The sequence below is a fragment of the Chiloscyllium plagiosum genome, unplaced genomic scaffold (genome assembly GCF_037043375.1).
Source record: "Chiloscyllium plagiosum isolate Xiang-an unplaced genomic scaffold, Cpla_swu_hap1 HiC_scaffold_14, whole genome shotgun sequence".
In the NCBI taxonomy this organism is placed as follows: Eukaryota; Metazoa; Chordata; class Chondrichthyes; order Orectolobiformes; family Hemiscylliidae; genus Chiloscyllium; species Chiloscyllium plagiosum.
Window position 1 is genome coordinate 84,995,896 of NW_028270152.1, and position 288,358 is coordinate 85,284,253.

Below are 288,358 nucleotides of genomic sequence, written 5' to 3' on the forward strand. Positions count from 1 at the left end.
GGACGAGAGAAAGAGAGAGAGGGCGAGAGAAGGAGAGAGAGGGCGAGAGAGGGAGAGAGAGGCAGAGAGGGCGAGTGGGCGAGTGGGCGAGAGGGGGAGAGGGTGAGAGGGGGAGACAGGGAGAGAGGGAGAGAGAGGGAGACAGGAAGAGAGATGGAGAGAGGGCGATAGAAGAGAGGGAGACAGAGGGAGAGAGTGGGCGAGAGAGGGTGAGAGAGGGTGAGCGGAGGAGAGGACGAGAGGGCGAAAGTGGGAGCGAGGGCGAGAGAGATAGAGAGGGAGAGAGAAGGAGAGAGGTCGAAAGCGGGAGAGAGGGCGCGAGAGAGAGAGCGGGAGAGTGAGGATGAGCGGGCGAGAGACGGAGAGTGGGCGAGAGAGAGAGTGGGCGAGAGAGGGCGAGAGATGGGGAGAGGGCGAGAGGGCGATAGTGGGAGTGAGGGCGAGAGTGCGAGAAAGAGAGAGAGATGGCAAGAGAAGGAGCGCGGCCGAGAAACGGAGAGAGTGCGAGAGAGGGAGCGAGGGATAGAGGGCAAGAGAGAGAGGGCGAGAGAGGGTGAGTGAGGACGAGATAGTGAGAGAGGGCGAGAGAGGGAGAGAGGGAGAGAGAGGGCGAGAGAGGGCGAGAGAGGATGAGAGTGCGAGCTAGGGAGAGAATGCGAGAGAGGGATTGAGGGCGAGAGAGTGTGAGAGGGTAAGAGGGAGAGAGGACGAGAGAAGGAGAAGGAGAGTGAGAAGGCGAGAGAGGGCATGAGGTCGAGGGAGAGAAAGGGTGGGGGAGGGTGAGACAGCGAGAGAGGCAGAGAGAGGGCGAGACGGACAGAGTGCGAGAGAGCAAGAGAGGGAGAGCGGGCGGGAGAGGGAGAGAGGGCGAGATGGCGGCAGGGCGGAGATATTGTGGGCGAGAGGGCGAGAGAGAGAGGGAATGAGGGCGTGAGAGAGGGAGAGTGAGTTGGATAGTGCAAGAGAGGTCGAGAGAGGCAGCAACGGCGAGAGAGGGAGAGAGAGGGAGAGAGGGAGAGCAGGCGAGAGGGCGAGAGAGGGTGAGAGAGCAAGAGAGGGGGCGTGGGCGAGAGAGGGAGAGAAGGCAAGAGGGCGAGAGAGGGTGAGAGAGGGAGTGAGGGGGAGAGAGAGAGAGAGGGCGAGAGAAAGGGGTTGGGCGAGAGAGGGCGAGAGTGAGAGCGAGCTAGTGGGGAAGGGCCAGAGAGGGAGCGAGGGTGAGAGAGGGAGAGAGGGCAAAAGAGGGAGAGAGGGCGAGAGAGGGATAGATGCCGAGAGGGGGAGAGAGCGGGAAAGAGGGCGAGAGCGGGAGAGAGGGAATGAGAGGGAGAGTGAGTGTGAAAGGGCGAGAAAGGGTGAGAGGGTGAGAGGAGAGAGGGGGCGAGAGATGGAGAGAGTGCGAGGGTGGTGGAGACGGCGAGAGAGTCAGAGAGAGGGCGAGAGTGCGAGAGAATGCGAGGGAGGGAGAGTGGTCAAAAGGACAAGACAGGGCGAGAGAGAGAGAGAGTTAAAGTAGGGGGGAGAGAGAGAGAGGGCGAGAGAGGGAGAGTTGGCAAGAAAACGAGAGAGGCCAAGAGTTTGAGCGAGGGAGAGAGGACCAGAGAGGAGGCGTTGGAGAGATAGGTAGAGAGGGGGAGAGAGGGTGTGAGAGGGTGAGAGGGAGAGCGGGGGAGAGAGGGCGAAAGGGGGGGAGAGGGCGAAAGAGGCAGAGAGTGTGAGAGAGGGCGAGAGGGCGAGAGAGTCTGAGAAAGAGCAAGAGGGAGAGAGGGCGAGAGAGCAAGAGAGGGTGAGAGAGAGAGAAAGTGGGGGAGAGAGAGAAAGGGAGAGAGAGGCAGAGGGGAGCAAGAGAGGGAGAGAGTGCGAAAGGGCGAGAGAGAGCGAGAGAAAGTGCTGGAGAGAGACAGGGCGTGAGAGGGAGAAGGACCAACAGAGGGAGAGACGGTGAGAGGGTGAGAGAGGGACAGAGGGCGAGGGAGGGGGCATGGGCGACAGAGGGAGGGGACGAGAGAAAGGGGTTGGGTGAGAGAGGGAGAGAGTGAGAGCGAGAAAGTGGGTATTGGTCAGAGAGGCAGAGAGGGTGATCGAGGGAGAGAGGGCGAGATAGAGCGAGATAGGGATAGAGGGAGAGTGGACGAGAGAGAGAGAGGGTGAGAGAGGGAGAGAGAGGGCGAGAGAGGGAGAGAGAGGCAGAGAGGGCGAGAGGGCGAGAGGGGGAGACAGGGAGAGAGGGAGAGAGAGAGACAGGAAGAGAGAGGGAGAGAGGGCAATAGAAGAGAAGGAGATAGAGGGAGAGAGTTGGCGAGAGAGGGTGAGAGCGGGGGAGAGGGAGAGAGAGAGAGAGGGCGAGAGGGAAGAGGGCGGGAGAGGGAGAGAGGACTAGATGGTGAGAGGGCGAGAGAGAGGGTGTGAGGGCGAGGGACTGAGGGAGTGAGGACTAGAGAGGGAGAGTGAGTGCGATCGGGCGAGAAAGGGTAAGAAGGTGAGAGGGGAGAGAGGGCGAGAGACGGAGAGAGTGCGGGAAGGAGATAGGACGCGTGAGAGTTAAAAAGGGCGAGAGATAGCGAGAGGGCGAGGGTGGTTGAGACGGCGAGAGAGTCAGAGAGAGGCGAGAGTGCGAGACAGGGCGAGAGAGGGAGAGTGGGCAAAAGGGCGAGACAGGGCGAGAGAGAGAGAGAGTTAAAGTGGGTGGGGGAGACAGAGACGGCGAGAGTGGGAGAGGGGCGAGAAAAGGAGAGAGGCCAAGAGCTTGAGCGCGTGGGAGAGGGCGAGAGAGGAGGCGTGGGCGAGATAGGGAGAGATGGCGAGAGAGGCTGAGAGAGGGAGAGAGGGAGAGAGGGGGAGAGAGGGCGAGAGAGGGCGAGAGAGTCTGTGAAAGGGCGAGAGGGCGAGAGAGGGCGAGAGAGGGCGAGAGAGAGAGAAAGTGGGGGAGAGAGAGAAAGGGAGAGAGAGGCAGAGGGGGGCAAGTTAGGGAGAGAGGGCGAAAGGGTGTGACAGGGCGAGAGAGAGCGAGAGAAAGTGGTGGAGAGAGAGAGGGCGTGAGAGGGAGAAGGGCCGACAGAGGGCGAGAGGGTGACAGAGGGACACAGAGGGAGAGAGGTTGAGGGAGGGGTCGTGGGCGACAGAGGGAGAGGGGCGAGAGAAAGGGGTTGGGTGAGAGAGGGAGAGAGTGAGAGCGACAAAGTGGTGATTGGTCAAAGAGGTAGAGAGGGTGATAGAGGGAGAGAGGGCGAGACAGAGCGAGAAAGGGATAGAGGGAGAGTGGACGAGAGAAAGAGAGAGAGGGCGAGAGAGGGAGAGAGAGGGCGAGAGAGGGAGAGAGAGGGCGAGAGAGGGAGAGAGAGGCAGAGAGGGCGAGAGGGCGAGAGGGGGAGAGGGCGAGAGGGGGAGACAGGGAGAGAGGGAGAGAGAGGAAGACAGGAAGAGAGGCGGAGAGAGGGCAAAAGAAGAGAGGGAGACAGAGGGAGAGAGTGGGCGAGAGAGGGTGAGAGAGGGTGAGCGGGGGAGAGGACGAGAGGGCGAAAGTGGGATCGAGGGCGAGAGAGATAGAGAGGGAGAGAGAAGGAGAGAGGTCGAAAGAGGGAGAGAGGGCGCGAGAGAGAGAGCTGGAGAGAGAGGATGAGCGGGCGAGAGACGGAGAGTGGGCGAGAGAGAAAGAGAGTGGGCGAGAGAGGGTGAGAGAGGGTGAGAGAGGGGGAGAGGGCGAAGGGACGGTAGTGGGAGTGAGGGCGAGAGGGCGAGAAAGAGAGAGAGATGGCAAGAGAAGGAGCGCGGTCGAGAAACCGAGAGAGTGCGAGAGAGGGAGCGAGGGATAGAGGGCAAGAGAGAGAGAGGGCGAGAGAGGGTGAGAGAGGGCGAGAGGGCGAAATAGGGAGAGAGGGCAAGGGTGAGAGAGAGGGCGAGAGATGGCGAGAGAGGATGAGAGTGCGAGCTAGGGAGAGAATGCGAGAGAGGGATTGAGGGTGAGAGAGGGTGAGAGGGTAAGAGGGAGAGAGGACGAGAGAAGGAGAAGTAGAGTGAGAAGGCGAGAGAGGGCATGAGGTCGAAGGAGAGAAAGGGCGGGGGAGGGTGAGACAGCGAGAGAGGCAGAGAGAGGGCGAGAGGGACAGAGTGCGAGAGAGCGAGAGAGCGAGAGAGGGAGAGAGGGAGACAGTGCGAGAGAGGGCGAGATGGCGGCAGGGCGGAGATAGCGAGGGCGAGAGGGCGAGAGAGAGAGGGAATGAGGGCGAGAGCGAGTTCGATAGTGCGAGAGAGGTCGAGAGAGGCAGCGAGGGCGAGAGAGGGAGAGAGAGGGAGAGAGGGAGAGCAGGCGAGAGGGCGAGAGAGGGTGAGAGAGCAAGAGAGGGCGAGAGAGGGGGCGTGGGCGAGAGAGGGAGAGAAGGCAAGAGGGCGAGAGAGGGTGAGAGAGGGAGTGAGGGGGAGAGAGGGAGAAAGGGCGAGAGAAAAGGGTTGGGCGAGAGAGGGCGAGAGTGAGAGCGAGCTAGTGGGGAAGGACCAGAGAGGGAGAGAGTGTGAGAGAGGGAGAGAGAGCAAAAGAAGGAGAGAGGGCGAGAGAGGGATAGATTCCGAGAGGGGGAGAGAGCGGGAAAGAGGGCGAGAGCGGGAGAGAGGGAGAGAGAGAGGGAGAGAGGGAGAGAGGGAGAGAAGGCGAAAGAGGGCGAGAGAGGGAAAGGGTTAGAGAAGGCGAAAGAGGGAGAGTGGACGAGAGAGGGAGAGACGGCAAGAGAGAGCGAGAGAGGGAGAGAGGGCGAGAGAGGGAGAGAGTACGAAAGAGGGAGAGAATGCGAGAGAGGGAGAGAGGGCGTCAGGGGAGAGAGCGCGAAGGAGGGAGTGAGGGCGAGAGAGGGAGTGAGGGCGAGAGAGTGAGAGAGGGCAAAAGAGGGAGAGGGTCGAGAGAGGACGAGAGGGAGAGAGGGCGAGAGAGGGTGAGAGAGGGAGAGAGGGCGAAAGAGGGCGAGATGACGAAAGAGGGATAGATGGCGAGAGCGGGAGAGAGGGCGAAAGAGAGGGAGAGATGGCGAGAGAAGGAGAGAGGGCGAGAGAAGGAGAGAGGGCGAGAGAAGGAGACAGGGCGAGATAAGGCGAGAGAGAGAGAGAGGCTGAGAGAGGGCGAGAGGCCAAGAGGGCGAAGGAGTGAGAGAGGGTGACAGAAAGAGAGAGGGCAAGAGAGTGAGAGATGGCGAAAGAGGGAGAGAGAGGGCAAGAGTGGGAGAGAGGGCCAGAGAGGGCGAGAGGGAAAGGCAGGGAGAGAGGGAGAGAGAGGGAGAGAGGAAGAGAGAGGGAGAGGGGTAGAGAGGGGGAGAGAGAAGGAGAGGGCGATAGAAAAGAGGGAGAGAGAGGGAGACAGTGGGCGAGAGAGGGTGAGAGAGGGTTAGAGGGCGAGAAGGTGAAAGAGGGAGAGAGGGCGAGTAAGAGAGACAGGGCGTGAGAGCGAGAGAGGGCGAGAGATGCCGAGAGAGGGAGAGAGGTATAGAGTGCGAGAGAGGGAGAGAGGGCGAGAGAAGGTGAGGGAGGGAGAGAGGGCGAGACAGGGAGTGAGGGTGTGAGAGGGCAAGAGAGGGCGAGAGAAGTAGAGAGTGCGAGAGAGGGAGAGAGGGCGAGAAAGAAGGTGAGGGAGGGAGAGAGGGCGAGACAGGGAGTGAGGGTGTGAGAGGGCGAGAGAGGGAGTGAGGGCGAGAGAGGGAGAGAGGGTGAGAGAGGGTGAGAGAGGGAGAGAGCGAGAGAGGGGGAGAGTGGGCGAAAGAGGGAGAGAGGACGTAAGAGGCCGAGAGTGTGTGAGAGGGCGAGAGGGTGAGAGGGTCTGAGAAAGGGCGAGAGGGAGTGAGGACGAGAGAACAACAGTGGGCGAGAGGACGAGAGAGGGCGCGAGAGGGAGAGAGGGCGAGAGAGAGAGAGAAAGGGAGAGAGAGGCAGAAGGGGGCAAGAGAGGGAGAGAGGGTGAAAGGGCGAGACAGGACGAGAGAGAGCGAGAGAAAGTGGTGGAGAGAGAGAGGACGTGAGAGGGAGAAGGGCCGACAGAGGGAGAGAGGGCAAGAGGGTGAGAGAGTGAGGGGTCGAGAGAAAGGGTTGGGTGAGAGAGGAAGAGAGGGAGAGCGAGAAAGTGGGGGTTGGTCAGAGAGGTAGAGAGGGTGATAGAGGGAGAGCGGGCGAAAGTGGGAGATTGGGCGAAAGTGAGAGAGAGGGCAAGAGAGTGAGATAGGGCGAGAGAGGGCGAGGGCGAGAGAGAGGGCGAGAGATGGCGAGAGAGGATGAGAGGGCAAGCTAGGGAGAGAGGGCGAGAGAGGGATTGAGGGCGAGAGAGGGTGAGAGGGTAAGAGGGAGAGAGGGCGAGAGAAGGAGAAGGATAGTGAGAAGGCGAGAGAGGGCATGAGGGCGAGGGAGAGAGAGGGCAGGGGAGGGTGAGACAGCGAGAGAGGCAGAGAGAGGGTGAGAGGGAGACAGTGCGAGAGAGGGCGAAAGAGGGAGACAGGGCAGGAGAGGGAGCGAAGGCGAGATGGCAGCAGGGCGGAGAGAGTGAGGGCGAGAGGGCGAGAGAGAGAGGGAATGAGGGCAAGAGAGAGGGAGAGTGAGTTCGATAGTGCGAGAGAGGTCGAGAGAGGGAGCGAGGGCGAGAGTGGAAGAGCGGGCGAGAGAGAGAGGAAGAGAGGGAGAGAGGGTGAGAGAGCGGGCGTGTCCGAGAGAGGGAGAGAGAGAGAGACGGCGAGAGATAGGGGTTGGGCGAGAGAGGGAGAGAGTGAGAGCGAGAGAGTGGGGTGGGCCAGGGAGTGAGAGAGAGTGATAGAGGGAGGGAGGGCAAAAGAGGGAGAGTGAGGGAGAGGGACAGAGGGCGAGAGAGAGAGTAAGAGAGGGCGAGAGAGGGAGAGAGGGCGAGAGAGGGAGCGAGGGCGATAGAGAGAAAGTGGGGAGAGACAGAGGGCGAGGGGGCGGGAGTGGAAGAGAGGGCGAGAGAGACAGAGGGAGAGAGGGAGAGAAGGTGAGAGAGGGGGTGTGGGCGAGAGAGGGAGAGAGGGCGAGAGGAAGGGGTCGGGCGAGGGAGGGGGAGAGTGAGCGCGAGATAGTGGAGGTGGGCCAGAGAGTGACAGAGGGTGATAGAGGAAGGAAGGGCAGAAGAGGGATAGAGGGTGAGAGGGGGAGAGATGGTGAGAGAGGGAGAGAGCGAGAGCGGGAAAGAGGGCGAGAGAGGGAGAGAGGGAGAGAGGGAAAGTGAGGGAGAGAGGGCGAAAGTGGGAAAGAGGGCGAGAGAGAGGGAGAGTGGGCAAGAGAGGGAGAGAGGGCGAGAGAGAGAGAGACAGAGAGCCAGAGTGGGAGAAAGGGCGAGAGAGGGAGGGAGGGTGAAAGAGAGGGAAAGAGGATGAGAGAGAGGGCCAGAGAAGGTGAGGGAGGGAGAGAGGGAGATAGGGAGAGAGGGCGAGAGAGGGAGAGAGGGTGCAGGAGGGAGTGAGGGCGAGAGAGGGAGAGAGGGCAAAAGAGGAAGAGTGGGCGAGAGCGGGAAAGAGGGCGAGAGAGGGAGAGAGGGAGAGGGGTGAGAGAGAGTGAGAGAGGGAGAGAGGGTGACAGAGGGAGAGAGGGCGAGAGAGGGAGAAACTGTGAGAGAGAGGGAGGGAGGGAGAGAGGGGGAGAGAGGGCGAGAGAGGGAGAGAGAGTGAGAGTGGGCGAGGGCGCGAGAGAGGGAGAGTGAGGGAGAGAGGGCGAAAGTGGGAGAGAGGGCAAGAGAGAGGGAGAGCGGGTGAGAGAGGGAGAGAGGGTGATAGAGGGCGAGAGGGTGAGAGAGAGAGAGGGCCAGAGTGGGAGAGAGGGCGAGAGAGAGGGGGGGGTAAAGAGAGGGAGAAAGGGCGAGAGAGAGAGAGAGGGCCAGAGTGGGAGAGAGGGCGAGAGAGAGATAGGGGGGTAAAGAGAGGGAGAGAGGGCGAGAGAGGGAGGACGAGAGAAAGCGAGAGAGGGAGAGAGGGAGATAGGTGGAGATAGGGGAGAGAGGGTGAGAGAGGGAGAGAGTAGAAAAGGGGGGAAAGCGAGGGAGAGTGGGCGAGAGAGAGAAGGCTAGAGAGGGAGAGAGGGCGAGAGGGGGAGAGAGGGTGAAGGAGGGAGTGAGGGCGAGGGAGGGCAAGAGAGGGAGAGAGGGCGAAAGAGGGAGAGAGGGCGAGAGAGGGAGAGATGGCGAGATGGGGAGTGAGTGAGAGAGGGCAAAAGTGGGAGAGAGGGCGAGAGAGAGGAAGAGAGGGCAAGAGAAAGAGAGGGCGAAAGAAGGCGAGAGGGAGAGAGTGTGAGAGACGGCGTGAGGCTAAGAGGGCAAAAGAAGGAGAGAGGCCATGTGTAAGAGAACAGGTGGAAGTGTGAGAGAGGGTGAAAGATGGAGAAAGAGCGAGAGAGAGAGGGAGAGAGGGCGAGAGAGGAAAAGAGGGCAAAAGAGGGTGAGAGAGTGAGAGAGGATGAGAGGGTGAAAGAGGGAGAGAGGTAGAGAGAGGGAGAGAGGGCGAGAGGGCGCGAGAGAGAGAGAATGCAAGAGAGGGAAAGAAGGCAAGAGAGGGAGAGAGGGCGAAAGAGGGAGAGATGTAGAGAGAGAGAAAGTGGGCAAGAGAGGGAGTGAGGGTGAGTGAGAGATAGAGGGCGAGATAGTGAGAGGACGAGAGGGCGAGAGGTTGAGACAAGTAGAGAAGGAGGTAGAGGTAGAGAGGGCAAGAGAGGCAGAGAGAGGTAGAGAGAACGAGAGAGAGAGAAAGCGAGAGAGGAAGAGAGGGAGAGAGACGGCGAGAGACGTGGAATGAGCAAAAGAGGGGTAGAGGGAGAAAGGGAGAGAGAGAGGGAGAGGGGGTGAAGGCAGGAGTGGGAAGAGGGAAAGTGAGGGAGAGAGGGCGAGGGAGGAGAGAGGGAAAGAGAGCGAGAGAATAAGAGTGGGCAAGAGAGGGAGAGAGGGCGAGAGAGGGAGACAGGGCAAGAGAGGGTTAGAGGGAGAGAGATTGAGAAATGGCAAGAGAGCGAGAGAGGGGAAATGAGTTAGAGAGGGCGAGAGAGGGCGAGAGGGCGAGAGTGAGAGGGTGAGAGAAAGCGAGGAAGGGAGAGAGGGCGATAGAGAGAGAGGGCAAGAGAGGGAGAGAGTACGAAAGAGGGAGAGAAGGTGAGAGAGGAAGAGAGGGTGAGAGGGGGAGAGAGGGCGCAGGGAAGAGTGAGGGAGAGAGAGGGAGAGAGGGCAAGAGCGGGAATGGGGCGAGAGAGGGAGAGAGGGAGAGGGGGAGAGAGCGCGAGAAAGGGAGAGCGGGGGAAGAGAGGGAGAGAGGGCGAGAGAGAGAGGACGAGAGAAAGCAAGAGAGGGAGAGAGGGAGATAGGTGGAGATAGGGGAGAGAGGGTGAGAGAGGGAGAGAGTAGAAAAGGGGGGAAAGCGAGGGAGAGTGGGCGAGAGAGAGAAGGCTAGAGAGGGAGAGAGGGCGAGAGGGGGAGAGAGGGTGAAGGAGGGAGTGAGGGCGAGAGAGGGAGAGATGGCGAGATGGGGAGTGAGTGAGAGAGGGCAAAAGTGGGAGAGAGGGCGAGAGAGAGGAAGAGAGGGCAAGAGAAAGAGAGGGCGAAAGAAGGCGAGAGGGAGAGAGTGTGAGAGACGGCGTGAGGCTAAGAGGGCAAAAGAAGGAGAGAGTGTAAGAGAACGGGTGGAAGTGTGAGAGAGGGTGAAAGATGGAGAAAGAGCGAGAGAGAGGGAGAGAGGGTGAGAGAGGAAAAGAGGGCAAAAGAGGGTGAGAGAGCAAGAGAGAGGATGAGAGGGTGAAAGAGGGAGAGAGGTAGAGAGAGGGAGAGAGGGCGAGAGGGCGCTAGAGAGAGAGAGAATGCAAGAGAGGGAAAGAAGGCAAGAGAGGGAAAGAGGGCGAAAGAGGGAGAGATGTAGAGAGAGAAAGTGGGCGAGAGAGGGAGTGAGGGTGAGTGAGGGATAGAGGGCGAGACAGTGAGAGGACGAGAGGGCGAGAGGTTGAGACAAGTAGAGAAGGAGGTAGAGGTAGAGAGGGCGAGAGAGGCAGAGAGAGGTAGAGAGAACGAGAGAGAGAGAAAGCGAGAGAGGAAGAGAGGGAGAGAGAGGGCGAGAGACGTAGAATGAGCAAAAGAGGGGTAGAGGGAGAAAGGGAGAGAGAGAGGGAGAGGGGGTGAAGGCAGGAGTGGGAAGAGGGGAAGTGAGGGAGAGAGGGCGAGGGAGGAGAGAGGGAAAGAGAGCGAGAGAATAAGAGTGGGCAAGAGAGGGAGAGAGGGTGAGTGAGGGAGACAGGGCAAGAGAGGGTTAGAGGGAGAGAGATTGAGAAATGGCAAGAGAGCGAGAGAGGGGAAATGAGTTAGAGAGGGCGAGAGAGGGCGAGAGGGCGAGAGTGAGAGGGTGAGAGAAAGCGAGGGAGGGAGAGAGGGCGATAGAGAGAGAGGGCAAGAGAGGGAGAGAGTACGAAAGAGGGAGAGAAGGTGAGAGAGGGAGAGAGGGTGAGAGGGGGAGAGAGGGCACAGGGAAGAGTGAGGGCGAGAGAGGGAGAGAGGGCAAGAGCGGGAATGGGGCGAGAGAGGGAGAGAGGGAGAGGGGGAGAGAGCGCGAGAAAGGGAGAGCGGGGAAAGAGAAGGAGAGAGGGCGAGAGAGAGAGGGCGAGAGAGGGCAAGTGGGCGAGAGACGGTGAGAAGGCGGGGGAGTGAGGGCTTGAAAGGGAGAGAGGGCGAGAGGGAGAGAGGGTGAGATGGAGAGATGGCGAGAGATGTAGAGAGGGAGAGGGGAACGATGGTGAAAGAGAAAGAGAGGGAGAGGGGTCGAGAGTGGGAGGGAGGGTAAGAGAGGGAGAGAGGGCGAGAGAGTGAGACAGGGCTAGAGAGGGAGAGGGAGCGAGGGAGAGTGGGAGAGAGGGAGATAGGGCTAGAGAGGGAGAGGGAGTGAGGGAGAGTGGGAGAGAGGGAGAGAAGGTGACAAAGGGAGAGAGGGAGAGGGCGAGAGCGGGAAAGAGGGCGAGATAGGGAGTGAGTGCGCGTGAGGGAGAAATGGCAAAACAGGAAGAGAGGGTGAAAGAGGGAGTGATAGCGAGAGAGGGAGAGAGGGAGAGAAGGCGAGAGAGGGAGAGAGGCGAGAGACGGAGAGAGGATGAAAGAGGGAGATATGTATAGAGAGGGAGAGAGGGCGAGAGAGGGAGACAGCGCTAGAGAGGGAGAGAGGGAAGAGGGCGAGAGAGGGATAGAGGGCGAGGGAAGGAGAGAGGGAGAGAATTCGAGAGGGGGTGAGAGGGCGAGATGGGAGAGAAGGCGAGAAAGGGAGAGAGCGCGAGAAAGGGAGAGAGGGCGAGAGCGGGAAAGAGGGTGAGATAGGGAGTGAGGGCGCGTGAGGGAGAGATAGCGAAACAGGAAGAGAGGGTGAAAGAGGGAGAGAGGGCGAGAGAGGGAGAGAGTGCGAAAGAGGGAGAGAGTTATAGGGACGGAGAGAGAAAGGTAGAGAGGGCGTGACAGAGAGAGGGCGAGAGGGCGTGACAGAGAGAAGGTCAGAGAGGTAGAGAGGCGAGAGATGGAGAGGGTGAAAGTGGGAGAGATGTATAGAGAGGGAGAGAGGGCGAGGAAGACGGGGGAGATGGCGAGAGAGTGAGAGTGCGAAAGAGGGAAAGAGGTTGAGGGAGGAAGAGAGTGTGAAAGAGGGAGAGAGGTTGAGGGAGGGAGAGAGTGTGAAAGAGGGAGAGAGGGCGAGAGAGTGAGAGAGGGCAAGAGAGGGAGAGAGGGCGAGAGAGTATGAGTGGGCAAGAGAAGCAGAGAGGGAGAGAGAGGAGAAAGGGTCGGAGAGACGTAGAGAGAGGTAGTGAGTGTGAGAGAGGGAGAGAGGGCGAAAAAGAGAGAGAAGGCGAGAGAGGTAGAGAGTGCGAGAGAGGGAGAGAGGATGAAAGAGGGAGAGAAGTATAGAGAGGGCGAGAGAGAGGGGGAGTTGGCGAGAGAGGGAGAGAGGTAGAGAGGGAGAAACTGTGAGAGAGGAGAGATGTAGAGAGGGAGAGTGGGCGGGAGTGAGAGAGGGTGAGAGATGGAGAGACAGAGAGAGTGGGAGAGAGGGCGAGAGAGGGAGAGAGGGCGAGAGAGAGAGTCACGGCTAGAGAGGGAGAGAGGGAGAGAAGGAGCCGGAGGAAAAGAGAGAGAGTTCAAGAGAGGGAGAGAGGGATAGAGGGAGAGATGGCGAGAGCGGGAAAGTGGGCGAGATAGGGAGTGAGGGCGAGTGAGGGAGAGATGGCGAAAGAGGGAGAGTGGTAGAGAGAGGGAGAGAGAGCGAGAGAGGGCGATACAGAGAGAAGGTGAGAGGGCAAGAGAGGGAGAGAAGTTGAGAGAGGGAGAGAGATGGAGAGAGGGCGAGAGAAAGGGAAGATGGTGAGAGGGGGAGAAAGGGCGATAGAGGGAGAGAGGGCAAGAGAGGGAGAAAGGGCGATAGAGTAAGAGTGCGCAAGAGAGGCAGCGAGAGAGAGAGGAAGAGAGGGCGAGAGAGGGAGAGAGGGCTAGAGAAGGGAGACAGGGCGAGAGAGGTAGAGAAGGCGGGGAGAGAGAAGGCGTGAGAGGGTGAGAGGGTGAGAGACGGAGAGAGGGAGAGAGGGCGAGAGAGAGAGAGAAGGCGAGAGGGCAGGAGAGGAGGAGAAGGCGAGTGAGGGAGAGAGGGAGAGAAAGGGAGAGAAGGCAAGAGAGTGCAAAAGACCGAGAGGGAGAGAAGGCGAGAGAGGGAGAGAGGGAGAGAGAGGGAGAGAGCGAGAGAGGGTGAGAGGGGGAGAGAGGGCAAGAAAGGGAGAAAGGGGGAGATGGGGCATGGGCGAAAGAAGGAGAGACGAGAGAGACGAGAGGAAGAGGGAGTGAGGGAGGGCGAGAGAGGGAGAGAGGGAGTGAGGGCGAGAGAGGGAGAGAGGGAGAGAGAGTGAAAGTGGGAGAGATGGAGTGAGGGAGAGAGGGTGAGAGTGAGAGAGTGCGAGAGAGGGAGAGATAGAGAGAGTGGGAGAGAGTGTGAAAGAGGGAGAGATGGCGAGTGAGGGCGAGAGAGGTGGAGAGAGCAAGAGAGAGGGAGAGAGGGAGAGAGGGTGAGAGACGGCGAGAGAGGGAGGAAGAGCGAGAGAGGGAGAGGGGGCAAGAGAGCAACAGAGGGCGAGAGAGGGAGAGAGGGAGAGAGGGCGAGACAGGGCGGGAGGGAGCGAAGGAGACAGGAGAGAAGCCGAGAGAGGGAGAGAAGGTGAAAGAGGGAGAGAGGGCAAGAGAGAGACAGGGCAAGAGAGAGAGAGGGCAAAAGAGGGTGAGAGGGCGAGAGAGAGAGTGAGAGGGCGACAGCAGGAAACAGGGCGAGAGAGGGAGAGGGGTTGAGGGCGAGAGAGGGTGAGTGGGTGAGAGAGGGTGAGAGGGTGAGAGGGCGAGAGAGAGAGAGAGAGATTGAGAGAGGGCGAAGGAGGCAGAGAGTGCGAGAGAAGGAGTGAGGGGAAATGAGGGAGAGTGTGCAAAAGAGGGAGAGAGGGCGAGAGAGGGCCAGAGGGTGCGAGAGAGAAAGGGCCAGAGTGGGAAGGAGGACGAGAGAGGGAGAGAGGGTGAAAGAGGGAGAGAGGGCGCAGGATGAAATGAGGGCTAGAGAGAGAGGGGGCGAGAGAGGGCGAGAGCGGGGAAGAGGGCGAGAAAGGGAGAGAGGGAGAGAGGGAGAGGGGGAGAGGGCAAGGGAGGGTGAGAGGGTGAGAGAGGGTGAGAGGGCGAGAGAGGGAGAGAAATTGAGAGAGGGCAAAGGAGGCAGAGAGTGCAAGACGGGGCGAGAGGACGAGAGAGGGAGAGAGGGTGGGAGAGGGAGAGTGGGTGAGAGAGGGAGAGAGGGTGAGAGAGCAAGAGAGGGAGAGTGGGAGATAGGGAGAGAGGGCGAGAGCGGGAGAGAGTATGAAAGAGGGAGAGAAGGTGAGAGAGGGAGAGAGAGCTTGAGTGGGAGAGAGGACAAAGGAGGGAGGGATGGCACTAGAGGCAGAGAGGGCAATAGAGCGGGAGACGGCGAAAGAGGGAGAGGGGCGAGAGGGGGAGTGTGGGAGAGAGGGCAAAAGTGGGAGAGAGGGCGAGAGAGAGGGCGAGAGGGTGAGAGAGGGCGAGAGAGTGAGAGGGCGATAGGGAGTGAGGGAGAGAGGGCATAATTGGGAGAGAGGGTGAGACAGAGGGAGAGAGGGGGAGAGAGGGCGAGAGAGGGAGAAAGGATGAGAGAGGGAGAGGGCGAGAGAGGGAGAGACGGCAAGAGAGGGCGAGAGAGCAAGAGAGGGAGAGAGGGGGAGTGAGGGAGAGAGGGCAAAAGTGTGAGAGAAGGCGAGAGAGGGCGAGAGAGGGAGAGAGTGGGAGAGAGGGCGAGAGGGTGAGAGAGAGAGAGCTCCAGAGTAGGAGAGTGGGTGAGAGAGAGGGAGAGAGGGGGAAGAGAGGGAGAGCGCGCGCGAGAGAGAGAGGGCGAGAGAGGGAGAGAGGGTGAGAGAGGGTGAGAAGGCGGGGGAGTGAGGGCGAGAAAGGTAGCGAGGGCGTGATGGAGAGACGGCGAGATGGAGAGAGGGCGAGTGAGGTAGAGAGGGCGAGAGATGGAGAGTGGAAGAGAGGGAAAGATGGCGAAAGAGAGAGAGAGAGTGAGAGGGAGGGTGAGTGAGGGAGTGAGGGGGAGAGGGAGAGAGAGCGAGAGAGGGAGAGATGGAGTGAGGTAGAGTGGTCGAGAGAGAGAGGGTGAAAGAGGGAGGGATGGAGAGAGTGGGAGAGCGGGCGAGAGAAGGAGAGAGGGCGAGAGAGGGAGAGAGGGCCAGAGAGGGAGAGAGGGAGAGAGGGCGAGAGAAGGATAGAGGGGGAGGGAGGGGGAGAAGGAGAGAGTTTGAGAGAGGGAGAGAGGGCAGGAAAGGGAGAGATGGGGAGAGAGAGAGTGGGTGAGTGAGAGAGGGTGAGAGAGGGAGAGAGGGCGAGAGAGGAAGAAAGACTAGAGAGGGATAGAGAGAGAGAGGGCGAGAGGGGGATAGAGGGCGAGGGAGGGAGAGAGGGAAAGAGAGGGAGAGAGGGAGAGAGAGGGAGACAGGGCGAGAGAGGGAGAGACAGAGAGAGGGAGAGTGGGTGAGAGAGAGAGGGAGAGATGGAGAGAGTGGGAAAGCCGGCAAGAAAGGGAGAGAGGGCGAGAGAGGGAGACAGGTCTAGAAAGGGCGAGAGAGGGAGAGAGGGCAAGAGAGGGAAAGAGGGCGAGGGAGGGAGAGAGGGAGAGAGGGGGGAGGGAGAGAGTTTGAGAGAGTGAGAGAGGGCGAGCGAGGGAGAGAATGCGACAAAGGGAGAGAGGCCGAGAGTGGGAGTGAGGGCGAGAGCGGGAAAGAGGGCAAGATAGGGAGTGAGGGCGCGTGATGGAGAAATGGCAAAACAGGAAGAGAGGGTGAAAGAGGGAGAGAGGGCGAGAGAGGGAGAGAGGGCAAAAGAGGGATAGAGAGCAGAGAGAGGGAGAGAGGGAGAGAGAGGACGAGAGGGCGAAAGAATGCGAGAGGGCGAGACTGGGGGAGAGGGCTGGTATGAGTCCTAGTGGTCATATTTATCGGGCTGTCAGTTCAGAAATGTCCTTGATGTATGGTAACGTGGCTATTCCTTTGGGTTGTGGCATATCCTCTTTCCGTTGTCTTTCCCTGAGGATCTGTTAGGTATCCGTTTTTGGCGAATAAATTGTAGAGGTGTTCTTCTTCCTCTTCAATGCAATTCTGGTGTACTGCAGTGTGTTGTGGCCACAAAAGGGCAGCAGACCAGAACTGCAAAAAGAGGAAGAAGAAGAACACCTCTACAATGTATACGCGAAAAACGGATACCCCTGCAATTTCATCAACAAATGCCTAAGGGAAAGGCAATGGAATGAGGACATGCCAAAACCCAACGGGCTAGCCACGTTACTATCCATCAAGAACATTTCAGCTCTGACAGCCCGACTACTACGACCACTAGGACTCATAACAGCACACAAACCAACAGCCACTCTCAGACAACAACTCATCAGAACGAAGGACCCGATATCCAACATGAGCAAAACCAATATAGTGTACAAAATCCCATGCAAGTACTGCACAAAGCACTACATAGGACAAACAGGAAGACAGCTAACGATCCGCATACATGAACACCAACTAGCCACGAAACGACATGACCAGCTATCCTTAGTTGCCACACACGCGGATGATAAGCAACACGAGTTCAACTGGGAAACACTATTATTATAGGACAAGCCAAACAGAGGACAGCCAGGGAATTCCTAGAGGCATGGCACTCATCTATAGATTCTATCAACAAACACATCGATCTTAGACCCAACATACCGGCGACTGCAGCGGACAGCTGGAACTGACAACCGGAAGTGGCAGAGACAATCCACTATAAATGCCGGAGGAAACATCACAGAAGCGCTTCACATGAGGCTCCCAAGAACTGAGGATGTCACCTGGACAAGGCGCGAAACGTCTGCAACACAAATTCCCAGCTCAGCGAACAGAACCACAACAACGAGTACCCGAGCTCCAAATACTCTCACAAATGTTCTTCATGACCATGCAATTACTATACTCCGGAATATGCTGATACTAACATGTATTGAGATGACGGAATTCCTAATTATAGGCGAGTTTTCTGATAGGTTCGCCCCAGTCATCATGATAAAAATGTAATTGTGGCTGAGTACATTGTGAACACCCCTCCATTAAACTTTTTCTTGTGTTTACTCAGAGACAATGTTTAAAAATTTCCTCTATAAATGCTGTTGACTGTATTTTGCTATGATACCATGTTCCTGATCGATTTATTTTCTTTGTAATGCTGACACAAATGTCTGAATATTGATGACATTAAAAGTTGCATGGAATATGTATTGTACTTCTACAGAAGAAAAGCTGAGACAGCAAGTGCCGAACTCAGGGCTATCTGAGAATGTTGAATGAGAATACAGTTCCGATCAATAATCACTGCATATCGAATGCATTTTCCAAACCATCATGCCGGCGTTCTAATGCTCAGTTCGCCAATACTAATTATTATGTAATCAATACCAGAGCAAACTCGTTTGGAAATATTGAATCACTTAATGCGTCAGCGTTCTAAAATAGATTACCAATTGATGGTTATTCCAACAATCACACAATAATTCAATTTAGGATTTGTAACAAATAACGAAAGATTCACATTTCAAATTAAACCATTATTTCCTAGTTCCAATTTCACAAAGAAAAATGGATCTTCTATTACAAGTCAACACAACCACAAACAAAGCAATGATTCCTCATCCAGCACTCAGAGGAAATATCTGATACCTTCTCATTTGAATGTTCACAGAAATCATTGCTTTAATATTCAGCCTTATAAATGAAGATACGTCTGATTGTTTAGACTCCAATAATTAATATTCATTTTTACATATTACAATATGAGATTTCTAATTATTTTAAGTTTGCAGTGACCTGTGATAAGAATAATTGTTCCTTATATCTAACATTTAATCATTGATCAGATGCACTTTATTCAGCTTTAAGTGTGGCATTAAGTCTCAGTTACGGAAGCAAATTGCATGGTACAGTTTCTTAACAGTAGCGAATGCTGATTTTTTTTATTTTAATACGGAAATCCTGGTTAATTTGCTGTTGTGGGGATGCTCTGCCACATCTCGAACAGAAGGGTCCATGTTGGCTCTTGTCCAACAAACAAAAAGACACAACCTGCCTTAGAATTAAAACACAAGATGGTGGCGGAGAGATAAACAAGACGAACAGACTGATCCAGTCTTCATTTAAAAAGAACATTTTGTACAATCCTGCACCAAGTCCATAAGTATGCCATTCCAGACAGTTATATTCCAGACAGCGACAAGAACATGCCAGATACAGAGAAACGACCAATCCTGACCTTCATTTATGAAAGAAAAATTGTCCCAATGAATGAATAAACACCAGCTGCAGGATACAGCCCAGTTAACCCCCTAAACAGCTATCAGCGCAACAGATAGCATTCGTTTGTCAGATATAGTTACTATTTTAATGTTGCTCAGAACATTTTTTTTAAAAAGCGTCTAATTACAGATTCTTGAGAATCGTAGATAAGGCAGAGTGAGAGGCCAGAAGGAGTGCAGCAATTACCATTGTAATCTGAAGAAATAAGATACATAGAGAGATCCCAATGCCTGGAGATTATAACACCGGTTAAACACCATGAGACAATAGAAAGCTGGGGCTATCCATAACGATGTCCATCTGAGATTAGGTGTTCTACAGGATTGGGTGTCTGTATAAGGAGGGAAAGACTGTAACCATGTGGAGATTGTAATACAGAAAGTGTGTAAAAATACTGTTTTTTACTGTGCACATTACAGTGTGGCATTGACCTCCCTTCCGAGATTGGCCTGGGGGGATGATCCCTGCATTAACTGGTTGCTGCATGAGTAAGCGTCTTCCACGTGCCTGAGTTCACCCTGCCTCCTGAGTCCTCATTCCTTGTCAGCGGAAAACACTCCTACAGCTATGATGACATTTCAATTTAACACCAATATTTATTATGTGTGAAATTATTACTTTCAGAGCGACATCATTTTCCTGTTAAAATTGGTTTACTTTTTTGTGTGGAAGAAAACAATATAGGCACATCCATTTGTTCTTTAGTTCACCTAACACTGAGTTATTGAAAATACTACACTGGGGGAAAAAGAACGATCCTTCAGCTCAAATGTCACATTAAACGGCTGTTTCTTTTTTTCAAATCATATAACCGGCATTTCAATTTCATGATAAGGAAAAAAACTGCTTTGGAAATGTTGATATAGTTTATTTTTCTTCCAACATTAGTTGTCAATGAACAATTATCACACAATTATCAGTCATTTGGTACAAAATGACTTCCTGCACCAAATGTCATTAACTCGACCTTTTGTTCATAATCATACTCACTTTCCCGGCCTAATTATTTTCTTCCTAATTCTGACATAAATGTTGAGGAAACAGGATTCAGACAGAGCAGTGGAGGGATGCAGGATAGCCAGAAGGGACCTGAAGAAAGGGATTAGGAGAGCTAAGAGAGGGCATGAAAAATCGTTGGCGGATAGGATCAAGGATAACCCCAAGGCATTTTATGCGTATGTGAGAAACCTGAGAATGACGAGAACGAGGGTAGGTCCGATCAAGGACAGTAGTGGGAGACTGTGTATTGAGTCGGAAGAGATAGGAGAGGTCTTGAACAAGTACTTCTCTACAGTATTTACGAACGAGAGGGACCGTATTGTAGAACAGGAGAGTGTGAAATGGACTGGTAAGCTAGAAGAGATACCTGTTAGGAAGGAAGATGTGTTGGACATTTTGAACAACTTGAGGATAGACAAGTCCCCCGGGCCTGACGGGATATATCCTAGGATTATGTGGGAAGCAAGAGAGGAAATTGCAGTACCGTTGGCAATGATCTTCTCGTCTTCACTGGCAACGGGGGTGGTACCAGGGGACTGGAGAGTAGCGAATGTTGTGCCCCTGTTCAAAAAAGGGAATAGGGATAACCCCGGGAATTACAGGCCTGTTAGTCTTACTTCTGTGGTAGGCAAAGTAATGGAAAGGGTAATGAGGGATAGGATTTATGAGTATCTGGAAAGACACTGCTTGATTAGGGACAGCCAGCACGGATTTGCGAAGGGTAGGTCTTGCCTTACAAGTCTTATTGAATTCTTCGAGGAGGTGACCAAGCATGTGGATGAGGGTCGAGCAGTGGATGTAGTGTACATGGATTTTAGTAAGGCATTTGATAAGGTTCCCCATGGTAGGCTTATGCGGAAAGTCAGGAGGCATGGGATAGAGGGAAATTTGGCCAATTGGATAGAAAACTGGCTAACTGGTCGAAGGCAGAGAGTGGTGGTAGATGGTAAATATTCAGCCTGGAGCCCAGTTACAAGTGGAGTTCCGCAGGGATCAGTTCTGGGTCCTCTGCTGTTTGTAATTTTTACTAATGACTTAGATGAGGGAGTCGAAGTAAATTTGCAGATGATACGAAGATAGGTGGAGTTGTGGACAGTGAGGAGGGCTGTTGTCGGCTGCAGAGGGACTTAGATATGATGCAGAGCTGGGCTGAGGAGTGGCAGATGGAGTTCAACCCTGCCAAGTGTGAGGTTGTCCATTTTGGAAGAACAAATAAGAATGCGGAATACAGGGTTAATGGTAGGGTTCTTAGTCAGGTGGAGGAACAGAGGGATCTTGGGGTCTATGTACATAGATCTTTGAAGGTTGCCACTCAGGTGGATAAAGTTTGTAAGAAGGCCTATGGAGTATTATCGTTCATTAGCAGAGGGATTGAATTCAACAGTCGTGAAGTGATGTTGCAGCTGTACAGTACTTTGGTTAGGCCACAGTTGGAGTACTGTGTGCAGTTCTGGTCGCCTCACTTTAGGAAAGATGTGGAAGCTTTGGAGAGGGTGCAGAGAAGATTTACCAGGATGTTGCCTGGAATGGAGAGGAAGTCGTACGAGGATAGGTTGAGAGTTCTCGGCCTTTTCTCGTTGGAACGGCGAAGGATGAGGGGTGACTTGATAGAGGTTTATAAGATGATCAGAGGAATAGATAGAGTAGACAGTCAGAAACTTTTTCCCCGGGTACAACAGAGAGTCACAAGGGGACAGAAATTTAAGGTTAAGGGTGGAAGGTATAAGGGAGATGTCAGGGGTGGGTTCTTTACCCAGAGAGTGGTGGGGGCATGGAATGCGCTGCCCGTGGGAGTGGTAGAGTCGGAATCATTGGCGACCTTTAAGCGGCATTTGGATAGGTACATGGATGGGTACTTAACCTAGGTTAGAAGTTCGGCACAACATCGTGGGCCGAAGGGCCTGTTCTGTGCTGTATTGTTCTATGTACTATGTTCTATTTATCACGGTAAATGTAAGTTGAACTGTGTTCAATTGTTGCCGTGTTTTTAATTATTAAAGCAACTTTTTAGATTTTAATTTTCAGTTGATTAATATTAATGAATATGCAATCGACATCAGAGCAAACTGCATTAAAATATGAAGTTGTTTATCTATCAGGAATCTAAAAACAATTATCAATTAAAATAATTACACAACACTTTAACATAGACTTCGTAATAAGCACAATGTGTTTTAATATCTTCCATATTTCTTATTGTGAATGCTACAAGATAAAAGCCTGTTTGACAGACCATTACACCCACATAAATACCAGTAATTTCCCTTGCAATATCCTTTGTAAATATCTGACTTTTGCTCATTTGAAAGATCACAGTCATCTCAGCCATTGAATTTCAGAGAACACCAATAACTTTTCGCTGCACATTACTCAGTGGAATAGCAAGATGAGATACCTCATTATTCTTAAATTCACTAATATAAGTTTTAAAATTGATTTGTTGCTAATACCTAATATCGAATAATTATTCAATTCTGTAGGGGCGTAAACGTGGAATTATGGTTGCAAATAATAACTAATGCAAGGACATTGTGATGTATAATCTCTCAATCATCGTGAATATTACTTTTCATTTTAAACTTGGAAACACTTTTCAATTGATTTGATTGTAATTCACTTCAATGTTAACAATGTTTCTAATGACAATAATAGTTAAATATTTTTCATGTGCAAAATTATTTAAAATCACATGAATCTTTTTGACGTACACAAAAAAGGATTGACATCACCCTTGTTTCATTAAACAATCAAAATAAATGGTGACGTCTTAGAAATCATACATTTTCAGAAAGAATGAAGGTGCCTTCATTGACTGACCAGTTCATCATTTTGTTCCAATTTAAGTATAGAACAAAAACATTTTAATTTGCATTTCATAAATTGATAAATTTGAACATATAAAATTATTGTTTTCATTTTTTATTAATCAATATGGAGTAATCACTCAATTCTGTCAAGTTGTTGCAATATGAATTTGCTGTGGTTTACTCCCACAATCCAAAGATGTGCAGGTTAGGTGAGCTGGCCATGCTAAATTGCACATTGTGTTCAGGGATGTGTATGTTAGTCAGCAGGCAGTGTAGAGGAATATGGTCGGGAAATGTGTTTGGCTGGGTTACTCTTTGGAGGGTCATTTGTTTCGACCAAATTGCCTGTCACCACAATGTGCTAACAGGGATTCTACAATCGTTTAATTGCGTTTCTCTATACAATTCTAACTTTTTAAAAAATTGTTGACTTCAGTTAATATGTTTAATACTTGATTATCAATGTGTTCCCAAATCTTGTAAAATATCTCAATGTTTTTTGAAATCAATGCTCACACAAAACATGAGATCACAAAAAGGTCCCCGTGACCAGCTAATTACTGTTCAGTGGAATAATCAGAGTAACTATCTGATTGTTCCTGAGATCAATCCCCACTGCCACAGGAAGGATCCGTTATCATTCCCTCCAATAAATGCAGTAATTGTCCTCTGTTTTTCAGTTCAGTAATTACACACGATACTGGTTGATCAAAGCTGTGTTTTTTCTTTATTATGAATGGCCAAGGGTTCTAATGGAACAGATGTTCATATGTTTTGATGTGTTGCATAATCACAAACAATTTTCAGTCCAAATATTGCAAAAAAAAAGTTTTTAATTTGGTTTTGTGGGAAATAGGAAATGTAGTTTTCTGCAGGCGATATAGGAATGTGATTGTTGTAAGTGCTAGTGGAGTGTAATTTCTGTAGATGGGGGAGGGGTGAGACATTATACACACGGTCATGAAATTCTTGTAGCATATAGTATACTTAAGGCGAAGACTTTAATGAATATAGGGGGGCTTTTAAAGAAGTAGTTTTAAAGAAAATAGTTGTAAGCTAGAAAATAACTATGGAGTGTTTCAGCTGACCACAAAAGAAGAAGTAAGTACATTTTCACAATAAAACTTAGAGTCAGACATCCAAGGACACGGACAAGCAGGTACATAGATAAGGAAAGAGAAAAACAAGTGAAGGAATTATCTTAAGGTTAGTCACAAGTAAAGGCCAAATAAGGGAATGAAATGAAATAAATAATTACGATAGGGTAAGAATAGGGAAAGGGGATGTGAGCCTGCAACACGCAAACTATATAAAAATGATTGCATAACTGATATATTTGCCCTTTTTGCCAGGCTAGCGGGGTGCCCGGACTTGCAAGTTTGTAATAAATTGTCCTTGTTTCCATGTCTTTGTCTCTGGCTGATTTAAAGTGAATTTTGTTTCTAACAGTTTTGTTCAACTGCCGAGGCTAATGTTCAAGTCCATTACAAATATTTGGAGATCAGAGACAAGAATGTGGTGCTGGAATAGCACAGAATGCCAGGCCGCATTTGAGGAGCAGCAGAAATCACGTTTCAGGCAGAAGCCTTCATCGGGAATCTCCGGCTCCATGGATGCTGCCTGGTCTGCTGTGCTTTTCCACCACCACACTTTCGACATGAAAAAAAAATGTCTGCTTATTTTGAGCAAATACTCTCTGTTTCCTCTGTAATTTAAATGTACTGTGCTTTCTATTCACTCAACTTCTCATTTTAATAGCTCCTCGTTTTCTTCTTAATCTGATACAAATCTCAAAACTCCGGGCACAATAAAAGCGATATGAATTATAAAATTAGTATCTGGACAAGAGAACCAATGAACTGCTACATAGACCTCTTGAACAGCAAAGATATTTGAATGAAAAAGCAATGCCTTCCAAAAAAATCTCTGCACGTCAATTTTCAATTCAATAATCCTACAAATAGATTATAATTGTCAGTTGATCTATCTTAATGACTATCTAATCAATGTCATTATAAACCGCTGAAAAATATTGAAACATTTTATTTGTTAAAATGCAAAGATTCATTCTAAAATTCGTTGTTACAACAATAAGTGAACCATATTTTATCTGTCCGCTAAGGTGGTGACCTGTCGCCCATAATTGAACGTTCTAAATATTCCTACAGGGAGTATTTACAGCTACAGCTGGGAAAATCAGAGCTAAAAAGGTCAAACGAAAGGAAACAGTCGATAAAATAACCAGCTCCAGAAAGCAGTGGAAAGCTAGGTCACAAAGGTTCGGGAGATCCAGTTACAACAAGCCCGAGAGCTGTGATTTGGAGAGGTTGAAGCAGACTTCCTGGCACCTTGACTTGTCGCCAGCGCCTGAGCGTTATACACCTCGCTTGAGGATGACGACAAGTGAAGGGTGTTTGCACGAAACCCATAGAATGCTTAGAATCCAGAATTTTGGAAAAATGTTCTGAAACATTTCCCAGATCATGGAAATCAGCTCAACATTATGAAATCAAAGTACTCATAATGGTCTTAGATTTAGATTAGATTACATTACAGTGTGGAAACAGGCCCTTCGGCCCAACAAGTCCACACCGAGCCGCCGAAGCGAAACCCACCCATACCCCTACATTTACCCCTTACCTAACACTACGGGCAGTTTAGTATGGCCAATTCACCTGACCCTGCACATCCCACGCAGACATGGGGAGAACGTGCAAACTCCACACAGTCAGTCGCCTGAGGCGGGAATTGAACCCGGGTCTCTGGCGCTGTGAGGCAGCAGTGCTAACCACTGTGCCACTGTGCCGCCCACTAATTACTGGGCCACCTAATTACTGTTCAGTGAAAAACACTTTGTACGTGCCTTATTGTTCTCAGGATGAATAATCACAGCAAACATCACACTCTCACCAGATCCAAATATATGTAAGAGAAACCTTATTATAATTTACACATTACATCTTTCCCAAACCAATGATGACACCTTATTACTTCTGACTGAGGATACTACGCGTAACATTAATCGAGATGAATCAAGTCCTGAATATAGGATTTTTTTTTCTGATAGTTTTCCAATCCAACAATTATGATAAAAATGTAATTGTGGCTCATTTCATTGTCAACAGATCCCCATTAAAAGTATTTATCTGTTTATTCAGAGACAATATTGAAACAAATACCTTGATAAATGCTGTTGACTATGTTTCTGTGAAAATAAATCTTGCTTATTGACTTATTTTCTTTATAATTCTGACTCAAATGTCTAAATATTGATGAGATGAAAAATTGCATGAATTAAATACAATGCAGAATTTGTTCTTATTATATATTATATTTCTCCAGAAGAAAAACTAAGAAACCAAGTATATAAATCTTGAAGATCTGAGGATTTTGAAAGACAAACCATTTCTGATCAACGTTCACTGAATGTCTCATGTCTTTCCACATCATCATGCCAGAATTTGTATTCTCAGATGACAGATCTAATCAACATCAGAGCAAACCTGTTTGGAAATATTGAATCATTTACTTTGCCAAAGTTATAATATAATTATCAATTTATTGTCAGTAGTTCAGTTTAGGTTTTGTAACAAACATCGTCTAATTCACATTTTAATTTAATCCAGTATTTCTTAGTGTCTATATTAAAAATGAATAATAGTTCTCTCATTCCAGGTCAACACAAACACAAACTAATTAATGACTCCCCACCCAACACTCACAGGTAATATCTGTTCCTTTCTAATTTGAATGTTCACAGAAATCATTGGATTAATATTCGGCCTTACATATTAAGGGAGGTCTGTTTTTTTTGAGATTAGATTACTTACTTACCTTCGGCCCAACAAGTCCACACCGATCCGCCGAAGCGCAACCCACCCAGACACATTCCCCTACATTTACCCCTAACACTACGGGCAATTTAGCATGGTCATTTCACCCAGCCTGCACATGTTTGGACTGTGGGATGAAATCCACGCAGACACGGGGAGAATGTGCAAATTCCACACAGTCAGTCGCCTGAGGCGGGAATTGAAGCCGGGTCTCTGGTGCTGTGAGGCAGCAGTGCTAACCACTGTGCCACCGTGCCGCCCATTACACTCCAACAAATGCTGTTATTTTTACATATGACGGGCAGCTATATGAGATTTCTAATCAGCTATCGCGACAACAGAAGAGTTCGTTTGTCAGAAATAGTTATTATTTTAAAGTTACTCAGAATATTAAACAAAGGTTCCAATTACAGATTCTTGAGAATCATAGGGGTAATTTGTAACATAATTAGATACATGTAACCAATGCCTATCAAAAACATTATAGAAAAGCATTTAGACTTAGTTGTACAGTTAGCTAGTTTTAGGAATGAACTTCAAGGTATGATGTTGACTGCCCATTAATTATAAATTCCTGACAGTAAGAGTAGCTGTATAACTTTACACAATGTAACGAACTTTATAACACAAGTCATATTACTAATCTTAGAGCAAGTAAGTCAAAACTAACTGCCTTTTGTATTTCTTTGTACATATATAATTAGGACAGTGAACAATATGAGGAGTAATTGATTTTGATAAAATTAAATATAATGAATAGCAGAATTCAAAATGTCCCAACTGATAAGGCATCCTGAGAGGCCCGAGGGAGTGCAGGAATAAGTTTGAAATCTGAATTAATAAGATGTGTGGAAAGATCCCAATGTCTGGAGATTATAGTAGCTGTTAAACAACACGAGATGAAAGGAATTTAAGAATGTCCATCTGCGATTATGTGTTTGAATTGGGTGTCTGGATGAGGAGGAGAGGTTGTAACCACATTGCATGTGGCCATTGTGATGCAGAAAGTCCATAAAAATGCTAAAAATCACACAACACCAGGTTATAGTCCAACAGGTTTAATTGGAAGCACACTAGCTTTCGGAGCGACGCTCCTTCATCAGGTGATTGTGGAGGGCTCGATCGTAACACAGAATTTATAGCAAAAATTCTGGATAATTCTATATAATTCTGTATAATTGCTATAAATTCTGTGTTACGATCGAGCCCTCCACAATCACCTGATGAAGGAGCGTCGCTCCGAAAGCTAGTGTGCTTCCAATTAAACCTGTTGGACTATAACCTGGTGTTGTATGATTTTTAACTTTGTACACCCCAGTCCCAACACCGGCATCTCCAAATCATAAAAATGCTGATTTTTATTGTACATGTTACAGTGTGTCATGGATCTCCCTTCCGAGATTGGCCTCAGGGGATGATCCCTTCATTAACTGGTTGCTGCATGAGTAAATATCTTCCACGTGCCTGAACTCAGCCTACTTCCAGAGTCTTCATTCCCTGTCAGGTGAAAACACTTCTACAGCTATGATGACATTTCAATTCAATACATACATTTATTGTGTGTGAAATGATAACATTCAGAGTGATATAATTTTCATGATAAAATTGCTTAACATTTTGATTAGATTAGATTAGATTTAGATTAGATTACAGTGTGGAAACAGGCCCTTCGGCCCAACAAGTCCACACCGACCCGCCGAAGCGAAACCCACCCATACCCCTACATTTACCCCTTACCTAACATTACGGGCAATTTTAGTATGGCCAATTCACCTAACCCTGCACATCTTTGGATGGTGGGAGGAAACCGGAGCACCCGGAGGAAACCCACGCAGACACGGGGAGAACGTGCAAACTCCAGACAGTCAGTTGCCTGAGGCGGGAATTGAACCCGTGTCTCTGGCGCTGTGAGGCAGCAGTGCTAACCACTGTGCCACCGTGCCGCCCACCGTGCCATTTTTTTTTGGTGTACAAGAAAACAATTTGATTATATCCATTTGTTCTTTAGCTCAACCAACAATAAGTTTTAAATTATTGTGAAGACTACAATGGAGGAAACGGGAACTAGTCTTCAGCTCAAATGTCACATGATGTGGGGATATTGTGGGGATAACTGAGACGTGGCTTCAAGTGGACAGGGCCTGGGAAATATATATTCAAGGCTACATGTGTTATGTAAGGACAGAGCGGGTGGGGTGGCCTTGTTGGTAAGGGAGGATATTCAGTCCCTTTCGCAGGGGGGGACCTAGAGTCAGAGGATGTAGAGTCAATGTGGATAGAGCTGCGAAATACTAAGGGTAAAAATACCCTCTTGGGAGTCATCTACAGGCCCCCAAACAGTAGTCTGGATGTCGGATGGAAGTTGAATCAGGAGCTGAAATTGGCCTGTCGCAAAGATGTTACTACAGTTGTTATGGGGGATTTTAACATGCAGGTAGACTGGGAGAATCAGGATGGTATTGGGCCTCAAGAAAGAGACTTTGTGGAGTGCCTCAGAGATGGATTCTTAGAGCAGCTGGTGCTGGAGCCGACCAGGGAGAAGGCAATTCTGGATCTGGTATTGTGTAACGAACCAGAATTGGTCAGAGACCTCGAAGTGAAGGAGCCATTGGGAAGTAGTGACCATAATACACTAAGCTTCAATCTGCAATTTGAGAGGGAGAGGGTACAGTCAGAAGTGACAGTACTTCTGTTGAATAAAGGGAACTATGGAGCTATGAGGGAGGAGCTGGCCAAAGTTTAATGGTGTAATACTTTAGCAGGGATGACCATGGAGGAACAATGGCGGATATTTCTGTGTATAATGCAGAAGTTGCAGGATCAGTTCATTCCGAAAAGGAAGAAAGATCCCAGGAGGAGGCATGGGTGGCCGTGGCTGACGAGGGAAGTTAAGAAACATATAAAGTTAAAAGAGAAAAAGTATAACATCGCAAAGATAAGTGGGAAAACTGAGGACTGGGAAGCTTCAAAGAGCAACAGAGGATTACTAAGAAGGAAATACGCAGAGGAAAAATGAGATACGAAGGTAAACTGGCCAATAATATAAAGGAGGATAGTAAAAGCTTTTTTAGGTATGTGCAAGGCAAAAAAATGGTTAGGACAAAAATTGGGCCCTTGAAGACAGAAACAGGGGAATACATTACGGAGAACAAAGAAATGGCAGAAGAATTAAATGGGTACTTCAGATCTGTGTTCACTGGGGAAGACACAAGCAATCTCCCTGAGGTAACAGTGGCTGAAGGACCTGAACTTAAGGGAATTTATATTTGCCAGGATTTGGTGTTGGAGAGACTGTTAGGTCTGAAGGTTGATAAGTCTCCGGGGCCTGATGGTCTACATCCCAGGGTACTGAAGGAGGTGGCTCGGGAAATCGTGGATGCGTTGGTGATTATTTTCCAGAGTTCAATAGATTCGGGGTTGGTTCCTGAGGATTGGAGGGTGGCTAATGTTATACCACTTTAAAGAAAGGTGGGAGAGACAAAGCAGGAAAGTCTAAACCAGTTAGTCTGACCTTAGTGGTGGGAAGGATGCTGGAGTCTATTATAAAGGATGAAATTACGGCACATCTGAATAGTAGTAACAGGATAGGACAGAGTCAGCATGGATTTGTGAAGGGGAAATCATGCTTGACTAATCTTCTGGAATTTTTTGAGGATGTAACTCTGAAGATGGACGGGGGAGATCCAGTAGATGTAGTATACCTGGACTTTCAGAAAGTTTTTGATAAAGTCCCACATAGGAGGCTAGTGAGCAAAATTAGGGCGCCTGGTATTGGGGGCAAAGTACTAGATTGGATTGAAAATTGGTTGGCTGATAGGAAACAAAGGGTAGTGATAAACGACTCCATTTCGGAATGGCAGGCAGTGACCAGCGGGGTACTGCAGGGATCCGTTGTGGGAATGCAGCTTTTTACAATATTTGTTAATGATATAAAAGATGGTATCAGCAATAACATTAGCAAATTTGCTGATGATACAAAACTGGGTGGCAGGGTGAAATGTGATGAGGATGTTAGGAGATTACAGGGTGACCTGGACAAGTTAGGTGAGTGGGCAGATGCATGGCAGATGCAGTTTAATGTGGATAAATGTATGGTTATCCACTTTAGTGGCACAACAGGAAGGCAGTTTACTACCTCAATTGAATCAATTTAGGTAAAGGGGCAGTACAGAGAGATCTGGGTGTTCTTGTACACCAGTCAATGAAGGTAAGCATGCAGGTACAGCAGGTAGAGAAGAAGGCTAATAGCATGCTGGCCTTCATAACAAGAGGAATTGAGTATAGAAGCAAAGAGATGCTTCTGCAGCTGGACAGGGCCCTGGTGAGACCACACCTGGAGTACTGTATGCAGTTCTGGTCTCCAAATTTGAGGAAATACATTCTGGCTATTGAGGGAGTGCAGCGTAGGTTCACGAGGTCAATTCCTGAAATGGCGGGATTACCTTACACTGAAAGACTGAAGCGACTGGGCTTCTTTACCCTTGGGTTTAGAAGAGTGAGAGGGGATCTGATTGAGACATATAAGATTATGAAAGGATTGGACACTCTGGCAACAGGAAACATGTTTCTGCTGATGGGTGAGTGCCGAACCAGAGGACACAGTATAAAAATACGGGGTAGACCATTTAGGGCAGAGATGAGGAGAACCGTCTTCACCCAGAGAGTGGTGGCTGTGTGGAATGCCCTGCCCCAGAGGGCAGTGGAGGCCCAGTCTCTGGATTCATTTAAGAAAGAGTTGGATAGAGCTCTCAAAGATAGTGGAATCAAGGGTTATGGAGATAAGGCAGGGACAGGATACTGATTAGGAATGATCAGCCATGATCATATTGAATGGCAGTGCAGACTCGAAGGGCAGAATGGCCTACACCTGCACCTATTGTCTATTGTCTATTGATGTGATTGTTTCTTTTTTTCAAACCATGTGCCCTCCAAAATGATTTTTATTTTCATTTCATTATAAGAAAAAAATTGCTTGGAAATGTTGACAATTTTCCTTTTCCTTCCATGTTAGTTGTCAGTGAATAATAATCACACAATTATGAGAATTCCTTTCCGTACCAAATGTCATTGACGCTATTTTTTGTTCACAATAGTAGTCACTTTCATGGCCTAATTTGTTTCCTCCTAATTCTGAAATAAATATCGAGACATTTATTGTGATAAAAATTACATTAACAAAATCGACATGACTCTTCAAGAAAGCTATTGGAAGCATATAACTCTTGCATTGCCTGCATTTTTGAACAATTTTTTTCAATTGTTGCTGAATGTTTTTTTCACACCATCCAGCTTAGTGTTATGCTTTAATTTTCAGTTTCTTAATCTTAATGAATATCCAACCAACATCAGAGCAAAATGCTTTAAAAATATTAAGTCAATTTATCTGTCAGGAATATAAAGGCATTTATCAGTTACAATAATTAGACAGCAATTTAACTTAGACTTTGAAAAATGCAGTGTTTTTTAAAATTTCATTCATTATTTCTTATTGTCAATGCTACTATATTAATACCTATTTGTTCCTGCCAATCCAAGTACTTAAACTACTGGACTTGTGCCTCACAACACACTTCACATTCAACAACCAGATATACGAACAAATCAACGGAACACCCATGGGATCACCAATCTCGGGACTCATAGCAGAGGCAGTTATGCAAAGGTTAGAACAAACAGTCCTACCACAAATTCAACCCAAACTCTGGGTCAGATATGTCAATGACACATTTGTAGTCATTAAAAACACGGAAATAGAAAAAACACACCGGATCATCAACACCACACTCACAGGAATCCGATTCACGAGAGAAGAAGAAAAGGATAGCCAACTCCCATTCCTAGACGTGATGGTACAGAGAACACCAGACGGAGAATTCACTACAAGAGTATACAGGAAAGCCACACACACAGACCAAGTCCTAAACTATGAAAGTAACCACCCCAACACACACAAACGAAGCTGCATCAGGACACTATTCAAAAGGGCCACAACACACTGCAGTACACCAGGACTGCAAAAAGAAGAAGAGGAACACCTGTACAAGGTATTCGCCAAAAACGGATACCCGCGCAACTTCATCAGCAGATGCCTAAGAGAAAGACCACGGAACGAGGGCATTCCACAACCAAAAGGACTATCCACACTACCATACATCAGGAGCATCTCGGAACTGACTGCCAGACTACTGCGACCCCTAGGACTCATAACGGCACACAAACCAACAGCCACGCTCAGACAACAACTCACCAGAACGAAGGACCCGATACCCAACATGAGCAAGACGAATGTAGTGTACAAAATTCCATGCAAGGACTGCATTAAACACTATATAGGACAAACAGGAAGACAGCTAACAATCCGCATACATGAACATCAACTAACCACGAAACGACACGACCAGCTATCCTTAGTAGCCACACACGCAGACAACAAGCTACATGAATTCGACTGGGACAACACTACTATCATAGGGCAAGCCAGACAGAGAACAGCCAGGGAATTCCTAGAGGCATGGCATTCATCCACAAACTCCATCAACAAACACATCGACCTGGACCCAATATACCAACCACTACAGCGGACAGCTGAAACTGACAACCGGAAGCGGCAGCGACAGAGCACTATAAACACCGGAGGAAACATCAAAGAAGCGCTTTGCAGGAGGCTCCCAAGCACTGATGATGTCGCCTAGCCAGGGGACGAAACGTTTGCAACAAAAACTTCCAGCTCGGCGAACAGAACCACAACAACGAGCACCCGAGCGACAAATCTTCGCACAAACTTTGATCAGCAAACCTAAATTTTGAATTTGTGGAAGTCTCCATTTTTGCAAAATAGAAGTAGTCTTCAGTTTATATAACACATTAAATGACTGTTTTATTTTCAAATCATGCGCTCTACAAAATGATTATTGGTTTCATTTCATTGTAAGAAAAGAACTGCTTTGAACATGTTGATTTTTTTGCCTTTTCTATTCCAACATTATTCATCATTGTACAATAATGACACAATTATTATAATTTATTTATATACCAAATGTCAATGACTGCATCATTTGTTCACTTTCATGCTCACTTTCATTATCTATTAATTTTCTTCCAAATTCTGACACAAATGTCTGAACTCTGATCATAATATTAATCATCTAAATTAAAATAACATGTCTCTATGAAGAAACCATTTGCTGGAAATTCATATTTCTTGTGTTACCTGTATTTTTTAATAAAGAAAGGAAGATTTGTTTTATAATCACTGAATGACTCACTTTTTCTTCAATTCATAAAGCTGGTTTCTATATTTTATTCCACAATTTACCAATTTTAATAAATATTCAATCAGCATCACAGCAAAGTGTTTTTGAAATGTTAAATCATTTTAATTGCTCATATTACAACATTAATTATCAAGTCATTGTCATGATAATAATTGCGCAATTATTTAAGAAAGTGTTTTGACCAAGTAAAGTGGGATTCACATTTTAATTTAACCAATTGTTTCTGAGTACCAACACTGCAATATGAAACTTTTTTTTTCAGGTCAAGTATCCCACAATGGATCCAAGGACTTCCCATGCAACATTAATTGTAAATGTCTAATGGTTGCTTACACGAATGATCACCGTAATCACAGACTTTAAATTCACAGAACTGCAATTACTTTTCATTGCAAAAATTCCTGTTTGTTTGCACATATTCCTCAGTCACATAGCAAAACGAGATTTCTCATTATTTCTAAATTCATTGATCGAATTTTATAATTCAGTTGTTGCTCATACCTAATAATTATTCAATCCAGTATGTGCCGTAAATGTGGAATTACGGCTCTTTTCATGAATAACTAAATATATTGTAGTGTACAATCTCTCAATCATTGTTAATATTAATTCTTATTTTACCCGCAGAAACGTAGTTGAATTCATTTCAATATATTTCACTTCGATGCGAACATTTATTGTATTTATAATTTCAATAAGATTTAAGTATTTTTCATGCAACAAAATCATGTAAAATTCCTGCGTTTTGTTAAGTCAAATGAAAAAAAGAATTAACATCTCTGTATTGTTTCATTAAACAATGAAAATGCATTTTGAATTTTTCGAAGTTGAGCATTTTTGCAAAGAAGGGATGTTGTCTTCAGCTGAATAATCACATTGAATGAATAATACACAGAATCTGCTGTTTATTCACTTCGAGTTCCCAAGAAACCAAATTAACTAATTCTGCTGGTTCTAAATTCCTGGAAAGTATTTGAGAATGTTGCAGTCTTAAAGATGAAGACTTTCGTACTGATTTTTTTTATTAGAAAGATCTTAATTCAAACATTTCAGGCACATAAATCGCTATTCTGTAGTGTTACAAAGATGAAAAGCAAGTTAATTTCTTCATCAGTAAAATAAACAAATGTCACTTCCTGTTATTCATTAGTTAGCTAATTCCCAAATTTGTTGTTAAACAATGCAATTCACCTGAATATCGTTGTGTCCTTTGATCATATTAATTTTCTAATTATTATTCATTCATGATTTGTCAGGGAGTTTTATTTTTTATTTTCCATTCACCTATTTATATTGAATGTAAGATTGATATGCTTCGGCAATATCAGAGTGTTCATTTGAAATTTGACTTTGCACGTCTCTCACTTATCTCACTTCTTGCATGGAATCTGGGCGTTGAGAACAGATCAGTGGTTAGCACTCGTCTTACAGTGTTGTGCACGAAGGTTCGATTCCATCCTCGGTCACATGGCTGTGTGGAGTTTGCATGTTCTGGTTTTCTCCCACAAACCAAAGATGTGCAGGTTAGGTAAATTGGCCATGTTCTGTTCAGGGATGTGTAGGTTAGGTTTATTAGTCAGGGGTAAATGTCCAGTAATCGGAAAGCAGAGTGGTTCTGAGTGGACTATTCTTTGGAAGGTCAGTGTAGACTTGTTGGGCCAAATGGGATTCTGTAAACTTGGAATTGTGTTTCGCTAAACAAAACTGACAATTTGTTTAAAATGTTCCCTTTAAAACTTATCTTTAACAGTCAATTGTCAATCTTGTAAAATATCTCAATGTTACTGAAATCAATGTTCAAACAAAACACTGCACATAAAGCCACACAAAGATCTTCATGACCATCTAATTACTGCGCAGTGGAATAATCACAGTAAATATCTTCTTGTTCCTGAGATCAATCCCCACTATCACAGTAAGGATCTGGTTATCATTCCCTCCAATAAGTACAATCGTTGTCCTCTGGTATTTCAGTTCAGTCGTTATACACCATACTGGTTGTTCAAAGCATGGTTATTCTTTACTATGAATGGCCAAGGGGTCTAACGGCCAGAGATATTGTTCGATCTGATTTGTTGCATGTTCTCAAGCAGGTTTTCACCATGAATATTGCAAAAAAAGTGTTAATTTGGTCTTGTTCAACTGTTGATGCTGACATTTTCAGTTCATGTTCATTAAACATATTTGGAGAAAGTGAGGAAAGCTGAAGCCGAAGATCAAAGCCAAGTGTGTGGCGTTGGAAAAGGGCAGACACATCCAAAGAACAGGAGTATCGACCTTTCGGGCATTAGGCCGAAAATCAGAAAAGATTCCTGATGAAGGGCTTATGCCCAAAATATCAATTCTGCTTCTCCTCGAATGCTGCCTGACCTGCTGTGCTTTTCCAGCACGACGCTCTTGACATTAGAAATATTTGACTGAATATTCAGAGATAATACTAAAAGTTGCCTCTGTCAATTTAATTTACTGTGCGTTCTATTCCCTGAAGTGCTCATGTTATTTGCCCCCTTCTTAAATCTGATACAAATCTCAAAATACAGAACATATTAAAATTCACATGAATTATAAATTTGCATTCTCGACAAGAAAACCAATGGAAGGCGATATAGAATTCTTGAACAGCCTACACATTTGAATGAAAAAGCAATTCTTTCCAAAAAATGTTTGCACGTCTGTATCTTTCTTTCATTTCAATAATCCTGCAAATAGTTTATAATTGTCAGTTGATCTCTCTGAATGAGTACCGAACCAATGTCAATGTAAACAGCTGAAACATTAACAACAGATTGATGATTGGGTGTTAAAGATCTTATTTGAAGTCAACAAATATTTGAATTTTTCTAGAATTCCACGAGGAAACATTCTTGAATCATAATGCAAGAAATGAGATATGTGTGAGATGTGCAAACCTTATTTTTAAATGAACACACTCCAATATTGTCAAAGCATTTCAACCTTACGGTCAAAATGAACAGGTGAATGGAAAAATAAAACAATTTTCTGACTATTCATAAATTGGAGGAGAAAGTGAGGACTGCAGATGCTGGAGAAGGGCTCATGCCTGAAACGTCGATTCTCCTGCTCCTTGGATGCTGCCTGACCTGCTGCACTTTTCCAGCAACACATTTTCAACTATTCATAAATTAAACAACAATTACAAATTCACTTTGATCAAAGAACTGAGTAATATTTAGATGAATCACAACATTTAGTTACAAAGTAGGTAACGAGTTGACTGACAAGTAATAGGTGGGAGCATTTGCTAGTTTACTGAAGAAGATATCAGCTTTATTTCATATTTATAGCACGAGAGAATAATTTTTAATGTGTTTCAATTATTTGGACTTGCCCCTTTGCAACAAAAAATAGATCAATCTCATTACTTAGACATCGTAATCTTTAATTCTGCAACGTTTTCAAATATTCTCCAGGAACTTATAAGCAACAGAATTAGGTCAGGTGAATTGGCCATGCTAAATTGTCTGTAGTGTTAGGTAAGGGGTAAATGTAGGGGTATGGGTGGTTTGCGCTTCGGCGGGTCGGTGTGGACTTGTTGGACCGAAGGGCCTGTTTCCACACTGTAAAGTAATCTAATCTAATCTAGAGACACTATCCGAAAGTGAAGCATTATTATGAAACGTTTTTAATAAACTGTAAATGCGTAAATCGAAGAAGCATTAATTTATATGGGAAACACCTCCCCTTTTTTCGTAAAAGTGAAAATCCTCTTCAGATTTCTTTCAGTTAGAGAAAACAGGGATAAATGTAAGTCTTTTGTAAAAGCAAAGTGGCTAAAGCGAACTTTCCAAAAGTGGGGGATACCTGTACACATATTTCTTGGTAAGCTGTCACAAATAAGTATCAGATTTTGTGATTATTGGTATAATAGAAGCAGATCTAATGTTGAATTGAAAAGCAATTCAGTCTGTGCTTAGGTACTCTCTAATCAACATTCAGAGCGACTCTTGATATATTTCTGTTGAAGGATTTGATTTGAAACCTTCCCTCGAGTCTAGTAATGGAGACACTACCACAGCTACACAAGTTCCTTTCATAATGTTCCCACTCAGGACGGGCAGGACTGTCATATTATGTTTAATGTGGTTACTCAAATGAAAACTAATCAGTTGTTTATTGTAGTAATTTGAATGGGAATTAATTAGGTAGTTTCTGTGTGTAATGGACTGGAAATTAAACAATATTTTACAATAACAATGGAATAAAGGAATGGTGGTCTTAAATAAACAGGAATCTCATGACAATTCTTTGAAAGACAAATTGACAAAACTGCGTGATTTGATTTTAATTGATTTTAAAAATGCATCAGTCATTCAATGTGAATATTCAGCTGAAGCCAATTTCCCTCCATTTCAAGAATGTACAACTTCCACAAATACAAACTGAACAGTTATTGAAAAAGGAAGGAACAAGCAGATGTTAATTCTATTTTCTGTACATAAACGTGCAGTGAATTTTTCGTAAGTTATATATATGTAAAAAGGAAACTCTTATTGTGGTTCGAAATACAATAAATGTTAGCATGAAGTGAACTATAATCAAATCAATTCAACTGTGTTCTCTCAGTTAAAATACAGTTCAATATTCAAAGTAATCGAGTGATTGTACACTGCAATATCTTTACATTAATTCAGTGCTGAGACATAATTCCACATTTATACCCCTTTTCGTGAAGCAAATTTGTGCCAGGAGTCAGAGGAGGTAGCGGAGCTCCTTAAGTATTCCAGAGTGATTGGGACCTTGTTCCTTGTGAGGACAGCATGAAACAGGCTGATAGGGTCGAACCAGTTGATGTTAAGATGGAGAATGTGCTGATCATATTGAAAAATCATGGGGCTAGATAAGTCCCCTGGGCCAGAAAGGATATAACTTAGGTTGTTATGGGAAGGGAAGCAATGGATTACTGTGTTTTGGCGATGATCTTTGCATCCTCACTGTCCGCTGGAGTCATACCAGATGATTGGAGAGTGGCAAACGTTATTCCCTTATTCAAGAAAGGCAATCAAGATAATCCTAGGAATCATCGATGAGTCAGTCTTACATCAGTTGTGGGCAAATTATTTTAGAGGATTCGGAGAGACAGGATTTATAATTATTTGGAAAAGCATAGATTGATTAGAGATGGTCAGCATGGCTTTGTGAGCGGCAGGTTATGCCTCAGAAACCTTATTGAATTATTTGAGGATGTGACAAACACATTGGTGAGGACAGAGCAGTGGATGTGGTGTATAAGGATTTTAGCAATGTGTTTGGTAAGGTTCCCCATGGAAGGCTTATTCAGAAAATAATGAGGCACGGGATACAGGGTTATCCTGATAACATGATTCAATGTTGAGACATTTGTGTCAGAGACTGCAAGGGGGTGAGTGAGAGAGAAATAAATTTTAAAAAAGCAGAAAGGAAAAGAACTGGTGAGCAGAGGAGCTCCAACTAGTTTCTCATCTCGCCAACATCGTATTGGGTGAGCTGGAATGCAGACTAGTCAAGCAATGGCCTGACACAGTTACACACGTAGAATCATACCTTACAATGTCGCAGACACCACCATGACCATCCTTGTATATCCTATCCCACCAGCAGGACATGGATGTAATGGAAATGCTGGAACATGCAGGGCTATGGACTAAGGTCTGCAGAGTGATTTATTTGACATCTCTCCAGAATATTAAACTCCAGTCCAATTTGAAAATTTATTAACATCATCAGACTTGAACTCCAAATGTCAGAAAAAAAAATCAGAGACTTACAGCACATGTCGAGGTCACTTGGCCCATCCTGTCTGTGTTGCTTGTAATAGAACTACCCAGGCTTTACAACGTTCTGTACTCACCGATGAGAGCAACAATTTCAGACTGTGTCCTCTGCCCTCTATGTTGTTATAATTTGTTTTTATAATGTATTTCTTTGACAGCTTCATACATTGTTTCCTGGTTTCTTTCCCAGCTCTAACTCCATTCCCCATGGCTTTGCGGGACGACCATTTCTGCTGTTTAATCTCCCCTGCCTTCCCCCGTGTGACAGACTGTCTTTTTGTCATTGTCTCACCCCCACCTTGCTCACAACCTGTTACATTTCTGATGGTTCCCAGACCTCTGTGACTTCACTGCGCCCCCGGGTCAGTGGCGTGAGTTTTGAATTCTCTTTGTCCAGAAATAATTGGAAATCTTTCTGGCTGCAGTTTCCCCCAGATTTTATTTTTAAAAACAGAGCATTTGTGTCAGGAGGAGGCCATTCATCCACAATTCTGAGCATTTGGATGTAATCTGTGACCTGTCCACAGATATGCAGCTTCACTGGATTGACCATGTTAACATAGCCTGTAGTGTGCAGGTTCGGCAGGTTGGGTTAGCCATGATAAATGTGGGGTTATGGGGGTAGGTTGGGAGAGCAGTTCATTGTAGGCTCGATGGGCCAAATAACCTCTTTCTGCACCTATGGGAATCTGTGATTCTAACTAGTTGTGATTGTCGTCACGTTTTCCTCATGCCAGGTTCATTCAGCTCAGGTACACATGCTGTCTTGGTGTTTCTGTGGGTGCTCACTCACTCCTTTCCTTCAGTTTTACAGCAATTTCACATAGTACGTGAGGGTGAGAATGAATTTGTAAACACAAATACTCCAACCAGACCCCCTCACATGTCAGGAGCTGTTTCTGCTGCTAATGTCGCTTACAGGGAACAGGAAAATAAAGGTTCAGTCATACATCTTACAAGGTTACAATCAACAGGAATGGCTAAACAGCTTAAAACTCTTTTCTCAAGAAAAGAGGAAGCTGAGAGACAACCTGATACAAGCAGGAAGCTTTGTGCCTGTGTTTTCAGAGAGTTGAAGTTGAAATAATTGATTTCGAAGCATGTTTCATTGCCCCAGAACATCAAAGGTGCTATCTAAATGTGCACATTTATTTCTGTCTATCTGTCTGAGTTAACAATCAGATGGGCAGGTCAGTATCTAAGTGTCTTCCCAAATCCCCGATTGAATCTGTCTCCCCCATAAACTCAGATGCCTCACCACTCCCTGGGTCACAGAGAAACTCTGCCGTTACAATGAGAGCTTTCTTTGCTGTCACCTCTCCTCGTGCTTCTGCCTAATCCCCACTTCCCTTCATTAAATCCCAGCTGCCTCTTGTCCACCCACATGGGCATGTTGAAGAGCATGACAGGAGATTGGATTGAAACTGAGAATTCAATAGCCAGAATGAAATAGGAAGTAGGAAATAAACGGGGTTTGTGGATCTCAGGGATACAGACTCCAGGCTGAGTCCTTTGTGGGCATTCCCGCAGTAATACGAGACAGCATTCCATGATGAGAGTTAAACCCAAGTGGCAGGAGAGGGAGCCACTGAACATTAGCAGGTTTGGTTCAAACACAGGTTTGTTCAGTCAGTAACAGTGTGTTAGACATGGAGGTGAAGTAAGCAATGAAGGGAAATGTTGCCACAAGCTGCAGATGGACAACCTTCATTGGAGGCCATTCAACCCTCAACCCTCCTCTGCCATTCAATTAGATCATGGCTGATTTGTGGCCTAACTTACAATTTTCAAAACTCTTTGAACTCATCAATAAACTCTTCTGCAATAGACAAGATCAATATTGAAAAACTAAACATCTACAATTGCTGGGAAATCAGAAACAAAAGCAGACATTGCTGGAAAAAGTCAGCAGATCTTGCAGCATCTGTGGAGAGTGAAACTTTGGGTCCAGTGATCAGTCAAGTGACCACCTGCAGCTGACCATTCTGCCTTTTCAGTAACACTCTCTGGAACAGGTTCTGGTCTGAGGGGAATGAGATTGTCAATAACAACTGAGAAAACAGGAGGATGTGCTCAATCAGAACAAAATTCATTCCGGTCTTTCACTTTTAATTCAAAGGCAAACATTATTCATTATCATTTCAGAAATAATAGGCCAGAAGTCAACTCTTCATGTCATTGGGTCTTGGAAACTGCGTTAATTCTGACCTGGTCCAGCCGACATGTGAATCCAGACCCTGAATAATGGGGTTGACTCTAAACCATCTTCTAGGCAGTTGGAATGGATGACAAATGCTGCCCCAGCAAGTGATGCCGTGATCCCATGAACAAACAAAATAAATCCAATCGCTGTGGTTACTTGTGAACTCGTTGGTGTTTCATCAAGCTGGATAGCTGAGTGAATTGCTTCCCACACTCAGAGCAGGTGATTGGCCTCTCCCCAGTGTGTATTTGCTGGAGTACAGTGAGGCTGGATGGTGTCCTGAACCCAGTCCCACAGTGAGAGTACCTGAATGGTCTCTCACTGGTCTCCTGTGACCGGGGGAGATGATATTCACCTTCCCGGGGGATGGTGGGTACAGATACCTCCAAGAGGGATCCAGTGAGAGTTGATTGGGACAAACTGTTTACATTCATGAAAGAATCAATAATGATGAGGCACTGATGTAAAGGGATTGACAAAGGAAGCACATGTGACATGGGACAAAATGTTTTCATGCAGAGAAAGTTTATGGTCAGGAATACACTGCCAAAGAGTGTGGTGGAACCAGGTACAATGAAGAGAATAGAATTGAACAGTTACTGGAAGAGGACGAATGGGAAGATTTATGGGGTAAAGGTAGAAGAATGGCATTCAGTGAGGTGATCCTTTGGAGAGCTGATGAGCCAATCAGCCTCCTTTTGCATCGTAACAATTCTGTGAACATTTCATTCTGAGCCCTCTAGGGAAATATCAGGGTAATCTTTGGAAAGACGTCAGACTGAATGAGGGTCTCAATGAACAAAAGCAAGGCACAGATACAGAGAGGTTTTAGCATGGATTGAATCAAATGTTACCAATTTGCACAGCCGCCAACATTACAGCAGTTACAAATGGGAGTCAACAAGAGAGTGGAATTAGAGCAGCAAATAAATCTTAAACATTTATGCAGCTAAAGGGGATGCTGGGTAAAGATACCGCAGTTAGTGCTTATTTCATTCCAGACACACCGCCAGGGAGCACATCATCCTATATCTATCCTACTGGGCCCTTGAAGAATTTTTTTTCATTTCAAGTGTTTCATATTTCCGTCCTCCAGAGAAGGAAACTCTCCTGACAGGGCAAAGGTGCTTTTAGAATTCAAATCACTGAGGCGTGTTACTGACTGCTTCATGGACTGGAACTGGCAATTGAGACTGTAAGGTTACTGTATAAAATATCTTCAATTGTATTGCCAGATTGCTGGACACTTGCGGGGCTTTAAGAAAAAGAACTTAGCTTACAGGCATTGAGTGTCAGAGCACCTACTGTTGCGTGGGCATCCTGTTTAGATACAATCTATTGATAATTGTTAGAATTGACTTATACTGACTGCATAGACGTGGTCAGAGCATTATAACGGTCATCGAAGCTAACACATTTCCCATGGGTTAAGAGTCGCAAATGATAGCGTAGGAACAATGTTCAGCTAGTAAAGTCCAGTTATTCAAAATCATCCGAATTTACTTTCAGAAACAAGTGAGAGAAAGCCACATTATTGCATTAGTCCAAATTTAGAATTTCAGGAGAACTGCAGGGAGAGCTGGTGTTGGGAGCTGTAGTAATGAAGGAGATAAACTTGTTTTACAGAGAGTTCACAGATGGGAAACTCAGCTTTAACATCACATTTAACACACCCAATTCCGCAGGTCCTGAAAATTATACATAACATGGAAGGGGAAAGCAGCATTCCCAGCCCAGAGAAACCATTCGTGTTGTGGATGTGGTTAAGGATTTAACTGGTCATGTGATCTGGGAAGACACCATTATGACGGGACCAGGGTGAGGGTATGTAAACGTGGGGACTGTGGGAAGGAATTCACTTACCCCTCCCAGCGGGACACTCACTGACACAGTCACACTGGAGAGAGGCTGGTCACCTACACCATGTATGGGAAGGGATATACTCGTTCTTGCAATCTGCTGAGGCACCAGAGAGTGCATAAATGACTGAGATCTGCTCTGTGTGAGAGAAAGGATTCATTCAAATCTTTCTCCTGCAGAGACACCAGTGCATTCCCACAGGGGAGAGGCGATTCACCTGCTCCATATGCAGGAAAGGATTCACTCAGGTCTTCTGATCTGCTGAGACCCCAGCGAGCCCACACAGGGGAGAAGCCATTCAGATGCTCAGTGTGGGAGAAGGGATTCAGTGATTTGTCCCGCCTGCTGAGACACCAGCGGGTTCACACTGGGTAGGAGTTGTTTCCCTCTCTGTCTGACAAGGGAACACGACTGAGAGCCCAGTGAGTGCACACAGGGAAGTGGTCATCCACCTGCTCCGTTTGGGGTAGAGTTCACACATCACTGCAGGACTCTGATTCTGGAGTTACTGTTCATCAGAGTCAGGGCTGGACCTTGTTCATGATGACACTGTTGGAGTATTGATGATTTTGTTGTTAATCACATTAACTGGGCTGGTGCTGACTGAATTTATATTGCCACTTTCTGAACCTCAGGGTGTCTCTCTGGGCACAAGGGTCCACAAAAAGCAATGTTACAATGAGCAGGGATGTCTCTTTTGACTTAAATTCTGATTGTAGCACAGCTGCTTCACAGCACCAGGTACAAGGTTGGAGTCCAGCCTTGGCCAACGGCCTGTGTGGAGTTCCCACATTCTCCCCATGATAGTGTGTGTCCTCTCCAGGTTCTCTCGTTTCCTCGCACAGTCTTAAGATGTGCAGGTTAGGTGGATCAGTCATGCTAAATTGCCCACAGTGACCAGGAATGTGCAGACTAGGTAGATCAGCCATGGGAAATGCAGTATTACAGGGATGGAGTGTTCTGGGCGTGATGTTCTTCGGATGGTCGGTGGGGTTTGATGGGCCAATGCTCTCCTTCCACACTGTTGGGATTCTATTCTATGATTGAGGATAAAGGCTTCACAGTAGGGTGTCCTTGGAGAAGGATCATGTGGTGTGTATCAATGCTCTCGATGCCTTCAGATAGAGGTGGGCACCACAGGGGACACAGTGCTTTATCTCCACCGCTGCCCCCTCCTTCCCCCAACTCCACTTTGATTTAGTCCCTTCCCACTCTGCCACTTGTAATGGTTTGCTTTGCCCATAATGGACTTTGTTTATAAATATTCAATTGGTAACACAAATGGTTTACTGCTGGTGATTATAGGTTATAGGTTAACAAAAAGAAAAATGATATAACGATGATTTCGATGGTGGGAAGGTTGCTCAGCTGTGTGTGATAACACTTCTGGGTAGGAGAAATGGGGAATAAAGAAAGCTTCACAGCTCACAGAATGAGAACTGAAAAGCAGTTAAATCAAACCAAAGGTTCAGACAGGGAGGGAATATTTCCCTGGAGTTTGAGTAACTGGAAAGTGATGGTGTCTGGGAAGAGACAGGATTTTGTTCTCAAGGGTATTTGAAATTTTAAAAACTGTTATATTCAGATATTTTCAATTCTTTTACTTTTATTTATTGTGGAATAAACTTTAACACAAGGTTAGCACATTTGTTTTTTAATGTAAAAGACAAATGTTAAATAAAATCCATCAAACCAACTCTCACTGAAAACTGATGTGGACGTGCAATCTCCTGGAGAATCCCTGCCCTGCCTACTTCTTCCTACCCAGGCTCCATGGCTATATACATACCTGGGAGATAGCAGCAGGAGGCGGTCATTCGATTGTGCTCCACCATTCAATGGGAAACAGCTGACCATCCAGCTCAGTCTCCTGTTCCTGCTGTGCTCCAATCCCCTTTGATGACTTTACCTCGAAGAACTATATCGAAGTCCTCCTTTGGCTTCACTGCCTTTTGTTCCAGTGACGTTGCTGTGTTACTGTGTGGGTGTAGGCAGGGGTAATGTGATGGTGCTGCCTCCTGGAGGATGCACTCAGCACCCCTCATCATCCTGCAGTAACATCAATCGGGTTTCAGCAACTAGAGATAGAAACCATTTCTAGGATATGGGCATCACTGGCTCAGCCAGCATTTATTCCCTATCTCTAGGTACCCTTAAGAAGATGGTACTGAGCTGCTGTCTTGAACCAATTGCAGTCCATTTGCTGCAGATAGACCGACAATGCTGGGAGGTAGAGTGTTGCAGGACTTTGGCCGAGTAATTCCCCATCTTTGGTTTGTCAAATTCTGGATAACTCAATCACGATTGGCACATGATTTTGAGATTTCAGTCTGCAAATCTTCACCATTTGGCACCCTATATAAATGAATAGGTACAGATTAGAAATTCAGAACAGACAATTCTAGTTTCTCTGGAATATTTTTCCCCTTTGTTCCCCCGAAGCTGTAACCCTCGAGCCCACTTACTCACTCCCATCATTCTGACTCTGCTACCCCCTAAAGTGCACCCTCCCCATTCTCATGGAGTTGCTGATAAACAGATCCATGCCACCACTTCCCGTCCCTGGTTAGACTCTGCACCCTTTCTGGGTTCACTTCCTTTCCCTTCAGTTGCTGCAAGTCAATAATGTAACAGCAGAATGAAACAAAAGGAAACAGAAAGGGAGGTGGCAGATCCTGGACAGAAGAGGAACCTTCAGTCTGGGAGAATGGGTCAGATCCTTCCTTGTTTCCCATTGGTCAATTCCCAGTGTTATGACAAGTTTGGAATGGAACTTGGTCCCATGTGGGTGTAGTCACACTTTGACCCCCCAACAAATCAATACTACAAGCAGATGAATCCCTTCGCCAGCCAAAGTGTGAAATGCTTTCCGCTAGTTACCCCAAAGCACATGCTCCAAAACCCGCCGACATTCTGTACGTGTACAGTACTGGTTTTCCCCGCACACGTGTGGTCCCTGCCTCAAGGATTGTGGGAGTTGTAGTCCCCATGAAGCCTCTGGAGACCTGTCTCTGAAAAGTGAAAGAAAGTGTGGGCTGGAGGGTGTTGTGTATAGGATATCCATTCAGACACACAGGACATGTGGGCTGCCACTGGGTTTTACTGAGACATCCGCTTAGACAACCCGATTTCTGACGTAAGAAATACACATTCAGCCAATTGCGGGGTGGGGAGGTTAATAATGGGCAGCAGATTTTAAGCAGAAGTGGCTCAGTGGCTAGCACTGCTGCCTCACAGCGTCAGGGACCCGGGTTTGATTCCAGCCTTAGGCAACTGTGTGGAATTTACACATTCTCCCCATGTTGTATGGTTTTGTTCGGGGCTCCAGTTTCCTCCCACAGTCCAAAGATGTGCAGGTGAGGTGGATTAGTCATGCCAAATTGCCCACTGGGTCCATGCATGAGCCAGTTAGGCAATTAACAGTGGGAAATGCAGGGTTACAGGGAATGGATGGGTCAAAATGGGATGCTCATCATAGGGTGTGGACTCGATGGGTGAATACCCTGTTTCTGTATTTTAGGGACTATTCTATTCTCATGAAGAAGAATGTACCTATCTCGATGTGTTTGAACCTGTGGAATTCGCTATTCAAAATGCGATGGATGCCAGGACAATGAGCAAATTTAACGAACAGATACAGATTTTTAATTTGCAATGAGTTGAAGGGTGAGAGAGAACAGGCGGGAAATTCCAGCCGAGACCGAGGTGAGCTCAATCCTCATGGTATTAAATGGTGGAGCTGGTTCGAAGGGCTGCATTGCCTCTCCTGTGCCCAGTGCTTATCTTCTTACGGTAATAACTGGAAAGCTGAATCCAAAACTCACCACCTTCACCAAAGATTTTCGGAAAATGCAGGATAGTTAGGTGGATTAGCGTTCCAAATTTAGATTGTGAGGAAGCATGTAGGAGATAATGATTTTGCAATTTTAAACTGAGGGGAGACAGTGATTTATGGTTTTAGATGTGTAGTACATTCACAGCGTCTAGAATACTCCGTTGTGAATATCTATCCTGTTTTTTGTTACAGAGCCAAGGTCTCTGACAATGAAACCCAAAACACCCAGGAAACATCGCCTCACCTCGTAATCGGATAAAAGACTTGTGATAATTGAGAACACAGATGGAAAGCGGGAAGATTAAATCCAATCCCAAGATCCTGTGCTTAAACAAAGGAGAGTACAATAGGATGAGGCAGGAGTTGGCTAATGCAGACTGGAAGCAAAGACTTTACGGTGGGACAGTTGACAGACAGTGGAGGAATATCAAAGAATTTTTCAAAGTGCTCAGCAAAAGCACATATCAATGAAAAGGAAGGACTGTCGGAAAAGGAGTAATCTGCCATGGGTGTCTCACGAAATAAGGGAGTCTATCAAAGTGAAATAGAAGGCATACAAATTGGCAAAGACACCAAGAAAAAATTAGGAGATTAGAAAAACTTCAAATATCAACAGAAAGCTTGATGGGATTGGGGATAAAAAGCAATTAGTAGCTATCCCCAGGGCTGGAATAGCTGTTTACCCTGCTAGAGGGAAACCTATTGTTTGGGGAACATATGGCCTCTGTAATTGTTGAATCACTTAACTGTTACCACAGAGATAATCCTGATCAAGTTAAAAGTCACAGTACACTCCAAAAGCTTGTACTTTCAAATAAATCTGTTGGACTATAACCTGGTGATGTGTGGTTTTTAACTTTGTACACCCCACCCCAACCCCGGCTCCTCCACATCAGAATCCTGATAGACAGCCCCTCTGAAACTGAAGCGCCTGTCAGGTACATGAGGGAGCCACGGGGTTGTGGGGGGACAGATGTGTGGTTTAACCACAAAGAGCTGAACTGAACTCGACTTTTTAACTGCTGTGGTCATGGAGATAATCCTGAGAGACAGTCACTATTCAAAGTTACAAATCACAAAGGTAGAAGAATGGGAGCCGTACATTGGACCTGATGCTGCTGAAAGGTGTTTTGCACATAAAATATCCAGGTAACTACCATGTCTCATCAATAAAGTCTCAAAAAAGACCTCTCAGAGTTCTGTGCCTAGGTTATTCCTATCCAGCAGGGTTCAGGAATATGAGTACACAGCAGTCAGTCTTTACAGTGGAGGATACGAAAAGCAAGCCAGTAATCGATAAGGAAACTGAGGAAGGTGAGGACTTTGAAACGACCATTATCATGAAAGAGTTAGAGCTGGGCAAGTTAATGGAGCTAAAGGTACACAAGTCTCATTGCCCTGATGGAATACATTCCAGTATACCAACAGACTTAGTGGGAGAAATAGCAAAAACACTGAGAGTTGTAGAATCCTACAGCAGAGACAGGCGCTTTGGCCCAAACTGGCCCATGCCGAACAGAATGTCCATCCACGCTAACCCCATTTCCCTGCACTTGGTCCATCTGCTTCTGACCCTTTGCTATCCATGTATTTGTCCAAATACCTTTTACATGTTGTTAATGTACCCACCTCAACCACTTCCACTGGCAGCTCATTCCATATACATACCATTCTCTGTGTAAAACAGTTGCCCCTCAGCTTCCCTTTTATTCTTTCTCCTCTAACCTTAAACTGATGCCCTCCAGTCCTTGGTTCCCTGGGAAAAAGACTGAGTGCATTCACCTTACCCATGCCTGTCATGATCTTATACACTTCTGTAAAATATTCCCCCTCGGTTTCCTCTGCTCTAAACAATGGGCGGCACGGTGGCACAGTGGTTAGCACTGCTGCCTCACAGCGCCAGAGACCCGGGTTCAATTCCCGCCTCAGGCGACCGACTGTGTGGAGTTTGCACATTCTCCCCGTGTCTGTGTGGGTTTCCTCCGGGTGCTCCGGTTTCCTCCCACACTCCAAAAATGTGCAGGTTAGGTGAATTGGCCACGCGAAATTGCCTGTAGTGCTAGGTGCAGGGGTAAATGTAGGGGAATGGGTCTGGGTGGGTGCGCTTCGGCGGGTCGGTGTGGACTTGTTGGGCCGAAGGGCCTGTTTCCACACTGTAAGTAATCTAATCTAATCTAAAAAAAAAGGTCCTCGCTTGTCCAACCTCTCCTTGTAACTCAGACCCCTGAGACCTGGCATCATCCTTGTAAATTTCTTCTGCACCTTTCCAGTTTAATAACTGAAACCTACACTGCATTCAGCACATTTCCCGTGTTTCCCCACGGCACTGGAACCGAAGTGACAACGCCAATGGATTACAATCCATGATCGATAATTCACTCCATTACAACAATCCCATTTTCATAGTTTTTTCCATGATGCAGGAATCCTTTTGTCTTTCTGGTTTCATGATAAATTGCCCTCATACAAAACCAAATCTGTGGCTTAACTGTTCCTGGGAAATGTGCCATGATTTTTTAGACTTTCAAAAACCAATGAAATCTCTCTCAGTCCCCACGCTAACATGGACTTCGCTGTCTCAGTACTTTTTACCAGTCACGCTGACATTTGAAATATTCGTCCACGGGCAGAATGCACACCTTTCCATCCAGATGAAAAGGCCAATGATATCCAGATCGGCACGGATCCAGTAACATGAAGTTCAATTTGAATTTCTCAACTACAAATCCCCCCTTTCAGTACTCTACATCAGAGAAAACAAAGTGCTGGAGATCCTCAGCAGGTCTGGCAGCATCTGAAATGGTGACAGACACAGGAAACATTGCAGCCTTGAAGAAGTGTTTCGATGATCACACCAGGCATGTGTGCTTGATGACCAATATGGAGAAGATGGAGGCATTGTATTCAACAGTTTTATACCAGAGACTCTGACCCCATTTTATTCTGTATTTCTCCGATATTCCCTCTTCTCAGAAGCAGGCAGGAGTGAGAAGCAGTGGAGAATGTAAATGATGTGTGACCTTCCTAGTGAGAGGATTCGAGTGCAGGAGCAGGGATCCCTTTCTGGAAGGGCCTTGGTGAGACCACACCTGGAGTACTGTGTGTACCTTTGTTCCCCTTTCCCAAGGAGAGCTATCCAGGTTATTGAGAGAGAGAGTAAAGGTGGGTCATCAGCCTGACTTCTGGGATGTGAAGATAGTTAAGGGCTGCAGACCCTGGAAGTCAGGGTCTATACAATGTGGATCCGGAAAAGCGCAGCAGGTCAGGCAGCATCAGAGGAGCAGAAAGGTTGATGATTTGGTCAGGACCCTTTGTCAGTCTTGATGAATAGTCCTGACCCGAAACGTCAACTTTCCAACCTCATCATATTCATACTGGTTATCAAGCTCCTATTTATTGTAGTCCCACGTTCTGGCACTCAGCGTGTAACTGATATTATAGTGCTTGGTGTGACTTCTTCAAGGCTGCAGTGTTTCCTGCATCTGTCACCATTTCAGATACTGCCAGACCAGCTGAGGATCTCCAGCACGTTTTGGTTTTATTGCAGATTTCCACTATTTTGCTGAAGCACATGGAGAAAGAGAGCTGTACAACTCCATATTTTGTTGACTCTGATTCCTGGGATGTCAGGACTGATGGATGAACATGGACTCAATCTTCGTTTAATCCTCCTTTCCTTTGGCTTTCTGAGCTGCTGGCTACATCACTCATATTCTACCTCCCATTCCCTGACCTGAATCTGACCCATCTGAGCCTACACTTTAATTCCCATCCCCCTGCCAGACTAGTTACAACCTCACCAATGGGACTGGCAATAGCCCCCACCAGGGGATTTCTCCCAGCTCTGCCCAGGGGCAACCGGTCAGGCTGGTACAGGTCCCACCCAGAAACAGTCCCAGTGCTTGAAGAATCTAAGGCCTTCTTTGGTACACCATTTCCCCAGCCATATATCCAGCTGATCTGCCCTCTTATTCATGCTCTCACTAGCACATGGCACTGGGTGCAAGTCTCGCGTTAATGTATTTCAGGAGCTACATTTTAATGCATCCCTGATCTCCCTAAATCCAGCTTTCATGCCCTCATCCCTTTGTTTAGCAATGTCATTGGTATCTATGTGTTCCACAACCACTGACTTTACCCTCCAGCTCCAGAATGTCCTGCAGCCGCTCCATGATATCGCGGATCCTAGCTCCAGGAGGTAACGTACCATTCTGGATTCATGTCTGTGGCCACAGCAGTGCCCGCCCTAAACCTGACCATTGAATCCCCTGTCACTATAGCCGTGTGTCCTCTCTTTCCTCCCGCTCTATGCAGCACAACTCTCTGTGATGTCATGAACCTGGCTGTTGCTGATTTGCCGAGAAGCCACCCCACCAATTCCCGCCCTTACAGAATCCCAAGCAGTATACAGTATCTGTTTGAGAAGAGGATGACCACTGGGAACTCCTGCACTCCCTTCCTGAGCCTTTTACTTGATCTGATGGTCATTCATTCTATTTCTTCCTGTGTAACCCTCACCTGCAGTGTGACGGACTCATTAAACGTGCTGTCCATAACATTCTCAGTATCGCAGATGCTCCACAGTGAGTCCACTCACAGCTCCAACTCTGAAAAGCAGTTTCCCAGTAAATGCAGATGGGAACCCTTCCTGCACACACAGCCGTCAGGGACACTTATTTCCCACATTGTGCAAGAGGAGCACACCACGGCTCTGAGGTGTCCTGTCACAACATCTCTCTACGTTCATCTAGTTACTCCCATTAAGAGAATTTAAATGAGTGAGCAACCTTCCTTCACTTTAAACATGTCCATTATAATAACAAAAAAAATCTTTACTTAAGCTGATATGTCATACTTTAAAAACTTAAATACTCCACAGGTATCACTGACAAATTGGCTATTCCCATTGGGACTGTGAATTTCTCAAAAGCCTGAACTAAAATGGAGTTTCAGCTTCACCTTCTCCCTGTCTCACCTCACTATTTACACCCAACTCCAAAACACTCTCATTGAACCAAACAGCACTCTTAGTGCAGCCCTGCCATTTTCATTGTCTGCTCACACCTACACTTCCCTCAGCCTCCTGTACTGTTCCAATGCACCTCAATGGGAGCTCAGGACCAGCACTGCATCTTTCAATTCAGCCCTTTGTAACCCCAGAGTTAAAATGGACTTCAGCAGTTTCTGAATGAATAGACAGTTGTCAGAATCTGGAATGTTCCACCTGAAATGGTGCTGGAATTTGAGTTCACAAGGAATTTCAATGAGAAATTTGCAGAGAATTGGAAGTAGGGAGTTTACAAATTAACATTATAAAGTGGATGATTGAGACTAAATCTGACAGTTCCTGCAAAAAGACAAGGTGTAATTTGGATAAATCTGTGCTCTCTCTCAGGCCAATACCTCCTTCCACAACTGCAGGGCCAAGAATTGAACACATACCCCAAGGGTGATCCAACCATGGACTTGAACATCTTTCTGCTTTTGGCTTGACAAAAATATTGAAGATAATTTCCCACAGACAGAACAGACAAACCTTTCTCGTTCCACAGTTTAATGCCAATGATATTCAGATCCTGATGACTCCGCTAACTATAGAAACTTGTTTTTTGAGATCCCAGTCTCAATTAATATCCTATAAATGAATTCACAAAACAAAGCACACAGTCAGTGCAAGATGAATAGTGAAGGCAAACACTTCTCTTGGTATGTGTTTGATGTGTAAATGGTCCTCTTCAAATCACCCCGCCCCCACCCAGGAGGAGGACACGTGCATGCTCCTTGCGGTACCTTACCCCAAATAAAGATGGCAGCCATAACCCAGGTCCTCTCACTGCCTGAAGCCATCTTCCCCTTTGCTGCAAATGTGGGACCAAGATTTTCTAATTCAGACTAACAACCTGCACAGAGTGTAAGTAAAACCTCCCAGTCTACACTGATACATTTCATCCGGTTTCTGCTGCCACTCTCCCCTTTCCGCCTCCTGCACACACCAAGGGTCATCATGGGTCCAGTGACCCTTCCTCAGAACCGATGACAGCTGGGAAAATTAGAATCCCTTCAGGAAACAGGCCCTTCGGCACAACAATTCCACACCCACTCTCCGAAGTTAATCCCACCCAGACCCATTCCCCTATCCTATTACTCTCCATTTCCCCAGACTAATGCACATCCCTGAACACTACGGAAAATTTAGCTGGGCTAATTCACTTGACCGACACATCTTTGGACTGCAGGAGATAGGGGTTAAAGAGGAACTAATAGGTGGGGACAGAGCCCAAAGAGAGACAGGAACATTTGGAAAGACAAAGGAGTGGGAAGTTGGAAAGCTGTTAATGGAGGCGACAGGAACCTTCTAGCATCTCAGTGGTGGTGGTGGAAATGGTGGCTGATGATCTACATTGTGCCTGCAAAGTAGACCCTGAGCTTCCAGTTGCCTGCTCTTTAACATACAAGACTGTTCCCTGTCCAACATCTCTGTCTCATGCTTACTGCGGTGTTCCAGTGAAGCTTGATGCAAGCTGGAAGAACACTTCAGAACATACCAAATGGCTTTCTATTTCAAGGACTGCAATTTCCCCTCACATGTGGTCAACAATGCACTCCAGTATCTCCTCCACTTCCCACACCTCTGCCCTTGAACCCCACCCTCCAAATGCAACAAAGATGGAATCCCACCATCCTCACCTTCCACACAGATACAACGCATCATCCTCTGCTATTTCCACCATCAGATCCAACCACCTGAGATATATTTCCCTCCCCACCCCTTTCAGCATTCCACAGAGACCATACCCTCTGTGACTTCCACGTTAGATCACGCTCCCCACCAACCCATCCTCCACTCCAGGTACCTTCGCTTGCCACTACAAGAGGTGGAAGACCTGTGCCCACACCTTCCCCTCACCTCCATCCAAGGCACCACAGGATCCTCCCACATCCAGCATAGACTTCCCTGCCCACCCAAACACCTCACCTATTGTGTCCTTTGCTCTCAGGACGCCAAATTGTGGAATATTTCAGGGAACATTTCTGGGACACATGCACCAACCAACCCCATCGCCCTGTGGCCGACCACTTCAGCTACCCCCCCCCCCCCCCTCCCTCCCCCACGCTGCCAAGGACATGCAAGTCCTCCACCACAAAATCTGAGCCACCCGACACCTGGAGGAAGAACACCTTGGGAACTTTCAACCACACGGCATTAAGGTTTCCTTATCTCCCCTCCCCCACCTTATCTCAGATTCAACCCTCCAACTCGGCACAACCCTCTTGAACAGTCCCACCTGTCCATCTTCCTTTCCAATTATCCATTCCACCCTCTCACCACTACCCCCCCATCTACAACCACATATTGCCTCCCTAGCTCCCTTCCCCCAACCCCAAACACCCCTCCCTATTTATCTCTCAGTCGTATTCTACCACCCACATTTCTGATGAAGTGCTGACATGCCCAATATGTCAATTCTCCTGCTCCTTGGTTGCTGCCTGACCTGCTGTGCTTTTCCAGCGCCACACTTTAACATAAGCTGGAAGAACAACACCTCATCTCCCACTCGGGGACCCTGCAATCCTCTGGCTTTAACATCAAATTCAATAATTTTAGGTCCTGAACTCTCCCACGTCCTAGTGTCTTTGCCCCCTACCCCACATACCAGGCCTTGTTATTACGTAGCCTTCCAATTATGTAGCCTTCCATTACACATTACCTATGGTTAGCTACTACCAGTCCCCATAAACAGCTATTCACCCTCCCCCTCAGATCATTATCCACACCTTTGTCCAACTGCTCTTTGGACTCTATCCCCACCTATCATTTACTCCTTAACCCCTACCTTCTGCTTAAAACCGACATTTTTTTCTCAGTAACATCAGTTCCTGAGGAAGCGTCACTGGATCGAAAATGCGAACCGATTTCTCTTCACAGATGCTAGCAGATCTGCTGAGCTTTTCCAGTAATTCTGGTTGCTGCATGTGATTTACAGCATCCGCAGTTCTTTTGGTTCTAATTTACCCGGAGTATCTAATTCAGGTCCAGCAGACTGAAACAGTGTTTATCAACCTTCCCAGTCCACACTAACTCCATCTCTCTCCCAGTATCTGCTGTCTCTCCAACTCCTTCACATTCAGTCCCCCCTCACAGTGACACTGCGCCTGCAAAGCTGATGGTCATGTGTTGGCCTGCTGGACCCACCCCTCATTCACTCACATTGGCCGGAGGACCACGCCAACTCTCCTATTGGTCAATCAGCCAGGCCCCATTGTGACCCGAGTGGTGGGATCCTCCCAGGTGCATCAAAGGCTGAGGGGTGACCTCAGAGGTTTATAAAATCATGAGGGGCATGGGTAGGATAACTAGACAAGGTCATTTCCCTGGGGTGGGGGAGTCCAGAATGAGAGGGCATGGGTTTAAAATGAGAGGGGAAGAATTTAAAATGGATTTGAGGGGCAATTTCTTTTCCCCACTGAGGTTGGTGCGTGTATGGAATCTTCTGTCAGGAAGTGAAGGATGTTGGTACAATTATACCATTTGGCATCTGGATGGGTATATGAATAGGAAGGGTATAGAGTGATGTGTGCCAAGTGTTGGCAAATGGGTCTAGATTAGGTTGGGATATCTGGTCAGCATGGTCCAGTTTAACCAAAGGCTTTATTTTCATGCTGTACATCTCTACGGCTCTGCCCTGTGATGAGCTTCATCATTCACAGTGAATGGGTCAGTATCACAGAGCACAGGGGCTGGAGGCTATTCCGCCCATTGGGGCTGTACTCTCTCCCTCTGGAGATGGTGCCAGTCAGTCCCAACTCACCTCCCATTTGGACATAGCCCTCCAAATCCTTCCTTAAAAATGTTAAATTTCAAATTTGTTTTGACAATAACTACTGAATCTGCATCCAGCTGACTTTCAAACTGTTCCAGATGCTCAGAACTTAGTGAGTAAAATAATCTTCACATTTTTCTTTGCATTATTTGCCTGAAAATAGTTACTAAAAATAGTGACGTTAAAAACTTCTCACTCTGTCTCTCTGTAAATGAAATACCCTGGAAACAAATCAACTCCTGGTCGAAATCACTGTTTAACCTTCTCAGCTCGAAGAAGAATTGTCTGACCTTCTGCTAACTCTCCATAAAAGAGAAACCTATCTTAATTTTAATTTATTAGTGCCATAGAGATGTACAGCACAGAAACAGACCCTTCAGTCCAACTTGTCCATGCCGACCAGATATCCTAAGTTAATCTCGTCCCATATGCTAGTACTTGGCCCATAGCCTTCTAAACCTTTCCCAATCACATATCCAATGAGATGCCTTTTAAATGTTGTAACTGTACCAGCCTCCACACTTTCTCTGGCAGCTCATTCCATATACATACCACGTTCAGCTTGAAACTTTGCCCCTAATATCCCTTTTCAATCTTTTCCCTCACGCCTGTGCTTTCTAGTTTTGGACTCACCTAAACATGAATAAGACCCTGGCTGTTTACCCTATCCATGCCCCGAACGATTTTATCAACCTCTATGGTCACCCCTCAGCATCCGATTCTCCAGTGAAAACAGCCTCAGCCTATTCAGCCTCTCCCTATAGCTCAATCCTTCAACCCTGGCAACATCTTTGCATCTTTTCTGAATCCTTTCAAGTTTCACAATATCATTCCAATAGCGTGGAGACCAGGACTGAAAGCAGAATTCCAGAAGTGGCTGAATGAAAGTCCTGTACAGCCGCAAAATGACGTCACAACTCCTGTACTCAATGCACAGACCAATAAAGGCAAGTACACCAAACACTTTCTTCACTACCCTGCCTATCTTTGACTCGACTTTCAAGGAACTATGAAGCTGCACTCCAAGGTGTCTTTGTTCAGCAACACTCCCCAGGACCTTCCCTGATTTGCTTTTCCAAAATGCAGAACCTCACATTTATCTAAATTTAATTGCATCTGCCACTCCTCAGCCCATTTGATCGGAGTCTCATTGTACTCTCAGGTAACTTTGCTGTCCATTGCACCACCAATTTTGGTGTCTATTGTAAACCTACTAACCATAGCTCCTATATTCACATAGAAATCATTTATATAAATGGCAAAAAGCAGTGGACCCAGCACCCAGCCTGACAGCATATTGCTCATCACAGGCTTCCAGTCCAAAAAGCACCCTCCACTATGACACTGACTGCTCAGCAAGGTTAGAGCTCATGGAATACAGCGAGAACTAACCATTTGGATACAGAACTGGCTCAAAGGCAGAAGACAGAGGGTGGTGTTGGAAGGTTGCTTTTCAGACTGGAGGCCTATGACTAGTGCAGTGTTGCAAGGATCACTGCTGGATCCAATACCTTTCGTCATTTATATCAATGACTTGGATGTGAACATAGGAGGTATAGTTAGTGAGATGACACCAAAACTGGGGGTGTAGTGGACAGTGAAAAAGATTACCTCAGAGTACAATGGGATCTTGATCAGATGGGTGAATGGGCTGAGGAGTGGCATTTTGGGAAAGCAAATCTTAGCAGGACTTATACACTTAATGGTAAGGTCCTGAGGAGTATTACTGAACAAAGAGACCTTGGAGTGCAGGTAGATAGGATAGTGAAAGCGGCATGTGGTATGCTTTCCTTTAATCGGACAAAGTATTGAGTACAGGAGTTATGAGATCATGTTGCGGCTGTACAGGACATTGGTTAGGCCACTTTTGGAACATTGCATACAAATCTGATCTCCCTCCTATTGGAAGGATGTTGTGAAACTTGAAAGGGTTCAGAAAAGATTTACAAGAACGTTGCCAGGGTTGGAGGATTTGAGCTAGGCTGAGGGTTGAACAGACTGGGGCTATTTTCCCTGCAGCGTCAGAGGCTGAGAGGTGATCTTATCTATGTATATAAAAACATGAGGTGCATGGATAGGATAAATAGCCAATGTCTTTTCCCTGGTGTGGGGGATCCCAGCACTGGAGGGCATAGGTTTACGGTATGAGGGGAAAGACTTTAAAGAGACTTGAGAGGCAATGTTTTCACACAGAGGGTGGTACGTGTATGGAATGAGCTGCCAGAGGAAGTGGTGGAAGCCATTACGATTGCAACATTTAAAAGGCATCTTCATGTGTATATGAATAGGAAGGATATGGGCCGGGTGCTGACAGGTGGGACTAGATTGCATTGGGATATCTGATCAGCATGTACTGGTTGGACCGACGGGTCTCTGTTTCTGTGCTGTTCATCTATGACTCTTTGACCTTCCAGCCAATTCCATATCCAAACAGCGAGTTCCGCCAGAACCTGCTAACCAGTGTGTTATGTGAAACTTTGTGTCTTTCTCAAGTTCAAGTTAATGATTTCAATGCACAAAGCCATGCTGACTCTCCCTCATCATTTCTTGCCTTTCCAATGACTTGTAAATCCTGTCCGTGAGAATCCCTTCCAACAACTTCTCTGCCACTGACTTCAGGCTCACCGGTCCATAGTTCCCTGGCTTTTCCTTACCACCTTTCTCAAATAATGGCGCCCATCTTCCAGCACCTCACCTGTGGCGATCAATGATACAAATATTGCAGCGAGGGGCCCAGCAAAAGCTTCCCTAATTACCCACAAAGTTCTGGGAATACACCTGATCAGATTCCAGGGATTTATCCACCTTTATGCATTTTAAGACATCCAGTACCTCCTCCTCTGTAATATGTACACTTGCCAAGTTATCACTATTTATTTCTCCAAATTCTCTAACTTCCATCTCCCCTTTCAGTAAAAACTGACATGAAATACTTACAGAATCTCTCCCACCTCCTGCTGTTCCATAGACAGACTTGTTGATCTTTGAGGGTTGCTATTCTCTGCCTAGTTATTGTTTTGTCTTTAGTGTATTTGTAGAATCTCTTTGGATTCTCCTGAAACCTATTTCCCAAAGCTATCTCATGTCCCCTTTTTTGCCTCCTGGTTTCCCGCGAGTATACTCCTACTGCCCTTATAGTCCTCTAGGGATTCACACAGTGGTCTGTACCTGCCATATCCTTCCTTCATTTTCTTGACCAGAACCTCAATTTCACAGGTCATGCTGCATTCTCGACGTCTCCCAGCCTTGGCCTTAACAGGAACATACTGTCTGTGTACTCTCATTGTCGCAGGCCTATGGAGGCAATGGCAGATGAGGACAGAGAAACAATCATTATCAATAAAGAGGTAGTGTTGGGAAAGCTAACAACTCATCCTTATCTCTAATTCCTCTCTAGCCTCAGAACTATCACTATCTCTGCATCAAAAACATCGCAATCTCTGCAACATCCTCCAATCTCCTCCAGTCTCAACACCCTGTCTATCTTTAATCTTGTCCACCCTCACAAATCTCTGTGATGTGTCTTTCTTTAATTCGAGCCTTCAGGATAACCCATTTTTATTTCAGATTCCTGCACCTAGAGCTCCACAATGTCCCGCTTAACCTCTGTCACATTTTCCTCCAAAAAACATTAATCAACCATGTATCATCTATTCTAATATCACCTTCTCTGACCTGGTTTCTATTGTGGCTTGTCATATTCCTATTTTATGCGTCTGTAGTCTACATGGCAGAAAATGGTTTTGTGGTCCATTGGGTTTATGCTGTAAAGAAATCTCCCAGCTAACTATTTTAATCCCATTTTCCAGCACAGAGCCCATAGACCTGTCAGCCTTGGCCTTGCAAGTGTGTTCCTAAATAGATTTTAAATGCCATCAGGATTTCTGTCTCTCACTCTCTTCCAGACAGTGAGGTTTAGTGCAACTGTTGCTCTATGCTATCACCCACAGGGTTCAGAGCAGCTGGGTCTGTGCGAACCACAGATCGTGACCACATTGTGAAGGATGGCAGGGTCCCTGAGAGGGGCACAGGAGATTAACCAGGATGGTTCAAAGAATGGGGGATTGTAGCTGCAGAATTTGCGGGGCATTTTTTAACATTAATTGTTCACGTGACATGTGTGTTGCTAATACACATCAAGAATAACCATCCACAATTCATGGACTCTCCTTTTAAACCTCTCCCCCTGCCTGCGCTGTGGTAATATTCAGGTTAACCACTACCAGACATCTCTCTCTAATGAGCGAGCAGCCCTATGGTCGGGTAGGACAATGCTGACTTGATCTTTTACACAGTGATGCCACTGTGCCTCGAGGGTGGGAAGAGGGAATGCTGAAGGTGGTGGATGGGAAACCACTCAGGTACAGTGCTTTATCCTGGAGGATGTTCACTTTCTTTAATATTGTTGGGGGGGGTGCACTGATGCAGGCAAGTGGAAAATGTGTACCTTATAGAGAGCAAACAGACATTGGGTATTTCGCGGTTTGGAAAAACTGAGATTGTTCTCCTTGTAGCAAAGGAAATTTGGGGAGCTGTGACAAAGCGGTTTCCAAAAGTTACACGTTATAATAATAAACCTTACACCCATCAGCTCATTATACAAGGATTACAGGACACATGTTGAAGATTTGGGAAGATCTATTGAGAGGATGGTTTGATTCAAAGGAGAACTTTTATTCAGCAAATGGTATTGATCTGGAACACAATACTCTCACACAATATGAATATCCAGGTCCTGATGAATGGAGTAATTCTGTCAGAGTTTGGCGTTACAATGATGGAGATTACCATCTGAATATCTGCCTGCAATACAAGTTTATAAAATCAGTCACTGTCAGTTCAAGTTTGAAACTCATACAATCCCCTCCTCCTGGCCCAGGATGATTGTACACATTACCCCTGGTGGAGGTTAGCAGGCACTTCAAGGGCAAATCTATGTGAGTTTCTATGAGTTTCCACCTTGGGACTTCATGTGACTGAACATGGGACAGAATGTTCCATGGTTCAGTGAGATATGGAGAGCAGGATTTGTTTCCTTTTCTTTCCTTCTGTGCTGCCTCTATGCCTCCTCAATATGACATGGGGTGTGAAAGGCTCATGCAGCTCGATGGGCAAGATGTCTCCATTCTGACCAATGGGCAAGCTCCTCCCAGTCATGAAACAGAGTATCCCTGAAAGATAGCAACTGCGCATGCTTCCCACTGCCCAGTGCTCACAGTACATGTTTCGAATAATAAGGGGGGAAATCTCCTAGAAAAGGCATAACAGGAAAGTTCCAAAAAGATTATAAATAGTTTACAGAGAGATATTCACAGGAAACGTGGGCAACAAGTTGGCAAATAGAGTATAACTTGGGATAAACTGTAGAAAGCTGCACCACAAAGGGACTGGGGGAAAATGAGCAGGAAACACAGAAAGCTAGCACATAGTTACAACATGGAATCAGGAAGGGGAATGGAATGCTCTCCCTTATTTCAAAGAGATTGCAATATAAGAGTTTGGAGTATATAGCTTAGGGCAACTAAACAAATGGCGAGTGAGACCACATCTAGAGTAACGTGAACAGATTTGGTTGCTTTAGTTAACGAAATACAGCATTTTATTGGAGGCACTTCAGAGAAGATCCATTGGGATGATCCCTGTTTTGAAGGGATTATCCTGTAAGCAAAGGCTGAATAAGTTGGGAATCTACTCACTGGACTTTGGAAGAATGAAAGGTGATCTCTTTGAAACATACAGGATTCTGTCGAGGTTTGACAGAGTAAATATGGAGAGGATGTGTCCCATTACGGGTGAGTCTTGAACCAGATTCTGGGTCAGTCGCGGAATCTGTTTCATATTTGTCAAGTTAAAGGCAACACTGACACAGGTTAGGGTTTCAGTAGCAATGGAGCTGGGGTGAGAAGGAGACAAGCAACGTTTTAGAGATTGGAATTCCTGGTGTTTGTGATTGTGTAGATGTCTGATCAGAAGGTCACCTTGGGGTCAGATATGAAAACAATACTGCGAAGAATGTAGTTCTGTCTTAGACACTTCCCAGTGAGAGGGAGGGACACAGCAGTAAGGGAAATGAATTTGGAATAGCAACTGAAGGCAATAGGTTTAACAATTACAGTGTTTCATTGGAGTGAATTGCAGCTAATCGAAGCGTGGTATGCAGTTTGATAGTGGAATAATGGAGACGGATGATGGGGAGGGAGAGCTGGACATTATCAGTGCACATGTGAAACCTAACACAGTGCTTTTGGGCGATGTTACCTCCTGGCAGTATGTAGGTGAGAAACAGGACCGACCAAGGATAGATCCTGGAGGGACACCAAATACAATGAATTCAGAAAGGAAAGGGAGAGTGGAGATGGAGCAGGATTTTCCAATGATGGTGAGGTCAAATATTAGGTTTTAGCAGAATGGGAGAGAAGGACATAACCAGAAAATACAGACAGACAGATCATGGAACAATATCTGTGAATTGCAAGGCGGGAGGGTGGGGGGGGTGGGGAGAGCGATGACAAGCAGGAGGATGAGACAGAGATTTGCAATGTCCATGATTTAGTTACACTAGGGTAAATGGTCAAGGTGACCTCTAATAAGGCTTGACAAGAGACTCTAGGAAATGCAACTTTAGGACTAAAATGAGGAGCACCCTTGTGAGGCAGTTTGGCTCGGTGGGCTAGTGAAGAGGGCGGAAAGAAGCTGAGGGCGGAAAGAAGATCGGATTGTCTCAATGTTATTGACAGAGAAACTCCATGTGCTCCTCACTCTTGTTGTTGGAAGGGAGGATGGAGGAGACAGGATAATGGACATTTTTTTTATTTCCAAAACAATAAACAAAACCTGTGATAGTGATTCTAAAAATAAGTGAACAAACCTGTCGTATTTATCATTTATCAAGAATATTAAAATATACAACTGAAGTTCAGGTTTGAATCCCAAATCGGTAGAGGGTGGCTCTGAAGTCAAGAAAAAAATAACTGGAATGAAGAATCTACTGTTTGCCATGGAACCATTGGGGATGTTTTTTTGCCATTGACAATGTCCTTGAGGGAAAGAACCCGACAGTGGCCCATCAAGTCACTCATTGTATTAATCACTGCACAGTCTCAACAAAGGAATGAAACTGGATGGACCACATTACATCTACCAATGCACTAGCAAATACAACCACACAATCAGCCCTCTTGACCCTGCAACTTCCGCCTCACTGTGGGCCAACAACAGCAGAACTGTACTCCAGCCCAATCTGAAATCTCATGGCCTGGTATATCCCCCACTCAACCATTAACATCAAGCCAGGGGAATCAACCCTGGTTCAATGGTGAATGCAGGAAGGCATGCCAGGAGCAGTACCAGGCATACCTAAAAATGAGGTGCCAACCTGGTGCAGCTACCAAACCTGCATGCCAAACAGCACAAGCAACACCAAATAGAACTAAGTGATCTCATAACCAATAGATTCGATCTGAGTTCTGCAGTTCTGCCACACCAAGTCAAGAATAGTGATGGACAATTAAACAACTCACTGGAGGAAGCATCACAGATATCCCCTCCCTTACCGATGGAGGAGTCTCACACATTCATGCAACAGATAAGAGGACAGCATTAGCAGCGAGTTTCAGCCAGCAGTGCCAAGTGGATGAGCCTTCTCCATTGGTCCCTGACATCACAGATATGAATCGACTTGGTTGAAAACTCATTTCAAATCAGATCAAGAAATGGATAAGCAGTGTAAAGGTATGGGCCCTGCCTATATTCTGGCAATAATACTGTTGGCTGTGCTGCAGAACCTGCTGCCCACCAAGGCAAGTACTGCTCCAGCACTGGCACCTACTGACTTTGTGGAACATTGCTCAGGGATGTTCCAACACAAAAACACAGGGCAGATCCAACTCAACCAATTCCCCTCCATCAGTCGACACTTGCTCAGCAGTGAAGTGATGGAAGGTGTCATCAACAGTGCTGTCAAGCACCTCTCAGCAATAACCTGCTCAGCGATGCCTAGTTTGGGTTCTGCCAGGGCCACTCAGCTCCTGAGCTTGTTACAGACTTGATTCACAAACTGACAAACAGCTACATGAGGCGAGGATGACAGGCCAGACCCTCTCCAAGACCACTATTTTGACTTCAGTGATATCACCTGACCTTACCACAGTCTCAGCTCATTTGCTGAAACTCTCATTCATTCCTTTTGTTAACTCTAGATTTCATTATCTAAACCCACTCCTGGCCAGCATCCCACATTCACCCTCCCGATAATCTCAAGAATTTTGAAAACTCTACTGCCAAAGTGCTCACTTGTACCAAAACTTGCTGATCAATCAAAAGACTCCCATTTATAAGCAACAACTTACTTTCGCACCTTTGAATTAATTCCTGGCTGTAATCATTCCTATCTCCCTGCACCACACACCCTTTCATATCTCAATAACTCATTTTAGTTCAGACTCTCAATGATGTGTTTATTTTTGAGTTCACCTGTGTGACTGTTTCTATAAACTCCAAGGGAACATGATCCGGAATCCCCACTCTAATCCTCTAAGATCTACTTTCTTCCTTTAAGGCATTCTTGCAAAACTGCTTATTTGGCAATGATTTTGGTCACTGGACACAATATTCTCCATCTGTGGCCTTATGTCAAAAGTTCTCAATAATATTTTTCTGAAATTAAAACCATGATGATTTGTACAGATATCTTCTATTCTTCAATATCACTGAGTGAATAATCTGTAATGTCTCTTACCCAACCACGTTATGGGAGCACCTTCACCATACAAACTGCAGCTGTACAAGGAAGTCAAACATCACCCTCTCCACAGGCAACAAGGCTTTGGTATTGATCACTGGTTTCTGTGGAAGGAGAAATACACAGTTGATGTTTCAGGGAGTGCAATATGAATTACAGGGAATGAAAATGGTGCAGAATTTGACTGTCAGAAGTTGAAGGAAAATGCACTCGCTTATTGGAAAAAAGAATTCTTGAATGTCAAAGATATTGTGGAAAAAATAACCTGTTAATGGAACAACATATGGTCAGGAGCCGGGCAGCAGTGGACAATTCATTTACAGTCCTGAAGAAGGGCTTATGCCCGAAACGTTGATTCTCCTGCTCCTCGGATGCTGCCTGGCCTGCTGTGTTTTTCCAGCTCTACATTTTTCAATTCATTTACAAAACAGCTCTGAAAGTAATAGTAAAATACTATACAGAGCAAAAATACACCCATGAGAGACTGAGGAAGCTAGATAATGAACAAGTGGACATCAGAGAATCCAGAGGTGAACCAGAGCAGAGTTCACTTTTATGATCCCACAGTCAAAGATGTCTAGCACAGAAACAGACTTCTTCGGTCCAACCTATGCCAACCAGATATCCTAACTTAATCTATCTAAATTAAATCCTATCTGCCACTCCTCAGCCCATTGGCCCATCTGATCAATATCCCACTGTATTCTGAGATAACCTTCTTCATTGTCCACAATACCTCCAATTTTGGTGTCACCTGCAAACGTTCTAACTATACGGCCTCTATTCACATCCAAATCATTTAAATGAATGACGAAAGAAATCCAGAAAAAAAAATGCATTTCTCTGGGTTTGAATGTGCTCTGTGTAAATCCTGCCCTGACTCTTTTTACCAGGGAAGGCTGTACATACACCCCTTTTACTTTGCCCCCTACAAAGCTGGCGGCCGCACGTGTCCAGTGAATCATTGCCCCAAATAAAGATGGCGGCGCTCACTCGGGCCGATTACTCAACGAGGCATATTCCCGTTTACTACAAAAACGGGACTGTAAGTTTCAAACTTGTATTTTCTGATGTGTATCAAATGATTGTAAAACCTCTCAGACCATACCAACACCATTTCCCTCCCGCTTCCTGCTGTTTATTTCTTTCCTTACCGACAGCCCTCCGCGCGCACTCACAATCCAAACATTCGCGCCCAGCGCGAGGATGATCACGTGGTATAGTCTAGTTCCACCCTCATTCACTGATTGGTCGGAGGATCAACTGCCCCGCCAGGTCCTCCAGCTCCTCCCCTGCCTTTCCATTGGTCCGCCGCTGACATCAATCACTTCTTCGGTCCAACCTGTCCATGACAACCAGATATCCTAACCGAATCTATCTAAATTAAATCCTCTCTGCCAATTCTCAGCCCATTGGCCCATCTGATCAATATCCCATTGTATTCTGAGATTGTCCGCAATACCAACTGTTGGCTGGACCTTGCGCACTGCTTCGTGACTTTTGCTGCTGTTTCTCAGTTACAAGAGTGAGGGACAAAGTTAAAAATCACACAACCACCTGATGAAGGGCCAGCAAAGTAGTGCTTCCAAATAAACCTGTTGGACTATAACCTGGTGTTCTGTGAATTTTAATTTTGTCCATCCTAATCCAACACCAGCACCTCCAAGTCACGAGTGAGGGAGGAATGCATAATATAAGAACAAAAGATTTTGGAAAAGGAGAAGGCCGTCCTGCCCTTCGAGCCTGCTCTACCATTTGATAAGATCATGGCTGATCATTTCGTGGACACAGAACCATTTACCCATGTTCTCACTGTCTTCCTTAATTAATTATTTCTTTTTTTAAAAAAAAAACTAACTTAGCTTTAAAAACGTTCATTGAGCTAGCATCAACTACTTCCCTGGGCAATGCACTCCATCGAGGTCAAGACGTTCCTTCTCAATTCACTCTTAAATTTGCTGCCTCTAACCTTGTGGTGAAGCCCTCTTGTCCTAGCTTCACCTGCCAGTGGAAACATCCTCTCTACTTCTATTTTATTCTTTCCATTCATTATTTTATATTTTTCCATTCTTCTGAATTCCAATGAATATAATCCCAATCTACTTTGTCTCTGTTAAGCCAAACCCCTCACCTGCGGAATCAACATAGTTAACCTCCTCTGCACCCCGCTCTAGTGCCAGTACATCCTTGAGCACGTAAGGAGATAAAAACTACATGCAGTACTCCAGGTGTGGCCTCACCAGCACTCACTATAGCTAGAACATTAACCTCTGCTTTTAAACACAATCCCTTCAGCAATGAAGGACAAAATTCCATTTGCCTTCTGAACTGATTGTTGTACCTGGTGACCAACACTCCTGCAGAAGGATGTTCAGGTGCCTCGGCGTAGCAAATAATGCAACTTTTTAAAATTCAAGTAATAATCTTTTTATTAATGTTACTCCAACCAAAGAGTATGACTTTACATTTATGAACATAATATTCCACTTGCCAAACTATTACCCACTCACTCAATGTATCTCTGGTCCTCTGCAAAGATTCCCAGTCCTCCGGACACTTTGTCCTGCTACTCCTCTTAGTCTCATATGCAAACTTTGACACCCTACATGTGGTCCCCAACTCCAAATCATCTGCATCAATTCTAAATAATTGCAGTCCCAACACTGATCCTAGAGGCACACAATTAGTTACTGATTGCCAGCCAGAATAAGGCTTATTTAGCCCCACTCTTGGCTTCCTGTTAGTCAACCAATCTTCTATCCATGCTAATACACTATCCCATGTGTCCTTATATAATGCAACAGCCACCTGCGTGGCACCTTGTTGAAGGCCTTTTGGAAATCCAGGTACACCGCATCCACTAGGTCCCCATTGTCCACCTTGCTCGAAATGTCTTCATGGAATTCCAAACGATTTGTCAAGCATGACCTGCCCTTTATGAATCCATGCTCTGTCTGCCCAATGGGACAATTTCTATCGAGATTCCCTGCTATTTCTTCCTTGATAATAGACCCAAGCATCTTTCCAACTACAGAGAATAAACTAACTGGTGTAGAATTCCCTATCTTTTGTCCACCGCCTTTTCTTACAGTTCTTCCTTTTCACTGGAATATGCCTTTGCTGAGCACTTCCTAAAATGTCTTTGAAAATCTTTCACTGCTCATCAACTGTCCCACAAGTAGACTGGAAACAAAAATCTTTGTTTCCAGTCTACTTTATCCAGTTTATCCCTCATTCTATTTTAGTTCCCCGTGTTCAGGCACAGGACCAAAGTATTAGATTTTATCTTCACACTCTCCAAATGTATTCTAACTTCAACAGTGATCACTTCTTCCAAGAGGATCCCTAACTCTGAGATCATTAATTATTCCTGTCCCATTGCACAGGGGCCAGATTTTGGATAGCTTGCTCCTTGTCAGTTACATTTCATACTGTTCAAAAAAACTATCCTGTATACACTTAATGAACTCCTCAAGGCTACCCTGACTGAGCTGGTTCAACCAATCTACATGTAGATTAAAATCACCCATGGTAATAGACATGCCATTTTTACAGGCATTAGTTATTTCTTTGTTTATTGCCCATACCAATGTGATGCATACACACTGCGCCTATCAGTGAATTTCTTGTTAGAATTTTGAAAGCATCATTTCTGTTTCTCCTAATGTACAGCAATAACAACAACTACTTGCATTGTATGGAATCTTTCACAATGGCAAATCTCCTAAGGTGCTTCATGGATGATCAAAACATTGATTAAGGAGAATGATTTTAAAATACATCTTAAAGAAGGATAGAGAAGGTTAGGGAGGGTTTTCCACAGACTTCTTCCCTTGACAGCTCCAATTGTGGAGTGACGCAGGTGGGGTGGGTTGAAAAGGGAATGTACAAAGGGGAAATGGAGGAGCATAGGCAGTGCATAAGGTCTTAAGGATAGAGGAGGTTCAAAACTGAGTCTGTCTGTCATAGATAGTATGGCTGCCTCATGGAGTTTGAAGCACCGCAATGGGCCCATGCATGTCATGTTAGTCAAGGATAGTATAACGGTGGCTGAGAGAACATTTGATGATGACTTGTCTATTGAAATAGTATGGGCTGAGGTTAGAAACAGGAGAGGGGAGGTCACACTGCTAGGATTTTTTATAGGCCGCCACAGAGTTCCAGGGAGGGGGAAGAGAGGATTAGCAAAACTACTCTGGGTAGGAGTGAAAGTAACATGGTGGTCATTATGGGGGACTTTAACTTCCCCAACATTGACTGGAAATGCTATAACTCTAGTACGTCGGATGGATCAGTTTTTGTCCAATGTGTACAGGAGGGTTTCCTGACACAGTATGTCGAAGTGCCGACAAGAGGGGAGGCTACATTGGATTTGGTGCTTGGTCATGAACCAGACTAGGTGTTTGATTTAGTTGTAGGTGATCACTTTGGAGAGAGTGATCATAATTCAGTTATGTTTAGTTTAGCGATGAAAAGGGATAGGTACATGCCACAGGTGAAGACTTATCGGTGGGGCAGTGGCAATAATAATGCTATTCAGCAAGAATTAGGATGTATAGGATGGAGTAGCAGTGGATGCAGACAATGGAAATGTGGTGCTGGTTTAAGGAACAGATATTGCATATCCTTGATAGGTATGTCCCTGTCAGACAAGGAGGAAATGATAAGGTAAGGGAACCGTGGTTTACCACAGAAATTGCATCTCTTGTTAAGAAGAAGTAGGAGGCTTATGGGTTGATGAGACAAATGGTACAGATGAGGCGATGGAAACTTACAGATCAGCTAGGAAGGATTTAAAGAGAGTTAAGAAGAGCAAAGAGAGGACACGAGCAGTCTTTAGCGAATAGAATAAAGGAGAACCCTAAAGCTTTTTATAGGTATGTGAGGAATAAAGGATAGGGTAGGAATAGGGCCAATCAAAGACAGAAGTGGGAAGTTGAGTGTGGATACTGTGGAAATCGGAGAGGTGCTAAACGAACATTTCTCATTGGTTTTCACTCAGGAAAATTAGAATATTGTAGATAATAATGAGGTAGAAGATGTTAGATTAGAAAGGATCGAGGTTAGTTACGAAGAGGTGTTATCAATTCTAGAAGGATTGGAAGTAGACAAGTCCCCTGGGCTAGATGGGATTTATCTGTAGATTGTCTGGGAAGCTAGGGAGAAGATAGCAAAGACTTCGGCTTTGATATTGAGTTGTCATTGCCTACAAGTTCAGTACCAAGTTATGCCCTTGATCAAGAAGGGCAGTAGAGATGACCCAGGTAATTATATACCAGTGAGCCTTACTTCTGTTGTAGGAAAGGTTTTGGAAAGGATTATAAGAGACACTATTTGTAATCATCTGGCAAACAACAATATGATTTCAGATCGTCAATATGGTTTCGTCAAGGGTAGGTCGTGTCTCACAAACCTCATTGAGTTTTTTGAGATGGTGACCAAGCATATAGATGAGGGTAGGGCAGTTGACGTGGTATACATGGATTTCAGTAAAGCCTTTGATAAGGTTCCACATGGTAGGCTGTTAGAGAAAATGCAGCAACATGGAATTGAGTGTGATTTAGCAGTTTGGATTAGAAACTGGCTTTCTGAAAGGAGGCAGTGAGTGGTGGATGATGGAACATAATCAGCCTCCAGTGCAGTTATTAGTGGTGTCAAGATAATACATGGCTTGGAGAGGGTGGACGCTAGGAAATTGTTTCCGTTAGGCGAGGAGACTAGGACCCGTAGACACAGCCTTAGAATTAGAGGGGGTAAATTCAGAACAGAAATGTGGAGACATTTCTTCAGCCAGAGAGTGGTGGGCCTGTGGAATTCATTGCCAGAGAGTGCAGTGGAGGCTGGGACGCTAAATGTCTTCAAGGCAGAAATTGATAAATTCTTGATGTCACAAGGAATTAAGGGCTACGGGGAGAATGTGGTAAGTGGAGTTGAAATGCCCATCAGCCATGATTGAATGGCGGAGTGGACCCGATGGGCCGAATGGCCTTACTTCCGCTCCTATGTCTTATGGTCTTATGGTGTGCCACTGCTGTTTGTTATTTTTATAAAAGTCTTAGATGCAGACATAGGTGGATGGATTAGTAAATTTGCAGATGAAATGAAAGTCAATGGATTAGTGGACAGGTTGCAGGGGGACTTGGATAAACTGCAGAATTGGGCTGAATGGTGGCAAATGGAGTTCAATGCAGCAAAGTGTAAGGTGATGCACTTTGTGAAGAATAACAGGAAGGCAGATGGAAAGGGTCTATCGAAAGATTCTTGGGTAGTGTAGATGTGCAGAAGGATGTTGGAGGCCATGTACATAGATGCCTGAAAGTTGCCACCTAGGTGTACAGTACTGTTAAGGCGGCATACAGTGTGTTAGGTTTCATTCGTAGATGGTTTGAGTTCTGGAGCCGCAATATCATGCTGCAACAATACAAAACACTAGTGCGGCCATATTTGGAATATTGTGTGCAGTTCTGGTGCCCATATTTCTGGAAGGATGTGGAAGCATGGGAAAAGGTGCAGAGGATATTTACCAGGATGTTGTGTGGTCTGGAGCGAAGGTCTTATGAGGAAAGGTTGAGAGACTTGAACGTGTTCTCATTGGCAAGAAGGCTAAGAGAGGATTTGATAGAGACATACAAGATGATCAGAGGCTAAGATAGGGTAGGATGATGACATTAGTGTGTATGAGGGGGCATATCTACAAATTGAGGAGTGATAGATTTAAGACAGATGTCAGAGGCAGGTTAGGGCATGGAATCCACTACCTACTAATGTAGTTAACTCAGCCACATTAGGTAGATTTAAACAATCCTTTAGATAAACACATGGGTGATTTCAGGATAGGGTAGGGGGACGAGCTGAGAATAGTTCACTGGTTGGCGCAACACCAAGGATCAAACTGTATTGTTCTCTGACTATTGTGCTACAAGACATTTTTACTGTCTTAAACAGTGATGGATCTTGTATTGTAGGCTTACGAGGTGTCACTGATCTCTACCAAACATGTACGAGGTAGAGAATGCTGCCTGACCTGCTGCGCTTTTCTAGCAACACATTTTTCAGCTCTGATCTCCAGCATCTGCAGTCCTCACTTTCTCCATGTACGAGGTAGAGTCAGGGCAATAATAAGAGGCTGCAAAAGGAGGGGGACAGGTAGCTCCATACAAAACCCGACTCCTTCTCAACTGTTTTCACTACAAAAACCGAGCGCCTTCCAGAAAAGCATCACTATATCCCACCACTTTGCCCCATAATCGTGGTATCTGGCTGTGCACTAAGAGGAGTGCAACAGTCTGTACTGGGACCCTGAAACGCTTGGTAAAGAGTCAAATCATCTGAGCATTGAGAGCCCCACTACATTGCATGCATTTTCTCTTGTTTTCACTCTGTTCCTGACTTCCCTTAAAAGTTGTTATTACACACATCTGTACAAGCTGTGAATTAAACCCAGGCCTCTCGGTCCAAGATTCGGGATATTTTCACCGCGTCACAAAACATCGACTTTGTCCCTTGCCTGCTAAGTCACGCCTGAATCAACTCTGCAATTGGGAGGAAGGGGCGGAACAGGAGGACCGAGTAGTGGCCGGTCCTCTAACCAGAGTGAATGAGGAGAGGGGCCAAAGCATTCTCGGGAGTGAACGCTTCAAGATTGGTCAGAGAGCAAATTATTTTGCAGGATTGATCATTCTCATTACATAGTGGAGCATTAAACGTCTCTCATAAATCAATGTGAGACTTTAAAAAATACTGTAGTTGAAATGTAAATCTGATAACGTACATATTTCCAATCGATTTACACTTCTCGAGTAAGAAACTTCTTTTCAAACTCCCAGAACGATTGGTAATTTACATACCTGGCCGGTATGGTTGATTTGGACCAGACAATTTGCATGTTAGACAGCTCTATAACTATGACTCGACAAAGCAATTGTTAATGACTAATATTTTACCCATCAGTCTGTGCAGATATGAATATTCTCTATAAACTCACTGATAACCCAGTCGCACGCGCAGTTTGGTTTCTATGCAGAGCATGCGCAGTGTCACATTGATCAGGAGTGAGAGAAGTGGAGCTGCTTTCTCTGGCAGCGGCTGCGATCGGCTTCAGAGAGCGGCGCTCATAGCCAGTGTGTGGGAGCCTCGCTGGGAGAAAGGAGCGGAGAGAATTCACAAATCCCGGATAGAGGTATAAAAACCCGAAAAAGACCCTCCAGGCCCGGGTAAGGAGGCGGCGGTCTCTGACCAGGGAAGTGGCCCAGAGTCACGGCCGCCATTTGTTTGAGGGAAGAGGAAGCGCGGGCCTGAGGGCCGCCATCTTGAGAAGGTCAAGGTGCAGGAGGGCGGGGCTCTCGGAGTCTGTAGAACAATCAGAGGAAAGGGAAGACCCATTGTTATTGATTAATCCCACGGACACAGCGTCACTGGGCGGTCCCGCAGGAATATCCTCTCTCAGTCCTGCTGGGATGTTTCACCCAGTCAGAACCAGCAGCTCTCCTCTCTCAGCTCCCCTTCTGTCCTTCCTGCAGCATCTGTCCCCTGGAACATTGAGCTGCCTGTCCTGTCCCTCCCTCAACTGTGGTTCTGTAATACCTGTGATATTCCAGTCCCATCTTAGGTTACTTCACTAAAGCCATGAATCCACCCGATGGATTTTTCTTAACATCAGCAATTGTTTAATACTCACTTACAGGTTTTTCATTACATCGTTTTTGAAGCACTTAATTCACATTCAATCATTTGCAATGGCTGGATTTAAACCAGTCCAGAGAGCATTTGCTGAGTTTCTAGATAAATTGCCTCAAAATAATGCCACTAGGCCATCACTTCGCCTGCTCACAGGTTGCGCATCCTAGTGCAACATGCATCAAAACCCTTTCTTCCCGCACAATTATTTGATCCTGAACTCTGGTGATATCACTCAGTCTCTTTCCATGTGGGATCCCTCACTGTATGCGTCTAATTGCTGCCTCTGTCAGCGTCTCTCACTCTTGCAGCCACTCCAGGTCTTGAGCCAACATAATTCTCCGCTCCAGATACATGAGGCAGCACAGACCAGGAATGGAACTGGAATTTTCCAGATCTCTGTGGGCTCACTGCCATTCTACATGTGTAACCCTCACAGCATCAGTCTAATTTCCCATTCTGCTTATTTATGTGTCTTCTACAGGTTCTCAGGGAGTTCCTGACTCAACAGACTTGCCACCTGCTGGTTGGGAAGATGATTCGTCAGCCAGAGAGACAAAGGTCAGGGAGGTCGGGAGCCTTTAATAAATCCTGCTGCCAGGTAAGATCACTCACAGTGCACAGAGCAGAGAGCAATGAGAGGGCTCCAAACATCAGCTAACAAGACATGACAGAGACATAGAGCTGGAGGGGGAGCACAGTACAGGCACACCCCAGACTCAGTCACCACCTGTACTTTAAGTTTTGTTGTACTGAGACAGCATCGGGAGTACCCAGTTTTCAATCCAGGCGTGTGCTGTCTTGGTGAGCACCAGGACAACAGAGGGGAATGCAGGCCTCACATGAGAGAGTGGTAATGCTGCCTGGGATCTTTCTGTTCTTTATTCCCTCTTCAACATTGTATCTATGGGTCATCTTGTGGACCAGTGTCTTCAATCATTCTAACTCCTATAACAGTTCCTATCGCTGTCATCCACTCCCCTCTTACCAATTAATTGACATATTTGAAACCTCCAGCCCAGACGACCATCCATATCGCTGTAACTTGCTTCAGTCTCTACAACATGCCTTGTCTCGATAGTCTCCTCCTCCAACAACTGGAGACATCGGGTCTGTTTCTGTGCTGCATGACTCTTTGTTTGAGGTTTTCTAAATGGAATGAGTTGCATTTGCCTGTGTTTGGCCCATACCCCTTCCAATCTTCTCTCCATATACCTGCCCAAGTATCTTTTCCATGTTGTAATTGTACTTGTTTTTACCATTTCCTCTGGCAGTCCATTCTGTCTATGCACCATCCTCTGTGGAAAATGTTGCCCCTCAGCTCCCTCTTTAAATCCTTGCTCTCTCACCTCACGTTTATGTCTCTAGGTTTAGACTCACCTACCCTTGGCTTTTCACCTTACTTAGGCCCTACATGGTTTCCTAAACCTTTATAAGGTCATCCCATGGACTCCTCTGCCCAGGAGAAATAGTGACGACAATGTTACATATATCTCCAACTCATGTACTCAATGCTCTGACCAATGAAGACAAGTGTGCCAAATGCTGCTTTCCCCACCCTGTCCCCCTGTGATTCCATTGCAAAACAGTGTAACTGCAACCCTTGGTCTCTCTCTGTTCGACGACACTGTCCAGGGCCTGACCATGACCTGTGTCAGTCCTCCCTGGTTTGTCTTAACTAAATCCAACACCTGAATTAAATTCCATCTTTCATTCCTTGGCCCACTGGCCCAGTTGATTAACATCCCCTTCGATAACTATATTCCCTGCCCACTCTTCCACTAATTTTGGTATCCGCAAACATACTAACAGTGACTCCTATATTTTTACCCAGATTCTCTATATAAATGATGCACATCAGTGGCCCCAGCACCAATCCTTACAGCACACTGCTGGTCAGAGGCCTCCAGTCTGAAAAACAACCCTCAACCTCCTCCTATCAAACCCATTGTGTATCCAGTTGGCTCGCTCTCCATCCCATGTGAACTAACCTTACTAACCCATGAAGCCTGCTCAACCCTGTCAAAAGCCTTGCTGAACCCAGAAACAAGATCTATTGCATCTGTTTTATTGGTCACATCTTCAACAAACTCAGGCAAGTTTGAGAGACATGTTTTCCCGGGCACAAAGTCACTCTGTCTGTAATCAGTTCTTGTCTTTCCAAATGCATATAAATCCTACGTCTCAGAATAATCTCCAACACCTTACCCATCCTTGATTTCTGTCTCCTCAGTCTGCGGTTTCTTGGCTTCCCCTTGCAGTCTTTCTTAAATAAGGCCACAACATTATTTTCATAGTCAAACAGTCATACAGCATGGAATCTGACTGTTCCGTTGATGCCCACCATAATCTTAAACTAACCTCGTCCCTCCTGCCTGTTCCTGGATCACATCCCTTCAAACCTTTCCTATTCCTGTACTAATATTTCAAGCATTGTAATTGTACACACATTGACCCCTTCCTTGGGAATTTCATTCCACACACAAATCACACTCTGTAACAGTTTGCTCCTTATGTTTTCTGATTTTAAATCTCTCCCTTCTAACCTTAAGAAATGTAGCCCCTAGTTCTAAAATGACCTGCTGTTGGGAAAAGACAAGTCACGTTAACTCTATCTATACCCCTCATTATTTTATAGACTTCTATACGCTCACCTCTCAGCCTCCAGGCTCAAGTGAAAAATGTCCCAGACTATACAACCTTCCTTTATAACTGAAACGTTCTATACCCATCACCATCCCGGTAAATGTGATCTGAACCTTCTCAAGCTTAATATCCTTCCTATAACTGGGCAGAGTATTCCAGAACAGGCCTTACCAATGTCCTGTACACACGATTTCCCAAACTCCTAAACTCGAATGACTGAGCAATGAAGGCAGGTACCATTTATAACCATCCTGTCTCTCCTTGTGGCAAACTTCAAATAACTACGTACCTGAACCCCAAGGCGTACAACACTACTGAAGACACTACCATTAATTGTGAAAGCTCGACCCTTGTTTGTTGTAACCTAAATGCATCACCTTGCATTTCCTCGAATTGAACTTCATCTGCAGTTTTTCAGCCATTCACTCATTTCATCAAGATCCCTTTGAAATCTCAGAAAACCTCCATCACTGCCCAGAATGCCACAAATATCACTGCTCAGGCCTCTACAATTTCTTCCCCAGCTTCCCACAATGTTCTGAGGTACACTTGATCAGGTCCTGGGGATTTATCTACCTCTATGTTTTAAAACTTCCAACACCGCCTCTTCTATAATGAGGACTCATTTCAAGACATGGAGTCATCGAGATGTACAGCACAGAAACTGACCCTTTGGTCCAACTCCTCCAGGACGTTTTTCATCCCATTTGCCAGAACTTTGCCAATATCCCTCTAAAATCCTGCTATTTATATACACATCCAGATGCCTGCTAAATATATTTCTGTCAGCCTCCACCATTTCTTCTGGAAGTTTATATCATACATATACCAACCTCTGCAGGAAACAGCTGTCCCTTTGGTCCCTTCTAAATCTTTTCCTCTCACCTTAAAGCTATGCCTTGTAGGTTTGGACTCACCCCCCACCCCCCCACGACCGGAGAAAGTCCTTATCTATTGACCCTATACATGCTCATCATGATTTTAAGAAACCTTTATAAGATAACTCCTCAGTGTCCCATGTTAAAGTGAAAATAATCCCAGTCTATTCAGCTTTTCCCTGTAGCGCAAACCCTCCAACCATGGCAACATCCTTATTCATTTCTTCTGAACCTTTTCAAGTTCCACAACATCCTTCCGATGGCATTGAGACCAGAATTGCACACAATATTCCAATAGTGTTCTGGCCAAACAATGTTTAGTTCCCTGAGCACCCCAGGCCTTATCCATAGTAAGCTCCAAAGTGAAATATTTGTTTAGGATCTTGTAGTTTCACACATCGTTGGATTTGTTGATCATTAAGAATACTGGTTTTGTCCCTAGCTCTTCTTTTGCTCTTAATACACTTGTAGAATATCTTTGGATTCTCCTTAACTTTATCTGCCAAAGTTATTTCATGTCCCCTTTCTGCATTCTTGATTTCCATCCAAAGAGTATTCCTACAGCCCCTATGCTCCTCAGGGATTCCCTTGATCCAGCTGGCTATACCTGACATGTACCCCCTTATACTTGACCAAAGTCTCAGTTGACAGCCAGTGTTTCCGAAAGCTGTCAGCATTGAGCTGCACACAAACAGGAACATGCTGGTGCTGAACGGTCCTTTTATCTCACATTTAAAATATTCCCAATTGTCAGAATTCGCTTTACCTGAAAATAGACTCTCTAATCAACTTTTAAAAAAGTTCATGTCTAATACTATCAAGATTTGTCTTGCCACATTTTATAACTTTAACTTTTGGACCAGGCCTGTCTTTCAGCAAAGCTATTTTCAAACTAATAGAATTGTGGTCACTTTGCCAAAATGCTCCCTCACTAACACCTCAGTCCTATTCCCTACCTTGTTTCCCAAGGGGAGGTCAGGTTTCGCTCCTTTCTCCAGTTGGGCCATTTACATATTGACTGAGACATTGTCAAAGGCCTTACCGAACGCCATGATAACCACATCATCTGCACTGCTCTCATAAATATTTTTAGATAACTTTTCAAAAAAACTCAATTGAATTCATCAGACAGGATTTTCCTTTACAAAATCTGTCCTGAATCTATTCCTTCCTTTTCAATGTTGATATATCTTGTCCCTCAGAATTGTTCCCAATTTTTACCCAATATCCCTGCGGCCAGCAAAGTATTAAAGAGATCCAAAAGGGCCCCAGCAATCTCCTCCCTTACCTCCCACTGCAGCCTGCAATACATTTCATTGGGCACTGGGGATTTCTCCTCCTTTATGCCTGTGAAAGCATTTAATACCTCCTTACAGATCTTAACATGTTCTCGAGTCTCACCATCCCGATTGAAATCCCCGGCTACAATGTCTTTCTCTTGTGTGAATACAGATGGGAAGCATACATTGAAGATCTCAGCTACTTCCTCTGGCTGCATGCGCAGATCGTCCCTTTGGTTTCCAACAGACCGCACTCTTTAGCTGGGAATCTTCTTATTCTGACTCTCGTCATAAAATATCTTGTAGCTTTTCCTTACTAGTGTCTGCCAAGGAGGTTTTATGGCCATTGAGTGCCCCTCATTTTTAAGGACCCCCTTGCACTCTCTATAGTTGTTGAAGGGCTTCACCTGGTTTTATTGCACTGTATTTTCTTTACCAAACTCACAATATCACTTGATCAGTATTTGCTGAACTTGGTGCCTTTGTCATTCACTGTTCATGGTGCACGCTGGCCCTGAATTCTCACTGTATCACTTGAAAATACTCCCTCTTTCCAATTGTAGGCTCGACTGCAAATAGTTCCTCTGAGTCTATATTTTTCAAATCCTATCTAATGCTAGTAATAAAGATCAGTGATAGTGATAATGAAATGATAAGTAGCATTCCCCAAACTTCTGCATGATCCTTAGCTCTTTCCATCATGACTTCAAAACGTACAGAATTATGGTCATTATCCCCAAACACTACCTTATCCTTATCTCTGTCAAAATGTCCAGTACCTACAGCCCACTCTGTCTCTTTAATATCCTCTAGCCCTTAGCAATCGCCCCATCTGTGTACCTTCCTCAAGCCTTTCCATCATATGATATCACTGAAAACTTCTCCAGACCCCACAGCACTCCTCCATCCTATCCTACAGCACCTCACTCCCATGAACCTTCTACCATCCCTATAAACCTCCTTATCTGTATAAACCTCTCCAGCTCCCACAGCCATTCCTGCCCATGTTCCCTTTGTGTAAATTATGAAGCCACGTGACCGTTCCAAGATCTGTAACCTTGGCCAATCTCTGCAATCTTATCTATCTCTGTGACCTCCTTCCATCACTACTAGCCTTCTTAACTCTGTGACCTCCTGCAGTCACTAAAATCATCCGTGAATGTGTACCATCCTATTGAGGACTGTCACCTCTTCCAGTCCCACCAACTCTCTCTACCTGTAACCTTGGCCAGTCTGAAGAGTCCTTACTAACTCTGCACCCCTCAGTATTGATAACTTCATACAGTCTCGATAACTGGGAAGAGAGGAATGAGAAGGCTCCAAACCTCTGTTAACAAGACATGACATCGATACAGATCTGGAGGGGGAATACAGTACAGGCCCACCCCACGCACAATCCCCACCCCTACTTTTAAGTTCTGTTGTACTAAAACTTGCTAAACCCCAACACTGCACCTATGGCATGTCTTGTGGACCGGTGTCTTCAATAATTTTTAACTCCGATAACAGTTCATCTCTCTGTAACCTCCTCCTATCCCAATAGTCACTCCACATATTTGAAACGTACTGCATTCCAGATTACTATCCCTATCACTGTAACTTGCTTCAGTGTCTACAACATGCCTTATCTCGGTTGTCTCCAGTTATTGGAGGAGGAGACTGAGTCTTGCAGCACGAAAATAGTTCTTCGATCCAACTAGTCCATGTTGACCAGAGTTCCTGACCGAGTCGCGTTTTCCTGCATTTGACCCAAATCCCTTCAAACCTTCTCCTCTCCATGTTTCTGCCCAAATCTTTTTTACATGTTGTTATTGTACTTTTCTCTACCATCTCACCATCCTCTGTGTGAAAACTTTTCTCCTCCAAACCCTTTTAAGTCTTTCCCCTCTCGCCTTATATTTATTCCCTCCAGAACATAGAACATGGCAGCACAGTACAGGCCATTCTGCTGTCAATGTTGTGCCAACCTGTGGAACCAATGTGAAGCCCAAGTAGCCAACACTATTCCATTCTCGTCCATGTGACTATCCAATGACCGTTTAAATGCCCTTAAGGTTAGCAGATCGACTCCTGTTGCAGGCAGTTTGTTCCATGCCCCTACTACTTTGAGTAAAGAGACTATCTCTGACATCTGTCATATATCTTTCACCCCTCAATTTAAAGCTATCCCCCCTCAAATTGCCATCTGAGGGAAAAGGCTCTCACTGTCCAATCCATTTCACTTTCTGATTATCTTAATGTCTCAATTAATTCATCTCAAACGTCTTCTCTCGAACAAAAACAGCTTCCAAGTTCCTCATATCACATTCCCTCCATTACCAGGTAACATCCTAGTAAATCTCCACTGAACCCTTTCCAAATCTTACACAACGTTCCTCTAATGGGGTGACCTATCTGCTCTGTAATTTCCTGGCCTATCCCTGCTGCCGTTCTTGAACAAAGGAATCACATTTGCTATCCTCCCGTCATTCGGCATTTCATCCGTGGTCAGCAATGTATTAAATATATCCACCAGGGCCCCAGCAATCTCCTCCCTTACCTCCCAAAGCAGATTGGGATACATTTCATTCAGAGGGAAGGGAGACCTGGAGCCTTCAAGAAATCCTGCAGCGAGATAGGACCACTCACAGTGAACAGAGCAGAGAGCATTTCAGCGATCGATCTTTGGTATGGAGGACATGACATAGATACAGAGTTGAAGGGTGAACACAGAGTGTGATGGTCCCAAGTTCAATCCCCACTCTCTTGTTTACTTTCATCTTTGCTGTATTGAGCCTTCCTATGTCAATATAGGAAGTTAACAGTTATCAATCCAGGCCTGTGCTGTCTTAGTGAGGATCAGTCCAACAGAGGGGAAAGCAGGCTTCCCCCAAGTAGATGATTTCAAATCCTGGGATCTTTCTGTTCAATATTTCCCCCGATCACGCTGACTTTTGTCATGGGATGGAGTCATTCAGCAAGGAAACATACCTTTCGGTCCAACTCATCTGTGCCAGGGCCTTGAATGCTTGTAATTCCCAGAAAAGTTCTTATTTCTGTAACCTTAACCCCGCCTACAATCCCACTATTAATTTAACCCTACTCCAATACTCTTCCTATTTGTAAATTGCTTCAGTCTTGATAACATGCCGAATCTCAATAATCTCATCCTGCACTCAGTACAATCATCACTATTTCTGTAGTTTTTCACAATAACTACAGTCCACCCTGTCAGTGTAAAATCCTTTTCAGACCCTTTTCCAGTCGCAACAAAACTCCACATCTCTGTTTGCTCCTCCGTGCACCTCTAATGCTCTCACTTTGTGTAGTCAGTACTGTGTGTGAATAACCCTTGGCATGTGGATGGTCAATTCTGTGTGAGAATAATCCTGTGGTCTGCGGTTGGTCAGTTCTGTGTGTGAATAATCCTGTGGCCTGAGGATAGTCAATCTGTGTGAGAATAATCCTGCGGCTTGAGAATGTTCAATACTGTGTGTGAATAATCCTGTTGCCTGAGAATGGTCCATACTGTGTGAGAATAATCCTGTGGCCGCATGCTGGTCAATACTGTGTGTGCATAATCGTGTGGGCTCAGAATGTTGAATATTGTGTGTGAATACCCCTGTGGCTTGAGATTGGTCAACACAGTTTGTGAATGATCCTCTGGCCTGTGAATAGTCAATACTGTGTGTGAATAACCCTTGGCCTGAGGATGGTCAATACTGTGTGCGAAGAACCATTGGCCAGAGGATGGTCAAAACTTTGTGTAATTAATCCTGTTGCCTGAGGTAGTTCAGTACTGTGTGTGAATAATCCTGTACACTGTGAATACTCAACACAGAGTGTGAATAATCCTGTGGCCTGAGGGCAGTCAATATTGTGTGTAAATAACCCTATGGCCTGTGAATCGTAAATACTGTGTGTGAATAACCATTGGCCTAAGGATGGTCAATACTGTGTGTGAATAATCCTTTGGACTGTAAATGGTCAATGCACAGTGTGAATAATCCTGGTCTGTGGATGGTCAATGCAGTGTGATAATAATCCTGTAGCCTGTGAATGGTCAATACTATGTGTGAGTAATCCTGTGGCCTGTGCATGGTCAATATTGATTGTAAATAAGCATTTGGCCTGAGGATGACCAATACTGTGTGTGAATAAGACAGTGGCCTGTGAATGGTCAATACTGTGTGTGAATAATCCTGTGGCCTGTGGATCGTCAATACAGTGTGTGAATAATCCTGTGGCCTGAGGATGATCAATACTGTGTGGGAATAACCCTTTGGCCTGTGAATGGTCAGTACTGTGTATGAGCAATCCTGTGGCCTGAGGATGATCAATACTGTGTGGGAATAACCCTTTGGCCTGTGAATGGTCAATGCAGTGTGTGAATAATCCTGTGCACTGTGAATGTTCACTACCATGTGTATGCTCAATACCGTGTGTGAATAATCCTGTGGACTGAGGCCAGTCAATACTGTGTGTCACTAATCCTGTGGCCTGTGAATCATAAATACTGTGTGAATAAGTCTTTGCATAAAGATGGGCAATACTGTGTGTGAATAATATTGTGGACTGTGGATTGTCAATGCTGTGTGATAATAATCCTGTGAACCGTGGATGGTCAATACTATGTGTTAATAATCCAGTGGCCTGAGGGTAGTCAATACTGTGTGCAAATAATCATGTGGATTGAGAATGGCCAATACTGTGTTGGAATAACCCTTTGGCCTAAGAATAGTCAGTACTGTGTGAGAATAATCCTGTGGCCTGTGAATGGTCAAGACTCTGTGGGAATCATCCTGTGGCCTGAGGTTGGTCAATACGGTGTGTGAATAGTCCTCTGGTCTGAGAATGGTCAATACTATGTGTGAAAAATCCTGTGGACGGAGAATGGTCAATACCATGTGTGAATTAACCTGTGGCCTGAGAATTGTGAATACAGTGTGTGAATAATCCTGTGCACTGTGAATGCTCAATAAAGTGTGTGAATAATCCTATGGCCCGTGAATCGTAAATACTGTGTGTGAAGAACCCTTGGCCTAAGGATGGTCAATACTGTGTGTGAATAATCCTTTGGACTGAGTGGTCAATACATTGTGTGAATAATGCTGTGGCCTATGAATCATCAATATTATGTGTGAATAATCCATGGCCTGAGGATGGTCAATACTATGTGTAAATAATCCTGTTCCTTGAGGATGGTCAATACTGTGTGGGAATAATCCTGTGACCTGTAACTGGTCAAGACAGTGTGTTCATTAATTCTGTGGCCGTAGGCTGGTCAATACTGAGTGTGAATAATCCTGTGGCCTGAGGATTGTCAATACTATGTGGGAACAATCCTGTGACCTGCAAATGTTGAAGACAGAGTGTTCATTAATCCTGTGGCCGTGTGCTAGTCAATGCTGTGCGTGAATAATCCTGTGCTCTTTGAATGGTCAATACTGTGTGTGAATAGTCCTTTGCCGAAGGATGGGCAATACTGTGTGTGAATAATAATATGGCCTGTGGATGTTCAATGCTGTGTGATAATAAACCTGTGGGCTGTGGATGGTCAATACTGTGTGTTAATAATCTCTGGCCTGTGCATGGTCAACACTGATTGCAAATAATACTGTGGCCGGTGGATGGACAATACTGTGTGTGAATAATGCTGTGGCCTGAGGATGGTCAATGCTGGGTGTGAATAATCCTGTGACCTGCAAATCGTCAATACAGTTTGTTCATTAATTCTGTGTCCGTATGCTAGGCAATACTGTGTGGGAATAATCCTGTCGGCTGAGAATGTTGAATATTGTGTGTGAGTACTCGTGTGGCCTGAGGATGTTTAATACTGTGTAGGACTAATCCTGTGGCTTGAGGATTTTCAATACTGTGTGTGAATAATCCATGGCCTGAGGATGGTCAATACTGTGTGTGAATCAACCTGTGGCCTGAGAATTGCGAATACAGTGTGGGAATAATCCTGTGCACTGTGAATGCTTAATATTGTGTGTGAATAATCCTGTGTATTGAGGGCAGTCAATACTGTGTCGGAATAATCCAATGGCCCGTGAATCGTAAATACTGTATGTGAATAACCCTTGGCCTAAGGATGGTCAATTCTGTGTGTGAATAATCCTTTGGACTGTGAATGGTCAATACACTGTGTGCATAATCCCGCAGCCTGTGGATGGTCAATAATGTGTTTGAATAATCCTGTGGCCTGTGAATTGTCAATAGCCCCTTGCCTAAGGATAGTCGATACTGTGTGAATAATAATGTGGCCTGTGGATGGTCAATGCTGTGTGATAATAATCCTGTGGGCTGTGGATGGTCAATACTATGTGTTAATAATCTGTGACGTGTGCAATGTCAATATTGTTTGCAAATATTACTGTGGCCTGTGAATGGTCAAGACTGTGTGTGAACAATCTTGTGATTTGAGAATGGTCAATACTGTGTGTGAATAATCCTGCGGTCTGTGAATCATCAATACTGTGTGTGAATAACCCTTGGCCTGAGGTTGTTCAATACTGTGTGTGAATAATCCTGTGGCCTGAGAATGATCAGTACTGTGTAGGAATAATCCTGTGGTTTGAGGGTTATCAATACTGAGTATGAATAATCCATGGCTTGAGGATGATCAATCCTGTGTGGGAATAATCCTGTGACCTGTAAATGGTCAAGACAGTGTGTTCATTAATTCTGTGGCCGTAGGCTGGTCAATATTGAGTGTGAATAATCATGCGACCTGAGGATTGTCAATACAATGTGGGAACAATCCTGTGACCTGTAAATGGTCAAGACAAAGTGTTCATTAATCCTGTGCCATGTGCTAGTCAATGCCGTGTGTGAATAATCCTGTGCCCTGTGAATGATCAATACTGTGTGGGAATAATCCTGTGGACTGAGAATGGACAATACTGTGTGGGAATAACCGTTGGGCCGAAGGATAGTCAATACTGTGTGTGTTAAATATCCTGCTGCCCAAGGATGTTCAATACAGTGAGTGAATAATCCTGTGGCCTGAGAATGGTCCATACTCTGTGGGAATAATCCTGTAACCTGAAGATGGTCAATACAGTGTGTGAATAATCCTGTGGCCTGAGAATGGTCATTCATGTATGGGAATAATCCTGTGGCCTGAGAATGGTCAATGCTGTGTGGGAATAATCCTGTGGCCTGTGGATGTTCAATACTTTGTGTGAATAATCCTGTGGCCTGAGTGTGGTCATATTCTGTGTGGGGAAATTCCTGTTGACTGAGGACGGTCAATACTGTGTGTGAATAATCCTGTGGCCTGTGAATGGTCAAGACTCTGTGGGAATCATCCTGTGGCCTGAGGTTGGTCAATACGGTGTGTGAATAGTCCTCTGGTCTGAGAATGGTCAATACTATGTGTGAAAAATCCTGTGGACGGAGAATGGTCAATACCATGTGTGAATTAACCTGTGGCCTGAGAATTGTGAATACAGTGTGTGAATAATCCTGTGCACTGTGAATGCTCAATAAAGTGTGTGAATAATCCTATGGCCCGTGAATCGTAAATACTGTGTGTGTAGAACCCTTGGCCTAAGGATGGTCAATACTGTGTGTGAATAATCCTTTGGACTGTGAGTGGTCAATACATTGTGTGAATAATGCTGTGGCCTATGAATCATCAATATTATGTGTGAATAATCCATGGCCTGAGGATGGTCAATACTATGTGTAAATAATCCTGTTCCTTGAGGATGTTCAATACTGTGTGGGAATAATCCTGTGACCTGTAAATGGTCAAGACAGTGTGTTCATTAATTCTGTGGCCGTAGGCTGGTCAATACTGAGTGTGAATAATTCTGTGGCCTGAGGATTGTCAATATTATATGGGAACAATCCTGTGACCTGCAAATGTTGAAGACAGAGTGTTCATTAATCCTGTGGCCATGTGCTAGTCAATGCTGTGCGTGAATAATCCTGTGCTCTTTGAATGGTCAATACTGTGTGAGAATATTGCTGTGGCCTGAGACGCATCAATCCTGTGTGGAAATAATCCTGTGATGTGTAAATGACCAAGACAGTGCGTTCATTAATGCTGTGGCCGTATGGTGGTCAATATTGTGTGTGAGTAATCCTGTGGACTGAGAATGGTCAATACTGTGTGTGTTAAATATGCTGCTGCCCGAGGATATTCAACACAGCGAGTGAATAATCCTGTAGCCTGAGGATGGTCAATACAGTGTGTGAAAACTTATGTTGCCTGAGGACGGTCCATACTATGTGCTGAAAATCCTGTGGAATGTGACTGGTCAATACTGTGTATCAATAATCTGTGGCCTGTGCATGTTCAATACTGTTTGTTAATAAAACTGTGGCCTGTGGATGGTCAATACTGGGTGTTAATAAACTGTGGCCTGTGCATGTTCAGTACTGTTTATACTGAATGGTCAAGGCAATGTGTTTATTAATCCTGTGGCCGTATGTTCGTCAATACTGTGTGTGAATAATCCTGTGGGCTGAGAATGTTGAATATTGTGTGTGAATACTCATATGGCCTCTGTCCTGTCAACACAGTGTGTAATTAATCCTGTGGCCTGAGGCTGGTCAATAATGTGTGGGAATAATTTTGCTACCCGAAGATTGTCAATACTGTGTGTGAATAATCCTGTGGGCTGCGAATGGTCAATACTGTGTGTGAATAATCCTGTGGTCTGAGGACGGTCAATACTGTGTGTGAGTAATCCTGTGGTCTAAAAATGGTCAATATTGTGTGAAAATAATCCTGTGGCCTGAGAATGGTCAATACTGTGTATGAATAATACTGTGGCCTGAGGTTGGTCAATAATGTGTGTGAAAAGTGCTGTGGACTGTGAATGGTCAATACTGTGTGTGAGTAATCCTGTGGCCTGAGGATGTTCAATACTGTGTGTGAAAATAATCCTGTGGCCTGAGAATGGTGAATACAGTGTGAGAATAATCCTGTTGCCTGAGAATCGTCAATATAATGTGAGAATAATCCTGTTGCTTAAGGATGATCAATACTGTGTAGGAATAATCCTGTTCCTTGAGGATTGTCAAAAAGTTGTGTGGATAACTCATGGCCTGAGGATGGTCAATACTGTGTGTAAATAATCCTGTGACTTCAGGATGGTCAATACTATGTGGGAATAATCCTGTGACCTGTAAATGTTGAAGACAGAGTATTCATTAATCCTGTGGCCATGTGCTGGTCAATGCTGTGTGTGAATAAACCTGTGCTGTGTGAATGGTCAATACTGTGTGGGAATATTGCTGTGGCCTGAGAATCAACAATACTGTGTGGGAATAATCCTGTGACGTGTAAATGAACAAGTTTGTGTGTGCATTAATCCTGTGGCCGTATGCTGGTCAATACTGTATCTGAATAATCCTGTTGGCTGAGAATATTGACCATTGTGTCTGAATACTCCTGTGGCTTGTGTTTAGTCAATACTGTGTGTGAATAAACCTGTGGCCTGAGGTTAGTCAATACTGTGTGTGAATAATCCTCTGGCCTGAGGTTAGTCAATACTGTGTGTGAATAAACCAGTGGCCTGAGGTTAGTCAATACTGTGTGTGAATAATCCTCTAGCCTGTGAATCATCAATACTGTGTTTGACTAATCCTTAGACTGAGTATGAACAATACTATATGTGAACAATCCTGTGGACTGTGAATGGTCAATAGTGTGTCAGAGTAATCCTGAACTTGAGGTTTTCAATACAGTGTATGAATAATCCTGTGCCCTGTGGATTGTCAGTACATGTGTGGGAATATTCCTGTGACCTGTTAATTGGTAAAGAGAATGTGTTCATTAAACCTGTGGCCTCAGGTTGGTCAATACAGTGTGTGAATGATCTTATGTCCTTAGGATGGTCAATACTGTGTGTGAATGATCTTATGGTCTTAGGATGGTCAATACTGTGTACGAATAACCCTTGACCTGAGGATGATCAATACTGTGTGTGAGTAATCCTGTGGACGGAGGATGGTCAATACTGTGCGTGAATAATAATGTGGCCTGAGGGCAGTCAATACTGTGTGAATAATGCTATGGGCTGTGAATCATCAGTACTGTGTGTGTATAACCCTTTGCCTAAGGATGGTCAATATTGTGAGTGAATCATAATGTGGGCTGTGGATGGTCAATGCTGTGTGAGAATAATCCTGTGGCCTGTGGATAGTCAATGCTGTGTGATAATAATCCTTTGTGATGTGGATGGTCAATACTGTGCATCAATAATCTGTGGCCTGTGAATGTTCAATACTGTTTGTACTGAATGGTCAAGGCAATGTGTTTATTAATCCTGTGGCCGTATGTTCGTCAATACTGTGTGGGGAAAAACCCTGTGGGCTGGGAATGTTGAATATTGTGTATGAATACTCATATGGCCTCTGTCCTGTCAACACAGTGTGTAATTAATCCTGTGGCCTGAGGCTGGTCAATAATGCGTGTGAATAAATTTGCTACCCGAGGATTGTCAATACTGTGTGTGAATAATCCTGTGGACTGTGAATGGTCAATACTGTGTGTGAGTAATCCTGTAGACGTAGAATTGTCAATACTGTGTGTGAATTAACCTGTGGCCTGAGAATTGTGAATACAGTGTGGGAATAATCCTGTGCACTGTGAATGCTCAATAGCGTGTGTGAATAATCCTGTGGCCTGAGAATGGTCAATACAGTGTGAGAATAATCCTGGTACCTGTGGACGGTCAATACTGTGTAGGAAAAGTCCTGTGGCTTGAGGATTGTCAATACTGTGTGTGAATGATCCATGGCCTGAGGATGGTGATACTTTGTGTAAATATTCCTCTTTCATGAGGATGGTCAATACTGTGTGGGAATAATCCTGTGACCTGTAAATGATCAAGACAGTGTATTCAATACTCCTGTGGCCATAGGCTGGTCAATACTGTGTGTGAATAATCATGTAGCCTGAGGATTGTGAATTCTATGTTGGAACAATCCTGTGACCTGCAAAAGTTGAAGACTGAGTGTTCATTAATCCTGTGGCCGTGTGCTAGTCAATACTGTGTGTGAATAATCCTGTGCCCTGTGAATGGTCAATACTGTGTGTGAACATTGCTTTGGCCTGAGAATCATCAATACTGCATGGAAATAATCCTGTGATGTGTAAATGATCAAGACAGTGCATTCATTAATCCTGTGGCCGTATGGTGGTCAAGACTGTGTGTGAATAACCGTTGGGCCGAAGGATAGTCAATACTGTGTGTGTTAAATATGCTGCTGCCCGAGGATGTTCTATACAGTGAGTGAATAATCCTGTGGCCTGAGAATGGTCCATACATTGTGTGAAAAATTATGTTGCCTGAGGACAGCCATACTGTGTATGAATAATCCTGTGGCCTTAGAATAGTCAATACTGTGTGTGAATAACCTTTGGCCTGAGGATGGTCAATTCAATACTGTGTGTGAATAATCCTTTTGACAATGAATGATCAATATCATGTATGCATAATGCTCTGGCCTGTGAATCGCCAATACTGTGTGTGAACAATCCTGTAATTTGAGAATTGTCAATTGTGAGTGAATATTCCTGTAGCCTGATGATGGTCAATACAGTGTGAAAATAATCATGTGCCCTGAGGATGGTCAATAGCATGTGTGACTATTCCTGTGGCCTGAGGATGGTCAATACTGTGTGAGAATAATCCTGTGTTCTGAGGACAGTCAATACTGAGCGTGAACAATCCTGTGGCTTGAGGATGGTCAATACTGTGTGAGAATAATCCTGTGTTCTGAGGACAGTCAATACTGAGCGTGAACAATCCTGTGGCTTGAGGATGGTCAATACTGGGTACGAATATTTCTGTGACCTGCAAATGGTCAAGAGAGTGTGTTCATTAATCCTGTGGCCATATGCTGGTCAATACTATGTGTGAATAATCCTGTGGCCTGAGGATGTTCAATACAGTGTGTGTATACTCCTGTGGCCTGAGGATGTTCAATACTGTGTGTGAACAATCCTGTGGCTTGAAGATAGTCAGTATTGTGTAATTCTGTGACCATGTAAATGGTTGAGACAGTGTGTTCATTAATCCTGTGGCCGTGTTCCAATCAATACTGTGCGTGAATAATGCTGTGGGCTGGGAATATTGAATATTGTGTGTGAATACTAGTGTGTCCTGAGGATGGTTAGTACTGTGTGTGGATAATCCAGTGGCCTGAGGATTGTGAATACAGTGTGAGAGTAATCCTGTGGCCTGTGAATGTTCAATACTGCGTGCGAATTATCCTGTGGTCTGAGGATTGTGAATACAGTGTCTGAGTAATCCTGTGGCCTGTGAATTGTGAATACTGTGTGTGAGTAATCCTGCGGTCTGTATACTGGCAATACTGTGTGTAAATAATCCTATGGTTTGAGGATGATTAATACAGTGTGTGAATAATCCTGTGGCTTGAGGATTGTCAATATTGTGTGAACAATCCCGTGGCTTGAGGATGGTCAATACTGTGTGGGTATAATCCTGTGACCTGTAAATGGTCAAGACAGTATGTTCATTAATCCTGTGGCCGTAGGCTGGTTAATACTGTGTGTGAATAATGATGTGGTCTGAGAATTGTCAATACTGTGTGGGAATAATCCTGTAACCTGCAAATGTTGAAGACAGAGTGTTCATTAATCCTGTGGCCATGTGCTCGTCAATGCTGTGTGTGAATAAAGCTGTGCCCTGAGGATGGTCAATACTGTGTGGGAATAATCCTGTGATGTGTAAATGACCAAGATAGTGTCTTCATTAATACTGTGGCCGTATGGCGGTCAATACTGTGCGCGAATAATCCTGTGAACTGAGAATGTTCAATACAGTGTGTGAATAATCTAGTGGCCTGAGGACAGTCCATATTGTGTGTGAATAATCCTGTGGGTTTAGAATGGTCAATAATGTATGGGAATAATCCTGTTGGCCTGAGAATGGTCAGTACTGTGAGTTAATAATCATGTGGCCTGAGAGTAGTCAATAAAGTGTGGGAATAATCCAGTGGCCTAAGGATAGTCAATACTGTGTCTGAATAAGGCTGTAGCCTGTGAATGGTCAATACTGTTGTGAATAATCTTGTGGCCGGAGGATGGTTAATACAGTGTGTGAATAATCTTGTGGTCTGATGATGGTCAATACTGAATAATCCTGTGCCCTGAGGATGTTCAATATTGTGTGTGAATAATCCTGTGGCCTGTGATGGTCAATACTGTGTGTGAATTATCCTTGGACAGTGAATGGTCAATACCACGTGTGAATAATCCTCTGGCCCGTGAATGGTCAATACTGTGTGTGAATAACCCTTGGCCTGAGGATGGTCAATACTGTGTGTGAGCAATCCTGTGGCCTGAGAATGGTCAAAACTATGTGCGATTAATCCTGTTGACTGGGGCTGTTCAATGCTCTGTGTGAATAATCCTGTGGTCTGTTAACAGTCTATGCTGTGTGTGAATAATGCTGTGAACTGTGAATGGTGAATACTGTGTGCGAATAATCCTGCGGCGCGAGGCTGGTCAATATTATTTGTGAACAATCCTGTGGCCTGAGGATGGCCAACACTCTCTGGGAATTATCCCGTGGCCTGAAGATGGTCGGTTGTGTATGGGAATAATCCTTTGGTCTGAGGAAGGTCAAAACTGTGTGTGAATAATCCTGTGCGCGGTGAATGCTGAATACTGTGTGTGAAGAACCCTTGGATGGTCATTACTATGTGTGAACAATCCTGTGACCTGAGGGTAGTGAATACTGTCTGTGAATAATCCTGCAGCCTGAGGGTGATCAATACACTGTGTGAACAATCCTGTAGCCTGAGAATGGTCAAAACTATGTATGAATGAAACTGAGACCTGTAAATGGTCAAGACAGTGTGTTCATTAATCCTGTGGCCTAATGGTGGTCAATACTGTGTTTGAGTAATCCTGTGACCTGAGGATGTTTAATTTTTTTTGAGTATCCCTGTGTACTGAGGATGGTCAATAATGTGTGTAAATAATCCTGGGAACTATGAATGATCAATACTGTTTATGAATACACCTGTGGCCTGAGGTTGGTCAATACTGTGAGTGAATAATCTTGTGGCTGGAGGCTGGTCAATAATGTGTGAAAATAATCCTGTGGCCTGCGGACTGTCAATACTGTGTGTGAATAATCCTGTGACATTAGGGTGGTCTATACTGTGTGTGAATAATTCTTTGCGTGAGGATGGTCAATATTGCGTGTGAATAATCCTGTTGCCTGAGGATGTTCAATAATGTGTGAAAATAATCCTGTGGCTTGTGAACGGTCAATACTGTGTGTGAATTATCCTTGGACAGTGAATGGTCAATACCACGTGTGAATAATCCTCTGGCCTGTGAATCATCAATACTGTGTGTGAATAACTCTTAGCCTGAGGATGGTCAATACTGAGTGTGAACAATCCTGTGGCCTGAGGATGGTCAAAACTGTGTGATTAATCCTGTTGCCTGGTTGTTCAATACTGTGAATGAAAAATCCTGTGGCCTGTGAATGGTCATTTCTGTTTGTTAATAATACTGTGGCCTGAGGATGGTCAATACTGTGTGTGAATAATCCTGTGCACTGTGACTGCTCAATACTCTGTATGAATAAACCTGTGGCCTGAGAGTAGTCAATAAAGTGTGGGAATAATCCAGTGGCCTAAGGATAGTCAATACTGTGTGTGAATAAGGCTGTGGCCTGTGAATGGTCAATACTGTGTATTAATAATCTGTGGCCTGTGGATGGTCAATACTGTTGTGAATAATCTTGTGGCCGGAGGCTGGTTAATACAGTGTGTGAATAATCTTGAGGTCTGATAATGGTCAATACCGTGAATAATCCTGTGCCCTGAGGATATTCAATATTGTGTGTGAATAAACCTGTGATGGTCAATGCTGTGTGTGAATTATCCTTGGACAGTGAATGGTCAATACCACGTGTGAATAATCCTCTGGCCTGTGAATGGTCAATACTGTGTGTGAATAACCCTTGGCCTGAGGATGGTCAATACTGTGTGTGAACAATCCTGTGGCCTGAGGGTGGTCAAAACTGTGTGCGAATAATCCTGTGGCCTGTGAACCGTCAATACTGTTTGTTAGTAATAGTGTGGCCTGTGGATGGACTATACAAAGGGTTGAATAATCCTGTGCACTGTGAATGCTCAATACTGTGTGTGAATAGTCCTGTGGCCTGAACATGGTCAATACTATGTGTGAATAATCCTGTGCACTGTGAATGCTCAATAATGTGTGTGAATAATACTGTGGATTGTGGATGGACAATACTGTGTGTGAATAATCCTGTTGCCTGAGGATAGTGAGTCCTGTCTGTGAATAATCCTGTGACCTGTAAGTGGTCAAAAAGTGTGTCCATTAATCCTCTGGCCAGAGGATGATCAATACTGTGTGTGATTAATCCTGTGGCATGTGAATCATTAGTACTGTGTGTGAATAACCCTTGGCCTGAGGATGATCAAAACTGTGAGTGAGTAATCCTGTGGCCTAAGAATGATCAATACGATGTGTGATTAATCCTGTTGCCTGAGGTTGTTCAATCCTGCGTGAGAATAATCCTGTTACCTGTGAATGGTCAATGCTTGTGTGAATAATCTTGTGGGCTATTGTGGGCAGGAGTTTGTAGGTATAATTGAGGACACTGTACAGAGGTTCATTCCCAAGAAAAGAAAGATGAACCGGGGAGGGATTAGACAACCTTGGCTGACAAAGGAAGTCAGGAAATGTATTAAAGAAAAAGAGAGATCCTATAAAGTGGCTAAGAACAGTGGGAAATCAGAAGATTGGGAAGGATACAAAAGCAAACAGAGGATAACAAAGAGTGTAATAAGAAAGGAGAGGATCAAATATGAAGGTAGGCTAGCCAGTAATATTAGAAATATTAGTAAAAGTTTCTTTCAGTACATAAGAAACAAACGACAGGCAAAAGTAGACATTGGGCCACTTCAAACTGATGCAGGAAGTCTAGTGATGGGAGATAAGGAAATAGCAGGAGAACTTAACAAGTACTTTGCGTCAGTCTTCACAGTGGAAGACATGAGTAATATCCCAAAAATTAAAGGGTGTCACGGGGCTGAGTTGAGTATGGTTGCCATTACGAAAGAGAGAGTGCTAGAAAAGTTAAAAAGTCTTAAAATTGATAAATCTCCTGGCCCTGATGGGATACACCCTAGAGTTCTGAGAGAGGTGGCTGAGGAAATAGCAGAGGCATTGGTTGAGATCTTTCAAGAGTCACTGGAGTCAGGAAAGGTCCCGGATGATTGGAAGATGGCTGTTGTAACCCCCTTGTTCAAGAAAGGATCAAGGCAAAAGATGGAAAATTATAGGCCAATCAGCTTAACCTCGGTTGTTGGTAAAATTCTAGAATCCATCATTAAGGATGAGGTTTCTAAATTCTTGGAAGAGCAGAGTCTGATTAGAACAAGTCAACATAGATTTAGTAAAGGGAGGTCATGCCTGACAAACCTGTTGGAATTTTTTGAAGAGGTAACAAGTAGGTTAGACCAGGGAAACCCAGTGGATGTGGTCTATCTAGACTTTCAAAAGGCCTTTGATAAGGTGCCACACGGGAGGCTGCTGAGCAAGGTGAGGGCCCATGGTGTTCGAGGTGAGCTGCTGGGATGGATTGAGGATTGGCTGTCTAACAGAAGGCAGAGAGTTGGGATAAAAGGTTCTTTTTCAGAATGGCAGCCGGTGACGAGCGGTGTCCCGCAGGGTTCGGTGCTGGGGCCACAGCTGTTCGCATTATATATTAATGATTTGGATGAGGGAACCGGGGGCATTCTAGCGAAGTTTGCCGATGATACGAAGTTAGGTGGACAGGCAGGTAGTACTGAGGAGGTGGGGAGGCTACAGAAGGATCTCGACAGGTTGGGAGAGTGGTCCAGGAAATGGCTGATGGAATTTAACATGAGCAAGTGCGAGGTCTTGCACTTTGGCAAAAAGAATAAAAGCATAGACTACTTTCTAAATGGTGAGAAAATTAATAAAGCCAAAGCACAAAGGAATCTGGGAGTGCTAGTCGAGGATTCTCTAAAGGTAAACATGCAGGTTGAGTCCGTGATTAAGAAAGCGAATGCAATGTTGTCTCTTATCTCAAGAGGGTTGGAATATACAGGGTTTCCACACTGTAATCTAATCTAATAAAAGCAGAGATGTACTACTAAGACTTTATAAAGCTCTGGTTAGGCCCCATTTGGAGTACTGTGTCCAGTTTTGGTCCCCACACCTCAGGAAGGACATACTGGCACTGGAACGTGTCCAGCGGAGATTCATACGGATGATCCCTGGAATGACAGGTCTAACATATGAGGAATGGCTGAGGATACTGGGATTGTATTCGTTGGAGTTTAGAAGATTAAGGGGAGACTTAATAGAGACGTACAAAATAATACATGGCTTGGAAAAGGTGGATGCTAGGAAATTGTTTCAGTTAAACGAGGAGACTAGGACCCGTGGACACAGCCTTAGAATTAGAGGGGGTCATTTCAGAACAGAAATGCGGAGACATTTCTTCAGCCAGAGAGTGGTGGGCCTGTGGAATTCATTGCCACGGAGTGCAGTGGAAGCCGGGACGCTAAATGTCTTCAAGGCCGAGATTGATAGATTCTTGTTGTCTCGAGGAATTAAGGGCTACGGGGAGAACGCTGGTAAGTGGAGCTGAAATGCGCATCAGCCATGATTGAATGGCGGAGTGGACTCGATAGGCCGAATGGCCTTACTTCCACTCCTATGTCTTATGGTCTTATGGTCTTATGGCTGTGAATGGTCATTACTGTGAGTGAATAATCCTGTGGTCTTCGGATGGTCAATACTGTATGTGAGTAATCCTATGGACTGAGGATGGTCAACACGGTGTGCAATTAATCCTTTGGACTGTCAATGGTCAATACTTTGTGTGAATAATCCTGTGACTTGAGGATGGTCAATATTGTCTGAGAATAATCGTCTGGACTGATGATGGTCAATGATGTGTATGAATAATCCTGTAGCCTGTGAATCGTCAATACTGTGTGGGAATAAACCTTTGCCTAAGGATAGTCAATACGGAGTGTGAATAATTCTGTGCACTGTGACCGCTCAATACTCTGCGTGAATAAACATGTGGCCTGAGTGTAGTCAATACTGTGTGGGAATAATCCAGTGGCCTGAGGATAGTCAATTTTCTGCGGGAATAAGGCTGTGGCCATTGAATGGTCACTACTGTGTGTTAATAATCTGTGGCCTATGCATAGTCAATACTGTTTGTTAATAATACTGCGTCCTGTGAATGGTCAATACTGTATGTGAATAATCCTGTGGCCTGAGGATAGTCAATACTGTGTGTGGGTAATCCTGTGACCTGTAAATGTTCAAGACAGTGTGTTCAAAAATCCTGTGGCCATACGCTGTTCAATGCAGTGTGTGAGAAATGCTGTGACCCGAGGATGGTTAATACTGTGTGTGCATAATCCTGTGGCCTGATAATGATCAATACTGTGTGTGAATAATCCTGTTGCTTGAGGATTTTCAATAATGTGTGTGACTAATTCGGTGGCCTGATGATGGTCAATGCTGTGTGATAATAAGTCTGTGGCCTGAAAATAGTCAAATACTGTGTGTGAATAATCCTGTGCCTTGAGGATATTCAATACTGTGTGTGAATAATCCTGTGGCCTGTGGATGGTCAATGCAGTGTGTGAATAATCCTGTTGCCTGAGGTTGTTCAATACTGTGTGTTAATAATTATGAGACCTATGAATGGGCAATACTGTGTGTGAATAATCCTGCAGCCTGAGAATGGTCAATACTGTGTGTTAATAAACGTGTGGCTTGTGAATCGTCAATACTGTGTGTGAGTAATAATGTGGCCTGTGGATGGTCAATGCTGTGTGTTAATAATCTGTGGCCTGTGCATGGTCAATAGAGTATGAATAATCCTGTGTGCTGAGAATGCTGAAAACTGTGTGAATAATCCTGTGGCCTGAGGATGGTCAATACTATCTGTGAATAATCCTGTGTCCTGAGGACGGTCAATACAGTGTGTGAATTATCCTCTGGCCTGTAATTCGTAAATACTTTATGTAAATGCTCCTATGGCCTGAGGATGGTCCATAGTGTGTATGAAAAATCCTGTGGCCACTAATGTGGTGGTTTAGGATGAGCAGCTGGTTGATCTTCTCTCTCCAATGTCCCTCCCTATCTCTGCAAACCCCTCCAGCTGCAGCAATCCGTACTGGCTTTGTAACACCGTTCAGATCCTGGCCACTCTCTGTAACACTCTCACCACCTCCAGCACCTTCATCTCTCCCTGTTCCTGTCACGTCATTAAACCCTGACAATGATTCCCGTTCCACCTGCCCTCCTCCTGCGAGCAGACCCTTTGCGATCCCTTTACAACTTACTCTTAAAGCACACTCACACTTCTGAATTTTAAGCACGTTTTGCTGATCTTGTTTGCCTCATAATCTAATATGATCCATTTTGTCCTGAGTGAGGGACAGGAGTGGGTTTCTTGTTGAGGTTTTATCTGTTTCGATGGAATGTACTTTTTTTGAGTGATTTACACTGTTCCTTCAAATGTTTTCCACTGTTCATTTACAGACACATGTTCCAGTCTGTTTAGCCTGTTTACCTTGTTCATTTCTCCTGTCAAATGTACACAATTGGCTATTTTTGTTTTTCATTGTAATTTGTCCTTTCTGTGATTCACTCTAAAACTTTATATTTCTTTAAACTGCACTTTATCACAATTTCCCAGAGGATCTCTCCAGGTGACATTACTCATTCACTAAGTTTCATCACACAACCATCGATCTCACATAGTTATGTCCCTAGCTAGTTGCACAATGTGTTATTCAAAGAAACACTGAAAAAAATTATCTGTACTCCCCTTCCACTATCACTGTTGTCAGTGTGATTGTCCCAGATTATGTGAATATTGAAGTTTCCCAAAATTATCACAATATCTTTGTTAAAAAATTCCAATTAATTCCTGTTTAATGCAGTGATGTGCAATGAAATGCTGTTCGGCGGCTAAAACTGTTCTACTTTTTCTGTCCTTGGCAAGTAGTAGCCAGAATTTACATTCCGACTCTACTTCATAATCTGCAGCCAAATGCTTTCTCTGTAATACCTTTGTTATCCATTATAGTTCTCGTTGCGCATTTTGCCTGAGTTTCTGCAAGGTTGTGAGCTATTGAATACTTATGTTCACCTTTTGTTCGCCCTGTAACCACATCTCCCTGGTGTCTAAATCTCTTTTATCCCTGTGTCACAACTCCATCTACCTTATTGCAGAGACCTTGTCCATGCGAAAAAAAAGACATAATTTACTCTTTCCCACAATGTCCTGTCACAAACCTATTCGCTGATGTACAGGTTTAGTTAAACTCTGTCCCTTTCGGTTCCTTTCTGCTTATCTTCAGCCAAATTCCCATGCTGTTCCGATGCTTCACCTTTTCTGTTTGGATTTTGAAAGCTCCTTTCACCTGAACCCTGTCCCTGCGTCCTTTCTGTCAGTTTAAAGCCCCGTCCACAAACCTACTGACATGATTTGCCAGGACACTCTTCCCAGCACGGTTCCAGTGGGTCCATTCTAATGGATTATTTTTTTAAAAATCAGCTATGGGATGTGGGTGTCTCTGGCTGACCAGCCTTTCTTGTCCAGCCCTCGCTGCCATTGAGCTGAGTAACTTGCTCAGCCATTTCAGAGGGTAATTGAGAGGCAAACACTTTGCTGTGGTTATGTAGTGCAGACCATGTTAGGATGGGCAGATGTCTATCTCGGAAGGACAAGTGTTTGGGTTTTTTGTACATCAGCAATGGTCTCATACTTACATGTGGATTGTTAATTACTATTTTTAAAATTATTGATTTCAAATTCTATCATTTCCGATGGTGGGATTCAACCCTTTCTCCCCTGTACATTAGCTGAGGTTTTCGATTCGTGCTCTAGCAGTTATACCACTCGGCCATCACTTCACCTGCTCAGTGGTTGCCCATCCCTGAACACTGACACCAGTGCATCATTAAGCTAAACCCGTTCTTCCAACACAATTGTTTGATCTTGATAACTTGCTGCACTCTGGTGATATCACTCAGTCTCTCTCCATGTGGTATCCCTCATTGTGTGGGTCTAATTGCTGCCTCTGTCAGTGTCTCTCGCTCTTGCAGCTACTCCAGATCCTGAGTCAACAGAATTCTCCACTCCAGAGAGATGCAGCAGCACAGGCCAGGGATGGAAACTGAGATTTTCCAGATCTCTGTGGGACACAGTGCCATTTTCCATGTGTAATCCTCACAGCATCAGTCTATTCCCTCCTCAGGCGACTCTGTGTGGAATTTGCACATTCTCCCCGTGTCTGCGTGGGTTTCCTCTGGGTGCTCCGGTTTCCTCCCACAATCCAAAAATGTGCAGGTTTGGTGAATTGGCCATGCTAAATGGCCCGTAGTGTTAGGTGAAGGGGTAAATGTAGGAGTATGGGTCTGGGTGGTATACGCTTCGGCGGGTCGGTGTGGACTTGTTGGGCCGAAGGGCCTGTTTCCACTCTAAGTAATCTAATCTAATCTAATCTAATCTAATCTAATCTAATCTAATCTAATCTAATCTCCCATTCTGTCTATCTCTCTGTCTCCTACATGTACTCAGGAAAGTCCTGATTCAATCGACTTCCCAACTGCTGGGTTTCTCGTCAATCAACACATTGAAGATGTTTGGTCAGCCAGAGAGACAAAGGGCAGGGAGATCTGGAGCCTTCAATAAATCCTGGAATGAGGTAAGATTACTCACAGTGCACAGAGCAGAGAGCAATGAGAGGGCTCCAAACATCGGCCAACAGTACATGACATAGATACAGTGTTGGAGGGGGAGCACAATACAGACATACCCCAGGCTCAATCCCTGCCCATAATGTAAGGTCTGTTGGACTAAGACTAACCACACTGCAACACTGAATCTATGTCATATCTTGGTGACCAATGTCTTCAATAATTTTTTAAATCCTATAACAGTTGGTATCTTTGTAGCATCCTCCCTTCCTTATAGTCACTTCACTAATTTGCAACGTACTGCATTCCAGCCTACCATCCCTATCGCTGTAACTTGCTTCAGTGTCTACAACATGCCTTATCTCAGTAGTCTCCTCCTCTTTAACTGGATACAGAGTCATGTAGCACGGAAACAGAACCTTCACTCTAACCCATCAATGCTGACCATGATTCTGATACTAAACGTGTCGCATATGCCTGTGTTTGGCCCTTATCGCTTCAAACCTTCTCCTCTCCATGTATCTCCCCAAATGTCTTTTTCATGTTGTAATTGTACACGTTTCTCCCATTTCCTCTGGCGGCCTGTTCCGTCTATGCACCACCTCTGTGGCTAATGTTGCTGCTCAGCTCCCTCTTTAAATCCTTGCTCTCTCACCTCATGTTTATACCCTCCAACTTTGGACTCACCTACCCTTGGCTTTTCACCTTACTGGTTTTATAAACCTTTATAAGGTCAATCTGTAGCCTCCTCTGCCTAAGGCAAATATTTAGGACAATGTTACAAATGTCTCCAATTCATATCACAGCTCTGGACAATGAAGGGAAGTGTGTCAAATACTGCTTTCACCACCCTGTCCAACTGCAATGTCACTTCCAGGGAACAACGTAACTGCACCCCTTCATCTCTCTCTGTTCGACAACACTGTCCAGGGCCAAACCATTAACTGTGTTAGTCCTCCTTGGTTTGTCTCAACAAAACCCAACACCATATGTCAACTGCATCTTTCATTCCTTGGTCCACTGACCCCGTTGTTCAAGAGCCCCTTTGATAACCATATTCACTGCACACGATGCTATTAATTTGATCATCTGCAAACTTACTAACAATGACTCCTATATTCTCAATCAAATCGTTTATGTCGATGATACATATCAGTGGATCCAGCCCCGATCACAGCTGGTCACAGGCCTCCAGTCTGAACAACAATCCCCTTCCACCACCCTCTGTCTCCAACTGTCAAGCCAATTTTGTATCCAGTTGGCCAACTCTCCCTGATCCCATGTGATCTAACCTTCTGAACCAGTATTTCATGCTGAACCCTGTCAAAGGTCCTGCTGACTTTAGTGTAGACAATGTATGGTCACCACTTCATCAAAAGCAGTCAAGTTAGTGAGACCTGACTTTGTACGCACAAAGTTAGTGAGACCTGACTTTGTGCTGACTAGCTTTCATCAATCCTTGCCTTTACAAATGCATATAATGCATAGAATCACTTCCACAACATACCCATCACTGACATCTGGCTAATTGGTCTTTAGTTCCCTAGCATTCCATCATAACGTTTCTCAAAAAATGGACCAAAACTATATTCTTGTCATAGTTGTACAGCATGGAAACAGACCCTACAGTTGGTAGAAAAGATAATCTCAAACTAAACCCATCCCAGCTGCCTGTTGCTGGCCCATATCCTTCCAAACATTTCCTATTCACGTACTTATCAAAATGTCTGAAAAACGTTGTTATTGTACCCACATCCACCCCTTCCTCAAGAACTTCATTCCACACTCAAACTGCCCTTTGTGTAACAATTTGACCCTCAAGTCATTCTTTTGAAGATCTCTCTCCTCTAACCGTAAAAATGTGGCCCCTTCTCTTGAGACTCCCCCATCCTGGGGAAAATGCAGCTACCGTTAACTCTATCTAAATCTCTCATTATCTTATAAACTTCTATAAGGTCATGTCTCAATCTCCAGGCTCCTGTGAAAAAAGGCTCAGCGTATCCTGCCATTTTTCAGAACTCAAGCCTTCCATACCCAGCAACATCCTGGTAACTCTCTTCTGAACCCCCTGCAGCGGGATAAAATCCTCCCTATAACTGGGCGACCAGAACTAGGCAGAGGATTGCAGAAGAGGCCTCACTAATATCGGTACAATCTCAACATGACGTCCCAAATCCTTCCACTCTGTTGACTGAGTAATAGTCAATCATGTCAAGCACTGCCTTATCCATCCTGTGATGCAAACTTCAAGAAATATGTACCCAGAGATCGCTCTGCTCTGAAACACTAACCGAGGCACTAACATTAATTGTATAAGCTCGACCCTTGTTTGTTTTACCAAATTTATAACGTTGCATTTATTCAAATTGAATTCCCTCTACAGTTTTTCAGCCCATTCACTCATCAAGATCCCTTTGTAATCTTAGAAAACCTCCTGCACTTTCAACTATTCCACTCTCCAAACTTCCAGCCCATCTCACGTGGCTGTCAATTATACAAATACCTTTGCTCGGGGCTCCACAATTTCTTCCCTAGCATCGCCTGTCTTACAGTTAATCAGGCCCTGAGGCTTTCCATACCTTTGTGTTATAAAGCTTCCAGCACCACCTCTTCTATAACATGCATTCTTTTCAAGTCATAGAGATGTACAGCATGGAAACAGACTCTTCGGTCCCACTTGTCCAAGCTGACCAGAAGATCTCAATACATCCATCCCATTTACCAGCATTTGGCCCATGTACCACTAAACTATTACAATTCATATTCCCATCCAGATACCTTTTAAATGTTGTCATAGTATCAGTATCTGTTACATTCTCTCTCAGTTCATTTCATAAACACATCACCTTATGCATGAAAAAACTGTTCCTTCGGTCCCTTTTAAATCTTTCCCCTCTAAACCTAAACTTATGCCCTCTAGGTTTGGACTACCTAATCCCTGGGAAAAGGCCTTGAATGTTTACCCTATCCATACCCCTCGTGTTTATATAAACGTCTGTCAGGTCACTCCTCAGTCTCCGATGGTCCAGGGAAAATAACCCCAGCTTATTCAGCAACAACTCTGGCAACATCTTGTCAATCTTTTCTGTTTACTTTCCAGTTTCACAACGTTATTCCTCGAGCAGGGAGGCTGGAATTGCAGAGAACTCCAATTGTGGTCTAAAGTATTACTCTTGTTCCCTGAGTTCCCCAGTCTTTGTCCACAGTAAGTTCTGGAGTGAAAAAGTTGTTTAGGGTCTTAGCAAATATCCTACAGTTCCACACATCAATTGCCTCATTGATCTTTAAGGGTCCTTATTTTCTCTCGATTTACTCTTGTACTCAATATATTTATACAATCACTTTTGGATTCTCCTTATCCTTCTCTGCCGAAGCTATTTCATGTATCCTTTCTGCATTCCTTATTTCCACCCACAGTGTATTCCTACAGCCCCTGTGATCTTCGTGGAGTCCCTTGACCCAGCTGGCTATACATGACATGTGCCTCCTTTTCCTTGACCCTTGCCCAGACCCTCAATAGACAGCCAGTGTTTCCGATTGCTCTCAGCATTGACCGGCACACAAACAGGCACATGCTGGCGCTGATCGCTCAATTTATCTCAGTTTTAAAATATTCTCACTTGCCAGACTTCCCTTTCCCTGCAAATAGACTCCCCAATCACCTTTTGAAAGTTCCTGGTTAAGACTATCAAGGTTGATCAGGCCCCATTTTATAATTTGAACTTGTGGACCAGGCCTGTACTTTTCCATAGCTATTTTCAAACTATTAGAACTGTGGTCACTTTGGCTAAATGCTTTCCCACTAAGCCTCAGTCCCTTTCCCTACCTTATTTCCCAAGGGGAGGTCAGATTTTGCTGTTTCTCTTTTCAGGCCATTTACATATTGATTGGGAGTTGCTGGAACACAATTAGCAAATTCCTCCCTTGCAAACACTGAACACTGGCAGTCCCGGTCTAGGTTTGGAAAGTTCAAAAACCCCTACCATCACAGCCCTATTATTATGATTGGTATTTGAGATCTCCCGACATATTTAGAACATAGAACATAGGACAGTACAGCACAGAACAGGCCCTTCAGCCCACGATGATGTGCCGACCACTGATCCTCATGTCTGCGCCCTCAAGTTTCTGTGACCATATGCATGTCCAGTAGTCTCTTAAATGTCCCCAATGATCTTGCTTCCAAAACTGCTGCTGGCAACGCATTCCATGCTCTCACAATTCTCTGTATAAAGAATCCGCCTCTGACAACCCCTCTATACTTTCCGCCAAATAGCTTAAAACTATGACCCCTCGTGTTAGTCATTTCTGCCCTGGGATATAGTCTCTGTCTATTGACTCTATCTATGCCTCTCATTATCTTGTATACCTCAATTAGGTCCCCTCTCCTCCTCCTTTTCTACAATGAAAGGAGTCCGAGCTCAGTCAACCTCTCTTCATAAGATAAGCCCTCCAGTCCAGGCAGCATCCTGGTAAACCTCATCTGAACCCTCTCCAAAGCATCCACATCATTCCTATAATAGAGCGACCAGAACTGGACGCAGTATTCTAACCAAAGTTTTATAGAGCTGCAGCAAGATCTCACGACTCTTTCACTCAGTCCCCCTGTTAATGAAAGCCAAAACACCATATGCTTTCTTAACAACTCTGTCCACATGGGTGGCCATTTTAAGGGATCTAGGTACCTGCACCCCAAGATCCCTGTGTTTCTCCACACTACCAAGAATCCTATCCTTAATCCTGTACTCAGCTTTCAAATTCGACCTTCCAAAATGCATCACCTCACATTTATCCAGGTTGAACTTCATCTGCCACCTCTCAGCCCATCTCTGCATTCTGTCAATGTCCCGCTGCAGCCTACAACAGCCCTCTGTACTGTCAACGACACCTCCAACTTTTGTATCGACTGCAAACTTGCTGACCCATCTTTCAATCCCCTCATCTAAGTCATTAATAAAAATTACAAACAGTAGAGGCCCATGGACAGATCTCTGTGGAACACCACTCACCACAGACTTCCAGGCAGAATATTTCCTTCTACTACCACTCGCTGTCTTCTGTTGGCCAGCCAATTCTGTATCCAGACAGCTAAGTTCCCCTGTATCCCATTCTTCCTGACCTTCTGAATGAGCCGACCATGGGGAACCTTATCAAATGCCTTGCTGAATTCCACATACACCACATCCACAGCTCGACCCTCATCAACTTTTCTAGTCACATCCTCAAAAACTCAATAAGGTTTGTGAGGCATGACCTACCCCTCACAAAGCCGTGTTGACTGCATTTAATCAAGCCATGCTCTTCCAGATGGTCATAAATCCTATCCCTCAGAATCCTTTCTAACACCTTGCAGACAACAGACGTGAGACTTACTGGTCTGTAATTGTCGGGGATTTCCCTATTTCTTTTCTTGAAGAGAGGAATTACATTTGCCTCTCTCGAGTCCTCAGGTACGACTCCAGTGGAGAGCGAGGTTGCAAAGATCTTCGCAAGTGGCGAAGCAATTGCATTTCTCGTTTCCCAAAGCAGCCGAGGACAAATCTGATCTGGTCCGGGCCTGGCAACTTGTCAATCTTAATGTTTGACAAAATTTTCAGCACAACAGCTTCCTCTTTCTCTATCCATTCCAGCATGCACACCTGCTCTTCAAAGGTTTCATTCACTACAAAGTTTGTTTCTTTTGTAAAGACAGAAGCAAAAAAACTCATTTAGGGCTTCCCCTACCTCCTCAGACTCCACACACAAATTCCCTATGCTATCCCTGATCAACCCTACTCTTTCTTTGACCAATTCCCTTATTCCTCACATAAGTGTAAAATGCGTTTGTGTTCTCCTAATCCGTTCTGCCAAGCCTTTCTCGTGCCCCCTCCTGGCTCTCCTCAGACCATTTTTGAGCTCCTCAGTTTCTCATATTTGTTCCTCAGTCTCCCACTGATTATTAGGCGTCAGCAGTACGGTCGTGTCAAAGTGATGACCCATTCTTATTTCTCAGTTCCACGAACATAGCTTCACTGGGCGATCCCACAGGAATATCCTCTCTAAGTACTGTTGTGATTATTCATGCAATCAAAACCCACCAACACGCGTCCTCTCTTGCCTCCCCTTCGATGCTTCCTGTAGCATCTCCACCTTGAAACAATGAACTGCCAGTCCTGCCCCTCCCTCAGCTGTGTTTCTGTAATAACTATAATATCCGTGTCCCATGTTCCAATCCATGCCTTGAGTTCATCTTCCTTAGCTGCCAGGTCCCTTGCATTGAAATACATGTAGTTTAATAACCAATTTTCCCCCATTCCCTGCTGTGTTCTTGCCTGCCTTGTCTTTTGAAATCACTCTCTTTAACTTGTGTACCAGCCTCAAATCTTCTTTCTGGCCTTACAACTGTTTAAGGTCCAACACCCTGCCAGACTAGGTTATATCCTCATGAGCAGTTCTAGCAACTCACCCCACAAGGATATGGGCCCCTCTCCTGCTCCCTGTTGAGGTGCCTTTCCCACCCTGTCTCCCTGTGCTGACACCTTCAGGGATCTATGGACTTGTCCACCAAGTTCCCTGAATTCCTCAGTGCTCCGCAAGGACCTACCATTCATTATGTCTGTACTTCGCTTATCGTACCTCCCACAGAGTATTACCTCACTTCAATCAAAACTAAACTCTGCGTAGATTATCATCCGATCGACATCGGACTGCAGACAGAGACCATCCCCCTCACTGTGAACAACACCCTTACCTTTCATGTCATCTGCAAACCTACTCACCTACTCTTGATACCGTCTGTTCTCACTTCAAACTTACTATTTGACAGAATACCCAGCAATGGTTCCTGCACAGATCCCTGTGGTACACCCAGTGGTGAAAGTATGCTATCCACCAATTTTACATCCAATTTGCCAACTTGCCTTGGAGCCCAGTCCTTTTGGACCAGCCTTCCATGTTGGATCTTGTTTAAGGACTTATTCAAGTCCACGTAAACCACATCATCTGCACTGCCTTCATTAATATACTTAATCACCATTTCAAAAAACCTGAACTGAATTCCTCAGACAGTATCTTCCTCTGCCAAATCCGTGATGACTAAACCGAGTTGATCCTTACCTTTGCAAGTGTTGATTCATCCTCACAATTGTTTCCAATAATTTCCCTCGCCCTGCTGTCAGACTATCTGCTCTATAATTACCTGGCCTACCCCTGCTGCCCTTCTTGAACAAAGGAACCACATTAGCGATCCTCCAGTCATTCAGCACTTCACCTGTGTCCAGCAAAGTATTAAATATATCCACCAGGGCCCCAGCAATCTCTGGGTAATTAGCATGGGGTCAAAGAATGCTGGTCTGGGCAGTGACACCCACATCCCATGAATGAATAAATAAAAATACATATGTCCCTCCTTACCTCTGACACACCTCACAGCTGCAGCAATCCTTACGGGCTTTGTAACACCGTTCAGGTCCTGACCACTCTCTGTGATGCTCTCACCACCTCCAGCACCTTCATCTCTCCCTGTGCCTATCGTGTCATTAAACCCTGACAATGATTCCCCTTCCCACTGCCCTCTCCATGCTCGCAGACCCTTTACAATCCCTTCAAAACTTACTCCTAAAACACTCTCATTTCAGGATTTTAAGTTATTTGTGCTGATCTTCTCAGCCTGATAATCTAATATGATCCATTTTGTCCTGAGTGAGGGACCGGTGGGGATTTCTTGCTGAGGTTTGGTCTGTTTCAGTGGAATGACCTTTTGAGTGTTTTACACTGTTCCTTCAAATGTTTTCCACTGTTCTTTTACAGACACATGTTTCAGTCTGTTCAGCCTGTTTACCTTGGTCAGGTCTCCTCTCAAACTCATGTAATTGTCTATTTTTCTTTCTAGTTGTAGTTTGTCCATTCTGTGATTCACTTTAAAACGTTATATTTCTTTAAACTGCACTTTATCACAATTTCCCAGAGGATCTCTCCAAGTGACATTACTCATTCACAAAGTGTCATCACACAACGGTCGCTCTGCGATAGTTATGTCTCTAGCCAGTTGCACAATGTGTTAATCAAAGAAACACTGAAAAAAATAATTCTCCGAACTCCTCTTCCAAAATCACTCTTGTCAGTGTGATTGTCCCAGATTATGCGAATATTCACTAAATTTTCACAATGCCTTTATTAAAAACTCTGTTGAATTCCTGCTTATTGCAGTGATGGGCAATGAAATACTGTTCGGTGGTCTAAAACTGTTCTGCTGCTTGTGTCCCTGGCAAGTAGTAGCCAGAATATATATCCAGTCTTACTCTACTTCATGATCTGCGGCCTAATGCTTTCTCTGTAATGCCTTTCTTACCCGTTATTGTTAGCGTTACTCATTTTGCCTGAGTTTGCACAAGGTGGTGAAACTTTGAATATTTATGTTCCACCTTTTGTTCGCCCTGTACACATGTCTCTCTGGAGTCTAAATCCCTTTTATCTCTGTGTCACAAATCCATCTACCTTAATGCAGAGACTTTGTCCATTAAAATAAAACATAATTTACTCTTTCCCACAATTTCCTGTCACAAAGCGATTTGCTGATGTACAGTTTTAGTTAAATTTTGACCCATCTGTTCCTTTCTGTTGTCTTCGGTCACATTCCCACGCTGCTCTGATGCTTCACCTTTTCTCTTTGGATTTGGAGAGCTCCTTCCACCTGAACCCTGTCCCTGCGTCCTCTCTGTCAGTTTATAGCCCTGTCCATAAACCTACTGACGTGATTGGCCAATTTTTAAAACATATATTCATTTACAATTTGAAATGGTGGCATTCAAACCTGCCTCCCCTGAACATTAGCTGAGGTTTGGGATACATGCTCTAGCAATAATACCACTAGGCCATCACTTCGCCTGCTCACAGGTTGCTCATTCCTGACCAGTTATACCAATGCATCATGAAGCAAAACCCGTTCTTCCGACACAATTGTGCAATCCTGCCATCTTCCTGCACTCTAGTGATATCACTCAGTCTCTCTCCATGTAGTATCCTACACTGTGAGGGTCTAATTGCTGCCTCTGTCAGCGCCTCTCACTTTTGCATCTACTGCAGATCCTAAGCCAACAGAATTCTCCACTCTAGAGTAACGCAGCAGCACTAGCCATAGATGGAGACTGGCATTTTCCAGGTCTCTGTGGAACTCAGTGCCATTCTCCACATGTAACCCTGACTGCATCAGTCTAATTTCCCATTCTGTCTATCTCTCTATCCTGTAGGTACTCAGGAAGTTCCTGACTCAATAGATTTCCCAACTGCTGGGTGTATCGTCTATTGCCATATTGAAGATGGTCGGTCAGCCAGAGAGAAAAAAGGGAAGGGAGATATGGAGCCTTCAATAAATCCTACAGTGAGGTAAGATAACTCACAGTGCACAGAGCAGAGGGCAATGAGAGGGCTCCAAACATCAGCTAATAAGACATGACTTGGATATAGTGCTGGAGGGGGAGCACAGTACAGACATACCCAGGCTCAGTCACTACCCCGACTAAGTTTTTTTGTCCTAAGTCGGCACCTAGGGTGTCACAGTTATCAATCCAGGCCTGTGCTGTCTTAGTGAGCATCAGTGCAACAGAGGGGAAAGCAGGCTTCCCATGAGTGGGTTGTAATGCTGAGAGGGAACTTTCTGTACTGTGCTGTCCCTCCAATACGGTACCTCTGTCACATCTTGTGGACCAAATATCTGACATCTCCCACATATATGTTTCTCAAATTCCTGCTGACTGTTGAGGACCTGCAGTACAGTCATATCAAACTGACGACCCATTCTCATTTCTCAATTGCACTATTACAGCTTCACTGGGTGTTCGCCAGGAATATCCTCTCTAAATTCTGCAGTGATGTTTTCACTGATCAAAACATCCGCTCCTCTTCCTCTTCCTCCTCAAATGCCTCTCCTTCTCTTCTTCCTGTAGCATCTGTACCCTAGAACATTAAGTTGCTTGGCCTATCCTTCCCTCAGCTGTACCTCTGTAATTCCTGTATTATTCCAGTCACATGTTCCTATCTATGCCGTGCATTCATCTGCTTTCCTGTCAGGCATTTTATATCAAAGTAAATGCAGCTTAATACACCAGCTTTCCCCAATCGCCTGCTGTGCTCTTGCCTGCCTTGTCAATTGAAATGACTCTCTTGAAATTCTGATCCAGCCTCAACCTTCAGACTGTAGCCTGAGACCGTCCCCCTCACTGTGGACAACACCCTCACCTTTCATGTCATCTGGAAACCTACTAATGATACCTTCTGCTTTCACATCCAACTCATTAATGTACATCATAAACAGCGATGGTTCCTGCACAGATCCCTGTGGTACACCCGCTGGGCAAAGGCTTTCAATCACAAAACCAATCCTCCACCAATTTTCGATCAAATTTCCAAGATGCTTTGGATCCCATGGGCTCTTCCCTTTTGGATGAGCCCTCCATGTGGGACCTTGTCAAAGACCTTAATGAACTCCATGGAACCCACATCACCTGCACTACCTTCATCAATATTTTTAATTGTAATTTCAAAGAAAAGTTAGCTGAATTCATCAGACAGGATCTTCTCTTACCAAATCCGTACTGAGTATCCCTAATCGATCCCTACCTGTCCAATTATTGATTCAAATTGACCCTCACAATTGTTTCCAATAATTTCCCTCACACTGATGTTGGGCTATACACTCTAAATACCTGGTCTATCCCTGCTACCTTCTTGAATTTCACCTGTGGCCAGCAAAGTATTAAATTTCTCTGTCAGGGACCCAGCAATCTGCTCCCTTACCTTCCACAGCAGCCTGAGATATATTTCATTGGGCACTGGGGATTTCTCCACCTTTTTATGCCTGTGAAAACATTTAATACCTCCTTATTGATCTTAATATGTTCTGGGACCTCACCATCCCACTTAAATCCCCGGCTACAATGTCTTTCTCCTGTGTGAATACAGATGGGAAGTATTCATTGAAGACCTCACCTACTTCCTCTGGCTCCATGTACCGATTGTCCCTTTGGTTTCTAATAGGCACCACTCTTTCCCCAGTAATCCACTTACTCTAACAAGCTGATAAAATACCTTGTGGCTTTTCCTCAATCATATCTGCTAAATATATTTCTTGTCTATTGTTTGCCTTTCATTTTCGAAATCCTCTTTCACTCACTGAAATTTTGAAGAGCTTCACCTGTTTTTATTGCACTGTACTTTCTTTATGAAACTCACAATATCGTTGAATCAGTGATTGCTGGACAGGTGGCCTTTACTATTCACTCGACAGGAATACGCTGGCCCTGAATTCTCACTGTATCAGTTTAAACTACTCCCACTTTCCGAATATAGATCCAACTGCAGGTTGGTCCTCACAGTCTCTATCTAATGATACTGATAGGAGAGGCTGATACTATTGATACTGATAGGTGACCCGGGTACCAGGGTCAAGAATGTCCCTGAGCAGTTGCAGAACGTTTTGAAGGGGGAGCATGAACAGCCAGAGGTCATTGTGCAATTGGTACACATGCCATAGTTAAACAAAGGGATGGGGTCTTGTGAAATGTGCATAGGTAGTTCGATTAGATTAGATTCGCTACATTATAGAAACAGGCCCTTTAGCCCAACAAGTCCACACCGAGCCACCAAAGAGTAACTCACCCAGACGCATTCCCCTCCCCTATATTTACCCTTGACTAATGCACCTGACACTATGGGCAATTTAGCATGGCCAATTCACCTACCTGTACATCTTTGGATTTTGGGAGGAAACCGGAGCACCCGGAGGAATCCCACGCAGTTTGGTAAGAAGTGAAAAAGCAAGACCTCAGGAGAAGGGATCTCCGGATTACCCCCAATACCATGTGCCAGTGAGGATAGAAATAGAAAGATAGGCCAGATAGATATGTGATCGAGGAGCTGCTGTAGTGGGCAGGTTTGTCAGTTCTTGGATCATTGGGACCTCTTCTGAGGGAGAGGTGACAGGTTAGACTTGAAACAGAGGGGCACCAGCATCCCTGTGCGGTGATTTGTTCACATTACCTGCAAGAGTTTAAACTACTTTGGCAGGGGGTAGGGACTCTGTATAAGACAGGGACCATCAGGGGAAAATACATCAGCCATCGAGAGCAAGTTTTCTATTCAGGATATCCAGGGACACAGTCAAGGCAGGGAAAAGACTTCTGGTTTAAAGGGCATTTATTTCAACACATGAGGCCTGACTGGTAAGGCAGATGGGCTCAGAGCATGGATTAGCTCTGAGGACTGGGATATTATAGTCATATCAGAAACATGGCTGAGAGAAGAGCAGGACTGGCAGCTCAGTGTTCCAGGATAAAGATACTACAGGCGTGATAGAAGGACAAGTATGTGAGGGAGTGAAGAGGGAGATTTGTCCTTTTGATAAGGGAAGACATAGACACAGTGTTCAGAGAGGATACTCTTAAGTGGTCATCAAATGAGGTCACATGGTTAGAAGTTAGAAAGAAGAAAGGGGGGTCACTTTGTTGGGACTGTATTGTAGACTGTTGTAGACCCAACAGATACCAGAGGAGCAGATGTGTAGAGAGATTACAGATAACTATATGAATAATAAAGGAGTATTGGTTGGAGATTTTAATATTCCCTGTATTGACTGGACCAGCCAGAGCATAAAAGACATGGAAGGAGAGCAATTTTTCAAATGTGTCCAAGAAAGGTTCCTAAATCAATATGCAGAGATCCCTCCTCTACTCAGGCAGGTGCAACACTGGACGTCCCCTCAGAAAACAAAGTCGGGCAAGTGACTGAAGTGTCATTCGGAGAGCACTTTGGGTCCAGTGCCCACAACTGTGTTCATTTTAACATAGATATGGAAAAAAATCAGCAGGTCCACAATTGAAGAGGAAAACTGGAACAGGGCCAGGTTTGGGGCCATTCTGCAGGATCTGGCCAGCATCAATGCTGTGAATTTAAAATTGCACAACGCCCAGTTATAATCCAACCTGCTTTGGAAGCGCTGGTCATCATTGAAACAGATGAAAGGCTTAAACTAAATTTGTTTGATATTATATTCCATGTTACTGCCATCCTGTTGCTATAAATTCTGTGTCTTAGGATTGTGCTCCACAACCACCTGATGAAGAAGCAGTGCTCTGAAAGCTAGTGCTTTCAAATAAACCAATTGGACTGGAACCGAGTGTCGGGTGATTTTTAACTTTGTCCACCCCCAGTCCGACACCGGCACCTCCACATTATGATTCTAATCGATCGGGTGAGTCTGTTTGAAGGAAAAGGAACAACTAGCAAATGGGAGACTTTGCAAAGTGTGATATCAAGAATCCAGGACCAGGATGCTCCATTGGGATAAAGGGAAAAGCTGACAGGTTTTGGGATCCTTAGCTGATGAGGGATAATAAGGCTCTGGTCTTGAAATGAAGACGGCATGCATTGGGTTGAAGATTTCCGTATCTACATAAACTCTTCTATTCTTAAAGACACGATCAATCTATGCAGACCCCACAATCCCCTCAGTCTCTGTAATACTCCCAATCTGCAGAAGTCATTCCAATGCCTGTGACTCTTCCAATCCAGTTCCTACAAGACCCTCTATCTTTATTAGATTAGATTAGATTACTTACAGTGTGGAAACAGGCCCTTCGGCCCAAAAAGACCACACTGACCCGCCGAAGCTTAACCCACCCAGACCCATTCCCCTATATTTACCCCTTCATCTAACACTACAGGCAATTTAGCATAGCCAATTCACCTAACCTGCACATTTTTTTTTTGGACTGTGGGAGGAAACCGGAGCACTTGCAAACTCCACACAGAGAGTCTCCTGAGGCGGGAATTGAACCCGGATCTCTGGCGCTGTGAGGCAGCAGTGCTAACCACTGCGTCACCGTGCCGCCGAGATATTTGTGTGATATCTTTTCATTGCCAGCACCCACCCTGTCAATGTAAGCTCCTCCAGTGTCTCCATCCATCCACTCATTCCCATAATATTCTCCAGCTCTTGCATGTGTAAACATCACCCTTCCCTACAACTCTTCCCACTTTGACCAAACTGGAGGAGGTTGTGAATGCTCCCTAATCTGTGAAACTGTCTCCAACCAAAATTGCTGTCTTTATCACTTGGAAAATCTGCATGATTCCACACCCTCCATGTCTAAATAACCTGCAGAACCTAAGCCTTCCTGTATCTATACATATCTTCAGTCACGACTACCCTTCATACGTCTGTTTGTGGGTCTGTACAACCCACTTTATCTCTGTAATCTGCTCCATTCACCTGAAACATTCCTGTCTGTGTAAAACACCCCATCCTACCAATGTTCTTATCCTTGTAAACTGATCCATCCCTCCCAACCTCCCCAGCTCCTTGAAACCCCTGTAGGCCCTACAGCTCTCCACGTTTCTGTAACCTCCTGTGGCTCTATGCTCCTCCCTGTGAAACCACCACCAGTCCCCACAACCCTCTGTCTCTGTTACCTCATACAACGTTAGCAACGCCTCCTCTTTGTGTCTCTTCATTCAGACCCCATCCTATCCAGCTTTCCAAAATCTCTTCCTGCCATCATAACCCTCGCTATTTAGAACATAGAATAGGACAGCCCAGTACAAGCCCTTCAGCCCTTGATATTGTGCTTACCTTTTATCCTACTCTGAAGACTAAACTAACCTACATACCCTACATTTTGCTAAAATCGCTGTGCCTATGCAAGAGTTGCTTAGATGTCCGTAATGTGTCTGAATCTACTACCACGGCTGGCAGTCCATTCCACGCACCCACCACACTCTGTGTAAATAACGTACCTCTGATATCTAAGCTAAATCTTTGCCAATTACCTGAAAAATATGTCCCTTTGTGATAGCCATTTTACTATGGGAAGGTGTCTCTGGTTATCCACGCGATCGATGCCTCTCATTATCTTGTACACATCTATCATGTCGCCATTCTTCCTTGTTCACTCTGATCTGAAAAGCCTGAGCTTTCACAACCTACCTTCAATGGGCATGCTCTGCAGTCCAGGCAACATCTTGCTAAGTATCCTCTGTCCTGTCTTTAAAGCTTCCACATCCTTCCTATAATGAGGTGAACAGAAGTGTTCACAGTATTCCAAGTATGGTGTAACTGGGACTCTATCAAGCTGCAGCAAAACCCTGGATCTCTTAAACTCAAACCCAGCTAATGCCAACCAACACACCATACGCCTTCTTAACACCCTCTCAACTTGAGTAGTAACTTCAGGGACACACTGTTCGTGCACACTGCGAAGTATCCTGCCTTTAACCATGTACTTTTTTTTTCTGCAGAATCCTCCAATCTGAAACGATCCCTATCCTTGTATCTTCCTCCAGTCCCTACAACACTCATAAACTGTGAAACCTCCTCAAGTCCCTATATTCCTAATGCCTGCAAAATGCTCCAGGCCCGATATCCCTCCCTAATTCTGTAAATGCCACCGGCCTCCAGCGCCCTTCTGGGGAACACTGCAGAGGAAGGAAGAGTTGTAGAGTCCGGGCCATGTGACAGAGGTAGGAAGGGCTGCAGAACCTGGAGGATGGTACAAACATGGGAAGGGACGTGGGTTCTGTAGGAGTGTAGAGGGAGCGGGATTCATAGAGCCTGCAAGATGGAACCAAGAATGGATTACGGAAACTGAAGGATGTTCTAATTTGAACCACAGATCATTTTTGATTGGACCATTCAGCCCCTCTTAGAGTCAAAGAGATGTACAGCATGGAAACAGACCCTTCGGTCCAACCCGTCCATGCCGACCAGGTATCCCAACCCAATCTAGTCCCACCTCCCAGCATCTGGCCCATATTCTTGCAAACTCTTCCTATTCATCTACCCATCCAGATGCCTTTGTATCAGCTTCCACCACTTACTCTGGCAGCTCATTCCATACACGTGGCACCCTCTGCGGGAAAAAGAATGCTCCTTAAATCTTTTCTATATCTTTCCCCTCTAACCATAAATCTATGGCCTCCAGTTCTGGACTGCCACATTGAAGGGTAAGGACTTTGTCTCTTTACCCTCTCCATGCCCCTCATGATTTTATAAACCTCTATAAGGTCACCCCTCATAATTTTGTAAACCTCTGTAAGGTCACCCCTCAGCCTCGAGGCTCCAGGCAAAACAGCCCCAGCCTGTTCAACCTCTCTCTATAGCTCAACCCCTCCAATCCTGGCAACATCCTTGTAAATCTTTTCTGAACCCTTTCAAGTTTCACAACATCCTACCGATATGAAGGTCACCAGAATTGCACACAATATTCCAAAAGTGACCTAACCAATGTCCTGTACAGCCACAACATGACCTCCCAACTCCTGTACTCAATACTCTGACCAATAAAAGAAAGCATACCAAATGCCGCCTTCACTGTCCTACCTATCTGCGACTGTGCTTTCAAGGAGCTATGAACCTGCACTCCAATTTCCCTATGTTCAGCAACACTCTGTCAGGCCTTACCATTAAGTGTATAAGTCCAGCAAAGATTTGCTTTTGCAAAATGCAGCACCTTGCATTTATCTGAATTAATCTCCACCTGCCACTTCTCAGTCCATTGGCCCATCTGATCAAGATCCCATTGTAATCGGATGTAACCTCTTTCACTGACCACTACATCTCCAATTTTGTTGTCAACTGAACATTTACAAGCTATATCTCTTATGCTCACATCCAAATCATTTATGTAAACATTGCAAAGTATTGGACCCAGCACCGATCCTTGTGGCACTCCACTGGCCACAGGCCTCCAGTTTGAAAACCAACCCTCGCCCACCAGCCTCTGTCTTTGAGCCAGTTCTGTACCAGTTGGCTAGTTCTCCCTGTATTCCGTGAGATCTAACCTTGCTAACCGATCTCCCATGGGGAACCTTGTTGAACGCCTGACTGAAGTCCATATAGATCACATCCACTGCTCTGCTCTCATCAATCCTTTATGTTACTTCTTCAAAAATCTCAATCAAGTTTGAGAGACCTGATTTCTCACTCACAAAGCAATGTTGACAATCCCTAATCAGTCCTTGTCTTTCCAAATACATGTACATCCTGTCCCTTACGATTCCCTCCAACAACGTGCCCACGGATGTCAGGCTCACCAGTCTACAGTTTCCTGGCTTTTCTTTACTGCCTTCCTTCAATAGTAGCAACACGATAGCCAACCTCCAATCTTCTGGCTCTGATGTCCTGTTTCTAGAGATCTTTACCGGAATGGGTGAGCACAGCTTCAAATTGCCAGACTGTGAGATGTGAATTCCGTTGTGAATCTATTTGCCCATTCTGTCTGTGTGCCTGATACTGACCTGGTGGTGCTCTGATAGAAAGCACTCTCCGTAACATCCAGATCTATGTTACTGACCAGAGCTCACCTCATCAAAGCTCATCAATGTTCTTTATTTTAACAGTTTTGATTGGCAGGTTTGTGAGATGCAGGAATTGAGGAGTTGTCAGTTTTGAAAGAATGAAACTTTTGTCATTGACCCTGGCCCATACAATGGGGATTTGTGGATTCTGTTGTTCTCTGCAGACTGTCACTCAGAGGGTTGCATCACCAGGGAATCTGAGTGCAGATGGTCTTTGCCTGGCAGAGTGTGAATTTACCAGTTTATGTCGGCTAGGACACAGTGTTGCTGGAGAATGTATAACTGTGTAAATACTTCACCGACTGGTTCAGGAGTGAGTGCACTGGGCTCTGAGCACCAGGAACTGGGAAACCTCATGCTCTTTGTATGTGGAGCTTGGCAACAGACTGGGTGAGAGCAGCTCCCTGAGTAAATGACAGGTATGGAGCTTGGGATCCTCCTGCTGTGTTTGACCTTGTGCCATTTCGTTATCTCCCTCTCATGAGTGAGCGTGACATGTTCTCCAGTCCTGACAATGTCCACTCCCTGTAAACCCTTCTTGCTGTTGAACATCTCCCTTCTCTCTCACTCCCTCCAGCCCTTCGAACCTGGCCTTCATCCCATATCTCTTGCAGTCCCAAACAACCTTGCTCTTTGTTACCGCAGTGCTTTCCTTTGAGCTGTGTGGGAACAAACCTGAATTGGGTTTGGGCCATTGGAAGAAAAAGATCAGTGCCCATTCTTCGTCTTTGTCAAACAGAATCTCGTTGTTTGCGTCTCTCCCATAAGGAGAAGGAAGCATCCTTTCAGCATCCACCCTGTCCATTCCCCTGAGGGTCTGTACATTTTAATGAGGAAGACTGTCGTCCTGATGACCCTCAGTGGCACAGCACCGAAGTGACATGTTTATGTTCTATAATTTTTGCGACCACTTCCTTTTGCTCGACCCCTCCATCATTCTGAAGCCTCCCCCAGTCTGGACAGTGCTCCAAACCAATAATTACTGAGAATGCTCCAACCCCCTATCTCTGTCAACTCCTCACATACCTACAATCCTCCTTTTCTGTGAGAACACCTCCAGCTTCTGCAGTCCATCCAAATTATTGCATCTCCTCCAGCCCTCACCATCTCTGTATGCTCCAGTCACTACATTTCTCCATGCATCTGTAAACCCCTCCAGCCCCTCCAAATCTACCTATCTTTCTAAAGTCCAACAGTTCCAAAAACTATTCTCTACATGGAACTTCCACCAGAGACCACTGGCCACCATATCTCTGTAATCCTCTGCGCGTCTCTCTATCTCTGTTTCCAGCTTCAGTCCCTATAACTCTACTTCCATGTACAACATCATCAAGTCCCTGCAATCCTCCAGAACTGTGGAACCTCCAAAAGACCTTACAATTCTATCTCGGTCTGTAACTGCCTGCAGTGATTTGAAACTTTGGCAATTAAAGTCAGAGAATCATCAAGATGGTACAGCATGGAAACACACCCTTTGGTCCAACTTGTCCATGACAATCCAGTTGCACCAAACAGCACCCAGCCCATCTCCCTCTAAACCCTTCCTATTGATGTACCCATCCATATGCCTTTTAAGTTTTGCAATTGTACTAGACTCCACCACTTCCTCTGGCAGCTCATTCCAAACACGTACCACTTCCTGTGTGAAAAGGTTGCCCCTTAGGTCTCTTTTATATATTTCCCCTCTCAGCCTAAACCTATGCCCTCTAGTTCTGGACACTTGACCCCAGGGAAAAGACTTTGCTTATTTATCCTATACATGCCCCTCATGATTTTATATACCTCTATAAGGTCACCCTTCAACCTCTGACACTCCAGGGAAAACAGCCCTAGTACATTCAGCCTCTCCCTGTAGCTAAAATACTTCAACCCTGGCAACATCCTTGTAAATCTTTACTGAACCCTTTCAAGTTTCATAACATCCTTCTGATAGGAAAGAGACCAGAATTGCACACAGTATTCCAAAAGTGGCCTAACCATGTCCTGTACAGTCGCAACATGACCTCCCAACTCCTGTGCTGAATATTCTGCCCAATAAAGGAATGCATACCAAGTGCCTTCTTTGCTATCCTATCGACCTGTGACTACTTTGAAGGACCTCTGTACTTCATTTGAAAAATTGGATAGACAGATGGAGTGGCCTGTGGTCTTGTGGGTAAAGCTAGTTCAGTCTAAGCTGTTAGGCAGAGCCAGTGAGGTATTTGCAGCGCTGTCTCATGAGTGGCCAGGAGATTATGCACATGTAAAACAGGCTATTGTAAGTGCTTATGGATTAGTACTAGAAGCGTATCGACAGCGGTTCAGAAACATAAAGAAAGAAGCAGGACAGACTTATGTGGAGTTCTATACAATTAAACAGAGTAATCTTTCTGCAACATCTCCAGTCTCCATGAGTCTCTCTGTCATGGTGAGCTGCTCCAACCCCCATAACATTTTCTGCCTGTGTACACCATCAAGTTGATACAACCCTTTTGATTTCTGTCGTGTCCTGCAGACCCATTTTTGTGAATTCTGCCGACCACTAATACTCTCACTATCTGTGTAAATGCCCCTAACCACTGCAATCCCCATTACTTTGCAGCCCCCACCAGACCCGAAAGCCATCGCTATCTGTGAAAGCTCCTTCAGGTCTGTATCCTCCACCGTGCTGAAACACGCTCTCAGCATTGCAACCCCCATTATTTCCTAACGTTGTTGAGTCTCTAAAACCATCCCTATCAGTTTAATCTCCTCCACTACATACAACACTCCTAGTCTGTGTAATCTCTTCACATCCTTCAGTTCCTATATACCTATGTATAGGTTTGACTGCTTTGTGGCCATTGTATCCTCGTTTCTGTCTGCAAAACGCTCCGCTCACTGTAGCATATCCTATGCTCATAAGTGAATCTGGTTTCTCACAAGCCTCTCTACGACTCTCTCCTCCCATCTCTACAAGCTGTTGTATCTTGCAGCATGCACACCACTCTCTGACATACTTTTCAGTGCATAAAATCATCTCTCCTTCTAACTTTATCCAGTGTGCAACTTCCTCCGTATCCGTACAACATTCTCCAGTCTATATCATCTTCCATGTGCTTGCAACATTCTCCAGTCAATACCACCCTCCCTTTCCCTGTAATATTCTCCAGTCCATACCATCCTCCCTATCACTGTGATATTTTCCAGATTCCACAACTGTTGTTAAATGTATGACGTTCTGGAATCCTGTGAATGTTTCTACACCCTGATCAACATTGACCATGTTATGATCCACAATCCTACACACATCCCTATCTCTGAAGTCTAATCAAAGACACTTTATCTCTCTAACTTCCTCTAAACAATAAAATGTTTTCTCCTGCGAACATTCTGTAGCAACTGTAACTATGTTTAACCCTGCAACATTGTCGCGCCCCTAAACGTCACTCCCAGTCTGTGACTTCTATCCATCCCTCAAAGGCCATCTCTCGGTGACACGAGCCATGCATTTGCAACCAGGCAGATGGAATGACAGTATTAACTGAAGAGAACAGATATGATCGAACTGTTATTGTGGAGGGGTGGGTGCAGAATGACCATGACTGGGAAGTGATTATTGAGGGGTTGTAGGGATTTAGGCAGGGTCAGCAACAAACCAAACAAGGTCCTGTTTTGTTGTGAAGAAAGGATGCAGTCAGTGCATTAGTGAGACAGCCAACTTAATCTGGGAATCAAAATATAGAGTCATTTTGAATAGACAGCTTCCGAATAGCAAGGGGGATCTGGAAGATCAAATCACAGTCCATGCTTGTTGTTAAGTTGGATACAATATTTTCTTGGTGATAGTAGACAGAGGCATGTGGAGTGGTCACTTTCTGATTGGACGTCTGTGGCCAATGCTGTTTCACAAGGATCAGTGCGACAATGTCTGTGTGTAATGTATATCTGTGATTCAGATGGAAAGGTCAGCAGTTTGATTAGTATTTTGCAGATGACATTTGGAAAGGCATGTAATGATTAGGGATAGTTAGGGGAATTGTGGATAATGAGGAAGAGTGTTAAAGGTTGAAGAACTACGTAGATCAGCTGGAACGCTGTGCAGAGAAATCGCAAATCGAATTTCATCGGGACAAATATAAAGTGATGCATTTATGAAGTCAAATAGAAGAGAGAAGTACACTAATTGACCATATGGAATCATTGATAAACAGATGACCTTGGATGCAAATCCGTAGCTCCATCAAAATAACGACACAATAGGATGTGGTGGTAAAGGAGGAGTATGGTAGGTTTCCCTTCATTGGTCACAGTATTGAGTACAGGTGTTTGCATGTCATGTTGTGACTGAATGAAACTTCATTCGGCCATGTTTGGAAAGTTGCATGTCATTCTCATCGCCACACTACAGGAAGGAGGTTGCAACAGAGGGTTGGCAGAATGTTGCCTGGACGAGAATGTGTTTACTGTAAGGAGGTTGGACACAGTTGGATTGTTTTGAGAGAATATCGGAGACTGAGGGGTGACCGGGTACAGGTATATAGCCTTAGGAGTGGCGTGAATAGTGTGGATAGTTGGAATCCTTCTTCCAATGTAGAAATATCAAATATGAGTGCGCCTCGGTTTAAGGTGAGAGTGAGAAGTTTTAAGTGAGATGAAAGAGGCCAGTTTTCTTTCCTGAGAGGGTGGAAGTTGCTCAGGAGGTGGGAGAGGTAGCAACGAGAGCAAAGTTTTGAAGTGGCATTTAGACAGAAACATGAACAGGCAGAGAATAAAGGGATATCGTCCATGTGCAGGCAGATGGGATTAGTTTAGAATAGCATCATGATCAGCACAGCCATGGTGGGCCGAAGGGCCTATTACTGTGCTGTACTGTTCTAGTTTCTAACGTAACAACATCTAACCTGTCAAAGCCCCTCAGAATCCTAGATGTTTCATTCAATTTCTCTCCCATTCTTCAAATCCCCAATGGGTTCAAGGTCTATCTACTCCACCTCTTTTCATTGGAATATCCCGCCATCTCCAGGATCAGCCGAGTGAACCTTCCCTGGTCTACCTCCAATAAAAGAATGTTTTTACTTAGGGCACCCGTACTGTTCATTATAATCTAGGTGTGGTCTGACTTGTACCTTGCATCGTTTTAGCAAGACCTCCTTATTTTTAAACTCCGTTCCCTTTGTAATAAATGCCAGCATTTGATTTGCCTTCTCTATTACCTGCTGACCCTATTAGCTACCTTTTTCAGATTGGTAAACAAGAACTCCCTCAACCCTTTCTGCTGTCAGTCTGAAACCAAATAGTATTAGCCTGACAGTAAGTCGGGAACGTGCTGGAATGTGTTATAAAGAATATGACAATAAATGATAACTGGATGCTTAGAAACAATGGGAGATGCATGATTTTATAAAAGAGGAATATTTTTCAATCTGTTGGATTCTATATTTTGGTGTGACCATAAATGCAGAATATATAAGGGTGAGGGAGGCTAGTTGCGGTAGAGGGATATTTGAAATTTCAGAAGCATTTTAACAAGTTTCAACAAGGGCTAAAAATTAGCTCGGGAGAGAACAGGGCCGCTGAAAGGTCAATGAGGCTGTCTGTGTGGAATCACTGCTGATGGGGGAGATACTGAACACATATTTTGTGTTAGGATTTACTGTGGAGAAAGATATGGAAGCTCGGGAACTTGGGAAAATACATAGTGATGTCTTGAAAAGAGTGCACATTGGAGAACAGGTGGAGCTGGATATCTTAAAATGCAAAAAAGTTAGATAAAACCTTGGGACATGATCAGATGTACCCCAGCGCCTTGTGAGAAGTGAGGGAGGAAATTACAGGGCCCCTCCCAGAGATATTTGTATCATCAACAGCCACTACAGCCCAGTGAGACTGATGGCAGCGGTGGTAAGTTGTTGGAGGAGATTCTGAGAGAAACCATCATCATGCATTTGGAAAAGCAAGGACAGATCAATGACAGTCAGCATGGTTTTGTGCATGGGAAACCATGTCTCAAACCTCACTGTGGAGGTAGACAAGTGAGAGATCAAAGCAGAGCAGGACGTGATGTCTCCATGGACCTTAGCAAGGCCTTTGACATGGTTCTGCATGGCAGACTGGTTAGTAAGTTGAGATCACACATAACCAGGAAGTGCTCACCAACTGGATACAAAATAGGATTGACAGTAGGAGACGGAGCGTGATCATCGAGGGCTACTCCTCAAACTGCAGGCCTGTGACCAACGGTGTGCCATGGGGTTCGGTGCTGGGTCACTGTTGTGCATCATTTATATAAACAGTTTGGATGATAATACAGGAGTCATGGTTCGCAAGTTTGTGAGTGAGACTGAAATTGGTGATAAAGTGGACAGTGAAGAGTACAATGGGATCAAAAGTACTGCTGGGCCAGTGAGGTTAGGTGGAGAAATACAAGATGTTGTATTGTGGTAAAGCAGACCAGGCTGGACTTGTACAGTTAATGTTCGGGTCCTGGGTAGTGTTGTCAATCAGTGACCCAGGGATGCATTTATACAGTTCTTTGAAAGTGGTGTCACAGGTAGACAGGCTGGTGAAGCAGGCATTTGGAATGGTTACCTTCATTGGGCAGAGCATTGAGAATAGGAGTTGGGATGCCATGGTGTATCTGTACAGGATATTAGTGAGGCCACTGTATAAGCATTGTTGATTATCTGGTAAAAATCAACTTGTTCACGTATGTCCTTTAGGGAGGGACATCTGACATTCTTACCTGGTCTGGCTCACATGTGACTCCCGTCCCACAGCAATATGGCTGACTCTGAGTTGCCTCGAGGCAATTAGCAGTGGGATAATGTATGCTGGTTCATCCGCTGACATCCTCAGGCCATGAATGAATCAACGAAAATACAGATTCCATCCCTCCCTCTGCAAACAGCTCTAGTTGCAGCAAATTGTACTGGCTTTGTGACATTGTTCGGGCCTTTGTCCCTCTCTGTAACACTCTCACCACCTCCAACACCTTCACCTCTCCCTGTACCGATCATCTGATTAAACGCTGACGTTTCCTCTTCCTACTGCACTCCTCCTGCTGGGAGACTCCCTAGCGATCTCTTTAACAAATGTGTCCACATTTCTAAATATTGGCTTCTTCAGAATTGATAGTTTTTTTTCAGCTCTTAATCAAATCTGGTAAGTCCTGGACCAAGACCGTCCAAAGTGGGGGAGGAGTATTGGGAAGGTGTCGAGTACCTCGAGACTTTCTGTGGGGAAAATGGGAATCCAGGGGAAAACAGCATAAGGAGCGCGTGACCACACCAACCCCCCACCCACCCCTTCCCCATGTCCACCTTCTGCAACAGAGTGTAACAGAGTCTGTGGAAAGCCACATCTGTCTGTACAGCCAACTCCAGACCCCGCCCCCGAGAGTGGGAGAGAGTCAGCCTCGTCTGTGACCCACCGCCAAAGAGATGATGAGATAGGAAGGTTGACTCCCCTCACAATTATCCCAGTGCGTTTGTTACAATTTCAAACAATTCCCTATTAATACAGTGTCTAATAATGTGATATCACTCAGTATCTCTGCATGTGGTATCGCTCGCTGTGTCGGTCTATATGCTGCCTCTGTCAGCATTTCTCCCTCTTAGATCCTGAGTCAACAGAATTGTCCACTCCAGAGAGACACAATAGCACAGGCCAGGGATGGAGACTGAGATTTCCGAAATCTCTGCTGGATTCAGTGCCACTCTGCATGAGTTATCCTCATTGCATCAGTCTAATTTCCCATTCTGTCTATTTCTGTCTCGTGCAGGTAATCAGGCTGTTCCTAACTCCTGTCTCATCCATCACCTCATTGAAGCTGGTTGGTCAGCCAGAGAGAGATGGAGAGGGAGATCTGGAGCCTTCAGTAAATCCTGCAGCCGGTAAGATCACTCACAGTAAACCGTACAGGGTGGAGGTAGTAGACTTCTATATTCAGACCTGGAAGACCGGACATAGATACAGAGATTGGCAAGGAACAGCAACATTCTAGGTTTCATTCCCATCATCTTCTCAGGGTCCTGCTTTCACCTCTGCTGTACTGGTCCTCGATGCGACAGCACAGGGGATCGCAGGCATCAATCCTGACCCATACTGTATTCGTGATCTCTGTAATATCCTCCAGTTCCGATAATCCTTCCTCTGTTTGGAATCTCCTCTAGTCCACACCATTCTCCCTGTCTCTGTCTCTGTCTCTGTCTCTGTCAGGTTCTCCAATCCCTACCACACTAATTCCTCAACTTCTCCAGTAGATACTAAATTCCTTCATCCCTGTTAACCCTGACAGTCCTGTCTATCCCTGTAAGCTCCTCCCACCAATACCACCCTCCATGTCAATGTATTTGTCTTTAACCTCTCCATCAGTCCCTACCTACGTAATCTTCTCCAGCTCCTACAACCCTTCCTTGGCTGTGAAAAATTTGTAATCTCCTTATCCTTCACCAATTCTTTGATCTTTATCTTGTTAAATTTCGCCCTCAGTCCCGACACTATACCCCTCCCGACCACAGGAACCTCTTTCAGTTTGTGTCACCCTCCCCATTTGTGTAACTGTCTCCAACCTGGCATTCTCCATTGCCTTCTTATCTATGTAGCCTCCAGAGCCTAGAAGCCTTCTTATATCTGTAAATGTCTTCAGTCACGACAACCTTCCGTATCTCTGTTAGTATACCTAATTCTCTCCTAAATGAATCAGCTCCCTGTCTGTGCCTCTCAGCCTGCCGACCTCTTCCTTTCTCCATCCCTATCTCCAGAATCTAATCCAGCTCCCTCTATCTCTGTAAATTCCTCCAATCCCCAAACCCCTGTGTCCCACTGACATTCTTGACCAGATGTAATTCTTTTTAACTCTAACATCCTCGAGTCCCTGTAAGTCTTGAGTCTCTGTAACCTCTACCCATCTGTTCAACGCCCCCCCCCCCCCCCCCCCCCCCCCCACTACTGAGGAATGACTCCCTGTATTTGCCATAAGGCAGATGGAATGACAGTGAACAGATATGATGGAACTCCCTTTCTGGAGATTTAGCTGCAGAATGACCATCGCTGGGAGGTGAATATTGAAGGTTGGTTGGGATAGAGTCATAGAGTCAGAGAGATGTACAGCATGGAAACCGACCCTTCGGTCCAACCCATCCATGCTGAGCAGATATCCCAACCCAATCTAGTCCCAAAAGACAGACTAGTCAATAAGCCAACAAGTTGTGAAGGAAGGATGAGGATAATGCATTAATGAGAGAGTCATGTGGATCTGAATATGAAAAGTGGAGCTGAGAATAACCAAGCAGCAGCAACCGTTGACAGGAATTCTTTTGTAGGCACCAGACAGTGATGGGAATGTCAATATAGTTAAAGTCAGGACACTGAATATACTTATGCCAAGGGCAGTACAGTAACTGTGTGTGACAGTGGTCTCCATGCCGACTGGTACAGCAATGAGCCTGTTAGATTTAATTTGTTGGTGTGAATATAAATGGTAGAATTGTAAGTTTGTAGGAGGGGTGTAGTGGTATAGGCGATATGGTGCATTTGAATTATCAGAAGCCTTTATGCAAGTTTCAATAAGGGCTAAAGAGTAACTTGGGAGAGAATAGGGTCCCTTAAAGATCAATAAGGTCACCCATGTGTGGAACCAGAGGAGATGGGTGAGATATTAGACAAAATTAATCTTGTCAGTATTTACTGTGGCAAAAGACATGGAAGCTTGGGAACTTGAGGAAATAAATAGTGATGTCTTGGAAAGAATCCTCACCAGAGAAGAGAAAGTGCTGGAATCTTGAAAAAATAAAGGTATATCAGTCTTCAGTAGCTCATACGGTTGATCCTTGAATATTGTGGGAAGCTAGGGAAGAGATTAACAGATATTTATATAATCAACAGACACAGTGAGATGTTGGAAGACTGGAGGTTGGCTAATGCTGTTCCATCGCTTAAGGACTGCAGGGAAAAGCCAGGAAATTACAGCCCCATGAGCCCAGTGATGGGGAAGTTGTTGGAGGAGATTTTGAGATAAAGGAGCTCCTTACAGTTACAAAGGCAAGGGCTGATTCGAGATGGGCAGCAAGGCTTTGTGAGTGGAAAACCATGTTGCACAAATGGGATTGACTCTTTGAGGAAGTGGCCAAAGATAGATGAAGGCAGAGCAGTCAACGTTGTCCACATGGACTTTGGCATCTAGTCAAGAGGAAGGAGGAAGCTGACTTAAGGTTGAGGAAGCAAGGATCAGACAGGGCTCCAGAGAGTTACATTGGATGGCACAGTGTCTCAGTGGTTAGCACTGCGACCTCATAGCACCACGGACTCCATTTCGATTACAGCCTCAGGCGACTGTCTGTGGGGTGTTTGCGCATTCTCCCTGTGGGTTTCCTCCAGGTGCTCCGGTTTCCCCCCCGCAGCCCAAAGATGTGCCAGTTTGGTGGCTTAGCCATGCTAAATTACCCATAATGTTCAGGGATGGGTAGGTTTGGCGCATTAGTCAAGGCAAATGGAGAGTAATAGGGTGGGGAATGGGGCTGGGTTGGTATGGAGTTGTTGGGTCAAACGGCCTGTTTCCACACTGTAGGGATGCTCTGAAGGTACCAGGAAGGAACCGAGAGATGGATTGAGGGCAACTAGAAGGGGGCATGAAAAAGCATTGTTGGGAAGGATTAAGGAAAACCGCGAGGCATTCTCAACTTATGCGACGAATAAGAGGATGGTCAGAGTGAGGATAGGGCCAGTCAGGGATAGTGGAAGGAACTTGTGCCTGGAGTCACAGGAGGTAGGGGAGGTCCTTAATGAATACTATGTCTCAGTATTCACTGCTGAGAAGGGTCTTCTCGTTTGTGAGGACAGCGTGAAACAGGCTGATGTCCGTGAACAGGTGGATGTTAAGAAGGAGGATGTGTTGAGAATTTTGTAAAAGATAAGGATACATAAGTCGCTGAACCAGACTGGATGCATCCAAAGTAACTATAGGAACTGAGGAAATGGATTGCTGCACACCTGGTGATGACCTTTGCGCTCTCACTGTCCACTGGAGTCGGACCAGATGATTGGAGGCAGGAAAATATTATTCCCTTGTTCAGGAAAGGGAATAGGGATAATCCTGGGAATTGCACACCTGTCAGTCTTCTGTCTGTGGTGTGCAGATTACTGGAGAGGACTCTGGGAGACAGGATTTATTATTCCTTTGGAAACCATAGTTTGATTAGAGATAGTCAGCATGGTTTTGTAAGGGGCAAGTCATGCCTTACAAGTCTTATTGAATCTTTTGAGAATGTGACAAAACATCTTTATGGCTCATTCAGAAAGTACGGAGACATGGGATACAGGGAAACCTGTCTGTCTGGATACAGGATTACTGGCCCACAGAAGACAGAGGGTGATGATAGATGGAAAGCATTCATTCTGGAGCTCAGTCACCAGGGGTTTTCTGCAGGGAGAGGTTACAGGACCTCTGCTCTTTGTGAGTTTATGAATGACTTGAGTGTGTGATTGAAAGAGGGGTTAGTAAGTTTCCCAATGACACTAAGGTTGGTGGAGTGGTTGATAGTATGGAGGGCTGTTGTAGGTTGCAACAGAACATTGACAGGATGCAGAGTTGGGCTGAGAAGTGGCAGATGGAGTTCAATCTGGGAAAAGTGTGAAGTCATTAATTTTGAAGTTTGAATTTGAATGCAGAATACAGAGTTAAAGGCAGGATCTTTGGCAGTGTGGAGGAACAGAGGGATCTTGGGTTCCAAACCCATAGATCCCTCAAAGTAGCCGCCCAAGCTGATTGGCTTGTTAAGAAGCAATATATATCGTGTGGGATTTCATTAGTTTGGGGTTTGAGTTTTAAAGCCGTGAGGTTATGTTGCAGCTCTATCGAGCCCTAGTACGACCCCACTTGGAATATTGTGTTCAGTTTTGGTCCCTTCATTGCAGGAAGGATGTAGAAGCTTTAGAGAGGGTAAAGAGGAGATTTACCAGGATGCTACCTGTACTGGAGAGCATGTCTTATGACGAAAGTTTGAAGGAGCTAAGGCTTTTCTCATTGGAGTGAAGAAGGGTGAGGGGTGACTTCGCAGAGGTGAACAAGTTGATGAGAGTCATAGATAGAGTGAATAGAGAGAGATATTTTTTACCCTCATATAAATAGTTATTACAAGCGGGTATAATTTTCGGATGATTAGTGGATGGTTAAGGGGAGATTTCAGAGGTAGGTTCGTTACATACAGAGTGGTGGCTGAGTGGAATGCACTGCCAGCGGTGGCGGTAAAATTAGATGTATTAGGGACATTTAATATAGGCACATGGATGACAATAAAATGAGGGGAATGGAAGTTAGAGTCATAGAGATGTACAACATGGAAACAGATACTTCCGTCCAACCTGTCCATGCCGACCAGACATCCCAACCCAATCTAGTCCCACCTGCAAGCACCCGGTCCATATCCCTCCAAACCCTTCATATTCATATACCCATCCAAATACCTCTTAAATGTTGCAATTGTACCAGTCTCCACCATTTCCTCTGGCAGCTCATTCCATACACATGCCACCCTCCGCATGAAAATGTTGTCCCTTAGGTCTCTTTTATATCTTTCTCCTTTCATCCATAACCTATGCCCTCTAGTTCTGGACACCACAACCCCAGGGAAAAGACTTTGTCTATTAACCCTATCCATGCCCCTCATAATTTTGTAAACCTTTATAATGTCACCCCTCAGCCTCCGACACTCCAAGGAAAACAGCCCCAGCCTGTTCAGCCTCTCCCTGTAGCTCAAATCCTCCAGCCCTGGCAACATCCTTTTAAATCTTTTCTGAACCCTTTCAAGTTTCGCAACATCTTTCCGATAGTAAGGAAACCAAAATTGCACGCAATATTACAACAGTGGCCTAACCAATGCGTTGTACTGTCACAACATGACATCCCAACTCCTGTACTCAATACTCTGACCAATAAAGGAAAGAATACCAAACGCCTTCTTCACTATCCTATCTATCTGCGACTCCACTTTCAAGGTGCTATGAACCTGCACCTCAAGGTCTGTTTGTTCAGCAACACTCCCGCGGACCTTAACATTAAGTAAATAAGTCCTGCTAAGATTTGCTTTCCCAAAATGCAGCACCTCGCATTTATCTGAATTAAACTCTATCTGCCACTTTTTTTTTTAATCTTACGGTCGGATAAAAGATTGGCATATCATCACGGCCGAAGGGTGTACTGTTGTGTTCTACGTGTCGTATGGTAAACTGGGTAATAAGCTCAGATCAGTGTAAAAGGATATGGCATTCAGGAGGAGCTAGTCAACTGGACAGAATATTGGGCTTGATGGTAGGAGACAGAGGGTGATGGGAGACAATTTGTTTTCTGACTGGAGGTATGTGACCAACGGTTTAGTGGGTCCCCTGTTGTTTGTCATTTGGATAAATGGTTTGGATGGGAATATTGTTAAGTAAGTTAAGTAAGTCTTTTGGGTGACACTGAAATTGGTGGTAAACTGGACAGTGATGAAATTTATCTGTGATCCAACAGGATGAACAGTACGCTGGGGTAGTGGGCTGAAGAATAGCAGATGGAGTTTAATTAGATAAATGTGAATTGTGCCATTTTGGTGAAACAAACCAGGGTGGGACTTGTACAGTTAATGTTCGGGCCCTGGGTAGTGTTGTTAGTCAGTGACCCAGTGATGCAGGTACACAGTTCTTTGAAAGTGGTGTCACACGCAGACAGGCTGGTGAAGCAGGTCTTGGGATGGTTACCTTCATTGGGCAGAGCATTGAGAGTAGGAGTTGGGATGTCATGTCGTGGTGGACATTGGTGAGGCCACCATAAAAGCATTGTTGATCAGTGGGAAGAACTCATCTGGTTCACTGACCTCCTTTTGTGTAGAACATCTGACATTCTAACCTGGCCTGGCTAACATGTGACTCCTGACCCACAGCAACATGGCTGACTCTGAGCTGTCCTCTGGGTAATTAGCAGTGACACCCACATCCCATGAATGAATAAATAAAAATACATATGTCCCTCCCTACCTCTGCATCTCTCCAGCTGCAGCAATCCGTACAGGCTTTGTAACACCATTCAGGCCCTGACCACTCTCTGTAACACTCTCACCACCTCCAGCACCTTCAGCTCTCCCGGTTCCTTTTGTGACATTAAACCCTGATAATGATTCCCCTTCCCACTGCCCTCCTCCTGAGAGCAGACCCTTTTCAATCCCTTTAAAACTTACTCCTAAAACACTCTCTCACTTCAGGATTTTAAGTATTTTTTGGTGATCTTCTAAGCCTCCTAATCTAATATGGTACATTTTGTCCTGAGAGAGGGGCCGGTGGGAATTTCTTGCTGAGGTTTGGTCTGTTTCAATGGAATGTCCTTTTGTTGAGTGTTTTACACTGTTCCTTCAAATGATTTCCACTGTTCATTTACAGGCACATGTTTCAGTCTGTTTAGCCTGTTTACCTTGGTCAGTTCTCCTCTCAAACCCATGTAATTGGCTGTTTTTGTTTCTAGTTGTAACTTGTCCTTTTTGTGATTCACTTTAAAACTTTTTATATTTCTTTAAACTGCACTTTCTCACAATTTCCCTGAGGATCTCTCCAGGTGACATTACTCAGTCACTAAGTTTCATCACACAACGGTTGATCTGAGATCGGTACGTCCCTAGCCAGTTGCACAATTTGTTATTCAAAGAAACCTTGAAAACTAATTATCTGAACTCCTCTTCCAATATCACTGTCAGTGTGACTGTCTAAGATCATGTGAATATTGAAGTTTCCCAAAATTATCACAATGTATTTGTAAAAAAATTCCAATGAGTTCCTGTTTAATGCAGTGATGAGCAATGAAATGCTGTTCGGTGGCTAAAACTGTTCTGCTGCTTGTGTCCTTTGCAAGTAGTAGCCAGAATTTGCATTCAGACTGACTTTACTTCATGATCTGAGGCCAAATGCTTTCTCTGTAATACCTTTATTACCCATTATTGTTAGCGTTACCCATTTTGTCTGAGTTTCCACAAGGTTGTGATCCATTGAATATTTATGTTCCACCTTTTGTTCGCCCTGGAACCACGTCACCCTGGTGTCTAAATCTCTTTTATCTCTGTGTCACAGATCAATCTACTTTATTGATGAGACGTTATCCATTCCAAAACAAAAACATAATTTACTCTTTCCCACAATTTCCTGTCACAAACCGATTCCCTGAAGCACAGTCTTAGTTAAACTCTGTCCCTTCCTTTTCCTTTCTGCTTGTCTTCAGTCACATTCCCATGCTGATCCCATACTTCACCTTTTCCGTTTGGATTTGGAAAGCTCCTTTCACCTGAACCCTGTCCCTGCATCCTCTGTCAGTTGAAAGCCCTGCCCATAAACCTACCGACATGATTGGCCAGGACACTGGTCCCAGCACAGTTCCAGCGGGACCATCCGAATGGATTATTTTTTAAAATCAGGTATGGGCTGTGGGGCTCTCTGGCTGACCAGCCTTTCTTGCCCAGCTCTAGCTGCCTTCGAGCTGAGTAACTTGCTCGGCCATTTCAGAAGGTAATTGAGAGGCAAACATTTTGCTGTGGGTACGTCGTGCAGACCACGTGTGGATGAGCTGATGTCCTTATCTGAAGGACAAGTGTTTTGTTCTTTTGTACAACAGCAATGGTTTCATATTTATTTATGGATTGTGAATTACTATTTTTTAAATTATTGATTTCAAATCCCACAATTTCTGATGGTGGGATTCAAACCCACTTCCCCTGAATATTAGCTGAGGTTTTGGATACATGCTCTAGCAATAATACCACTCGGCTATCACTTCGCTTGTTCACTGGTTGCTCATCCCTGAGCACGGATACCAGGGCATCATGAAGCTAAACCCATTCTTCCAACATGACTGTGTGATCCTGAGGTCTTCCAGCACTCTAATTATATCACTCAGTCTCTCTCCATGTGGTATCCCTCACGGTGTGGATCTTATTGCCGCCTCTGTCAGCGCCTCCTGCTCTTGCAGTTACTCCAGATCCTGAGCCAACAGAATTCTTCACTCCAGAGAGATGCAACAGCACAGGCCAGGGATGGAGTGGGATTTTACAGATCTCTGTGGGACTCATTTCCATTCTCCATGTATAACCCTCACTGCATCAGTCTAATTTTCCATTCTGTCTATTTCTCTGTCTCCTGTCGGTACTTAGGAAGTTCCTGACTCTATAGACATTCCAATTGCTGGGTGTGTCATCCAACACCTCATTGAGAATGATTGGTCAGCCAGAGAGACAAAAGGCAGGGAGATGTGGAGCCTTCAATAAATCCTGCAGTGAGGTAAGATCACTCGGTGCACAGAGCAGAGAGCAATGAAAGGCCTCCTAACATTGCTAACAAGACATGACATAGATGCAGTGCTGGAGGGGGAGCACAGTACAGTACAGACACACCCCTTGCTCAAACACCACGTCTACATTAACTTAGGTTGCACTGGGACGGCATGGGGAATTCATAGTTATCAAACTGGGCCTGTGAGCATCAGGACAACAGAGGGGAAAGCAGGCCTCCGATGAGAGGTTGGGAATGCTGCCTGGGATCTTTCTGTTCTGTGTTCTCCCTCCATCACTGTACTAAGACTCATTTACTCTGCAACTCTGTACCTATGGCATGGTTTGTGCACCAGTGTCTTCAGTCATTTTTAACTCCTATAACAGTTCCTGTCCCTGTAACCTCCTCCCTTCCCGATAGTCCCTCCACATATATGAAACATACTGCATTCCAGACTACCATCCCTATCGCTGTAACTTGCTTCAGCGTCTACAACATGCTTTATTTCGGTGCTGTAATCCTCTTTAGCTGGATACAGAGTGATACAGCGCAGAAACAGAACCTGTGTCCAACTCATCAATGCTGCCCATGTTTCATATACTGAATGAGTCTCATTTGCCTGCGTTTGGCCCTTAGCTCTTCAAACCTTCTCTCCATGTTCCTGCCCAAATGTCTTTTCCATGTTGTCATTGTTCTTGTTTCTCCATGTGCCCCTGGCAGTCCGTTCTGTCTGTGCACCATCCTCTGTGGATAATGTTGCCCCTCAGCTCCCTCTTTAAATCTTTGCTCTCTCACCTCCCATTTGTACCCTAGAGTTTTGGACTCCCTTACCTTGGCTATTCACCATTCTTAGGCCCAAACCTTGTGGCACTCCACTGGTCACAGGTCTCCAGTCTGATAAGCAACCCTCCACCATCACCCTCTGTCTTCTACCTTTTGAGCCAGTTCTGTATCCAAAGAGCTAGTTCTCCCTGTATTACGTGAGATCGAACCTTGCAAGTCAGTCTCCTATGGGGAAACTTGTCGAACGCCTTACTGAAGTCCATATAGTTCACATCTACCGCTCAGCCCTCATCAATCCTCTTTGTTACTTCTTCAAAGAACTCAATCAAATTTGTGAGACATGATTTCCCACTCACAAAGCCATGTTGACTATCCCTAATCAGTCCTTGCCTTTCCAAACACATGTATATCCTGTCCCTCAGGATTCCCTCCAACAACTTGCCCACCACCGACGTCAGGCTCACTGGCCTATAATTCCCTGGCTTGTCTTTACCACCCTTCTTAAGCAGTAGCATCATGTTTGCCAATCTCCAGTCTTCCGCCACCTCACCTGTGACTATCGATGATACAAATATCTCAGCAAGAGGTCCAGTAATCACTTGTCGAGCTTCCCACAGAGTTCAAGGGTACACCTAATCAGGTCCTGGGAATGTACCCCCCTTTATGCATTTCAAGACATCCAACAGTTGCTCCTCTGTAATCTGGACATTTTGCAAGGTGTCACCATCTATTTCCCTACATTCTATATCTTCCATATCCTTTTCCACAGTAAAAACTGATGCAAAATACTCGTTTAGTATCTCTGTCTTTTAAACGTTGTAATTGTACCCACATCCACCCCTTCCTCAGGAAGTTCACTCCACAATCAAAACATCCTCTGCGTAACAATTTGCCCCCTTGTCTCTTTTTTTAAATCTCTCTCTTCTAACCTTAAAAATGTGACCCCTTCTCTTGAGAGTCCCCCATCCTGCGGAAAAGGCAACTACCACTAAATTGATCTATATACCTCATTTTTAAAAATAACCTTTTATAACATCACGTCTCGACCTCCAGGCTCCAGTGAAAAAAGACTCAGCCTATCCAGCCATTTTTCAGAACTCAAGCCTTCCATGTCCAGCAACATCCTGGCAAATCTCTTCTGAACCCCTGCAGCTTAATAATATCCTCCTATAACTGGGCGACCAGAACTGGATGGAGTATTGCAGAACAGGCCTCACCAATGTCTGCGCAATCTCAACATGACGTCCCAAATCCTACACTCAGTGGACTGAGCAATAGTCAGCCAAGCCAAGCACTGCCTTATCCATCCTGTGATGCAAGCTTCAAGAATTATGTACCTGAACCCGGAGGTCACTCTGCTCTGAAACACTAACCGAGGCCAGAACATTAATTGTATAAGCTCTACCTTGTGTGTTTTACCAAGTGCATTACCTCGCATTTGTTCAGATTGAATTCCATCTCCAGCTTTTCAGCCCATTCACTCATCAAGATCACTTTGTAATCTCAAAAAACCTCCTTCACTGTCCACTATGCCACCCTCCAGCCTTTCGAGCACATCACACATGGCTGTCAATGGTACAAATACCTTTGCTCGGGGCTCCACAATTTCTTCCCTAGCATCGCACAATGTCCTGTGATACACTTAATCAGGTCATGGGGCTTTCCATACCTTTGTGTCTTAAAACCTCCAGCACCACCTCTTCTATAAACATGCACTCTATTCAAGTCATAGAGATGTACAGCATGGACACAGACGTTTTGGTTCAACTCGTCCATGCTGACAAGAAGACGTAAATAAATCCAACCCATTTACTAGCATTTGGCCCATGTACCTCAAAACCCTTATTATTCATATACCCGTCCAGATATCTCTTAAATATTGTCATAGTATCAGTATCTGTTACTTTCTGTCTCAGCTCATTCCATACACACATTACCGTGTGCATAAAAAGCTGTCCCTTCAGTGCCGTTTAAACCTTTCCCCTTTAACCTTAAACCTGTGCACTCTAGTTTTGGACTCTCCAACCCCGAGAAAAGACCTTGAATGTTTACACAATCCATACCCCTCATGTTTATGTAAACCTCTGTCAAGTCACCACTCAGTCTCCGATGCTCCAGGGAAAATAACCCCAGCTTATTCAGCAACAACTCTGGACATCTTGTAAATCTTTTCTGAACACTTTCAAATTTCACAACATCCTTCCTATAGCGGGGATACTGGAATTGCAGAAAACTCCAAATGTGGTCTAACATATTACTCTTGTTCGCTGAGTTCCCCAGTCGTTGTTCACAGTACGTTCTGGAGTTAAAAATTGTGTTTAAAGTCTTAGCCATATCCTATGGTTCCACACATCAATTGATCTTTAAGGGTCGCTACTTTGTCTCGAGTTACTCTTTTACTCAATATATTTATACAATCACTTTGGATTCTCCTTATCATTCTCCGCCAAGGCTATTTTATGTACCCTTTCTGCAATCCTGATTTCCAACCAAATTGTATTCCTACAGTCCCTGTGATCCTCAGAGGTTCACTTGATCCAGCTGGCGATACCTGACATGTGCTCCCTTTTCCTTAACCAGCCCCTCAGTAGACAGCCAGTGTTTCCGAATGCTGTCAGTATTGACCTGCACATAAACAGGAACATGCAGGTGGTGATCGCTCAATTTATCTCACGTTTAAAATATTCTCACTTGCCAAACTTCCCTTTCCCTGCAACTAGACTCCCCAATCACGTTTTGAAAGTTCCTGCCCATTACGATCAAGATTGGTCTGGCCCCGTTTTATAACTTGAACTTGTGGACCAGGCCTGTCCTTTTCCATCGCTGTTTTCAAACTAATACAACTGTCGTCACTTTGAAAAAATGCTTTCCCACTAATACCTCAGTCCCTTTTCCTACCTTGTTTCCAAAGGGGAGGTCAGGTTTTGCCCCTTTCTCTTTTCAGGCCATTTACATATTGATTGGGAGTTTCTGGAACACAATTACCAAATTCCTCCCTTGCAAACACTGAACACTTGCAATCCCAGTCTCGGTTTGGAAAGTTTAAAAACCCCTACCATAACAGCCCTATTATTATGATTGATATTTGAGATCTCCCGACATATTTGTTCCTCAGACTGCCACAGATTATTCGGGGTTAATGGGACAATCATGTCAGAGTGATGACCCATTCTTATTTCTCAGTTCCACTAACATCGCTTCACTGGGTGATCCCACAGGAATATCTACTCTAAGTACTGCTGGGATAATTCTCGCAATCAAAACCCACGACCACGCGTCCTCTCTTTCCTCCCCGCCGATGCTTCCTGTAGCATCTCTACCTTGAAACATTGAGTAGCCAGTCCAGCCCCTCCCTCAGCTGTGTTTCTGTAATAAGTATAATATCCCAGTCCCATGTTCCCATCCATGCCCTGAGTTCATCTGTCTGGCCTCTTTCATTGAAATAAATGCAGTTTAATAATCAGTTTTTCCACATTCCCTGCGATGTTCTTGCCTGTCTTGGCTGTGGAATGTTCTCTCTTTAACTTGTGCACTGGCCTCAATCTTCTTTCTGGCCTTACGGCTGTTTAAGGTCCAACATCCTGCCAGTTAAGTTTATATCCTCTCAAGCAATTCACCCAACCAGGGTATAGGTCCCCCTACCGCTCCCGGTTCAGGTGCCTTTCCCACCCTGTCTCCCTGTGTTGACACCTTCAGGGATCTAGGCACCTGTCCACTAAGGTCCCTGTGTTCCTCAGTACTCATTATGTCTGCCCTTCGCTTATCATACCTCCCACAGGGTATGACCTTACATTGATCAGAACTAAACTCTGCTCAGATTATCATCTGAACTGTAGCTCGAGACCATCCCCCTCACTGTGAACAACACCCTCACCTTCCACATCATCTGCAAACCGACTAATGATGCCTTCTGCTTTCACATCGGAGTTATTATTCCACAGAATAACCAGCAATGGTCCCTGCACATACCCCTGTGGTACACCCGCTGGTGAAAGAATTTCAAACAAGAAGAAGTTTATACCCCAATTTTATACCCAAATTACCAACTTGCATTGAATCCCATGGACTGTTCCCTTTTGGATCAGCCTTCCACTTGGGACCTTCTCAAAGGCCTATTCAGGTGCATGTAAATCACATCATCTGCACTGCCCTCCTCAATACTTTGAGAGACCAATTCAAAAAACACAACTGAATTCTGAGGCGGTATCTTCCTCTACCAAATCCGTGATTACGCAGCCGAGTTGACTTTTGCCTTTGTATGTGTTGATTCATCCTCAGAATATTTTCCAATAATGTCCCTTCACCCTGCTGTCAGACTATCTGCTCTATAATTACCTGGCTTATCCCTGCTGCCCTTCTTAATCAAAGGAAACAGATTAGCGATCCTCCAGTCATTCGGCACTTCACCTGTGGCCAGCAAAGTACCCACCAGGGCCCCAGCAATCTCCTCCCTTACTTCCCATTGCAGCCCAGGATATATTTCATTGGGTACTGGGGGTTTATCCACCTTTATGCTTGTGAAAGCGTTTCGTACCTCCTCCTTGTTGGTCGTCACATGTTCGAGAACCTCACCATCCTCGACTGAAATCCCTGGCTACAATGCTTTTCTTCTGTGTGAATAAGGACAGGAGGTATTCATTAAAGACCTCACCTACTTCCTCTGGCTCCATGTACAGATTGTTCCTTTGGTTTCTACCAGGCGTAACCCTCTAACTATACTGATAAAATACCTCGTGGCCTTTCCTTAACAGTATCTGCCAAGGATATTTCATGTCCATTCTTTGACTCTCAATTTGAAGGAACCCCTTGGACTTTCTATACATTTGAAGGGCTTCGCCTGTTTTCATCGCAGTGTACTTTCTTTATCAGGATCACGACATCGCTTGATCAGTATTCACTGGAGTTACTGCCTTTGGCATTCACTCATCGGGGACCACATCAGACCTGAATTCTCACTGTACCACTTTTTCCGAATATGAGCCCAACTGCAGATAGTTCCTCCCAGTCTGTGTTTGCCAGGTGACAATGCCCAGTGACAGTGATGTTCTAACGATTAGGGGGCTTCCCCAAATTTGGAATCTTCACTTCTGCACTATCATTATCTCTTTGCAAAATGACTCTGACACTTAGTGTAATGTCCACTATCCCCAAAATGCTACAAAAATCATTGTGTGTCATCTTGCCCAGCACCTACAGCCCACAATGTCTGTAACTTCCAGCCTTTACCGAGGGCTCCAAACATCGGCGAACAAGACATGATATAGATACAGTGTTGGAGGGGGAGCTCAGTACAGACACACCCAAAGGCTAAATCACCACTCCTATTGTAAGTTCTGTTGTACTAAGACTCACTACTCTGCAACATTGTATCTACGGCATGTCTTGTGGACCAGTATCTTCAATAGTTTGTAACTACTATAACAGTTCCATTCCCTATAACCTCCTCCCTTCCTGATAGTCCCTCCACATATTTGAAATATGCTGCATTCCAGACTACCATCCCTATCGCTGTAACTTGCTTCAGTGTCTATAACATGCCTTATCTCTTTAAAAATCACACAACACCAGTTTATAGTCCAACAGGTATAATTGGAAGCACACTAGCTTTCGGAGCGACGGTCCTTCATCAGGTGATAGTCACCTGATGAAGGAGCGTCGCTGCGAAAGCTAGTGTGCTTCCAATTAAACCTGTTGGACTATAACCTGGTGTTGTGTGATTTTTAATATTGTGCACCCCAGTCCAACACTGGCATCTCCAAATCATGCCTTATCTCGGTAGTCTCCTCCTCCATTAACAGGAGACAGGGTCATGCAGCACAGAAACTGTTCCTTCGATCCAACTCGTCCATGCTGAACAGAGTCTCTGAATGAGTCACGTTTCCCTGCATTTGACGCAATTCCCTTCAAACCTTCTCTCTCTGTACCTACCCAAATGTCTTTTATATGTTGTTGTTGTTGTTGTTGGACATTTCTCTACCACTTCCCCCAGAAGCTCATTGTATACCTGCACCATCCTCTGAGTGAAAAAACTTCTCCTCCGATCATTTTTTCAGTTTTTTCTCTCCCATCTCACACTATGCCTTCTAGAAGACAGAACATAGAACATGGAAGCGCCGTACAGGCCCTTCGGCTCTCGATGTTGCGCCAACCTGTGGAACCAATGTGAAGTCCATCTAACCTTCTCTATTCCAATCTCATCCATATGCCTGTCCAATGACCGTTTAAATCCCCTTAAAGTTGGCGAGTCCATTACTGTTGCAGGCAATGCATTCCATGGCTCTACTATTCTGAGTAAAGAACCTACCTCTGGCATCTATTCCATATCTATTAATTAATATTAATATTAATTACTACCTTAATTTAAAGCTATCTCATTTCGTGCTAGGTATCGCCATCCGAGGGAAAAGTCTCTCACTGTAACTTATCTAACCCTCTGATTATCTTATATGTCTCAATTAATTGGTCTCAAATGTCTTCTCTCGAACAAAAACAGATTCAAGTCCCTCAGCCTTCCTCATAAGACCTTCCCTCCAGACTTGGTAAAATCCTAGTAAATCACCTCTGAACCCTTTCCAAATCTTTCACATCCGTCCTCGAATACGGTGACCTGAGCCATAGGCAACACTCCAAATGTGGACGCACCAGGGTTTTGTACAGCTGCAGCATTATCTCATGGTTCTGAAATTTAATGATTGTTCCAATAAAAGCTCATGCGCCGAATGCCTTCTTAACAACCCTATCAACCTGCGTGGCAACTTTCAAGGATCTATGGACATGGACAGAGAGATGTCTCTGCTCACCGACACTACCAAGAATCTTACCATTATCCCAGTACTCTGTTTCTGTTACTTCTTCCAAAGTGAATCACCTCACACTCTCAGTCCAGTTCTGCAGCTTATCTACGCTTCTCTGTAACCTACAACATTCTTCGTCACTATCCACAACTCTACCGACCTGAGCGTTATCCGCAAATTTGCTAACATATCCTTCAATGCCCTCACCCAAGTCATTTATATAAATGACAAACAATAGTGGTTCCAAAACAGATCCTGGAAGTTTCAACTAGTAAGTGAACTCGAGCATGAGTATTTCCCTTCAACCACAACCCTCTGTCTTCTTTCAGCCAGCCAATTATCCAATCCTCACAGCGAAATCACCCTCAATCCCATGCCTTTGTATTGACGGCAATAGCCTACCGTGGGGAACCTTAACAAACACCATACTGTAATCCATATACACACCAACTGCTTTACCCTCATCCACCTCTTTGGTCACCATCTCAAAGAACTCAATATGGTTTGTGAGGCATGTCCTACCCTTCAGAAAACTGTGCTGACTATCGCTAATCAATGTATTCATCTCCTGCTGATTATAAATGTTAGCTTTTACAAGCCTTTCCAACACTTTACCCAGAATCGAAGTAAAGCTCACAGCTCTATAATTACCAGGGTTGTCTCTATTCCCCTTCTTGGACAAGGGGACAACGTTTGCTGTCCTCCAGCCTTCTGGCACTATTCCTGTACACAATGATGTCTTAAAGATCAAAGCCATAGTCTTGGCAATCTCCTTCCTGGCTTTCCAGAGTCCAAGGAAATAATCCCATCTGGCCCAGGCAACTGTTTTTTTACACTTTCCAGAATTGCTAATACCTTCTCCTTCTGCAGTTCAATCCCATCTAGTTATGGACCCCACTACCCTGGGGTAAAGACGTTGGCTAATCAATTTACCTGTACCCCTCATGGTTTTCTAAACCTTTATAAGGTCACCCCTCAGCCACTTATGCCCAATGGAAATGCGAAAAACAATAATAAAAATATTTCTACTCATGTCCCTGCCACTACTTTGTCACAATGTTCTGGGATACGCTTGTTTAGGATCTAGCACTTTCTCTACCTTTGTGTTCTAAGATCTCTACTGTAATGGGGATTCTTTACAAGTCATCACTGTTTATTCCCTTTGTTTCCTCTTTCTTGCCCACAGTACATTCTGACATGAAATGCTCATTTAGGGTCTCGCCCATCTCCTGTGGTTCCACACATGGATGGTCACATTAATCCATATTCTACCCCTAGTTAATCTTCTGTTGTTAATATACTTGTAGACTGTCTTTGGATTTTCCTCAACCTGATCTGTCAACACTTTCTATGGTCCCCTTTGGTCCTTCCTAGTTTCCCTCTTAAGTGAATTACTCCACCCGCAATGTTTATGACACGTGCCCCCTTTTTCTTGACCAGAGACTTAATAACCCCAGTCACCCAGTGTTTCCTACTTGTGATTGGCATTGTCCTTCACACTAACAGGAATATGCTGGCCCTGAACTCTCATTTCATCTCCGTTTTGAATGCTTCCCACCTGCCTGACGTCCTTTACCTGTGAATACCCTCAACAATCAATTGTTAAAACCTCTTGACAGGAGGGAGATTTGCCAGTGTTATGCAGGGAGGATTTAAACTAGTTTGACAGGAGGTTTGGACTCTGAATAAGAGAGGTACCATCGACCAGTCAAGGGAAAAATGCATCAGCCAGCAAGAGCAAGTTTCCTATCCAGGATATTCTGGGGCACAGTCAAGGGAGGGGAAAGACTTCTGGTTTAAAGGGCATTCATTTCAACGCACGAGGCCTGACTGGTAAGGCAGACAAGCTCAGATCATGGATTAGCTCTGGGGACTGGGATATTATAGCCATAACAAAAACATGGCTGAGAGAAGGGCAGGACTGGCAGCTCAGTGTTCCAGAATACAGAAGCTACAGACGGGACAGAAGGACAAGTAAGTGAGGAGGGGGAGCTGCCCTTGTGATAAGGGAGGATATAACAACAGTGCTTAGGATACTCTTTCGACGTGATCAAATGAGGTCATATGGTGAGAAGTTAGAAACAGAAAGGGGATGGTCAGTCTGCTGGGATGGTGTTCTCGACCCCAAACAGCCAGCGGGTACAACAGGGGCAGATGTGTAGAGAGATTGCAGGTACCTATAGAAATAGTAGGATAGTATTGGTTTGAGATTTTAACTTCCCCTCGATTGACTTGGCCATTCAGAGTGTAAAAGGCCCGCATGGAGTGGAATTTGTTAAATGTGTCCAAGAAATTTTCCTAAATCAATATGCAGAGGTCCCCACTCTACTCAGGTGGGTGCAACACTGGACCTCCCCTCAGAAAACGAGGTCAGGCAAGTGACTGAAGTGTCAGTCGGAGAGCACTTTGGATCCAGTGAACACAACTGTCTTAGTTTTAACATAGTTATGGAGAAAGATCAGACAGGTCCATAGATTAATGTCTTTTACTGGAGCAGGGACAGGTTTGGGGCCATGAGGCAGGATCGAGCAGAGGTCGATTGGGTGAATTAAAAATCACACAACACCAGGTTATAGTCCAACAGGTTTATTTCAAAGCACTAGCTTTCAAAGCGCAGGTGATCAGCCTAAAAGATAAAACTTCTACTAAATGTGTTTGTTATTACATTCCATGACACTGCAATCCTGTTGCTATAAATTCTTATGATTGTGCTCCACAACCACCGGATGAAGCAGCGCTCTGAAACCTAGTACCTCCAGATAAACCTGTTGGACTGTAAGCTGGTGTTGTGTGATTTTTAACTTTGCCAACCCCCGTCCAACATTGGCTCCTCCACATCATGCTCCGATCAACTGGGTGAGTCTGTTTGAAGGAAATGGAATAACGGACAAATGGGAGGCTTTTAAAAGTGTGATCTCAAGAATCCAGGGCCAATGTGTCCCTGTTAGAGTGAATGGAAAAGCTGGCAGGTTTAGCGATCCCTGGCTCATGAGGGATAATGACGCTCTGTTCAAGAAAAAGAAAATAGCATACATTGTCTTCAATGTTTCCGTATCTACGTAACCTATTCCAGTCCTAAAGACAATTTCACTCGCTGGAGACTCGACAATCCTTTCAGGTGCCTGCAGCATTCCTGATCTGCAGAACCCAGTGAAAGCCTGCAATTCTCCCGATCCAGTTCCGACAAGACTCACTATATGTGTGACATCCTCCTGTCACCAGCACCCACCTTATCAATGCAAGTCCTTCCAGTATTGCCATGCATTTACTCATCTCCATAACCTTCTCCAGCTCTTACACCCCTATCTGTGGAAATGTTACCCTCCCCTACAACCTTTCCCACTTTGACCAAACTGGAGTAGGTTACAAATTCTCTCTTACCTTTGAAACTGGCTCCAACCAAAATTACTGTCCTTCTGGAAAATCTGTCAGACTCCACACCCTCCATGTCTAAATAATCTGCCGAAGTAAACCTTCCTATATCTATAAACATCTTCAGTCACGACTACCCTCCATCTCTGTTTGGTCCTCCAGTCCATACAACCCACTTTATCTCTGCAATCTGTTCCATTCATCACACTCTGGGGGAGAAAGCTTCTTGCTATCCACCCTGTCTGTACATCCCATGATTTTGTAGACCTCAATCAGGTCCCCAGTCAACCTTTGTCTTTCTAATGAAAATAATCCGAATCTATTCAAACTTTCTTCAAAGCTAGCCCCTTCCATACCAGGTGAACCTCCCCTGCACCCTCTCCAATGCATCCACACCCTTTTGTTAATGTGGTGAGCAGAAATGTACGTAATATTCCAACTATGAAGCGTCTTCCGGTCTCTATATTCCTCCTTAGCTCTGTAACCTCCTTTATTGATGTGAACCCTCAAAACTACCAAAGCCAATTTTAGCCACTTCAATATTACTAATACCTGCAAAATCCTCCAATCCTGATATTCCTCCCTAACTCTGTAACCCTCACCATCCTCCAGTACCCTTTGGGGAACATTGCAGAGGAAGGAAGAGTTGTAGAGTCCGGGTCATGTTACGGAGGTAGGAAGGGCAGCAGAACCTGGAGGATGGTATAAATGTAGGAAGGGACGGGGATCCTTCAGGAGGTTAGAGGTAGCGGGATTCATATAACCTGCAGATGGGACCGAGACTGCGTTGTGGAACCTGAAGGATATTTTAGTCTGAATGATTCTTTTTTTTATTAGACTATTGGGCCGATCTTGATGACCTAATTTTGCTGATGTTTACCAGAATTGGCTGTGCACAGCTTCAGATTCCCAGGCTGGGAAATGTGAGTTCAGATTTGAATCTATTTGCCCATTCTGTCTGTGTGCCTGACACTGACCTGGTGCTGCTCTAATAGAAAGTACTCTCCGTGTATCTGGTAACCTCCAGATCGACAGGACTGACCAGAGCTCACCTCATCAAAGTCTTCGTTTAGAATGTTCTTTTTTTATTATTTTCAAGTGACAGTTTCATGAGATGCAGAATTGGGGTGATTCCATTTTAAGAGAATGAAACCTTTATCATTTGAGATTGGGAAGCCTTCAAAAATGAGATAACGGCTTTCCAGAGACAGTACATAGTATTCCTGTTAGAGTGGAAGGAAATGCTGGTGGGTGTAGGGTATGCTGGATGACGAGAGAATGAAGATTTTGGTTAAGAAAAAGAGGAAAAAGATTGTCAGGTAGAGACATGAGAAATCAAGTGAATTCTCAGAATATAAAGGCAGGAGGAGTATACTTAAGAGGGAAATCCGAAGGGTAAAAAGGGGACATGAGATAGCTTTGACAAATAGTGTTAAGGAGAATCCAAAGGGTTTTTATAAATACATAAACGACAAGAGGGTAACTAGGGCGAAAATAGGGCCCCTCAAAGATCAGCAAGGCAGCCTTTGTGTGCAGCCGGAGGAGATGGTGGCGATACTATATAAGTATTTTGCATCAGTGTTTACTGCGGCGAAGGAAATGGAGGATACAGAATGTGGGGAAGTAGATGGTGACGTCTTGAAAAGCATCCATATCGAAGAGGAGGAGGTGCTGGATGTCTTGAAATGCATAAAAGCGCATAAATCCCCAGGCTCTGATCAGGTGTACCTTGGAATCTGTGGGAAGCTAGGGAAGTGACTTATAGGCCCTTTGCTGAGAAATTTGTATAATTGATTATCACAGGTGAGGTGCTTGAAGACTGGAGGTTGGCTAACGTGGTGCCACCATTTAAGAAAGGTGGTGAGGGAAAGCTAGGGAACTACAGACTAGTGAGCCTGACATCAGTAGTGTGTAAATTGTTGAAGGGAATCCTGCGAGATAGGATTTACATGGATATAGAAAGGCAAGGAATGACTAGGGATAGTCAGCATGGTTTTGTGTGTGGGAAATCATGTCTCAAAAAATTGATTGCGTATTTTGAAGAATTAACAAAAAGGATTGATGAGGACCAATCATTGGATGTGATTTCTATGGACTTCAGTGAGGTGCTTGAAATAGTTCCTCATGGGAGATTGGTTAGCAAGGTGAGATCTCATGGAATACGGGGAGAACTAGCTGTTTGGATACAGAACTGGCTCGAAGGTAGAAGACAGAGGGTGGTGGCGGAGGGTTGCGTTTGTGGGCGGCACGGTGGCACAGTGGTTAGCACTGCTGCCTCACAGCGCCAGAGACCCGGGTTCAATTCCCGCCTCAGGTGACTGACTGTGTGGAGTTTGCACGTTCTCCCCGTGTCTGCGTGGGTTTCCCCCTGGTGCTCCGGTTTCTTCCCACAGCCCAAAGATGTGCAGGTCAGGTGAATTGGCCATGCTAAATTGCCCGTAGTGTTAGGTAAGGGGTAAATGTAGGGATATGGGTGGGTTGCGCTTCGGCAGGTCGGTGTGGACGTGTTGGGCCGAAGGGCCTGTTTCCACACTGTAATGTAATGTAATCTAATCTAATCACACTGGAGGACGATGGTGTGCCACAAAGATTGGTGCTGGTGCCACTATGTTTCGTCATTATATTAATGATTTTGACATGAACATAGGAGGTACAGTTAACAAGTTTGCAGATGATGCCAAAATTTGAGATATAGTGCGTAGTGAAGAAGGTTACCTCAGATTACAACGGGATCTGGATCAGATGTGCAAATGGGCTGAGGAGTGACAGATGGAGTTTAATTTCGATAATTGTGAGGTGCTGCATTTTGGGAAAGCACATCTGAGCAGGACTTGAACACTTAATGTGAAGGTCCTAGGGAATGTTGCTGAATAAAGAGACCTTGGAGTTCATAAGTCCTTGAAAGTAGAGTCGCAGGTAAGCGGATAGTGAAGACGGTGTTTGGTATGCCTTCCTCTGTGGTCATAGCATTGATTATAGGAAATTGGGGGTCATATTACAGCTGTACAGCACACTGGTTAGGACACTTTTGGAATATTGCGTGCATTTTCGGTCTTTTTCCTATTGGAAGGATGTTGTGAAACTTGAAAGTGTTTAGAAAGGTTTTACAAGGATGTTGCCAGGGTTGGAGGATTTGAGCTATCGGGAGAGGCTGAAATGACTGGGACTGTTTTCCCTGGAGCGTCAGAGGCTAAGGGGTGACATTCTTGAGGTTTATAAAATCATGAGGGGCATGGATAGGATAAACAGACAAGGTCTTTTCCCTGGGTGGTGGAGACCAGAGCTAGAGGGCATATGTTTAGAGTGAGAGATGAAAGATTTAAAAGGGACCTAAGGGGCAACCTTTTCACGCAGAGTGTGGTTATGTCGGGAATGTACTGCCAGAGGAAGTGATGGAGGCTGGTACAATTGCAGCATTCAAAAGGCATCTGGATTGTTTATGAATAAAAAAGGGTTTAGTGGGATATGGGCCAAGATGGGATGAGATTGCGATAGGATATCTGGGTGGCGTGGACAAATTGGACCGAATGGCCCATTTATGTGCTGTACGTCTCTAGGACTCTCTGGGTCCAAATGTTTTCCACTGTTCATTTACAGACTGACATTTCAGTCTGTTTCCCCTGTTTACCTTGGTCAGTTCTCTCTCAAAATCATGTAATTGCCTTTGTTACTGATGCTCGGGTGTGCTTTATGGTCACTTTAAAGTGTCATAATCTCTTTGAATTCCGATATAATTTCTTGGAGGATCTCGGTGTGATATTACTCATTCACTCAGCTTCATCACCCAATGGTTGATCTGAGATAGTTACATCCCTAGCTATTTGCACAATGTGTTAATCAAAGAAACACTGACAAAAACATTCAAGGAGGATCTCGGATAATATCACTCTTGCCAATGTGTCTGTCCCAGATTATACAAAGATTGAAGTCTCCAAAAATTATCTCACCACCTTTGCTACAACTTCTGATGAATTCCTGTTTAATGCAGGGATGAGCAATGAAATACTGCAAGGCAGCATAAAAACTGTTCTCCTGCTTGTGTTTTTGACACACAGCACCCAGAATTTGCATTCAGGCTGATTCAGCTGCATAATCTGAGGCCAAATGCTTTCTCTGTAATCCCTTTGTTATCCATTAGTGTCAGGGTTCCCATCTTGATTTTCCATTCTGCCGGAGATCCTGTAAGGTTGTTTACTGTTGAATATTTATGTTCCACCTTTTGTTCAACCTGTAACCACGTCTGTCTGGTGACTAAGTCTCATTTTTCTCTATGTCACAAGTCTATTACCTTATTGTAGATACTTTGCCCATTCCAAAAAAAATGATAATTTCCTCTTTCCCACAATGTCCTGTCACAAACTGATTCATTGATGTACAGTTTTCGTTAGACTCTGTCCCTTCCTGTTCCTTTCTGCTTGTCTTCAGCCAGATTCCCATGCTGTTCCGAGGCTTCACATTTTCCCTTTGGATTTGGAAAGCTCCTTTCACCTGTACCCTGTCTCTGCACCCTCCATGTCAGTTTAAAGCCCTGTCCATAAACCTACCGACATGACTGGCCAGGACACTGGTCCCAGCAGTGTTAGTTTTAATTCACTCGTGAGATATTGCTGTCTCTGGCTGGCCAGCATCTCATGCCCACCCTGACCAGCCTTAGAGCTGAGTGGCTTGCCAGACCATTACAGTGGGCATTTGAGAGTCAATCCCATTGCTCTGGGTCTGGATTCATATGTAGTCTAGACTGGCAACCTATAACAGATTTCCTTACTTAAAGGGTATTAAGTAGTCAGATGGGTATCCCTGCTACCGGCATTAAATTCTGGATGAACAGTCTAGTGAGAGTAACACGAGGCCATTGCCTGGCTCACTGATAGCTCGCTCATCCCTGAGTACTGATCCCAGTGCACCTTCTTCCTGACCGTGATTTGATCCTGATAACTTCCTGCACTCTGGTGATATCACACAGTCTCTCTCCATGTGATATGTGTCACTGTGAGGGTTTAATTGATGCTGGTGACTGCACCTTTTGCAGCTACTCCAGATCCTGAACCAACAGAATTCTCCACTCCAGGGAGACGCAGCAGCACAGACCAGGGATGGAGACTGGGATTTTCCAGGTCTCTGTGGGACTCGGTGCCATTCTCCATGTTTAACCATCACTGCATCAGTCTGATTTCCCATTCTGTTCATTTTTCTGTCTCCTGTAGGTACTCAGGATGCTCCTGACTCAGCAGAACTCCCAATTCCTGTTTCGTCCACCACCACACTGAAGACAGTTGGTCAGCCAGAGAGATGGAGAGTGAGATCTGGAGCCTTCAGTAAATCCTGCAGTGAGGTGAGATCACTCACAGTGAACAGAGCAGAGTGTATTTAATACATCGAACTTTGGTCCAGAAGACATGACACAGATACAGTGTTGTAGCACGAACACAGAGCATGATGGTTCCAGGCTCAATCCTCACCCTCTTGTTTACTTTCATCTCTGCTGTGCTGAGCCTTCCTGTGTCAATATAGGAAGTTGACAGTTATCAATCCAGGCCTGTGCTGTCTTAGTGAGGATCAGTACAACAGAGGGGAAAGCAGGTCTCCCTCAAGGAGATGGTATTGAACCCTGGGATCTTTCTGTTCTATATTCACACATTTGTCTCTTGTCGTGTGATCGAGTCATACAGGAAGGAAACATGCCTTTCGGTCCAACTCATTTGTGCCAGTGTCTGGAATACTTGTAATTCCCAGAAACTTTCCTGTTTCTATAACCTCCACCCCTCTCATATTCCCGCGGTATATTTGAAACCTACTCCAATGCTGACGACTCTCCCTATGTGTAAATTGCTCCAGTGTCGATAACATGCCCAAACTCAATAATCTCATACTTCACTCAGTACAATAATTCCTATTTCTGTAGTCTTGCACAATACTTACGTGCCCCCGTTTCTGTGCACTCCTCCAGCCTGGACCAAAATACCCTCCTGTGTACCTTCCTCAAGCCCCAAGAGAACATAATATCACTGTAACCTTCTGCAGGCCCTATAACACTCCTGCCTACTGGCCTATAGCACCACATGACCTCAGTAACCTGCTCCCAACCTTACTGAGTACCTTATCTGCATAAACACCTCCAGACACTTTTCAAGCCACAACAACACTGCACATCTTTGTTTGCTCCTCCACTCCCTATAGTCCTCCCAGCACCTCAAACATTGTCTCTGTGTAATTCTGCAATTTGGGGCAGCACGGTGGCTCAGTGGTGAGCAATGCTGCCTCACAGCGTCAGGGACCCAGGTTCGATTCCAGCGTTGAGTGACTGTCTGTGTGGAGTTTGCACATTGTCCCCGTGTCTGTGTGGCTTTCCTCTGACACTTCAAAGATCAGGTGAATTGGCCATTCTAAGTTGCCCATAGTGTTAGGTGCATTGTCAGAGAGAAGTGGGTCTGGGTGGGTTACTCTTTGGTGGGTCGGTGTGGACTTGTTGGGCCGAAGTACCTGTTCCCATGCTGTAGGGTTTCTAATCTAAACTCTCCCTCTGCGTTCCATATTATTGTCCCTAAATATATCCCTCTATCCATAAACAGCCCCAAACCCTTCGAACCTCCAAGTCTGTGTGAACTCCCACAGCTCCAACATCCCTCCTTCACTGTGTCACCCTTTTCAGTCCTGAAACACTCTGAAAATGTGGACATCCTCCAGTCCTCCCTATCTGCATAATCCTCTCAGGTCCCTGTAACACCCCCGATCTGTGGAACCAGCTCCAATGCTTGTAACTCTCCCGATCAGTTTCTACAAGACTGGCTATCTATGTAACATCCTCCTGTCGCTATCACCCGCCCTGTCAATGTACGCTCCTCCAGTCTCCCCATCAATCTAATCATCTCCATAATCTTCTCCAGCTCTTACACCCCTATCTGTGTAAACGTTACACTCCCCTACTACCATCCCTAAAGCAGAAACCTCCTCCAGTGTCTGCAATACTCCTTATCTGTGTTAGTGTCTCTAGGCTCTATTGCTGTTCCTGTCTCTGTAAGCTCTGACAGATTGTCCAGCTTTCCGGTCCATATAATTTCCAGAACCTCAGCATCCGACATCAATAAATGAATTCATTAACTACAGCCTTCCATATCTCTGTTCGTCCCTCAATTCCATCAAACTTCATAGTCTCTGTAAATAGCACCATTCCATAAAATACTCCCTGTCTGCGTAAGCTACCCCAATCCTATACTGCGAAGCCTCACTGTCCTTTTGATCACCTGTGGTCCCTTCAGATCTCCCTGTATCTTCCCTGACTCCAATGAATACAGCTCATCTCATGTTATAACTCCTCTAACTCATATGTTAGTCCTCATCTCTGTGATATTCTTCAGTTACTGCAATTCTAATTCTTTATCTCCAGAGCTTCCAATCCTCCTGATCAATGTAAGGTTATTGATCTCCTACAGCATGTTTAACACCTCTAGCAGCCTCCAACTCCTCAATGCATCCTATTGCTGTAACCTTCTCAAATGCTACAGCTCACTGTCTTTGTAATATCTTCAGTATCTGCAACCCTGTTGATTTTTGTCACCTCCTCCAGAACAGCACTCCACATCTCTGTGTAACTGATGAGAATGCTGTAAACCGGCCTTCACAGTCCTCAGTATCTCTCTGAACTCCTGCAGCCCTACAACCCTCAGTATCTCTGGTTCCTCCAATCCCTATAATTCTCCCTGGCTGTGTGAACTGATCCAGCCCCTTCCACCCTCCCTTTCCCACTCATTCCTGCAGCTCCAACTACTGTCCATTTCAGTGTAATTCCCGGCACCAACAATCCTCCCGGTCTCTATAAACTCCTGCAGCTCCAACTACCACCCCAATCTGTGTAATCTCTAGTCCGTCCAAACCTCCCTTTCTGTAGCTCCAAATACCACCCAATCTGTCTAATCTTCAGTGCCTCCAACCGTCCCTTTCTCTAAAATATTCTATAGTTCCAACTACCACCAATATCTGTGTAATCTTCAGTCCCGACAACCCTCCCAGTCTCTGTATCTCCTGAATCTCCAACGACCACCCCTATCTGAGTAATCTCTAGTCCCTATATTCCTCCTGATCTCTGGAACTCCTTCAGGACTGATAACCCTGTAACTCTCCTTGACATCTTTCAGCCCGACAACCGATCTGAACTCTAATCACCAACAGTGATCTCAAACTATCCGAACTCTGTAGCATTCTCCAGTCTCTACAACCCAGCTTTTCTCTGTTAGTTTCTCTGGTGTCTGTATTCCCCTTTATCTCCAGTTACAGATCCTTGCTCAGGGAAACAATGTCTCAGTACTGAATCCGTAAGAACACAGGAATCTTCGTTGTATCAATAAATTTGCCTCATTTTCTAAAATTTAATGACTGCAAGTTCAACCTTCTCCACCTCTTCTTATCAATCTCCCTCCATTTTGAAGATCAGCCTGGTGAACCTTCTCTGGGCTGCCTCCAATGCAAGGACATTTTCCCTCCAGATAGGGGACCAAATCTGTTCACTGTATTCTCAGTGCGGGCTGATAGGAGTCCTCTATAGTTGTTACAAGCCTTCCCTATTTTTATTCTCCATTCCCTTTGGAATCAATGCCAGCATCCCATTTGCCTTTTCTATGTCCTGCTTGCCCTGTATACCACCTTTCTGAGATTTATACACAAGGATTCCCAAGTTACTCTGTGATGTAGCTTTCTGCAGTTGCTCTGAAACCAAGAAGTGACATCAATAATCAGGAAGGTGCTGGAATGTATGGTAAACGATATGCCAGAAATGATAACTGCACAGTAAGAAACCGATGGAAAGAGCGCAGTCCATACGACCATCATTTATAGGAGTAGAATTAGGCCATTCGGTCCATCGGGTCTATTTCACTATTCAATTATGGTTGAATTGTTTCTCAACCTCGTTCTCTCAATCACTCCCTGTAACCCTTGATCTCCTTACTCATCAAGAACCTAGCTATCTCTGAATCACTTAGCACCCACAGCCCCATGAGGTAGTGAGTTCCACAGATCCGTCACCCTCTGGCTGAATAAATTCCTCCGCATCTCTATTCGAAAGGGTCGTCCCTTCACTCTGAAGTTGTACCCTTGGCCCCGAGTCTCTCCTGGTCATGGAAACATCTTGCCCACGTCCACACCATCCAGGCCCCTCAGTATTCTGTAAGTTTGAATGAGATTCTGTCACTGCCTATGAAACTTCATCAAGTGCAGACCCAGAGACTTCACCTGCTCCGCATATGACACAAATTTCATCCCTGGGATTGTTCTTGGAAACCCATTTCTCGAACCCATTCACTTCCTTTGTCCAGACTCTTAATATATAACGCGTGGAGTGAAGTCCCAACACTGACCCCTGCGGAGCTCCCCTCATCACCAGTTCCCATCGTGTAAAAGACCCCTTTCTTCACACTCTCTGCCTTGTGCCAATCAAACAAATCCTCTACCCATGCTAAGCATGTTGTTCTGAAATGGAAATTTCATTTCACACCCACTGCAGGATTTATTTTTCAGTCTGGCTGTAAACAGCAGAGTTTCACCATTACCTTCCCATCTGTAATTCCCTGGAAAAGGTGGTGGTGAGCTGCCTTCCTGACCCATTGCAGTCCTTTGGGTGTAGGGACAGTCACAGTGCTGGGAGGATGGTGCGTGTTTTGGAGGGCACCTTGGAAATGCTGGTGTTCCCATGTACCTGGAGCTCCTGTCCTTCCAGGGTATAGTGGTTCCAGGTTTATGAAGGGCTGTTGAAAGACCCTGCCTGAGTGACCTCTATTCGAAAGGGTCTGAAGAAGGGCTTATGCCCGAAACGTCGAGTCTCCTGTTCCCTGGATGCTGCCTGACCTGCTGCCCTTTTCCAGCAACACATTTTCAGCTCTGACCTCAGTGCTACTTGTAGATCTTTTATTCCTTCATTCATTAATGAACACGAGCTTTGTTGGCTGACCCAGCATTTATTGTTGAGTTTGAGTTGTCCCTGAGAAGGTGGTGGTGAGCTGCCTTCCTGAGCCACTGCTGTTGTTATCTGTGTACCCTCCAGCAGGCACTACAACACTCCTCATGTCTGTAACTGCATACAGATAATGCAGCTCTCCCTTTCATATCTGACATCCTTCCCGCCATATAAATCTGACGGTTCCTCACAATATCTCACCTCCTCCATTCCCATCTGTGCTAGAGATCACTAAAATTTCTTTATTCTTGTTTAAACTTCTGATCACCGAAAATCTCTCCCTTTTTAAAATTGTAACTCCTTCAGTTTCTGTTACTCTCCATCTAACTGTAATCAATGACAGCACAGGTTCCCTTCCTAAATGTCTATAATTATAATGGTTGTATATGTTAAATTGGTGCTTTTCTTCCTCCTTATACATCTCAAGACTTCCAGCCCCTACAATCCCACTATTTGGAATGCTCCCAGTCTCTGCACCTCCTAGTGTTCTGAGGGTCCTTGAAAACCACCAGTGCCCCAAAGGTTTATGTTCCCCCCAGTTACTGCAAGTCTTCTCACTCTGTCACATGCAAGTCTGTCACATCCAAGTCTCCATCCAAGTCTCCAGGACCAGACAACATTTGCTGGATGTCAATTTCGTTTTATTGAAGTCTACACATCACCGTAACCAGTTCAGAAAAAGCCCTTTAGACTGTACAAAGCTCCGTCATGAACAAGCCACCATCTCTCTATTTCCTTTGCCTTCTTCAGTGTCTGAAATTCTCACAGTATCTTCCAGTAAGCTTCTTTAGTTGCTGCAGGTCTGCCTAGCTCCCCAGATAACTTGTTCCATCCCATATAGCTCGCTCAATCACTGTAAAACCCTCTGCTCTGTCTAATCCTCCTCTTTCCCACTGTCTTCCAGGTACAACAGCGATCCTGTAAGAGAGCAGAGCAGAATGGGATGTTATAAATCTCAGCTGAGGCTTGAGGCCTACCATTACCTGGGAGTCACAAAGGGAGAGAACCTGAGAGAGATCAGCACAGAGCGGGAGAATATAAATCAGCAGCGAGGATCGAGGCCGGCTGGGACTTGGAGTTAGAGAAGCAGCAGAGCAGGAGGCTCGAAATCAGCACTGAGTCACAGAGGAAGTGACCATGTGAGAGAGCAACTTGGAGCAGGAGCATGAGGCTAACATACAGTTACAGAGGCAGCAACGTGGGAGGATATAAATCAGCACTGAGGATCAAGGCCTTATCGTGCCGAGGAGTCACAGAGTCGGTGACCTTGTGAGGGAGCGGAATGGAGGTGGAGCTGGAATATTACACGTACCTGGGAGTCACAGAGACGGTGACGCTGTGAGGGAGCAGAGTGCAGTGGGAGCCGGAGGATTACACGTACCTGGGAGTCACAGAGACGGTGACGCTGTGAGGGAGCAGAATGGAGTACAAGCTGGAGTACTACATGCACCTGGGAGTTTACAGAGACGGTGACCCTGTGAGGGAGCAGAGTGGAGTGGGAGCTGGAGTACTACATGCACCTGGGAGTTACAGAGACGGTGACTCTGTGAGGGAGCAGAGTGGAGTGGGAGCTGGAGGATTACACACACCTGGGAGTCACAGTGATAACGTTCTGCTGCTGGGACCTACCTGCACTGAGTTTGAAAGAAATGCAAGAGCCATCACAGAAAAGGCTGTAAAGTCACTGGCTGATAAATACACTGTTATTAGTGACTGTCAGTTAATTGTTGTAAGTCAGCAAATTTATTTTTTCAACTTCTGAAATAAGGGTTGAACTCAGAAATAAGAGGGACAAGTGAAATTGTGAGCCAATATAATAAATTACCCTCAGTAAGCCACAGTTGAATAAGGGACTTAACCATATTGCTATTTCCCGAATGTTAACTTCATTCTAAGTAATTAATTAAGTTACTCCAGACATGTTGTATTTTAAGACATGGTAAGACATACTTGTCAGATGGAAAATGTGTTCTGTTACATTGGGAAGTCATAGCCCCCTGCTCGTGTCCTAGATGGACACTGGGTCATGGAGCTCAGACAGTGACTAGAGACCCTATGGGAGATCTGTGATGCTGAGAGTTAGGTGGATAACACACACGCAGAGCAGATCACCCTGCAGACATGACGGCCTGGAAGAAGGAAGGGTCTGGGGAACTAAGCAATCGGAGAGAAACAGTCAGGGAATACAAGAATATCCTGGTGTCTCCCTCCCAATTCAGATTCCCAGTTTGGAAGCTGATGAAGGTATTGGCTGCTCAGAGGAGTGAAGTCAGAGCCATGTCTGTGGCCCCACAAGCAGCCTGACTGTACAGGAGTGGAGGGAGAAGGAAGGAGAAGCAATAGGCACAGGGGAGTCAGGAAAGTGAAGAAGGTGTCAGTGTTTCTGTAATTCCAGGATAGTGGGGTTAAGAATGTCACGGTGGCTGCAGGACATTCGTCTGGGGGACAATGAGCAGTCAAAAGTCATGTCCCTGTTGGTAGGAATGACCTGGGTAGGAAGGGTGAAGTGGTCTGGGAGTCAGAATTTAGGGAGCTAGGTGGATGGTTAGCAAGCCAGTCCGCAAATGTAGCAATCCCTGGAATACTCCCATTGCCGTGTCCAGGTGAGAACAGGACTCGGAGTTTTAGGTAGATGAGAGTGTGACTGGAACGATCGTGCTGCAGGAAGGACTTCAGATTCCTGGGACTGGTTCTGGAGAAGGCAGCAACTGTACAAGCTGGATGGGCTAACATGACAGAGCTGGGACTGAATTCCTTACGGGGTGTGTGGGAGGGATTGAAAATAATTTGGTGTGTGCTTAGGATCCAAAAAGGAATAGTAGAGGAGACTACCAGGATTCTCAAAATAATGGGAGATGCAGTTGTTACTAATTTACAACAACAAGTCTATCAGTGGAAGATGGAGTAAGAACGAAAGCCTTAATCTGAGGTACTCTGCATGGACGTGAATACTCGGAATGTGCGGAGTTCCAGATGCAGATTGTGGAAATCTGATGGACGGATCACCGAGAGCTGGCTCAAGGAATGGCAGGACTGGGTGTTAAATATTGCTGGGTATAAGGGATTCTGAAATGATAAAAGGGAAGGGAAAGGATGAAGGTAGAAGTATTAGTTTAGATTAGCGTTAGTTTAGGAGTCCAAGAGAAAGAGGATCTGTCCAAGAACAGAATGAATTTGGCTGGAGCTACAGAACAACAAGTGTACAATTATACTGTGAGATACAGTCTGTCAGCCAGGAACCATTGGAAAGGATGGAGGGAATAAATAGGCAGGTTCATTTGAGAGCGATGACAATACTACAGATCGGTTATACTGCGAAACGTAATGTTTCCAGATATAGACAGGGATACTGGTGGTGAAAGGTCACGAGGGGCAAGTGTTCCTGGGTTACATGGAGGAGGGCTGACTGCAGGAGTATGTTTCCAGCCTAAGAGGGCATGTACTGTTGGACCTGGTCCTTGGGAAAGAGGTGGGGCAAGTGGATCCAGTGTCAGTAGGGGAACGTTTTGGGGCGCAGCGATCATTTTATTGTAAAGATCAGGGTGATGGTAGAGAATGATGTGCAATAATTGAGAGTGAGAAACATTAGTTGACTGAGAGCAGGCAAGAAAGAAGCTGGGAACCTTTCAACAAGGCCAGTGAAATTGGAGCTTTCAATAGAGTGAACCAGGTCAGATTGAGCTGGGATTATGGAGATGTTGCTGCAGTGTGACCATGACTGAGAACTGAATAAACAAACGTTTTCCCGATTTTTACAGGTAGGTTAAATAGGCCAACACAGTGAAGTAGCATTGTGGATAAAGAATGGGATCATTATTATCGTGATTCTAATCAATTTACACACTGCTCCTCCCTGCCCTCACCGCTCATCCTTGCGTATTGATTATGTCAAACATTGGTAACCTTTGAAAAATTCAGAAAATAGCACAGTATAGAGGAGATCACTCTGTCCACTGTCTGTGTTGGTAAAGATGTGACGTTGTTTTTTAAAGCCCTAGTTCTTTCTCCCCGGACAGTGTAGGACTTCAAGTGCAGATCCAGGCACGTTATTAAAATGGTTTGAGAGTTTCTGCCTCTACTCGGCTTCCATGTGTGACACCCAGATCCCGACCATACTCTGGGTGAAATAACAACTTTCCTCACCATTTCTCAAATATTTCAACAAATTACATTAAATATTCGCCGCTCGTAACTGAGCTCTTCAACAGGAACAAGGTGTTCTCTCCCTTTCTAACCAGGCTCCTGACAATATGTGCACCCCAATCAAATCTCCTGTCAGCATCCACCATTTCAATTTTTCCTCATAACTGCACTTTCACTGTCACAGGATAGCGAATCTCCTCTGTACCCTCTCCAGTCCAATTCCATCCTTCCATGTGATGGGGTGACCAGAACTGTACACAGTGTCCAAGCTGTGACTGAACTCATTATTTATACAGTTCCTGCATAAGCTTGCTGCTTTGAAGTTCCGTATTTTGTCTGATAGAGGAAATAATGCCATTTGCTATATTAACAAGATTATTAATGTTTCCAGCTTCCTTCTGCCCACACTGACTATACTGTCATTTATTGTACATATCTCTCTATTGTTGATGTCCCCAAATGCCTTGCCTTGCACTTCACTGGGTTGTTTGCTCCATTCACCTGGATCCTATAGTTTCTGTTTTTAAACTGTCTGCCATGGAATCTCTCGTCAAATCCAAGTACGTCACATGCAGTTACAGGTTACTGCCTCAGACCGACACAGTTAGATTAATTACACACGATCTTCCTTGAACAAATCCAGACTGACCATCTTGGAGTCCCAGGGACCTGTTCAGTGACCGTTTATCCACTGTCTCAGAATTCCAGCCGCGACCTGTTCAGTCATTCCCTTGCTCCACATTAAACAAAGCTGCGGTGTTAGCCATTCTCCAGTCCTGCGGCACCATCCCTGCATCCAGTGAGGATTGGATAATGTAGGTAACTACAAGGCAGGGGATTTTCCCCGGCTCCTTTTAACAGTCTGAAACATTGTGTTACCCCTATTTTAAGGATTTGAATCTCCTGTAAAATTCTCCGCTCCAAGTTTGTTGCTCCCAATATTTCACACTGCATCCCTATTTTAGTTCAGACAGACAGAGGCCTAAGCCATCTAATGATTTGGTCAAGTCTCATTTTAGACGGGTTTCATGGAGGGTTTCTCTCCACAAGGTGAAGTGCAAATTCTCATAATACCATCACCAATCTGTCTCATTAACTACCTTCCCTGCCCACATGGTCTTCCTCTCATCTGACACCAAGCAGATGTTTATTTTTCCCTTTGTCATCAGAACTGCCCACTGCCTGGATATCCCAGAATGCACCAGCCTTCCTGTTACAGGGGCCATCTTTAAAAAGTCATTATACTCTTGGATTGTCAATCCGAAACTTGCCTGGACATGGCAGAGGGGGTAAAACTGGGATTTCACTTTGAGACCAAGCCGCTGAGGTTCTGGTGGATGGCACGGTGCAAGAGAGGGACATTATCTTCCTCCAGGACTGGCAAGGGAGGCCATGACACTACACCCTGCCAGCTTGGTTGGAGGTTGATCCATGTGTCAGTGAGGTGCCAGCCTTCTTAGTGAATGCCAAGCAGTGTCGGAAGGAGGTCAGTGACCATCTCCACGTCACCATGGTAAGTGCCACCATCTGCACTTTGTGACCTCGCCCTCACTGTCTCTCTGTTACTGCACCCACCTCCCACAAAGGCTCATGTTCTCCCACTGTCACTGAATGCAGCACCTTCTCTCGGTCTGTACCAACTGTTACAAGCAATTCCACTTCCCTGGAAGGAACCACCCCACACGAGAGCAGAAAGAGACAAGAGGAATAGGGGTTCCCCAATATTCAGCTCCTCACCCCATCACAGGGGAAGGATCCTGACCCTAACAACCATGAAAGGCTGACTGACCGTGTCCAAGCTCCCGGACTGGGATCTGAGACACCTCTTGTCTCACTGCACTGGGCACCGTGACTGACTGTGGACAATGATATCAAGCTTCCTGGGTTTGTGTCTGTGCTTAACACCAAAACAATGCAGCAGGCGGGTGAGCCTGGTAGCTCTGGCTAAGGGGAAACACTGCTGGGGGCAGGGTAAGGCAAGGCAATAATTCTGTGAGTATTCAAGTCAGTTCAAAGTGAGTGTGTACAAACACCGAGTGAGCAGCCCAGAGGGACAGGCCATGAGCTGGGTGTGTGTCAATGAGCACAGTGTCCTTGCAGCAGCATTGAGTGTGTACAAACACGGAGAGAGCAGCCCAGAGGGACAGTCCATGAACTGGGTGGGTGTCCCTGAGCACAGTGTCCTTGCAGCAGCATTGAGTGTGTACAAACACGGACTGAGCAGGCCCAGAGGGACAGTCCATGAGCTGGGTGTGTGTCCCTGAGCACAGTGTCCTTGCAGGAGTATTGCAAGGAGAGTTGTCAGTGCACCCTGAGCTGCAGCATTGAAGTACAGAAGCATACTGTCAGTGTCGGAAATGTGCTGGGATGGCATGGTGTGGTGTAAAATTCCAAGCAGTGGAATGTGGTGAAACGGTTAAAAATTATGTCCCAATACATGTGTGAATCTAACCGGAATGGAGGTGTTGCTTAGTCCCGTGTGAATCTTATTACACACCTCCCCGTGTGAATCTTCTTATCTGTATGTAACCAGAATGGAATGTGTTTTTTAGCCTTGCTCTGCTGTTCACATGAATGTTTATATCTGGAAAAGAGTATATCAGCTGGAAAAGTCTCCAGTTCGGTGAGTCTGCTCCGGGGTTACGTTTAACCGCCGAGCGTGGGTTGTTGGCAACCGCTCTACGAGAACTGACGGCTCCCAGTTCCGGTAACATGTAGAGTGAGTATAAGCCAGACCCGTTGTGGCGACGCTGCGGGGAATAAAATGCCCATATTCTAGCAGACTCGCCTCTTGGTCGTTTGTTCTGTGTCAGACTACTCTCCTACGAACCTGACCTTGAGAATTTTTTAAAACACATGGTGAGGCTGGCATTTGTCAGATGCCTGCATTGGTGGGTGTGGAGTACATGCAGCTTCTGTCTGTGCAGTGTCCGCCGAGATGTTGGTGTCCAAGATAGAAAGGGTGAGATGAAGTCACCAGTTACCAGCTCGGACTTTCACGTCCAATTCTCCATATTGATTTTCCCTGCTGTGGGTGGGAGGGTATGAAGCTGCAAGTTGTTGAGGAGAGATCCACTGAATGTGGCTGTTGATCATCAGTCATCATTCAGTCAACATCTTGCCATTCCCGCACAAATCTTGTTTTAAAGAACAGTCCAGCACAGGAACAGGCCCTTCATCCTAGCAAGCTCGCCCTGACACATGATGCCATTCTAAAGTTAAAATAAAAGTTTTTGCTCTGATACCTTCTATGTCATTCTATTCTCTACCTAGTAATACTTGTGCCAACATGCCTCTTAAACCTTGCTATATTGGCTTCTTCCCCTCTATCAGTGCATTCCAGGCACTTTCACATTCTGTCTGGAACAGCGAAAAAAAACCTTACCTATCATATCTCCTGAACTTTCTCCCTTTTACCTAAAACCGAACTGTCCTTCTATCTATGCCTCTGATAATTTTGTAAATATCTATCAGGTAGCCCCATAGCCAATGATGCCCAGCTGCACACAAACCATGTTTGTTCAATATCTCCTTCTGGCTAATACCCTCCAGACCAGAAAAGATCCTGGTAAAAATTTTCCATACCATCTCCAACACTTCCATATCGTTCTGCTGGTGGGGCAACCAATATTGTACACAATATTCTAAATGTACCTCGAACTAAGTTTCCCTACAACTGCAATATGACCTGCTAATGTTCATACTGCATGCTGCGGTGTATGTCTGCAAGTTTGCCGTCAGTCTTCTTGATCACCCTATCCACCCATGTTGCTACTTTCAGGGACTGAGGAGCTGTACACCTAGATCACTTCGGATGTTGATGCGGCCAGTAATTTTTCCATCCACTTTATACTTCTCTCCTGCATTAAACCTTCTAAAATACATCACGTCGCAACTGCCCAGATAAAATTACATCCGTGTTTTCTCTGTCCAAGTCTGCAGCTGACCTAAATCCTGCTGCATTCTCTGGCAATCATCCTCATAATTTGCAACTCCACCAATCTATTTATACATCTCCAGTCACAAAAACACTGTTCCATCACTACTCTGTCTTCTATGACCAAGCAGTTCTCTATCCATCTTACTAACTGACCGCTGATCCCATTTCACTTCATCTTCTGTATGACCCTGCCATAAGGAACCATATCAAAGGCCTTGCTAAGGTCCAAACGGCCAACATCCAGCCCCATGCCCTCATCAATCAATTTTGTCATTTCCTCAAAATAATCCATCACGTTTGTGAGACAGGATATTCCCCACACAACTGTGTTGCCTGTTGCTCGTAAGTCCATACTAGAGTCCTGTTGGAGTTGCACTCATTCAGACAAGTGACTATTCCATCATATTCCTGACTTGAACCTTGGAGTTTAGATTAGATTCCCGACATTGTGGAAACAGGTCCAACAGCCCAACCAATCCACACCAATCAGCAGAAGAGCAACCCAACCAGATCCATTCGCCTGCCCTACACTTAACCCTGACTAATTGCCCTAACACTGTGGGCAATTTAGAATGGCCAATTCGGATGACCTGCACATCTTTAGACAGTGGGACAAAACCGGAGCACCTGGAGCAAACGCACGCAGACGCTGGGGGAATGTGCAAACTCCACACAGACACCCAAGGCCGGAGTTGAACCTAGGACTTTGGTGCTGTGAGGCAGCAGTACTAAGCACTGAGCTCTTGATGGTTACTGAAGAGTGGGAGGTATGTTAGGCCGTGATGGTTACAATACAGTGGGAGGTATGTTGGGCCGTGATGGTTACTGTACAGTGGGAGGTATGTCGGGCTGTGATGGTTACGGTACAGTGGGAGGTATGTCGAGCCATGACAGTGACTGTACAGTGGGAGGTATGCTGGGCCATGTGACAGTGACTGTACAGTGGGAGGTATGTCGAGCTGTGATGGTTACTCTACAGTTGGAGGTATGTCGGGCAGTGATGGTTAGTGTACAGTGGGAGGTATGTCAGGCCATAATTGTTACTGTACAGTGGGAGGTATGTTGGGCCATGATGGTTACTGTACAGTAGGGCGTATGTCGGGCCGGGATGGTTACTGTACAGTGGGAGATATGTCGGGCCGGGATGGTTACTGTACAGTGGGAGGTATGTTGGGTCGTAAGGGTTACAATACAGTGGGAGGTATGTCGGGCCGGTTTGGTTACTGTACAGTGGGGGGTATGTCAGACCATAATGGTTACTGTACAGTGGGAGGTATGTCAGGCCGTGATGGTTACTGTACAGTGGGTGGTATGTCGAGCCGTGACAGTGACTGTACAGTGGGAGGTATGTTGGGCTGTGATGGTTACTGTACAGTGGGCGATATGTCGAGCTGTGAAGTTATTGTACAGTGGGAGGTATGATGGGCCGTGATGGTTACTGTACAGTGGGGGGTATGTTGGGCCGTGATGGTTACTGTACAGTGGGAGGTATGTCGGGCCATGACTGTGACTGTACAGTGTGAGGTATGTTGGGCCGTGTGACAGTGACTGTACAATAGGAGCTATGTCGAGCTGTGATGGTTACACTACAGTGGGAGGTATGTCGGGCAGTGATGGTTACTGTACAGTGCGAGGTATGTCTGGCCGTGATGGTTACTGTAGAGTAGAATGTATGTTGGGCCATGATGGTTACTTTGAGGAGAAAGTGAGGTCTGCAGATGCTGGAGATCAGAGCTGAAAATGTGTTGCTGGAAAAGCACAGCATGTCAGGCAGCATCCAGGGAACAGGGGAATCGACCTTTCGGGCATAAGCCCTTCTTCATGATGGTTACTGTACAGTGGGAGATATGTCGAGCTGTGACTGTTACTTTACAGTGGGAGGTATGTCGTGCCATGATGGTTACTGTACAATGGGAGGTATGTTGGGCCGTGGGGGTTAAAATACAGTGGGAGGTATGTCAGGCCGTGATGGTTACTGTAGAGTGGGAGGTATGTCGAGCTGTGACTGTTACTATACAGTGGAAGGTGTGTTGGGTCGTGATGGTTCATCTACAGTGTGAGGTATGTCGGGCCATGATGGTTACTGTACAGTGGAAGGCATGTCGGGCTGTGATCGTTACTGTACAGTGGGAGGTATGTCGGGCCGGGATGGTTACTGTACAGTGGGGGTTATGTCGAGCTGTGATGGTTACTGTACAGTGGGAGGTATGTCGGGCCGTGATGGTTACTGTACAGTGGGAGGTATGTCGGGCCGTGACGGTTACTGTACAGTGGGCGGTATATCGAGCTGTGATGGTTACTGTACAGTGGGAGCTATGTCTGGCTGTGATGGTTACTGTACAGTGGGAGGTATGTCGGGCCGTGACAGTTACTGTACAGTGGGAGGTATGTCGGGCCGTGACAGTTACTGTACAGTGGGAGGTATGTCGGGCTGTGATGGTTACTGTACAGTGGGAGGTATGTCGGGCCGTGACAGTTACTGTACAGTGGGAGATATGTCGGGCCGTGATGGTTACTGTACAGTGGGAGGTATGTCGGGCCGGGATGGTTACTGTACAGTGGGAGGTATGTTGGGCCGGGATGGTTACTGTACAGTGGGAGGTATGTCAGACCGTGACAGTTACTATACAGTTGGCGGTATGTCGGGCCGTGATGGTTACTGTACAGTGGGAGGTATGTCGGGCCGTGATGGTTACTGTACAGTGGGAGAGTTGTCGGGCCATGGTGGTTACTGTACAGTGGGATTTATGTCTGTCCAGGAAGTTGCAGACTGTATGAGTTGTACAGAATACGATTGTGCTGCTGCCGATGGGCCATTGTATCTCATGGATGCATCGTCATTGGTTGCTTAATCTGTTTAAAGTCTGTACCATTCAGTAGATATCACGGTGTGGAGGGTCTGCAAAATGTGAAGTTAGCCCTTGTTCCCCATTAAGACTGTGCAGTGACCATTCTTACCAATATATGAAATGGAGGAGTGTATCTGCAGCAGGCAGATCGGTGATGATGTCGTCAATTTTTGGTTTCCCTTTTATTGGTTCCCCATAATCTGCCGCAGAGCAGTCTAGCCGCCACAGGATCCAACATCAATGCTGAGCACTATGATTATTTTAGATTTCCTACACTGTGGAAACAGACCCTTTGGCCCAACCATTCCACGCCAACCCCCTCCAAAGAGCAACCCACTACCATGGCCAATTCACCTGATCTGCATTTCTTTGGACTGTGGGAGGAAAGCCATGCAGACACAGGGAGAATGTGCAAACTCCACACAGGCAGTGGCCCAAGGTTGGAATCAAACCTGGGTCTCTGGTGCTATGAGGCAGCAATGCTAACCATTGAGCCACCATGCCTCCCCATATTGACTATATGTCAAGGAGCTGTCCGCCTCTGCCTGGCTGTGTCCTGTCAGTGGGACAGAACCTACCACAGAGGATGGTGATGTTGCCTGGGACATAGTCCTGTTCACATAATCTTGCTTTCCAGACAATATCTGATTGTTGCTTGATTAGTCTGTGGGAAATATACAGCAGGTCACTTTTACATTCTGTATAATGATGAATTAATATCACTTTATTTCTTACATATTTTAAAATAAACCAAACATCATTGTTTTTCAGTTGAAAGCAATTGAAGTGAACAACAATTGACTTACCAGAGCGCACACCTCAGTATTACAGTTCAGTAACTATAGAAAACAGCCAATTCATGTCCAGTTCAGTGAACACACCATCTTGCAGGCAGAAAAGCTGTTGGAAATGACATTGAAAAAAAACCGACATCCAGGCACAGTTTTACTGGCCCTCACCACGACCTCCAAAAACACTGGCCATCTCCAAAATCTGTTCAGTGAACTTCCTAACTTGAGCTGGACAGTTTGTCTCACAATCCCTCACAATAGACTGGTTAGAGACATACCTGAACAACAGGGAGATGTGTGTGGGGCAGACTGGTCAATGGACTAGCATATGGCGCTGGTCCAGATGCAGTTCAACATTTGTAACAATGACCAGTAAACAACCATGTCTTGCAAGTATATCCCTTCTGTAAGTTTGTACCTTGGACCCAATCCTGAATGAATGTGTTATAAAGATGAAGGGTTCCTGCAGCAGATGGCATCTTACACTGGATATGGTTTATGAGGGATTCAATGTATGTTATTTCCACAATGTCAGTATCCAAACAGAATTGTGCAGCTCCATTGATGGCCAGTATGATCCCAGCCCAACATCCTTGGATGTTGCGCTGGAAATCTCTGTGTAAATGTTTGCACCATTGTTCTAACCATTAACAGCAAAGTCTTTTTACTGAAGGTCCGACATCCTTTCGTAATACCAACTTTTAGATTGTCCAATAAACACAAAATCCCTCCTTTATTCAGTTCATCTTTATAACAATATGGTGAAAACAGTACACAACTCACAGTATGGAGCATTGAAATGATGGGCCTCAGTTCCACACCCAAGACCAAGTTATTATTAAGTGCAAGGACTTTGAAAATAGAACATAGAACAGTACAGCACAGAACAGGCCCTTCAGCCCACGATGTTGTGCCGACCATTGATCCTCATGTATGCACCATCAAATTTCTGAGACCATATGCATGTCCAGTAGTCTCTTAAATGTCCCCAAGGACCTTGCTTCCACAACTCCTGCTGGCAACGCATTTCATGCTCTCGCAACTCTCTGTGTAAAGAACCCGCCTCTGACATCCCCTCTATACTTTCCTCCAACCAGCTTAAAACTATGACACCTCGTTTTAGCCATTTATGGCCAGGGAAATAGTCTCTGGGTTTCGACTCTATCTATGCTTGTCATTATCTTGTATACCTCAATTAGGTCCCCTCTTCTCCTCCCTTTCTCCAATGAAAAAAGTCCGTGCTCAGTCAACCTCTCTTCATAAGATAAGCTCTCCATTCCAGGCAGCATGCTGGTAAACCTCCTCTGAATCCTCTCCAAAGCATCCACATCTTTCCTATAATAGGGCGACCAGAACTGGACGCAGTATTCCAAGTGCGGTCTAACCAAAGTTTTATAAAGCTGCAAGAAGATCTCACAACTCTTAAACACAATCCCCCTGTTAATGAAAGCCAAAACACCATATGCTTTCTTAACAATCCTGTTCACTTGGCTGGCCATTTTAAGGGATCCATGTACCTGCCGACCAAGATCTCTCCATTCCTCCACATTGCCAAGAATCCTATCCTTAATCCAGTACTCAGCTTTCAAATTCGACCTTCCAAAATGAATCACCTCGCATTTATCCAGGCTGAACTCCATCTGCCACCTCTCAGCCGATCTCTGCATCCTGTCAATGTCCCCCTGAAGCCGACATCAGCCCTCTTTTCTGTCAACGACACATCCAACCTTTGTGTCGTCTGCAAACTTGCTGAACCATCCTTCAATCCCCTCATCCAAGTCATTAAGTAAAATGACAAACAATGGAGACCCAAGGACGGAGCCCTGTGGAACACCACTCACCACTGACGTCCAGGCAGAATATTTTCCTTCTACTACCACTCACTGTCTTCTGTAGGCCAGCCAATTCTGTATCCAGACAGCTAAATTCCCCTGTATCCCATTCCTCCTGACCTTCTGAATGAGCCTACCATGGGCAACCTTATCAAATGCCTTGCTGAAGTCCGTATACACCACATCCACAGCTCGACCCTCATCATGACCTGCTCCTCACTAAGCCGTGTTGACTGCATTTAATCAAGCCATGCATTTCCAGATGGTCATAAATTCTATCCCTCAGAATCCTTTCTCACACCTTGCAGACAACAGACGTGAGACTTACTGGACTGTCATTGTTCGGGAATTCCCTATTTCCTTTCCTGAAGAGAGGAATTACATTTGCCTCTCTCCAGTCCTCCGGAACGACTCCAGTGGAGACCAAGGATGCAAATATCTTCGCAAGTGACGAAGCAATCACGTTTCTCATTTTACAAAGCAGCCGAGGACAAATCTGATCCGGGCCTGGCGACTTGTCAATCTTAATGTTGCTCTTCGGAGGGTCTGTGTGGACTTGTTGGTCAGAAGGGCCTGTTTACACACTGTAAGCTAAAGTGTGCTTAAAAAAAGCAGTGTGTGTGTGTCATCGTTTTGATTCAAATCTCGACCCTCAAAGCCTCATTTGAAGACCCTTCCAAGATATTGTCCATCCTTTCACCAGTAACTGACTTGTTAATTAATAAACCAACACCACTTCATCTTTAACACCCTGCCCTGTCCTGTCTATAGTTCCAGTACAATAGAATTTTGAATTGTTAGCCCTGACCTCCCTCAAATGCGCCTCTGTGATGGTAAAAATGTCACACCTCTACATGTCAACTCATTCCCTTATCACATCTGTCAGCCTGTCTGAAAATACTCTCAGCATTAATGTAAGCTGCAATATAATACCTGGAATACCCTGTACCTCAGAGTTCTTCAGTCATTTCCTGTTTGATATCCAGCTGCTGAAACCATGAACCACATTTCTAACTCTGGCACTGAATGAATATCTGCGGAATTGTAATTTCTTTTTAAAAAAAATGTATTCAAGTGCAACTTTCGAGAACTGAGCAGTCAGCTCCACATACAATGAGTTTCTGATGGTTAATTGCCCACTCAGTGTGCAGAGGGGACAGCCCTCAGTAATGGAGAAAGTGAGGACTGCAGTTGATGGAAATCAGAATCAAAAAATGTGGTGCTAGAAAAGTACAGCAGGTCAGGCAGCATCCGAGGGGTAGGAGAGTCGATGTTTCGGTCGTAAACTCTTCATCAGGAAAGCATTGGTGCATTCCTTTATTTTTTCATTCCATGATTCCCAGAATGTTGTAAACTGTACTTACTCAGGAAGGCAGCACTGTATATTGCACTGAAATGGAAAGCAGTCAATCAGTTGGTTGGTCAGGGTGTAGAAAAGTTGAAGGGAAGTATACACTGATTGAATGAATTACAAACATAAGAATAGATAAATCCCCTAGGCCAGATGGGGTTACCCTCGGTTACTCCAGGAAGTGACGGGAGAGATTGGCGTGCCTTTGGCGATGATCTTTGCGTCCTCACTGTCCACTGGAGCAGTGCCAGCCAGATGTTTGGAGGGTGACAAATGTTATTCCCTTGTTCGGGAAAGGCAATAGGGATAACTCTGGGAATGACCGAACAGTCAGTCTTACATCAGTGGTGGGCAAAGTATTGCAGACGTTTCTGAGAGACAGTATTTACCATTACTTAGTAAACAATAGTTTGATTACAGATAGTCAGCATGGCTTTGTGAGGAGTAGGTCATCCGTCAGAAAGCTTATTGAATTCTTTGAAGATGTAAAAAACACATTGATGAAGGTAGACCAGTAGATGTGGTCAACAAGAATTTTAGCAAGGCATTCCCCATTGTAGGCTCATTCAGAAGGTACGGAAGCATGGGGCGCAGAGAAATTTGGCTCTGTGGATACGGGTGTGGCTGGCCCATAGAAGTCAGAAGATGGTAGCAGATGGAAAGTATTTAGCCTGGAGCTCAGTGACCAGTCGTGTTCCACAGGGATCGGCTCTAGGACTTGTGCTCTTCTTGATTTTTATAAATTACTTTGATGAGGAAGTGGACAAGTAGGTTAGTACGTTTGCTGATGACACGAAGGTTGGTCGGGTTGTGGATAGTGTGGAGGGCTATTGTAGGTTGCAACAGGATATTGACAGGATGCAGAGCTGGGCTAAGTGGCACCTAGAGTTCAACCTTAAAAAATGTGAAGCAATTTATTTTGGGAGGTTGCATTTGCATAAAGAATACAGGGTTAAAGGCAGAACTCTTGGCAGTGTGGAGTGACAGAGGGAACTTGGGGTCATTGTCCATAGATCTCTCAAAGTTGCCACCCAAATTGATTTGGTTGTTCAGAAGGAATACGGTGTGTTGTCTTTCATTATGAGGGGGATTGAGTTTAAGAGCAGCGACGTTATTTCTTCGCTCTATAAAGCTGTGGTTCAACCATACTTGGAATATTATGTTCAGTTCTGGATGCCTCATTATAGGAAACACGTGGAAGCCTCAGAGAGTGCGCAGAGGAGACTTAACAGGGTGCTGCCTGAACTGGAGGGTATGTCTTACAATGAAAGTTTGAGCAGCTCGGGCTTTCCTTCAGCGGTGGTAGTAGAGTCAGATACAATAGAGATATTTAAGAAGATTCCTGGATTGGCACACGAAAGTTAGTGCATTGAAGGTTGTGGAGGTTAGTCTGATCTTAGAGTAGGATAAAAGGCTGCCAAAACATTGAGAGCTGAAGTGCCTGCACTGTGCTGTACTGTTCTATGTTCCAAGTTTCACTCAGCTTGTGGATTCTCATCAGTCGTTGAATGTGTGAGGGAGTGAGGTGTGTGAGGTCAGGAAGGTGGGGAGGGGCGTTAGACCAAGAGGTCCAGTTTTGATGTGCATTGTTACATTCACCTGAGTGTCAGCACAATATGTGTGGTTACCACGACCAGACAAAATCCACCAACTTGAGTTATTAAAACGATTTTTGGCTTCCCGTTTGTTCCTGCTTTCTTCAGATGCATTCTGCTGGGTGACCTATGATTTAGTATCTGAGTATCCACAGGCATATATAATTTTATTTTGATACTGTTGAATGTGAAGGTACATTTATTGGATATAGTTTCAGAGGAATCACTGTGAGACACAAGATGCTGCAATAGACTGTCAATTGTGAAGGTTTTCACCCAGTGTCTGGTCCAGGGTGCAGATGTATGGAGTCTGGGGGACATACCAGATGTCATCACCATAAGTAACTTGTGCGATGTGATTCTGACACTCCATGTCCATACATCTGCTCCCTGGGCCAGGCTCTGACTGAGGTTGAATTTAAAAGGCATGGTTCCTGGTATTGGTATCTAATTTAGACAGCATTTATACCTACACTGAGAGCAGTGATAGCCTCTTGGCTAGTTTCCTCCTGCTCAAGGTGGATTCCAAATGATTCTCTGTGAGGGAATGTTTGAATGACTGCCCTGACCCAAGTTGGAAACTCTCTTCACAGATTCAGGGCCAGGCCAGTGTCTTGCTGAGTGCTACATGCAGCTGTGAGGTCCAGTAACACTGTACACGAATTCACCCTTTTGGAATCCACATTTAATGTCAGTCATGATGCAAAGTGATGGGTTTACTGACCTGCACAATAATCAGGAGTTTGCCATGTTTGTGAATTGTGCAATAATAAGGTATGAAATACAATTATTCAACTGAACAATATCTGCATCATCTCTGAAAACAATAAAATTGATTCTATGTTGATGGAATTAAAATATAAACACCGAATGACCTTTTATTATCCAAAAGTAAAGAATGCACATTTTGTTTTGTATCGAAAAAGAACATGTTGCCTGACTATGCTGGTGATCACAATTACACATTGAATCTCAGTATTCAAATGCCTATATTGTCGCGCTATCATTTGCAAAATAGTTGACATCTGACAGATTGAATATTCAGAGTGAGCATTTGATTGAACAATCAAATAGAATTATAACATTTAAATATAATCAATCGATTTAATTTCTCACCTGAAATGTGTCAGCTTCAGTTATTTGCCAACAATTCTATTAGTTTTAAAACAATGATGGAAAAGGATAGACTAGATCTAAACGTTGAAGTTCTAAATTGGAGGAAGGTCAATTTTTAACGGTATTAGGCAAAATCTTTTAAAAGCTGTTGGCGGCAAATGATCGCAGGTAAGCAGACGGCTAGAAAATGGGAAGCCTTCAGAAATTAGATAGCCGGAGTCCAGAGACAGTATATTCTTGTTAGGGTAAAAGGAAAGGCTGGTAGGTATAGAGAGTGCTGAATGACTAAAGACATTGAGGGGCTGGTTAAGAATAAGAAGGATATGACAGGTACAAACAGGATAGATCGAGTGAATCCTTAGAAGAGTATAAAGGCAGGAGGAGTATTCCAAATAGGGAAATCAGCAAGGCAAAAAAGGGACATGAGATAGCTTTGGCAAATAGAGTTAAGAAGAATCCAAAGGATTTTACAAATACATTGAGAACACAAGGGTAAACAGGGAGAGAAAAGAGCCATCAAAGATCAGCAAGGTGGCCTTTGTGTGGAGCCGCAGGAGATGGGAGAGATACTAAACGAGCATTTTGTATCAGTGTATACTCAGGAAAAGGAGATGGGAGATGTAGATATACGGATAAATAGATGGTGATATCATGAAAAATGTCCATATTACAGAGGAAGAAGTGCTGGATGTCTTGAAAAACATGAAGATGCAAAAATCCCCAGGACCTGATCGATCAGTTGAAACTTGAAAGGGTTCAGAAAAAGATTTACGTGCACATTGCCAAGGTTGGAGGGTTTGAGCTATAGCTGGAGGTTGAACAGGCTGGGGCTGTTTTCCCTGGAACGCTGGAGATTGAGGGATGACCTTATAGAGGTTTAAATAATCATGAGAGACATGGATAGGGTAAATAGACAAGGTCTTTTCCCTGGGGTGGGGAGTCCAGAACTAGCGGGCATAGGTTTCAGTTAGGAAGGGAAAAATGTAAAAGAGATGTAAGGGGCATTTTTTTCACTCAGAGGGTTGTACGTGCGTGGAGTGAACTGCCAGAGGAAGTGGTGGTGGTTAGTCCAATTGCAACATTCAGATGGCGTCTGGATGGGTATATGAATAGAAAGTGTTGAGATGGATATGGGCTGAGTGCTAGCAGGTGCGACTAGATTGGGTTGGGATATCTGATCGGCATGGACAAGTTGGACCGAAGGGTCTGTTTCCATGCTGTACATCGCTTTGGCCCTGTGACTGTAATTTAGAAATGACAATAATTTGACATGCACTATCAAATAAATAAATCGTTTACATTATTAAATTGTAGCATACAATAAGTTGAAAACTTACTATTTTTAGAATGAATGATAAAGAACAAAGAACATTTCAACACAGGAACAGATCCTTCGGCCATCCTAACCTGTGCTGATCCAGATCCTCCTATTTTCTAAACCTGCCACCTATTTTCTAAGGGTCTGTATCCCTCTGCTCCCTGCCCATTCATGTTTCTGTCTAAGTACATCTTAGATAACGCTATCGTTCCTGCCCCTACCACCTCCGCTGGCCACAAGTTCCAGGCTGCATCTGCCCTATGTGTAAAGAACATCCCACATATATCTGCCCTAAACCTTTTCCCTCTTACTTTGAACTCATGACCCAGAGTAATTGAGTTCCACAATCTGGGGAAAAAGCTTCTTGCTATTCACCCTGTGTATATCTGTCTTGATTTTGTAGACCTCAACCTTCGACTTTGTAATGAAAATAGTCCTAATCTACTCAATCTTTCTTCATAACCAGCACCGTCCAACCCAGGCAGCATCCTGGTGAACCTACTCTGTACCCTATTCAAAGCATCCACATCCTTTTGTTAATGTGTTGACCCGAACTATATGCAGTATTCCAAATGTGGCCAAACCAAAGTCCTATGCAACTGTAACATGACCTGCCAGCGCTTGTATTCAACACCTGATCCAATGAAGGAAAGCATGGCATATGCTGCTTTGACCCTTTCCTGACCTGTGTTGACACCTTCAGGAAACAATGGACCCAAACACTCAGATCTCGCTGTAAGTCAATTTTCCCCAGGACTTTTCTGTTTACTATGCTGTTAACTCTTGAACTGGTTCTTTCAAAATGCATCACCTCGCATTTGCACAGATTGAACTCCATCTGCCACTTCTGTGCCCATCTCTCCAATCTATCTATGTTCTGCTGTATTAGCTGACAGTCCCCTTCACTATCTGCTACTCCAACAATCTTAGTGTCATCTGCAAACTTGCTCATCAGGCAACTGATACCTTCTTCCAAATCATTGATATATATATCATAAACAACAGTGGTCCCAGCACAGATCGCTGTTGCTGGCATAGGTCTCCATTTTGAGAAATCCCCTTCCACTATTACTCTCTGTCTCCTGTTGCCCAGCCAGTTCTCTATCCATCTCGATAGAACACCCTGGACCCCATGTGACTTCACCTTCTCCATCAGCCGACCATCGGGAACCTAATAAAACTCCTTCCTCAAGTCCCTCAGTATCTTCTCCAGCAGCTTCCCTCCCACTGATGTCAGGTTCGCCGGTCTCCAATTACCTGGATTATCCCCGCTATCCTTCTTAAACTAGGGGACAATATTAGCAATTCTTCAGTCCTCCGGGACCTCACCCATGTTCAATCATCTTGCAAAGATATATGGTAAAGCCCCAGTTATTTACACACTCACATCCCTCAGTAACCTGTGGTTGATCCCATCCGGACTTGGGATTTGTCTACCTTAATACCTTTTAGAGTATTCAAAACTTCCTCCCTCTTTATGTCGACTTGAACCAGAGTACTCAGAGATCTATCCCTAACCTCAATATCTGTCAAGTCCCTTTCCTTGGTGAATACAGATGCAAAGTATTCGCTAAGAATCTCATCCATTTTCTCTGACTCCATGCATAACTTTCTTCCTTTGTCCTTGTGTGGGCTAAACATTTCTCTAGTTACCCCCGCTCCTTATATATGAAAATAATTCTTTGGGATTTTCCTCAACCCTGTTTGCTATCAATATCTCATGACTACTTTTAGCCCTCTTAAATCGTCGATATTTACTGTGAAATGTAACTAGTGAAAAGAAAATAAACATTTGTTCATGCGAGTGGGAACTCAGACCTTTGCAAAGTGTTTTGTGCGAAAAAAAATTGAAATCCGTCTCAGTTCAAATAAAAAGCAAGAGAAGAAACCGCTTGAAAAGAGTAATTTTCAGCCACTGTCCCCCCAAAGTACTTCTGAAGTAGAAAAGAGTGAAGGTTTGTAACCAGGGCACAACAGTAACTATGGGTGGTTTGAACATGCAAATTGGCTCAATTAATCAACTTGACAGTGATATCCTTGAATAAACATCCATAGAGTGTATGAGAGATTATTTCTGAGAGCAGAATGTCATGGAAACAACCAGAGAATGGGGCGGCACGGTAGTTCGGTGGTTAGCACAACACCAGGCCTCCAGGTTCGATTCCAGCCTCGGGGGACTGTCTGCGTGGGTTTCCTCCCACAGTCCAAAGATGTGCAGGTCAGGTGAATTGGCTATGCTCAATTGCTCATAGAGTTAGGTACATTACTCAGAGGGAAATGGGACTCGGTGGGTTACTCTTCGGAGGGTCGGTGTGGACTTGTTGGGCCGAAGGGCCTGTTTCCATACTGTAGGGCATCTCATCAAATTTAGATTTAATATTATGTAAAAAGGAAGGATTGGTGGATGAGATTTGCCTTGGAATAACCACAACATGCTGGAGTTTCACATTCAGATTGAAAGAGTGAAGACTGAGTCATACATGAGAGTTTTAGTGTTAGGTAATGATAATTATACTGGCCTAAGGAAGCATTTGGCTGTGGTGGTCTGGGGGGAGAAAAGAACAGTCAAAGGCAGGACAGCTGAAGAAATTTGGCAAACAATTAGGGAGATACTAAATACCGAAGAGGAATTTCATTTCGGAGAAAAATCATCCATATCTTGATAAGGAAATCAAGGATAACATGAAGGCAAATCCCAGTACATATCGTACTGCACATGTTAGTCACACTGTGGAGGATTGGGCAAGTCAGTGGCCTCGTGGTGTTATCACTGAATTCTGATGCGACAAACCCAGATAATGTTCGAGTGACCTGGGTTCTAAAGATTTTCTCTTGACTCTCAGGCTATGTCTTTGAGTCCTTTCTCTCCTAGCCGTGGAAGCATCTTCCCAACATCTACTCTGACAAGTCAACCAGTATTCTGTATGCTTCAATCAGATCCACCTTCATCCTTATAAACTCCAGCGAGTATAGACCCAGAGATCTCATATGTTAAGCTTTTCATTCCATTCTTATGAAGCCCCTCTGAACATGCTCTGGGCGGTACATCCTTACTGAGCTATGAGGCCGAAAATGGTACACAATACACCAAATGTGTTCTGACCAGAGTCTTATAGAGCCTCAGAAATCCATCGCTGCTGTAATATTCAAGTCTTCTCAAAATAAATGCCATCACTGTATTTGCCTTTCTGACCAGATTGACCACCTGAAATAATAATCTTACAATGGACAATAATAAATTTACCATGGAGTTACAAAAACGAACAATGATTAAAGCATGCTGTGAAGTAGAACCAAGCCTTGACCAAAGGCTCTGTGCTCATCCACATTCTGCAGAATCCAGACAGGCTGCAGCTACCCACAGATGGTTGCAAAGAAACCTGAAGCAACAGACCATGTAATACAAACCTGAAGTTGGACCTGAACGGGATAATGGAATGTCGCCCTAGGGCCATCAATGTGACAACACCTGGTTGAGTCTGATTGATCAATTTAATGTACCTGATCATTTCATTGGCAGATCCTCCACACCCTCCCAAAAGGAGTGAAGACTTGGAAAGATAAGAATCATCGTAAAACCCCTCAGAGAGTGGTAACTCGAGAATAACCACTGAAAGAGAAGACACCTCCAAGACTATCAGAAGAACAAGAAGACTTCACCACGTGGAATGTGGTCGACGTCTCATGGGTGGTATGTGATCATCCAAAGTTAAGTTAAACCATAAGATAACTTGTAGTGTTTTACATTACGTTATAATACGTTTTATTGTTCTAATATTAATTGTGTTCAATAAACGAATATTATTGTTTGTAAGAGTTGACTCAGTTCTTTTGATGAATATAAGATTTCAAGCACATTGTGGGGCAGATACACCACCTTCCTAACTACTGACTCAACTTGCTCGATTACCTTGAGACAATCCTGGACTGGAACTCGCAACACTCTTTGTACTTCAGACTTCTGAATTTTCTCCCCAGGTATAAAATAGTCCATGCCTCTCTTCTTCCTATTAAAGTGCATCACCACGCACTTTCTCAGGTTGTACTCCATCTGCCACTTCTTTGCCCACTCTCCTCCCCTGTTTAAACCTTTCTGCAGCCTCCCTGCCTCCTTAATGACACCTGTTCCACTACTTACCTTTGCATCATCTAAAAGTCTCACCGGGGTGCCCTCAGTTCCTTCATCTAGATTGTTAATGTACAAAGTAAAAAGTTTTGGTTCCCTTGCTGAACACTCGTTGACATCGGCTGCTATCCAGAGAAGAATCCTTTTATTCCCAATCTCTACTTTCTGCCAGATAGTCAAGTTTCTGTACACACTAGTACCTTGTATCTGACACCATGGGCTCTTATCTTACTCAGCACCCTCCTGTGAGGTACTTTGTCAACGTCCTTCTTGAAGTGCAGATAGATAACATCCATTAGTTCTCCTTGTCTAACTTGCTTGTTACATCCTCAAACAATTCTAACAGATTCATTACCTCGATCTCCCCTTGACGAAACCATACTGACCTCGCCATACTTTACCACGCACTGGCAACTATTCAGAAATTCCATCCTTTACAATGGATTCCAGGAACTTACCCACGACCGGGGTTAGGCTGATCAGTTTGTAATTTTCTGTCTTTTGCCTTATTCCCTTTTTAAGCTGGGTGTCAGTGAGATCCAAGATGGCGGCGACCCAGTCGGTATGAGTCTACACAGCTCTGCCCAAGACTCAGTCAAAGTGGGGTACCCACCCTCACCTCACCTGTTAAATTGTTTAAAATAGTTTTTGCCCAGCAGCCTTGGCCATTCTACGTCAAACTTTAGAATTTGACGCTTTTTAAAATGACCAAAGGCAAAGGCTCTCGCAGTTCCCAACAGCCAGGGACCCCTCTCCCACCCCCACCCCCATCTGGCAGCAAGGCAGATGTCTGCGGCCGCCCCGGGGGACTCACCTGCAGGGGCGAGCCTGATCTCGGAGCTTGTAACACTCCGAGAGAAGATTGATGCTTCCATTGAAGAGACTCAGTCCAGGTGGGAGTCAATCTCGGTCATGCTGCAGAAACATGACGGAGAGATCGAGAAACTCGGGCAGCGTGTCAGAGATGCAGAGCAATGGACCACGGCCTCCGAGACCACTGCTGAGTTATCCATGGATCAGGCCTGGGCTCTGGGATATCGAATCCCGACCTTAGAGGAACATATTGACAACCTCAAAAATCGAGGTCACCGGGAAAATATTCGGTTGCTGGGCCTTCCCGAACGGGAGGAGGAAGCCCAGCGTTTTGCTTTCCTGAAGCAATGGCTCCCACAGCTGCTGAAACTGGAGTCGGAGCTGGGCCAGGTGCGGGTTGAACGGGAACAACGGGTTGCTGTGCGCCAGCCCGGGTTGGGCCAGCGCCCCCGCCCAGTCCTAGTTCAACTTCAACATTACAGGGAAAAACATATGCTGCTCGAGTCCTCCAGAGTGTTGGGAAAGGATCCCCATGTCATGATATACAGGTGCTCCAGAATAAGGTGGTCCGAAAGAGGAAGGCATTTGATGAGGCGAAGATGGTGTGTGGGGGAGGTAGGGGTTAGCTCCCACCCTTTTCACGTCTGTCTTATAAGATATTGGAATTTATTTACTCTACTTTGTAATGCCTGAGCCGAGGGCATGGCTCTGGCTGGGAGATGTTATGGCGGGATTATTGGAAGCTGGTAGTGCCCCTTGTGAACAAGGGAGAAAGTCTCCTTTTAAGTATGTTTTATGCAATTTGTTTTTCGGAGTAGTTTGATTTCGTTGTGTTAAAGAGTGTTTTATGTGTAAATCATTTTTGGTTTTTATTCAATGTCTTTTGGGTGGGGTTCTCCCTCCTGGGGGGGTCTCGGTCTTGCTTGGACGATCATTCGTTTAGGTGGTGCACCTGGAATGTCAAGGAGAGCCACTCAGCAATCAAAAGGAAAAAGATATTATCAAGTCTTAAAAAGGAAAGGGTGGATGCAGCCTTTCTACAGGAGACACATTTACTTGATAAGGAGAATTCGAGGCTGAAATAGGGTGGATTTGGCCAGGTGTTCTTTTCATCTTTCAGCTCAAAAAGTAGAGGAGTAGCCATTCTTATCCAGACGAATCTTCCCTTCCAAATGCTAAGCCAATAAAAGATGAGTCTGTATGGTATACAATAATTAAAACCCTAACATATGGAGAGGAATATGGGATTTTGAATCTCTATTGCCCCCCAGCGCACCCTTTTAAGTTTGTGTTGGAAGCGTTCTCCAAGTTGATGGCTCTCGGGGTGCACCACACAATTATAGGGAGAGATTGTAACTGTATCATCAACCCATGGCTGGACAGAATACCTAAGATCTCTGCGAGCATATCTATGAGACCGAGGCAGTTGGCGGATCTGAGTAGGGAGTTGGGGCTGGTAGATATGTGGATGTGTTCACACTGAGGGTAAAGACTTTACTTTTTATTCTAATCCACACAAATGCCATACCTGAATCGATATGTATCTGTCCCCTCGACACTTTTGAACTCAATATTGTTTTGTAAAGTAGGTAATATAATTATTTCCGACCATGCCGCAGTATATATGGAGGTTAAGATTAGTAATGATGAGCTAGCTTCCCGGCATTGGCGAATGGACCCTTTCCTATTGAAGGGTCGTAAGTTCATAAAATATTTCTGGCAGGAATTTAAAACCTTTTGGGATATCAACTCCAACACGGCCAGTAAGCCTTCCGTGATGTGGGAAACTGGTAAGGCCTACGTATGAGGCTTGGTTATCTCATATTCTGTGACCCGAAAAAGACAAAAAGGGAAAACAAAGGGTCTGCTCGAAGCTCGCCTGAAGACGGCTGAGGCAGCGTATGTGGATAGACCCTCCATTACTAAACTACAGTGGATCACAGCCCTTAGAGCAACTTTGAATCCCACACTTACTCAAAAAGCCAAGAGGGAGCTATTACTTGTTAAACAGAGATTATGTGAATATGGCAACAAGCCTGGCAGGTATCTAGCATACCTTGCCAGAAAGAAAAAGGCTCCCCCAGCCATTACGTCTTCAGAAAGAGTGCTGGTACCCTGACTTGTGATCGTAAAAAGATCAATGCAACCTTTCGAATGTTCTATTTCGAATTGTATAGGTCACAGGGCTGTGAGGATAGAACAAGGACGATAGAGTCTTTATTCTTTTAAAAATCTTGCCCTCCGGGGACTAACCTGGTAGCAGGTGTTGTTCTTGAATGCCCCCCTAGCAACCTAGGAAATACAGGAGGCAGTGAGGCAGCTCCAGAGTGGCACAGCGCCTGCACCAGATGAATTCCAGGCTGATTTCTATAAAGAATTGATTGGGGAATTAGTCGGGCCACTTATGTATAATTATTCACATAGTCAGGGCTGCCTCTCCCCTTCTCTGAGAGAAGCAAATATTTATCTCATTCTTATCAAGGAAAAGGCCCCAGATGACTGCTCTTCATTTCGACCTATATCCTTGCTGAATGTGGATTTTAAATTCTCTCAAAAGTGTTGTCATTAAGACTGGAGAGGGTTTTGCCATTCATTATTAAAGAAGGCCAGATGGGGTTTATAAAGGGTCGCAGATCATCTAATAACATTAGAAGAGTCTTAAATATGGTACTAGCCTGCCAGCAGGAAGCGATACCGGGATTAGTTGTCTCCATAGAGGCAGGGAAGGCATTCGATCGGGTAGAATGGCCATATCTCGTTTATATGCTGGAACGGTTTGGTGTTGGAGAGGTCTTTACTAAATGGGTTACAGTATTATATAATGATCCCAAAGCAGCGGTGATCACCAACAGTTTAAGTTCAGATAGCTTTCGCGTTGGCAGAGATTTTCGTCAGGAATGCCCTCTCTCACCATTATTATTTACGCTAGTGATTGAGCCGTTGGCAGAATCTGTACGAGCTGACCTTAATATAATGGCTCCGGAGGTTGACTCGGGTAAGCACAAAATTACTCTCTATGCAGTTGATGTCCTCCTTTTCTTAAGTTCTCCATTGACATCTGTGCCCCGCTTAATTCAAGTGGTTAAATTATTTGGCATGTTCTCAGGTTAAAGTGAGGTCTGCAGATGCTGGAGATCAGAGCTGAAAATGTGTTGCTGGAAAAGCGCAGCAGGTCAGGCAGCATCCAGGGAACAGGAGAATCGACGTTTCGGGCATAAGCCCTTCTTCAGGATTCCATTTTGTTTTCGGTGGTCACTGGGAGTTTTTCTTTACTTTTTAATACTCAGGCATTTGGTCAGCTATATAAATTCAAATATACACATTTATTGGCGAAATCACGATAGGACCTTCAACGCTGGGAATATCTCCTGATATCCTGGCTCGGTAGAATAACTTTGTTCAACATGCATATCCTACCTCTCCTTTAATATGCTATGAGAATGCTCCCCTGGATGCTGCTGAGACAGGTGCTGCGTACGCTTTATGGTTGGCTCGGCTCCTTTATTTGGATTCATAGACGGCCCCTTATTAAATTAGAAAAGCTACAGTTTCCACAAGTAAGCGGTGGGCTGGATTTTCCAGAATTCAGGAGGTACCAATTATTATCTCTATTATCCTACGAAGCTGATTGGGTCTCTTTTGACCCACAATCAATCTGGTTAGATATTGAGGCCTCCCAAGCAAAATATCCCCTCTTCAATCTACTATTTACGGACAAGGTGAGAGTTATTACGTAACATTGTAAAAATCCTATTGTATTAAATACAATCAAAGCCTGGACGATAATGCGACAGGATGAGGGTAACCGACAAAAATCCTCCCCCTATACCCCTATAGTGAGAATATTGGGATTCCAGCCAGGACTGAATGATACTGTATTCAGAACCTGGGAGTTCAGAGGTATCTCCTGTTTGGGAGACCTGTTCGATGGGGATGTCATGATGTCCTTCAAACAGCTGCGTCAGAACTTTTGGCTGCATAGCAAAGATCTTTTTCGATATGTTCAAATGGGAGACTTTATACAAAAAAAAGACCATGTTGATAATTGACCCTTATAAATCGGATAGGGGAACGAGAGTGATTCGGCCGATGGGTCTGCCCGTGGTCAGTAGTCTCTACCATAAACTATTTAATAAGGTATCAAAGGACATGGAACGGTTGTAGAAAACCTAGAGTCAAGAATTGGGGATCGAAATCTGCTTAGAGATGCGGGAGGACGTCCTGGAAAACGTCAGGAAGTTGTATATCTGTAACAGAACTCAGGCTATCCAATTGAAGATACTTCATTGGGCTCACATGGCACCTGAGTGACTTGCAAAGTTCAAGGCAGGAGCATCGCCAATGTATCCTACATGCAACATAGAAGTTAGTACTCTCACCCATTGTCTGAGGACATGCCGTAAGATCCGCGTGTATTGGGACAGAGTAGCGAATGCCTTGGCAAAGATTTTGTGTACTGAGATTGGGTGGGACCCAGTGCCCCTACTTTTGGCCTCTCCAAATTTCCCTTCTTTGGATGTATACGGGAGGAAATTATTCATTATCCTTTTCTTTTGTCCGGGCAAAAACATTTTAGTGAATTGGATATCCGAAGGTGCCCCAGGGCTTTCAAATTGGCACAGGATAGTCATGGAATATATCCCACTTGACATCCTTACAAATATGGTGAACCAAAAGACGGAATTATTTTATAGTACATGGGAGATCTTTATGAACTACATTGACACAGATATATCAGCCAAATTGTTCAGTGCTTTTGCTTCGCCGTGGGGATGGTTCTGGCTGGTTTGGGGGCTCCTGGGGGGAGGACTCCTGAATCAATACGGGTTCTGTTATGACTTAATATAATTTTGAAAACATATGCATCTAGTTATTTATTCACTTATTTATTTTATTTTCTCCTTTTGTTTAGTTTTAGTAATGTGGGATATCCTATTTTATGGTTTGCTAGTTTAGAGAATAGATTGGTAGTTTGTTTTTAAATTCTATATTGGGGTTGCCATTATATTGTAAAGCAGAATACACTAGTTTGTACTATTTTTTGTAATTTTGTAAAAAAAAATCAAAAATCTTCTTTTTATTAAAAACAAACAGGGTGTCACGTTCGTAATTTTTTCGTCTACTGGGAACCTCCCTGATTCCAAAGATTTCTGGAATATCACCATTAATGTCTCCATCCAGTTTATTTATACATTTAGTTTTTCGAGCAACTTCTCCTAATCAGTTCTGCCTCCCCACTCTCTTTAATTTTTCGGATATCATTCATGTCTTCCGCCGTGAAATCAGACGTGAAATAATTATTCAGTTTCTCATCTATTATTTGTTCCACACTACTATCACTCCAGCGTCATTTTCCAGTGTCCCAATATCCACTTCTTCTTCCTGTTTTTGCTCTTAATATATCTAAAGAGGCTCTTGCAGTCATCCTTTCTATCACTGGATAGCTTAACTTCATATTTAATCTTCCCCCTCCTTATTTCTTATTTTGTTGCCCTCTGTTCATCTTTGTAAGCTTCCCAATCCTCTGGTTTCCCATTGCCATTTGCCATGTTAACTGCTTTCTCTTTTGTTTTTACCCTAGCCATGCATTCCCTGTACAATACATATATTACCTCGGGATGAATCTCTGCTGTGACTCCTAAATTGCTCCGAGAGACTCCGTCCATTACTCTTCCACTGTGTTTCCTGCTCGGCTCCTCTCCCAGTCAATTCTACCCAGCTCCTCCCTCATGTCTTTGTAGGTGCCTTTATTCAGCTGTAATATTAACTCCGATTCTACTTTCTCCCTCTCAAATTGAAGTTTAGGTTCAATCATATTACGATCACTACCTCCGAAGGGTTTCTTCACCTTAAGCTTCCTTCTCACGTCTGACTCACTGCACAACACTAAATCCAGGATTGCCCGTTCCCTTGTTGCCTGCACCATAAGCTGCTCCAAAAAGCCATCTTGTAGACATTCCACAAATCCCTTTCCTTGCAAACCACTACCAGTCTGACTTTCCCAACCCACCTGCATATTGAAATCCCCCCACTCACTGTAACTTTGCCTTTCCTACATATATTTTCTATCTCCTGGTCTATCATGCGCTCCAGCTCCTGACTATGATTCAAAGGCCTGTACATTACTCCAACTATGGTTTTACACATTTGTGGTTCCTCAATTCTACCCACACACATTCCACACCATCTGACCCTACATTGAGTAATGGGAACTGAGTGATAGGACTGCAGCACACTTTAGCTTTGTTCTAAATTTTTACTTTAGACATGGAGTAAAAATATTTCATTTCAAATTACTTTGAAATGTCGCCACAGTGTGTTTCTTTGGCCAAATATGCTGTCTGTATTAGGGAAGAATACAAATTGTTGAAACTGTTGGAGAAAAAAGATATGAAGAGGACATGAGTCCATGAAGAGATATAGGTTGGGCCAAGTGATCAAGCAAATATTGGTGTATGGAACATAGTAGGAAAAATATGTCTGTGCTCAAAGATATTGGCGGGTTGAATGGAAACGTAATGTATTATTTCAGTGGAGAGATTGGCTTTAGGCACAGAGGAACCAGGCACCTGGGTTACAAAATAAAAACGTTACGTGCACATCAAACTTTTAGGGAGTTAAGATTTATGTTGAAACTTTCTGAAACAGAATACATTTAAAAGTAGCGGCGATTTTCTACAGATCTACAAGGTAGTGGTGTAAGCACATCAACAGAGCGTTGGCCACAATGATATGAAATGCAATCCATAGAAGATTCACACAGCTGACTCCTGGGAGGAGCGCATATTTCAGGAGGAAATCTTGAATTGACTGGCCTTGGATCTGCTGAGCTTTAGGCGAATGACATGTGATCTTCTTTAATCCCAGAATATTCCAAGTAGTCTTTTAAGTTGAATACTGAAACAATGTTTCAGCTTGCGTGAGAGATTACCATGAGTGGATGGATTATAAAATTGAAAAATGTCTCTGTTAAGAAGTTGGTGATTTGGAGTAATCATCTCATTGTGTTGTGTCTTTGTGGAATTCTCTTCCCAGATAGCGTTGGAGAATAAGACATTGAATATTCCTAAAGCAGAGGCAGGCAGACTATTGATTAAGAATGACGCACTAACGTTGTAAGGGCAAAGGAGGACTGTGTGATTGAGGTCACAATCAGATCATCCACGACCTTATCGCATAACTGAGCTGTTTTGATTCCTTACTCCTGATGCTAGTTTCTACATTTCTGTTGTTTTTAGATACTGAAAAAATTACGACACGTTTCTCATGAACATGAAGACTTTCCCTTTCATATTATTGGGCACAGCTTTCAATATGTGTCTTTTAAACGGCACTCTAAACCACTCAGGAAAGGTTCATGATGTAGAGAGGTCAGGAGCATAGGGCAAAGGGAAAGCCTCGCTTGAAACTGCTTTAGAAATCAGATTGGGTCGAATGGATAACTTTAATACAACAGATTCCTTTCACTTGTTCTTGTGAGGTGGGTTTCATTACGAAGGCCAGCAGTCTGTTGCCTGTGTTTAATTTCTATTTAGAATATGGTGATTGACGCCAGGGGTTCTTGTGGTGCAGGAACACTAACAGGTATGTTACAAAGAGAGAAACGGAGTTCTTAACAATTTGATAGTGAAGGGAGAATGATATATCTTCAAATCCTGTGTTTCCTTGCAGATTGTATTCCTCACTGTTTGATGCTCACAAGCTATGGAAATTGTGAGATTTCATTCTCTGTTTCCAACTATTAAAGTGACAGTCATACAGCATACAAACCGACCCTTCAGCCCAATGCAACTACATCAGCCAGAAAACACCAAACTACATTATTTCCATTTTCCTGAAGACCTGTAGCCTACTATTCCCTGGCATCTTGTGTTTAAATGTTGCGTTACCGTGTATATGTGACCTGAGCTTTTATTCTTTCAATTTATGCACGAAATGGTTTCACGGAAATAGATCACACAACTTCAACGACAGCGACACACTCATTGGATCAATAAGATTTCCTCATTGTTTAATAAGTATTAGAAAATCGAATTGTCTTTTTAGTTCATTTGGGATTTTAATGGTGCAGTTGGTGTTGGTCCATTCAAGTGGCTGTTGAGAGGGAGTGCCAGCTGTACACCTTATGTACTGGTTTAACTGGGAGTAAATATTACTGCTGATGGATGGAGTGTTACACAAACGGCTCGCAGGAAAACGAACTCTTTGTCAATGCGAATATATGAGAAGGAATTTATTATTCTTCAGAGAAATAACAATCTTACACAAGAAGTCTGCATAATAATGAAGCAAAGTCTGTTTCTATGTTATTGGTGTCCTTAAAATAATGGTGTCAAACAGCCGAAATAATGCTGATGCTATCGTTGGATGATTCTTGTACTGAGCATGTGGATTAACATGGATGTTTTCAGAGATGGCTGGGCTGTCCTAGATTGAGTAAGTACTGATACTCCATGGGATGATGCTGATTTGTAATCTCGCCACTTACTGAGCACAGTTCGATGGAACAAACCAACAAGTCTCATTGATTGCTGCTTCAGAATAAATCAGAGCTTTCATGGCTGCCACCACATGAAATAATGTTTTAAAGACAAGGCCCATCGAGTCTGCACCATCCAATGCTGATACAAGTGCTTTATAAAGTTTGTGTGGTTTCCTTTCTTATCCGCCCTCTCAGGTAATGCATTCTAGACACAAACAATCGTCTGGGTTCAAAGCAGATTCCACAAATCCTCTCTTCATGTCTTGTCTTTTATTTTAAACTTGATCCTCCTTATTTTGACCCTTTGACTCAAGAGAACAGCTGCAGTCTGTTCACTCTGCTCATACCTCTCATGCTCTTATACACCTCTGTTAGGTTCAGTTTCCTCCCACAGTGCACACAGGTTCAGTAGATAGACCATGCTAAATTACCCATCATGTGCAGCTAGGTATGTTAGCTATGGGAGACGCAGGGACAGGGTAGGAGTCGGGTTAGCCATGGGAAATGCAAGAATGGGGTATGAGGTGGGTCTGGGTCCAGTGCTCTGCAGAGGGTCAGTGTGGACTCGATGGGCCAATGTCCCATAAAATAACAAAAATAAAGGTTAAATCAAATAAAAAAAGATACTGGGGTTCTGAACCAAAAGGAAACAGAGTGCTGGGGAAATCGAGTAGGTTTGGCAGCTTCTGTCGAGAGAAAAACAGAGTTAGCATTTTGCGTCCACTCCCCATGCATCAGACATGAAAGCAGCTGAGAAATAGTGTAATATGTGTTGGTGGATTGTGTTGAATATATGGCGAAATAGAGACATCAAAAAATATAAACAAAGGGACTGTGGATAATCAACCGGTATGGAAATAAATTGGGAGATCATTTTCATTTATTTTTCACCTTTTCCAATATTCCTGAGTATCATGCCCATGTAGATATATATCCAAGTCCCTGTTTCGAGTGAGTTCTGTCCCCTCTATCTCTCCATGCTGGGCGTGGTCATCTTCTTTTCTTCATTAATGGGTCATGGGTGTTGTTGGTAGGGCCAGCATTTATTTCTCTTTCCGAGTTGATTTGAGAAAGTGCTGGGGAACTGCATCTCTGAACCACTGCACGTCGACGTGCTGTAGACTGGCAGTGCTCAGGTCTGTCTGGTTTCACTTCTTTGAGACCTTGTAGTGCATAACTGAATATCAGACTTGGCCATTGCAAAGAGCATTTGAGAGTCTACCACTGCTGATGGTCTGGAATCACATGTAGGCCAGACCAGTGAAGATAGCAAATTTCCTTCCCTGAAGGACACTTGTGAGCCAGATGCTCTTAGTTTTTACAACCATCAATATTTCATTAGATTGCTAATTCCAAATATTTTATTGAATTCAAATTCCAGCGTCTGATATGGCGGGATTGATGTCCGGGTTTGGGTCATTACCTGGGAAAGGTATATCATTGGGAAATATTTGTGGAAATCTCAGAATTTATAGTGTAGAGAAACTACCGCTGGACCATCACCTCCCCAGCACCTCCACCATAAATAGCGGTGTTGCTGTTATCGTGACTGAGGTACAGAAGATTGTGCTGTTACATTGTCAACTATTTCCATGGAGAGCAGAACTATTCATATTTCAGGGACTGCACTGAAATGTAACAGTTTATCAGCCAGGAATAGAAACAGAGGAGAGGCAGGCATTTTATACATTAGTGGGTGTTCCATATATGTAAGTATTGACTTGCCCCGGACATTAGAAAGTCAGTGTAGGTTCTCTGGATGGTTTTCTTGGATTTGTGCTGTCAGCTGCTGCATACATTCAGGGAGACCAGAGAACCTGGTGTTCCTACTGTGTGCAAGGTATGGGGATAGATTTTACAGTGTATCTGGGTCTGCAGAGACTGCATAGGGAGGAGCAGGGCACTGCACTATCCTTACTGAGCTTTCCACAAATATTTCCCAATGGTATACCTTTCTCAGGTGTAAAGAGTGAAACCAGTTTATTTCAACAATGAGGAGATCACAGAGCTGTGCAGTCTCACACCAGGGAGAGGACCGCACTCAAAATGTCCATCAAGCATTTTGATTCTGGAACTTGCCAGACAGGAATGCGGGACATATCCATTATGCCAGAGTCTCACGTATTCACGAGGTGACAGAGGCCATCTCTGTCCGGTCAGATGAACATATTGGTTCTGTCCAAACAGAAGACATTTCAGAAAATCTTTTTGGAAGTATTAGAGAACGCGGTGACTGCGAAAGCGAGAAACTTCAGGAAATTTAGAATTAGTAAAGTTTAAGTACTTGAAAAAACTTATTGAGTTGAAGGTTGGTAAACTGCTGGACCAGATGAGTGATGACTTTAGAGGGCTACAGAGATAGGCTGAGAATTGAGCTTGCTGGATGGCTCTTTTCGGAGCTGGTTCAGACACGGTGTAGCAATGGCTTCCTTTTTTCCTGCGTTTTCTTTAATTATATGAGGGAGGTCAAAGTTCTATAGATTCTGTAAAGGACCCTGCATACTAGAAAGCAGTTATTACGACCACACATATTTACACAGGACGGAGGGTGAAAGCAGAAAACTGACTGGGGGATATGTTTACGTCACTAGTGAGGAAACTATGAGCATTTTTTGTAATTAATCATAAATAGATCATTGGAGAACAATGATATGATTGAGCAGCGCCAACCTCGATTCAGGACAGGAAAACTATCTTTGAAAAACGTACTGGAGTTTATGGAGGATGTTGGTTGTGACATTGACGAGTGAGAACTAGTGGGAACGGTGTCTTTAAATTTTCAGAAGAAGGTTGACACGGTTGCACACAAGTGACTGAAAAAAGGTTACAGTCCTTGGGTCAGGGGGATATCCTACATGGATTGAGAATTAGATGATGGAGAGAACACAGAGACTAGGGTCCTCCTTTGGACAGAAGGTTATGACTGATTGGTTATCACATGCATCAGTGCTTGGAATACCGCTATTTGTAACACAAAGAAGTGATTTGAATGTGAACAACACATACAATCCTTTTCATGTAATTATTAGAAGGTGAGAGGTTGGGAAGTGCTTTTAGTAATAAAGGACCAGGATGTCCTTGGTCATAAGTCACGAACAGAATTCATGCAGGGCATCCATTAATCAGAACAAAAAAAAAATGGCAGCCTTCACTACAAAATGAATCATGTGTAGGAGCTGTGGAGTGTTGTTGAGGCTGTATTTGAGCTATTGTGGACAGACTTTCTCTCCTTTATAAATCAATGATCTCCTTGTCACAGAGGCAGTGCAAAGCTATTTTATCACAATAATCTCTGGGATGATGGTAGCATGCAGAGAGCGTGAAGGAAATGAATGTTTAATTTGTAGCACGGTGAGAGAATAAGAATTGATTACATTGAAACTTGAAGATCATGGACGAACACGCATTATTTCCATTTAAAGGCATTGCTGGCATGAGAAATTGCATTTTCCCCATGATACGTGCTTCTTGGAAATTTATGTAGCTCTGTGGAGCTCCCATGTTGGTTGAGAGACTGCTTCAGGCTCTTACTGAACTCTTACCACCTCAATGTGCAAATGGCGTTTGCCCCTGCACTGAGCGTCACATTGTTCACAACTCTGTCAGCAGCGACAATGCCTTACTTCTGAAAGAGTTAGCCATTCCTAATAGCTTCTGCCCTCCATAGAGAACGCCATTCTACTTTCTCAGAGATGAAAGATGCTTCCTTGAGACTTCACATGAAACATTTGTCTTCTCTCGTCCCTGTCAGCAAACCAAGTTGATGTATCAATTGTGTACCATTAGCAATTGAGCCAGGAGGAACAACATGGATACAGGAGCTGAGGGAGGACACATTATCCTGAACATTGTGTGATCTCCATTGACCTTCCCCACTTCTGAGCTTATGATGGGGGGAAAGACATCGAGAAGAAACTGAGGAAGCTTGTGCTGTGGATCTCCCGCAGAGATGTCCCGGGACTGAGGTGGTGGATGTCCAAGAACCATAGCCATCTTCTTTGTGCTGAATCACTCCAACTGGTGTTCCTCCTAATATCCATTAAGTTCCATTTTCTTCAGGTTCCTCGATACCATCATCAGCCAAATACAGCCTTGTTATCAGGGCCAGTCATTCTTTCCTGGTGTTCATATATTTTGTTGATGTCAAAAGGTCACGCTGTATGCGTGCGATGTGTTTCCTTCTCACAGAGGGGAGTGACCGTCGGCATGTCTCTATTCCAGAGAGGTAAGGGAGATAGATTACTGAGATACTTGAATGACAGGGATGGATGGATGTTTGACACGTCAGGCACTGCGTGAGTTGGGGCCGAGAGCAGATCAGCCATGACACTATTAAAGGGAACGGCATGCGGTAGGAGCTGAATGACCTATCCTACTTCTTTTGTTCTTGCATTCTGTTATTGGAAGTTTCATCGTTGTTATTTTTCTGGAAGTCCTGTGAAGGATTGTTGTAGTCAAAGAGACCAAAGGTTTTTGTGATCACTATCTGGGTACAGTATGGGGGTATTATTCACTTTGAATCTAGGTCTACAACATGACCAATAAATGGAACCAGGGGAACTTCTGTAAAGAGAGAGGAGGGGACTGTTTCACAGTAACACTCACTCTTTTCGCAAGAACGTTTTCCATTCAACACCAAATCATGTTTGACTGTATTTAGGGGCTGAATGGTCACCTCAGTTTCTGTGCACCAGGTAGTAGGAGCAAGTGGTCTCCAACTGCTCTTGAGTAGCAGATTGAGGGGCTGAATGGAATGGGGCAAAGTAGAACTGAGAAACAGATGTGGGTCCCTGCCCCACCAGGAACTAAGTTTGTGACTGATCAGATTGCGGTTCCAGTCCCACGTTCCCAACTGCAGATCATTATCTTTGAGTCACTTTCCCGTCAAGTATTTAACTAACACATCTTTGAGTAAATGCAAACACAGACGTACCACAAACCTGTGGGGCAGAGCATTCCCACTCAAATAGCCTTTTGAGAATTCCTCCTTATCCCTGTTCCTCCCAAGGTTAGAGATTCATTGTTTCCGTTTCTAGTCCCAATCCTCCAGAGGTCACGACAAATTATCAGTGTAAGTAAGTGTGTGATGTTGTAAATGATATCCGTCTCAGACTGGGTCAAGTTCAGCGTCAGGAACAAGTCAGATAGGTTTCCTTAATTTTTAAAAATATCTAATCTAAAACCAAAGCAACGTTACTCGAATTACGATGGATACATGAATGATATACAATTGACAATATGTACATCAACATTTATTTTGTCTAAACCTGAGACAGAAAAACATGCTCACAAAGACACACACACACACACACACAAACACACAAACACACACACACACACAGACACACACACACACACACACACACACACACACACACACACACACACACACACACACACACACACACACACACACACACACACACACACACACACACACACACACACCTGAAGCCAGAACATAAAAAAATGAAACTCTGCAAAATATTCGTTCGGAAGAGCTTTGTCCAAATAACAGTTAATTTCATGACAAAAGCAAAATTAAAAATGTTTCAATTGTGATTCTGCCTCTGAAGTTATTCTGCCTCACAGAAGCTGCTAGCGCTGGGATTTCTCCTGGAACAGTTAGATTTGGCTGAATTCCCTTGTTGCAGTCAGTGGAGAGATCCCAATGAATCCTCAGCAGTAACCCTGAAAAAGTGCAAAAGATGGCTGATTGGTTTTCAGCTCTCATATGTTGCTGTAGGGAAGTATAAGTAGAGATGGAGCAATGGCTATTTGTTTCTACGACAGGTTACATTTTCTCCCTCTCTGATCTGAAACATGTAATAATGTGACCCAATCATCAACCTGGTCTATATCAGGTCTGGTTGAACATTTCCCTGATTGCATGACTCCATCCCTGTTACCTGCTCCATTTTGAAATGATTTGTAATTTATAATTTGAAGGCATGTGTATATGTGTCTGCATAATTTTTGAACAATAAATTTATGTCTTCATAGTACCTGTATTAAAATGAGTATGTTGTTTTCTAAAACTGAATCCATTTTATTCTCTTATCCATTAGCTGCCCCCCAATAAACTCTCTTCATGGTCTTATTTGGTTCAATATGAACATCTCTCATTCTCAAGCGTGCAGTGCTTTGACCTTGTAGAGGCCATGAGGGTCATGGAGGCAGGGAACAGCCAAGGTTATTTTCCAAGGCCGGAGGAGTCCAAACCAGAGGGTACAGATTTAAGGTGGGATGGGCAAAATTGTAAAGATATCTGAAGGGTAACATTTTTATGCAGAGGGTAGTGTGTGTGTAGAATGAGCTGGCAGCGAAACTGGTGGAGGCTGGTACAATAACAACATTTAAGAGACAATGAATGGTGTATGAATAAGAAGGGTTCATAGCACTATGGGTCCAATGTTGGCAAATGGTACTACATCAGATTGGAATATCTCGTCGGTTAGATGAGCTGAAGGGTCTGTTTCCGTGCTGTATAAAACTATAATTCCATTTGGCCTTCATGCTAGCAAAGAGTAAAGTGAAACATCTGTAAAAAGCTTCTAAAACAATTGCATATTTTTCTTTCAGTTTAGAGTTTCATGACTACGCACAATATATCTGATGTAGTCTCAGCATTGTCTTGTCCACATGCAGTAAAACAACCCAATGATTATACCCAATAGCTTTTGCATGAAACAGCATCATTTGCTACACTTTCCTAATCACTTGCTGAATCTGCTGACTTATGTGGCTTTATGTGGCTCATGTACCAGGACGTCCAAATCCCTCTGTACCAATGAGTTCATAGATGTTTCTCCGTTTAAGTAGGTTACTGTTATTTTATCTTTTCAACACAACACTAACTTCTCTTAACCCACATTATACTGTTTTCTGCCAAAGATTTGCTCACTAACGTCCCCTGTCTGTATACCATTGCAGAGTCTCCATGTCCAGTTAAATGACTATCTTGGTGAATGAGCTAATTGAGCTCCAAGCCAATCTGTCCTCTCATCCATGTCATTGGTATAGATTGTAAATAGTTGATAATCTCACTCTGATCCCTGAGACACTCCACCAAGTTCCAACATTACAACCTGGAAATAATCATCTATCCCGAATGTTTATTCCCAGATAGTTAACCAGGTTTCACTTGTTGCTGGGCAGAAGGCTGGAAAGTTTGGATGGCCTCCTCTTACATTGTGTAATGTACTTAGCGGGCTGAATGACTTAAATCTATTCCTGCATAAATCCTTAGAGGGCAGAATGGTCTCCTCCTGTCACATTATAATTATGCTGACTGGCTGAATGAGATCTGTCTTTACTCCTGTAAGATTACGGAGTGCTTGAGAGAACAACAGATGGGTTAGAAGCAACAGCTGGTCATTCAGCCCCTCACACCTACTGCAACATTAAGAATGTGCATTGATGATGTGATGGTAAGTAAACATCCCTTTCCTGTCTGTTCCTAATAAACATGGATTATCTTGTTCATCAATGATCTATGGAACTCAGCCTTGAGTGTTTTCAGTAACCCAGTCTTCACTGCTCCTTGGGCACGAGAACACCACAGATCACACAACCCGAAAGAGAAACAAACATCCCTGTCTCAGTCAGAAATGGGAATGCCCATATTCTAAAAATGTGTTCCCCTCAAACCAATCACCACTTTTTTGATATATAATAAGTCGACAATTACAAACAGATTATCAACCACTCAGCCCCTCAAACCTGTCCACATTCCCATTAACTCTCCTAAATCAAATACTTAGCCAATTCAGCCTCCACTGGCTTGTGGAAATACAATCCCAGGCACCAGAAGATCAAATGAGCAATGAACCCTGCAGCAGAATTAGACCATTCAGCCCATCTTGTATGCCATGGCATTTGATCGCGGCTAAAATATTTCTGAATCCCATTCTCCTGCCTTCTTCGACTGACCATTGATAACTTATTAATAAAAAAAAGTCTATATCACTGTATTAAGGGCAGTGTGTGCCTGTATGTAGGGTTATGTTCGTGTGTTTGTGTGTAAATGTCCATATCTACGTGCGTATCTCTGTGGGCATGTGTTATGTGCGTTAGTGTCAGTATCTCAGTTTGTGTGTACGTCTGTCTGCATCACTGTGCAATGCTGTTTTTGAAGTAAATAGATTGAAATTGGAATCAAGGTCTCCCTCCTCCACTCTGTCTGTCCCTGTTGTTCATAGAGTTCACAGAATAGCTACAGTGTGGAAACAGGCCCTTTGGCCCAGCGCATCCACACTGACCCTTCGAAGATTAACCCACCCAGACCCATTTCCCTACGATCCTATGTTTACCCCTGATTAAAGCCCCTAACCGACACATCCCTGGGCACTATGGACAATTTAGCATGGTCAATTAACCGAATATCCACATTGTTGGACTGTGGGTGGAAACCAGAGCACCCGGTGGAAACCCAGGCAAACACGGCGAGAATGTGAAACTCCACACAGACAGTCGCCCGAGGGTGGAATGGTCTCCTCCTGTCACATTGTAATTATGCTGACTGGCTGAATGAGATCTTTCTTTACTCCTGTAAGATTACGGAGCGCTTGAGAGAACAACAGATTGCCTGGCCCCGCGAGGCACCAGTGCAAACCACTGAGTATAATGATTAGATTCTTACAATACCTCCCTCTGCTGGCCTCCCAGCACCACTGCATCAGTGGCACAGTTTTTAACTCTCCGAGAAGATAATAAATACTTTGCTGTGAATCTCTCAAATTGCACGGCCATTTGATTTTTCAAATAATATCTTTGGAAGCACAGAAAGTTTTGTCTGATACTAAGCAATGTTGTTCCTGCGTCATTACCAACACCACTGGTCCGTTTTCGGGACTTTTCACTACTTTCTCACGTAATTTTTAGGCATTGAAAGTCACAGAATGAGAAATAAATTTACCTCATCTCCTGACAAAAGAGTTCACTCAGGGGTGAGCATTTCCATTCTGACAGGCCCAAGTATATTTGCAACCTTCGAGCTACCAGCATTGTGTGTCTGTGTTGGGGTGGGGGTGGGGTTGGGGGTTTTGGGGGGAGGTGTATGTGTTGATGGTGCTGTCAATTTGTATGGTGATGTGAGCTGCTGCCCTATCTCCCTCCCAGACTGAATCTTCGAAGGTTATCACCCTCTGCCGCTGTCACTGCAGCAGGGTGGGGAGGCCAGTTGAGGGAGAACTTGTGTCATTTTAAACACCGCAGACACTGTCAGACCTGCACCCATGTATAGAGGCTCATAGAGTCAAATGCAGACACACAGGTAAATTAGGTGCGGGTGGTTGCGGAGATGGATATCGGGCACTCCACCACCCGGCTTCGCTCTTTCAATCCTATTCTGAGGTGTTTCTCCTGGAATAGGATGTGGTGTAGGTGGGGAGAGGGGGTGGGAGATGGTGACGTATCCAGAGGGAGTCAGTCAACAGTGTTGTATGCATTCGGCTCTAATAGTGAAGGCGCTATAGTAGAGGGGAAAGAGAGTGAGAGAGAGAGCGAGGGGAAGGTGTTGCATGCTGGGTGGTGAGCCCAGACCATGATCGCTGGGTCTGGAGGTGTGGCCTCCTCTGGGAAGAGAATGGTCCCCCTGTACTAGACCATCCACCAGGACGTCCGTGTCCCTGTCGACAAACCGTGGTGCAATTGCCCCTTATCTGCCTTGCTCAGGGTAAACTGTGCAGGGCAGCTCTAACCTGAGAAAGCTCAACCATGTGCCTATTGGCCTTTTAACGATGGCACCAGTGCCAAATATCATGGAATATCAAGGGGCATGCGGGTGATGGTGAGTACCTTCAATCTTGATGGGTGGGAGAATCGGGCTGGTATTGAAGGAGAGGGACACCGTGGGGTGGGGTGGGGAGCGAATGAGGTGAGTCCGATAAGATAGCACCAGGAAACTAAAACAGCCTCGTGCAGAGAACCCCTCTGTCACACTCAATGAAAATGGCACTGAGACAAATTATTTTTACATTCAAACCAATGAGTCGAAGACTCTGCTGACCCCAATCCCAGTTACAACGCTGCAGCTGCTTGACCAATGCACTCCATCACAGAGAAGGAGCTAATCGTCACCTTACACTTGGGAAATAAGGCAGTTGGGAGGGGATGGTTTTGGTATCAGTGGGAGAGCACTTTATGGCAAGTCATCATAATTCTATCAGTTTTAAAATCGAGATGCAAAGGGATGAAGCAGTTCAAGTTCTAAATTGTTGAAAACCAATTTTGATGATATTAACTAAGAATGTTCAAAGTCGATTGGGACAGATATTCGCAGAGAAGGGGGGTCAGTTGAGAAGTGAGAAGCTTTCAAAAATGAGATGTCAGGAGTACAGAGACATTATGTCCCTGTTAGGGTGAAGGGTAAGGCTGGTACGTGTAAGGAATGCTGGAGGGTTGGAGAAGTTGAGGTTCTGGTCACAGATAAAAGGGAAGCATATGTCAGGGAAAGACAGCAGGAATTGAGGGTTTCGTCTTAATTTATTCACATGATGAGGGCGACCCTGGCTAGGCAAGCATCTATAACCCATCCCTAATTTCCCAGAGGGCAGTTAGCAGTCAGCCACATTGCTCTGGGTCTGGAGTCACTTGTAGGCCAGATCAGGGAAGAATGGCAGTTTGTTTCCTTAAAGGGTGTCAGTGAACGAGATGGATTTTTCCGACAATCGGAATGGTCATCATTAGCCTATTAATTCCTGATTTAAAGTGAATCACTAGAAGATTCTGAAGGCAACAAGAGTATACTTAAGAGGGAAATTGCGAGCATAAAAATGGACATGTGATAACTTTGGCAAATAGAGTTAAGGAGAATCCAAAGGAATTCTACAAATGCGTCAAGGACAAAAGAGTAACTGTGGAGAGAATAGGACATCCTTAAAGATGAGCAAGACTGCCCATGTGCAGAACCACAATGAATGGGGGTGATACTGAACGAATATTTTGTATCAGTATTTACTGTGCAGGAGAATATAGAAGTTAGAGAACTTGGGAAAATAGTAGTGACATCTAGGAAAGTGTTTGCATTATAGAGGAGCTGCTGGAGGTCTTAAAACATACAAAGGGAGGAAAATGTCCTGGATTTTATTGGATGTAAGCTAAAACTCTGTGGGAAGCTATGGAAGTGATTGCCAGGCCCCTTGCTATCATCAATAGCCACAGGTAAAGTGCTGGAAGACTGGAGGTTGGCTAACGTGGTGCCACTATTTAAAGAATTTAGAAGGGTAATAAGGAAAAGCTAGTGACCCTGACGTCAGTGGTGGGTAAATTGTTGGAAGGGATTATGAGTTATCAGATTTTCATGCATTTTGAAAGATACCGACTGATTAGGGATAGCCAACATAACTTTGTGCGAGCAATATTGCGTCTCAATGACTTGACTGAGATTTTTTTTGAAGAAGCGATTAAAAAGATTAATTAAGATAGAGTGGTGTACATTGTCGATGTGGACTTCAGTAAGGCGTTGAATAACATTGTGCATGGTCATCTGTTTAACAAGGTTGGTCCATATCAAAGTCATTTGGATGCAAAACTGGCTCAAAGGAAGGAGGCAGAGGGTGGTGGTAGAGAGTAGCAATATCCTGGAAAAGGTTTACAATGCTCCCCATATTGTGCAGATAGTCCGGTTTATGGAGTAATCCTCTAGCACGGCCTGTACAGCTCTCCATTTTCGACGTTACCTTACCCCAATTTATGGTGCCTGGGCTGGTTTTGTGAAGCAGATTCAGAATTTGAGGCAATGGACCATTCCAGCAGATCTGGCAATGTCTTTGTTCTTTGTTTGCATTCTTGTGAATTGGCCCACTGTTGTCTCATTTATCCAGTTATTCCAATCCCCCCATCTCCTTATCCATATTTTCAGCAAGTTATCAGTTAATAAGTTATTTGTTTTTTTTTCTGTATCTTTCCGTGGCCTTAGTTTTTGACTTCCCTCCTGTATCGATTGCTGGCATTGTGAAGCTCAGAAACAGTGAAATGGTATGTGTCAGGCTGTTGTTCACTTCCTGTTGTGTCCCATGTGGTTCTCTATGGACAGGGGTGTTCCAGCAGCTTTGACTCACGTGTTTGAAACTTGGTATGCGCCTGCTCACGGAACGCCTCTGTTTGTCTCTCTCAGTTGATCGTGCCGTCATTAACACGAGGAAAATCCTGGAATATAATTGTAAAGGAACAGACATCTAACTTGGAGCTGAGGGGCTTCTGACTGACTCCTGTTATTGAAAAGCTAGTGGGGTGGCTGGGGATGGTTTGCTGGAGGTTGTGCTGTGAGCTGCCTCAGACATTCAGGGAGACCTGAGGATTTGCTGACCCAACTCTGGATGGAGCATGGGGACTGTAGTTACTGCATCTGGGTCTGTAACATGAACAACAAATGGAGCAAAGGCTGCAGAGAAGTGAAGCTCTGAAACCACGCAGTGAGTGTGTGTGGGGAAAGGGATTTGCTGTATCTGTCTGTGTTTTCGCCTGGACAAGCACATACTCTCATTCTCCCGTTACATACACTGATGCACACTCTCCCTATTTGCTCCACACACACTCTCCCTCTCTCACATGCACACACGTGCACTCCATTCTCTCACACGCACGCATGCACTCTCTCCCTCCCGCACTCACATACACACACTCCTCCTCACTCTCTCACGTACATAGAGTCTCTCTCTCTCTCTCTCTCTCCCTCCCTTCACACAGACACGCCCTTCTCTCTTACATACTCACGCACACACACATACGCACATATAAATCTGCGGGGTGAATTTGCATTTGCCCATTTGTATTTGCAGGTGCATTTTATTTTGTTCCAAAAACATACAATTTGTAGACAGTCAGTCAATGTGATATTTTACAAACTCCTACTTTGTAAATAAAACCAGTCTGACTCCAGATGAAGACACAGACAGCGTCCAAACAAGGTCTCTCACTTGGAATACATTGTCTGACCGCAAGTGTTAATTAATTTATTTGAAGTTATTTCCAGGATTGGCTTGAAATAAATTATGTGATTTGCATATTAATCAATCAAATTTGCATCTCCATTCTAACTGATTAAGTATTTAAGAGCCATCTTAGGTGTGTACAATTCATGTGCATAAGTTGCACAACCCTTTGATCTTTTCTTATAACTTCTGTGTTTAATGTCTTCCTCCCTCTTACACCTGATGAAGGAGCAGCGCAATGAAACCTTATGTTCACAAAGAAACCCATTGGACTCTATCCTGGTGTCGTTTGATTTTTGACCTTGTCCAAACCAGTCCAAAACCAGCGACTCCATATCATGGTTTTTACTGGTTAGCTAATCCTCTCCCCTGGCAAGTAAGTTGTTCCTAATCCCATGTGTCCTTGTCTTCCATATTAATATCTTGCGAGGCACGTTATGCACTGATGTCTGGAAGTCCAGATATAATGCATCTATATGATCCCCTTATCAACCTTGCTTGTAACGGCTTTTTTAAAGAAAGTTAGTCAAATCATTCAAACATGATATATCCTTCATAAAACTATGTTGACTGTGCTGGATTGTGGCTTGATTTTGGAAATATCCTGTTAGTAATTCCTTCATAACGGATTCTAAAAAAATGTTTTCAATCCCAATATTTTTCTCACTACTTTTAATTTCCCAGTGAAGCTGGTTATTCGAAGTCCTTCCTTTTCTATAACCTCTATGTTCCCTTTCACAATTCCTGTGTAACAGGCACAAGGCTGTAAAAGATCTGCTCGAATTGCTGTATAAGAGGCATGAGTGGCTGATTGGGCTCATTCTGTTTCTGCTTTACACACCCGCTTTGCTGAATGTCCTCCTGCTGTTCCGACATTATAGTCTCAATGGACTTGCATGTCTTGCTCCTGTTTCTGACCAAGCCGCTCAAGATCTCAATGTCCACCTCCTGTTGCTCAATGATAGGTTTGGGGACTTCGGAAGTCTCCCTGGTCAAATGTCACTTTTCAAGGGCTGAAATATTTAGGAAAGTTGTGTTGCCCACACTGGGTAGCTCAGTGGTTAGCACTGCTGCCTCACTGTTCCAGAGATCTCAGTTCAATTTCAGTTTCGAGTTTCCTCCCACGGTCCCAAGATGTACATGTTAGGTGGATTGGCCAAGCTAAATTACCCATAATGTTCGGGGATGTGGAGGCTAGGGGCATCAGTCTTGGAAAATGCCAGGTTATAACGATTGGGTGGGGTGGGTCGTGGGGATTGAATGGGATGGTGTTCGGAGGATCAGGGTGGATTCGATGGGCCAAATGGCCTGCTTCCACACTGCAGGGATTTTTTGATTAACACCTTTGTTGCAGAAGTCAGTTGTGTGAACAATCTTTGAATTCATTCCAACATCCCTTCCTTAGTGAGGAGATTAAATCTGTGTGCACTGCTTCAGATGTGATTTCGCTAAGACACTGTACAGCAGCAGCAGCACTTTACCAGCCTGCTGTAAGGTTCCCACGAAGGTTAGTGCAGTCTCAGCTCTCTGGCAAGTGCACAGCTTTGTTGAAAGATCATTGTCCTTCTCTACTCCACCAGAATAACGGCAGATCTGGTGATAACGTCACAATGACACTTGAGAAGAACAGGTAACGTGTGGCGAGATGATATCAATGTTAAGATATGCCTCACCAAACATCTCACCTGAATCTACCAAGAACCTCGCCAGAGCACATGTCACGCAGATTCCACAGAATCTGGTAAGGGGAGCTCAGAAACAGCAAGGAGAAGCAAACATTTATCAGAGTTATATATCAAAGTCAAAATTGTCATACAAATATTGGGTATTGTCCAAAACCGGAAATTAGACATACAACTTTGTGGGTATGGCAGTAATAATGGGCAGCTTCAAGTTACATCTAAAGAGTGTTAACCCAAGTGAATGTTAATGCTGGGAAAATGGATTTCACGAGAGTCCATGAGGTCGGTTGCTTTAACGATACATTGAACACCGAGCTAGAGATCAGGTTGTTCTGGAATTGATGATGTGTGATCAGAACAGCTAGTCGAAGACTTTGTTGTAAAGGAGCATTTGGGAACAGTGACCTTAATATTTTGAATTTAAGTGACATCTGAATACAAAGCAGTTTTTTTTTCTTATATTAATAGTACATGTCTGAGTCATGGAAGCCATTAAAATGCGAGGATAAAATTGGCTTCAGTGAATTTGAGAAGTACATTAAAATGATTTAATGCCTTTTATTCATACAAACACTGTTAGGTCTGTAAGGACATTCTCGAGATTAATGCCTCAGATGGCAAGATTGTCTGATCAGGGAACACTGCCTGTGTTCCAGAGAAGTTCAGAGAATGAGAGGTGATCGAAATGAAACTTTAAAAAATCACACAAAGTGGAGTGACGAACATGGGCATTGACAAGTGAGAGCAATATTAGCGAGAGTCCCAAGGTATTCCACAAGGACATCAAGCAGAGTAGAATAACCAGGGAATAATTAGGGCCCATTATACACCGAGGGAGCAATCTGTGTGTGAAGCTGGAGAAGATTGCTAGATTGTGACATGAGATCTTCACATCTGTTTTACTTGGGAGAAGAAGGAGGCAAGTACATATTTCAAGAAGACTGGACTGGGAAGCTCTTGAGCAGATTGATATAAGATGCGAGCAGGAAATGATGGTTTTGGCTGGTATAAAATTGGACAAGTCCCCAGGTCTGGAAGAGTTGTATCACAGCTGCAGTGGGAGACAAGGGAGGAAATGCCCTGACTCAAATGTTTAAGTAGAATCTCGTAACAGGGGAGTTGCCAGAGTAATAGAGAGCACCCTTTACAGGAGGTGTTGGTGCAGGTAGACCAGGGAACAATAGATCAGTGAGTATCAGATCAGTGTCAGGGAAACTATTGGGGAAAACAGGGAAGGAGACAATTGATCTTCATTGAGAGAGGCAATGTTTGATCAGGGATCGACAGCATGAAGTTATGAGAGGGTGATCATGCCGAACGAATTTTATTGAATTTTTTCGAGGAGGTCGTTTATATGCTTTCTTTTTGACCAACACCTTTGACAAAGCCTCACATGCAAAACTGATAAAGAAAGTACAATAACTAGGTAGATGAAAATCAAATTGTCTTAGAGTCAGGAGAAAGAGGGTGGTGGGAGAAGGTTGTTTGTGTGACTGGAGACCAGTGTCCCCTGGCGTACCCCAGGGATCAGTGCTGTATCCCTTATTATTTGTGTATTTCATAAATGATGTAGATGTGAATGTGGAGGGAGTGGGGTGTGTGTGATAAATCAGTCTATCTTTCGCACAAAGATTGGCTTGGTAGTTGGCAGTGAGGTGGAAGGCCTTATGTTACAGGAAGATACAGATGGAATAGTCAGATGGGCAGATCAATGGCAGATGGAATGTAACTCTGATAAATATGAAGTGATGCAATTTGGGAGAAGGAATCAGACAAGGGAGTACTCAATGAATGGCAGCACACTAGGAAGCTCAGTGGGTGCTTATCCACACATCCCTGAATGTGACTGGCCAGGGTAATAGTTGAGTTAAGAAGGCATTGGGAATCGTAAATATCCTTTACCCATCGGAACACAGATCATTGGAGCTATACAGGACTTTAGTTCGGCCAAGGTAGAATACTGTATGGAGTTCTTGGAGCCACATTACAGGGAGGATGTGGTTCCACTGGAGGGGTGCAGAGGAGATTCCCCAGGATGTTCCCTGGGTTGGAGCATGTCACCTGTGGAGAGAAGCTGGAAAAGCTTGATTTGTTTACTTTGGAGCAGAGAAGACTGAGGGGGGGGGGGGGTGATTCAGAAGGAATAGATTATGAAGGGCATGGACAGAGTGGATAGACAGCAACTCTTCCTTTTAGTCAAAGGGGCAAAACCAGGGAAACACACTTTTCAAGTGAAGGGTTTGAGGATTTGAGGATTGTTTTTCATCCAGATGGTGTTGGGTTCTGGAATATACTTCCTGAGAGGGGAGCTTTTATGGTAACCACATAACAGCTAAAAAAGACTTGGATGAGCTCTTGAAGTTTCATAACATTCCCGGCTACAGGCCTCATGTAGGAGAGTGGGATGAGTGTAGACCGTGCTGTATGTCTGACGGTACAAAGACTATGCTCCGAAGATTGTATGGTGTGGACATGAATTGGAGGGTTTCTGAAGAGAATATTAACAAGAATTATAAGGGTGAGCTGTCAATGGAAAAGGTTAGAGAAAACAAGTGCAGCTTCGTGACAGTCTGAACTCAGAGGAAGGAGAATAGAGAGCAGGCAATAGCAGGACTATGAAGCAATTACTTTCGTTCTGTCTTCACAGAAGGAAACAAACCAAACAAATCAAATCTTCCCAGCAAGACTGGAAAGCGTAAGTCTCGAGAGAAAAAGAATGAAATTAGTAAATGAATGCTTTGGGAGAAATTATTGGGACTGAAAGCATGGTTGAATTTACAATACAGATGGAAGGTGAGAAGATAAAGTCCAATACCAGGGTCCTGAGCTGGAAAAAGGAGACAACAATAACATGAGGGAGGAGTTGGCTAAGGTTGGCTGGAAGCAAAGACTTTAAGGTAGAACAATTGATGAACAGTGGCTGGCTTTCCAAGCAGTTTTTTTTTTTTTGCAAATGGGCAGCAACAGCATATAACAGTGAAATGGAAGGACTGTAGGAAAAGTATGATCTGCCATGGATGCCTCATGAAATGAGGGACACTATCAAAATAAAATTATTGTCATAAGCAATGGCAAAGACCAGTGGGAAACTAGACGATTGGGAAAGCTATAAAGTTGAAAAGAAAGCAACAAAAATAAACTGTCAAGAAACATAAAAGTACGTGTATGGAATGAGCTGCCAGAGGATGTGGTGGAGGCTGGTACAATTGAAACATTTAAGAGGCATTTGGATGGGTATATGAATAGGAAGAGTTTGGAGGGATATGGGCCGGGTGCTGGCAGGTGGGACTAGATTGGGTTGGGATATCTGGTCGGCATGAACGGGTTGGACCGAAGGGTCTGTTTCCATGCTGTACATCTCTATGATTCTATGACTCTATAAGATGGATAGATTATGAGAGCCAACTGCCTCAGAATATACAGACAGATATCAAAAGATTCTAAAAATATATAAAGTGAAAAGAATGGCTATGGCAATCATTGGTCCTTTAGAGTGTGAAAAGGGGGATTTAGTGAGGAAATGGCCGAGGAATTGAATAGATATTTAGTCGGTTTTCACAGTGAAGGGCACTAATAACATGCCAGAATTGTCAAAGAGAGGAAGGTAGGTGAGGACCTGAAAACAGCCATTCCCATGAGAAAGATAGTGTTGGGCAAGTTCACGGATCTAAAGTTCGATAAGCCTCCTGGCCCTGATGGAATGCAGCTTAAAAATGTTTTACTGGAAAAGCACAGCAGGTCACTCAGCATCAAAGGAGAAGGAGAATCGACGTTTCGGGCATAAGCCCTCCAGCAACACATTTTTAAGCTCTGATACCCAGCATCTGCGGTCCTCACTTTCTCCTGATGGAATGCATCCCAGTGTACTAACAGAGGTGGTGGAAGAAATAGCAAATACATTTGTTTTCTAACTTCACTGGACACTGGTACAGTTCCAGCAGAGCACAAAACAGGAAATCAGACACCATTGTTTAAAGTGGTAGAAAAAAAGTGAGAATTATAGACCAATTAGCCTAACATGTAGAGTGGGGAAAATACTTCAAGCTGTAATCAAAGAAAAAATAGCAATTCATCTGGATAAAAATTGTTCAGTTCGACAGACACAGCATCAGTTCATGAAAGGCAGGTCATGATTAACTAATTTACTGGAAAGCTATGAAGCCATTATGACCATGGGGTCTCAGTAGATGTCGTGTACCGAGATTTACAAAAGTCACTCGACACAAAGCCGCCAAAAAAGCTGCTGCATAAGGTAAAGATGTGTGGCGTTACGGGTAATGTATTCACTTGGGTAGAGGATTGTTTAACTAACAGGAAGCAGAGAGTGGGAATACATGAGTGAGTTTCTGGTTGTTGACTAGTTGTGTGCCTCTGGGATCAGTGCTGGAACCGCAATTATTCACAGCTTAGATGGACGATTTGGAGTTGGTGACCGCATGTAATATCTCAAAGATTGTAGATGATACGGAAATGAGTGGCAGAGCAAATGTGCAGAGGACTGATAAACTTTTCAAAGATATAAAAATAATTTAAGTGAGTGGGCAAAGGTCTGGCAGAAGGAATACAATTATAATAAATAGGATTCATCCATTTTGGTAGAAATAACAGTAACAAAAGGCTATTATTTGCATGGTAAAATGCAGCATGCGTCTGTGCAGAGGGAGCTGTATGTCCTTGTGCATGAATCACAGAAGTTGCTCTGCAGGTGCAGCAGGTAATTAACAAGGCAAATGGAATTTTGTTCTTCATTGCGAAAATGATTGAGTTTAACCACAGGGAGGTTATGTTGCAGTTGTACAGGGTGCTGGGAGGTCACACCTGCAATACTGTGTGCAGTGTTGGTCTCACGACTTGAGAAAGTACGTCCTGGCACTACAGATGAAGAGGAGGTTCGCTAGGTTGGTTCCTGAGTTGAGACAGTTGGCTTATGAGGAGAGACTAAGTAGAGTATAATTATATGGAATTTTAAAGAATGAGGGACAATCTGGTAGAAATAGGTAAATTATGAAGGGAATAGATAAGATAAAAAGAGAGATGATGTTTCCAGGAGCAGGTGAGAATAGGCTAAGAGGACAAAATCTCAAAATTAGATGGAGCAGATGTAGGATTGAATTGAGAAGGAACTTCTTGACCAAGAAGGTTGTGAATCTGTGGAATCCCCTGCCCAGTGAAATAGTTGAAGCTTTATCATTGAATGCCTTTAAATGTCAGATAGATTTTTCTGAGCAGTAAAGGAACAAAGAGTTATGGTGAAGGGGTGGGTAAATGGAGCTGATGCCATGAAATGATCAGCCATGATCTTATTGATGCTCCTAGTTCTTATGTAATAGCTCTACATGAAATGGAAATCATACTTAAGAAACTGACTGGTTGCTACATACGGAGAAGCAATGGATGCAATTCATTTGGATTTTCAGAAAGATCTTGGTAAAGACTCTGGCCTAGTCTGCAAAGTCAAATATTACAGGATTGGGGTTAAAATATGAACATGGTTTTAGAATAGGACAGCTGACAGGAAACAATTAACAGGAATAAAACATTCTGTTTTGAAGTCCAAGGATAATTGGGTGTCGCAGGGATTGATGCTTGGGCCCCAACGATTTCAAATGCATGTCAAACGTTTAGTTAAGGGACGCAAATGCAATAGTTCGCAATGTGCTGACAGCAGTAAAAGAGGTTGGATTGTCAGTGGGGGAGGAGGATGTGAAAAAGCTCCAAGGTGGTTGAGGCAAGTGGGGTGAATGGGCAAATACGTGGCAGATGGAGAGCAATGGGGTGGGTGTGATGGTATGTACTTTTGTGGGAACAGTGGAACAGCAACCTATCATTTGAAAAGTGATTAGTTGAAACATGTAGATCTTTAAAGGGATTTATGTTCTTACTTTGTTTCTTCTCTGCAGACCTCCAATGTCCATGCAGGGCCGTAAGTTCTGAACGTAGAAGTCAATAGTGGGAATAGCATTGGCATGCTGCCCACTGTACGCAGACCCACCAAGTGGGTAGCTGTAATATTGAAAAGCATTTCGATCTCCTTGTACACCAGTCATTGAAAGCAATATTGCAGGATAGAAAGCAGTTAGGAAGATAAATGATGTATTGACCTTTATTTCAGGGAATTTTGAGTACAGGAGTAAGGGTATCTGACTGCAGCTGTACAGGGCCTTGGCGAGATCCCATCTCGAACATTGTGCTGTATTGTGTGCAGGTCTGGTTTCCTTACTTAATAAAAGACAAACCTAACATTGAGGAAGTATAGTGAATGATGACCAGACTAATTTCTGGGATGATTGGACCTGTATTCCATGGGCTTTAGGAAAATGAGTGAAGATCTCAGTGACAAAAATAAAACTCTGACAGGGCGAGGCAGATTGGAAGCAGGGATGATAATTCCCCTGGCCCGGACGTCTAAAACAATGGGCAACAGTATTAGGTATGCGCAGGTCACACTGCATTGAGATGAGAATAAATGTCCGTATTCCGAGACTGGTGAACCTGGGGCGTTCTCTCCCACATAAGGGAGAAGGTCCTGAGGATGCCAGGACACTAAATATAAATAAGGATTTCCGGACACTAAAGGAATCAGGAGACAGCTGGAGTACAGCTGTCCCATGCTCTCAGGTGTGAGGAAGGAGAACTCTGCAGTGTCAACACGATGTGTTTCCCATTCCCTTTACCGATATCGAGTTTTGTGTCGGTTTTATCCATCCAAACCTCCGAGCTGTTTGATATATTTGAGTGCCTTGCTTGACCGTTTACAAGATCATTGAAGAGTTTATCACATGTCTGTGTATCTGGAGTCACTTTTAGGACAGACAAGGAAAACACGGGAGATTCACTTCCTGAAAGTACATTGGGGAAGGAAATTGATGTTTACAATCAACATTGGTATTACTGGAACCAGATTTTACTGCTCGATATTTTAAAAATTATTTTTAACTTCCACCAGCTGCCAGTGCATTAACCTGATCTGGATTAGTAATCCAGTGCCATTTCCACAACAGCGCCATCTCCACATGGGGACCTATCGGAAACCACACTCAGCAGTTTATTTCTGTGCTGCTTGACAGCTCTGTCAGAAAAACGACCACTAATTTGCCTTTTGTGATGGCACTGAGGGTGTGGTAATTGGTCAGATTGCAACTATTCCTCTCTTTGGGAACTGGAGAGAGCTGAGTAATTTTCCGCATTGCCAGTGAAGATGTCAGAGTTGTCAGCTTGGTGGTAGTGCTAGACTGAGGGATTATCCCATTCAAAAAGTTACAGATTGCGCTTGAATATAATGCTGCTTCTGTTGATGTTGCTGCTGTGATCTACAGTACCACATCAATGTCAGGAATTCTGTATTTAAGAAAGTTCAAAGATTTATATCACTGAAAATATTTACAGAGGATTTTTGTCTTGGAAATGAATTGAGGGCAATAAAGAATTAATAGACTCTTACCCTCATACAATATGAAAACAGAGCCTTTGACCCAACTCATCCATGCTCACGAGGTTTCCTAAACTGAACGAGTTCTAGTTTTCTGCTTTTGGTACTTACCCCTCCAAAACTTGCCTATTCATATATACATCAAATTGCCTTTCAATTGTTGTAATTGCACTCACTAATACCACTTCCTCTGACAGCTTGCTACATGTACGCACCACTCGCTGTGAGAAACAGCTGCCGTTAGATTTCATTTAAATCTCTTCCCTCTCAACTTAAACCTAACCTCTCAGGATTTGGGCACCTCCACGCTGGGGAAAAGACTTTGGCTATTCATCCTATCCATGCCCCTCATGATTTTATAAAGCTCAAAAAGGTCACCCCTCAGCCTCCTACGTAAAAGGAACAAAACCACAGCCTATCCTTATACCGCAAAACCTCCAATCTCCCTCACACCATTCAAAATATTTTGTCCCCTTTCCAGTTTATAATATCCTTCCTGTAGCACGGCGACAAGAATTGTACTCGGTACCCAAGCGTGGCCTTACCATTCTCTTGTACAGTTATAACATGATATCCCAATTCCGATAATCAATGCTCTGACCGATGAAGGTAAGCGTGCCTAACGCCTTCTTCACCACCATGTCTACCTGTGACTCCACTTGCACAGAACTATGTACCTGCACCCTGGATCTCTCTGTTTGACAGGACACCCCAATGCCCTACCGTCAACTGTATGAATCCTGTCCTGCCTTGTCGAACAAAATGCAACACCTCACATTTATCTGCATGAAGCTCTATCTGCAAATCATCAGCCCACTTTCCCAGTTGATCAAGATCTTATTGTTCTCCAAGATAACCTTCTTCACTGTTCACTATTAACACCAATTTTGGGGTTTCATCTACGAACTTACTATCCATGGTCCTTATATTATGATCCGAATCATTTACAAAAACAATGAGCAGCAGTGCCTGGTCCTTGTGGCAACCACTGGTCACAGGCCTCCAATTGGAACAACAAATCTCTCCCAGCACCATCTACCTCCTACTGTCAAGCCAATTTTGTATCTAATTGGATAGCTCTCCCTGATCCCCTGTGATGTAACCTACTTAAACAGGCTACCATGTGGAACCTGTTGGTCCTCACTATTTCCTCACTTAGACAACGTATGCTGCTTTACCTTCATCTATTTTCTTCGTCCACTCTTCAAAACTGCAATCTAGTTTGTGAGACGTGGATTCCCAGACACAAGGTCGTGCTGAATATCCCTAATCAGTGATTGCCTTTCCAAATGCATGTAAATCCTGCCTCTCAGAATCTCCTACAAAGACTTACCCACGCTTGACATCAAACACACTGGACTGCAGTTCCTTGGCTTTTCCTTGCAGCCTTGTTACAAATAATAACATTAGCTGTCTTCCAGCACCTCAACCGTGGCTGTCAATGATACACATAAGAAAGTCAAGAGAATTGCAGATTTCGTAAACCGGTAATAAAGATCAAAAGGTCTGGCAGCATCTGTGAAGATAATTCAGACTTAATGTGTTACAACACGGGGTAAATCCCCCCCACCCCCCACTCCCCGCTAATTTAAACCTGCAACACAAAAAAAATTAACCCGTGCTGTAATCTGTTAAAATTCGGGAGGCCAAGAACCATCCTAAAGGTCACTATTTAAAGTAAAAATTAACAACTCTTTTTTTAAAAAAAAGTCTAACAGAGAATAATTAACTAACAACTATTTGCAATTCTTTTCTCTGATCTATCTTTTATTTTCCCTTCTACAATACTTGCCCGATTAAAAGAAACTCAATTAAAATTTGCTAAAACATTCAAATTTCAGAACCAGACCGCTGTCAAATTTTCTCTTTGTATTTTCCTCTGTCATCTTTTCTTTTCCTTCGGGTTTCTGTTTCCCAGGGCATTGACAAATCCGTTAATGCTCTTGAAGAACGAGAGCTATCGTTTTGTTATGCTGAGCTGTACTATTTATTCATTATTTATTGTTTATTTTTGTTTTTTTCTCTGTCTATTTAGTGTTTTTAAATGTACATGTTTTGTATGTACATGCTCACGAGTGTAATTTTGATCAGTTATTTGAGTTGTGTTGTTATTGGGCTAATATAATATTAAAAATCTCTTTTTCAATAAAATTACTATTTTTTAAATTAAAATGCGAACATTGATAGAATAGAGTCACAAAGAACTCTCATTAGAGAGACCACTCATGCTGGTTTACCGTGAGGGTCACCACATTTTGGGTGATGGGGTGATGTTGAGAGAGCATTCCCTTCATGGTAACTTCAGTCAGTGTGAGGAACTGAACCTGCGCAGTTGGCCTCCCTCTACATCACAAACCTTCCGTCCAGCCAACTGAGGGACGGCAGAGCAACTGTTACGGACAGAAACAGTCACAGGCAAAGGGCAAGAGAAACTTTCACAACAATGAAAAGGGTACAATTCAGAAAACGGTCAAGATAACGGCTGAGGGTAAAAACGTTCTCTGCTCGAAATTGTATTTTATAACAAGACGCGCTTAGAAGCTGTCTTTGATTTAATATTATTAAGGTTAGTCAAGTGAAATAACCAGAATTACTAAGTGTGATTGGACATCTATAACGAAAAAAGTGTAGATTTTTGTTTGGTCTGTGTAAAGCATGCTGACCGTTGCATGAAAATATATAGCTGATGGAATATATTGTTAGGAGAGTGCATTCCATGGGAAATGCCCTCAAACAGACACCTAAAGAAAACTGGGGTAAAAGTGCTTGAGTGTCGTCTGGTCAGTGACAGGAACCCAGGGAGTTGAATGACTGAAAGTTCTTGTAAGATGGAGCTGAGAAAACCATCAGTCAGCCGGACCTGATGAAATGCTAGAGCAAGTTTGAAGGGCTGAATGACCTCAGCGTGGTTTGAATTGTGTGTGGTTTGAAAAACGTACATCTCTACTCCTTCCTCTTATGTGTTACACACTGGGGCACTGCCATTTTCCTGAATCTGGGAATTATTTGGAACATCATCTGGAATTTTCAATAAGTGGCATTCTCCAGAATATTCTACAACTGTAATGGGGGGGGGGGGGGGGTGGATATTGCAAACGAGAGAGAGAGAGAAGGCGCTGCAGTGAGCGTTTTGGAGCATGAGCCTTGTTTGGGGCTCGGTGCTATAACCGATATACAGTGACTGTGAGGGAACAGAGAGAATACGGTGACACTTACCCTGGCAGAATGGGGAAGGTTATTGATGCGTGTCCTGTATTGCTGGATATTCCTTCAGACCGCAGATACTGCACTGAGCTGGGTGGTGAGCACAGACCATGCTCGGTAGGTCTGGTGGTATGGCCCCCTCTGGGAAGGGAATGGTCCCCCTCTGTACTAGCCCATCCACTATGCCCGCCATGCTCTATCAACAAGCTGTGATGTAATTGCCCCTTATATGCCATGCTCGGGGTAATCTGTGCAAGGCAGCACCAACCTGAGAAAGCTCAACTGTGTGCCCCTTGGCCTTTTAAAGATGGCACCAGTGCCAGGGATCACGGAATATCCAGGGGCACCCTGGCTACTTGTGTACCTCCAGTCATGATGGGTGGGAGAATCGGGCTGGTATTGAATAAGAGGGACACCATGGGGTGGGTAGGTAGCTAATGAGGTAAGTTCGATAAGATAGCACCAGGAATCTAGCTCTGCTTCGTACAGACAATCCCTCTGTCACAGTCAATGAAAATGAATTTGAGACAAATTACTGTTTTATACAGCTCAATGTGTCAAAGACTCTGTAGTCCTCCCTCCCAGTTGCAAAGCTGCAGGACAAATTCTCATTCAAAACTCTCCATCGCCTGAACTCACACTAGTATACCATTCACTCATAATTCCTCATAATACTGTCCCGTATTGCATGATACTATCGAAATGTCTTCATTTCAGCATTCTGGAACCAGTGAACATATCTTTCCATGACATTTTTTCCTCGGTCTCCCCCTCCCTTTCTCTATCACAAAACGCACGTATTTGCAGTCATATGGTTCTACAGACGGAAACAGGCCCTTCGGCGCAGATGTTCCATGCTGAACAAAATGTACATCCACACTCATCCAATTTCCCTGCGCTTGCTCAGTATCCTCTAATCATTTCCTATCTGTGTATTTGTCCAAGTGTCTTTTCAATGTTGTTAGTGTAACAGCTCAGTCCATATGTGTACCATTATCTGTGTAAAAGAGTTGCCCCTACGAGTTAATTTTTATTTTATTCTTCTCGAAGCATGAACGGATGTCCCCTAGTACTCGATTCCCCAACCTTGCGAAAAAACTTGAAGTATTCACCCCTATGCACGTCTCTCACAATTTGATAAGATCTACACTTCTATAAGAACCCCTTCAGTTTCCTAGGCTGTAAAGAAATAAGTTCTGACCTGTCCATAATCTCCCTATAACGTAAACTCTTTAGATCAGGAAACATCACTGAAATTCCTACTACACTCTTTCTAATTCAATAATATCCTTTCTACAGTAAGGAGAACAAAACTGAAACCAATGCTCCAACTGCAGCCTTACCAACACCCTGTACAACTGCAACACAATGTCCCAACTTCTATACTCAATGCGCTGATGAGGGCCAGTGTGCCAACAGCCTTCTTCACTGTCCTGTGTATCTGTGACTCAAATTTCAGACAACCGTGCACCTGATCTCCAACGTCCTTTTGTTCCACTGCACTACTTAAGGCACTATCATTCATCACTAAACTCCTACCTGGATTTGACTTTCCAAAATGAAAGACGTCACACTTATCTATATTAAACTCCACATGCTACTTCTCAGCCCACTTCCCCTGCCGATCAAGGTACTGCTGCAATTTCTGATAATGTTCCTCACTGGATGCCTACTTTTTTAGTGTCATCTGCAAACTTATTAACCTTGCGTTGTGCACTCTGGTCCAAATCATTGATATAGATAACAAACAGCAATGGGCCCAGGACCGATCACTGAGGCACTCCACTAGTCACAGGCCTCCAGTCCGACAAGCATCCCTCCACCATAGCCATTTGCTTCCTAACGCTAAGCCAATTGTGTCGCCAATTTACCAGATTATCTTGGAGTCCATGCGATCTAACCTGCTCGAGCAGCCTACCATGTGGAACCTTATCAAAGACTTCACTGAAATCCATATAGAATATGTCCACCACCCTGCCCTCGTCAACCTTCCTGGTCACTTCCTCAAAAAATTCGAACAAAATTTGTAAGGCATGATCTGCCATGCATATAGCTATGCTGACTGTTCAAGTCAAACTCTGTCTTTCCAAATGCATGCATATCTTATCTCTCAGAACCTTCTCAAGTGGTTTACCGAAAACAGATGTGAAGCTTTCTGGTCTATATTTCCCAGGCTTTTCTTTGCAGCCCTTCTTGAATAAGGGCACATTTGTTACCGCCCAGTCTTCCGGGACCTTGGCCCCTGACCTGTCTTCTCTCGTCTCGTGCAGTGCTCTTGGATATATCTGGTCAGGACCAAGAGATTTATCTGACTTTATGCATTCTACTATGCCCAACGGCACCTCCACTCTGATATGAACGGTACCATGATATGACAACTAACCCCTCCAAAACGTCACAGATCTTCATGTCTTTCTTCATGGTAAATACAGAGGGGAATTTGAGGACCTCGCCCATCTCTTGTGGTTTTACACATGAATGCCCACTTTGGATTTTAAGGCGTCCTACTTTCTCTCTAGTCGTTCTTTTTCTTTACTATACTAAAAGCACATCTTTGGATCCACTGTAATTTTCTCAGCCAAGGCTATATCATACCCCTTTTCGCCCTCCTGATTTCCTTCTTCAGTAAACTTCTGTATCCCTTGTGTCTCTCCAGAGATTCCATTGATTCCAGCTGCCTGAACCTGAGCCACGCCTCCTTTTTTGCTGGTCAGAGCCTAATTATCTCTTGTAATACAGGGTTCTCTCTTCCTGCCTCACTTTCCCTTCACCCTCACAGGCACATTTCGACCTTGAATTTTAAAGAACTCCCACTTCCAGATATATTTTTGCCTGGAAACAAGCTACTCCAATCAATCTTTGCAAGTCCATGTCTAATTCCAACAAATTGGCCTCGCCCCAATTTAGAACTTGAATCTGTGGACCAATTTTGTCACTCCCATAACTATTTTAAAATTAATACAGCTCCAAAATGCTCCCCCACATTACCTCTGTCGCCTATCCTGCCCTATGCCTCAACAGTAGGTCGAGTTTGTCCCTTCCCGAGTAGGACCCTCCATATGCTGCTTATGGAAACTTGCCTGAACACACTTAACAAATTTCATTCCATCTAAGTCCTTAACACTCTGGACGTTCCAGTCCATGTTAGTGTAATTAAAATCACCAATTATGACAATCCTACTGTTCCTGCAAGTCTCCCCAGTCTCCCTGCATATTTGTTCCTCCAATTCGCATTGATTATTTGGAGGCTTATAGCGCAACCACTGTAACATTACCACCTCACTCTTACTTCTTTTCACCATCCACAAAACCTCACTGGACATTATCTCAGTTATTTCATCTTTAAATACTGGAGTGTTATGCGCCTGAATGGGAACCATTGGTATTTAAACTGTTTCCATTTACATCTCTCCTTTGCAATGATTTTCACACCCACAGAGCCCCTTGTCAAGGCACAGTGGAGACATAGAGCTGTAAATGGATAGGAGCTGCACATCCTGTCACTGCCAGCATCGGCTGCTAGTTTCCCCACACTGGGCAGTGATCTAACACAGTGTTACCGAACAATGCAAAAGCCTGGGGTTATATATGAATGAACCAGTGCGGTCTGCAAAGCTCCCTACGCTGGACATTTAGCCCAGAATTGTAGATCAAACATTGGTGTGGGCTGCACAGTGTACCACTCTGGACCGGATTTACACAGTGCTCCATCCTGAATATGTAATGGATGGGCTGGTTATGTGAGTTGGATTACGAATGTGAGAGAACGAAACATCTGGCAAAGCCTTTATTTTGTATTTTCATTCTTGTGATTGGACCCTTCAAATCCTGATTCATCCGATTAGACCCGACCCTCTGGATGAGTGATGGTGACTGTTGTTACAGCATCTGGGTCTGTAACATGTCCAAAAATGGAGCAGAGGCTGCAGAGACGGCAGTCTCCATAAAATGGCATGAGGAAATCACAATCAGATCAGCCATGGTCTGAGTGAATGGTGGGGCAGGATTGTGTGGACCACGAATGTAACTTATTCATCTATTTCTGTTTGTAACAGGCAAATTCCACTTCTCTCCCAGTGTCCCATACTGGTGGGGAGTGAGTCACCTCCTCCTGTTCCTGCGTAACAGGATCCTCGGGCCTCACTAGCCTCCAGATTTCCCTGTGACCCAGTCTCGAGCAGTTGAATGACTCCCTCCTGTTCCTGTTTCCCAGACTCGAGCAGTTGAGTGACTGCCTCCTGTTCCTGTGTCCTAGACTCGAGCAGTTGAGTGACTGCCTCCTGTTCCTGTGTCCCAGTCTCGAGCAGTTGAGTAACTGCGTCCTGTCCCTGTGTCCGAGTCTCGAACAGTTGAGTGACTGCCTCCTGTTCCTGTGTCAGAGTCTTGAGCAGTTGAGTGACTCCCTACTGTTCCTCTATCCAAGTCTCGAGCAGTTGAATGACTCCCTACTTTTCCTGTGTCCCAGTCTCGAGCAGTTGAGAGACTCCCTCCTGTTCATGTGTCCCAGTCTTGAGCAACTGAGTGCTGCCTCCTGATCCCAAGTTTGTGAAAGTAGATGTCTTCCTCTTGCTACCGACTAACAAGCTCCAATCGCTCTGTGCTTACCTGCTGCTTCTGTAGAATGGAGTTGAGGGACTGAATGGCCTCTTCACATTCCTTACAGCTTCTCTTGACCAAAAGCCTTTCTCTTGTTTCTGCACAACACCATCAAAATCTGAATGATGTATTTTTGTATTTGACTCTCAGTAATTGAACAAACAAGCTGACTGACAGAATTCAGAACCAGAGTAGCCTTTTCCTGTTCCTGTGTTATACACTCAAGAGTCAACAGAGTTTCAGTGATGTACAGCACAGAAAAAGACCCTTGATCCAGCCGTCCATTCTGACCAAATATCCTAAGTTTATCTTGTCCCCCTTGACAGCACCTGGCCCATATCCCTCTAAACACTTCGCATGCACGTACCCATTCAAGTGCCTTTTAAATGGTGTAATTGTGTCTGCCTCCGCCACCTCTTTTGGGTGCTCAAACCATACACACAGCAGTCTATCTTTGTACCTCATTTCCCTTGATAAATCTTTGTCCTCTCACCTTAAACCTTTGTCCTGTAATTTTCGACTTGCCTATGCTGGGGAAAAGACGTTGACTGTTTACCTTATCTATGTTAAAAATCACACAACACCAGGTTATAGTCCAACAGGTTTAATCGGAAGCACACTAGCTTTCGGAGCGACGCTCCTTCATCAGGTGACAATCACCTGATGAAGGAGCGTCGCTCCGAAAGCTAGTGTGCTTCCAATTAAACCTGTTGGACTATAACCTGGTGTTGTGTGATTTGTAACTTTGTACGCCCCAGTCCAACACCAGCACCTCCGAATCATACCTTATCTATGCATGTCATGATTTTCTAAACCTCTTTGAGATGGCCCCTCAGCTTCAACGCTTGAAAATAGCCTCAGCCTATTCAAACTCTCCCTGTAGCTCAAACCCTCCAACACCTGCAACATTCTTTTAAATCTCTTCTGCACGCTTTCACGTTTGACAACATCTTTCCGACAGCAGGGTGACCAGAATTAAAAGCAGTATTACAAATGTGGCCGAACCAATGTCCTGTACAGATGCAACAAGTCTTGCAAACGCATAGACTCAAATCAAGTACCAATAAAGGGAAGATCACCAAGTGCCTTCTTCACTGCACTGTCTACCTGTGACGGCACTTTCAAGGAACGGAGAACCTGCACCACAAGGTGACACAGCAGCTCAGTGACTAGCATTGCTGCTTCAGAGCGCAGCGATCTGGGTTTAATTCTATCCTTGAATGACTGCCTGTGTGGTGTTTGCACATTCTCCCAGTGTCTGCATGAGTTTCCTCCGGGTACTACGTTTTCCTCCCACAGTACAAAGATATACAGGCAAGTGTAGATTGGCCATGCTAAATTGCTCCAAGTACCCTGGGATGTGTAGGCGAGGTGGATTAGCCATGGGAAATGCAGGCTCAGAGGGATAGTGTAGAGGTTTGTCCAGTTGGATATTGTTTAGAGGGACGGTGAGGCCTTGATGGGCCGAAAATCCTGTTTCCTCGCTGTAGGGATTCTATAATTTCAATGGAGTTCTCTTTGATTGGCAACTTTCGACAGGGCACTACCTACATGTCTTGCCCTGATTTGTCTTGCCAAAATGCAACACCTCACATTTATCTAAATTTAACTCCATCTGTCACCCCTCAGCTCACCTAATCAAGTTTCCACTTTGTTCTGAGATATCATTCTTCACTGTCGACTGCACCACCAAATTTGGAATTATCTACAAACTTACTGACAGTACTTCATGTGCTCAATTGCAAATGATTTGTATATGTGACAAGAGGCAGTGGATTCACTATTGACTTTTGTGGCACACCACTGGTCACAGGTCTCCAAGTTTAATGAGCAAATGTCCACTGTCACGCCCTATCTTCAATATTCAAGAAAATTTTGGATCTAAATGGCGAGCTCTCCCTGGATTCCATGCAGTCTGACCTTGCTAACCAGTCTACCATGTAGAACATTTTGCTTTTCTTACTGAATTCCATAAAGACAACATCCACTATCCTGCCTTCATCAATCATCTTCATCACTTCGTCACAAAATTCCACCGAGTCAGTGAGACGTGATGTCCAATGTGCAAAGCACTCTTCAGTCCTTGTGACAGGAATTGAATCTCAGTCAGTGACAGGGAGTGAGCCGCAGTCAGTCACAAGGATTGAACCTCAGTTTAATACAGGGATTTAACCTCAGTTAGTGACAGGAATTGAATCTCAGTCTGTGACAGGGATTTAACCTGTTAGTGACAGGGATTGAATCTCAGTCTGTGACAGGGATTGAACCTCAGTCAGTGACAGGGATTGAACCTCAGTCAGTGACAGGTTTGAATCTCAGTCAGTGACAGGGTTTGAGCCTAATCAATAACAGGGATTGCGCCTCAGTCAGTGACAGGGATTGAATCTCATTCAGTGACAGCGATTGAATCTCAGTCAGTGACAGGGATTCAATCTCAGTCAATGACAGGAATTGAATCTCAGGCAGTGACAGGAATTGAATCTCAATCAGTGACAGCGATTAAATCTCAGTCAGTGACAGGAATTGAATCTCAGTCAGTGACAGGAATTGAATCTCAGTCAGTGACAGGGAGTGAGCCGCAGTCAGTGACAAGGATTGAACCTCAGTTTAATACAGGGATTTAACCTCAGTTAGTGACAGGAATTGAATCTCAGTCTGTGACAGGGATTTAACCTCAGTTAGTGACAGGGATTGAATCTCAGTCTGTGACAGGGATTGAACCTCAGTCAGTGACAGGGATTGAATCTCAGTCAGTGACAGGGATTGAATCTCAGTCAGTGACAGGGAATGACCCTCATTCAGTAACAGTGATTGAATCTCAATCAGTGACAGGGATCAAATCTCAGTCAGTGACAGGGATTGACCCTCAGTCAGTGACAGGGATTGACCCGCCGTCAGTGACAGGGATTGAGCCTCAGTCAGTGACAGGGATTGACCCTCAGTCAGTGACAGGGATTGACCCGCCGTCAGTGACAGGGATTGAGCCACAGTCAGTGACAGGGATTGAACCACAGTCATAGACAGGGATTGAGCCTCAATCATTGACAGGAATTGAGCCTCAGTCAGTGTCAGGGATTGAACCACAGTCAGTGACAGGGATTGAATCACAGTCAATGACAGGAATTGAATCTCAGTCAGTGACAGGAATTGAATCTCAGTCAGTGACAGGGATTGTAACTCATTCAGTGACAGGAATTGAAACTCAATAAGTGACTGGAATATAATCTCAGTCAATGACACATATTGTATCTCAGTCAGTGACAGGCGTTGAAAATCAGTTAGTGCCAGGGATTGAATCTCAGTCAGTGACTGGGATTGACCCTCAGACAGTAACCGGAATTGAGCCTCAGTAAGTGACAGGGATTGAACCTCAGTCTGTGATAGTGATTGAATCTCATTCAGTGACAGGGATTGAATCTCTCTCAGTGACAGGGATTGACCCTCAGTCAGTGACAGGGATTGACCCTCAGTCAGTGACAGGGATTGAATCTCAGTCAGTGACAGGGATTGACCCTCAGTCAGTAACAGTGATTGAATCTCATTCAGTGACAGGGATTGTATCTCAGTCAGTGACAGGGATGGAGACACAGTCAGTGACAGGGATCGAACCTCAGTCTGTGACAGGGATTAAACATCAGTCAGTGACAGGGATTGAATCTCAGTCAGTGACAGGTATCAAATCTCAGTCAGTGACAGGGATTGACCCTCAGTCAGTGACAGGGATTGACCCGCCGTCAGTGACAGGGATTGAATCTCAGTCAGTGACAGGGATTGAACCTCAGTCAGTGACAGGGATGGAGCCTCAGTCAGTGACAGGGATTGAGCCTCAAACAGAGACTGGAATAGAATCTCAGTCAGTGACTGGGATTTAACCTCAGCCAGTGACAGGGATTGAATCTCAGTCAGGGACAGGGATTGACCCTCAGTCATTGACAGGGATTGAAACTCAGTCAGTGACAGGGATTGAATCTCAATCAGTAACAGGAATTGAACCACAGTCAGTGACTGCGATTGAATATCTATCAGTGGCAGGTATTGAATCTCAGTCCGTGACAGGGATTGAACCTCAGTCAGCGACAGACATTGAGCCTCAGACAGTGACAGGGATTGAATCTCAGTCAGTGACATAGATTGAACCTCAGTCAGTGACAGGGATTGACTCTCAGTCAGTGACAGGGATTGAATCTCAGTCAGTGACAGGGAATGACCCTCAGTCAGTAACATTGATTGAATCTCAAACACTGAAAGGGATCAAATCTCAGTCAGTGACAGGGAATGACCCTCAGTCAGTGACAGGGATTGACCCGTCGTCAGTGACAGGGATTGAATCTCAGTCAGTGACAGGGATTAAATCTCAGTCAGTGACAGGGATGGAGCCTCAGTCAGTGACAAGGATTGAACCTCAGTTTAATACAGGGATTTAACCTCAGTTAGTGACAGGGATTGAATCTCAGTCTGTGACAGGGATTTAACCTCAGTTAGTGACAGGGATTGAATCTCAGTCTGTGACAGGGATTGAACCTCAGTCAGTGACAGGTTTGAATCTCAGTCAGTGACAGGGTTTGAGCCTAATCAATAACAGGGATTGCGCCTCAGTCAGTGACAGGGATTGAATCTCATTCAGTGACAGGGACTGAATCTCAGTCAGTGACTGGGTTTGAATCTCAGTTATTGACAGGGATTGAATCTCATTCAGTGACAGCGATTGAATCTCAGTCAGTGACAGGGATTCAATCTCAGTCAATGACAGGAATTGAATCTCAGTCAGTGACAGGAATTGAATCTCAATCAGTGACAGCGATTAAATCTCAGTCAGTGACAGGAATTGAATCTCAGTCAGTGACAGGGAGTGAGCCGCAGTCAGTGACAAGGATTGAACCTCAGTTTAATACAGGGATTTAACCTCAGTTAGTGACAGGAATTGAATCTCAGTCTGTGACAGGGATTCAACCTCAGTTAGTGACAGGGATTGAATCTCAGTCTGTGACAGGGATTGAACCTCAGTCAGTGACAGGGATTGAATCTCAGTCAGTGACAGGGATTGAATCTCAGTCAGTGACTGGGAATGACCCTGATTCAGTAAAAGTGATTGAATCTGAATCAGTGACAGGGATCAAATCTCAGTCATTGACAGGGATTGACCCTCAGTCAGTGACAGGGATTGACCCGCCGTCAGTGACAGGGATTGAGCCTCAGTCAGTGACAGGGATTGACCCTCAGTCAGTGAAAGGGATTGACCCGCCGTCAGTGACAGGGATTGAGCCACAATCAGTGACAGGGATTGAACCACAGTCATAGACAGGGATTGAGCCTCAATCAGTGACAGGAATTGAGCCTCAGTCAGTGACAGGGATTGAACCACAGTCAGTGACAGGGATTGAATCACAGTCAATGACAGGGATTGAATCTCAGTCAGTGACAGGAATTGAATCTCAGTCAGTGACAGGGATTGTAACTCATTCAGTGACAGGAATTGAAACTCAATAAGTGACTGGAATATAATCTCAGTCAATGACACATATTGTATCTCAGTCAGTGCCAGGGATTTAATCTCAGTCAGTGACTGCGATTGACCCTCAGACAGTAACCGGAATTGAGCCTCAGTAAGTGACAGGGAATGACCCTCATTCAGTAACAGTGATTGAATCTCAATCAGTGACAGGGATCAAATCTCAGTCAGTGACAGGGATTGACCCTCAGTCAGTGACAGGGATTGACACACAGTCAGTGACAGGGATTGAGCCTCAGTCAGTGACAGGGATTGACCCTCAGTCAGTAACAGTGATTGAATCTCATTCAGTGACAGGGATTGTATCTCAGTCAATGACAGGGATGGAGACTCAGTCAGTGACAGGGATCGAACCTCAGTCAGTGACAGGGATTAAACATCAGTCAGTGACAGGGATTGAGTCTCAGTCAGTGACAGGGATTGAATCTCAGTCAGTGACAGGGATCAAATCTCAGTCAGTGACAGGGATTGACCCTCAGTCAGTGACAGGGATTGACCCGCCGTCAGTGACAGGGATTGAATCTCAGTCAGTGACAGGGATTGAACCTCAGTCAGTGACAGGGATGGAGCCTCAGTCAGTGACAGGGATTGAGCCTCAAACAGAGACTGGAATAGAATCTCAGTCAGTGACTGGGATTTAACCTCAGCCAGTGACAGGGATTGAATCTCAGTCAGGGACAGGGATTGACCCTCAGTCATTGACAGGGATTGAAACTCAGTCAGTGACAGGGATTGAATCTCAATCAGTAACAGGAATTGAACCACAGTCAGTGACAGCGATTGAATATCTATCAGTGGCAGGTATTGAATCTCAGTCCGTGACAGGGATTGAACCTCAGTCAGTGACAGAAATTGAGCCTCAGACAGTGACAGGGATTGAATCTCAGTCAGTGACAGAGATTGAACCTCAGTCAGTGACAGGGATTGAATCTCAGTCAGTGACAGGGATTGAATCTCAGTCAGTGACAGGGAATGACCCTCAGTCAGTGACAGTGATTGAATCTCAAACAGTGACAGGGATCAAATCTCAGTCAGTGACAGGGATTGACCCTCAGTCAGTGACAGGGATTGACCCGCCGTCAGTGACAGGGATTGAATCTCAGTCAGTGACAGGGATTGAATCTCAGTCAGTGACAGGGATGGAGCCTCAGAAAGTGACAAGGATTGAAACTCAGTTTAATACATGGATTTAACCTCAGTTAGTGACAGGGATTGAATCTCAGTCTGTGACAGGGATTTAACCTCAGTTAGTGACAGGGATTGAATCTCAGTCTGTGACAGGGATTGAACCTCAGTCAGTGACAGGTTTGAATCTCAGTCAGTGACAGGGTTTGAGCCTAATCAATAACAGGGATTGCGCCTTAGTCAGTGACAGGGATTGAATCTCATTCAGTGACAGGGACAGAATCTCAGTCAGTGACTGGGTTTGAATCTCAGTTATTGACAGGGATTGAATCTCATTCAGTGACAGCGATTGAATCTCAGTCAGTGACAGGGATTCAATCTCAGTCAATGACAGGAATTGAATCTCAGTCAGTGACAGGAATTGAATCTCAATCAGTGACAGCGATTAAATCTCAGTCAGTGACAGGAATTGAATCTCAGTCAGTGACAGGAATTGAATCTCAGTCAGTGACAGGGAGTGAGCCGCAGTCAGTGACAAGGATTGAACCTCAGTTTAATACAGGGATTTAACCTCAGTTAGTGACAGGAATTGAATCTCAGTCTGTGACAGGGATTTAACCTCAGTTAGTGACAGGGATTGAATCTCAGTCTGTGACAGGGATTGAACCTCAGTTAGTGACAGGGAATGACCCTCATTCAGTAACAGTGATTGAATCTCAATCAGTGACAGGGATCAAAACTCAGTCAGTGACAGGGATTGACCCTCAGTCAGTGACAGGGATTGACCCGCCGTCAGTGACAGGGATTGAGCCTCAGTCAGTGACAGGGATTGACCCTCAGTCAGTGACAGGGATTGTCCCGCCGTCAGGGACAGGGATTGAGCCACAGTCAGTGACAGGGATTGACCCGCCGTCAGTGACAGGGATTGAGCCTCAGTCAGTGACAGGGATTGAACCACAGTCAGTGACAGGGATTGAATCACAGTCAATGACAGGGATTGAATCTCAGTCAGTGACAGGAATTGAATCTCAGTCAGTGACAGGGATTGTAACTCATTCAGTGACAGGAATTGAAACTCAATAAGTGACTGGAATATAATCTCAGTCAATGACACATATTGTATCTCAGTCAGTGACAGGCGTTGAAAATCAGTTAGTGCCAGGGATTGAATCTCATTCAGTGACAGCGATTGAATCTCAGTCAGTGACAGGGATTCAATCTCAGTCAATGACAGTAATTGAATCTCAGTCAGTGACAGGGAGTGAGCCGCAGTCAGTGACAAGGATTGAACCTCAGTTTAATACAGGGATTTAACCTCAGTTAGTGACAGGAATTGAATCTCAGTCTGTGACAGGGATTTAACCTCAGTTAGTGACAGGGATTGAATCTCAGTCTGTGACAGGGATTGAACCTCAGTCAGTGACAGGGATTGAATCTCAGTCAGTGACAGGGATTGAATCTCAGTCAGTGACAGGGAATGACCCTCATTCAGTAACAGTGATTGAATCTCAATCAGTGACAGGGATCAAATCTCAGTCAGTGACAGGGATTGACCCTCAGTCAGTGACAGGGATTGACCCGCCGTCAGTGACAGGGATTGAGCCTCAGTCAGTGACAGGGATTGACCCTCAGTCAGTGACAGGGATTGACCTGCCGTCAGTGACAGGGATTGAGCCACAGTCAGTGACAGGGATTGAACCACAGTCATAGACAGGGATTGAGCCTCAATCATTGACAGGAATTGAGCCTCAGTCAGTGTCAGGGATTGAACCACCGTCAGTGACAGGGATTGAATCTCAGTCAGTGACAGGAATTGAATCTCAATCAGTGACAGCGATTAAATCTCAGTCAGTGACAGGAATTGAATCTCAGTCAGTGACAGGAATTGAATCTCAGTCAGTGACAGGGAGTGAGCCGCAGTCAGTGACAAGGATTGAACCTCAGTTTAATACAGGGATTTAACCTCAGTTAGTGACAGGAATTGAATCTCAGTCTGTGACAGGGATTTAACCTCAGTTAGTGACAGGGATTGAATCTCAGTCTGTGACAGGGATTGAACCTCAGTTAGTGACAGGGAATGACCCTCATTCAGTAACAGTGATTGAATCTCAATCAGTGACAGGGATCAAAACTCAGTCTGTGACAGGGATTGAACCTCAGTTAGTGACAGGGAATGACCCTCACTCAGTAACAGTGATTGAATCTCAATCAGTGACAGGGAACAAAACTCAGTCAGTGACAGGGATTGACCCTCAGTCAGTGACAGGGATTGACCCGCCGTCAGTGACAGGGATTGAGCCTCAGTCAGTGACAGGGATTGACCCTCAGTCAGTGACAGGGATTGTCCCGCCGTCAGGGACAGGGATTGAGCCACAGTCAGTGACAGGGATTGAACCACAGTCATAGACAGGGATTGAGCCTCAATCATTGACAGGAATTGAGCCTCAGTCAGTGACAGGGATTGAACCACAGTCAGTGACAGGGATTGAATCACAGTCAATGACAGGGATTGAATCTCAGTCAGTGACAGGAATTGAATCTCAGTCAGTGACAGGGATTGTAACTCATTCAGTGACAGGAATTGAAACTCAATAAGTGACTGGAATATAATCTCAGTCAATGACACATATTGTATCTCAGTCAGTGACAGGCGTTGAAAATCAGTTAGTGCCAGGGATTGAATCTCATTCAGTGACAGCGATTGAATCTCAGTCAGTGACAGGGATTCAATCTCAGTCAATGACAGGAATTGAATCTCAGTCAGTGACAGGGAGTGAGCCGCAGTCAGTGACAAGGATTGAACCTCAGTTTAATACAGGGATTTAACCTCAGTTAGTGACAGGAATTGAATCTCAGTCTGTGACAGGGATTTAACCTCAGTTAGTGACAGGGATTGAATCTCAGTCTGTGACAGGGATTGAACCTCAGTCAGTGACAGGGATTGAATCTCAGTCAGTGACAGGGATTGAATCTCAGTCAGTGACAGGGAATGACCCTCATTCAGTAACAGTGATTGAATCTCAATCAGTGACAGGGATCAAATCTCAGTCAGTGACAGGGATTGACCCTCAGTCAGTGACAGGGATTGACCCGCCGTCAGTGACAGGGATTGAGCCTCAGTCAGTGACAGGGATTGACCCTCAGTCAGTGACAGGGATTGACCTGCCGTCAGTGACAGGGATTGAGCCACAGTCAGTGACAGGGATTGAACCACAGTCATAGACAGGGATTGAGCCTCAATCATTGACAGGAATTGAGCCTCAGTCAGTGTCAGGGATTGAACCACAGTCAGTGACAGGGATTGAATCTCAGTCAGTGACAGGAATTGAATCTCAGTCAGTGACAGGGATTGTAACTCATTCAGTGACAGGAATTGAAACTCAATAAGTGACTGGAATATAATCTCAGTCAATGACACATATTGTATCTCAGTCAGTGACAGGCGTTGAAAATCAGTTAGTGCCAGGGATTGAATCTCAGTCAGTGACTGGGATTGACCCTCAGACAGTAACCGGAATTGAGCCTCAGTAAGTGACAGAGATTGAACCTCAGTCTGTGATAGTGATTGAATCTCATTCAGTGACAGGGATTGAATCTCTCTCAGTGACAGGGATTGATCCTCAGTCAGTGACAGGGTTTGACACACAGTCAGTGACAGGGATTGAATCTCAGTCAGTGACAGGGATTGACCCTCAGTCAGTAACAGTGATTGAATCTCATTCAGTGACAGGGATTGTATCTCAGTCAGTGACAGGGATGGAGACACAGTCAGTGACAGGGATCGAACCTCAGTCTGTGACAGGGATTAAACATCAGTCAGTGACAGGGATTGAGTCTCAGTCAGTGACAGGGATTGAATCTCAGTCAGTGACAGGTATCAAATCTCAGTCAGTGACAGGGATTGAATCTCAATCAGTAACAGGAATTGAACCACAGTCAGTGACAGCGATTGAATATCTATCAGTGGCAGGTATTGAATCTCAGTCCGTGACAGGGATTGAACCTCAGTCAGTGACAGAAATTGAGCCTCAGACAGTGACAGATATTGAATCTCAGTCAGTGACCGAGATTGAACCTCAGTCAGTGACAGGGATTGACTCTCAGTCAGTGACAGGGATTGAATCTCAGTCAGTGACAGGGAATGACCCTCAGTCAGTAACAGTGATTGAATCTCAAACAGTGAAAGGGATCAAATCTCAGTCAGTGACAGGGATTGACCCTCAGTCAGTGACAGGGATTGACCCGTCGTCAGTGACAGGGATTGAATCTCAGTCAGTGACAGGGATTGAATCTCAGTCAGTGACAGGGATGGAGCCTCAGTCAGTGACAAGGATTGAACCTCAGTTTAATACAGGGATTTAACCTCAGTTAGTGACAGGGATTGAATCTCAGTCTGTGACAGGGATTTAACCTCAGTTAGTGACAGGGATTGAATCTCAGTCTGTGACAGGGATTGAACCTCAGTCAGTGACAGGTTTGAATCTCAGTCAGTGACAGGGTTTGAGCCTAATCAATAACAGGGATTGCGCCTCAGTCAGTGACAGGGATTGAATCTCATTCAGTGACAGGGACAGAATCTCAGTCAGTGACTGGGTTTGAATCTCAGTTATTGACAGGGATTGAATCTCATTCAGTGACAGCGATTGAATCTCAGTCAGTGACAGGGATTCAATCTCAGTCAATGACAGGAATTGAATCTCAGTCAGTGACAGGAATTGAATCTCAATCAGTGACAGCGATTAAATCTCAGTCAGTGACAGGAATTGAATCTCAGTCAGTGACAGGAATTGAATCTCAGTCAGTGACAGGGAGTGAGCCGCAGTCAGTGACAAGGATTGAACCTCAGTTTAATACAGGGATTTAACCTCAGTTAGTGACAGGAATTGAATCTCAGTCTGTGATAGGGATTTAACCTCACTTAGTGACAGGGATTGAATCTCAGTCTGTGACAGGGATTGAACCTCAGTCAGTGACAGGGATTGAATCTCAGTCAGTGACAGGGATTGAATCTCAGTCAGTGACAGGGAATGACCCTCATTCAGTAACAGTGATTGAATCTCAATCAGTGACAGGGATCAAATCTCAGTCAGTGACAGGGATTGACCCTCAGTCAGTGACAGGGATTGACCCGCCGTCAGTGACAGGGATTGAGCCTCAGTCAGTGACAGGGATTGACCCTCAGTCAGTGACAGGGATTGACCCGCCGTCAGTGACAGGGATTGAGCCACAGTCAGTGACAGGGATTGAACCACAGTCATAGACAGGGATTGAGCCTCAATCAGTGACAGGAATTGAGCCTCAGTCAGTGACAGGGATTGAACCACAGTCAGTGACAGGGATTGAATCACAGTCAATGACAGGGATTGAATCTCAGTCAGTGACAGGAATTGAATCTCAGTCAGTGACAGGGATTGTAACTCATTCAGTGACAGGAATTGAAACTCAATAAGTGACTGGAATATAATCTCAGTCAATGACACATATTGTATCTCAGTCAGTGACAGGCGTTGAAAATCAGTTAGTGCCAGGGATTGAATCTCAGTCAGTGACTGGGATTGACCCTCAGACAGTAACCGGAATTGAGCCTCAGTAAGTGACAGGGATTGAATCTCAGTCTGTGACAGGGATTGAATCTCAGTCAGTGACAGGAATTGAATCTCAGTCAGTGACAGGGATTGTAACTCATTCAGTGACAGGAATTGAAACTCAATAAGTGACTGGAATATAATCTCAGTCAATGACACATATTGTATCTCAGTCAGTGACAGGCGTTGAAAATCAGTTAGTGCCAGGGATTGAATCTCAGTCAGTGACTGGGATTGACCCTCAGACAGTAACCGGAATTGAGCCTCAGTAAGTGACAGGGATTGAACCTCAGTCTGTGATAGTGATTGAATCTCATTCAGTGACAGGGATTGAATCTCTCTCAGTGACAGGGATTGATCCTCAGTCAGTGACAGGGTTTGACACACAGTCAGTGACAGGGATTGAATCTCAGTCAGTGACAGGGATTGACCCTCAGTCAGTAACAGTGATTGAATCTCATTCAGTGACAGGGATTGTATCTCAGTCCGTGACAGGGATGGAGACACAGTCAGTGACAGGGATAGAACCTCAGTCTGTGACAGGGATTAAACATCAGTCAGTGACAGGGATTGAGTCTCAGTCAGTGACAGGGATTGAATCTCAGTCAGTGACATGTATCAAATCTCAGTCAGTGACAGGGATTGAATCTCAATCAGTAACAGGAATTGAATCTCAGTCAGTGACAGGGAATGACCCTCATTCAGTAACAGTGATTGAATCTCAATCAGTGACAGGGATCAAATCTCAGTCAGGGACAGGGATTGACCCTCAGTCAGTGACAGGGATTGACCCGCCGTCAGTGACAGGGATTGAGCCTCAGTCAGTGACAGGGATTGACCCGCCGTCAGTGACAGGGATTGAGCCACAGTCAGTGACATGGATTGAACCACAGTCATAGACAGGGATTGAGCCTCAATCAGTGACAGGAATTGAGCCTCAGTCAGTGACACGGATTGAACCACAGTCAGTGACAGGGATTGAATCACAGTCAATGACAGGGATTGAATCTCAGTCAGTGACAGGAATTGAATCTCAGTCAGTGACAGGGATTGTAACTCATTCAGTGACAGGAATTGAAACTCAATAAGTGACTGGAATATAATCTCAGTCAATGACACATATTGTATCTCAGTCAGTGACAGGCGTTGAAAATCAGTTAGTGCCAGGGATTGAATCTCAGTCAGTGACTGGGATTGACCCTCAGACAGTAACCGGAATTGAGCCTCAGTAAGTGACAGGGATTGAATCTCAGTCTGTGACAGGGATTGAACCTCAGTCAGTGACAGGGATTGAATCTCAGTCAGTGACAGGGATTGAATCTCAGTCAGTGACAGGGATTGAATCTCAGTCAGTGACAGGGAATGACCCTCATTCAGTAACAGTGATTGAATCTCAATCAGTGACAGGGATCAAATCTCAGTCAGTGACAGGGATTGACCCTCAGTCAGTGACAGGGAGTGACCCGCCGTCAGTGACAGGGATTGAGCCTCAGTCAGTGACAGGGATTGACCCGCCGTCAGTGACAGGGATTGAGCCACAGTCAGTGACAGGGATTGAACCACAGTCATAGACAGGGATTGAGCCTCAATCAGTGACAGGAATTGAGCCTCAGTCAGTGACAGGGATTGAACCACAGTCAGTGACAGGGATTGAATCACAGTCAATGACAGGGATTGAATCTCAGTCAGTGACAGGAATTGAATCTCAGTCAGTGACAGGGATTGTAACTCATTCAGTGACAGGAATTGAAACTCAATAAGTGACTGGAATATAATCTCAGTCAATGACACATATTGTATCTCAGTCAGTGACAGACGTTGTAAATCAGTTAGTGCCAGGGATTGAATCTCAGTCAGTGACTGGGATTGACCCTCAGACAGTCACCGGAATTGAGCCTCAGTAAGTGACAGGGATTGAACCTCAGTCTGTGATAGTGATTGAATCTCATTCAGTGACAGGGATTGAATCTCTCTCAGTGACAGGGATTGACCCTCAGTCAGTGACAGGGATTGACACACAGTCAGTGACAGGGATTGAATCTCAGTCAGTGACAGGGATTGACCCTCAGTCAGTAACAGTGATTGAATCTCATTCAGTGACAGGGATTGTATCTCAGTCAGTGACAGGGATGGAGACTCAGTCAGTGACAGAGATTAAACATCAGTCAGTGACAGGGATTGAGTCTCAGTCAGTGACAGGGATTGAATCTCAGTCAGTGACAGGGATCAAATCTCAGTCAGTGACAGGGATTGACCCTCAGTCAGTGACAGGGATTGACCCGCCGTCAGTGACAGGGATTGAATCTCAGTCAGTGACAGGGATTGAACCTCAGTCAGTGACAGGGATGGAGCCTCAGTCAGTGACAGAGATTGAATATTTATCAGTGGCAGGTATTGAATCTCAGTCCGTGACAGGGATTGAACCTCAGTCAGTGACAGGGATTGAATCTCAGTCAGGGACAGGGATTGACCCTCAGTCATTGACAGGGATTGAAACTCAGTCTGTGACATGGATTGAATCTCAATCAGTAACAGGAATTGAACCACAGTCAGTGACAGCGATTGAATATCTATCAGTGGCAGGTATTGAATCTCAGTCCGTGACAGGGATTGAACCTCAGTCAGTGACAGAAATTGAGCCTCAGACAGTGACAGGGATTGAACCTCAGTCAGTGACAGAAATTGAGCCTCAGACAGTGACAGGGATTGAACCTCAGTCAGTGTCAGAGATTGAACCTCAGTCAGTGATAGGGATTGAATCTCAGTCAGTGACAGGGATTGAATCTCAGTCAGTGACAGGGAATGACCCTCAGTCAGTAACAGTGATTGCATCTCAAACAGTGACAGGGATCAAATCTCAGTTAGTGACAGGGATTGACCCTCAGTCAGTGACAGAGATTGACCCGCCGTCAGTGACAGGGATTGAATCTCAGTCAGTGACAGGGATTGAATCTCAGTCAGTGACAGGGATGGAGCCTCAGTCAGTGACAAGGATTGAACCTCAGTTTAATACAGGGATTTAACCTCAGTTAGTGACAGGGATTGAATCTCAGTCTGTGACAGGGATTTAACCTCAGTTAGTGACAGGGATTGAATCTCAGTCTGTGACAGGGATTGAACCTCAGTCAGTGACAGGTTTGAATCTCAGTCAGTGACAGGGTTTGAGCCTAATCAATAACAGGCATTGAGCCTCAGTCAGTGACAGGGATTGAATCTCATTCAGTGACAGGGACTGAATCTCAGTCAGTGACTGGGTTTGAATCTCAGTTATTGACAGGGATTGAATCTCATTCAGTGACAGCGATTGAATCTCAGTCAGTGACAGGGATTCAATCTCAGTCAATGACAGGAATTGAATCTCAGTCAGTGACAGGAATTGAATCTCAATCAGTGACAGCGATTAAATCTCAGTCAGTGACAGGAATTGAATCTCAGTCAGTGACAGGAATTGAATCTCAGTCAGTGACAGGGAGTGAGCCGCAGCAAGTGACAAGGATTGAACCTCAGTTTAATACAGTGATTTAACCTCAGTTCGTGACAGGAATTGAATCTCAGTCTGTGACAGGGATTTAACCTCAGTTAGTGACAGGGATTGAATCTCAGTCTGTGACAGGGATTGAACCTCAGTCAGTGACAGGGATTGAATCTCAGTCAGTGACAGGGATTGAATCTCAGTCAGTGACAGGGAATGTCCCTCATTCAGTAACAGTGATTGAATCTCAATCAGTGACAGGGATCAAATCTCAGTCAGTGACAGGGATTGACCCTCAGTCAGTGACAGGGATTGACCCGCCATCAGTGACAGGGATTGAGCCTCAGTCAGTGACAGGGATTGACCCAGTGTCAGTGACAGTGGTTGAGCCACAGTCAGTGACAGGGATTGAACCACAGTCATTGACAGGGATTGAGCCTCAATCAGTTACAGGAATTGAGCCTCAGTCAGTGACAGGGATTGAACCACAGTCAATGACAGGGATTGAATCTCAGTCATTGACAGGAATTGAATCTCAGTCAGTGACAGGGATTGTAACTCATTCAGTGACAGGAATTGAAACTCAATAAGTGACTGGAATATAATCTCAGTCAATGACACATATTGTATCTCAGTCAGTGACAGGCGTTGAAAATCAGTTAGTGCCAGGGATTGAATCTCAGTCAGCGACTGGGATTGACCCTCAGACAGTCACCGGAATTGAGCCTCAGTAAGTGACAGGGATTGAACCTCAGCCTGTGATAGTGATTGAATCTCATTCAGTGACAGGGATTGAATCTCTCTCAGTGACAGGGATTGACCCTCAGTCAGTGACATGGATTGACACACAGTCAGTGACAGGGATTGAATCTCAGTCAGTGACAGGGATTGACCCTCAGTCAGTAACAGTGATTGAATCTCATTCAGTGACAGGGATTGTATCTCAGTCAGGGACAGGGATTGACCCTCAGTCATTGACAGGGATCGAACCTCAGTCTGTGACAGGGATTAAACATCAGTCAGTGACAGGGATTGAGTCTCAGTCAGTGACAGGGATTGAATCTCAGTCAGTGACAGGGATCAAATCTCAGTCAGTGACAGGGATTGACCCTCAGTCAGTGACAGGGATTGACCCGCCGTCAGTGACAGGGAATGAATCTCAGTCAGTGACAGGGATTGAACCTCAGTCAGTGACAGGGATGGAGCCTCAGTCAGTGACAGGGATTGAATCTCAGTCAGTGACAGGGATGGAGCCTCAGACAGTGACAGGGATGGAGCCTCAGACAGTGACAGGGATTGAATCTCAGTCAGTGACAGAGATTGAATCTCAGTCAGTGACAGGAATTGAATCTCAATCAGTGACAGCGATTAAATCTCAGTCAGTGACAGGAATTGAATCTCAGTTTAATACAGGGATTTAAACTCAGTTAGTGACAGGGATTGAATCTCAGTCTGTGACAGGGATTTAACCTCAGTTAGTGACAGGGATTGAATCTCAGTCTGTGACAGGGATTGAACCTCAGTCAGTGACAGGTTTGAATCTCAGTCAGTGACAGGGTTTGAGCCTAATCAATAACAGGGATTGCGCCTCAGTCAGTGACAGGGATTGAATCTCATTCAGTGACAGGGACTGAATCTCAGTCAGTGACTGGGTTTGAATCTCAGTTATTGACAGTGATTGAATCTCATTCAGTGACAGCGGTTGAATCTCAGTCAGTGACAGGGATTCAATCTCAGTCAATGACAGGAATTGAATCTCAGTCAGTGACAGGAATTGAATCTCAATCAGTGACAGCGATTAAATCTCAGTCAGTGACAGGAATTGAATCTCAGTCAGTGACAGGAATTGAATCTCAGTCAGTGACAGGGAGTGAGCCGCATTTAGTGACAAGGATTGAACCTCAGTTTAATGCAGGGATTTAACCTCACTTAGTGACAGGAATTGAATCTCAGTCTGTGATAGGGATTTAACCTCAGTTAGTGACAGGGATTGAATCTCAGTCTGTGACAGGGTTTGAACCTCAGTCAGTGACAGGGATTGAATCTCAGTCAGTGACAGGGATTGAATCTCAGTCAGTGACAGGGAATGACCCTCATTCAGTAACAGTGATTGAATCTCAATCAGTGACAGGGATCAAATCTCAGTCAGTGACAGGGATTGACCCTCAGTCAGTGACAGGGAGTGACCCGCCATCAGTGACAGGGATTGAGCCTCAGTCAGTGACAGGGATTGACCCGCCGTCAGTGACAGGGATTGAGCCACAGTCAGTGACAGGGATTGAACCACAGTCATAGACAGGGATTGAGCCTCAATCAGTGACAGGAATTGAGCCTCAGTCAGTGACAGGGATTGAACCACAGTCAGTGACAGGGATTGAATCACAGTCAATGACAGGGATTGAATCTCAGTCAGTGACAGGAATTGAATCTCAGTCAGTGACAGGGAGTGAGCCGCAGTCAGTGACAAGGATTGAACCTCAGTTTAATACAGGGATTTAACCTCAGTTAGTGACAGGAATTGAATCTCAGTCTGTGATAGGGATTTAACCTCACTTAGTGACCGGGATTGAATCTCAGTCTGTGACAGGGATTGAACCTCAGTCAGTGACAGGGATTGAATCTCAGTCAGTGACAGGGATTGAATCTCAGTCAGTGACAGGGAATGACCCTCATTCAGTAACAGTGATTGAATCTCAATCAGTGACAGGGATCAAATCTCAGTCAGTGACAGGGATTGACCCTCAGTCAGTGACAGGGATTGACCCGCCGTCAGTGACAGGGATTGAGCCTCAGTCAGTGACAGGGATTGACCCTCAGTCAGTGACAGGGATTGACCCGCCGTCAGTGACAGGGATTGAGCCACAGTCAGTGACAGGGATTGAACCACAGTCATAGACAGGGATTGAGCCTCAATCAGTGACAGGAATTGAGCCTCAGTCAGTGACAGGGATTGAACCACAGTCAGTGACAGGGATTGAATCACAGTCAATGACAGGGATTGAATCTCAGTCAGTGACAGGAATTGAATCTCAGTCAGTGACAGGGATTGTAACTCATTCAGTGACAGGAATTGAAACTCAATAAGTGACTGGAATATAATCTCAGTCAATGACACATATTGTATCTCAGTCAGTGACAGGCGTTGAAAATCAGTTAGTGCCAGGGATTGAATCTCAGTCAGTGACTGGGATTGACCCTCAGACAGTAACCGGAATTGAGCCTCAGTAAGTGACAGGGATTGAATCTCAGTCTGTGACAGGGATTGAATCTCAGTCAGTGACAGGAATTGAATCTCAGTCAGTGACAGGGATTGTAACTCATTCAGTGACAGGAATTGAAACTCAATAAGTGACTGGAATATAATCTCAGTCAATGACACATATTGTATATCAGTCAGTGACAGGCGTTGAAAATCAGTTAGTGCCAGGGATTGAATCTCAGTCAGTGACTGGGATTGACCCTCAGACAGTAACCGGAATTGAGCCTCAGTAAGTGACAGGGATTGAACCTCAGTCTGTGATAGTGATTGAATCTCATTCAGTGACAGGGATTGAATCTCACTCAGTGACAGGGATTGATCCTCAGTCAGTGACAGGGTTTGACACACAGTCAGTGACAGGGATTGAATCTCAGTCAGTGACAGGGATTGACCCTCAGTCAGTAACAGTGATTGAATCTCATTCAGTGACAGGGATTGTATCTCAGTCAGTGACAGGGATGGAGACACAGTCAGTGACAGGGATAGAACCTCAGTCTGTGACAGGGATTAAACATCAGTCAGTGACAGGGATTGAGTCTCAGTCAGTGACAGGGATTGAATCTCAGTCAGTGACATGTATCAAATCTCAGTCAGTGACAGGGATTGAATCTCAATCAGTAACAGGAATTGAATCTCAGTCAGTGACAGGGAATGACCCTCATTCAGTAACAGTGATTGAATCTCAATCAGTGACAGGGATCAAATCTCAGTCAGGGACAGGGATTGACCCTCAGTCAGTGACAGGGATTGACCCGCCGTCAGTGACAGGGATTGAGCCTCAGTCAGTGACAGGGATTGACCCGCCGTCAGTGACAGGGATTGAGCCACAGTCAGTGACATGGATTGAACCACAGTCATAGACAGGGATTGAGCCTCAATCAGTGACAGGAATTGAGCCTCAGTCAGTGACACGGATTGAACCACAGTCAGTGACAGGGATTGAATCACAGTCAATGACAGGGATTGAATCTCAGTCAGTGACAGGAATTGAATCTCAGTCAGTGACAGGGATTGTAACTCATTCAGTGATAGGAATTGAAACTCAATAAGTGACTGGAATATAATCTCAGTCAATGACACATATTGTATCTCAGTCAGTGACAGGCGTTGAAAATCAGTTAGTGCCAGGGATTGAATCTCAGTCAGTGACTGGGATTGACCCTCAGACAGTAACCGGAATTGAGCCTCAGTAAGTGACAGGGATTGAATCTCAGTCTGTGACAGGGATTGAACCTCAGTCAGTGACAGGGATTGAATCTCAGTCAGTGACAGGGATTGAATCTCAGTCAGTGACAGGGATTGAATCTCAGTCAGTGACAGGGAATGACCCTCATTCAGTAACAGTGATTGAATCTCAATCAGTGACAGGGATCAAATCTCAGTCAGTGACAGGGATTGACCCTCAGTCAGTGACAGGGAGTGACCCGCCGTCAGTGACAGGGATTGAGCCTCAGTCAGTGACAGGGATTGACCCGCCGTCAGTGACAGGGATTGAGCCACAGTCAGTGACAGGGATTGAACCACAGTCATAGACAGGGATTGAGCCTCAATCAGTGACAGGAATTGAGCCTCAGTCAGTGACAGGGATTGAACCACAGTCAGTGACAGGGATTGAATCACAGTCAATGACAGGGATTGAATCTCAGTCAGTGACAGGAATTGAATCTCAGTCAGTGACAGGGATTGTAACTCATTCAGTGACAGGAATTGAAACTCAATAAGTGACTGGAATATAATCTCAGTCAATGACACATATTGTATCTCAGTCAGTGACAGACGTTGAAATTCAGTTAGTGCCAGGGATTGAATCTCAGTCAGTGACTGGGATTGACCCTCAGACAGTCACCGGAATTGAGCCTCAGTAAGTGACAGGGATTGAACCTCAGTCTGTGATAGTGATTGAATCTCATTCAGTGACAGGGATTGAATCTCTCTCAGTGACAGGGATTGACCCTCAGTCAGTGACAGGGATTGACACACAGTCAGTGACAGGGATTGAATCTCAGTCAGTGACAGGGATTGACCCTCAGTCAGTAACAGTGATTGAATCTCATTCAGTGACAGGGATTGTATCTCAGTCAGTGACAGGGATGGAGACTCAGTCAGTGACAGAGATTAAACATCAGTCAGTGACAGGGATTGAGTCTCAGTCAGTGACAGGGATTGAATCTCAGTCAGTGACAGGGATCAAATCTCAGTCAGTGACAGGGATTGACCCTCAGTCAGTGACAGGGATTGACCCGCCGTCAGTGACAGGGATTGAATCTCAGTCAGTGACAGGGATTGAACCTCAGTCAGTGACAGGGATGGAGCCTCAGTCAGTGACAGAGATTGAATATTTATCAGTGGCAGGTATTGAATCTCAGTCCGTGACAGGGATTGAACCTCAGTCAGTGACAGGGATTGAATCTCAGTCAGGGACAGGGATTGACCCTCAGTCATTGACAGGGATTGAAACTCAGTCTGTGACATGGATTGAATCTCAATCAGTAACAGGAATTGAACCACAGTCAGTGACAGCGATTGAATATCTATCAGTGGCAGGTATTGAATCTCAGTCCGTGACAGGGATTGAACCTCAGTCAGTGACAGAAATTGAGCCTCAGACAGTGACAGGGATTGAACCTCAGTCAGTGACAGAAATTGAGCCTCAGACAGTGACAGGGATTGAACCTCAGTCAGTGACAGAGATTGAACCTCAGTCAGTGATAGGGATTGAATCTCAGTCAGTGACAGGGATTGAATCTCAGTCAGTGACAGGGAATGACCCTCAGTCAGTAACAGTGATTGCATGTCAAACAGTGACAGGGATCAAATCTCAGTTAGTGACAGGGATTGACCCTCAGTCAGTGACAGAGATTGACCCGCCGTCAGTGACAGGGATTGAATCTCAGTCAGTGACAGGGATTGAATCTCAGTCAGTGACAGGGATGGAGCCTCAGTCAGTGACAAGGATTGAACCTCAGTTTAATACAGGGATTTAACCTCAGTTAGTGACAGGGATTGAATCTCAGTCTGTGACAGGGATTTAACCTCAGTTAGTGACAGGGATTGAATCTCAGTCTGTGACAGGGATTGAACCTCAGTCAGTGACAGGTTTGAATCTCAGTCAGTGACAGGGTTTGAGCCTAATCAATAACAGGCATTGAGCCTCAGTCAGTGACAGGGATTGAATCTCATTCAGTGACAGGGACTGAATCTCAGTCAGTGACTGGGTTTGAATCTCAGTTATTGACAGGGATTGAATCTCATTCAGTGACAGCGATTGAATCTCAGTCAGTGACAGGGATTCAATCTCAGTCAATGACAGGAATTGAATCTCAGTCAGTGACAGGAATTGAATCTCAATCAGTGACAGCGATTAAATCTCAGTCAGTGACAGGAATTGAATCTCAGTCAGTGACAGGAATTGAATCTCAGTCAGTGACAGGGAGTGAGCCGCAGCAAGTGACAAGGATTGAACCTCAGTTTAATACAGTGATTTAACCTCAGTTCGTGACAGGAATTGAATCTCAGTCTGTGACAGGGATTTAACCTCAGTTAGTGACAGGGATTGAATCTCAGTCTGTGACAGGGATTGAACCTCAGTCAGTGACAGGGATTGAATCTCAGTCAGTGACAGGGATTGAATCTCAGTCAGTGACAGGGAATGTCCCTCATTCAGTAACAGTGATTGAATCTCAATCAGTGACAGGGATCAAATCTCAGTCAGTGACAGGGATTGACCCTCAGTCAGTGACAGGGATTGACCCGCCATCAGTGACAGGGATTGAGCCTCAGTCAGTGACAGGGATTGACCCAGTGTCAGTGACAGTGGTTGAGCCACAGTCAGTGACAGGGATTGAACCACAGTCATTGACAGGGATTGAGCCTCAATCAGTTACAGGAATTGAGCCTCAGTCAGTGACAGGGATTGAACCACAGTCAATGACAGGGATTGAATCTCAGTCATTGACAGGAATTGAATCTCAGTCAGTGACAGGGATTGTAACTCATTCAGTGACAGGAATTGAAACTCAATAAGTGACTGGAATATAATCTCAGTCAATGACACATATTGTATCTCAGTCAGTGACAGGCGTTGAAAATCAGTTAGTGCCAGGGATTGAATCTCAGTCAGCGACTGGGATTGACCCTCAGACAGTCACCGGAATTGAGCCTCAGTAAGTGACAGGGATTGAACCTCAGCCTGTGATAGTGATTGAATCTCATTCAGTGACAGGGATTGAATCTCTCTCAGTGACAGGGATTGACCCTCAGTCAGTGACATGGATTGACACACAGTCAGTGACAGGGATTGAATCTCAGTCAGTGACAGGGATTGACCCTCAGTCAGTAACAGTGATTGAATCTCATTCAGTGACAGGGATTGTATCTCAGTCAGGGACAGGGATTGACCCTCAGTCATTGACAGGGATCGAACCTCAGTCTGTGACAGGGATTAAACATCAGTCAGTGACAGGGATTGAGTCTCAGTCAGTGACAGGGATTGAATCTCAGTCAGTGACAGGGATCAAATCTCAGTCAGTGACAGGGATTGACCCTCAGTCAGTGACAGGGATTGACCCGCCGTCAGTGACAGGGAATGAATCTCAGTCAGTGACAGGGATTGAACCTCAGTCAGTGACAGGGATGGAGCCTCAGTCAGTGACAGGGATTGAATCTCAGTCAGTGACAGGGATGGAGCCTCAGACAGTGACAGGGATGGAGCCTCAGACAGTGACAGGGATTGAATCTCAGTCAGTGACAGAGATTGAATCTCAGTCAGTGACAAGGAATGACCCTCAGTCAGTAAAAGTGATTGAATCTCAAACAGTGACAGGGATCAAATCTCAGTCAGTGACAGGGATTGACCCTCAGTCAGTGACAGGGATTGACCCGCCGTCAGTGACAGGGATTGAATCTCAGTCAGTGACAGGGATTGAATCTCAGTCAGTGACAGGGATTCAATCTCAGTCAATGACAGGAATTGAATCTCAGTCAGTGACAGGAATTGAATCTCAATCAGTGACAGCGATTAAATCTCAGTCAGTGACAGGAATTGAATCTCAGTTTAATACAGGGATTTAACCTCAGTTAGTGACAGGGATTGAATCTCAGTCTGTGACAGGGATTTAACCTCAGTTAGTGACAGGGATTGAATCTCAGTCTGTGGCAGGGATTGAACCTCAGTCATTGACAGGGATCGAACCTCAGTCTGTGACAGGGATTAAACATCAGTCAGTGACAGGGATTGAGTCTCAGTCAGTGACAGGGATTGAGTCTCAGTCAGTGACAGGGATTGAATCTCAGTCAGTGACAGGGATCAAATCTCAGTCAGTGACAGGGATTGACCCTCAGTCAGTGACAGGGATTGACCCGCCGTCAGTGACAGGGAATGAATCTCAGTCAGTGACAGGGATTGAACCTCAGTCAGTGACAGGGATGGAGCCTCAGTCAGTGACAGGGATTGAATCTCAGTCAGTGACAGGGATGGAGCCTCAGACAGTGACAGGGATGGAGCCTCAGACAGTGACAGGGATTGAATCTCAGTCAGTGACAGGGATTGAATCTCAGTCAGTGACAGGGATTGAATCTCAGTCAGTGACAAGGAATGACCCTCACTCAGTAAAAGTGATTGAATCTCAAACAGTGACAGGGATCAAATCTCAGTCAGTGACAGGGATTGACCCTCAGTCAGTGACAGGGATTGACCCGCCGTCAGTGACAGGGATTGAATCTCAGTCAGTGACAGGGATTGAATCTCAGTCAGTGACAGGGATTCAATCTCAGTCAATGACAGGAATTGAATCTCAGTCAGTGACAGGAATTGAATCTCAATCAGTGACAGCGATTAAATCTCAGTCAGTGACAGGAATTGAATCTCAGTTTAATACAGGGATTTAAACTCAGTTAGTGACAGGGATTGAATCTCAGTCTGTGACAGGGATTTAACCTCAGTTAGTGACAGGGATTGAATCTCAGTCTGTGACAGGGATTGAACCTCAGTCAGTGACAGGTTTGAATCTCAGTCAGTGACAGGGTTTGAGCCTAATCAATAACAGGGATTGCGCCTCAGTCAGTGACAGGGATTGAATCTCATTCAGTGACAGGGACTGAATCTCAGTCAGTGACTGGGTTTGAATCTCAGTTATTGACAGGGATTGAATCTCATTCAGTGACAGCGATTGAATCTCAGTCAGTGACAGGGATTCAATCTCAGTCAATGACAGGAATTGAATCTCAGTCAGTGACAGGAATTGAATCTCAATCAGTGACAGCGATTAAATCTCAGTCAGTGACAGGAATTGAATCTCAGTCAGTGACAGGAATTGAATCTCAGTCAGTGACAGGGAGTGAGCCGCAGTTAGTGACAAGGATTGAACCTCAGTTTAATGCAGGGATTTAACCTCACTTAGTGACAGGAATTGAATCTCAGTCTGTGATAGGGATTTAACCTCAGTTAGTGACAGGGATTGAATCTCAGTCTGTGACAGGGTTTGAACCTCAGTCAGTGACAGGGATTGAATCTCAGTCAGTGACAGGGATTGAATCTCAGTCAGTGACAGGGAATGACCCTCATTCAGTAACAGTGATTGAATCTCAATCAGTGACAGGGATCAAATCTCAGTCAGTGACAGGGATTGACCCTCAGTCAGTGACAGAGATTGACCCGCCGTCAGTGACAGGGATTGAGCCTCGGTCAGAGACAGGGATTGAGCCTCAGTCAGTGACAGGGATTGACCCGCCGTCAGTGACAGGGATTGAGCCACAGTCAGTGACAGGGATTGAACCACAGTCATAGACAGGGATTGAGCCTCAATCAGTGACAGGAATTGAGCCTCAGTCAGTGACAGGGATTGAACCACAGTCAGTGACAGGAATTGAATCTCAGTCAGTGACAGGGATTGTAACTCATTCAGTGACAGGAATTGAAACTCAATAAGTGACTGGAATATAATCTCAGTCAATGACACATATTGTATCTCAGTCAGTGACAGGCGTTGAAAATCAGTTAGTGCCAGGGATTGAATCTCAGTCAGTGACTGGGATTGACCCTCAGACAGTAACCGGAATTGAGCCTCAGTAAGTGACAGGGATTGAACCTCAGTCTGTGATAGTGATTGAATCTCATTCAGTGACAGGGATTGAATCTCTCTCAGTGACAGGGATTGACCCTCAGTCAGTGACAGGGATTGACACACAGTCAGTGACAGGGATTGAATCTCAGTCAGTGACAGGGATGGACCCTCAGTCAGTAACAGTGATTGAATCTCATTCAGTGACAGGGATTGTATCTCAGTCAGTGACAGGGATGGAGACTCAGTCAGTGACAGGGATCGAGCCTCAGTCTGTGACAGGGATTAAACATCAGTCAGTGACAGGGATTGAGTCTCAGTCAGTGACAGGGATTGAATCTCAGTCAGAGACAGGGATCAAATCTCAGTCAGTGACAGGGATTGAACCTCAGTCAGTGACAGGGATTGACCTGCCGTCAGTGACAGGGATTGAATCTCAGTCAGTGACAGGGATTGAACCTCAGTCAGTGACAGGGATGGAGCCTCAGTCAGTGACAGGGATTGAGCCTCAAACAGAGACTGGAATAGAATCTCAGTCAGTGACTGGGATTTAACCTCAGCCAGTGACAGGGATTGAATCTCAGTCAGGGACAGGGATTGACCCTCAGTCATTGACAGGGATTGAAACTCAGTCAGTGACAGGGATTGAATCTCAATCAGTAACAGGAATTGAACCAAAGTCAGTGACAGCGATTGAATATCTATCAGTGGCAGGTATTGAATCTCAGTCCGTGACAGGGATTGAACCTCAGTCAGTGACAGAAATTGAGCCTCAGACAGTGACAGGGATTGAATCTCAGTCAGTGACAGAGATTCAACCTCAGTCAGTGACAGGGATTGACTCTCAGTCAGTGACAGGGATTGAATCTCAGACAGTGACAGGAAATGACCCTCAGTCAGTAACAGTGATTGAATCTCAAACAGTGACAGGAATCAAATCTCAGTCAGTGACAGGGATTGACCCGCCGTAAGTGACAGGGATTGAATCTCAGTCAGTGACAGGGATTGAATCTCAGTCAGTGACAGGGATGGAGCCTCAGTCAGTGACAAGGATTGAACCTCTGTTTAATACAGGGATTTAACCTCAGTTAGTGACAGGGATTGAACCTCAGTCAGTGACTGGGATGGAGCCTCAGTCAGTGACAGGGATTGAATCTCAGTCAGTGACAGGGATGGAGCCTCAGACAGTGACAGGGGTGGAGCCTCAGACAGTGACAGGGATTGAATCTCAGTCAGTGACAGAGATTGAACCTCAGTCAGTGACAGGGATTGAATCTCAGTCAGTGACAGGGATTGAATCTCAGTCAGTGACAGGGAATGACCCTCACTCAGTAAAAGTGATTGAATCTCAAACAGTGACAGGGATCAAATCTCAGTCAGTGACAGGGATTGACCCTCAGTCAGTGACAGGGATTGACCCGCCGTCAGTGACAGGGATTGAATCTCAGTCAGTGACAGGGATTGAATCTCAGTCAGTGACAGGGATGGAGCCTCAGTCAGTGACAAGGATTGAACCTCAGTTTAATACAGGGATTTAACCTCAGTTAGTGACAGGGATTGAATCTCAGTCTGTGACAGGGATTTAACCTCAGTTAGTGACAGGGATTGAATCTCAGTCTGTGACAGGGATTGAACCTCAGTCAGTGACAGGTTTGAATCTCAGTCAGTGACAGGGTTTGAGCCTAATCAATAACAGGGATTGCGCCTCAGTCAGTGACAGGGATTGAATCTCATTCAGTGACAGGGACTGAATCTCAGTCAGTGACTGGGTATGAATCTCAGTTATTGACAGGGATTGAATCTCATTCAGTGACAGCGATTGAATCTCAGTCAGTGACAGGGATTCAATCTCAGTCAATGACAGGAATTGAATCTCAGTCAGTGACAGGAATTGAATCTCAATCAGTGACAGCGATTAAATCTCAGTCAGTGACAGGAATTGAATCTCAGTCAGTGACAGGAATTGAATCTCAGTCAGTGACAGGGAGTGAGCCGCAGTCAGTGACAAGGATTGAACCTCAGTTTAATACAGGGATTTAACCTCACTTAGTGACAGGAATTGAATCTCAGTCTGTGATAGGGATTTAACCTCAGTTAGTGACAGGGATTGAATCTCAGCCTGTGACAGGGATTGAATCTCAGTCAGTGAAAGGGATTGAATCTCAGTCAGTGACAGGGATTGAATCTCAGTCAGTGACAGCGATTGAACCTCAGTCAGTGACAGGGATTGAATCTCATTCAGTGACATGGATTGATTCTCAGTCAGTGACAGGGATTGAATCTCAGTCAGAGACAGGGATCAAATCTCAGTCAGTGACAGGGATTGAACCTCAGTCTGTGACAGGGATTAAACATCAGTCAGTGACAGGGATTGAGTCTCAGTCAGTGACAGGGATTGAATCTCAGTCAGAGACAGGGATCAAATCTCAGTCAGTGACAGGGATTGAACCTCAGTCAGTGACAGGGATTGACCTGCCGTCAGTGACAGGGATTGAATCTCAGTCAGTGACAGGGATTGAACCTCAGTCAGTGACAGGGATGGAGCCTCAGTCAGTGACAGGGATTGAGCCTCAAACAGAGACTGGAATAGAATCTCAGTCAGTGACTGGGATTTAACCTCAGCCAGTGACAGGGATTGAATCTCAGTCAGGGACAGGGATTGACCCTCAGTCATTGACAGGGATTGAAACTCAGTCAGTGACAGGGATTGAATCTCAATCAGTAACAGGAATTGAACCAAAGTCAGTGACAGCGATTGAATATCTATCAGTGGCAGGTATTGAATCTCAGTCCGTGACAGGGATTGAACCTCAGTCAGTGACAGAAATTGAGCCTCAGACAGTGACAGGGATTGAATCTCAGTCAGTGACAGAGATTCAACCTCAGTCAGTGACAGGGATTGACTCTCAGTCAGTGACAGGGATTGAATCTCAGACAGTGACAGGAAATGACCCTCAGTCAGTAACAGTGATTGAATCTCAAACAGTGACAGGGATCAAATCTCAGTCAGTGACAGGGATTGACCCGCCGTAAGTGACAGGGATTGAATCTCAGTCAGTGACAGGGATTGAATCTCAGTCAGTGACAGGGATGGAGCCTCAGTTAGTGACAGGGATTGAATCTCAGTCTGTGACAGGGATTGAACCTCAGTCAGTGACAGGTTTGAATCTCAGTCAGTGACAGGGTTTGAGCCTAATCAATAACAGGGATTGCGCCTAAGTCAGTGACAGGGATTGAATCTCAGTCTGTGATAGGGATTTAACCTCAGTTAGTGACAGGGATTGAATCTCAGTCTGTGACAGGGATTGAACCTCAGTCAGTGACAGGGACTGAATCTCAGTCAGTGACAGGGATTGAATCTCAGTCAGTGACAGGGAATGACCCTCATTCAGTAACAGTGATTGAATCTCAATCAGTGACAGGGATCAATTCTCAGTCAGTGACAGGGATTGACCCTCAGTCAGTGACAGAGATTGACCCGCCGTCAGTGACAGGGATTGAGCCTCAGTCAGAGACAGGGATTGAGCCTCAGTCAGTGACAGGGATTGACCCGCCGTCAGTGACAGGGATTGAGCCACAGTCAGTGACAGGGATTGAACCACAGTCATAGACAGGGATTGAGCCTCAATCAGTGACAGGAATTGAGCGTCAGTCAATGACAGGGATTGAATCTCAGTCAGTGACAGGAATTGAATCTCAGTCAGTGACAGGGATTGTAACTCATTCAGTGACAGGAATTGAAACTCAATAAGTGACTGGAATATAATCTCAGTCAATGACACATATTGTATCTCAGTCAGTGACAGGCGTTGAAAATCAGTTCGTGCCAGGGATTGAATCTCAGTCAGTGACTGGGATTGACCCTCAGACAGTCACCGGAATTGAGCCTCAGTAAGTGACAGGGATTGACCCTCAGTCAGTAACAGGGATTGACACACAGTCAGTGACAGGGATTGAATCTCAGTCAGTGACAGGGATTGACCCTCAGTCAGTAACAGTGATTGAATCTCATTCAGTGACAGGGATTGTATCTCAGTCAGTGACAGGGATGGAGACTCAGTCAGTGACAGGGATCGAACCTCAGTCTGTGACAGGGATTAAACATCAGTCAGTGACAGGGATTGAGTCTCAGTCAGTGACAGGGATTGAATCTCAGTCAGAGACAGGGATCAAATCTCAGTCAGTGACAGGGATTGAACCTCAGTCAGTGACAGGGATTGACCTGCCGTCAGTGACAGGGATTGAATCTCAGTCAGTGACAGGGATTGAACCTCAGTCAGTGACAGGGATGGAGCCTCAGTCAGTGACAGGGATTGAGCCTCAAACAGAGACTGGAATAGAATCTCAGTCAGTGACTGGGATTTAACCTCAGCCAGTGACAGGGATTGAATCTCAGTCAGGGACAGGGATTGACCCTCAGTCATTGACAGGGATTGAAACTCAGTCAGTGACAGGGATTGAATCTCAATCAGTAACAGGAATTGAACCAAAGTCAGTGACAGCGATTGAATATCTATCAGTGGCAGGTATTGAATCTCAGTCCGTGACAGGGATTGAACCTCAGTCAGTGACAGAAATTGAACCTCAGACAGTGACAGGGATTGAATCTCAGTCAGTGACAGAGATTCAACCTCAGTCAGTGACAGGGATTGACTCTCAGTCAGTGACAGGGATTGAATCTCAGACAGTGACAGGAAATGACCCTCAGTCAGTAACAGTGATTGAATCTCAAACAGTGACAGGGATCAAATCTCAGTCAGTGACAGGGATTGACCCGCCGTAAGTGACAGGGATTGAATCTCAGTCAGTGACAGGGATTGAATCTCAGTCAGTGACAGGGATGGAGCCTCAGTTAGTGACAGGGATTGAATCTCAGTCTGTGACAGGGATTGAACCTCAGTCAGTGACAGGTTTGAATCTCAGTCAGTGACAGGGTTTGAGCCTAATCAATAACAGGGATTGCGCCTAAGTCAGTGACAGGGATTGAATCTCATTCAGTGACAGGGACTGAATCTCAGTCAGTGACTGGGTTTGAATCTCAGTTATTGACAGGGATTGAATCTCATTCAGTGACAGCGATTGAATCTCCGTCAGTGACAGGGATTCAATCTCAGTCAATGACAGGAATTGAATCTCAGTCAGTGACAGGAATTGAATCTCAATCATTGACAGCGATTAAATCTCAGTCAGTGACAGGAATTGAATCTCAGTCTGTGACAGGAATTGAATCTCAGTCAGTGACAGGGAGTGAGCCGCAGTCAGTGACAAGGATTGAACCTCAGTTTAATACAGTGATTTAACCTCAGTTCGTGACAGGAATTGAATCTCAGTCTGTGACAGGGATTTAACCTCAGTTAGTGACAGGGATTGAATCTCAGTCTGTGACAGGGGATTGAACCTCAGTCAGTGACAGGTTTGAATCTCAGTCAGTGACAGGGATTGCGCCTCAGTCAGTGACAGGGATTGAATCTCAGTGAGAGACAGGGATTGAATCTCATTCAGTGACAGGGATTGAGATTCATTCAGTGACAGGGATTGAGATTCATTCAGTGACAGGGATTGACCCTCAGTCAGTGAAAGGAATTGAACATCAGTCAGTGACAGGGATTGACCCTCAGTCAATGACTGGGTTTGAATCTCAGTCAGTGACAGGGATTGAATCTCAGTCTGTGACAGGGATTTAACCTCAGTTAGAGATTCAGTCAGTGACAGTGATTGAACCTCAGTTTGTGACAGGGATTGAACCTCAGTTAGTGAGAGGGATTGAATCTCATTCAGTGACAGGGATGAGCCTCAGTCAGTGAGAGCGATTGAGCCTCAGTCAGTGACAGAGATTGAATCTCCATCTGTGACAGGGATTGAACCTCAATCAGAGACAGGGATTGAGACACAACCAGTGACAGGGATTGAATCACAGTCAGTGACAGGGATTGACAATCAGTAAGTGACATGGATTGAATCTCAGTCAGTGACAGCGATTGAAACTCAGTCATTGACTGGGATTGACCCTCAGTCTGTGACAGGGATTGACCCTCAGTCAGTGACAGGGTTTGAGCCTCAGTCAGTGACAGGGATTGAATCTTAGTCAGCGACAGGGATTGATTCATGATCAGTGACAGAGAATGAACCCCAGTCAATGACAGGGATGGAGCCTCAGTCAGTGACAGGGATTGAGCCTCAGTCAGTGACAGGGACTGAGCCTCAGTCTTTTACAGGGATTGAACCTCAGACTGTGACTGGGACTAAACCTCAGTCAGTGACAGGGATTGATCCACAATCAGTGACAGCGATTGAGATACAACCAGTGACAGGAATTGAATCTCATTCAGTGACAGGGATTGAATCTCAATCAGTGACAGGAATTGAATCTTAGTCAGTGACAGGGATCGCGATTCAGTCAGTGACAGTGATTGAACCTCAGTTTGTGACAGGGATTGAACCTCAGTTAGTGAGAGGGATTGAATCTCATTCAGTGACAGGGATTGAATCTCAGTCAGTGACAGGGAAACAATCTCAGTCAGTTACAGGAATTGAATCTCAGTCAGTGACAGGAATTGAATCTCAATCAGTGACAGCGATTGAAACTCAATCAGTGAGAGGCTTTGAGCCTTATCAATAACAGGGTTTGCGCCTCAGTCAGTGACAGGCTTTGAATCTCAGTCAGTGACAGGGACTGAATCTCAGTCAGTGACTGTGTTTGAATCTCAGTCAGTGACATGGACTGAATCTCAGTCAGTGACTGGGTTTGAATCTCAGTTATTTACAGGGATTGAATCTCAGTCAGAGACAGGGATTAAATCTCAGTCAGTGACAGGGAATGAGATTTATTCAGTGACAGGGATTGACCCTCAGTCAGTGAAAGGAATTGAATCTCAGTCAGTGACAGGGATTGAATCTCAGTCAGTGACAGGGATTGAATCTCATTCAGTGACAGGATTTGAAACACAATCAGTGACAGGAATTGAACAACAGTCAGTGACAGGGATTGACCCTCAGTCAATGACTGGGTTTGAATCTCAGTCAGTGACAGGGATTGAACCTCAATCAGTGACAGGGATTGAATCTCAATCAGTGACAGGGATTGAATCTCGATCAGTGACAGGGATTGAATCTCTATCATTGGAAGGGATTGAACCTCACTTAGTGAGAGGGATTTTGCCTCAGTCAGTGACAGGGATTGAACCTCAGTCAGTGACAGGGATTGAAATTCCATCTGTGACAGCGTTTGAACCTCAGTCAGAGACAGGGATTGAATCTCAATCATTGGAAGGGATTGAACCTCACTTAGTGAGAGGGATTTTGCCTCAGTCAGTGACAGGGATTGGGCCTCAGTCAGTCATAGGAATTGACCCTGAGACAGTGACAGGGATTGACATTAAGTCAGTGACAGGGATTGAAACTCAGTCAGTGACAGGGATTCAATCTCAGTCATTGACAGGGATTGACCCTCATTCAGTGACAGAGAATGAATCTCAGTCAGTGACAGGGATTGAGCCTCAATCAGTGACAGGGATTGAGACACAACCAGTGACAGGGATTGAATCTCAGTCAGTGACAGGGATTGAATCTCAATTTGTGACAGGAATTGAATCTCAGTCAGTGACAGGGATTGACAATCAGTCAGTGACAGGGATTGAATCTCAGTCAGTGACAGGGATTGAATCTCAGTCATTGACTGGGATTGACCCTCAGTCTGTGACGAGGATTGAACCTCAGTCAGTGACAGGAATTGAGCCTCAGTCATCGACAGGGATTGATTCATAGTCAGTGACAGAGAATGAACCCCAGTCAGTGACAGGGATGGAGCCTCAGTCAGTGACTGGCATTGAGCCTCAGTCAGTGACAGGGACTGAGCCTCAGTCAGTGACAGGGATTGAACCTTAGACTGTGACTGGGACTGAACCTCAGTCAGTGACAGGGATTGAGCCACAATCAGTGAGAGGGATTGAGACACAACCAGTGACAGGGATTGAATCTCATTCAGTGACAGGGATCGAATCTCAATCAGTGACAGGAATTGAATCTTAGTCAGTGACAGGGATAGAGATTCAGTCAGTGACAGGGATTGAACCTCAGTCAGTGTCAGGGATTGAATCTCATTCAGTGACAGGGATTGAATCTCAGTCAGTGACAGGGATTCAATCTCAGTCAGTGACAGGAATTGAATCTCAGTCAGTGACAGGGATTAAACTCATTCAGTGACAGGGATTGATATACAACCAGTGACAGGGATTGAATCTCATTCAGTGACAGGGATTGAATCTCAATCAGTGACAGGAATTGAATCATAGTCATTGACAGGGATAGAGATTCAGTCAGTGACAGTGATTGAACCTCAGTCCGTGACAGGGATTGAATCTCAGTCAGTGACAGGGATGGAATCATAGTCAGTGACAGAGAATGAACCCCAGTCAGTGACAGGGATGGAGCCTCAGTCAGTGACTGGCATTGAGCCTCAGTCAGTGACAGGGATTGAACATCAGTCTGTGACTGGGACTGAACCTCAGTCAATGACTGTGATTGAGCCACAATCAGTGACAGGGATTGGGACACAACCAGTGACAGGGATTGACCCTCATTCAGGGACAGAGAATGAATCTCAGTCAGTGACAGGGATTGACCCTCAGAAAGTGACAGGGATTGACCCTCAATCAGTGACAGGGATTGAATCTCAGTCAGTGACAGGGATTGACAATCAGTCAGTGACAGGGATTGAATCTCAGTCAGTGACAGGGATTGAATCTCAGTCATTGACTGGGATTGACCCTCAGTCAGTGACAGGGATTGAACCTCAGTCAGTGACAGGGATTGAATGTCAGTCAGCGACAGGGATGGAATCATAGTCAGTGACAGAGAATGAACCCCAGTCAGTGACAGGGATGGAGCCTCAGTCAGTGACAGGGATTGAACCTCAGTCTGTGACAGGAATTGAATCTTAGTCAGTGATAGGGATTGAACTTCAGTCAGTGACAGGGATTGAATCTCAGTCAGTGACAGGAATTGAATCTCCATCTGTGACAGGGCTTGAACCTCAGGCGGTGACAGGGATAGAGCTCAGTCAGTCATAGGAATTGATCTTGAGACAGTGACAGGGGTTGACATTCAGTCAGTGGCAGGGAATGAATCTCAATCAGTGGCAAGGATTGAATCTCAGTCAGTGACAGGGATTGAATCTCAGTCAGTGACAGGGATTGAGCCTCAGTCAGTGACAGGGATTGAATCTCAGTCAGTGACAGGGATAGAGATTAAGTCAGTTACAGGGATTGAACCTCAGTCAGTGACAGGGATTGAATCTCATTCAGTGACAGAGATTGAGATACAACCAGTGACAGGGATTGAATCTCATTCAGTGACAGGGATTGAATCTCAATCAGTGACAGGAATTGAATCTTAGTCAGTGACAGGGATTGAATCTCATTCAGTGACAGGGATTGAATCTCAGTCAGTGACAGGGATTGAATCTCATTCAGTGACAGAAATTGAATCTCAGTCAGTGACAGGAATTGAATCTCAATCAGTGACAGAAATTGAATCTCAGTCAGTGACAGGAATTGAATCTCCATCTGTGACAGGGCTTGAACCTCAGGCAGTGACAGGGATTGAGCCTCAGTCAGTCATAGGAATTGACCCTGAGACAGTGACAGGGATTGACATTCAGTCAGTGGCAGGGATTGAATCTCAATCAGTGGCAGGGATTGAATCTCAGTCAGTGACAGGGACTGAATCTCAGTCAATGACTGGGTTTGAATCTCAGTCAGTGACAGGGACTGAATCTCAGTCAGTGACTGGGTTTGAATCTCAGTCAGTGACAGGGACTGAATCTCAGTCAATGACTGGGTTTGAATCTCATTTATTAACATGGATTGAATCTCAGTCAGAGACAGGGATTGAACCTCAATCAGTGACAGGGATTGAATCATAATCAGTGACAGAGAATGAACCCCAGTCAGTGACAGGGATTGAGCCTCAGTCAGTGACAGGGACTGAACCTCAGTCAGTGTCAGGGATTGAATCTCATTCAGTGACAGGGATTGAATCTCAGTCAGTGACAGGGATTCAATCTCAGTCAGTGACAGGAATTGAATCTCAGTCAGTGACAGGGATTAAACTCATTCAGTGACAGGGATTGATATACAACCAGTGACAGGGATTGAATCTCATTCAGTGACAGGGATTGAATCTCAATCAGTGACAGGAATTGAATCATAGTCATTGACAGGGATAGAGATTCAGTCAGTGACAGTGATTGAACCTCAGTCCGTGACAGGGATTGAATCTCAGTCAGTGACAGGGATGGAATCATAGTCAGTGACAGAGAATGAACCCCAGTCAGTGACAGGGATGGAGCCTCAGTCAGTGACTGGCATTGAGCCTCAGTCAGTGACAGGGATTGAACATCAGTCTGTGACTGGGACTGAACCTCAGTCAATGACTGTGATTGAGCCACAATCAGTGACAGGGATTGGGACACAACCAGTGACAGGGATTGACCCTCATTCAGGGACAGAGAATGAATCTCAGTCAGTGACAGGGATTGACCCTCAGAAAGTGACAGGGATTGACCCTCAGTCAGTGACAGGGATTGAATCTCCGTCCGTGACAGGGATTGAGCCTCAATCAGTGACAGGGATTGAATCTCAGTCAGTGACAGGGATGGAGCCTCAGTCAGTGACAAGGATTGAACCTCAGTTTAATACAGGGATTTAACCTCAGTTAGTGACAGGGATTGAACCTCAGTCAGTGACAGGGATTGAATGTCAGTCAGCGACAGGGATGGAATCATAGTCAGTGACAGAGAATGAACCCCAGACAGTGACAGGGATGGAGCCTCAGTCAGTGATAGGGATTGAACTTCAGTCAGTGACAGGGATTGAATCTCAGTCAGTGACAGGAATTGAATCTCCATCTGTGACAGGGCTTGAACCTCAGGCGGTGACAGGGATAGAGCCTCAGTCAGTCATAGGAATTGAACCTGAGACAGTGACAGGGGTTGACATTCAGTCAGTGGCAGGGAATGAATCTCAATCAGTGGCAGGGATTGAATCTCAGTCAGTGACAGGGATTGAATCTCAGTCAGTGACAGGGATTGAGCCTCAGTCAGTGACAGGGATTGAATCTCAGTCAGTGACAGGGATAGAGATTCAGTCAGTTACAGGGATTGAACCTCAGTCAGTGACAGGGATTGAATCTCATTCAGTGACAGAGATTGAGATACAACCAGTGACAGGGATTGAATCTCATTCAGTGACAGGGATTGAATCTCAATCAGTGACAGGAATTGAATCTTAGTCAGTGACAGGGATTGAATCTCATTCAGTGACAGGGATTGAATCTCAGTCAGTGACAGGAATTGAATCTCAATCAGTGACAGAAATTGAATCTCAGTCAGTGACAGGAATTGAATCTCCATCTGTGACAGGGCTGAATCTCAGTCAATGACTGGGTTTGAATCTCAGTCAGTGACAGGGACTGAATCTCAGTCAGTGACTGGGTTTGAATCTCAGTCAGTGACAGGGACTGAATCTCAGTCAATGACTGGGTTTGAATCTCATTTATTAACATGGATTGAATCTCAGTCAGAGACAGGGATTGAACCTCAATCAGTGACAGGGATTGAATCATAATCAGTGACAGAGAATGAACCCCAATCAGTGACAGGGATTGAGCCTCAGTCAGTGACAGGGACTGAACCTCAGTCAGTGACAGGGATTGATCCACAATCAGTGACAGGGATTGAGACACAACCAGTGACAGGGATTGAATCTCATTCAGTGACAGGGTTTGAATCTCAATCAGTGACAGGAATTGAATCTTAGTCAGTGACAGGGATAGAGATTCAGTCAGTGACAGGGATTGAACCTCAGTCAGTGACAGGGATTCAATCTCAGTCAGTGACAGGAATTGAATCTCAGTCAGTGACAGGAATTGAATCTCAATCAGTGACAGCGATTTAATCGCAGTCAGAGACAGGTTTGTATCTAGGTCAGTGACAGGGTTTGAGCCTAATCAATAACAGGGATTGCACCTCAGTCAGTGACAGGTTTGAATCTCAGTCAGTGACAGGGACTGAATCTCAGTCAGTGACTGGGTTTGAATCTCAGTGAGTGACAGGGACTGAATCTCCGTCAGTGACTGGGTTTGAATCTCAGTCAGTGACTGGGTTTGAATCTCAGTTATTGACAGGGATTGAATCTCAGTCAGAGACAGGGATTGAATCTCAGTCAGCGACAGGGATTGAATCATTATCAGTGACAGAGGATGAACTCCAGTCAGTGACAGGGATTGAGCCTCAGTCAGTGACATGGATTGAGCCGCAAACAGTGTCAGGGACTAAACCTAAATCAGTGACAGGGATTGAATCTCAATCAGTGACTGGGATTGAACATCAGTAAGTGACTGGGATTGAATCTCAGTCAGTAACTGGGATTGAATCGCAGTCAGTGACAGGGATTGAATCTCAGTCAGTGACAGGATTTGAATCACTGTCAGTGACAAGGATTGAACCTCAGTCTGTGACAGGGATTGAATCTCAATCAGTGACAGGGATTGAACCTCAGTCAGTGACTGGGATTGAATCTCAATCAGTGACAGGGATTGAACCTGTCAGTGACAGGGATTGAATCTCAGTCAGTGACACAGATCGAACCTCAGTCAGTGACAGGGATTGAACCTCAGGCAGTGACAGTGATTCAGCATCAGTCAGTGACAGGGATTGATCCTCAGTCAGTTACAGGGTTGAACCTCAATCAGGAACATGGATTGAGCCTCAGTCAGTGACAGGGATTGAATCTCATTCAGTGACAGGGATTGAATCTCAGTCAGTGACAGGGATTGAATCTCATTCAGTGACAGAAATTGAATCTCAGTCAGTGACAGGAATTGAATCTCAATCAGTGACAGAAATTGAATCTCAGTCAGTGACAGGAATTGTATCTCCATCTGTGACAGGGCTTGAACCTCAGGCAGTGACAGGGATTGAGCCTCAGTCAGTCATAGGAATTGACTCTGAGACAGTGACAGGGATTGACATTCAGTCAGTGGCAGGGATTGATCCACAATCAGTGACAGCGATTGAGATACAACCAGTGACAGGAATTGAATCTCATTCAGTGACAGGGATTGAATCTCAATCAGTGACAGGAATTGAATCTTAGTCAGTGACAGGGATCGAGATTCAGTCAGTGACAGTGATTGAACCTCAGTTTGTGACAGGGATTGAACCTCAGTTAGTGAGAGGGATTGAATCTCATTCAGTGACAGGGATTGAATCTCAGTCAGTGACAGGGAAACAATCTCAGTCAGTTACAGGAATTGAATCTCAGTCAGTGACAGGAATTGAATCTCAATCAGTGACAGCGATTGAAACTCAATCAGTGAGAGGCTTTGAGCCTTATCAATAACAGGGTTTGCGCCTCAGTCAGTGACAGGCTTTGAATCTCAGTCAGTGACAGGGACTGAATCTCAGTCAGTGACTGTGTTTGAATCTCAGTCAGTGACATGGACTGAATCTCAGTCAGTGACTGGGTTTGAATCTCAGTCAGTGACTGGGTTTGAATCTCAGTTATTGACAGGGATTGAATCTCAGTCAGAGACAGGGATTGAATCATTATCAGTGACAGAGGATGAACTCCAGTCAGTGACAGGGATTGAGCCTCAGTCAGTGACATGGATTGAGCCGCAAACAGTGTCAGGGACTAAACCTAAATCAGTGACAGGGATTGAATCTCAATCAGTGACTGGGATTGAACATCAGTAAGTGACTGGGATTGAATCTCAGTCAGTAACTGGGATTGAATCGCAGTCAGTGACAGGGATTGAATCTCAGTCAGTGACAGGATTTGAATCACTGTCAGTGACAGGGATTGAACCTCAGTCTGTGACAGGGATTGAATCTCAATCAGTGACAGGGATTGAACCTCAGTCAGTGACTGGGATTGAATCTCAATCAGTGACAGGGATTGAACCTGTCAGTGACAGGGATTGAATCTCAGTCAGTGACACAGATCGAACCTCAGTCAGTGACAGGGATTGAACCTCAGGCAGTGACAGTGATTCAGCATCAGTCAGTGACAGGGATTGATCCTCAGTCAGTTACAGGGTTGAACCTCAATCAGGAACATGGATTGAGCCTCAGTCAGTGACAGGGATTGAATCTCATTCAGTGACAGGGATTGAATCTCAGTCAGTGACAGGGATTGAATCTCATTCAGTGACAGAAATTGAATCTCAGTCAGTGACAGGAATTGAATCTCAATCAGTGACAGAAATTGAATCTCAGTCAGTGACAGGAATTGTATCTCCATCTGTGACAGGGCTTGAACCTCAGGCAGTGACAGGGATTGAGCCTCAGTCAGTCATAGGAATTGACTCTGAGACAGTGACAGGGATTGACATTCAGTCAGTGGCAGGGATTGATCCACAATCAGTGACAGCGATTGAGATACAACCAGTGACAGGAATTGAATCTCATTCAGTGATAGGGATTGAATCTCAATCAGTGACAGGAATTGAATCTTAGTCAGTGACAGGGATCGAGATTCAGTCAGTGACAGTGATTGAACCTCAGTTTGTGACAGGGATTGAACCTCAGTTAGTGAGAGGGATTGAATCTCATTCAGTGACAGGGATTGAATCTCAGTCAGTGACAGGGAAACAATCTCAGTCAGTTACAGGAATTGAATCTCAGTCAGTGACAGGAATTGAATCTCAATCAGTGACAGCGATTGAAACTCAATCAGTGAGAGGCTTTGAGCCTTATCAATAACAGGGTTTGCGCCTCAGTCAGTGACAGGCTTTGAATCTCAGTCAGTGACAGGGACTGAATCTCAGTCAGTGACTGTGTTTGAATCTCAGTCAGTGACATGGACTGAATCTCAGTCAGTGACTGGGTTTGAATCTCAGTTATTTACAGGGATTGAATCTCAGTCAGAGACAGGGATTAAATCTCAGTCAGTGACAGGGAATGAGATTTATTCAGTGACAGGGATTGACCCTCAGTCAGTGAAAGGAATTGGATCTCAGTCAGTGACAGGGATTGAATCTCAGTCAGTGACAGGGATTGAATCTCATTCAGTGACAGGATTTGAAACACAATCAGTGACAGGAATTGAACAACAGTCAGTGACAGGGATTGACCCTCAGTCAATGACTGGGTTTGAATCTCAGTCAGTGACAGGGATTGAACCTCAATCAGTGACAGGGATTGAATCTCAATCAGTGACAGGGATTGAATCTCGATCAGTGACAGGGATTGAATCTCAATCATTGGAAGGGATTGAACCTCACTTAGTGAGAGGGATTTTGCCTCAGTCAGTGACAGGGATTGAACCTCAGTCAGTGACAGGGATTGAAACTCCATCTGTGACAGCGTTTGAACCTCAGTCAGAGACAGGGATTGAATCTCAATCATTGGAAGGGATTGAACCTCACTTAGTGAGAGGGATTTTGCCTCAGTCAGTGACAGGGATTGGGCCTCAGTCAGTCATAGGAATTGACCCTGAGACAGTGACAGGGATTGACATTAAGTCAGTGACAGGGATTGAAACTCAGTCAGTGACAGGGATTCAATCTCAGTCATTGACAGGGATTGACCCTCATTCAGTGACAGAGAATGAATCTCAGTCAGTGACAGGGATTGAGCCTCAATCAGTGACAGGGATTGAGACACAACCAGTGACAGGGATTGAATCTCAGTCAGTGACAGGGATTGAATCTCAATTTGTGACAGGAATTGAATCTCAGTCAGTGACAGGGATTGACAATCAGTCAGTGACAGGGATTGAATCTCAGTCAGTGACAGGGATTGAATCTCAGTCATTGACTGGGATTGACCCTCAGTCTGTGACAGGGATTGAACCTCAGTCAGTGACAGGAATTGAGCCTCAGTCATCGACAGGGATTGATTCATAGTCAGTGACAGAGAATGAACACCAGTCAGTGACAGGGATGGAGCCTCAGTCAGTGACTGGCATTGAGCCTCAGTCAGTGACAGGGACTGAGCCTCAGTCAGTGACAGGGATTGAACCTTAGACTGTGACTGGGACTGAACCTCAGTCAGTGACAGGGATTGAGCCACAATCAGTGAGAGGGATTGAGACACAACCAGTGACAGGGATTGAATCTCATTCAGTGACAGGGATCGAATCTCAATCAGTGACAGGAATTGAATCTTAGTCAGTGACAGGGATAGAGATTCAGTCAGTGACAGGGATTGAACCTCAGTCAGTGTCAGGGATTGAATATCATTCAGTGACAGGGATTGAATCTCAGTCAGTGACAGGGATTCAATCTCAGTCAGTGACAGGAATTGAATCTCAGTCAGTGACAGGGATTAAACTCATTCAGTGACAGGGATTGATATACAACCAGTGACAGGGATTGAATCTCATTCAGTGACAGGGATTGAATCTCAATCAGTGACAGGAATTGAATCATAGTCATTGACAGGGATAGAGATTCAGTCAGTGACAGTGATTGAACCTCAGTCCGTGACAGGGATTGAATCTCAGTCAGTGACAGGGATGGAATCATAGTCAGTGACAGAGAATGAACCCCAGTCAGTGACAGGGATGGAGCCTCAGTCAGTGAGAGGGATTGAGCCTCAGTCAGTGACAGGGATTGAACATCAGTCTGTGACTGGGACTGAACCTCAGTCAATGACTGTGATTGAGCCACAATCAGTGACAGGGATTGGGACACAACCAGTGACAGGGATTGACCCTCATTCAGGGACAGAGAATGAATCTCAGTCAGTGACAGGGATTGACCCTCAGAAAGTGACAGGGATTGACCCTCAGTCAGTGACAGGGATTGAATCTCCGTCCGTGACAGGGATTGAGCCTCAATCAGTGACAGGGATTGAATCTCAGTCAGTGACAGGGATTGACAATCAGTCAGTGACAGGGATTGAATCTCAGTCAGTGACAGGGATTGAATCTCAGTCATTGACTGGGATTGACCCTCAGTCAGTGACAGGGATTGAACCTCAGTCAGTGACAGGGATTGAATGTCAGTCAGCGACAGGGATGGAATCATAGTCAGTGACAGAGAATGAACCCCAGTCAGTGACAGGGATGGAGCCTCAGTCAGTGACAGGGATTGAACCTCAGTCTGTGACAGGGATTGAATCTCAATCAGTGACAGGAATTGAATCTTAGTCAGTGATAGGGATTGAACTTCAGTCAGTGACAGGGATTGAATCTCAGTCAGTGACAGGAATTGAATCTCCATCTGTGACAGGGCTTGAACCTCAGGCGGTGACAGGGATAGAGCCTCAGTCAGTCATAGGAATTGACCCTGAGACAGTGACAGGGGTTGACATTCAGTCAGTGGCAGGGAATGAATCTCAATCAGTGGCAGGGATTGAATCTCAGTCAGTGACAGGGATTGAATCTCAGTCAGTGACAGGGATTGAGCCTCAGTCAGTGACAGGGATTGAATCTCAGTCAGTGACAGGGATAGAGATTCAGTCAGTTACAGGGATTGAACCTCAGTCAGTGACAGGGATTGAATCTCATTCAGTGACAGAGATTGAGATACAACCAGTGACAGGGATTGAATCTCATTCAGTGACAGGGATTGAATCTCAATCAGTGACAGGAATTGAATCTTAGTCAGTGACAGGGTTTGAATCTCATTCAGTGACAGGGATTGAATCTCAGTCAGTGACAGAAATTGAATCTCAGTCAGTGACAGGAATTGAATCTCAATCAGTGACAGAAATTGAATCTCAGTCAGTGACAGGAATTGAATCTCATTCAGTGACAGGATTTGAAACACAATCAGTGACAGGAATTGAACAACAGTCAGTGACAGGGATTGACCCTCAGTCAATGACTGGGTTTGAATCTCAGTCAGTGACAGGGATTGAACCTCAATCAGTGACAGGGATTGAATCTCAATCAGTGACAGGGATTGAATCTCGATCAGTGACAGGGATTGAATCTCAATCATTGGAAGGGATTGAACCTCACTTAGTGAGAGGGATTTTGCCTCAGTCAGTGACAGGGATTGAACCTCAGTCAGTGACAGGGATTGAAACTCCATCTGTGACAGCGTTTGAACCTCAGTCAGAGACAGGGATTGAATCTCAATCATTGGAAGGGATTGAACCTCACTTAGTGAGAGGGATTTTGCCTCAGTCAGTGACAGGGATTGGGCCTCAGTCAGTCATAGGAATTGACCCTGAGACAGTGACAGGGATTGACATTAAGTCAGTGACAGGGATTGAAACTCAGTCAGTGACAGGGATTCAATCTCAGTCATTGACAGGGATTGACCCTCATTCAGTGACAGAGAATGAATCTCAGTCAGTGACAGGGATTGAGCCTCAATCAGTGACAGGGATTGAGACACAACCAGTGACAGGGATTGAATCTCAGTCAGTGACAGGGATTGAATCTCAATTTGTGACAGGAATTGAATCTCAGTCAGTGACAGGGATTGACAATCAGTCAGTGACAGGGATTGAATCTCAGTCAGTGACAGGGATTGAATCTCAGTCATTGACTGGGATTGACCCTCAGTCTGTGACAGGGATTGAACCTCAGTCAGTGACAGGAATTGAGCCTCAGTCATCGACAGGGATTGATTCATAGTCAGTGACAGAGAATGAACACCAGTCAGTGACAGGGATGGAGCCTCAGTCAGTGACTGGCATTGAGCCTCAGTCAGTGACAGGGACTGAGCCTCAGTCAGTGACAGGGATTGAACCTTAGACTGTGACTGGGACTGAACCTCAGTCAGTGACAGGGATTGAGCCACAATCAGTGAGAGGGATTGAGACACAACCAGTGACAGGGATTGAATCTCATTCAGTGACAGGGATCGAATCTCAATCAGTGACAGGAATTGAATCTTAGTCAGTGACAGGGATAGAGATTCAGTCAGTGACAGGGATTGAACCTCAGTCAGTGTCAGGGATTGAATCTCATTCAGTGACAGGGATTGAATCTCAGTCAGTGACAGGGATTCAATCTCAGTCAGTGACAGGAATTGAATCTCAGTCAGTGACAGGGATTAAACTCATTCAGTGACAGGGATTGATATACAACCAGTGACAGGGATTGAATCTCATTCAGTGACAGGGATTGAATCTCAATCAGTGACAGGAATTGAATCATAGTCATTGACAGGGATAGAGATTCAGTCAGTGACAGTGATTGAACCTCAGTCCGTGACAGGGATTGAATCTCAGTCAGTGACAGGGATGGAATCATAGTCAGTGACAGAGAATGAACCCCAGTCAGTGACAGGGATTGAACATCAGTCTGTGACTGGGACTGAACCTCAGTCAATGACTGTGATTGAGCCACAATCAGTGACAGGGATTGGGACACAACCAGTGACAGGGATTGACCCTCATTCAGGGACAGAGAATGAATCTCAGTCAGTGACAGGGATTGACCCTCAGAAAGTGACAGGGATTGACCCTCAGTCAGTGACAGGGATTGAATCTCCGTCCGTGACAGGGATTGAGCCTCAATCAGTGACAGGGATTGAATCTCAGTCAGTGACAGGGATTGACAATCAGTCAGTGACAGGGATTGAATCTCAGTCAGTGACAGGGATTGAATCTCAGTCATTGACTGGGATTGACCCTCAGTCAGTGACAGGGATTGAACCTCAGTCAGTGACAGGGATTGAATGTCAGTCAGCGACAGGGATGGAATCATAGTCAGTGACAGAGAATGAACCCCAGTCAGTGACAGGGATGGAGCCTCAGTCAGTGACAGGGATTGAACCTCAGTCTGTGACAGGGATTGAATCTCAATCAGTGACAGGAATTGAATCTTAGTCAGTGATAGGGATTGAACTTCAGTCAGTGACAGGGATTGAATCTCAGTCAGTGACAGGAATTGAATCTCCATCTGTGACAGGGCTTGAACCTCAGTCAGTGACAGGGATAGAGCCTCATTCAGTCATAGGAATTGACCCTGAGACAGTGACAGGGGTTGACATTCAGTCAGTGGCAGGGAATGAATCTCAATCAGTGGCAGGGATTGAATCTCAGTCAGTGACAGGGATTGAATCTCAGTCAGTGACAGGGATTGAGCCTCAGTCAGTGACAGGGATTGAATCTCAGTCAGTGACAGGGATAGAGATTCAGTCAGTTACAGGGATTGAACCTCAGTCAGTGACAGGGATTGAATCTCATTCAGTGACAGAGATTGAGATACAACCAGTGACAGGGATTGAATCTCATTCAGTGACAGGGATTGAATCTCAATCAGTGACAGGAATTGAATCTTAGTCAGTGACAGGGATTGAATCTCATTCAGTGACAGGGATTGAATCTCAGTCAGTGACAGGGATTGAATCTCATTCAGTGACAGAAATTGAATCTCAGTCAGTGACAGGAATTGAATCTCAATCAGTGACAGAAATTGAATCTCAGTCAGTGACAGGAATTGAATCTCCATCTGTGACAGGGCTTGAACCTCAGGCAGTGACAGGGATTGAGCCTCAGTCAGTCATAGGAATTGACCCTGAGACAGTGACAGGGATTGACATTCAGTCAGTGGCAGGGATTGAATCTCAATCAGTGGCAGGGATTGAATCTCAGTCAGTGACAGGGACTGAATCTCAGTCAATGACTGGGTTTGAATCTCAGTCAGTGACAGGGACTGAATCTCAGTCAGTGACTGGGTTTGAATCTCAGTCAGTGACAGGGACTGAATCTCATTCAGTGACAGGGATTGAATCTCAGTCAGTGACAGGGATTCAATCTCAGTCAGTGACAGGAATTGAATCTCAGTCAGTGACAGGGATTAAACTCATTCAGTGACAGGGATTGATATACAACCAGTGACAGGGATTGAATCTCATTCAGTGACAGGGATTGAATCTCAATCAGTGACAGGAATTGAATCATAGTCATTGACAGGGATAGAGATTCAGTCAGTGACAGTGATTGAACCTCAGTCCGTGACAGGGATTGAATCTCAGTCAGTGACAGGGATGGAATCATAGTCAGTGACAGAGAATGAACCCCAGTCAGTGACAGGGATGGAGCCTCAGTCAGTGAGAGGGATTGAGCCTCAGTCAGTGACAGGGATTGAACATCAGTCTGTGACTGGGACTGAACCTCAGTCAATGACTGTGATTGAGCCACAATCAGTGACAGGGATTGGGACACAACCAGTGACAGGGATTGACCCTCATTCAGGGACAGAGAATGAATCTCAGTCAGTGACAGGGATTGACCCTCAGAAAGTGACAGGGATTGACCCTCAGTCAGTGACAGGGATTGAATCTCCGTCCGTGACAGGGATTGAGCCTCAATCAGTGACAGGGATTGAATCTCAGTCAGTGACAGGGATTGACAATCAGTCAGTGACAGGGATTGAATCTCAGTCAGTGACAGGGATTGAATCTCAGTCATTGACTGGGATTGACCCTCAGTCAGTGACAGGGATTGAACCTCAGTCAGTGACAGGGATTGAATGTCAGTCAGCGACAGGGATGGAATCATAGTCAGTGACAGAGAATGAACCCCAGTCAGTGACAGGGATGGAGCCTCAGTCAGTGACAGGGATTGAACCTCAGTCTGTGACAGGGATTGAATCTCAATCAGTGACAGGAATTGAATCTTAGTCAGTGATAGGGATTGAACTTCAGTCAGTGACAGGGATTGAATCTCAGTCAGTGACAGGAATTGAATCTCCATCTGTGACAGGGCTTGAACCTCAGGCGGTGACAGGGATAGAGCCTCAGTCAGTCATAGGAATTGACCCTGAGACAGTGACAGGGGTTGACATTCAGTCAGTGGCAGGGAATGAATCTCAATCAGTGGCAGGGATTGAATCTCAGTCAGTGACAGGGATTGAATCTCAGTCAGTGACAGGGATTGAGCCTCAGTCAGTGACAGGGATTGAATCTCAGTCAGTGACAGGGATAGAGATTCAGTCAGTTACAGGGATTGAACCTCAGTCAGTGACAGGGATTGAATCTCATTCAGTGACAGAGATTGAGATACAACCAGTGACAGGGATTGAATCTCATTCAGTGACAGGGATTGAATCTCAATCAGTGACAGGAATTGAATCTTAGTCAGTGACAGGGTTTGAATCTAATTCAGTGACAGGGATTGAATCTCATTCAGTGACAGAAATTGAATCTCAGTCAGTGACAGGAATTGAATCTCAATCAGTGACAGAAATTGAATCTCAGTCAGTGACAGGAATTGAATCTCATTCAGTGACAGGATTTGAAACACAATCAGTGACAGGAATTGAACAACAGTCAGTGACAGGGATTGACCCTCAGTCAATGACTGGGTTTGAATCTCAGTCAGTGACAGGGATTGAACCTCAATCAGTGACAGGGATTGAATCTCAATCAGTGACAGGGATTGAATCTCGATCAGTGACAGGGATTGAATCTCAATCATTGGAAGGGATTGAACCTCACTTAGTGAGAGGGATTTTGCCTCAGTCAGTGACAGGGATTGAACCTCAGTCAGTGACAGGGATTGAAACTCCATCTGTGACAGCGTTTGAACCTCAGTCAGAGACAGGGATTGAATCTCAATCATTGGAAGGGATTGAACCTCACTTAGTGAGAGGGATTTTGCCTCAGTCAGTGACAGGGATTGGGCCTCAGTCAGTCATAGGAATTGACCCTGAGACAGTGACAGGGATTGACATTAAGTCAGTGACAGGGATTGAAACTCAGTCAGTGACAGGGATTCAATCTCAGTCATTGACAGGGATTGACCCTCATTCAGTGACAGAGAATGAATCTCAGTCAGTGACAGGGATTGAGCCTCAATCAGTGACAGGGATTGAGACACAACCAGTGACAGGGATTGAATCTCAGTCAGTGACAGGGATTGAATCTCAATTTGTGACAGGAATTGAATCTCAGTCAGTGACAGGGATTGACAATCAGTCAGTGACAGGGATTGAATCTCAGTCAGTGACAGGGATTGAATCTCAGTCATTGACTGGGATTGACCCTCAGTCTGTGACAGGGATTGAACCTCAGTCAGTGACAGGAATTGAGCCTCAGTCATCGACAGGGATTGATTCATAGTCAGTGACAGAGAATGAACACCAGTCAGTGACAGGGATGGAGCCTCAGTCAGTGACTGGCATTGAGCCTCAGTCAGTGACAGGGACTGAGCCTCAGTCAGTGACAGGGATTGAACCTTAGACTGTGACTGGGACTGAACCTCAGTCAGTGACAGGGATTGAGCCACAATCAGTGAGAGGGATTGAGACACAACCAGTGACAGGGATTGAATCTCATTCAGTGACAGGGATCGAATCTCAATCAGTGACAGGAATTGAATCTTAGTCAGTGACAGGGATAGAGATTCAGTCAGTGACAGGGATTGAACCTCAGTCAGTGTCAGGGATTGAATCTCATTCAGTGACAGGGATTGAATCTCAGTCAGTGACAGGGATTCAATCTCAGTCAGTGACAGGAATTGAATCTCAGTCAGTGACAGGGATTAAACTCATTCAGTGACAGGGATTGATATACAACCAGTGACAGGGATTGAATCTCATTCAGTGACAGGGATTGAATCTCAATCAGTGACAGGAATTGAATCATAGTCATTGACAGGGATAGAGATTCAGTCAGTGACAGTGATTGAACCTCAGTCCGTGACAGGGATTGAATCTCAGTCAGTGACAGGGATGGAATCATAGTCAGTGACAGAGAATGAACCCCAGTCAGTGACAGGGATTGAACATCAGTCTGTGACTGGGACTGAACCTCAGTCAATGACTGTGATTGAGCCACAATCAGTGACAGGGATTGGGACACAACCAGTGACAGGGATTGACCCTCATTCAGGGACAGAGAATGAATCTCAGTCAGTGACAGGGATTGACCCTCAGAAAGTGACAGGGATTGACCCTCAGTCAGTGACAGGGATTGAATCTCCGTCCGTGACAGGGATTGAGCCTCAATCAGTGACAGGGATTGAATCTCAGACAGTGACAGGGATTGACATTAAGTCAGTGACAGGGATTGAACCTCAGTCAGTGTCAGGGATTGAATCTCATTCAGTGACAGGGATTGAATCTCAGTCAGTGACAGGGATTCAATCTCAGTCAGTGACAGGAATTGAATCTCAGTCAGTGACAGGGATTAAACTCATTCAGTGACAGGGATTGATATACAACCAGTGACAGGGATTGAATCTCATTCAGTGACAGGGATTGAATCTCAATCAGTGACAGGAATTGAATCATAGTCATTGACAGGGATAGAGATTCAGTCAGTGACAGTGATTGAACCTCAGTCCGTGACAGGGATTGAATCTCAGTCAGTGACAGGGATGGAATCATAGTCAGTGACAGAGAATGAACCCCAGTCAGTGACAGGGATTGAACATCAGTCTGTGACTGGGACTGAACCTCAGTCAATGACTGTGATTGAGCCACAATCAGTGACAGGGATTGGGACACAACCAGTGACAGGGATTGACCCTCATTCAGGGACAGAGAATGAATCTCAGTCAGTGACAGGGATTGACCCTCAGAAAGTGACAGGGATTGACCCTCAGTCAGTGACAGGGATTGAATCTCCGTCCGTGACAGGGATTGAGCCTCAATCAGTGACAGGGATTGAATCTCAGTCAGTGACAGGGATTGACAATCAGTCAGTGACTGGGATTGACCCTCAGTCAGTGACAGGGATTGAACCTCAGTCAGTGACAGGGATTGAATGTCAGTCAGCGACAGGGATGGAATCATAGTCAGTGACAGAGAATGAACCCCAGTCAGTGACAGGGATGGAGCCTCAGTCAGTGACAGGGATTGAACCTCAGTCTGTGACAGGGATTGAATCTCAATCAGTGACAGGAATTGAATCTTAGTCAGTGATAGGGATTGAACTTCAGTCAGTGACAGGGATTGAATCTCAGTCAGTGACAGGAATTGAATCTCCATCTGTGACAGGGCTTGAACCTCAGTCAGTGACAGGGATAGAGCCTCATTCAGTCATAGGAATTGACCCTGAGACAGTGACAGGGGTTGACATTCAGTCAGTGGCAGGGAATGAATCTCAATCAGTGGCAGGGATTGAATCTCAGTCAGTGACAGGGATTGAATCTCAGTCAGTGACAGGGATTGAGCCTCAGTCAGTGACAGGGATTGAATCTCAGTCAGTGACAGGGATAGAGATTCAGTCAGTTACAGGGATTGAACCTCAGTCAGTGACAGGGATTGAATCTCATTCAGTGACAGAGATTGAGATACAACCAGTGACAGGGATTGAATCTCATTCAGTGACAGGGATTGAATCTCAATCAGTGACAGGAATTGAATCTTAGTCAGTGACAGGGATTGAATCTCATTCAGTGACAGGGATTGAATCTCAGTCAGTGACAGGGATTGAATCTCATTCAGTGACAGAAATTGAATCTCAGTCAGTGACAGGAATTGAATCTCAATCAGTGACAGAAATTGAATCTCAGTCAGTGACAGGAATTGAATCTCCATCTGTGACAGGGCTTGAACCTCAGGCAGTGACAGGGATTGAGCCTCAGTCAGTCATAGGAATTGACCCTGAGACAGTGACAGGGATTGACATTCAGTCAGTGGCAGGGATTGAATCTCAATCAGTGGCAGGGATTGAATCTCAGTCAGTGACAGGGACTGAATCTCAGTCAATGACTGGGTTTGAATCTCAGTCAGTGACAGGGACTGAATCTCAGTCAGTGACTGGGTTTGAATCTCAGTCAGTGACAGGGACTGAATCTCAGTCAATGACTGGGTTTGAATCTCATTTATTAACATGGATTGAATCTCAGTCAGAGACAGGGATTGAACCTCAATCAGTGACAGGGATTGAAACTCCATCTGTGACAGCGTTTGAACCTCAGTCAGAGACAGGGATTGAATCTCAATCATTGGAAGGGATTGAACCTCACTTAGTGAGAGGGATTTTGCCTCAGTCAGTGACAGGGATTGGGCCTCAGTCAGTCATAGGAATTGACCCTGAGACAGTGACAGGGATTGACATTAAGTCAGTGACAGGGATTGAAACTCAGTCAGTGACAGGGATTCAATCTCAGTCATTGACAGGGATTGACCCTCATTCAGTGACAGAGAATGAATCTCAGTCAGTGACAGGGATTGAGCCTCAATCAGTGACAGGGATTGAGACACAACCAGTGACAGGGATTGAATCTCAGTCAGTGACAGGGATTGAATCTCAATTTGTGACAGGAATTGAATCTCAGTCAGTGACAGGGATTGACAATCAGTCAGTGACAGGGATTGAATCTCAGTCAGTGACAGGGATTGAATCTCAGTCATTGACTGGGATTGACCCTCAGTCTGTGACAGGGATTGAACCTCAGTCAGTGACAGGAATTGAGCCTCAGTCATCGACAGGGATTGATTCATAGTCAGTGACAGAGAATGAACACCAGTCAGTGACAGGGATGGAGCCTCAGTCAGTGACTGGCATTGAGCCTCAGTCAGTGACAGGGACTGAGCCTCAGTCAGTGACAGGGATTGAACCTTAGACTGTGACTGGGACTGAACCTCAGTCAGTGACAGGGATTGAGCCACAATCAGTGAGAGGGATTGAGACACAACCAGTGACAGGGATTGAATCTCATTCAGTGACAGGGATCGAATCTCAATCAGTGACAGGAATTGAATCTTAGTCAGTGACAGGGATAGAGATTCAGTCAGTGACAGGGATTGAACCTCAGTCAGTGTCAGGGATTGAATATCATTCAGTGACAGGGATTGAATCTCAGTCAGTGACAGGGATTCAATCTCAGTCAGTGACAGGAATTGAATCTCAGTCAGTGACAGGGATTAAACTCATTCAGTGACAGGGATTGATATACAACCAGTGACAGGGATTGAATCTCATTCAGTGACAGGGATTGAATCTCAATCAGTGACAGGAATTGAATCATAGTCATTGACAGGGATAGAGATTCAGTCAGTGACAGTGATTGAACCTCAGTCCGTGACAGGGATTGAATCTCAGTCAGTGACAGGGATGGAATCATAGTCAGTGACAGAGAATGAACCCCAGTCAGTGACAGGGATGGAGCCTCAGTCAGTGAGAGGGATTGAGCCTCAGTCAGTGACAGGGATTGAACATCAGTCTGTGACTGGGACTGAACCTCAGTCAATGACTGTGATTGAGCCACAATCAGTGACAGGGATTGGGACACAACCAGTGACAGGGATTGACCCTCATTCAGGGACAGAGAATGAATCTCAGTCAGTGACAGGGATTGACCCTCAGAAAGTGACAGGGATTGACCCTCAGTCAGTGACAGGGATTGAATCTCCGTCCGTGACAGGGATTGAGCCTCAATCAGTGACAGGGATTGAATCTCAGTCAGTGACAGGGATTGACAATCAGTCAGTGACAGGGATTGAATCTCAGTCAGTGACAGGGATTGAATCTCAGTCATTGACTGGGATTGACCCTCAGTCAGTGACAGGGATTGAACCTCAGTCAGTGACAGGGATTGAATGTCAGTCAGCGACAGGGATGGAATCATAGTCAGTGACAGAGAATGAACCCCAGTCAGTGACAGGGATGGAGCCTCAGTCAGTGACAGGGATTGAACCTCAGTCTGTGACAGGGATTGAATCTCAATCAGTGACAGGAATTGAATCTTAGTCAGTGATAGGGATTGAACTTCAGTCAGTGACAGGGATTGAATCTCAGTCAGTGACAGGAATTGAATCTCCATCTGTGACAGGGCTTGAACCTCAGGCGGTGACAGGGATAGAGCCTCAGTCAGTCATAGGAATTGACCCTGAGACAGTGACAGGGGTTGACATTCAGTCAGTGGCAGGGAATGAATCTCAATCAGTGGCAGGGATTGAATCTCAGTCAGTGACAGGGATTGAATCTCAGTCAGTGACAGGGATTGAGCCTCAGTCAGTGACAGGGATTGAATCTCAGTCAGTGACAGGGATAGAGATTCAGTCAGTTACAGGGATTGAACCTCAGTCAGTGACAGGGATTGAATCTCATTCAGTGACAGAGATTGAGATACAACCAGTGACAGGGATTGAATCTCATTCAGTGACAGGGATTGAATCTCAATCAGTGACAGGAATTGAATCTTAGTCAGTGACAGGGTTTGAATCTCATTCAGTGACAGGGATTGAATCTCAGTCAGTGACAGGGATTGAATCTCATTCAGTGACAGAAATTGAATCTCAGTCAGTGACAGGAATTGAATCTCAATCAGTGACAGAAATTGAATCTCAGTCAGTGACAGGAATTGAATCTCATTCAGTGACAGGATTTGAAACACAATCAGTGACAGGAATTGAACAACAGTCAGTGACAGGGATTGACCCTCAGTCAATGACTGGGTTTGAATCTCAGTCAGTGACAGGGATTGAACCTCAATCAGTGACAGGGATTGAATCTCAATCAGTGACAGGGATTGAATCTCGATCAGTGACAGGGATTGAATCTCAATCATTGGAAGGGATTGAACCTCACTTAGTGAGAGGGATTTTGCCTCAGTCAGTGACAGGGATTGAACCTCAGTCAGTGACAGGGATTGAAACTCCATCTGTGACAGCGTTTGAACCTCAGTCAGAGACAGGGATTGAATCTCAATCATTGGAAGGGATTGAACCTCACTTAGTGAGAGGGATTTTGCCTCAGTCAGTGACAGGGATTGGGCCTCAGTCAGTCATAGGAATTGACCCTGAGACAGTGACAGGGATTGACATTAAGTCAGTGACAGGGATTGAAACTCAGTCAGTGACAGGGATTCAATCTCAGTCATTGACAGGGATTGACCCTCATTCAGTGACAGAGAATGAATCTCAGTCAGTGACAGGGATTGAGCCTCAATCAGTGACAGGGATTGAGACACAACCAGTGACAGGGATTGAATCTCAGTCAGTGACAGGGATTGAATCTCAATTTGTGACAGGAATTGAATCTCAGTCAGTGACAGGGATTGACAATCAGTCAGTGACAGGGATTGAATCTCAGTCAGTGACAGGGATTGAATCTCAGTCATTGACTGGGATTGACCCTCAGTCTGTGACAGGGATTGAACCTCAGTCAGTGACAGGAATTGAGCCTCAGTCATCGACAGGGATTGATTCATAGTCAGTGACAGAGAATGAACACCAGTCAGTGACAGGGATGGAGCCTCAGTCAGTGACTGGCATTGAGCCTCAGTCAGTGACAGGGACTGAGCCTCAGTCAGTGACAGGGATTGAACCTTAGACTGTGACTGGGACTGAACCTCAGTCAGTGACAGGGATTGAGCCACAATCAGTGAGAGGGATTGAGACACAACCAGTGACAGGGATTGAATCTCATTCAGTGACAGGGATCGAATCTCAATCAGTGACAGGAATTGAATCTTAGTCAGTGACAGGGATAGAGATTCAGTCAGTGACAGGGATTGAACCTCAGTCAGTGTCAGGGATTGAATATCATTCAGTGACAGGGATTGAATCTCAGTCAGTGACAGGGATTCAATCTCAGTCAGTGACAGGAATTGAATCTCAGTCAGTGACAGGGATTAAACTCATTCAGTGACAGGGATTGATATACAACCAGTGACAGGGATTGAATCTCATTCAGTGACAGGGATTGAATCTCAATCAGTGACAGGAATTGAATCATAGTCATTGACAGGGATAGAGATTCAGTCAGTGACAGTGATTGAACCTCAGTCCGTGACAGGGATTGAATCTCAGTCAGTGACAGGGATGGAATCATAGTCAGTGACAGAGAATGAACCCCAGTCAGTGACAGGGATGGAGCCTCAGTCAGTGAGAGGGATTGAGCCTCAGTCAGTGACAGGGATTGAACATCAGTCTGTGACTGGGACTGAACCTCAGTCAATGACTGTGATTGAGCCACAATCAGTGACAGGGATTGGGACACAACCAGTGACAGGGATTGACCCTCATTCAGGGACAGAGAATGAATCTCAGTCAGTGACAGGGATTGACCCTCAGAAAGTGACAGGGATTGACCCTCAGTCAGTGACAGGGATTGAATCTCCGTCCGTGACAGGGATTGAGCCTCAATCAGTGACAGGGATTGAATCTCAGTCAGTGACAGGGATTGACAATCAGTCAGTGACAGGGATTGAATCTCAGTCAGTGACAGGGATTGAATCTCAGTCATTGACTGGGATTGACCCTCAGTCAGTGACAGGGATTGAACCTCAGTCAGTGACAGGGATTGAATGTCAGTCAGCGACAGGGATGGAATCATAGTCAGTGACAGAGAATGAACCCCAGTCAGTGACAGGGATGGAGCCTCAGTCAGTGACAGGGATTGAACCTCAGTCTGTGACAGGGATTGAATCTCAATCAGTGACAGGAATTGAATCTTAGTCAGTGATAGGGATTGAACTTCAGTCAGTGACAGGGATTGAATCTCAGTCAGTGACAGGAATTGAATCTCCATCTGTGACAGGGCTTGAACCTCAGTCAGTGACAGGGATAGAGCCTCATTCAGTCATAGGAATTGACCCTGAGACAGTGACAGGGGTTGACATTCAGTCAGTGGCAGGGAATGAATCTCAATCAGTGGCAGGGATTGAATCTCAGTCAGTGACAGGGATTGAATCTCAGTCAGTGACAGGGATTGAGCCTCAGTCAGTGACAGGGATTGAATCTCAGTCAGTGACAGGGATAGAGATTCAGTCAGTTACAGGGATTGAACCTCAGTCAGTGACAGGGATTGAATCTCATTCAGTGACAGAGATTGAGATACAACCAGTGACAGGGATTGAATCTCATTCAGTGACAGGGATTGAATCTCAATCAGTGACAGGAATTGAATCTTAGTCAGTGACAGGGATTGAATCTCATTCAGTGACAGGGATTGAATCTCAGTCAGTGACAGGGATTGAATCTCATTCAGTGACAGAAATTGAATCTCAGTCAGTGACAGGAATTGAATCTCAATCAGTGACAGAAATTGAATCTCAGTCAGTGACAGGAATTGAATCTCCATCTGTGACAGGGCTTGAACCTCAGGCAGTGACAGGGATTGAGCCTCAGTCAGTCATAGGAATTGACCCTGAGACAGTGACAGGGATTGACATTCAGTCAGTGGCAGGGATTGAATCTCAATCAGTGGCAGGGATTGAATCTCAGTCAGTGACAGGGACTGAATCTCAGTCAAGGACTGGGTTTGAATCTCAGTCAGTGACAGGGACTGAATCTCAGTCAGTGACTGGGTTTGAATCTCAGTCAGTGACAGGGACTGAATCTCAGTCAATGACTGGGTTTGAATCTCATTTATTAACATGGATTGAATCTCAGTCAGAGACAGGGATTGAACCTCAATCAGTGACAGGGATTGAATCATAATCAGTGACAGAGAATGAACCCCAGTCAGTGACAGGGATTGAGCCTCAGTCAGTGACAGGGACTGAACCTCAGTCAGTGACAGGGATTGATCCACAATCAGTGACAGGGATTGAGACACAACCAGTGACAGGGATTGAATCTCATTCAGTGACAGGGTTTGAATCTCAATCAGTGACAGGAATTGAATCTTAGTCAGTGACAGGGATAGAGATTCAGTCAGTGACAGGGATTGAACCTCAGTCAGTGACAGGGATTCAATCTCAGTCAGTGACAGGAATTGAATCTCAGTCAGTGACAGGAATTGAATCTCAATCAGTGACAGCGATTTAATCGCAGTCAGAGACAGGTTTGTATCTAGGTCAGTGACAGGGTTTGAGCCTCATCAATAACAGGGATTGCACCTCAGTCAGTGACAGGTTTGAATCTCAGTCAGTGACAGGGACTGAATCTCAGTCAGTGACTGGGTTTGAATCTCAGTGAGTGACAGGGACTGAATCTCAGTCAGTGACTGGGTTTGAATCTCAGTCAGTGACTGGGTTTGAATCTCAGTTATTGACAGGGATTGAATCTCAGTCAGAGACAGGGATTGAATCTCAGTCAGCGACAGGGATTGAATCATTATCAGTGACAGAGGATGAACTCCAGTCAGTGACAGGGATTGAGCCTCAGTCAGTGACATGGATTGAGCCTCAAACAGTGTCAGGGACTAAACCTAAATCAGTGACAGGGATTGAATCTCAATCAGTGACTGGGATTGAACATCAGTAAGTGACTGGGATTGAATCTCAGTCAGTAACTGGGATTGAATCGCAGTCAGTGACAGGGATTGAATCACAGTCAGTGACAGGATTTGAATCACTGTCAGTGACAGGGATTGAACCTCAGTCTGTGACAGGGATTGAATCTCAATCAGTGACAGGGATTGAACCTCAGTCAGTGACTGGGATTGAATCTCAATCAGTGACAGGGATTGAACCTGTCAGTGACAGGGATTGAATCTCAGTCAGTGACACAGATCGAACCTCAGTCAGTGACAGGGATTGAACCTCAGGCAGTGAAAGTGATTCAGCATCAGTCAGTGACAGGGATTGATCCTCAGTCAGTTACAGGGTTGAACCTCAATCAGGAACATGGATTGAGCCTCAGTCAGTGACAGGGATTGAATCTCATTCAGTGACAGGGATTGAATCTCAGTCAGTGACAGGGATTGAATCTCATTCAGTGACAGAAATTGAATCTCAGTCAGTGACAGGAATTGAATCTCAATCAGTGACAGAAATTGAATCTCAGTCAGTGACAGGAATTGAATCTCCATCTGTGACAGGGCTTGAACCTCAGGCAGTGACAGGGATTGAGCCTCAGTCAGTCATAGGAATTGACCCTGAGACAGTGACAGGGATTGACATTCAGTCAGTGGCAGGGATTGAATCTCAATCAGTGGCAGGGATTGAATCTCAGTCAGTGACAGGGACTGAATCTCAGTCAATGACTGGGTTTGAATCTCAGTCAGTGACAGGGACTGAATCTCAGTCAGTGACTGGGTTTGAATCTCAGTCAGTGACAGGGACTGAATCTCAGTCAATGACTGGGTTTGAATCTCATTTATTATCATGGATTGAATCTCAGTCAGAGACAGGGATTGAATCTCAATCAGTGACAGGGATTGAATCATAATCAGTGACAGAGAATGAACCCCAGTCAGTGACAGGGATTGAGCCTCAGTCAGTGACAGGGACTGAACCTCAGTCAGTGACAGGGATTGATCCACAATCAGTGACAGGGATTGAGACACAACCAGTGACAGGGATTGAATCTCATTCAGTGACAGCGTTTGAATCTCAATCAGTGACAGGAATTGAATCTTAGTCAGTGACAGGGATAGAGATTCAGTCAGTGACTGGGACTGAACCTCAGTCAGTGACAGGGATTGAGCCACAATCAGTGAGAGGGATTGAGACACAACCAGTGACAGGGATTGAATCTCATTCAGTGACAGGGATCGAATCTCAATCAGTGACAGGAATTGAATCTTAGTCAGTGACAGGGATTGAGCCACAATCAGTGACAGGGATTGAACCTCAGTCAGTGTCAGGGATTGAATCTCATTCAGTGACAGGGATTGAATCTCAGTCAGTGACAGGGATTCAATCTCAGTCAGTGACAGGAATTGAATCTCAGTCAGTGACAGGGATTAAACTCATTCAGTGACAGGGATTGATATACAACCAGTGACAGGGATTGAATCTCATTCAGTGACAGGGATTGAATCTCAATCAGTGACAGGAATTGAATCATAGTCATTGACAGGGATAGAGATTCAGTCAGTGACAGTGATTGAACCTCAGTCCGTGACAGGGATTGAATCTCAGTCAGTGACAGGGATGGAATCATAGTCAGTGACAGAGAATGAACCCCAGTCAGTGACAGGGATGGAGCCTCAGTCAGTGAGAGGGATTGAGCCTCAGTCAGTGACAGGGATTGAACATCAGTCTGTGACTGGGACTGAACCTCAGTCAATGACTGTGATTGAGCCACAATCAGTGACAGGGATTGGGACACAACCAGTGACAGGGATTGACCCTCATTCAGGGACAGAGAATGAATCTCAGTCAGTGACAGGGATTGACCCTCAGAAAGTGACAGGGATTGACCCTCAGTCAGTGACAGGGATTGAATCTCCGTCCGTGACAGGGATTGAGCCTCAATCAGTGACAGGGATTGAATCTCAGTCAGTGACAGGGATTGACAATCAGTCAGTGACAGGGATTGAATCTCAGTCAGTGACAGGGATTGAATCTCAGTCATTGACTGGGATTGACCCTCAGTCAGTGACAGGGATTGAACCTCAGTCAGTGACAGGGATTGAATGTCAGTCAGCGACAGGGATGGAATCATAGTCAGTGACAGAGAATGAACCCCAGTCAGTGACAGGGATGGAGCCTCAGTCAGTGACAGGGATTGAACCTCAGTCTGTGACAGGGATTGAATCTCAATCAGTGACAGGAATTGAATCTTAGTCAGTGATAGGGATTGAACTTCAGTCAGTGACAGGGATTGAATCTCAGTCAGTGACAGGAATTGAATCTCCATCTGTGACAGGGCTTGAACCTCAGTCAGTGACAGGGATAGAGCCTCATTCAGTCATAGGAATTGACCCTGAGACAGTGACAGGGGTTGACATTCAGTCAGTGGCAGGGAATGAATCTCAATCAGTGGCAGGGATTGAATCTCAGTCAGTGACAGGGATTGAATCTCAGTCAGTGACAGGGATTGAGCCTCAGTCAGTGACAGGGATTGAATCTCAGTCAGTGACAGGGATAGAGATTCAGTCAGTTACAGGGATTGAACCTCAGTCAGTGACAGGGATTGAATCTCATTCAGTGACAGAGATTGAGATACAACCAGTGACAGGGATTGAATCTCATTCAGTGACAGGGATTGAATCTCAATCAGTGACAGGAATTGAATCTTAGTCAGTGACAGGGATTGAATCTCATTCAGTGACAGGGATTGAATCTCAGTCAGTGACAGGGATTGAATCTCATTCAGTGACAGAAATTGAATCTCAGTCAGTGACAGGAATTGAATCTCAATCAGTGACAGAAATTGAATCTCAGTCAGTGACAGGAATTGAATCTCCATCTGTGACAGGGCTTGAACCTCAGGCAGTGACAGGGATTGAGCCTCAGTCAGTCATAGGAATTGACCCTGAGACAGTGACAGGGATTGACATTCAGTCAGTGGCAGGGATTGAATCTCAATCAGTGGCAGGGATTGAATCTCAGTCAGTGACAGGGACTGAATCTCAGTCAATGACTGGGTTTGAATCTCAGTCAGTGACAGGGACTGAATCTCAGTCAGTGACTGGGTTTGAATCTCAGTCAGTGACAGGGACTGAATCTCAGTCAATGACTGGGTTTGAATCTCATTTATTAACATGGATTGAATCTCAGTCAGAGACAGGGATTGAACCTCAATCAGTGACAGGGATTGAATCATAATCAGTGACAGAGAATGAACCCCAGTCAGTGACAGGGATTGAGCCTCAGTCAGTGACAGGGACTGAACCTCAGTCAGTGACAGGGATTGATCCACAATCAGTGACAGGGATTGAGACACAACCAGTGACAAGGATTGAATCTCATTCAGTGACAGGGATTGAATCATAATCAGTGACAGAGAATGAACCCCAGTCAGTGACAGGGATTGAGCCTCAGTCAGTGACAGGGACTGAACCTCAGTCAGTGACAGGGATTGATCCACAATCAGTGACAGGGATTGAGACACAACCAGTGACAGGGATTGAATCTCATTCAGTGACAGCGTTTGAATCTCAATCAGTGACAGGAATTGAATCTTAGTCAGTGACAGGGATAGAGATTCAGTCAGTGACAGGGATTGAACCTCAGTCAGTGACAGGGATTCAATCTCAGTCAGTGACAGGAATTGAATCTCAGTCAGTGACAGGAATTGAATCTCAATCAGTGACAGCGATTTAATCGCAGTCAGAGACAGGTTTGTATCTAGGTCAGTGACAGGGTTTGAGCCTAATCAATAACAGGGATTGCACCTCAGTCAGTGACAGGTTTGAATCTCAGTCAGTGACAGGGACTGAATCTCAGTCAGTGACTGGGTTTGAATCTCAGTGAGTGACAGGGACTGAATCTCAGTCAGTGACTGGGTTTGAATCTCAGTCAGTGACTGGGTTTGAATCTCAGTTATTGACAGGGATTGAATCTCAGTCAGAGACAGGGATTGAATCTCAGTCAGCGACAGGGATTGAATCATTATCAGTGACAGAGGATGAACTCCAGTCAGTGACAGGGATTGAGCCTCAGTCAGTGACATGGATTGAGCCTCAAACAGTGTCAGGGACTAAACCTAAATCAGTGACAGGGATTGAATCTCAATCAGTGACTGGGATTGAACATCAGTAAGTGACTGGGATTGAATCTCAGTCAGTAACTGGGATTGAATCGCAGTCAGTGACAAGGATTGAATCTCAGTCAGTGACAGGATTTGAATCACTGTCAGTGACAGGGATTGAATCTCAGTCAGTGACAGGGATTGAATCTCAGTCAGTGAAAGGGATTGAACCTCAGTCAGTGACAGAGATTCAACCTCAGTCAGTGACAGGGATTGTATCTCAGTCAGTGACAGGGATTGAATCTCATTCAGTGACTGGAATTGAATCTCAGTCAGTGACAGGGATTGAACCTCAGGCAGTGAAAGTGATTCAGCATCAGTCAGTGACAGGGATTGATCCTCAGTCAGTTACAGGGTTGAACCTCAATCAGGAACATGGATTGAGCCTCAGTCAGTGACAGGGATTGAATCTCATTCAGTGACAGGGATTGAATCTCAGTCAGTGACAGGGATTGAATCTCATTCAGTGACAGAAATTGAATCTCAGTCAGTGACAGGAATTGAATCTCAATCAGTGACAGAAATTGAATCTCAGTCAGTGACAGGAATTGAATCTCCATCTGTGACAGGGCTTGAACCTCAGGCAGTGACAGGGATTGAGCCTCAGTCAGTCATAGGAATTGACCCTGAGACAGTGACAGGGATTGACATTCAGTCAGTGGCAGGGATTGAATCTCAATCAGTGGCAGGGATTGAATCTCAGTCAGTGACAGGGACTGAATCTCAGTCAATGACTGGGTTTGAATCTCAGTCAGTGACAGGGACTGAATCTCAGTCAGTGACTGGGTTTGAATCTCATTTATTATCATGGATTGAATCTCAGTCAGAGACAGGGATTGAATCTCAATCAGTGACAGGGATTGAATCATAATCAGTGACAGAGAATGAACCCCAGTCAGTGACAGGGATTGAGCCTCAGTCAGTGACAGGGACTGAACCTCAGTCAGTGACAGGGATTGATCCACAATCAGTGACAGGGATTGAGACACAACCAGTGACAGGGATTGAATCTCATTCAGTGACAGCGTTTGAATCTCAATCAGTGACAGGAATTGAATCTTAGTCAGTGACAGGGATAGAGATTCAGTCAGTGACTGGGACTGAACCTCAGTCAGTGACAGGGATTGAGCCACAATCAGTGAGAGGGATTGAGACACAACCAGTGACAGGGATTGAATCTCATTCAGTGACAGGGATCGAATCTCAATCAGTGACAGGAATTGAATCTTAGTCAGTGACAGGGATAGAGATTCAGTCAGTGACAGGGATTGAACCTCAGTCAGTGTCAGGGATTGAATCTCATTCAGTGACAGGGATTGAATCTCAGTCAGTGACAGGGATTCAATCTCAGTCAGTGACAGGAATTGAATCTCAGTCAGTGACAGGGATTAAACTCATTCAGTGACAGGGATTGATATACAACCAGTGACAGGGATTGAATCTCATTCAGTGACAGGGATTGAATCTCAATCAGTGACAGGAATTGAATCATAGTCATTGACAGGGATAGAGATTCAGTCAGTGACAGTGATTGAACCTCAGTCCGTGACAGGGATTGAATCTCAGTCAGTGACAGGGATGGAATCATAGTCAGTGACAGAGAATGAACCCCAGTCAGTGACAGGGATGGAGCCTCAGTCAGTGAGAGGGATTGAGCCTCAGTCAGTGACAGGGATTGAACATCAGTCTGTGACTGGGACTGAACCTCAGTCAATGACTGTGATTGAGCCACAATCAGTGACAGGGATTGGGACACAACCAGTGACAGGGATTGACCCTCATTCAGGGACAGAGAATGAATCTCAGTCAGTGACAGGGATTGACCCTCAGAAAGTGACAGGGATTGACCCTCAGTCAGTGACAGGGATTGAATCTCCGTCCGTGACAGGGATTGAGCCTCAATCAGTGACAGGGATTGAATCTCAGTCAGTGACAGGGATTGACAATCAGTCAGTGACAGGGATTGAATCTCAGTCAGTGACAGGGATTGAATCTCAGTCATTGACTGGGATTGACCCTCAGTCAGTGACAGGGATTGAACCTCAGTCAGTGACAGGGATTGAATGTCAGTCAGCGACAGGGATGGAATCATAGTCAGTGACAGAGAATGAACCCCAGTCAGTGACAGGGATGGAGCCTCAGTCAGTGACAGGGATTGAACCTCAGTCTGTGACAGGGATTGAATCTCAATCAGTGACAGGAATTGAATCTTAGTCAGTGATAGGGATTGAACTTCAGTCAGTGACAGGGATTGAATCTCAGTCAGTGACAGGAATTGAATCTCCATCTGTGACAGGGCTTGAACCTCAGTCAGTGACAGGGATAGAGCCTCATTCAGTCATAGGAATTGACCCTGAGACAGTGACAGGGGTTGACATTCAGTCAGTGGCAGGGAATGAATCTCAATCAGTGGCAGGGATTGAATCTCAGTCAGTGACAGGGATTGAATCTCAGTCAGTGACAGGGATTGAGCCTCAGTCAGTGACAGGGATTGAATCTCAGTCAGTGACAGGGATAGAGATTCAGTCAGTTACAGGGATTGAACCTCAGTCAGTGACAGGGATTGAATCTCATTCAGTGACAGAGATTGAGATACAACCAGTGACAGGGATTGAATCTCATTCAGTGACAGAAATTGAATCTCAGTCAGTGACAGGAATTGAATCTCAATCAGTGACAGAAATTGAATCTCAGTCAGTGACAGGAATTGAATCTCCATCTGTGACAGGGCTTGAACCTCAGGCAGTGACAGGGATTGAGCCTCAGTCAGTCATAGGAATTGACCCTGAGACAGTGACAGGGATTGACATTCAGTCAGTGGCAGGGATTGAATCTCAATCAGTGGCAGGGATTGAATCTCAGTCAGTGACAGGGACTGAATCTCAGTCAAGGACTGGGTTTGAATCTCAGTCAGTGACAGGGACTGAATCTCAGTCAGTGACTGGGTTTGAATCTCAGTCAGTGACAGGGACTGAATCTCAGTCAATGACTGGGTTTGAATCTCATTTATTAACATGGATTGAATCTCAGTCAGAGACAGGGATTGAACCTCAATCAGTGACAGGGATTGAATCATAATCAGTGACAGAGAATGAACCCCAGTCAGTGACAGGGATTGAGCCTCAGTCAGTGACAGGGACTGAACCTCAGTCAGTGACAGGGATTGATCCACAATCAGTGACAGGGATTGAGACACAACCAGTGACAGGGATTGAATCTCATTCAGTGACAGGGTTTGAATCTCAATCAGTGACAGGAATTGAATCTTAGTCAGTGACAGGGATAGAGATTCAGTCAGTGACAGGGATTGAACCTCAGTCAGTGACAGGGATTCAATCTCAGTCAGTGACAGGAATTGAATCTCAGTCAGTGACAGGAATTGAATCTCAATCAGTGACAGCGATTTAATCGCAGTCAGAGACAGGTTTGTATCTAGGTCAGTGACAGGGTTTGAGCCTCATCAATAACAGGGATTGCACCTCAGTCAGTGACAGGTTTGAATCTCAGTCAGTGACAGGGACTGAATCTCAGTCAGTGACTGGGTTTGAATCTCAGTGAGTGACAGGGACTGAATCTCAGTCAGTGACTGGGTTTGAATCTCAGTCAGTGACTGGGTTTGAATCTCAGTTATTGACAGGGATTGAATCTCAGTCAGAGACAGGGATTGAATCTCAGTCAGCGACAGGGATTGAATCATTATCAGTGACAGAGGATGAACTCCAGTCAGTGACAGGGATTGAGCCTCAGTCAGTGACATGGATTGAGCCTCAAACAGTGTCAGGGACTAAACCTAAATCAGTGACAGGGATTGAATCTCAATCAGTGACTGGGATTGAACATCAGTAAGTGACTGGGATTGAATCTCAGTCAGTAACTGGGATTGAATCGCAGTCAGTGACAGGGATTGAATCACAGTCAGTGACAGGATTTGAATCACTGTCAGTGACAGGGATTGAACCTCAGTCTGTGACAGGGATTGAATCTCAATCAGTGACAGGGATTGAACCTCAGTCAGTGACTGGGATTGAATCTCAATCAGTGACAGGGATTGAACCTGTCAGTGACAGGGATTGAATCTCAGTCAGTGACACAGATCGAACCTCAGTCAGTGACAGGGATTGAACCTCAGGCAGTGAAAGTGATTCAGCATCAGTCAGTGACAGGGATTGATCCTCAGTCAGTTACAGGGTTGAACCTCAATCAGGAACATGGATTGAGCCTCAGTCAGTGACAGGGATTGAATCTCATTCAGTGACAGGGATTGAATCTCAGTCAGTGACAGGGATTGAATCTCATTCAGTGACAGAAATTGAATCTCAGTCAGTGACAGGAATTGAATCTCAATCAGTGACAGAAATTGAATCTCAGTCAGTGACAGGAATTGAATCTCCATCTGTGACAGGGCTTGAACCTCAGGCAGTGACAGGGATTGAGCCTCAGTCAGTCATAGGAATTGACCCTGAGACAGTGACAGGGATTGACATTCAGTCAGTGGCAGGGATTGAATCTCAATCAGTGGCAGGGATTGAATCTCAGTCAGTGACAGGGACTGAATCTCAGTCAATGACTGGGTTTGAATCTCAGTCAGTGACAGGGACTGAATCTCAGTCAGTGACTGGGTTTGAATCTCAGTCAGTGACAGGGACTGAATCTCAGTCAATGACTGGGTTTGAATCTCATTTATTATCATGGATTGAATCTCAGTCAGAGACAGGGATTGAATCTCAATCAGTGACAGGGATTGAATCATAATCAGTGACAGAGAATGAACCCCAGTCAGTGACAGGGATTGAGCCTCAGTCAGTGACAGGGACTGAACCTCAGTCAGTGACAGGGATTGATCCACAATCAGTGACAGGGATTGAGACACAACCAGTGACAGGGATTGAATCTCATTCAGTGACAGCGTTTGAATCTCAATCAGTGACAGGAATTGAATCTTAGTCAGTGACAGGGATAGAGATTCAGTCAGTGACTGGGACTGAACCTCAGTCAGTGACAGGGATTGAGCCACAATCAGTGAGAGGGATTGAGACACAACCAGTGACAGGGATTGAATCTCATTCAGTGACAGGGATCGAATCTCAATCAGTGACAGGAATTGAATCTTAGTCAGTGACAGGGATTGAGCCACAATCAGTGACAGGGATTGAACCTCAGTCAGTGTCAGGGATTGAATCTCATTCAGTGACAGGGATTGAATCTCAGTCAGTGACAGGGATTCAATCTCAGTCAGTGACAGGAATTGAATCTCAGTCAGTGACAGGGATTAAACTCATTCAGTGACAGGGATTGATATACAACCAGTGACAGGGATTGAATCTCATTCAGTGACAGGGATTGAATCTCAATCAGTGACAGGAATTGAATCATAGTCATTGACAGGGATAGAGATTCAGTCAGTGACAGTGATTGAACCTCAGTCCGTGACAGGGATTGAATCTCAGTCAGTGACAGGGATGGAATCATAGTCAGTGACAGAGAATGAACCCCAGTCAGTGACAGGGATGGAGCCTCAGTCAGTGAGAGGGATTGAGCCTCAGTCAGTGACAGGGATTGAACATCAGTCTGTGACTGGGACTGAACCTCAGTCAATGACTGTGATTGAGCCACAATCAGTGACAGGGATTGGGACACAACCAGTGACAGGGATTGACCCTCATTCAGGGACAGAGAATGAATCTCAGTCAGTGACAGGGATTGACCCTCAGAAAGTGACAGGGATTGACCCTCAGTCAGTGACAGGGATTGAATCTCCGTCCGTGACAGGGATTGAGCCTCAATCAGTGACAGGGATTGAATCTCAGTCAGTGACAGGGATTGACAATCAGTCAGTGACAGGGATTGAATCTCAGTCAGTGACAGGGATTGAATCTCAGTCATTGACTGGGATTGACCCTCAGTCAGTGACAGGGATTGAACCTCAGTCAGTGACAGGGATTGAATGTCAGTCAGCGACAGGGATGGAATCATAGTCAGTGACAGAGAATGAACCCCAGTCAGTGACAGGGATGGAGCCTCAGTCAGTGACAGGGATTGAACCTCAGTCTGTGACAGGGATTGAATCTCAATCAGTGACAGGAATTGAATCTTAGTCAGTGATAGGGATTGAACTTCAGTCAGTGACAGGGATTGAATCTCAGTCAGTGACAGGAATTGAATCTCCATCTGTGACAGGGCTTGAACCTCAGTCAGTGACAGGGATAGAGCCTCATTCAGTCATAGGAATTGACCCTGAGACAGTGACAGGGGTTGACATTCAGTCAGTGGCAGGGAATGAATCTCAATCAGTGGCAGGGATTGAATCTCAGTCAGTGACAGGGATTGAATCTCAGTCAGTGACAGGGATTGAGCCTCAGTCAGTGACAGGGATTGAATCTCAGTCAGTGACAGGGATAGAGATTCAGTCAGTTACAGGGATTGAACCTCAGTCAGTGACAGGGATTGAATCTCATTCAGTGACAGAGATTGAGATACAACCAGTGACAGGGATTGAATCTCATTCAGTGACAGGGATTGAATCTCAATCAGTGACAGGAATTGAATCTTAGTCAGTGACAGGGATTGAATCTCATTCAGTGACAGGGATTGAATCTCAGTCAGTGACAGGGATTGAATCTCATTCAGTGACAGAAATTGAATCTCAGTCAGTGACAGGAATTGAATCTCAATCAGTGACAGAAATTGAATCTCAGTCAGTGACAGGAATTGAATCTCCATCTGTGACAGGGCTTGAACCTCAGGCAGTGACAGGGATTGAGCCTCAGTCAGTCATAGGAATTGACCCTGAGACAGTGACAGGGATTGACATTCAGTCAGTGGCAGGGATTGAATCTCAATCAGTGGCAGGGATTGAATCTCAGTCAGTGACAGGGACTGAATCTCAGTCAATGACTGGGTTTGAATCTCAGTCAGTGACAGGGACTGAATCTCAGTCAGTGACTGGGTTTGAATCTCAGTCAGTGACAGGGACTGAATCTCAGTCAATGACTGGGTTTGAATCTCATTTATTAACATGGATTGAATCTCAGTCAGAGACAGGGATTGAACCTCAATCAGTGACAGGGATTGAATCATAATCAGTGACAGAGAATGAACCCCAGTCAGTGACAGGGATTGAGCCTCAGTCAGTGACAGGGACTGAACCTCAGTCAGTGACAGGGATTGATCCACAATCAGTGACAGGGATTGAGACACAACCAGTGACAAGGATTGAATCTCATTCAGTGACAGGGATTGAATCATAATCAGTGACAGAGAATGAACCCCAGTCAGTGACAGGGATTGAGCCTCAGTCAGTGACAGGGACTGAACCTCAGTCAGTGACAGGGATTGATCCACAATCAGTGACAGGGATTGAGACACAACCAGTGACAGGGATTGAATCTCATTCAGTGACAGCGTTTGAATCTCAATCAGTGACAGGAATTGAATCTTAGTCAGTGACAGGGATAGAGATTCAGTCAGTGACAGGGATTGAACCTCAGTCAGTGACAGGGATTCAATCTCAGTCAGTGACAGGAATTGAATCTCAGTCAGTGACAGGAATTGAATCTCAATCAGTGACAGCGATTTAATCGCAGTCAGAGACAGGTTTGTATCTAGGTCAGTGACAGGGTTTGAGCCTAATCAATAACAGGGATTGCACCTCAGTCAGTGACAGGTTTGAATCTCAGTCAGTGACAGGGACTGAATCTCAGTCAGTGACTGGGTTTGAATCTCAGTGAGTGACAGGGACTGAATCTCAGTCAGTGACTGGGTTTGAATCTCAGTCAGTGACTGGGTTTGAATCTCAGTTATTGACAGGGATTGAATCTCAGTCAGAGACAGGGATTGAATCTCAGTCAGCGACAGGGATTGAATCATTATCAGTGACAGAGGATGAACTCCAGTCAGTGACAGGGATTGAGCCTCAGTCAGTGACATGGATTGAGCCTCAAACAGTGTCAGGGACTAAACCTAAATCAGTGACAGGGATTGAATCTCAATCAGTGACTGGGATTGAACATCAGTAAGTGACTGGGATTGAATCTCAGTCAGTAACTGGGATTGAATCGCAGTCAGTGACAAGGATTGAATCTCAGTCAGTGACAGGATTTGAATCACTGTCAGTGACAGGGATTGAATCTCAGTCAGTGACAGGGATTGAATCTCAGTCAGTGAAAGGGATTGAACCTCAGTCAGTGACAGAGATTCAACCTCAGTCAGTGACAGGGATTGTATCTCAGTCAGTGACAGGGATTGAATCTCATTCAGTGACTGGAATTGAATCTCAGTCAGTGACAGGGATTGAACCTCAGGCAGTGAAAGTGATTCAGCATCAGTCAGTGACAGGGATTGATCCTCAGTCAGTTACAGGGTTGAACCTCAATCAGGAACATGGATTGAGCCTCAGTCAGTGACAGGGATTGAATCTCATTCAGTGACAGGGATTGAATCTCAGTCAGTGACAGGGATTGAATCTCATTCAGTGACAGAAATTGAATCTCAGTCAGTGACAGGAATTGAATCTCAATCAGTGACAGAAATTGAATCTCAGTCAGTGACAGGAATTGAATCTCCATCTGTGACAGGGCTTGAACCTCAGGCAGTGACAGGGATTGAGCCTCAGTCAGTCATAGGAATTGACCCTGAGACAGTGACAGGGATTGACATTCAGTCAGTGGCAGGGATTGAATCTCAATCAGTGGCAGGGATTGAATCTCAGTCAGTGACAGGGACTGAATCTCAGTCAATGACTGGGTTTGAATCTCAGTCAGTGACAGGGACTGAATCTCAGTCAGTGACTGGGTTTGAATCTCATTTATTATCATGGATTGAATCTCAGTCAGAGACAGGGATTGAATCTCAATCAGTGACAGGGATTGAATCATAATCAGTGACAGAGAATGAACCCCAGTCAGTGACAGGGATTGAGCCTCAGTCAGTGACAGGGACTGAACCTCAGTCAGTGACAGGGATTGATCCACAATCAGTGACAGGGATTGAGACACAACCAGTGACAGGGATTGAATCTCATTCAGTGACAGCGTTTGAATCTCAATCAGTGACAGGAATTGAATCTTAGTCAGTGACAGGGATAGAGATTCAGTCAGTGACTGGGACTGAACCTCAGTCAGTGACAGGGATTGAGCCACAATCAGTGAGAGGGATTGAGACACAACCAGTGACAGGGATTGAATCTCATTCAGTGACAGGGATCGAATCTCAATCAGTGACAGGAATTGAATCTTAGTCAGTGACAGGGATAGAGATTCAGTCAGTGACAGGGATTGAACCTCAGTCAGTGTCAGGGATTGAATCTCATTCAGTGACAGGGATTGAATCTCAGTCAGTGACAGGGATTCAATCTCAGTCAGTGACAGGAATTGAATCTCAGTCAGTGACAGGGATTAAACTCATTCAGTGACAGGGATTGATATACAACCAGTGACAGGGATTGAATCTCATTCAGTGACAGGGATTGAATCTCAATCAGTGACAGGAATTGAATCATAGTCATTGACAGGGATAGAGATTCAGTCAGTGACAGTGATTGAACCTCAGTCCGTGACAGGGATTGAATCTCAGTCAGTGACAGGGATGGAATCATAGTCAGTGACAGAGAATGAACCCCAGTCAGTGACAGGGATGGAGCCTCAGTCAGTGAGAGGGATTGAGCCTCAGTCAGTGACAGGGATTGAACATCAGTCTGTGACTGGGACTGAACCTCAGTCAATGACTGTGATTGAGCCACAATCAGTGACAGGGATTGGGACACAACCAGTGACAGGGATTGACCCTCATTCAGGGACAGAGAATGAATCTCAGTCAGTGACAGGGATTGACCCTCAGAAAGTGACAGGGATTGACCCTCAGTCAGTGACAGGGATTGAATCTCCGTCCGTGACAGGGATTGAGCCTCAATCAGTGACAGGGATTGAATCTCAGTCAGTGACAGGGATTGACAATCAGTCAGTGACAGGGATTGAATCTCAGTCAGTGACAGGGATTGAATCTCAGTCATTGACTGGGATTGACCCTCAGTCAGTGACAGGGATTGAACCTCAGTCAGTGACAGGGATTGAATGTCAGTCAGCGACAGGGATGGAATCATAGTCAGTGACAGAGAATGAACCCCAGTCAGTGACAGGGATGGAGCCTCAGTCAGTGACAGGGATTGAACCTCAGTCTGTGACAGGGATTGAATCTCAATCAGTGACAGGAATTGAATCTT

At 45.0% G+C, this 288,358-nt stretch overlaps 2 long non-coding RNA genes across 3 annotated transcripts; one reads left to right on the forward strand and one right to left on the reverse strand.

Annotated features, from left to right (window-relative positions):
• Positions 1–44,742: 44,742 nt before the first annotated feature.
• On the reverse strand, positions 44,743–64,133 carry LOC148148005 (uncharacterized). The gene is made up of 3 exons (XR_015759286.1): positions 64,025–64,133; positions 58,456–58,581; positions 44,743–44,985 (listed from the first exon to the last, which is right to left on the reverse strand). It is a non-coding gene; the product is annotated as an uncharacterized LOC148148005 (long non-coding RNA).
• Positions 64,134–72,112: 7,979 nt separating this feature from the next.
• LOC148148006 (uncharacterized) lies at positions 72,113–161,041 on the forward strand. Of its 2 annotated transcripts, XR_015759440.1 has the most exons (9): positions 72,113–72,206; positions 73,188–73,304; positions 99,113–99,239; positions 108,459–108,594; positions 124,301–124,412; positions 132,684–132,810; positions 144,588–144,673; positions 148,955–149,082; positions 154,601–161,041. It is a non-coding gene; the product is annotated as an uncharacterized LOC148148006 (long non-coding RNA). The 2 variants fall into 2 exon arrangements; XR_015759441.1 differs by lacking the exons at positions 132,684–132,810; positions 144,588–144,673.
• Positions 161,042–288,358: the final 127,317 nt, after the last annotated feature.